Source organism: Mercenaria mercenaria, chromosome 6 (assembly GCF_021730395.1).
Source record: "Mercenaria mercenaria strain notata chromosome 6, MADL_Memer_1, whole genome shotgun sequence".
In the NCBI taxonomy this organism is placed as follows: domain Eukaryota; kingdom Metazoa; phylum Mollusca; class Bivalvia; order Venerida; family Veneridae; genus Mercenaria; species Mercenaria mercenaria.
The window spans coordinates 80,752,196-81,040,553 of record NC_069366.1 but is presented as its reverse complement, the minus strand read 5'-3'; the positions used below and the strand labels follow the sequence as shown (position 1 = coordinate 81,040,553).

The 288,358-nt window shown below is 35.1% G+C and overlaps 9 protein-coding genes across 22 annotated transcripts; 6 read left to right on the top strand and 3 right to left on the bottom strand.

Annotated features, from left to right (window-relative positions):
• Positions 1-12,503: 12,503 nt before the first annotated feature.
• Positions 12,504-13,064, bottom strand: LOC128558100 (uncharacterized). The gene has a single exon (XM_053546931.1). It carries the CDS (start codon positions 13,062-13,064, stop codon positions 12,504-12,506), a length of 561 nt encoding a protein of 186 aa, XP_053402906.1.
• A 60,307-nt stretch (positions 13,065-73,371) lies between these two features.
• Positions 73,372-99,453, top strand: LOC123548410 (solute carrier family 35 member C2-like). 2 transcript variants are annotated; one of them, XM_053546464.1, is made up of 10 exons: positions 73,372-73,493; positions 80,244-80,550; positions 81,821-81,971; positions 82,754-82,817; positions 83,232-83,304; positions 88,891-89,059; positions 90,074-90,157; positions 94,563-94,738; positions 96,065-96,188; positions 96,849-99,453. In XM_053546464.1, exons 2-10 carry the CDS (start codon positions 80,296-80,298, stop codon positions 96,977-96,979), a joined length of 1,227 nt encoding a protein of 408 aa, XP_053402439.1. In that variant the 5' UTR covers positions 73,372-73,493; positions 80,244-80,295; the 3' UTR covers positions 96,980-99,453. The 2 variants fall into 2 exon arrangements, with proteins under 2 accessions (XP_053402439.1, XP_053402440.1); XM_053546465.1 differs by lacking the exon at positions 73,372-73,493 and adding an exon at positions 79,889-79,976.
• A 5,645-nt stretch (positions 99,454-105,098) lies between these two features.
• Positions 105,099-106,905, top strand: LOC123549996 (uncharacterized). Its single transcript, XM_045338443.2, has 3 exons — positions 105,099-105,336; positions 105,649-105,942; positions 106,414-106,905. The coding sequence occupies exons 1-3, from the start codon at positions 105,228-105,230 to the stop codon at positions 106,857-106,859; spliced, it is 849 nt and encodes a 282-aa protein (XP_045194378.2). The 5' UTR covers positions 105,099-105,227; the 3' UTR covers positions 106,860-106,905.
• A 5,905-nt stretch (positions 106,906-112,810) lies between these two features.
• On the top strand, positions 112,811-114,274 carry LOC128558099 (cerebellin-1-like). Its single transcript, XM_053546930.1, has 3 exons — positions 112,811-112,874; positions 113,214-113,459; positions 113,832-114,274. Exons 1-3 carry the CDS (start codon positions 112,811-112,813, stop codon positions 114,272-114,274), a joined length of 753 nt encoding a protein of 250 aa, XP_053402905.1.
• A 3,215-nt stretch (positions 114,275-117,489) lies between these two features.
• LOC128545868 (uncharacterized) lies at positions 117,490-130,013 on the top strand. The gene is made up of 3 exons (XM_045335632.2): positions 117,490-117,875; positions 124,594-124,797; positions 126,251-130,013. The coding sequence occupies exons 1-3, from the start codon at positions 117,512-117,514 to the stop codon at positions 126,835-126,837; spliced, it is 1,155 nt and encodes a 384-aa protein (XP_045191567.2). The 5' UTR covers positions 117,490-117,511; the 3' UTR covers positions 126,838-130,013.
• An 8,335-nt stretch (positions 130,014-138,348) lies between these two features.
• On the top strand, positions 138,349-173,104 carry LOC123548411 (uncharacterized). Its single transcript, XM_053546929.1, has 5 exons — positions 138,349-138,566; positions 143,431-143,550; positions 143,988-144,392; positions 172,356-172,504; positions 173,036-173,104. Exons 1-5 carry the CDS (start codon positions 138,458-138,460, stop codon positions 173,102-173,104), a joined length of 852 nt encoding a protein of 283 aa, XP_053402904.1. The 5' UTR covers positions 138,349-138,457.
• Positions 173,105-186,316: 13,212 nt separating this feature from the next.
• On the bottom strand, positions 186,317-187,696 carry LOC128558098 (uncharacterized protein K02A2.6-like). The gene has a single exon (XM_053546928.1). It carries the CDS (start codon positions 187,694-187,696, stop codon positions 186,317-186,319), a length of 1,380 nt encoding a protein of 459 aa, XP_053402903.1.
• A 519-nt stretch (positions 187,697-188,215) lies between these two features.
• Positions 188,216-190,303, bottom strand: LOC123541305 (uncharacterized protein K02A2.6-like). Its single transcript, XM_045326729.2, has one exon. The coding sequence runs from the start codon at positions 190,301-190,303 to the stop codon at positions 188,216-188,218; it is 2,088 nt and encodes a 695-aa protein (XP_045182664.2).
• Positions 190,304-191,018: 715 nt separating this feature from the next.
• On the top strand, positions 191,019-272,888 carry LOC123548413 (uncharacterized). 13 transcript variants are annotated; one of them, XM_053546457.1, is made up of 13 exons: positions 191,019-191,147; positions 232,295-232,384; positions 237,423-237,464; positions 251,032-251,118; positions 251,516-251,587; positions 254,460-254,546; positions 254,948-255,019; positions 256,873-256,950; positions 257,353-257,424; positions 259,750-259,821; positions 262,218-262,304; positions 266,580-266,651; positions 269,451-272,888. In XM_053546457.1, the coding sequence occupies exons 2-13, from the start codon at positions 232,333-232,335 to the stop codon at positions 269,873-269,875; spliced, it is 1,218 nt and encodes a 405-aa protein (XP_053402432.1). In that variant the 5' UTR covers positions 191,019-191,147; positions 232,295-232,332; the 3' UTR covers positions 269,876-272,888. The 13 variants fall into 13 exon arrangements, with proteins under 13 accessions (XP_053402432.1, XP_053402433.1, XP_053402431.1 ...); XM_053546458.1 differs by lacking the exon at positions 191,019-191,147 and adding an exon at positions 191,293-191,559; XM_053546456.1 differs by lacking the exon at positions 191,019-191,147 and adding an exon at positions 216,137-216,460.
• The last annotated feature ends 15,470 nt before the right edge of the window (positions 272,889-288,358 follow it).

Genomic DNA, 288,358 nt, shown 5'->3' with positions numbered 1-288,358 from the left:
TTCCGTCCCGAAAACATTTCATAGAATTGATATACGACTAATTAGCAAACGTATTAGCCACACTATGTTTTGAAAGAATAGAAATACTAGCCAACATCTTCAGGTAAATCAATTCAGCAGTATCGTATCCGTCATTTTGAAGATTGTTGAAGGTTTCGCATCATTTGGCGACTGGTCAATTAAAATGTACCTGTTATTTATTTTTTTGGAAGCGGCCCGTCTGCTATATCTTTCGTCTACAGTTTCTGTCTATGGCCGGCCTACTTTGTGAGGCATGGCTCTGGCTAGGTTTGCTGTGATTTGTGCTTCCGGGAAGTCTATCGTTATATTTTTAATGTTTACCTATAACAGACACGGTATTACATTTAGAGTGAATTTCATGATAAAAAATCATGTCCGATATAGTCCGTTATATAAAATAAAATTGTTGCAGCAAACACGATTATAACAACTTATTAGATAGAAGGAACTGATTTTCATTTAGTGTCTAAAATACATTGAAACAATATCGAACCCAAAAAGTCATAATCAGAAAGGATGCAATAGAGGTGCATAGCATTGTTGTATATTTCATACGATTATGAAATATATGAAAACATAATTTGCCAACTGATTTCTCAACCAAAGCTTTGTAAATTTTAACATTTTATAGAAATTAATCTTTTTAGAGTAGGTCAGCATAGATGCGTATGATTTTAATATTTCACTAGTTCAAGATTACAGCAGACGTTAGAATAATATTAAGCAAACTACGTTTTACAAGAATGCTAACAAAATCCACATTCGGTCCATATCATTACATCCATCAATTTGTTATGCAAATACTATTTAGTGTTTATCGTGTTTATCATGTTTATCAAGATTCCATATAACAAACTCTGATATAACATAGACGTTTTGTTGGTTTCCAGGAAGATTGCTATAACCGGAGTTAACAGCATTTTGCACATGCAGGGTGTTCGATAATTGTTTCAAATAGTTTCTTACTCTGTTTTGTATTTACAATTGTGAAATAAAGATTGTATGTATCAATTTAAATAATACATACATGTTAGTCTTAATTGTGTAGTGTCGCAACAAACAGTCTGACTTAAAAATATATACGGTAGAGGGTTTCCTTGCCTACACTCCGGTGCAGTAATTGATATGTTAACATTGTGAAAGAATGTAATAATGAAGTGGATAAAAACCAAACACGCAGTCAAGTTACAATTTGATAATATTCCAAAGTATCTGCTACATGCATTAATAATAATAAACATCAGATATAACGTCATAGTACGTCACGTTAAAATTGCAGAAAACAGACGACAGTATTATAAATGCAACGTCATAGCTGATATATGCACTATTTGAATATAAAAATAGAAAGGAGAAAAGAGAAGAATATGGACAAACGATACTAATAAAATAAATGGTTAGAGAACTACATGTCATATAATAATTTTGCATCGAGTCCCTTTGCTTGGATACAAGAATCCGAACCGTTCCTTTACACAAACGACCAAATTCGTCATTAACAATGTCAAATGGTACGAACGAAATCTTCTCAATTGAATTTGATGGACCATTGAAATGTGCTGCAACGTGAGAAGGGTAATTTGGATCTGAGAAGTTTCTAATAGCGATAGCTATTCATACGTTTCGGTACATTTTTATTTGTCTGGCCAACATTTTGTTTCTGACATTTTTGCATGTAATGAGATAAATAACATTTTAGATGTACAGTCACAGAATCTCGCCGGTAACAGAACTGGTAATAAGTAAATCTTCTACAATGTTACAACAATGGGAGCGCCTTAATGTTCTTTGGACGTTTGAAAGCAACAAATGGTTTGTTCGAATGCAAATGTTCAACACTTCTGGTGTTCAATAGTTGTAACAAATCCCAGTCCTTACGCAATATAATACTATGTTCGGCAATGATGGGTTGTACCACACAGTGAATGGTATCACCTCACTGTCATTTTTATCACTCTGTTTTAGCGGATCCGTCTATGACATTGTAGAAACCTTGTTTAACGCATTGTCAACAAAAATATTAGCGGGATGGTTTCTCGCAATAAAGTATTTTCGTAATTCGTTTTGCTATAAGCATAATTTTATAATTGTTTGTTTCATGCAATAAACTATTTGAGTTGGGTTGAGAGTTGAAAATTCAGGTAAAATATTATCAAACTGTGTTTTATCAGAAATGATACGTCTATATGTTTTAGCCAGGCTAATTAGTCTCCCGCGCTTACAATGAGTTAGGTTCAATCTGATCACCTCGGCCTTTATGCTATTTACCGGAGAATACGGAAATACCTGATGTTGCACGATTGGAGTTAGGATGTGAAGAACATTCTAAGTTCTTAAGAAAATTTGTCTCTTTCACATAAACATCGATGATGATTATTATTTACCTTTTAAAACTATAACATCCAGAAAAGTAACGGACGTCTGCGAAATCGAGTGATGCTAACTGTTGATTTTATCAATAAAATTCTGGAAATTATCTAGTGAGTCATTTCACACCAAAAAATATCGCATGAAAACCGTAGCCATACCTCAGGAATTATAATTACATATTGCATAAAGTTTTCTTCAAACTTTCCAATACCTTTTCACATTCCTTGATCTGAATAAATTTTGACAATAAGAAAATCATGTTCCTTTGTTAAAATTGTCTTATTGGCAATATGTATGTGTATATATATTCTTACGTGATCTTCTGCATGGTTAGTAAATGTCATGTAAATTATCAAATACTATTCACAAGATTACACAGGCAACATGTTTATAATGGCATAGCCAAATTTTAGCCTAAAGAAATTAAACTGCGCAACAACAATATGAATAATAATAACAAAATTCGTGTTTTACGCTTGAATCCTACTTTTAATCGTAAGCATTATATAAAAGGCGTAACAAATTAAATATGTTAAATATGTAGGCATAACAATGTGTCCAGGGGTTTGTAAAGTAGTTAAATATCATATTACAGCGAAGCTACTTTTTGAAGAGACTCAGATAGTGGACCTTTCAGCCCAATGATAATTTAGTCAGCCTTTCGGCCCTAGGTTCAACATAGTGGCGCAGTTGTAATTATTATAACATATTATATCAATATATGTGTTTGTTTATCTGTGACTGGTCGAAAGCATTGTGCGCCACATTACAAATGGATAAATGAATGAAGGAATGAACGAACAAACGAACGAATACTCGAAGGAACAAATTAATGTCGGGTTCGAGTATACAGAAAATAATTTAACTGATTTTCAAAAACAATATTTTGAATTATGTGTGCATGAGTTCTTTCTTTTGATCCTTTTTTTTCAGATTAGCGTAAATAATGCAGTGCTAAAATAATACAAAGAATGTGATGTCTTTTTTATGGCACAAAATCGAAATTATTTCATCACTTGTGTTACATCGTAAAAAACTTTATAAATATAGGTGCCCTAGCTTGATTTTGTGAAATCAATACGCCAAAATATCGACTTTAAGCAAATGAACGCAACAGTCAAAGCACGACTTAACGATTAATTGTAAAAACACTAAATATGTAAAGGAATCATTTCAAATATTTTTGTATCTTTGCAGGTGATAAAGGAAGCAATTTCGATCTTGAAATTTGTTGTCAATGACTCTCTTCCAGTAAAGACAATGTTAGGAATGTCAAAGAACAATTCTTGTTTCAACATGCGTGGTAAGTTGCAATCACTAGTAATGTTCTCCAAACATTCCTAGGTTAAGAATCAAGGGCGAATGTTAAGGTTCAAAAAACTATTCTAATAAATTAACACTATGGACTCCTGACAGTGTTGCTAATAAATTCAGTGATGGTATCTAAATATCTGTTAACTTTTATTATCGGCGTCGTGTGCATTTTGTTTACAACTCTCAACAATATCGTGTCTTTGTTATTCTATATTTTTGTTTTTCTAGATATTGTCTCTTAGTACCCCATCATCTACCCCCATCCACATTACTTACACTACTCCGCCCCAACCCTATATAACCCCCTTCTCTCACACACGCGCACAGTATTTTTTAGCTTCTTGATATTGTCTCAAGAATTTTGCAGTTTTTAAGTAAGATTCGATAACATGAAATTTTTTTATATTTTCTCAAAATTCTGCATACATCAGGAATAAATCCAGTCTGTCCCGCTGCATCAGTTACCAACGTCAAATGGACTGCTCCCAACAATGTTCGTACTCGCTTCTCCCTTGTTTACTCCCCTTTTAGAACTCGGCTTCGTTTTAGTTTTTGTAGATATCCCTTGGGATATGTTTGTCCTTCGGTCTCGGTCACAAACATTCCCGCGGGCTTCTGCAGACGTTAGTACATAAAAAAAACGTGTTTTATCCCTACATTGTTAATTACTACATACTTTGTGTTTCTCACCGAAACCGTTCGTATCCGAATGTCAACCTAAGAGAGAAAACTTTACGCCCTTTTGCAATGAAAGTTTTGACCTATTAACTATATCTGAACTTGTTTTTTTTTTTTTTTTTGGTTTATCAACTGGGTCACAAACTTATTATTTTATGCTTTCAATGCATTTTCCGAAAGTGTGTCACTAAAAGTTTGTAAGTAACTGTTAAAACCTTAAAGTTCTTGAACTATTTTATAGTTAATCAGTCCATCTTTATTCATTAATTGTGTGTACTTTTGCACATGCATAGGTCGGTTTTGATAACAAGTCATTGTCTAATATGGCCAAAAATACATCAATTGTCACGAATCTATCATTTTTATTGGCTGAATTCCCTTTGGATACAATGTAGCTTTGGAAAATATGGTTTATTAAAATTGTGCATTGTAGAACAAAATACAGAATTACCTTAAAGGTGAAGATTGGAGGTGTCAGTCCATGACGACATGAATATGTGATGTGAGTAATAAAAGGTAGTTTGTATACATACAACATAATATAGAATCATTTAGGAAAAGTCACCCTTTTATAAATTCATCACTACAGATCTGCATCTCTGTGGAAAAAAAAGTGTAATTTGCACATGGTGACTGTTAGGCATATCTTTTTCAATTAATGTCAAATCAATTTATTTCAACATATTATCTTCTAGAAAAATCACATCTTGTTTATTAATGGCGCTATGAGATCATCTCTGTATTTTGAATGTGCAGAAGCAAATGAAAATTACACGTTCTGCAAGACCTAAAAAATTAATGATATGTATAGCTAAACTTTTTCCTTTTCTCTAACCCTGCTTCGGCAACAGAAGTTTTGTAATTTACATGCACGTTAAACTTTAAGTATAAGGAATAAGGGAAATATTCAAATGTTCCGATATAGCCGGTTTTTGTTCCACGTAAAAGTAAAAGTCATTACAGCGAGCACGGCTATATAGAATGTTTGGATGCAAGGAACTGATTTTCATGCCCCAGTGTTAAAGCTACACGCCCACAGTTTGGGTGAAGTTTTCAACATATTCGTTTCCACCACGTTTGGCATAGAATGTATATATGGCACCGAAAAATTGTAAAGAGGTTGAAAATAAAAGTTAGATATTGTTTAAATGCAAGAAGAATGTAAAATTTCTGCATTATTTCAAAAGCGTTGCAACGGTTTACTACCTTCTGCGCAATAGTTTTCGTTATTTATAAAAATATCCTGCAAAAATCTGATGCCGATAAGTTTGTACCAGTAGTCACTCACAGAGTACTAATTTTATGAATTTATCACAGAAATTATTTTTCGCCTAAAGTGTGTGGGTTAGTTATGCATCGAAACAATATCGGATAGATATCAAACTTCAAAATGTCATGATCAAAAATTGTATGTAAGGATAGCATTGGATTATACATATTACAGTCCTGTGACCGTGGTAAATCTCAGTATTTGTATACGGCGTATTGTGGGGCATATCATTAATGCAATTTTCACTAGGTTATAAAATATCAGAATGACTTCTGAAAATACCTTTATTTATGGAGGCATATTACGGCTGCAGTGTTAAATTTCTCGGCAAACTCTTCTTGGATATATGCTTAAAATGTTATTACAACAAAATCATGTGCTTCTGTTAACATTGTCTTAAAAATAAATCAAACAGGCAATAATTCGTCAACTTATGGCTAGTAAATGTCAATTGTCAAAATACTGTTCTGCAAATTACAGAAGCAATATGCTTCTAAAGAAATAATCGTTTCGTTAAGAATAGCGTGAAACGTTTGTCTTTGCGGATCGTATACACTACAGTGATAAGTTAGTTAGACTGGTCAAAGGTTTTTCGTACGTGTAGTGAATAATTGAATGTTTAATTTATAGCGTGTATTGTTCATTCTACCAGACGTTTCAGAGCTGTTCACATCTCGACTTGCATTTTCTTTAAAAAAAAATTGAATTATAACGTTAAAAAAGTGATGAAGTTTGGATAGGACACATGATTTGTTTGTAATAAACATCTGATATTTTGATTTTCGAAATAGTAGAATCTACCATAGGTCATTGTATTCATGAATAATGTGGTTCAACATTATAGCAGGCCCGCATCCAGGGCCGGGCCGAGGGGGCCCATGCCCCCCCCCCCCCACCCAGTTGACTGAGAAGTGACCAATACTCACCAAAGATACACCCTACTATTTTGGCAAAGGTATAATTTTTTCTCAAAGTTTAGACCCAGAGACGCACCAGAGGCCAATTTATACCTGTAGTTCAAAACTTTCCAAGGGGAGAGCCCCCTGACCCCCCCACCCCCATCAAGATGGGAGTACCCCTCCATTACCTCAAAATTTAGACCTAAAAATGCACTAGAGGCCACCATTTCATGCCTGTATTTCAACAATTTCCAGGGGGAGAGCCCTCTGATAACACTAAAATGAGGGGAGTACACCCACAAATAAATGCACCAGATGACACCATTTCATACCTGTATTTCAATAAAAATTCTCTGGGAACCTCGCTATGCGCCTCGGCGGTGACATCTTCGTTCTAGACTGGTGGCCCCCCCCCCCCCCCCCCCCAGTCAAAAATTTCTGGATCCGGGCCTGTTATAGCGATACGACATGGACAAGACAAGACAAGACTGTAACATTATTTCGCTAAAATAAAAGTGGTTATTTGCGAGAAATAACCATAATTATTTGAAATTATAGTGATCATTGACGTTTTACGGATGATGTATGGCACTATCTTTTAAGCATGGCCGAATATACATTTTCAAATCAGCGAACAGAAAAAACATGCATTTACATTGCCTTTGTATTGATTATGTTCATATTTGCACTTCAATAAATGTATCTCGTCTAGTCATGCAATATATATTGTTGTTTGTTTTTATTGTAGTGTAGGAAAGACGAACAAAGTTCGTGTTTTACGCTTGACTCCTCGTATGTTTTTGCAATTTTAGTCAAAAGATACATGTGTAATACATTGGAAATGTATAGGCATAACAAAGTATTCATGTAGTGTCAGAAACACCATTCTTAGGAGTTTGTAAAGTAGTTGTAGATTTAATATCATATTACAATGAAGAAACTGCACAGAGAGACTTAGATTAAGAATCTTCAGCCCAGTATTAAGTCATATTGATCTGACAGATTCTTTTTTATGACCTGTGTGCAACATTTTGGCTTATATAGCGTATATCAATATATGTGTTTATATATTTGGGACTGGTCGAAAGTATTGTTAATGAATGAGGGAGTGCCTGAACGAACGAACGAACGAACGAACGAATAAATGTCGGATCAGAGTATACATTACAATTTCATCAAGAAATGATTTCACTTATTTTCAAAAAGAAACCCCATTGAAATTCGTGTATGTAGTCTGCATGAGTTTTTCATCTATTTTCTGCATATTAGTACCTAGAGTACTGCTGAAATAATAAAGAGAAAGTTAAGTTTTTTTCTACTTGACAGACTTTTGATTATTTTCAGGAAGTTGCCATTTTTCTAAGACCATAAAAAACTTCAGAAATATCACTGATGGACTAGGAGCTTGATTTTGTGAACAACATATTGGCATTGAGCAAATGAAACCAACAGTCAAGGTATTACATTTTTTATTAAAACAATTACGTGCAAAACACTTAATGTGCAAAAAAAATCATTTAATTCATTTTTGGTAGTTAAATAAAGAAATTAGTAATAAAAAGGCGATAAAGATGAAATCTTCGATTTTTAAAGTCCATGCCTCTCTTCCAATAATGATATTGATGGGAATGTCAAATAACAAATTTTGTTTTCAATTATTACCAACCATGACGTATTTTGCCAAACCCTACTTTTAAAGTTCTAAGACAGGGCACATAAATTAACACTTGGGAATTTCTTTACAGTGGGGCAAAAACGTTAAGCGATTTTTTCTCTTATATAAAGGAACAATGACGCAAATTCCAGCTCGGCGTGTAGCACCTTGTTAACGGCTCTCAGCAAGCTCATTTGTTTGTCATTACTCATCACAACTGATTGAAACTTCATAATTTCCATCCCAATGATCATACCAACTGAATGACATAGGTTATATAACTCTTGCTTTTATTTCAAGTACATAATTCCCCTATTTGTACTTAGACGTTTTTATACTCCCCCCACCCGCCCCCGACAAAGAAGTTTTAAGGGGAGGGTATACTGGTTTCTGGTTGTCTGTCCGTCCATTTGTCTGTCTGTCCGTAGACACAATCTTGTGCGCACCATCTCTCCTCATCCCCTTGACACAATTTAATGAAATTTCACACAAGTGATCAGTAACAACAGTAGTTGTACATGGTGCATGTTAGATTCTTTCAGAAAAAAATGCAGAGTTACGGGACTTTGTTTTTCGTTACTATACTATATACATAGAGTCTGCATATGCAATCTTGTGCGCGCCTAATCTCCTAAACCTATGCATACAATTAAATGAAACTTTGCACATGTGATCAGTAGTAACCCTAGTTGTGCATGGTGCATGTTAGGTTCTTTCAGAAAAAAATTCTACACAGTTATGGGACTTTGTTTTTTTGTTACTATGCTATATACATAGGGTCTGCATATGCAATCTTGTGCACGCCTAGTCTCCCGAACCATTGCACACAATTTAATGAAGCTTCACAAAAGTGATCAGTACCAACCGTATTTGTGCATGGTGCATGTTAGGTTCTTTATGGGACTTTTTTTTTGTTACTTTACTATATACATAGAGTCTATATACATACAGTCCACATAATTATGCAATCATGTGTGTGTCCAATTGCAATGTACTGTGTCAGTGCGTGCGGGGGGTACATTCATCACCTTCAGTGATAGCTACAGTTCTTTCAACAAAAGTCTGTTCGCGATTGTCAGCGAGTTAGTGTCTCAGAAACTAAAAGAATTTATACACTTTTTTGCCATGGTAATACAAAATAAATGGCATAGGACTATAACATATCTCTTGCGCTAATTTTGATGAAATTATGTCCATTTTCATACTTACATAGTTTTAGTCATTTTTTTTCCAACAATAATCTGTTTTCGGTTGACAGCATGTTAGTATCCAAGTAACTGCGCATCACAAATGAAGGAACCTTCAAACATTTCTTTACGAGGATAATACAAACTGACAGACATACTTTCCATAACTCTTGCTATCATTTTGATGAAATTATGCCTGTTTTTGTATTTAGACGTTTTCGAACAAAATACTCGTCTATCGTCGCAATACAATTCGTTATAAAATGATGATTCTATGTTTGTTTTCTTGTTGTTCAGTGGTCTTTGTGCCACATGTAAAGAGCGCATGCGCATTATAATTTTTAAAAAATCAGGTCAAACAACAGGGTAACCAACGGCGTTGTAAATTCGTCTATTCCAGTAATAGAATGCATGGTTCATTGCATTTTTCCCTGTGTTCTTGCATAATGTACGTAAGTTTAAGTCAGTGCCACTGTTAAAATGTCAACTAGGATAGCTGCCGTTACATCCAATGGTTGGGGTGGTGGTGAGGGGGTCACCATTTTAACTGTATATCAAATAAACACAAAACATATTTACAAATTGTCATCCTTTTATTACATTGAAAATAGAACACATTTGTAGAATACAACAGTAATGACATGTAAACGATCTTAAGGTGGCAGGGTAGTGGTTTCGATTTATAGGCCCTGTCGTTGAGGGACATTGGTTCAAAGTGTATTAATATTGATGTTTTAATCACTTTAAGTTAATTCTCAAAGAAATGTGTACATTCATATAGCTATTAATAACAGATGTGAATATTTGGCTACACCTCTAGCCATATATTTTGTGAGTCATTATTTTTGAGGGCAGATTCGAGTGAAACAGTGTGTTTTCAGTCGCAAAACGAAAGTTTTTTCCATAAAACTCACTCCGTGGGAGACACTTTGCTTAGCAGGACTTTGCACCTTAATGGGTGATCTATATGACAACAAGGCCAAGTTATATTAAAACACACATATGAGAGTATGGCATATGATGAAAAAATGCCCAAAATTTCTTACATTTAAGAGGGAGTGTTGGTAGGTTAAAAGGCATATTCGTTCTAGAGGTGATCCGAACGGTCTAAACAAATAGTGCCGTTTTAAAGCACACATTACTGCCATATAACAGAATAAAGCACAATTGCGGTTACTTTGTATCAGATTTATTGCAGACGGAAACATATGAGTATCTGGGAAGTGCTTCAAACTTTTGAAAAACCCGCTGCACTGCCACCAAATATTTTATGGGCATCTACCTTAATAGTTCGGAAATTTCTTTGTACTAAGGGATAGTTAACAATGCCGCCGTACACTTTAAAAACGTCCATGTATTTCATATCCAAATTCACAGTGCTACACCCCGATTTATTTCTTAAATTGCAGGGAAAGACTTGAGGGTCCCATACGGACATATTAAGGCAAACCAGATGGATTGTTAGGAAAAAAACAAAGACAAATATCAAACAGGGAATGCCACGTACCAAAATCGCAGCCTCCCCAAAACGAAACCTACAGCACGCAGACGTGCACACCACAAACACACACACATGCACACACAAAAAGCCAACACACGAGGACAAAACGAACAAACAAAGGAACACACACACATAGCTTCTATTTCATCCCAAGCGTGCTAGTGGAAGATAGATTTTACTTTATTTTTATTTCGCGCCTTTATTTAGAATTGAATACTATTTTTGTGCGTTTATAGGGGTATACACCATATTGAGATGTCTTGCTAATCCATGAATCGCGCACAAAAATTATCATTCAGTCCTGGTTTTTATATTGAAACAATAGCTTGCTACCTAAGAGGGCCCCATGGAAGATTAGCTTAGCTAAATGGGTTACCCTCTATAAATAAAGCATTTACTTACTTACTTACTTACAAAAACAAGTGGCTTGTTTTTTCATGAATATAAGAAAATTAAAACGAATGTCAGGGTATTAGCTTTTTCACAATCTAAACAAAACAGCCAAATATAACCTTGAATATATATCTATATTATTGTTTTAACCAAATTAAAAATAATCAAACAGTAGTTACTACTGTATCGTGTTTTCTTTGTGTAATGAGATAAAAACTATTTCAATGTTATGAATAAAAACAGCATTGTTTGTTATCAAATTCCTTTCTGTTGTCAGTAGTCTCAGTTGCATAAAAAGGTTACGAAATCGCCGGAATGGCTTTTACATCATTGACATCAAATATATAAAACTTCAAGGAAAGGGTTGCATAACAAGTTGTAAAGGTAATTTGCATGCTTTTCAAATTAGAAAAAAAAAAAAGAAAGAAAAAGAGGTATAATTTAAATGTATTTGAGCGTCTTTAACATTGTACGCCAAAAGAATTTCAGTTAATGTTACGGAAGTTCAAATATCACTTTTACTAAAACTGATGTAGATTAAATGATATTCAACTCGAATGTTTATTTTCGCTTAGTATTCTCCAGCGGAGCAGCAGGACGCGAATGCAAAACAATATTGAATACATTTTGTATCATCATCACCAAAAGTATATTATATAACTGCCAGAGGCGGATTTTCAACATCGCAAATATGTCTTGATGCTACCAACTTGCGAAATGAAAGTAAAATGAAAGTGACCTTATTTACAGAAATGGATAGTTAAAAGAAATGTCAAATATGAAATAATGTCTTGTCAACTTTTAACAGATTTCATTAAAGAAGATCTCAGTCAACTTCTCGTGCTGAGTTTGAATCAACGTCAATTTATTTACAGAATAAGAGCATTAAATTAGTCGGTAAATTTTAGCAGGAATCATGTAATGATTGTCATCCAATATTTTAATTGCAGTGTCCTTTGTCTGATGTTTCAAGCAATGTCTTGCTTCTCTGCATAATAATTTACTTGTGCTTGATATTTCTTAGTTCTATGCTTGATGTGCTTGATATTTCTTAGTTCTGCGCTTGATGTGCTTCATATTTCCTAGCTCTGTGCTTGATATTTCTTAGTTCTGCGCTCGATGTGCTTGATATTTCTTAATTCTGTGCTCGATGTACTTGATATTTCTTAGTTCTGTGCTTGATATGCTTGATAATGTCCGTTTTTCGTCTTCTGTGTTATGTGCAGTGTAACAGCTGCCTTGCAGTCTTGCGAAAATTCCGTGAAAAAGCGATATAGCAGAGTACATGGGCGCATACACTGAGGTAGGATACAAGCTGAAAAATCTGTTGAAGAAGGATACCAGGCATGTCATACTGCTTGCCATAATGCTCGGCCAGAATTACCAATCGCGCCTTATTGATAAACGATGGAGCTTTCAGGACTACATCGATTATTACGATGACGAGGAGAACTTTTGTAATTTCGGACAACCTTCTTTGACGGGCAGCTGTCAATGAACTGCTATTATCACATTGCTTTTTTAAGAAAATAGCTCCGAACAAAATGGTTGTGACCAGCAATGGCAAGGCAAGGATCAGAGCTGCGTCCAAGAAAAAGTATATTGTATCTACCTCTGAGTGTTCTTCAACAACTGTACAAACAGTGTTATTTTCATTGTCCAGTACAACCGCTGTAACTCTTGGCATTCCACTATATAGCGCTAGGGAGAACAGTGCCAACAACGCAGTGACGACTTTGGCGCGAATAACAGTGCAGCAGACAGCAGCTTTCGACATATGGAAAGCACTTATGTAACTTTCGACCGCTATACAGACAACACACCAAGGACCTAGGAAACTGGAATCGAAAATATGATGTTATTCAATATTTACATTAACGTCTTAAGTCTCTCTCATATTAGAAGTAATGCTGTCGTTGGAAATGTGAAGTCCAATGTAATAGCAAGTTAGTTTTATTTTATACGTATAACGAAACTTCTCATGCTCACTAGGTATTATTACAATATCTTCCGTATTACATACATACATAACTAGAACAATATATTTCAAATAATAGATTAAAATTCCAATGAAATCGAAATAGGTTTTTACATCTTTTAATTCATTTTGAAACCTCAATTCAATTCTAAAAAGTGACAAAATTCACATACACTATACATCTAGAAATTACAAACGAACACATTTCGTTACAAGGCAGGAAAATCATAAGAAGCAAAATGACCTCTCTACCCTGCTTCATGGAAGAGTCAGTTGTAAATTAGGATAGATATTTTATCTTATATTAGAAGTAGTTGAGAATAATTGCTCCTCTGTAACCTTTTAACTGATGTTTGTATGTTCATAAAACACGAAACAAAACCCCAAAACCTTTCATGTATATTTCTTTGACTTTTTACAAAATGAGTATAGCTAGTAAAATGAAAAAATGATATTATTGCATAGCTCGATTTTGTGAAAATACAATATGCCATTTCTAAATGTATGTCACTGAGTTAATTAGAATCATCCGAAAATGGTAAAATGATCTGTGAAAATATCAGACATCGCCGAAACTGGAGGTGTGGTCATATTTCTCTATATTTGATTAGTGTATATTTGAAACACAAAATAAAGTAATTCGTCAGAAGCGTGAAAATAATTAACAAAAATTTATTGGGCACCGCTATATCAAAAATGTTGAACATATTTGATTCATACGTTCTGTTTTCCATCTATGACTATATGAAGAAACAGTCTTGTTAAAAATATTTTCCTACACATGTAGTAACATTTTAGATATACAGTATCAATTTAACATGCATACATCTTGCAAAAAATACACAATAACAACCATATACTGCATTTTCATGACTTTCCCGTCTTCTTACTCGTAAACGGACATCTTTGGTTTTCATTCCATTTGCCTTTCCGGTGTTTTATGTTTTTAACTGTTGAAACATTTTCATTTGATTTACTCCGATAGCCTGATAACGTTTGCAACTATAAAACTTCATATTTAACCCAAAAGGAGAATAAATAAGTAACAGATCTGCAACAGCGCAAAAGGTTGCGCAGTAACAAGTCCCGGAAATGTCCTTAACTAACAAAATGGCTGTTTTTATTCTCGCACGAAAAGCATGTTCCTCTACAAGGGTTGATGCCTTCCATATATATTAGAAAAAAGTTAAATATCAGAATGTTGCTTTCTTCTTTTTATCAAATTGTCTTATTTCACAGTTCCATTTGACAGCCAGTACAATATTTTTTTTTCATTTTATTTATCAGCTAGCTGGGTTTTTTTTTCAGGTGGTCTATGACTAGTTTTAAAATGAATTGGATTTCTTTGATTTTCGTAGACAGTGCAAATGGGATAGACAAGGGATGTTATTTAATGAATAAGGAAGGCAATAAAAATCAAAATATTCAAAAGTTGTACTTTGTTAAATAAATATTTTTATTTAAAGTGTATTATAATTTAGAATCCATCTAGGCATGTTCCATCTATCAAATCAAAACCTTTAACAAAAGAACATGTCCAAAACGAAATTGACCATATTAGTTGCACAACACGTACTTTTTGCATCTAGTGTCTTAAAACTATTGTAATACAAATGTATATATAATTTATCTGATTACTTATGTTATTATCTCAGTTTTGCCTTCGCTATTTTTATAAGATGTATTTTATATTCAAACTTTCAGCAAATACATTTGCTTGCACTTTCTGTCAGTATGTTAGGTAATAGTTATAAAGCAATAAAAGAAACCTTAAATAGGTAGAAATATAATTTATTTATCTTACCTGCAAGGTATACATTGGAAGAGAATTTTTTCATTGGCGCAGAGAGGAAAACGAAAAAAGACAAAACATTTCCTAATAGTCCAGAAACAAGGACTACAGGCTGCAAATACAGTGCAGCAATTTTAGCAATATCATATAGCTCTGTTTTTGCCATATTTAAAACATTTTCTGGTTTCCTTAACTCGCAACTCATGTCTGCTGTCTACGATCGAAATGTTCGCCAGTAAAAGAAATCGTCAATTTTCTTTCTTGTTTTTCTAATGTGCTAATTGATAATGAACTTAGTGTTCAAGTTCAAAATGTGACCTCTAAATAAGTCAATTCTAGAGATATGGAAGCGGGCATTGAATAATCATAACTTGATACTTTAAACTTGATTTGGCAGTACTTAGTTTTGAAGTAATTAAACACGTTTATTCACTTAGTTTAAACCAATGAGATCAATAATTCTTAACATGAAAGTTAAGTTTGTAATAATTTCATATTATTCATTGTGCAATATGACCGTTACTGCTTATAGGAAGTGCCTTTCTGGGCAAAAATGGACACGGAGTGGTCAAGAAAGTATAAAATAGAATGTTATACGAGGGTCGTTTACAAAGTACGTAGTTTAATGCTATAATCTTAACACTGGTCGACAAAGTCTTAATTTTTTATAGTGTATCTGCTACATTTGTTCCAAACCTGAAGTTGTTACCTTGCACAATATTTGTTTTGTGGTCATTTGTGTAAGTCAGGGGTACGCATAGCGGCAAACGTCAGCGAAGTCTCCGTAACGTTTTCGTAATCAGTTTATTTATTTTTTTAGTATATAGAAGTATACTTAAGAACTTTTCCTATTAAAGTTCAGTGTATTATTTGAGGATTTTTTTTCAACGAGCTAACAATCTCGTTAAACAAGAAAAAACAACATTTAACCGTTACATGTAGATATTAGATAATGTATTTTTGTATTTTATTTATCTGGAAACAATTAAACAATATATCTGTAGTTGTATTATGCCTTATCAAGTAATAAAATTATTGTTAACCTTTAGCCTGCTGCCGGCAAGGGATTCTGCCTTTGCAACCAGTGCAGACCAAGATCAGCCTGCACATCCATGCAGGCTGATCATGGTCTGCACTGTTCGCTAGTCAGTCAGTAAATTTTCAGTGAACACCCCTTCAAATAATAAATGGTATTACCCAAATTGAATGAAGGACAAGTCCATTTTAGAATTTTAGCATGGTAAAGGTTAATTGATGTTTGAGCTATCTTTTAAGATAGGAAACCGTAAAGTCTTGTTTTCTACATAAATTCAGAAGTTTCTATCAGTTTTTACCCAAACTTTTGCACTATTGAATGTTTGGTCAAGATTTCTATCTGCTCTTGTGACGTCATTTACGCAGACCAAGTATGACTGCGTTAGACAAAACGTTTTTTCATTTCAGACTCGAAGGACTGACATACATTTAATTTCAAGTAGACGTCTTTTAAATGTTATAAATTATGTTCACGGAGTTGACGTGATTTTCTATCGCAGAAATGCATGCAATTTATTAGCCGTTATTGACGATTTTACATTTAAGACGTCAAAATGTGGACTGGGCCGCTTTGTGTTAGTATGATTATTAAATAACCTCTAATTTTGTGCTATGTGACGTCATTCTGTTTTGATACAGTGCAGTTGCTGGCAGATATGTCACTGTAAAATATTTTTAAAATCTTGACAAGAATTAGTGTAAGAAAATTTCAGCTCAATGTCAAATTCAAAGTCAAAACCAAAAAGTAAGGAGTATGCTTAGTCGCATTGATATTAAACAGAATTTTTACAAGTATGTTGCTATGGAGATATGAACTATGGTGTTCAAAATGGCTTCCGTTTTGGTAAAGTGTTATTTTTGTAAGCATCTGGCCTTGTCTGATAAATAACGTCTGTCCGTACACCGACAGAAGAACCTCGGCTTTCTTTTCGTACACTTGGCCAATTTTTAAAGGAGTAATTTTTGAAGAAGTATGCGGTTTTCAGGGAACTGGCTGATACACACGTTTTGTCCATGTACATAGTCTATGTGTACTTCATAAACTGGCAGAAATCGCGCAAGAAAGGGATGAAAAAATCGAAAAACTGAGTCTCTCCTCGCTTAAATTTTATTTTCAGTTGTTTTTGTTTCATTCAAGGGCAAAGTCTAGAAAATCGAGCCGTCGTAGAAGTTAATGGTATACAGCCGATGAAAGACAAATTTCAGTGTCGTGTTATACGACAAAAAGTCAACCCTAAAGGAAATATTCACAGAGAAATCAATGAACAAATACGGAGCCTACTTTCCTCAATATCCATGTCCGCCATCTTTCCTTTTTTTTGCCGTACACCAGGTCACGTGACAGCATACAGTGGTTATTTCAAAAACGTTTTGAAAACGTTTTAAGAATCAAAACAGATACGGAAAGAAATGTGATTTTGCGATACGACAGAAAATTTCTAACCATTGAGGAAAATGCTAGTTTATTTCCACTGCGCCCTCGAAATTATACTTTTTATTGTATTCTAGGTTGGTGACATGTCATTGGAGAAAAAAAAACACAAAAATGCTTGAATTCTCTACAAGAGTCAAGAATTGTGCAAGTTGCAATTTCTATAAAGAGCAAAAAAGGTAGTTTCTCCTCATGACTGTAGAAGAAATTAGTCACAGAGCTCTAAAAGTATAGAATCGGATACGGTTGTAACTTAACATAAAGAAGTAAAGGCAAATGGATTGAAGTACGCTGTTGTCATTGGTGATGAAGATTTTAGTTCCATCAAACATATCAAGGAAAAAGTAAATCAAAACATAATTAAATTATGTCAAGAACTTGACAAACTTGGGACATTTAAAAAGAACGATAAGGGGTAAACTGGAAAAAAAATGCACAATTCACAAAAATCTTTAAGTGTTTAAGTCCGTGAAAGCTTTATGCAACTTTTTTCATATGCCGTGCAGCAAAATAAAAATAAAAATGAAAAAGAAAGGAGAACTGCTTTGCAAGCTATAGTGCCGCACATGTATGGAAACCATACATGTTTTGGTTCTTGGTGTAAGACAAGTGAAAACGACAGCAAAAAGCACTCAAACTTACCTTATGGCTGCGATTTAACAGACAATGAGTTGCATATTCATCTTGAAAATCTTTTGCCACCGTTCAGTTCAAACTGCCAAATTTTGATGACAAGCGGTTCAACACAGGCAAATGTGTCGTTATATAATATTGCTTGGAGCAAAGCACCGGAATCACGCAATTATAATGCAAGGGAAAGTTTTGATTATAGGTGCGCAGCAGCCCCGTCTTGCAGTACAATGAAGGGGTTGAATACGTAATAAATAGAAAATTTAAACATTTCATCACAGAGAGCGACAAAATCCTACACTGTCGGAAAAGATAGAAGAAGGACATAAATAAGATTCTATCAGCGTGAAAAGACGTCGACTAGAATTGAAGAAAAGGCGATTAGTTTGTGATAATGTTAGCGAAATAAAAGAAGGTCTGACTTACAAAAGCGACTGCCTAGAAGTTAACGAAGCAGAACTCGATACTGCCCTGATACCTGACGCTACTGAGCCGGTGGAAGCCTTAACAAATGGTGACATGGAGAATTCTGTGATTGTTTTCTATGATCTTGAGACGACCTCTCTGGACGCAAATGCTGAAATTGTACAAGTGTCTGCCTGTACCGACAGAAATGGGTTCAACCGCTACATTTTGTCAGAGATTTTAACCACAAATCATCAGAAATTACAGGTTTGGCTGTAAACATATGCAATGGACATCGAAGCTTGTGTAAAGCAGGAAAGACAGTCCCCTCCACAACACTACCTACAGCTCTGAATGAATTCATTGACTGGCTCAATTCCTTGAAACATGGAAAAGTAATTTTAGCCGCTCATAATGGAAAATCATTCGACATACGGTTTTTAATCCAGGCTGCTCAAAAAGTTGGTAGTCTGAAAGACTCTCTACTTCCATTTATGGATTTGTAGATATACTGCATATGTTTATATTCGTGAGGAAAGATAAACAGGCGTTATCCCTAGGAAAATGCCATGAACGGCTTTTTAATGAAAGCTTCAATGCACATGATTCAAGTACAGATGTTTCTGCACTTATGCATTTATTTAATCGTGAACACTTGTACAACAGAATAAATGAATTTGTACTTTAATTCAAACAAGCAATAGCCTATCAGGAAAATGTAAAAGTTGTGAAATGAAATACAATCATTAATGTGTGGTGACAAAAAGGTTATCTTTTTTGAAAGATACAATTTATGGCTTAAAACATGTATTGAGCGAGAAAATGAATGACAGATCAAGAGAAGTAGAATCAAAGAATTTGCTTTTTAAAGCTGTTATTTCACAGTTTTGGTATAAATTTAAGAAAATAATAATTCACACAAATTTTAATGCAATGTGTATATTCCGACAAGAAGAATAAGCAAAATATGCAAAACCGGTATGAAGTATTTCAAAGCCTTACTGATTTCGAAACATGTTTCATACATTTTGCAGGGACACTTTGTCACATTTGTTGTATTGTATTTTTATGTCATGTATAGAAAACAAAACAACATTTTTTCATGATGTAATATCGAAAACATTCATCTGCTTAAAGAATGTCATAAAATAACACATTTATTTTTTTTTTCATTATAATAATGAAATACCAAAATAAGTTGCAAGTATTTTCACCATCAAACAGAAGAATATATTTTATATGAAACTAAAACACAGCAAATAAACATTTTTTTCCAATTTGTCTTAAAATTATTTCTCCAATGATATATAATTTCGACGTCACATCAGAGGCAAACGATTTCTGAACGCGAAACACGTAAAACTAACGTCGACTTTCACCCGAAATTTCGCGTGAAAACGCCTATATTTAAAAGACTGCCAGATAGTATTCTGAATAAATTTGAACATACGTACAAAATTTCAATCGCTATCAGTTCCTTAAAAAAAAATTCGGGGTCACCGTTTTAGATTTTGCTCTATTTTGCGTGGTGCTTCCCCTACCCCAAGTAAAAATAACGACGTTGCTATTGTTATTCCGTAAATTTACATTACTTTAGGTTTAATTTTTGTTTATAGCGTTGGATATAATGAAATAAAATCACAATTATTGAAATTTTTATTGGAACGGTCAGTGGCAAAAACACTACTGGGGAGCTTAAACTGGTTTATGGTGAGCACCCAACCTCACTCTTATCCCCACCATGTTCCAAAGTCACGGGAGAGTGTAAATAAAAATAATCACCGCCGGGTGAATCTGTAACACATGCAGTGGAAACAAAAGGTATGGCATGTAAAACACAAAAATACTCCTGTATAATTATATAAAAAGCAAACCTTAAGAACCAAAAACGTATGTACTCAATGCCTTTAGAGAAGACAGAGCATCAAGAGAAACATCCTTAAAGGTGGTCAATTACATTTAAGCAAAATTTAGTGACATTTTTTACTTTTTGTATATTTTGTTAGAGATTTATTTAAGAAACAAGAATACCCCTTACTTAGAGTTAGATCCCTGTTAGAAATATATACTTTATTCATTTTCATAAAAAGTTGTTATTACTCCCCTTTAATATGAAAATATTTAAAATGCTTGGTATTTCTTTTTATTTCCATATAATTCCGAGTTTTACATTCGCATTGGATAGATATACCAAATATTTAACAATCTGAATCAAAAGGTGGGTTTTAAAATGCATGTAGCTTCTGAATTTCATTTTTTTCCATTCTATCTTGGTTGCGCAACCAACCAAGATAGGCAAAGGGAGGTAATAATAATTATTCAAACTTGCATTTCTAAGGAATTCAATCTATATATGTAATTGTTAATGCAATTATTTTACGAATATAATACAATATATCGGTTAGTTATACATTTTCTTAGGTAAAGTATGTTTATCACATTTATACTTATGATAACATAACTCGATCTTGGTTGGGCAACTGCAATAGGAAAACCAATTATTAAAAATATCTCCAGTGAAAACCTAACTTGTATTAAGCGCTAACTGAACATAAATGAGTGTAAATGATCAGATGTTATAGTTTAAAACAAATCCGTTACTTAGCCAAAATCTGATTATCCACCTTTAAGGGCCCGACGAAACAGGCCAGAAGACAGAAATCAAAACAGTTCAGTCTCGATGGGATTTATAAACTGCTTATCCTCTTCAGTCAGACACAATCAAACAGGAAGCGTGGTGTCCAATTGTAAACAGGTTGAACACTAAACATACGGTGTGTCTCAAAACAGTTGGGTCGTAACCTCTTTTAATAAAACGTTTTATAATTTTACCGAAAACAGTTGGAAAATTACCATGACCCAAAATCTTACGAAGTTTGTAAACCACATCCCCATAAAAATCGGGTTTTGAAATACCTTCTCGCAGAAGTGTCTTTAAATTACTACTGAATTTTAAAACCAAATCAGAATTACGATAGTAAAATTTAGGAAAATATTTACGCAAAATATTAATGCAAAATAGGAAAATTAATATAAAGAAAATCTATTTGTTTTACATGTAAGATGAACATATCTTCCAATCGTGAACACAATTTGTCGATATTAAAGTACACAATTTATCCAAGAAACATGATATCCTCCTGTAAAAGTCTCAACCTCCTAGACACAGTTCTATTTGAAGTGTTTTTAGCTCACCTGAGCACAAAGTGCGCGGGGTGAGCTATTGTAATCGCTCACCATCCGGGGTCCGTCCGTCCGTCCGTCGTCCGTCTTCCTACACTTTCCTTTAAACAATATCTCCTCATAAACCACCAGGCCAATTTTGATGAAACTTCACAGGGATTTTCCTTGGATGGTCCTCTTTAAAAATTGTTCAAAGAATTGAATTCCATATTGAACTCTGGTTGCCATGACAACCTAAAGAACAAACTTAAAAAATCTTCTTGTCCAAAACCGCAAAGTGTAGAATCTCGATATTTGGCATGTGACATCATCTAATGGTCCTCAATGAATTTTTACCCTGGGGTGAAAAGAGGCCCCGCTCTGGGGGTCCCAAGTTTTACATAGACTTATATAAGAAAAAACTTTAAAAATCTCCTTGTCTGAAGCCACAAGATTTAGGCCTTTGATATTTGATATGTAGCATTGCCTTACGGTCCTCTACTAAGATTGTTCAAATTATTACCCTGGGGTGAAAAGAGGCCCTGCCCCGGGTGTCCCAAGTTTTATATAAACTTATATATGAATATTTTTTAATCTTCTTGCCTGAAACTGCAAGGCCTAGGCTTTTGATATTTGGTATGTTGCATTGCCTAGTAGTCATCTACCAAAATTGTTCAAATTATGCCCCTGGGGTGAAAAGATGCCATGCCCTGGGTGTCCCAAGTTTCACATAGACTTACATAGGAAAAAAATAAAAAAAATTCAAGGCCTAGGCCTTTGATATGTGTTATGTAGCATTGCTTAGTGGTTCTCTAACAAGATTGTTCAAATTATGCCCCAGGGTCGAAAAGAGGCCCTGCCCCGGGGGTCACTTGTGTATGAGTTATATAGAAAAATATACTTTAAAAATTATCTGATCATAATTCCTAAACTGAAAAACTTTATACAATGTTCTAAAACAGTATGTTTTATGAAAACAAATTCTCACATACCTAATAAAGCATAGAGTCAGAACTTCTCCCACATCGACTACTACACATCATCTTTGTGGTATTCTAATAGCCATCGCACATTTGAACAGGAAGCGCCAGATATTACCCACTTTTTGCTTTTTTACTGCCCGTATTATTTTATTTTTAGTATTTCTCTGTCCTCATTCCTGTTTTGTTTTATAATTTGTTGTAACGCTTTTGTCCACATAAAGATTACATCACTAGCAAAAAGGAAAGGAATTTATCCATTTAACTGCGTACAAAAGACATAGTTTCACTGGACAGACTGGTTACATTCAGCAACATTCCCCACAACAAAAGGTAGAACCTCACTGAATTCAGACAAAAAAGCAGAAGAAAGTCAGTTTATTTTTGTATTTGAACCTACTATCGTAAAAGTCTTCATATAATTACAGTCTGATGTAGAATGTATCTCACACATTAAAATAAGGGATTGGGGATGAGCTCCTCTCCGCTTGTAATGACCTTTGTAGTCATGCTTTCAAAAACACCTTAAGATACTTAACCCGCTTTCGAAATATGTGAAATGAACTGGGTCCAAGTGCAGAACCTCATGTCAGAATAATTGAGTCATTTGTCACATTTAGATTATTTATCTGAACTTTCGTATTTGAAAATGCAGCTTAAATGTTTAAGATAACTTTGGTCACCCATAAAAGTGAAGATGATACTCTAATCATCTTCACTAGAAAACGTTCCGTTGATGTTTACTTCAAATGTATAAAATCCTCAACTGCATTGAATTTATTTATGAATTCATTTGTATGTAGCGCTTCGTTCATAAATAAATGTCACGCATTTATAGCTGTTTGTTTAAAAACTTTATTTTTCATTGGTAGTTCATAATGTTTTAGCTACAATGTATCATGTGTGTACTATTTAAGACCTAATGCATATACATTTTGAACTGTTAATACAGGTAAACTTGTGCACATAAAATATATGTAGTAATTATTCATAGTTTCAAATATAAAATTAAGGTTAAGTATGCCTTTAATATGTGACCACGTTATTCGATTCTGCTGTAGTTTTGATAAAGTTAATATCATTTTGTGACAGGAAAGGCCGTACCGGCGACAGTAACCATCAGAACAAATCAACACCCTTTACAATATTTACAAATTTATTTACAAAAGATGATTATTAACAATGAATAGATATGAAAAGAAAAAAAAACTGATTATAAGAAAGAAAAAAAAAAGAAAGTTCAGTATCTCTAGATACAAAAGTTCTTATAGTCCATTCTAATCTGACGTGACACAGGTCTTTAATGTAATTGTGAACTTTAAGTGCACAAACAAAACAGCTTCTAAATTCAAAATACAGTCCTTTAACCGTGAATACGTTGATTCCGTATTGGCTCCCTATGGTGGTAGGTGATTGCATCCTGAGCTGACTTCAGAGGATAACAAAATCATCGTCTTTGCGGTTTACGGCACAACCATGGGACGTAAGCTCTGCGCTGGGAATATCACATCCAGGCGAGTGAAGACAAGTGAACCTCGGGCATTGTACTTCGGGTTATGACATCACCAGGAAAAATCGTCTGGCGGAAGAAGCTAAAATATATAACATATGGTAAGCCCCATAGCAAAACAAATAAGTCAGGGCATAAAAACTGCTCCTTTGGGTACACATACTCCGTAGGCTCCATATAATAATACGTGCTACTTATACAAAACATATGTGCTACTAAGTTCATACGTCACATGATTAAAATACGTCACTTATTACTTCCATTATTACAAAGATTACTTATTAAAAGACTAAAGTTAAAGTATGAAAAGATATGAAAGTATATGATGAAACATTATAGTAATTGTAATGATAAACTGCAGCATTTTTAACAACTACAAATTAACAAATTCAATGTAAATCAAACGTTATATGAGAGTGGCATCCATATAATATTAATGCCATACACTACAACGGACATTAATTAGATGTGCTATAGACTGGCACACAATTACAAATTACAATATATTTACAAACATGGCACTAGACTTGCCATATAGATTTATACATAACAATACAATGCAGTATGGCGTTCCATAATTAACAAATGTTTGACATAAGTTTTGAAACAGTGCTTTACATTATCACGATACAAATTTCAGTACAAATTTTACATCTTATATAAATCAAACATTTAGACTCTCTTTCTAAATAATTTACAGAAGTCTGAAAAATTTAATAAATTACCTGATATACCGAAACTAGCCAAAATCATGTGCCGAAAAGTAAATGTTACGAATTCTGTAGAATGAACATAAATTTACCAATAAAATCGTTAATGCAAAAATCATACAAAAATCTAACAAATAAATTTCTTACCTCGATCGAGCATAAATTTCTAGCAGAAATAATTCAGACATAGATTCGTCTATAAAGTCGTAAGTGGTGTGCGCAAGGCATATCTAGTCCAGTCTATTTAAAGGATAATGTCCCGCCAAATACTAAATTCATAGATTCACGCTAAGCCGTGAGCTATGATATTGTCATTTTCACGGGATTCACGATATAGCGGGAATCTAACTACTTTGGCGCGATTTAAATTGACAATTTGAGGCCCATTATAGTGGTTTTGGGATAAAACATAAATTACTGAATTTTTATAAAATATCAACTTTCTTATTACTAAACAGAATTTAATGAAATTTACATGGAAATTTAAGTTATGAAATACAGAAAAACATGAGAGGTATTTCATGCGTGAAATCTGACATTTACTCAATAACTCAAAAATTACAAAAGATGATGCAATACCTGCATTTACACTACATATAAAATAAGGCCCGTATGTCAATTTGTGACACATTTGCGAAAATATATGATCAATAAACATTTTATATAAAATGATCATTTAAAATGTTGTAAATAAAAACGTGTCTGTAAAATTATCTCATTGGCGCTGAAACTAGTTCTACACAGCGTTTGCTTTCTGGCCTAAGACTACAGTCATTTTTGGATCGATTGTCTCACAAGTTAACATGCTGCGAACATGCCACGAAGATACCTATTCGCAGGAAGTATTCGCGGAATATTCGCTGCTACCGCGATCATGCCGCGATTGGTTTGATACTAGTTCGCGTTATATTCGCAGGAAGACCAATGATCGCAGCATGTTCGCGAGAAGAACTTAGAAGATTATAATCTTTTGGTAAACTGTTACTGAAGAACCTTTATAAGAACAGGTAATTGTAGATCAATTAATTTGTAACATTATCTGTAAGGTCACAGTATGAGTCTGATAAGTTAATTACAACCAGATATTCTGGACATGTTTAGAAGGAAATCTGTGTGCATTACAGACAGTTTTCATAAGTGATTCTTAGAGGCTGATAGGAATAATACTTTTTTGTGGTAAGTCAGATAATTTACGTTTAATATCTATACTCATAAATCTCAATACACATAAGGAATTTTGAAAATGAAATTGATATGCTTAACCTTTTGCAGATCTGTATCAGATTATAGCTTCAAGTCTGATAATTAACATGTAGCCAAACCAATTTGACGCTGTCCTTGGAAATATTGAGATATTTTATCATATGAGCAAGTTCCCCACTCGCGTCAAACACTCGAAAGACCAAAATAGTTGAAGCAATTTCCGATGAAACTTTCATCGCTGCTGACGCTTTACATGCTTTAGGTTTAAATGCCAAAAATTTCACTAAATTGCCAATAAATTCAAATGCAACTATTGTATCAAAAGGGTTTTCAATTCCTGATTGATTTATTAAAATATTATCAAATAATATCCAAAATTACGAATGTTCTGGTGATTTAAACCTATGTATGTACTGTACACGATTAACATCTACCGTTACTTCACAAGTGAATAAGGCTTAAAAAAATTTCTTTGTTTCCGGTAACATGCTCAAAATAATTAGGGTAGATAAGTCGGAAATCTTTCTTTTTTTGGGAATTTTTTTTTATTAAGGGAGACTTTTCGGAAATTATTTTTGTTTCAAAAAATGAAATCAAATAAGAGGGTAATGCCTTAAGAGCATCAGTGAGTTGATTTCCAACATCACTGGCCCTGTTTAAAGCATAAAAAGTGTAGTTTTGCATCTTTTTGTTAAAAAGTTGAAAAAAAAAATTCTCAAAGTCCATAAAAACATTAATTTAGGGCAGGGTCAAAAATTTAGTGTAGGTCGGGATCCTTGAAACAAACAATTTTTTTACGCCTTAGTGATAAAACCAATAACTTTAAATGACTGTGTAATTTGATTTATCTTCCATTATTTTGGTCCTTCAAAAGTTTTGAAGTTAAGATTGCCTGTCACAAATATAAAACAGTATGAACATCAAATTATTTTGACTAGCTCTCCGGTGACCGGACAGCTAGCAAATTCTCGGGATTTTCTTGCCGTCAGGTTATTGATTTCTTAATGAATGAGTAATGATTTTATATAGTTTTAAATGTTATTTACTTAAGATATCAATACTTATCTGTAAACAAAATATTGTGCGAATGCATACCAAAGTACATTTTTCAACGTCTAGAATAGATTTCCGATTTATCAGTCGATAAAACGAATGAGATCATGTTTGTATACAAATCCATTGATATTCTTTTTTTAGAAATGATAAAACATTGATTGCCAAACGTCAATGTTATGTTTTTCTAACGGCATAAACTTTAATCCTTAAAACACAAATTTAGAAATATTTTTTTTTGATGAATGGAAAGCTTATAAACCAAGCAATGCATTAATCAATTTTTACTTTATTTCGAATAAAATAGATATTTTATGAACGCTTAACTATTGGTTTTCTAAAATTTTGAACATCACATTGTCGCTATTGGTGACGAATGTCATTTAAAACAGATATTCATTTGAAAAATATCTGAATACTAAAATATGAAAATTGCAAATATTTAAAACTGTTTGCATACCTTTGAAAATCCATTGAAAAAAATTGTTAAAATCTAAAAATCTGAAAGAAATATATATCTGTAATGTTTCATATTCAGTATTCAGACAATATCACAGTAAGAGAAAAAATAACATGATGATTTGTCATCGGTACGAAAATATTAAAATTAGCAGTGACTAGGGGGCCAAAAACCGAACCTCTAGACAACACATACAGGACAATATGAATACTGAGAGACATATTTTATCTTTCCTGACGTGTCAAGGTACTTCCAGCAGCTGATTACATTAGGAACTTTCGGACTTTATCATTTGCAAGCAGTGTGATAATAAGTCATATTTTGGTGTATTTTATTTTAAACATATCATGACAAGCAAATTATTGACTATTGACTATGTCCACTGTGTTTTAGCAGAAATATATTGCGGGTCTATGTGCTAGTCAAAGAAATGTATAAAGATAAAGTACTGTTCGTGATTTTTAGCTCACCTGAGCCAAAGGCTAATGGTGAGCTTTTGTGACCGCTCGATGTCCGTCGTCCTTAGTCAGTCGTGCGACGTGCGTCGTGCGTCCGTCAACATTTTCTAAAAAAATCTTCTTCTTGAAAACCACTGGGCAGAATTACACCAAACTTCACAGGAATGATCATTGGGTGGCCCCCTTTCAAAATTATTCAAAGAATTGAATTCCATGCTGAACTCTGGTTGTCATGGCAACCGAAATGAAAAACTTTAAAAATCTTCATGTCCAAAATCGCAAGGCGTAGAGCCTTGGCATGTGACATCATCTTATGGTTCTCTATGAAGATTGTTCAAATTACGCCCCTGGAGTGAAAAGAGGCCCCTCCCGGTGGTCACAAGTTTTACATAGACTAATATAGGAAAAAACTTTAAAAATCTTCTTGTCTAAAACCACAAGACCTAGGCCTTTGATATTTGGTATGTAGCATTACCTTGTGGTCCTCTACCAAAATTGTTCAATTATGTCACTGGGGTGAAAAGAGACCCAGCCCCGGTGGGTCTCAAGTTTTACATAGACTTATATAAGGAAAAAACTTAAAATCTTCTTGTCTGAAAGTAATCGTCCCACTCCTATTTAAAATTGGGCAAGGATTTCAAAAGTTTGCTCTCCTACTTTTTTTTCTTGTTTGTTTATATGGAAAGTTACAGAAAGCATAATGGTGAAAATACAATGGCAAATTAGGCAAATATTAAAGGAAGTGTCTAGCCGTCCGGTAACTGGATGGCTAGCCAGGGGATTTTCTAGCCGTCCAGTATTAGATTTTTTGAGCTGCGCCACCACTTATCCAGACCAGCCTGCGAATCCGCCCAGTCTGGTCAGGATTCATGCTGGCCGGAAAGCCACTATGTTGGTTTTCTCATAACGCAGCTCTCTTAACGAATAAACTTACTGATACCTGTTATTTACTAAAGATATCGATACTTATGTGCAAACAAAATTTTGATTTGAAACAAGATTTTAGAAAAGCATTGGGTCCAGTAAACATTAACTGAACATGTGTAAATTCCAGATTAAGCAAAAATATTAAAGAAACAATTAGATTCTGAACAACAGAAATGAAATAGAGAAAAGTGAAAACTTCACAGGTCACTCAACACGACAAAAATTAAAATGTTGCAGGCTCGGTTTGATTGAGCCTGTTCATGGACGGTAGTGGAAATGCACGCTACCGTTCACGCCCTCTATCCCCGGGTTGAGCAGAACTCAACATTTACACATGCTAAAAGAACAAAAAAAACAATTTAGAGACATCCGCAGATGAGTTTTTGTTGAGCTTGCTTGCAGTGAGCTCGACTAGCTGGACTTAGTCGTCATTTTGGCGTGTAGGTGTTTGTGTGTGCGCGTCTGTCCGTCCATGCAGGCGACCGAAATGAAAGAGAGGGCCATCTTACAGTAAAGAGAACAATAGCCTCAATCCGTTAACAATAGAATAAAGGACCAAGGTCCACTATTCAAACAAAAGAAAATAACAAAAGAAATGGCCTCCTCTTTCATTTCGGCCGGACATGCGTCTGTCCGATTTTGTCCGGACGATAACTTTTACATGCATGGACCAATCTTATTTATATTTAGCATGAATGTTTACCTAAGTGAGAAGATGTGACATGCTGCATGAACCCCTTGTTCCTATCTCAAAGGTCAAGGTCACAGTTGGAGGTCAAATTTCAAATTGAAGTTCTTCTTCATGCATTTTTGGATTTTGATGTGAGTTGGCATGAATGTTCACCTTTGAATTTGCAGGTGGCACTGCAGTTAAGTGCTTTTGCTTTCTGTTCCTGATTGCCAAAAACAGACAGAATGTCCAATTTGTATGTTCTTACAACTCAATTTTAGTGGGGGGGGGGGGGGGGGGGGGTTACCAGTGTGACTGAAGTATTTCAAGTTTGACAAGAGAACTAAAGGTTTAGAAAATGCTGCACAACAGACTTAAAAGTATTTATGAAGAAATGATATTCTCATCCTATTTCAAAATAATTACATAGGTAATTTCTTATACTTGCATTTGGTTGAAGAATTTAATTTTGGATTAATTTCATGATTCTCAATTTCTTGAAATAAAATAGATGGAAGAAAATACATGTAGGCATAACCATACATTTTCACTTTGTCATTATAATGTGTATACATTTGTTTTGAATTCTTCTGATATTGTATTCTCAAGTTTTACAACATTTTGCTAAATCCTCTCCATATTTCAATGTAAGAATGTTTCTTACACCATGTAGGAAAATTATAGTGTAACCCCACCCCCAATATACGAAAGTCAAAAGCTATACATAGCTTTAGTATGTTTGTATTGTTATATTCAACAATAATATTGTTTACAGACAATAAATAACTATTGAATTGATTTCACAAAAAGTACGTTTAACTTAATATTACCTGTTGTGCAAGCTTTGAATTTTCAGTTCAGTTTTGTTAAAATCTACTTCTTGATAACCACTCAAGATGATACTGCTGTGATACGTCATAGGACTGTGAAATATGATTACTGAATGCGCAAAAGGCAAGCACATGCGTTCCTACATCAAAAGTAAAGTTCACATATATGGTTATATGTCAAACTTTGTGTATATAATGTGTACAATCTGTGTGTTCAGACACAATCGATCCTCCAGTACTTTCAGTGCTTTGATTACTATATGTGCTATATAGACACTGGCCACTATTGCAATTTTGCCTGCATTCCAAACCCCTCAAAACTACCTGCACTCAACAGAACTATTCAAGAGAAAAAATTCCAGCCACAATAAACATGGCGTTGACCAGCTCTTTTTCCACCATATTGAACCAAATCACATGCGTATGGAGAATATAAATGTCTTAATATTCCGTCGCCCCACCCTGCCTACATTACACTAACACAACCCAACCTCCGCAATGTTCAGGGCTATGGTGCTTCTTGATATTGTCCCGTTCCACAATATTTGTTTTTAGTTTTAGTTTCTTCTGCTTCCTTATTTTGTCTCTTAGCATCTTGTCATCCAAACTCCTACCGTCCACATAAAACCACACCACCCGCCTCCACCGCAATTAGCAGCTTCTTATGATTAGTCATTTGTTCAATTTGTAACGCTCTTGATTAAGTTAGTGCTCCACGTTCGGGTCAGTTTTTATACAATGTAGAATTTGATCAAACGATGATTATTAAAAAATTCAGAATATACTATGTTTAAAAAATATAAACAAAGAAAACAAAGGGCCGTGTGCTTGATCTTTTACTAGCCTGATTTGAGAATTTGGACCTCACACAGGTTTTCATAATGAGAGTCTATGGGAAAATCGTATTTTGATAACATTTAGGGGAATCGAAATTATTACACAATGTAGATTTTCATGAAACTGATTTTATACCATGAATACCCTAGTTTAGTTTGGTTGAACTTTTTCTATGTATATCTTTAAACATAGCCTTCTGCAAATACTATATTTAATGGTATACTATGGCAGGATTGCATACGTTGGATTCATCCATTTAAATACTGTTTGTTTAGTTTGTTAAATTCTAAGTGGCATGGACACAATTTTAGGCCAAATGGTTATTTTCCATTTTCAAGTGGTGGATGAGGACTCCCAGTGCCCATCCCAGCCATATCTCACATACGGATGTGAACCTGGATAGAACCCACGGCATTCCTTAAGCCAGATGGATTGACTATTTACGTGCACAAGCTCTACACCCAAGAAAGTTTTCGAACCCACAGCGTTGAGGGTCAAGTGATTCGAAGTCGGCAAACTTATCCGCTCGGCCACGGAGACAAATTTATTGAAATAGCGGGTAACTTATTTAATGTTTTTGTAACCTATGTAGATTTTATGGTATTTATGATGGGTTTATTTTCGCTAATATTTGCGAGCAGAGCAAGACGCAAATCAAAACAGTATTGCGAATAATCATGTCTTGCTACCAATTTACGAAATAAAAGTGGTGGGAAAACTACTAAATCTACAGAAATTTATAGATATAAGAAAGTTCAAATATGCATGTCAACTTTTAACAAATTTCACCAAAGAAGATTTAAATCGACTTCTTATATTTCGTTTGTGTCAATGTCAAATTATTTAAAGAACAAACGCTTTAAATTAGTCGGTATATTTTAACATTTTGATTCAGCACCACTAAAGGCCGCTAACCCTACAAACATTTCACACTGGTAGAATATGTCCTATGCCTCTTTCCAAAATTAAAATTTACTAAAGAGGTGTTAAGAATGTTTGAGTGTTTCACCAGAACTTAAATCCATGGAACAAACTGGTCCATTTCTTGGAAGAATGAGCTTGTTACACAGGCAAAGTCTAATTATAATTTTTCTGTGTAAGCATAATTTTCTGAAGCTGCTGTTTCAGAATGTATTTTGTAAGAAACAAAAAAAAAGTTTAAATTAACTTGATTTTATTGAATGTTCAACAATGACAATTCTTATGTCATTTCTGATCATTGAGAGGGTCTATTTGTAGTGTTCACAAGAGTGCTTGACCGACTGGACACTAGCTTGTTCCAAAAGTAAACACATTGCTTTACTACAGTGTTGTGATATCATGATTTCCCGAAAAAAAATATTTTCATATAATTTTGAAAGATTTAGGTTCCAGTGCTGTAACTTCACTGAGGCACACAAAGGGAGCTGCCGTGGTGTATATTTTAGTAAATTATATGTTTTGTTCCCTTTTAAAAATGAAAAAAAAAATCATTTAATATGCAAACCTTTACAAAACACAAAGGCGGAAAGATACATCTTCAAAAGAATTTTCAAAATAACTGGTGTAAATAAACTTTCGATAGATGTATATAAAGAAATGATTTATTTGTCTCCTACTTCTTCCCACATTTTCATGAAAATACCCTAGCTCATATAGTCCTAATGTTGAATGTTTAAACTGAGTCGAGGAAGCAAATTTTGTAAATCATTTATTCAAATCTTCTTTATTGTTGCACTTTTGTCATATGTATTTTTTTCGTCTTTTTTAGAATGGTTGTCTGTTTTGTAAACTCATTGTAGTTAAGGATGCGTTTTACGAAATGCTAAATCAATCACATTTCCACGAGAAATGAAGACGAAACCTTGCCTGAAGTTCCCTGACTGAATTTGAAACTATGTGAATTGTGGCAATGTAAATGGTAACTCCCACAAAACGACTTCACAGAAATAAAGGTAAGTAAGTGGAAAATAGTACTACTTACTTTGTGTTTCTCACCGAAACCGTTCGTATCCAAATGTCAACCTCGGAGAGAAAACTTTACGCCTTTTTACAATGAAAGTTTTGACCTATTAAATATTTCTGAACAGAACAAAAAAGATTCTTAAGTAACAGATATCTGCCACCTTATGTTGTTTCTAAAATGTCTTTTTATTTTGGTTTATCATCTGGGTCACAATCGTATTACTTTATGCTTTAAATGCATTTTCCAAAAATGTATAGGTCATTAAAAGTTTTTAAGTAACTGTAAAACCTTAAAGTTCTCGGACTATTTAATAGTTAATAAAAACGCCTTTACACATTAGTTGTGTATACTTTTGAACATACATAATCAGTTTTGATTACAATTCATTGTCTAATATTGTCAAAAAAATACACCATTTTTCAAGATTTTTATTGTCTGAATTCCCTTTCGATACAATGTAGCTTTTGAAAATATGGTTGTTATATTTTCTGGTCCTTCGGGATCATTGATTTCAACTCATTTAGATTTGAAGATTGAATACTGCTTAAGACGGTGCTAGGGGGCGTGAGCAGTGTTGCATATTCCATTACTGCTCATGAACAGACTCAATAAAACCGAGTCTGCAATTTTCGCTGTTTGCTTTGTTCTCGGTGCTTCCGAGGGATCTACTTTCCAGATTTTATTAAAAATGTGCATTGTAGAGCAATATTTTGTCAACTTACGGCTAGTAAATGTCAATTGTCAAATACTGTTCTGCAAATTACAGAAATAATAAGAACAGAATCATTGTTTTACGCTTGACTCCTCGTATGTTTTTGCAATTTTAGTTATAAAATACACGTGAAATACTTTGAAAATCTCTAGGTATGACAATCTATTCATGTAGTGTTCTTAACACCATTCATAGCAGTTTGTATAGTAGTTGTAGCTTTGATATCATATTACAATGAAGAAACAGCACAGAGAGACTTTACCCTAATATTCAGTTATATTTGATCTGACAAATTTTTTTTGTGACCTGTGTTCAACAGTTTGGTTCAAACTACAGCGAATATAGTGTATATAAATATAATTTTTATGTGTTTGTATATTTGGGACTGGTCGAAAGTATTGTTAATGAATGAAGGAAAGCCTGAAAGAATGAAGTAATCAAAGAACAAAAAACAAACGAACGAATGAATGTCGGATTAGAGTATAAATTACAATTTCATCAAAAATGATTTAACCTTTTTTTCAAAAAACAAAACATTGAAATTCATGTATGTAGTCTGTGTGAGATTTTCATCTATTTTCTGTATATTAATACCTAGAATGTAATGCTAAAATGATATCAAGAAAGTTAAGTTTTTTTCTATTTGACAGAATTTTGATTATTTTCAGGAAGTTACCATTTGTCTAAGATCATAAAATATTCAGAAATATAAGCGACGGACTACCTGTATGAAAATAGGACCTGTTGTACAGCTGTAAAACGTCTGTTAAAGACTTGTATTTTGAAATTACAGCTGTAAAAGATCAGTAAGTTGAACTTATGACCAGAAATACAGTTGAAATTTACAGGTGTAAAACATGCAGGTCTCAAAAATACAGCTGTAAAAATTAATTGAAAGTTACAGCTGTAAAATGGTCATGTCTCAAAATTACAGCTGTAACTTTTTTGGAGGGAAACATGAGTATTGTCAGCCATCTTTAATGCATTTTGGCGGGATATAACTGAAATTCACAGAGACACTACATCATCTAAAATATTGGAATTTTAACCGTTGTGGTGTAAGTGCAAATGTTTAGTTATTTAATATAGTTGTAAAAGGACATGTTGAAGTACATATATTAACTATTTACACTATATTTGAAGCTGATAAGTTTAAAAGTCATAATGACAAGATTGTCATATGTTTTCATGACAAAGATAATTGTATAAAAAAAGATCTAATGCATAGTTTCTATCTTGTATCATAGTCTGGAATTTTGCAATTTCTATACTGTAAAAATAATACATTTTGTTTTTTACTTACAATATTATTTATTTTGCCATTTTTGTAGTAATTGCTACCCTTTCTAGGAGATTACAATTTATACTAAAACTTTTTGTACCTCTGCTTTCGTCCCTTAAAATAATGCCCTCTTTTTCAACACCTGTAATATTTCTACAGCTGTAACATTTTTACAGCAGTAAGTTTTTTACAGCTGTATCTCATTTGTTGCATTTTTCGACCTGTTTTACAGTCGTTTTACAGCTGTAAATTGAAATCTACAGCTGTAAAATAAATGTTGTTATATAAAATCTACAGGTGTAAATTTGAAATAATAATGACTGTAACTTTGAACAAAAATACAGGTCTTTTACAGCTGTAAAATTTCGTACAGGAAGGAGCTTGATTTTGTGAAATCAACGCCATCATATTGACATTCAGCAAATGAAACCAACAGTCAACGTATTACATTTTCTTATTAAAACAATTACGTGCAAAACACTTAATGTGCAAAAAAAATCATTTAATTCATTTTTGGTAGTTAAATAAAGAAAATAGTAATAAAAAGTGATTAAGATGAAATCTTCGATTTTAAAAGTCCATGCTTCTCTTCCAATAATGTAACTGATGGAAATGTCATTTTCAATTATTACCAACCATGACGTATTTTGCCAAACCTTACTTTTAAGACAATGCACATAAATTAACACTTGGGAATTTCTTTACAGTGGGGCAAAAAATTTAAGTGATTCTTTCTTTTATATAAAGGAATAATGACGCAAATTCCAGCTCGGCGTGTAGCACCTTGGTAACGGTTCTCAGCAAGCTCATTTTTTGTGTCCGTACTCATCACAACCGATTGAAACTTTATAATTTCCCTTCCAATGATCATACCAACTGAATGGCATAGGTTACATAACGCTTGCTTTTATTGCAAGTACATAATTCCCCTATCTGTACTTAGACGTTTTTCTTTCAACAAACGTCTGTTTGCGATTGTCAGCAAGTTAGTACCCCAGAAACTAATAAAATGTATACACTTATTTACCAGGGTTATACAAAATTAATGGCATAGGACCATAACTTTTGCACTTACGTTGATAAGATTATGTCCCTTTTCGTACTTACATATTTTTAGTCATTTTTCCAACAACAATCTGTTTTCGGTTGACAGCATATTAGTGTCCAAGTAACTGCGCACCACAAATGAAGGAACCTTCAAATATTTCTTTACGAGGATAATACAAACTGACTGACATACTTTACATAACTCTTGCTATCATTTTGATGAAATTATGCCTGTTTTTGTATTTAGACGTTTTCCAACAAAATTCTCGTCTATCGCCGCAATACAATTCGTTATAAAATAATGATTCTTTAGATGTTTTCTTATTGTTCAGTTGTCTTTATGCCACATGTAAAGAACGCATGCGCATTATAATTTAACAAAAATCAGGTCAAACAACAGGGCAACCAACGGCGTTGTAAATTCGTCTATAAAATTTAGTAATAGAATGCACGGTGCATTGCATTTTTCCCTGTGTTCTTGCATAATTTACGTATGTTTAAGTCAGTGCCAGTGTTAAAATGTCAACTAGCACAGCTGCCGTTACTTCCAATGGTTGGGGTGATGGTGAGGGGATCACCATTTTAACTGTATATCAAATAAACACAAAACATATTTACAAATTGTCATCCTTTTATTAAATTGAAAATAGAACAAATTTGTAGAATACAACAGTAATGACATGTAAACGAATTTAAGGTGGCAGGGGAGTGGTTTCGATTTATATCCCCTGTCGTTGAGGGACATTGGTTCAAAGTGTGTTAATATTGATGTTTTAATCACTGCTAGTTAATTCTCAAAGAAATGTGTACATTCATATAGCTATTAATGACAGATGTGAATATTTCGCTACACCTCCAGCCATATATTTTGTAAGTCATTATTTGTTAGGGCAGATTCGAGTGACGCAGTGTAATTTCTGTCGCAAAACGAAAGTTTTTTCCACAAAATTTACTCCGTGGGAGACATTTTGCTTAGCAGGGTTTTGCTCCTCAATGGGGGATCTATAGGAAAACAAGGCCAAGTTATATTAAAACACACATATGAGAGTATGGCATATGATGAAAAAATGTCCAAATTCCTTAAATTTTAGAGGGAGTGTTGATAGGTTAAAAGGCATATTCGTTTTAGAGGTGATCCGAACGGTCTACACTAAAAGTGCCGTTTTAAAGCACACATTACTGCCATATAACAGAATAAAGCTCAAGTGCGGTTACTTTGTATCAGATTTGTTGCATGAGTATCTGGGAAGTGCTTCAAAATTTTGAAAACCCGCTTCCCTGCCACCAAAACTTTTAAGAGCATCTACCTCAATAGTTCGGAAATTTCTTTGTACTAAGGGTTAGTTAACAATGCAAATACGGAGAAGAACTCGCGGTACATGAATTTCGTAAACTTTGATGTAGAAATATATAGAGATTAAACACAACAATTTGATTTTTTTATCCCGTTATGTTATATTCCAATTATAGTAATTGCACATTGGTGATAACACTCATATACCATTTGTTTGTAAGTATTTTTATAAACGTAAAGATAAGAATACCTTCACGGACATGACTTTTTCATTATTATGGTAATTGCAATAAAACCAAATTATCGTAAATTATCTAAGGAAACATTGCATTATGTCTTCGGCCGCCGTACACTTTAAAAACGTCCATGTATTTCATATCCAAATTCATAGTACTACACCCCGATTTATTTCTTAAATTGCAGGGAAAGACTTGAGGGTCCCATACGGACATATTAAGGCAAACCAGATGTATGTATGGTTATGAAGCTTCTAATTCATCCCAAGCGTGATAGTGGAAGATAGATTTCACTTTAGTTTTATTTCGCTTCTTCGTTTACGAATTGAATACTATTTTTATGCGTTTATATGGGTATACACCATATTGGGATGTCTTGCTAATCCATGAATCGCGCACAAAAATTATCATTCAGTCCTGCTTTTTATATCATAACAATAGCTTGCTACCTAAGAGGACCACAAGGAAGATTAGCTTATCTAAATGGTTAACCCTCTGTAAATAAAGAATTTCTTACTATTTACTTGCTTACTTACTTACTTACTTACTTACGTACGTACTTACGTACGTACTTACGTACGTACTTACTTACTTACAAAATAAGTGGCTTGTTTTCCACGAATATAAGAAAATCAAAACGAGTGTCAGGACATTAGCTTTTTCACATTCTAAACAAAGCAGCCAAAACTAACCTTGAATATATATCTATATTATTGTTTAAACCAAATTAAAAATAATGGAACAGTAGTTACTACTGTATCGTGTTTTCTTTGTGTAATGAGATAAAACCTATTTCAATGCTATGAATAAAAACAGCATTGTTTGCAATCATATCCCTTTCTGTTGTCAATAGTCCCTGTTGAATAAAAACGTTATGACATCGCCGGAATGGCTTTTACATCATTGACATCAAATACATAAAACTTCAAGAAAAGGGTTGCATATCAAGTTGTAAATGTAATTTGCAGGCTTTCAAATTATAGAAAAGGGAAAAGAAGGTGTAATTTAGATGTATTTGAGAGTCTTTAATATTGTACGCCAAAAGAATTTCAGTTACGTTAAGGAACTTCAAATATCACTTTTACTAAAACTGATGTAGATTAAATGATATTCAACTCGAAGGTTTATTTTCGCTTAGATTCTCCAGCGGAGCAGGACGCGAATGCAGTACAATATTAAATACATTTTGTATCGTCATCAACAAAAGTATATTATACAACTGCCAGAGGAGGATTTTCAATATCGCAAATATGTCTTGCTGCTACCAACTTGCGAAATAAAAGTGAAATGAAAGTTACCTTATCTACAGAAAATGATAGTTAAAAGAAATGTTAAATATGAAATAGTGTCTTGTCAACTTTTAACAGATTTCATTAAAGAAGAACTCAGTCAACTTCTTGTGCTGAGTTTGAATCAACGTCAATTTATTTACAGAATAAGAGCATTAAATTAGTCGGTAAATTTTAGAAGGAATCATATAATGATTGTCATCCAATATTTTAATTGCAGTGTCCTTTGTCTGATGTTTCAAGCAGTGTCTTGCTTCTCTGCATAATAATTTACTTGTGCTTGATATTTCTTAGTTCTGGGCTTGATGTGCTTCATATCTCTTAGTTCTACGCTTGATGTGCTTGATATTTTTAGTTCTGCGTTTGATGTGCGCGTGATATCTTTTAGTTGTGCGCTTGATGTGCGTGATATCTTTTAGTTTTGTGCTTGATGCTCTTGATGTGCTTGATATTTCTTAGTTCTGGATATTTCTTAGTTCTGTGCTTGTGATGCTTGATATTTCTTAGTTCTGGATATTTCTTAGTTCTGTGCTTGATGTGCGTGATATCTCTTAGTTCTATGCTTGATGTGCTTGATATTTCTTAGTTCTGTGCTTGATGTGCTTCATATTTCTTAGCTCTGTGCTTGATACGTTTGATATTTCTTAGTTCTGTTGATGTGCTTGGTATTTCTTAGTTCTGGATATTTCTTAGTTCTGTGCTTGATGTGTGTGATATCTCTCAGTTATATGCTTAATGTGCTTGATATTTCTTAGTTCTGTGTTTGATGTGCTTGATATTTCTTAGCTCTGCGCTTGATATGCTTGATATTTCTTAGTTCTGTTGATGTGCTTAATATTTCTTAGTTCTGGGTATTTCTTAGTTCTGTGCTTGATGTGCTTGATATTTCTTAGTTCTATGCTCGATGTCCTTGATATTTCTTATTTCTGCTGATGTGCTTCATATGTCTTAGTTATGTTCTTGATGTGCTTCATATTTCTTAGTTCTGTGCTTGCTGTGCATGATATTTCTTAGTTCTATGCTTGATGTGCTGGATATTTCTTAGTTCTGTGCTTGATATTTCTTAGTTTTTCGTCTTCTGTGTTATGTGCAGTATAGCAGCTGCCTTGCACTCTTGCGAAAATTCCTTGCAAAAGCGATATAGCAGAGGACATGGGCGCATACACTGAGGTAGGATACAAGATGAAAAATCTGTTGAAGAAGGATATCAGGCATGTCATACTGTTTGCCGTAAAGCTCGGCCAGATATACCAATCGCGCCTTATTGATAAACGATGGAGCTTTCAAGACTACATCGGTTATTGCAATGACCACGAGAACTTTTGTAATTTTCGACAACCTTTTGATTGACTTTCTTTGACGGGTAGTTATCATTGAACTGCTATTATTACATTGCTTTTTTAAGAAAATAACTCCGAACAAAATGGTTGTGACCAGCATTGGCAAGGCAAAGATCAGAGCTGCGTCCAAGAAAAAGTATATTGTATCTACCTCTGAGTGTTCTTCAACAACTGTACAAACAGTGTTATTTTCATTGTCCAATACAACCGCTGTAACTCTTGGCATTCCACTGTATAGCGCTAGGGAGAACAGTGCCAACAACGCAACGACGACTTTGGCGCGAATAACAGTGCACCAGACGGCAGCTTTCGACATATGGAAGGCACTTATGTAACTTTCAACCGCTACACAGACAACAAACCAAGGACCTAGGAAACTGGAATCGAAAATATGGTGTTATTCAATATTTTATCATTAACGTCTTAAGTCTCTCTCATATTAGAAATAATGCTGTCGTTGGAAATGTGAAGTCCAAAGTAATAGCACGTTAGTTTTATTTTATACCTATAACGAAACTTCTCATGCTCACTAGGTATTTTTACAATATCTTCCGTATTACATGTTTAGAACAATATATTTCAAATAATATAACAAAATTACAATGAAATTGAAATTGGATATGACATCTTTTGATTCATTTTGCAACCTCAGTTCAGTTCTAAAAAGTGACAAAATTCACATACACGATACATCTAAAAATTACAAAGAAACAAATTTCGTTACAAGGCAGGAAAATCATAAGAAGCAAAATGACCTCTCTACCCTGTTTCGCGAAGTGTCAGTTGTAAATTAGGATAGATATTTTATCTTATATCAGAAAAATTTCATTGAAAATAATTGCTCCTCTGTAACCTTATAAATGGTGTTTGTACGTTCATAAAACACAAAAACTAAAACAAAAATTTCATGTATATCTTTTTTACTATTTACAAAATGAGTATAGCTAGTAACATGAAAAAAAATGATATTACTGCATAACTCGAATTTGTTAAAAATACAATATGCCATTTCTAAATGTATAATAAATTTCAACAATTTATTATGTAATATGAAAGAGGCTGCAAAAATATCGAATTAGAAGTATCGTATAGTATATTATACAGTATTAGGCTAGGTAACAGTTGTCGCTGATTCTGCTTTCTCCACACATTAAATACAATAAAATGATTTACTTTGCTTTTTTCACAAGTCTTAAACCATGAAACAAATTATTTGACAATTTAGTGTTACGTACAAAATATATTTCACTGTTCCATATTTCTCAAGTCTTATTCAGTAAAAATAAGTAAATCAAATTTCCAAGAAAGAAATACCTGAACACGTAGCTTAAGTAGACAATCGCTTGACAGAAACCTTGTTTACTGGATGTTGGAAAACCAACCATCTCCAACCATTGTAACATAAGTAACAGGCTGAATCCACAGTTACAAAATGACAGAGCTAAAATATAAAATGCAAAAATACAGAGCTGAAATCTAAAAATACAAAACGACAGAGCTAAAGTATCAAATAATGCAAGGGTAATTCTTAGGCTCAATTGTTCATGCGATCGAAATTCGTTTAAAACTCATTGTACATAATTGTTTAAAGAATGGAAAAAGTGTTTTATATAAGTGGAAGTGTGGTCATATTTCTCTATATCTGATTAGTGTATACTTGAAACATCGAAACTGGAAGTGTGGTCATATTTCTCTATATCTGATTAGTGTATACTTGAAACATCGAAACTGGAAGTGTGGTCATATTTCTCTATATCTGATTAGTGTATATTTGAAACGTCGAAACTGGAGGTGTGGTCCATCCCCAATTTTGAGCGTGAAATATACGAGAACCGCAACTCTTGTCGGTATTGATTGTTTGCCTTATGCGCCGTTGTAGTTGTTTCCCTTTACCCTAAAATATCGATAAACCTGCTGTTTAACATATATAGGTAAACTCGGCTCTACATTTTCGAGCAACGCATCTTGGTTAGATAGAATTATTGAAGTATGCAAATTAAAAAGCAGAATATGACACATCTTTAAGCTACTGTAATTAATTGTATTTTATGGACTTTGCTAGATACCGATATTGTTCCATGAGTTATAAATAACTGGAACATTTCGTGAAAATTTTGTTATATATGGGCCTAAAATATTACATTCAACCATGGCTTCTTTACGTTCACTGATCACTGCGTGAATGTAAAAGTATGAATTACAAATTAATAAATGATGGTCATATTAACTGTGGTGATAATTTGATTTATTTACCCGCGCATGCATTTCAATAGAAGATGAAAAAAGGTACACTTTACGAAACTTATTAATCAAATTGAAAACAAAAAACAAAAACAAAAATACAAGTATATATTTATCAAATACAATAATCACTTTCACCGGTATATGACCTTTTTCATGATCATGATATTGGCAGATATTTTTTATGAAAACAAAGACATTTTTATAACTATATTATTATTCTACATTTCATAAAGGAAAATTAATTCCTACTCCACAAATCTTCATGGTCCAATGGGGACCCCTGTTGTGTAAAATTGCCCATCAATTAGCGACTATTACATAATCGCTGATAAGCAGCAGATAAGACGGGGGTTTTAGATTGGATTATCGTGGTGGACAGCCCTTCACAAATGTTTTATGGTCTTACTGCGAATATTGTGAAGCAGTGAAGTTTTATTGTAATACAATACTTTTTAATAGCAAATAGATATTTTAGGTTAATTGTAAAATGTAAGATAGTATGTGTTTTAGACAATTATAAAATGTGTTGTTTTTTTAACAAATGTATGTATAATATAAATGTGCACAAAGATGACTTAAATGAAATGTTGAACTTATGTAGTAATGGATCTAGGCATTTAAAAAACACACATTACACTAGAAATTGCCAAAATTTATATATGTGTTTAATTCAGTTTAGTTTGTATTGTTCAGCTGTTCGAAACTATTCTGAAACAAACTGCTTAACCGTCACCTAAATTTCTTTTATAATGTTCTACATCCATCTAAAATTTTATGCAAAAAAAGGATAATAAGTGAAACAAAAAGTACATCTAAGATCAATTTGCGGATAAATAATTTAATAAATAAATATCTGTTTTATCGTATAAGCTATAAGAAGATATATATGGCAGAACATCTCTACTTTATGTCTCAGTTGATGATTTTTATTACAGACGTATTTTGGGGGTAATTAGCATAGCCTGGGGTGTTTATCTTGTCTCCATCCGGTGTATTCGTAAAGGTCCATAAAACATCACGCGTAAAACACTTACAGTCAATATCAAGTAATTGTCAAAATCAAAATTTTCAGGGTGATAAATTAAAAAAAAAAATTAATAACACGAGAACATAATTTTACAACATTACGCTTCACAGCAAAAAGGGGAAAAGCTTTCAACAGGGAATTGAAAGAAAAGGAATTGTTTTGTGTGACGTTTTATGTATATCCTTTACCACTAAAAAGTGGCATTTTTTATTTTTATATTTTCGATCCATGATTTCAACGAAACTTGTAACTTCACCCAGCATATACATGACAGAAAATACACATTGCATACGCATGATGAACAAGTATTTTTTATTGTAAAATCGTACATTTTACTTATTGTTTAATATATAATTACTGAAACAGTTTATTGTAATATCGTCAAAAATTATACCGGCACAGTTTGTAAAGCAATTACATAGAATTAATTCTAATTGCCTTTTTAATTTATTGCGGGGGACTTTTTAAGACCAATTTTCCAATTAAAGATGTAACTTAAAGTTTGCCAATTCAAAAAAAGTTTTACCTTTAATCATAATAATAAATAAATAAATAAATAAATAAAACGCTCGAACAGATATGCAGCACATTGATAAGCATTGCCTTGTGCCATTGTACCGTCAAGTAAATATTTGTGAAAAGCGTGCTCAAGATTGCGATTACTTCATTTTCAAATTAAAATGGAAGCAATTTGTCATTATTCAATTTTAAAATAAAAAATACCCAGACAATGTTTAGACAATTGAGAATACTTCACGAGGTTATAAAATAATGCCATTTTGATAGAAAATATTTTTATAGCCCTTTAAAACCTGACATAACCGATCTTTTCAAAATTTCTATATAGAAATACATAGAAACCATAATCATCAACTTCAAACAAAAATGGAAGCAATAAGTTTTTGTATCACATCGATAAAAAATATATTGAAATAAACGGCAAAAAATGAAGATTACTTCACGAGGTTATAAAATTTTGTTAAATAACGATGAAAATACGTTTTTAATGTTTGAAATATATTTTCCTATACAAATCTATAGTAAAACTGATTATCGATAAACGCTATTGGGTCCGCGATCCGTGTATATTCAAGGGAGACTACTTTTGCCGAAACTACTGGTCAATGTATTGGAATGTTGGCCATGATATTTCTCTATATCTGATTAGTGTATATTTGAAACATCGAAACTGGAGGTGTGGTCATATTTCTCTATATCTGATTAGTGTGTACTTGAAACATCGAAACTGGAGGTGTGGTCATATTTCTCTATATTTGATTAGTGTATATTTGAAACAATAAAAATACTTCGTCAGAAGCGTGAAAATAATTTACAAATATTTATTGGGCACCGCTATATAAAAAAATGTTGAACTTGTTTGTTTGTTTCGACGTCTTGTTTTCCATCTATGACTATATGAAGAAACATTCATGTAAAATGTTTTCCTACACATGTATTAACATTATAGATATACATTATCACTTTAACATGCATACATCTTGCAAAAATACACAATAACAACCATATACTGCATTTTCATTACTTTCCCGTCTTCTTACTCGTAAACGGACATATTTGTTTTTCATTCTGTTTCCCTTTCCGGTGTTATATGTTTTTAACTGTTGAAACATTTTCATTTGATTTACTCAGATAGCCTGATAACATTCGCAACTATATTACTTCATATTTAACCCAAAAGGAGAATCAGTAAGTAACAGATCTGCAACAGCGCAAAAGGTTGCGCAGAAACAAGTCCCGGAAATGTCCTTAACTGGCAAAATGGCTGTTTTATTCTCGCACGAAAAGCATGTTCCTCTACAAGGGTTCCCTTGATGCCTTCCATATAAAGTAGAAAAAAATTAAATGCCAGAATATTACTTTCTTTTTTTATCAAATTTTCTTATTTCACAGTTCCAGTTGACAACCAGTACAATAAACATTTTTGTCTTTTCGTTTATCACCTAGCAGGTTTTTTCAGGTGGTCTATTACTAGTTTTAAAATGAACTGGATTTCTTAGATTTACGTAGGCAGTGCTATTTAATGAATATGGAAGGCAATAAAAATCAAAATATTCAAACGTTGTACTTTATTAAATAAGCATCTTTATTTAAAGTGTATTATAATTTAGAATCCCTCTAGGCAAATCAAAACCTTTAACAAAAGAACATGTCCAAAACGAAATTGACCATATTAAATGCACAACTCAGTTTGCCTTCGCTATTTTCATAAGATGTATATGTATTCAAATTTTCAGCAAATCCATTTGCTTGCACTTTTTATCAGTATGTTAGCTAATAGTTATAAAGCAATAAAAGAAACCTTAAATAGGTAGAAATATAATTTATTTATCTTACCTGCAAGGTATACATTGGAAGAGAACTTTTTCATTGGCGCAGAGAGGAATACGAAAAACGACAAAACATTTCCTAATAGTCCAAAAACAAAGACTACAGGCTGCAAATACAGTGCAGCAATTTTAGCAGTATCATATAGCTCTGTTTGTGCCATATTTAAAACATTTTCTTGTTTCCTTAATGCGCAATTTATGTCTGCTGTCTACGATCGAAATGTTCGCCAGAAAAGGAAATCCTCATTTTTCTTTCTTTTTCTAATGTGCTAATTGAAATAAATCAATTCTAGAGATATGGGAGTTGGCATTGAATAATCATAACTTGATACTTTAATGTTGATTTGGCAGTACTTAGTTTTGAAGTAATTAATTTAAAACACGTTTATTCACTTCGTAACATAAAAGTTAAGTTTGTAATAATTTCATATTATTCATTGTGCAATGATATAACCTTAAACTGCATATAGTAAGTGCATTTCAGGATAAAAATGGTCACCTAGTGGTCAAGAAATTACAAAAAAAGAATGTCATACGAGGGTGGTTAACAAAGTACGTAGTTTAATGCTATAACCTTAACACTGGTCAACAAAGTCTTAAATTATTATCAATTCAACATATAATTGTTACCTTGCACAATATTTGCTTTGTGGTCATTTGTTTAAGTAAGGGGTACGCATAGCGGCAAACGTCAGCGAAGTCTCCGTAACGTTTTCATAATCAGTTTATTTATTTTTTGATATATAGAAGTATACTTAAAAACTTTTCCCATTAAAGTTCAGTGTATTATTTGAAGACAATCTCGTTAAACAAGAAAACAAACATGTAGATATTAGCTATTTCTGTAATGTATTTATCTGGAAACAATTAAACAATATATCTTTAGTTGTATTACGCCTGATGAAGTGATAAAATCATTGTTAATTGATGTTTGAGCTATCTTTTAAGATAGGAAACCTAAAAGTCTTGTTTTCTACACAAATTAAGAAGTTTCTATGGGTTTTTACCCAAATTCTTGCACTATTTAATGTTTGGTAAAGATTTCTATCTTCTCTTGGGGCGTCATTTTATGTCATACCAAGACAAAGTATGACTGCATTAGACAAAACGGTGTTGACGTGATTTTCTATTGCAAAAATGCATGCAATTTTTTTGCCGTTATCGACGATTTTACATTCAAGACGTCAAAATGTGGACTTGGCCGCTTTGCGTTACTATGGTTATTAAATAACCTCTAATTTTGTGCTATGTGACGTCATTCTATTTTGATATAGTACAGTTTTCTGGCAGATATGTCACTGTAAAATATATTAAAAATCTTGACAATAAAAATTTAGCTCAAGGTCAAATTCAAAGTCAAAACCAAACATAAGGAGTATGCTTAGTCGCATTGATATTAAACAGAAATTTTTACATGTATGTTGCTATGGAGATATGAACTATGGTGTTCAAAATGGCTTCCGTTTTGGTAAAGTGTTACTTTTTGTAAACATCTGGCTTTGTATGATGAAAATGATCACATTGTAAAAACAACTAGGCAATTCTCATGCACTAAAACAATCACTAACAAGGCGATCGGTAACACCGATGGATGCTCCACGTAATTACTGTAGCTAAAGGTGCTTTTCAGTCACGGAGATTATGTTAAGGAGAAATGTGGTCATATCTTCACACACATACAAACAATACTACATAATACATATTAGAGCCGCGTCAAGCAATTTCATGTCTTATGGTATTTATGACGTAAGCGAGAAAAGTGACGTCAAAGTCGAGCGAGATGAAAATAAAATGGCCGCGCCCTTGAAATTTACACGTGAAAAATAAACAAAGGAAATGGACACTTTTGATGTGAGTACGAGTTCTATTTTCTTTCATAAATCATGAACACATTTTAATTTAAGATGATGCTGAAGTCACAATCTCTCCGGGCTGCTAGAATTTGTAGAAATAAGTTAACATTTCCGAGGCAGTTTCTGTTGATTTGACATTGCGCTTGCATGCAGTATGGAAATCACAGTGGGATTTTACGTACTTTTTGTGTGCATATAGAATGTTAACTTTGTCTGATAGTCCTGTAACATCATAAATCTGGTATAATAATAATCATCATCATCATCATATGATACCTATATTAACGACCGTTTCGCAGAATTTTGCGCTAAAGGGCCAGCTTTGACTAATGATGTAATTATTCGACCGAACCAAGTATATAAGTATTTTGGTGACATTCTTATTATTCATTGATTCCATTCGATTTTATTAAGGAATATTAAAGCTTTAAATCGCAATTTTATCGAAATTTGAGAGGCATAATAGTCAAAAAGTAAAAGGAAGCTATAGATCTAGTTTATACGTGTATATAAGTAGTGACTTAATTGACGCTAAGGTCGGAATTGCCGAGAGGTTAGCGCTCTTGACTTGAGAGCCAGGGTACCGATTATCGAATTGTGTGTGCAATTTTTTTTTTTTTTTTTTGTTTTTTTTGGAGAGCATTTTTGTGTGACCGTTGTTTTTTGTTTTGTTTTATTTTTATCTTTTTTAAAAATGTTTAAATATAAAGAAATAAACTATGATTCAATACATGAATATAAATGCAAAACAATGTGTACAATACCCTTCTCTATATTCCTTGATAAAATCGTTATTAACACACTGCATTAACTTACTCTAAGTTTTAAATAGAATGACATTTTTATTTTTTATTTTTCAGGAATTAGATACATTGTTGGGTGCGTTTGGGTTAACTGAACCTTCGTCCACAAACAGTACACAGTCTCATTTGTGTCGTGCTAATGATACACATGAGGACAGTGAAGATGAAATAGAGACCACAGATAACATTGACACCCACGTTAGCAGGTACTTATCACAAGAATCTGAGACTTATCAAGTAGATTCTGAAAATGATGATCCACAGTTTGACTTAGATAAACTGGACAGTGTTTATGACAAGGGTTGTGGGTGTTCTAAGAACTGTATCTTGCAGTTTTCTGTCGAAGAAATTAGATCAAACATATATAATTTGAGGGAATTGACAAAAACAGAAAAGGAGTTGCTAATTATGGGAACATTAAAAAAAATCGGAAATGACCAGAGATGCAGAAGTGGTGAAAGGAAACGTGTACGCTATGAATACATCTTTAATGGTATTAAGATATGTCAAGATGCTTTTCTTGTAATTTATGACATAGGTTTATGGACAGTTAGAGCTCTCCTGAAACATATGAAAGAAAAAGGCGTTCAACCTCAAGTTCATGGGAATTTTGGTAGAAAAGCACCTAACGCGTTTTCGCATGAAACCATTAAAGATGCAGTGCAGTGTCTCCTGAATTATGCTAGTGAGGAAGGGCTTCCACAGCCAGCAGCTCTACGTGGCCGGGGAGAAAAAGCACCAGTCTACCTTCCTTCAAAATACAAAGCAGTCCATTCATCAAGAATATGTTACAGCATGCAGTCAAATTGAAAAGCAATATGTTGGCCTGTCTACTTTTAAAGATCTATGGAAAAGATGCGTTCCTCACATTTAAATAGCTGCTCCAAAAGATGACGTATGCAAAACTTGTGAGGATTTTCGCCAAGATATACAGCTAGCAAGAACAGAAGATGAAAAACTGTCTGCCACAGAGAAATATCATAATCATGTATTACAAGCTAGGAAAGAAAGAGAAATATACCGGGAGTGTGTTGAAAGATCAACAAACATGTTTGAGAGATTAAGGCGACAAGACGAAAGAAGTGGAGACAACTTTTCATGCAACGACGTACACTACACGTTCGATTTCTCACAATATGTCAAATTGCCCCACCACACCAGAGAAAAAGGCCCGACATACTTTATTCAACTCAAGTCATTTAGCTCAAAATTAAAGACGGAATGCATACATTTGACATATTTGTATCACTAGGCTTGTTCGTCAAAATTCTTCATGTCAGCTGTGTATGAGAGTTACGTTAGTTACAACGAGTCTTGGCGTTACAATTTAAGTCTGTGGGATTCTATTGCGTGTACTTATTCCTAAATAGCCTTTGAAGGTGGGCTTGATTTATGCTTTGATAATATTTCAGGACGTGATGGCCAATTGGTACATGGACCTGACGCTGTAATATCTATGTTAGACCATGCATTTGCCAACTACAGTTTGGGTGAAAATGAGTGTAGCTTGCATGCAGACAACTGCTTTTGTATGTGGTTTCTTTGTTGTCCTGTTTTTATTCAATAACAATTTTATTGAAAAAGCTTGCTGTAAGCCTTCTTTTTACCTATATTCGCAGTAGTACTATAATTATAGGTTATTAGCGTAGTGTCTCTGTTTCGATCTTTCAAATAGTAACAAACAGAGAATGAAATATGTATTAACTAGTTAATTCAAAACATGTATTTAATCGCTTATGGTTATCCTTTTTACAGGTCAAAACAAGAACCGTTACGTCCTCGGTTACCTGTCTTGGAGAATTATGACACAGCGTCACCAAAAAATCACGTACATGATGCAACTTCCTGGACACACACGGTAAGCTTTAGTTTTAGATTAAAGACAGAGTTGTAACAGTATCGAAACGGATGTCGGCGAATTTAGTGATGGTATGTGGAACTGATTAAATCATAGTAATTAGCATGCTGACCATTTTTAAAAATATTTTTGATTAATTAATGAAATAATCAAAGCATTCGGGTATTCATAGTCGGGTATAACGGGGTCAAGAGTTCAGATCCGTAAGGGTGTTAGCCCAGTGGTTATATATTCAATAATCAGAACGATGCTAAGCAGTGAGCCGTGACTAGACATATTTGAATATAACAATAAATGACACGATTAACGTTAACGTCACGAACCAATTCCTGCAATTCAGTTATATATACCTTCAATGTCGGTCTTGAACACCAAAGCTGGTTGCTTCTGTATGTTGTTGCAAAATGCTATTTATTTTTCTTTAAGGTGTTTGATCGATGCAGGATTTGGGAACATTAAGACACTGTACCGAAGGAAGGATTGTGACACATTACAACATATAGCTGAAGACGTTAGCAACAGTTCCCATAGTAACCAGCCTGTTACCTATGACGGAGGAAGTGGATGGGTTTGGAGGGCATGGAAAACTTTCATTGGTGATAGATTTAAGAAAGTGCCAAATGTCGCAAAATATCACTTCTTCCGTTTCAGTTCTGAGCAGCCAGGGGTTGTGTACATGAGGCAGTCAGCTGTTGACGAAAAGGAGGTGCGCTTCGTTATTTGCAAAACGCACCTGTTGGAGATGGCCAGAGATGACGTCCCGTCTCAGATAGTTCCTCCCGGCCTTTCTGCTGAACGTGTGCGTTACCTGTACCGGCACGTGCGTCCTCTAGTCAGACGACCATTTCAGGATGTTTTATGCCCTGCTCCAGAAGAGTCGTAAAGTGTTCGGACTGTTTAGTTTAGTTTTATAAATGACCGTTATAAATGACAATTAAATAAACATGTGTTTTTTATGTCGTTATGAATGAGGCATTTAGATCATCAAATTAAATAAAGTCAAAAGGTTTACATAGTTTTAGTTTGACAAAATGATGTTGTATGGACTTTAATTGAATAAAGATATACATAACGTCGTAAGAACGTAATCTAGACGTTTAACGTTTTAAACGACGTCATGTACTTCCACGTAACGTCACTAGGCATTCTTACTGCCAAAATTATATTATTTTTTAACATTTTTGTACCCTGTGATGTATACATTTTCTTAAAGCTAATGAAATGGGCAGTTTGAAACTGTAAAAATCTAAAAAAGGTAAAAAATTACCATAAGACATGAAAATGCTTGACGCGGCTCATTAAATACACATACACACACATATACATACATGTATACCGGCATACACAGGATATATATATACACACACATACATGCATATATACAAATATACAGACACGCACATATACATGTCATATACATACATATACAAACGTTAAACAAAGCATTCAAGAAAGACAACTCAACAGCCAATATAAATCTTAAGTGGTTATATGCCCTGCAGATTTATCTTCCCTTTTTAAACAATATTTATGTTTTATTTACATGATAAAACTAGGGAGTCATTGCTAATCTTTGCATTAAAAGAAATTTAAAATATCCAGTTGATACAGTAGAAGCTTAGCAGAGAAAACACTATCGGGCACTTAAAAATGACCTTTAAAGATTGATTATCACCTCGATCAGATCGTGGATGAACTGAATAGCAACAACTTCTTACAATCTGTAAAACTGCTAATTAATACTAAAGGGAAACATCTATCCATCACCAACAAAGATAAAATAACCTACGTACTCAAAAAGAAATGAAAAAGACATTCCTTAGGTGTACAAACATTTTGTCCTATTTTTAAGAATATAGAAACAGGATTTTGCTGTTTACCGTCATCAGATAAATTGACAAATTGCTCATCTATAGACACTGCCTTGGTAAACAAATCTTTTCTTATATGCTCATACTTCTGACAGTACAATAATATCTGTTTTTCATATTCAATACCATTTTTGCATATTGGGCATATTCTTTGATTTAAAGCTAATCTCTCATTTCTGCCTATTTCAAGTCTGATAGGGCGACACCACATCTAAAGTTTGCAAAAGCTGCTCTATGTTTATAAGGCAACATTGTCTTAACATATACTTCAGTTTCAAAATTACACTTGAAGTTCTGTAAGTCCTCAATTTATTTCCTCCACTACCAGTACTGCTGTTAGTTGTAGGTAGTGTCTCAATCCATGTACCAAGATACTCTTTTAAGTATGAGATGGTTAATCTATCGATCAAAAGCCTTTTATTTAATGCACCGTTTATATTTAAAAATTCACCACAACTGTGTGTTTCAAAAAGTTCCTTTATTCTATATTGCCAATTTTTACATGCTCTACCAGCAAGCTTAATGCAGTATCTTAAATTACTCAAACACGCCAATCTACACCAAGTAGCTGCCATACATTTAAGTTCATTGACAAATATTGGTTCCCAACCCATGTCACCGGCGACTGGTGTATATCGGCCTGTACCAAGAAAACCCGCCCGCTTAGGTCAATAGGGAAAGCGCAGATCTACGGATCTCGGGGTCGCGAGTTCGATCCCCGGGCGGGCCGTATGTTCTCCATGACGATTTGATAAAAGACATTGTGTCTGATATCATTCGTCCTCTACCTCTGATTCATGTGGGGAAGTTTGCAGTTACTTGCGGAGAACAGGTTTGTACTGGTACAGAATCCAGGAACACTGGTTAGGTTAAATAACTGAAATACTGTTAAAAATGGCGTTAAACCCAAAACAAAATGTACCAGAAAGAAACCTCATGCCTCGGATTGCTTCAAGAGAAAGTCCTTGTACCCTAAATAGCTGCCTCATACCCAATGACTGGCCAAACCATAGAGTCATACATTTTTTTATTAAAGGGCATACCTCCAAGACTCTGCTTTAGAAATAAATTTAGCGGTGAAATTTTAGTCAAGCAATTCATTCAAAACTGAAACCAAGATAAACATAATTATCAGTAATTGCTAAATTGTTTGACCCACATTTAAACGGTGTGGATTTACTTCTAAAGTGTACAATATTGCTTTTCTCGGAATCGATAAACATATGATTCTTTGCTAAGAGAACTACACCACTTGCATACAAAAAAATGACAAGATTTTACCATCTTCTAGTTCAATTCCTAGCACTACAACATTGCTTTTTACTGCTACATCATTTATAAAGCAATTAAAAAGAGCAGGGGACAAGATACACCCTTATCTTAGACCCATATTAACATTAAACCATTCTGAAGTATATCCATTCAATTTGATACAAGACCTAACACAAGAGTATAATGATTTGATAACATGTAACATGTAACATTTTACAGTTAACATCGATGTCAGAAATGTGCCTCCATGAGCGATCAATTGAATCGTAAGCCTTTGTAAAGTCAATAAATGCGGCATAAGTTTGAAGTTCCGTTTTTAACCTAGTTTCTACGATAGAGGTAATGGTAGATAAATTATCAACTGTACTACTCTTTCTACGAAAGCAATTTTACTCATCTACCAATTTTGAATTTTTTCCTCTAACCAAGATGATAATCTTTCATTGATAACAGAACAGTATACCACGGTATTTCATTGGATTCAACTGGTCAGTAGTAGCAGACTTAGGAATGGGGTTAATAATACCGTTTCCCCAACCCGTCGTATTTTACCGGTTTCAAAACATACATCGAAAAATATATGTAAGAATAATAATATCTGTCATTTGTTTACGAATCGGATGGAAATATCCGTCACGAGGGCACCTGCGCATTAGGCGGTAATGAGGCTTGCCGAATTACCGCCCATGCGCAGGTGGCCGAGGGACGGATATTTCCATCCAATTCGTAAACACATGACTGATATTTTTTCATGCATATCGTATACACGTTAGCATTTCGTTCTGGCAGATTATTTTTCTTGTATACCGTATTTTACCAAAGGTAGGAATACTTTCGTTTTAGCACTCTTTCTTAAAGTAGAGAATGAACACAAAGCGCGGGAAATCAACGTCCGTAAGCAAAAGTGACGTCATGATGTTTTGCGTTACGCACAATAACAAAGTTCCACATTAGTTTTATCGTTTGTAGCGTAACGTTATGTTTTTACGATAAACTAACGTATTTTGAATCGAGAAATAGACTATAAGGAACGGAGAGAAACTATCAAGGTACCTGCTTTTTTCCTATTTTACATTAACAATATATTATCCGTGCATGAACCACTAGTTGTCATTAACAGCACGAGAGTCATTCTGGCATGGGGATGCCAGATGGGTTTTGCCGGCATGGGTAAAATCAACGGAAACGCCAGTCCGGTGTGCAAGAAAGAAATAGAAGTATCATTTCTTTAAAACTTCATATGGCAGATTATCAAATCCACAAGAATTACGTAAACCAGATTTCTCTATGGTTTTCTTAATTTCATAAAGTGATATATTATTATCTAACAGAGGGATAAAATATGTTCCTTTCTATCTGTATATACAATCACGACATAAAACATCAGGGCCATCAGTTGACGGACTATTCAGAAGATCGTTAAAGCTGTCTTTCCAGTGATCTAAAACTTTATTCTGATCTGTAATCAATACACCATTTTTATCAACAAATTCAAATGATATTTTATGGTTTTTATTTTTGGTTATACCAATCTTGCCAATATTTTTCCAGAATTTGTTCTGGTCTTTTTCTACAAATCTGAGTGATTCCTCCTGCTGTTTGTACCAAATATTTCTTTTAGCTTTCTGAACTTCCCTGTCAAAATTATTACGACAGTTTCTATAAATACTATTTAACTCTTTTCTAATACTATAAGATCCACAACTTAGCCAATTCTTTTCAGACATACAAACATTATTCCATAGCAGACTTAAATGATCGTTCCACCATGGTTTTTCGACCCTTCTCTTTTTATTTATGAGAGAACTATTAAGGACAATACATGTACGTTTAAAAAGTCTTTATCACACATATCTTGCTTTATCGTTTTGCATAGTGTCTCAAGCTACATTTCCGCTTCTGCCAATGGTAAATGATAATGAAAACCAATAAACCAAATAACTGACGTAAAAGAATGACTTATTTTGCTCCATACCTGATAGGTGAAACAAACATGTAGTGGATGCTTTTGTGTGTGTATGTGTGACGTCATTCTCCTCTCTATTGCAATCTTAAATTAGTTTCAAGCTCTTTTTGTAAACTTGATTCGTTGTTATTTTAAAATCACCAATATTTGTTTTAATTGTGATGACTTTAAAAAACGGGGAACGGGAAATGTTTTGAAAATTTTATTTTGGGTCCCTTTTCAACATTCTGTTTTCACACGGTACAACCCGTCTGATTTTCACTTCATATGCAAAAATGTCCACCAAATAATAACGCTAGCTGAAGTACTATAAAAAGTGGATATTACATGAGTGCCTTTTCGTATTGAATTTATTTAACAAGTTGAATTAAATAGTAAAATGTGCCGAGTATAATGAAATTAATCCGGGCACAAATGTGCAACTCAAACAAAAGGCAAACACTAAATGGACTTTTTTCTTTCTCATATCTATTGATTTTATTAATATGCCAAATTCACGCTTTAACAGGTCTGGTTTTAAAAACTGAAACCCCGGAAAGGATACTATTGTTTCGAATAACAGTGCCTTGAATGTAGTTATTGTCACGACAAATCCAAATTAAACAAAAAGACATGCATGATAAAAAGGATCGAAACTTTGATCTTATAACTGGCAGTCAATGGCATGCCTCTGTTGCTTACGTGAGGAATGTTAAATAACAACTCGTGCTTCGTTGAAGTTGATCTGCAAGCGCGCTCCGTATAAATCAACACTTGATAATTTCCTTTCTATGGTGCTAAAATGTTAAGTGATTCCTTGCATAACTGTGATAACGCACGTGGAGTTCACGACAAAATAAAACGTGTACAGATACAATGCGTCACCGTGTAATTATGTAAAAGGGTATTTTTTCTGAAGAGCGCACCAGTTACGAATGCTGAGTTACACGATACATTTCTAGGACCTATGATTACTCTTTTCTAAATTGTGTAACTTTTCGCATGGTGTTATATATTCTTACTATGACACCCTTATGCTTCAAAGGTGAATTAGAATCCAAGAAATATTGAAGCAAATTTTCAAGTTTGATTTCAAATTTGATGTCTAAAAGTATAAAAAGATATTGCTTTAAAGCAAGGGCTGATGTCAATCAGTAATCACTATCACTATAATTTGAAAAGGTAATACACGACTTTCGTATTTGCGCAAATATTCGCAAAAAGTAGAACATGTCAATTCAGAACATTTGCGATGGTCTCGTTTTGTATCGGGAAATAATGACTATGCAAACATGTCTTGTATTCATCAATGACAAAACATATAATGCATAAATTACGCTTTCTACAGCATCTACTTGTTGATATTCCATTAAAGATGCATTTTTATTGAAAATCACCATTGAAATTTATACAAAACTCTATAGTTGTAAAACCGCCATCGACCAAAAGTTTTAATTTTAAAAAACAAAGATAAATATCAAACAGGGGTTGCCACGTTCCAAGAACGCAGAAATCAAAACAGTTCAGTCCCGGTGGGATTTATAAACTGCTCATCACAGCAGTGGCGTAGCTTCTATAAGGCACTGCAGGCCGGGGCCTGCAGATTATCCGAGAAAGTGCAAAAATAAAAATGCCAAAATATGAATAAAAATCGAAGGGTAAGTGGGTTAGGCTGTAGGAGGTAATGAATCAGTCACTATTCCAATATTGAACATGTAATTAGAGCGTATTCATTAGATATTTGCATGATTAAAAAAATAAAACAGACACCAGTAGTTTTAATTATTTTCTCACTCGTATACCACCGCCCCGCCAATTATCGCCCCACAATTTTATTAATGTTGGCAAATAGACATTACTTGCGCCGAAAAAAGGGGTTGCGAATGTCATGATCAAATTACGCGGACGGGATTCGAACCCGCGACCTCCGGGTTAGGAGTCCGGCCGTACTTACAGGTTTTTTTACCAAGAGGGAAGGGGCCCAGACCTGTTATTTGGGGAGAGGGGGAAATAGCTAGGTATTTGAGCAAAGGGGAATAAAAACCTGATGTAAAATCAATTTTTGTGGAAAGCTGCATGATTTAAAAGAAATTTACTGAGGGGAAGGGGCTAATCAGCGGCCCCTATCATGAAGGGGAAAAAACCTGATTTAATTCTACCCCTACACCTCGGTGCCTCTCAATAATCCGTGAATCTAATGCATATTGAAAAGAAAAACTGTTTCAAGTTTATAAAAGTTTGAAAGTATTGTTTTTGATTAAAGAAGTCTAGACTGTGCTGTAAAATCTATTTCATAGTACAAAATGCATACTTTAAAGTGCGTATACAGCTTATTTTTCAGTTGAATAATTATTGAAATGTGCATCTGTTTGATAAATAATGATTTACTACATTTTATCGGTGAATAAATATAATCAGAACTTAGGATGCTTAGTAATTAAATCAGGAGTGCGTAGCACGAGTGATTTAATTATTCGCATAATTTTATCTATCAACAAAATACAGGAACATATTTTTTATCAGTCACACTGTGAGTGATATAGGTTTGCTATTTCTTTTATTAGCATTCAACAAAAAATAAACAGAATTTGTATGTTGTGAATGGATATGGAATATCACATCGAGAACTGATACAAAAACTCGCACTACCTGCTAATGAAAATATTTAATTGTATCAACTGTCAATGTGATATATTCCATATCCACTCAAAACAAACAAATTCTGTTTATTTTGTTTTGCTGAATGCTAATAAAAGAAATAGAAAACCTATATCAGTCACAGTGTGACTGATATGGAACTGATAATACTGATGTTGGGTCAGTTATACTTAGTTATGATAACTTAGTGACAAACTAAACTTTGATCTTTTTTATTTGTGTGTGTGTGTTTTTATTGAATTAAACTCCTACGCTTAGCATTGGTTTTATTCCGCCAGAATGGCTAAGGATGCACCACAGACACTCTAGTTTTTCAAAATTTTCGTGGGGAGGATACCCCAATATCCCACTACCAAAGTCGCTTCTTCGGCGCATCGGGCCTGCAATTTATAAAATGCCAACTACGCCCCTGCACAGAGTCCTCCCCCTCTTCCGCCAGATACAGTCAAAAAGGGAAGCATAGTGTCCAACTGTAAACGGGTTGAACACTAAACATGCGGTGTGTCTCAAAACAGTTGGGTCGTAACCTCTTTTGATAAAACGTTTTATAATTTTAACAAATACAGTTGGAAAAACACCACGACCCGAAATCTTACGAAGTTTGTAAATCACATCCCCATAAAAATCGGGTCTTGAAATACCTTCTCGCAAAAGTGTCTTTAAATTTCTACTGAATTTTAAAACCAAATCAGAATTACGAAAGTAAAATTTAGCAAAATATTTACACAATTTATAATAACGGTAGCCTTGCTGAAGAAGTTTATTTGTAATATATTGATTACGTCCATTGAAATCTTTAACATGACTACACGCTCTGGCAAATTCGATGAAACTTCACAAGGATTTTCCTTGGATGGTCCTCTAAAAATTGTTTAAAGTACTGAATTCCATATTGAACTCTGGTTGCCATGACAACCGAAAGAAAAAACTTAAAAATTCCAAAACCGCAAAGTGTAGAATCTCGATATTTGGCATGTGACATCATCTTATGGTCCTCAATGAATTAGCCTGTTCCTCTATATTCTCGCGGTACTAGTGGCAAGGAATGCAGTAAGCAAGCAAATAAAAATATAACAGTTATTTTGTTTAATAAATAATTTCATACAATTCATTATGTATCCAAACGTACAAGTTTTGACACAAAATATAATCAAAATACTCCCGACAATCACACCTCAACATGTACACCTTCTACTAATTTTATTTTGTTTATCCTTGGTATTTTCGCGTTAAAATGTTGTTATTGTAGTTGTAAAAGTATTGTTAGGTGCACACCTGAAAGAGCTGTCCCTTCCCAGAACCCTGACATAAGTTGGCGGTATGTGACCACTAAATCCAGTCCATTTCGGAAATAAATTTTTGGTACCGAGGCGGTAATAAAAGGGAAGCGGGGCACTGTGGGATCGTCGTTCATCTGAATCGGGTCTATCTATAATAGTATAACAGACGACATAAACAAATCATTGGCACAAACGATGTTAACAAGTAAAAAATACAGGATTTTGGTTTAATTAGATAGGAATTTAAGTATTTCATATTTGGAAGTATATACACCAAAATTCTATGCATTCTGGATCAATTGGTTAAAATTTGAACTGAAAATGAAAATAGGTTGTTTGTTGGGGTGAAAGTAGGTCCCGCCCTGGGGGTCCCAAGCTTTACATAGACTTATATAGGGAAAAACTTTAAAAATCTTCTTATCTGAAACCACAAGATTTAGGCCTTCGATATTTGGTGTGTAGCATTGCCTTGTGGTCCTCTACTAAGATTGTTCAAATTATTACCCTGGGGTGAAAAGAGGCCCTGTCCCGGGAGTCACAAGTTTTACATACACTTATATAGGAGAAATCTTCAAAAATCTTCCTGACTGAAACTGCAAGGCCTAACCCCTATGGTCCTCTACCAAACTTTTTCAAATTATGCCCCTGGGGTGAAAAGAGGCCCTGCTCTGGGGTCCCAAGTTTTACATAGACCTACATAGGGAAAAACTTTAAAAACCTTCTTGTCTCAAAGTTCAAGGCCTTTGATGTAATAGAAAGAGCATTGAAACTCGAGGGTAAACGATTTGTACCAGGGGGCCTAGCCCCCAAGTATAAATCGTTTACCCGAGAGTTTTAATGTTCTTTCTGTTTTGTATCATAGCCATCCATATATGGTAGTTCAGTAGGCGTTCCACATTGCTATATACAGCAGTTCAGTGAGTACTTAAAATCCTTGCTTTTACAAATGTGTAAAGCTCAGGTGAAATAAACCAATGCGAGCGCAGAAAATCAATAAAATACCCTTCGCTGTCTGCTGTTAGAGACACGCCCATACACGCTGGCATACTTTTCTATCCAACAGTGCGGTATTTAATACCTGTACACTTTTTTTTTTGTTTTTTTTTTTTTTTGTTGGATTTAACGTCGCACCGACACATGATAGGTCATATGACGACTTTCCAGCTTTAATGGTGGAGGAAGACCCCAGGTGCACCTCCGTGCATTATTTCATTACGAGCGGGCACCTGGGTAGAACCACCGACCTTCCGTAAGCCAGCTGGATGGCTGTACACTTTTAGTTACCACACCCTGCACTCAGTGTATACGATTTACCTGCAGAAAATTTGTTAAGAAAAAACACCGAGCTATGATACAAATGTGTTATGTAGCATTGCTTAGTGGTTCTCTAACAAAGTTGTTCAAATTATGCCCCTGGGTCGAAAAGAGGCCCAGCCCCGATGGTCACTTGTATATGAGTTATATAGGAAGAAATACTTTAAAATTATCTGATCATTATTCCTAGATTGTTTAATCATAATAACCTTATGACCCCAAGTAATTATGGATCACTTGACTGTGACCTTGACCTACTGACCTACTTTCTTGTTTTTAAGTTACAGCCTTGAAATTTGGATGACATATACAGTTTTGCATACCGATCTTAACACTGACTTTCAGTGACCATGAATGTGACTTACTGGCCTATTTTCTTAATATTTTAGCATCAGTTTGACATTTGAAAGTAGCTCATATTACTCAGGTGAGCGATCCAGGGTCATAATGACCCTCTTGTAATGCATTAATGTCTATATTTAAAATGTTTCTAATGTTTCTCCCATATCAAAAGTACGTCATAATATATGAAACATCTTAATTGCATTCCAAATAGACAAATGTTAACTTTAAAAATTTCTTCTTACAGATTTGGTGGTTACATATCAGCTTTCTGGAGATTCTACTAGACCAGGCAGTTTTGGGGAGAGAGATATTATACATTTAATTACAAAATATCCGCTTTCTGGAGGTTCTATTCGATCAGGCAGTTTGGGGGAGAGAGATATTTTACATTTAATTACAAAATATCCGCTTTCTGAAGATTCTGTTAGACCAGGCAGTTTGGGGAAGAGAGATATTATACATTTAATTACAAAATATCCGCTTTCTGGAGGTTCTGTTAGACCAGGCAGTTTAGGGGAGAGAGATAATATACATTTAATTACAAAATATCCTGTCCTGGAGATTCTACTAGACCAGACAGTTTGGGGGAGAGAGATATTATACATTTAATTACAAAATATCCGCTTTCTGGAGGTTCTACTCGACCAGGCAGTTTAGGGGCAAGAGATATTATACATTTAATTTCAAAATATCCGCTTCCTGGAGATTCTACTCGACCAGGCAGTTTGGGGGAGAGAGAGATATTATGCATTTATGCATTTAATTACAAAATACCCGTTTTCTGGAGGTTCTACTCGGCCAGGCAGTTTGGGGGAGAGAGATATTATACATTTAATTACCAAATATCCATTTTCTGGAGGTTCTACTAGACCAGGCAGTTTGGGGGAGAGAGATATTATACATTTAATTACCAAATATCCACTTTCTGGAGATTCTACTACACCAGGCAGTTTGGGGGAGAGAGATATTATACATTTAATTACAAAATATCCGCTTTCTGGAGGTTCTACTCAACCAGGCAGTTTGGGGGAGAGAGAGATATTATACATTTATGCATTTAATTACTAACTACCCGTTTTCTGGAGGTTCTACTCGGCCAGGCAGTTTTGGGGAGAGAGATATTATACATTTAATTACAAAATATCCGCTTTCTGGAGGTTCTACTAGACCAGGTAGTTTGGGGGAGAGAGATATTATACATTTAATTACAAAATATCCGCTTTCTGGAGGTTCTACTACACCAGGCAGTTTTGGGGAGAGAAATATTATACATTTAATTACAAAATATCCGCTTTCTGGAGATTCTACTACACCAGGCAGTTTGGGGGAGAGATATATTATACATTTAATTACAAAATATCCGCTTTCTGGAGATTCTACTACACCAGGCAGTTTGGGGGAGAGAGATATTATTCATTTAATTACAAAATATCCTCTCCTAGAGATTCTATTAGACCAGGCACTTTGGGGGAGAGAGATATTATATATTTGATTACAAAATATCCGCTTTCTGGAGGTTCTACTCGACCTGTGATTTTGGGGAAGAATGTATTTCATATGTTAGCATCAACTTGTTTAAATGGATATACTTTTTTCTTATTTACATAGGCTTTTTTAAAGAAAAACTTTATACAATGTTCTAAAACAGTATTTTTATGAAAAAAGATTCTCATATACCCGATAAAGCACAGAGTCAGAACTTCTCCCACATCGACTACTACGCATCATCTTTGCGGTATTCTAATAGCGATCGCCCTTTTGAACAGGAAGCACCAGATATTACCCGCTTTTCGCTTCTTTACTGCCCGTATTTGTTTTTATTTTTAGTATTTCTCTGTCCCCATTCCTGTTTTTTTATATAATTTGTTGTAACGCTTTTGTCAACATAAAGATTACACCACTAGCAAAAAGGAAATAATTTTATCCATTTAATTGCGTACAAAAGATATAGTTTCATTGGACAGACTGGTTACATTCAGCAACATTCCCCATAACAAAAGGTAGAACCTCACTGAATTCAGACAAAAAAGCAGAAAAAAGTCAGTTTATTTTTGTATCTGAACCTACTATTGTAAAAGTCTTCATATAATTACAGTCTGATGTAAAATATTTCTTACACATTAAAATAAGAGATTAGGGATGAGCTCTTTGTAATGACCTTTGTAGTCATCCTTTTAAAACATCTTTGGATGTTTAACCCCCTTTCGAAATATTTGAAATGAGCGGGGTCCAAGTGCAGAACCTCATGTCAGAATAATTGAGTCATGTGTCATATTCAGATTATTTATCTCAATTTTCATATTTGAAAATGCAGCTTAAATGTTTAAGATAACTTCGGTCTCCCTTAAAAGTGAAGATGATACTCTAATACAGATTCTTCACTAGAAAAAAGTTCCGTTGATATTTATTTCAAATGTACAAAATCTTCGACTGCATTAAATATATTTATGATTTAATTTGTGTGTAGATCTTCATTCATTAATAAATGTCACGCATTTATAGCTGTTTGTTAAAAAACTTCCAGTTTTTTCATTGGTAGTTCATAATGTTTTAGCTATAATCATGTGTGTACGATTTTAGATGTAATGCATATACTGTTAATACAGGTAAACATGCATATATGTAGTAATTATTCATAGTTTCAAATATAAAATTAAGGTTCAGTATACCTTTATTATATGACTGCGTTATTCGATTCGGCTAATATCATTTGCGAAAATATATAATCAATAAACATTTTTTTATAAAATGATCATTTAAGATGTTGTAAATAAAAATGTGTCTGTAAAATTATCTCAATGGCGTGGAAAATAGTTCTACACAGCGTTTGCTTTCTGGCCTAATATCACAGTTATTTTACTATATGTTCTATATAAACACTGGACACTATTGCAATTTTGCCTGCGTTTCAAACCTCTCAGAACTATCTGCACTCAACAGAACTATTCAAGAAAAAAAATTCCAGCCACAATAAACATGGCCGTAAACAGGCAAAACTGACTCTAACAGAATTTCATGTTATGCATATTCTGATATTCTCAATCTGTCAAATTGTGCATGTACCTACTATGCCATATCTCTTCTATTCAATTATGACAGTATTGGAGGTCTTTCACTCAAAACTTCATGAATATTCACCATCAAACAGAGGAACTATTTTCCGCGCAACCACTTCCTTATTTTGGTCAACCACGGGCAAATAACTGTGATTTTTTGGTCTTTTTCGGCCTGACTATGGTAAAGGATGGGAGCTATCTGGTCTAGACAAGTTTTTGAACACTTATTTTTCACTTGGCACGGCCACAGAGGTCTAAATTAAAGCTGATTTTTGTTTATTTTTTTTTTTTGTGAATGTATTGTTGACATTTTGGTAGAAAAAATGGGAAAGAATATTTGGTGAAGTGAAAGTCAATTTCAAGAGAAATCTCTCTTAGAAGATAAATGACACCTACTTTTCTCTTCATTTTATGTCAGTTTTATCATAATTCTTTAAAATGAGGTATGTTCTCTGAAATGGGTCCAGCTATGTTTGACAGCTCTTTGAAAAATGTCAGTTTTAGTTTCAGTTTCAGTTTTATTTAAATCCAAGGCATATAATATGCATATGGATATAACAGGTCAACAAAAATAACAGAATAGCCACATCATAAAATCAATATTGTACAATATGTGGTGCAAAGTAAATATGTCTGACTAAAATGAATTTGACCTCCAACAGAAACCTGACTCAAAGATGAAAGGGAGACAACCCAAAAAACTACAGATACAAAAATAATGAAAAAGTATATTCACCATAATACTAACTGTTACTGGGAGATAATCCAGAGGCTTAAAAATACCGATGGAATCACAACACAAAATATTCTCCCTTATATGATATGTATGATACAGTGTTCTCCCTTATATGATACGTATGATCCAATTCAATAAGAGAGGGTCCAAAACATTTACATGTTACACCAGAAACTAAAAACAATGATGTGTTACATTTAACTTCTACATAGTCATAATCTTTACTTTTATACAAAATTAAAGGATGTTAATACTTTTTATACATGTTTACAAATACAGTGATTTTCTCGAAACATCAACACTAAAAAATATAGAAACTGGAGACTGAGCTATATAAACTTTGACATTTAACTTTTACAAAACAGTGCTAACTTAACAAGTAAAAGCTAATCTTTACTATTCAAGGGGTTATCAAGGTGCTAAATGTTAGAACGAGTAGAAACATTAATGGGAATAAACTTCTTTCTAATGAATTTAAAGCACCTGCATTCCAAGAGATAATGAAATTCATCACCTAGCAAATGCTTCGGGCAGAGGTGGCAGACTCCTCTAAATCAAATTCGTTTTTATAAGTACGATAGACAGTCATGCTAACATGCAAAAACTGATTTTTTAACCTACTTTTAACAATTGTTTTAAAACAATTAATGTCTGTATACTTAGCATAAAAATATTCAGATATTCCAAGTTCATCGAAAGTTTTCTTTTACAAAAGAAATCCAAGAAGAAATGCGTGTACCATTTATGTGCAAAGAAACACTTGTTTACTCGTTCGCGAATTTACAAATCTTATCGCCTCTTGAATTAATTACTTTACACCAATAATATTATACTCGAGCCTTCACTTGTAATGCTAAAGGCTGTACACCCATCTATCCATAAATCATACAGTTTGGGGTTGTAGCTTTCAAATTTAGAATCAATATACAAACCGAAGTTGAAATTGCTCTATTATACTTATCTGCTCTGTACCCGAAACCTCACTACCGTATAATAGTATCGGAACAACAATTTTATTATTAAACGAATGAAGCTGAATTGAAACTGGCAAGTTGAGTTAACAGCTTTTTCTGAATAACCGAAAACATTGTTTTTCTGATCGACTAGCTTTTTCTTAGATTTTGTAATTAAAAAGAATGTCCAAATATGAAAAAATTATCAACAGTTTCTAATTGTTTACCATTATGCATAAAACTAAATACCCTTTTGTTACTTTTAGCTTTACGAAATCTAACTATTTTAGTTTTAGCCTCATTAATATGTACATCCCATAACTCACAATATTCAAACACAACATTCAAAGCTCTCTGCAAGTCTGTCCGACTTCCGCCAGTAACACAGTGTCATCTGCGTAAAGTAACAAAAATAGTCTTAAACTTTCAAAAGTTGCTTTAGACATGTTGACTAAACCTTCATATTTTGCAGACATAAACTGAGTTAAATCATTCAAAAATACATTTGTATCGAAAATAAAACGGGTGGCCAACGAAACTGAAAACGTTTTACAAGTCATTATTAACCTTAACACAAAAGATTTAGCTTTACTATACAGGATTTAGCTTCACTATAAATATTATGTTATATATTTTCCAATATTGACGCAGGTCTGTGTTGGTGAGGTCATTCAATGTCAATTCTATATTACTATAAAATAACTCTTTTGCATGTTTTATCATATTATTTACTTTTTTGCGTGTACAGTTGTATTTGTGCCGATTAGAATCTTTTCCAGACTGAAGTGCATTGGTTTTCAGTCGGTCACATTGTCGTGAGTTTTTCCGTATTTCTGAATTATACCAAGGCTTGTCATTAGGACAGACAGTAACAAAAGATGACGGTATACATTTTTTCCCTAATTCTAGAAATTTATTAACAAAAGAGTCGTATGCATTGTTTAAAGTATCGTTGTATAAGAAGGGCCAATTAGTTGCTTATATCAGATTATTAAACATTTCAAAATTGGTACGTTTATAATTCCATACATTACTTTTAAAAGGTGTATTATGTTGGATGTTAATCTCGATATGTGCATATGTACCGTAATGGTCGCTTATATAATTATCTGATTTTAAAATGCCAGCCATAAACATTAAAATGCCATTTGGGACAGCTATAGGGTCGATTAAGTTACTGGAGTTATTAGAGACGCGAGTTGCTTCTGTAATAAAATTAGTCATGTTGTATATCATGAACAGATCGCTGTTTTTGTATCGGTATCACAAAGTTGATTTCATTTACATCTCCAACAAGAATAATGTTATTTGATATTTCGGTAGCTTTATCAATACATACTGCCAATCTGGCCCAAACATCAATAGTATAATGTGGATGTCTGTAAATAGTGCTAGTAAGAAAAGTACTGTCACGATCTTTAATTTCTATCCATGGAGATTCTGTGAATATATATATTCTAATTTTAGTATTCTTTATGGTCTCAAAATGGATGAAAGGTAGACTAGGTATCCCCCAGAATGCTAAGTGTTGTCATTCTCCAGATTCTATATTTCTTAGTATTGATGACTCGAGAAAACCACTGTATTTGTAAACATGTATAAAATTAAAGTATTAACATTCTTTAATTTTGTATAAAGTATAAAGTTAAAGATTATGACTATGTAGAAATTAATTGTAACACATCATTGTTTTTGGTTTCTGGTGTAACATGTTAATGATTTGGACCCTTTTTTATTGAACTGGATCATATCCAGCACGCAAGCCTATATGGGGTCCATATGGGCTATATCTGGGCAAATGTACCATACGGGTCCCAAATGGAACCCATATTGAAAAAAAACCCACATCGGACCCATATGGGACCCACATACAATGTCTCAGCGATATGAATTACAAATGTATTCATTTTAAGTTTGTAATTGATGTCACCAGTATAGAAATTCATTTTTTATGTTTTCTTCGAATGTTTGTACATTTTCTTTGGTCTCAGAAGAAACATGTTTCTAAGAAGCGTCCCATCTGGGTCCCATATTGTCAGTATTTGCCCATATTGGACCCATATGGGGCCCATATACAAGATCTCAGCGATGTAATATATCAATGTATTAATTTTTAGGTTTATAATTGGTGTCACTAGGATAGAAATTTTTTTTATTTGTTTTCTTTGAATTTTTGTACATTTTCTTTGGTGTCAAAAGAAACATCCAGTGTTGGTCCCATATTGTTTAACAGGTATTTGCCCACATCGGACCCACATGGGACCCATGTACAATGTCTCAGTGAAGTGATGCACCAACGTCTTGATTTTAAGACAATAAGTGTTGTCACAAGTATAAACAATCGTGTTTCTATGTTTTCTACGAATTTTAATACATTTCTCTGGTTTAAAAAAAATATGTTTCCCAGAAGGGTCCCATATTTCCTTTCGTGACTGTTCGGGCAGTGTATATATATATCTATATATTTTGTTTATTTATTTATTTATTTATATAATTTTTAAAAATGAAAAACAAATGTGTAACGATTTTACAATCATTTCTTAACTTGCTATTGCATACACTGAATTTAACAAAAAAGGGAACTTTTAAAAAAATCAAACCTGGCGAGATTATTTGAATCGGGCGCACTTTTGAAAAGGAAAACGTCCATAATGGCAACATAGTTGGGTTGTTGATAGATTTATCATTTCAGGAAGAATCGTTCGCAGTTCTTAAAAAGGTAAGAGTTTTGATTAATTACTACAAATAGCTAAATGAAGTGTTTTTGTTTAAAATGTACGAAGCAACTTTGATAAATACACTGAAAATTGTTTTTCATGTGTTTTACGACCCTTGTGGGCAGCCTATAAGGGACCCTTATGGGCTATATCTGGGCTGGTCTGGACAAATGTATCACGTTTGTCCAAAGTCTAAAAAGTATTTCTTTATACTTTCATGATGTGTTAATACCCTTTTCTTGTTCTGTACAAATCTATCTCCCAGTTGCGAGCTGGATTATCTTTGTAATCTTGTAGATTTGTCATTTATTTTCTTAGAAACATGTAAAATGCTTGCAAATATGTCATGATATTTTGCAAATAGTCATGATTTTTATGGACATGTGCTCAGACTGGCATTACTGTTTCTACTTTACAGAATGCCTTTACAAAGGATCTGTGATGAAGTGACTTGGAGGTGCAATAGATCTGGAGAATAAAACAGTCCAAAGTGATCCGGAAACAACTACATGGGCAGCTACAATGTTACGGATCCTGTTGACAATATCAATAAATCAATAAGACCCACACAATCCCAGAACGCCCCTAAACGGTCCATAATATATACGATATGGGACCCAGAAAGGTCCCACACGGGTGTAAAGTATTGACGTTCATTTGCCGCCTTTCTTTACGTGACGTCTTCCGCATTACGTTACGTTTATGACGTCACGTCCGTTGTTTTGCAGAGAACAGCATTCCCCGACCGACTGTACCAAGGTAACTACTTACCAGTCCCGTATTGACATTGTCAAGAATAAACAATTGTGTTTTAACTGTCGTGGTAGTCATCAAGTGTCAAAGTGTCGATCCAACTTTCGATGTCGCCGTTGCCAACGGAAACACCACACCAGTATATGTGACCGGAAGTCTGCCCAGCCGACAGCTCCCACAGTCCCTACAGCCCCAACAACCTCAGATCAACAGAGAAACCAACAAACCACAGCCATACTCCATTCTTCGACGCAGTCCCCTTCTTATGTACTACTGAAGACAGCCATCGCCCCAGTGTGCAACCAACAGTTCAGAGTAGACGCCACAATTCTTTTTGATGAGAGAGCTCAACGCTCATTTATTACAGAAAAATTAGCCGACGAACTACATTTACCCCGTGGAAATCCCGAGATAATTCATCTGACGTCCTTTGGAGACTCGAACCAGAATGTACGCTTCAGGGATACGTCCACTGTATACCTAGTAACAGATTCCGGAAGGAAGATTGCCATCCAGGTCCTTGTTGTGCCGACCATTGCAGTACCATAACGTAACCTACAACGTGATGTGAAAGACTTACCCTATCTACGAGGACTTAAGTTAGCCCACCCAATCATAGATGACGAATCCTACGAAATTTCCCTGTTGATCGGCGCAGACCACTATTGGAAGATAGTACAGAACTGAATAGTACGCGGAAATGGACCTACCGCAGTAAGCTCCAAGATTGGGTACCTCCTATCCGGTCCACTCCCGAGTTCACCTACGAATACGCCCACTAGTCACATAATGAATGTACTTACCTCACCACCAGATGTCCACGAGTTAGAGCGCTTCCGGAAACTTGAGTCCATGGGTATTACACCAGAAGAGGATCCATACAGTACAGAATACCTACAGACTTACCAGACCACTGCAATCAAGTTCGAAGATGGACGTTATTCCGCATGTTGCCATGGAAACTAGATCACCCTCCCTTACCCTCCAATTACTTCATAAGGAAACGACGTACAGAGAAAACGATTCACTGCCTACGTCAGGAGCCACACCTACTTAAAAAGTACGGCGAAATCATAAAAGAACAAGTTTGCACAGATTTCATAGAAAAGGTCCCAGACTTAGAGATAGCCTCCCAAGATGTCCATTATATTCCCCACCATGAAATCAGAAAAGACTCAACGACGACCCCCATTCGTATAGTGTGCGATTGTAGCTGCAGAGAATCCCGGAACCAGCCAAGTTTGAATGATTGCTTAGAATCTACTCCCCCGTTATTGAACAACTTGATCAGTATTTTGGTGCGATTCAGACTTTATAAATACGCCATATCTACTGACATCGAAAAGGCATTTCTACCCGTGAGATTAGACGAGAAGGATCGTGATTACACGAGATTCCTGTGGTTAAGTGACCCTACCGACCCAGATAGTTCCCTAGAAACCTACAGATTTAAGGCAGTGTTATTTGGTGCTACCTGTTCCCCCTTCATACTTAATGCGACGATTCTGAAGCATCTCCAAAACAACAACAACTGGATATGCCAGATCCTTAAGAGAGACCTGTATGTTGACAACATATTGACAAGCCTTCCCGAAGAATCGGATACATTCGAATATTATCGTAACGCACGAAATCTCATGCTAGAAGCTGGTTTCAACCTTCGGTCATGGAGCTCAAACAGTCAACAAATGAGGAACCTAGCTACGTCAGAGAAAGTGCTTGAAGCAGACGACACTACGAAAGTACTTGGTACCATATACAACGCCTGTTCTAATCCAAGACAGTACAAGACGCTCTTAGCATGAAAAGTACTCAGTGGAAGTTCATCCCGAAACGTGTCTAATTAGTCTCACGAAGTCAACACTGAAGAAGATACTGGGTCGATCCTACATCAGTTCGATGCATTACAGACAGTCGTCACAGAGATAGAAGCCGTGATGAATGACAGGCCACTCACATTCGTAACATCCGGTTCGTCATATCCAGAACCCCTGACTCCAGCTCACCTTCTCTGCGGCTGGAGATTAACTACGTTACCGTACTATAACTCTACAGATGATTCAGCGACGAATACTAACCTTAACAGTGGTGTTGACTTATCTCGACAAGCCAGACTTTAGCAGAAGGTCGTACAACATTTCAGAGATAGGTGGCGCCACGAGTACCTCACCTCGTTTTACGAGAACATCACCAGACGACGGGAATCAACGAGCAGAAGATAAACGTTGGAGATGTCGTCCAAATTCATGATGAATCTCCCCGTTCCCAATGGAAGCTTGCGGTCGTGCAAGAACTAATTTACGGAAATGACGGATATACCAGAGCAGCCAAAATAAGAACGAGTAACGGTATTGCGAATAGACCCATAGTCAAATTGTATGCATTGGAAATGAAGTGCCTTTTCCAGTTATCAGTGAAAGATTCGCGTGTTCCAATTATCAGTGAAAGATTCGCGTGACAAACAGTATACAGAGACATTGCAATTTTAGAAATTTGAGCTATTTCATTAAGTGACTGTGACTGTTTAAGTGCCAAAAAGAGAACTTTCGATAAATGAATAGTAATACAGAATTCTAGAACTACATAGAGACTTTGAAAATTTGAGATTATAATTCAGTGTGCATTTCTGTTTTATGTGTATGTATACTTTCAGAAGAACTATAGATACCCTTATAACTTTCGTGGCCCCCAGTATGTAAAGTATTGACGTTCATTTGCCGCCTTTCTTTACGTGACGTCTTCCGCATTACGTTACGTTTATGACGTCACATCCGTTGTATTGATATGTAACGTTAGTGATATTAAAAGGTACGAACCTGACACAACCTGTGTTTTATGCAGTCTTATTCCCTTTCCGATAACGGGTTATAAGATCTGGGACCCATAAGGGTCCAACAATGGTCCCATATAAAACATACCATATGAGACTCATGCCAAAATGGTTTGCAAAACCCATCTGGGTCCCACATGGGTAGCCCATATAGGTCCCACATGGGAAACCATATGGGTCCCATATGGGCCCCATGTATGCTTGCGTGCTGGGTACATACCATACAAGGGAAAACACTGTATAATACATATCATATAAGGGAGAATACTGTGTGACCATCAGCGACCATTGTTGAGGTCAAAGAAAACACTTCCGCCAAAATGTGTTACCAAAAGCCTCGAAAAATCCCACTGTGTAAAAAAGCAAACGGGGAAGGATTTAAACAGTAAATTGATAAGTACCATCAGGAAATGTTAAAGGAGGACAAATATTCCACCCTATCAATTGAAGATCTACATATGGAAAATTTCTCATCCACTCTAAATAACCTATCAGTAGAATTCCATTTAAAATGTTTTCCATTAGGAACCACTTTCCGTGGGTAAATAAAAGTTTAAAGAGGATGATCAGAAGGTGTGATGTGGCCTTCAAAAACATTCGGAAATCAAACAAATCCTCCGAACACCATAATTTACATTTTCACTTGCATTATAGTGTTCACTCGGCGAAAAATATTTCGATCTTACACTGAGACATACACATATTCACTATAGCATCCGTTGTCTTATAGGTTAATCTCTGCAACCACTGACTACTACAAATACTCCATTTTCTCCAGGACTACAGTAGTACGTGTCTAGGTCCCTGTAAAGGGCTAGACAGTATTGGAAGGATGGATAGATTAACAGCTCATCTGGCTTACAGGTGGGTGCCAGATGAGTAAAATCACTGGAAACGACAGTTATGTGTTCAATAATGTATAATGATATGAAATAAGAATATATGGCCAAATTTAGTGATATTCAACCTAAATAAAATTTTAGTGTAACTTGACCTAATATAAAATTTTGTATGAGATTGAAGCGACCTGTCGCTTGCAACTTCGAAAAATGACAAGTGTCAAATTTGGAAAATGACATAATTTTGGCTTTATCTAGTTTACAGAGAATTTATTTTTGAAAGAACAGTAAGGAATCCTGTTTAAGATAATAACTGCTTGAAATGATAAAAAGAAAAACGAATTTGAGATCCCTTTTCTTTGTAAAAATGACATGGTGTCTAAAATAGCTTCATTTTCGGATATGGTGCTATTTGAACACTGTTGTATACCTCATACTAAATTATTACATGTTACCAAACTAGAAATTGTGTCTATAGGACATGGATGCCCACACATAGTGTGCCATTCTCTCACCCCCCCCCCCCCCATCTAACGGTATTCTTGTGGTATGGCATTTATAATTTTATATAGTCAAAATAATTCGACGTTCAGAGAATTTGTTTTATATTTGTGACTGGCAATCTAAACGTCAAAACTTTGAAGAACCAAAATAATGGAGATGAATCACAGTACACTGTCATGTAAAGTTACTGGTTTTATCGTTTGCGCATATTGGCTTGTATACACGGTAAACGTTAATCGTGTACATAGGCTCAAGGGACAGCCTGAAAGCAAAAATAAACAGGTTATCATCTATCCATATACCCAGTAGGTTATGCAAGTCACGTGCTGACCTCCCTTGGATATCACAGGACATTGTCAGGAACATTAGGAAAAGGGATAAACTTTATTCCAAACTTAAAAGGTCACCCTCCAAAGACCCCACTAAAGTCCAAAAGTTTAAAACCCTCAGGTCTAGCATCCAAAAACAGGTCAGAAGTGCTTATTGGTCATACCTCGAATCCGTAACTTTTACAGACAACTCTGGTGAAGGTCAAAAGAAAAATTTCTACTCTTTTATTAAGCACAACAAAACTGAAAACTTTTGTATAGCTCCACTTAGTAGCAATGGTCAGATACATCCAGACCCAGTCACCAATGCCAACATACTCAACAGTCAGTTTGAATCTGTTTTTTCCCATCCACAACCACTCAGCCTTAAGCAACTATCGAAAAGTGCAGCCTCCACTCCTACCCACCCGCCTATGTCTCCAATAAGTATAAGTGTTGAAGGTGTAGACAAACTACTTCTAGGTTTAAACCCTCATAAGGCATCAGGGCCAGATGAAATCTCACCTAGGTTACTTAAAGAACTACATAATGAAATTGCCCCTCTTCTAACAGTCATCTTCCAGCGGTCACTTGAAACTGGCATTATTCCACAGACTGGAAACATGCGGTCATAGCACCAGTTTTCAAAAAAGGTCAGAAATCTAAACCCAGTAATTATAGGCCCATCTCCCTGACTTGTATAGCATCCAAATTATTAGAGCATATACTAGTCTCCAACATAATGTCATACTTCGACAAGAACAACATCCTTAGCCCACAACAACATGGTTTCAGGTCAAAACATAGTTGTGAGACCCAACTCATAGGTTTTACCAAAGAAATAGCAGATAATCTTGAAAAAGGTCAACAAACTGATGTAATTATTATGGATTTTAGTAAAGCCTTCGACAAAGTAGATCATCATAAACTGATTCACAAACTCAAATACCTAGGTATCAATAATAAGGTCACCGCATGGGTTAAGTCATTTCTCAGTAACAGATCTCAGCAAGTCCTTGTTGAGGGTAAAGTCTCTGAAAGGTTACCTGTCCTATCAGGGGTCCCCCAAGGCTCAGTCCTTGGCCCCTGCCTATTTCTCGCCTACATTAATGACTTGCCCAATAGTATCAAAAGTCGAGTCTGTCTCTTTGCTGATGACACCATTGTGTACCTTACCATCAAATCTAAATCCTCCACAGAAAGCTTACAGCAAGACCTCTACTGTTTAGAAAAATGGGAAAAAGAATGGTCAATGGAATTTAATCCCGATAAATGTGAAGTTCTTAGAATATATCGTAAAAGAAATCCTGTTATATATCCTTACACCCTACATAATGTCCAACTTCAGTCCACTGACCATGCAAAATATCTTGGTGTTGCCCTAAATAATAACTTGACCTGGTCAAATCACATAAATAACATAACATCCAAGGCCAGTAATACCCTTCGCTTCATCAAAAGGAATGTAAAGACTACCAACAGACAGGTTAAAGAAATGGCCTACAAAACCTATGTCCGCCCCCAGGTCGAGTACTGTTCCACGGTCTGGCACCCCTGGCAAAAATATCTCACTCATAAAGTAGAAAGGGTACAAAGATCTGCAGCCCGCTATGTTTTTAATGACTACCAGTATACCAGTAGCATCTCAGATATGTTATCAGAACTAAATTGGAAGACTCTAGAACAAAGAAGAAATCATTCCTCCCTGGTTATTTTCTATAAGATAAGAAATGAATTAGTGGCAGTGGACCATCATCATCTCACACAGACACGAAATTTAAATTACTTAATTCCACAGTCCAAAACGTCATACCATGCAAATTCCTTTTTCCCCAGGACTATCAGACTATGGAACAGTTTACCAATATATATCCAGTCCAGTCCCAATTTGCAGACATTTGTCAGCGGGCTGGACTCGCAGTCCCTCTAAATACTATAATCCGCTGATTTTAAACTGTATCGTATACTTTGGGTCTTTTATCTTTTTAATTTTGCACATAACATTTTTACTAAAACACTGTTTCCTGACAGCGCCTGCCAGTCATAATCGCTAGACGATTGTTCGGCAGTAGATAGTTGAAGTTGAAGTTGAAGTAGGCTTAAATCACCAGAAAATTCGTAATTTTGGATATTATTTGATAATTTTTAATAAATCAATGAGGAATTGAATCCCCTTTTGATACATGTAAGTTTTATTTGAATTTATGGCCAATTCATGAAATAATCAGCATTTAAACAGAAAATTTCATCGGAAATTGCTTCAACTATTTTGGTCTTTCGAGTGTTTGATGCGAGTGCGGATATTGCCCATATGAAAAAATTATCTCAATATTTCCTAGGATCGCGTCAAATTAGTTGGACTAGGCATTTATATAGTAAGAAATTCTTTTTTCTTACTATATAAATGCCAAACCATAAGGATACCGTTAGATGGGGCCTGTGCATCCTCTATATGGCAAAAAGTATCAAAGGGCCATAACTGCAGTAAAGATATCAACAGAAAAAATTCCTTCCTTTAAGGGCATCTGCATGCAGATTTCATAGATCTGTGAAAGTTTGAAGCAAACCAGGCTAATAGTGTGGGAGGAGTTGGACACACACTATTTTTCTCTATATTCCATATAGCAAAAACTATAAAAGGGCCATAACTCATTAACTGCAGTAAAAATAGTCACAGATTCACACTCACAGAAAAATCCTTCCTTTATGGTCATCTACGTCAAGTTTTGTTCATCTGTCAAAGTCGAAGCAAATCAGGCTAATAGTGTGGGAGGAATTGGACATTCGGGACGGATGTATGGACTGCAGAAACGCAATATGCCCCAACATAAATGTGTGGGTGCATAATAAAGAAAAAGATACAACCTGCGTTATATAATTAAATAACGAAACAAAATATCTAGATACACAAAAATTGCCATCTTAAATAAGATCTTGAATCCTGTTTTCAAACAAAATGGCATGAAATAATACATCTAAATTAAAAATAATCTAAATTGCCATGTCATAGGGGAGAGAGTTACCAGTCAAAAATTATCATGCTGTCTTAAACATCCAATTATAGGGAGTAGTTGTGTCATCATAGAGACATCGAGAAAATTTTTGATAGGTGACGGTGGTCTAGTGGTAACATGCTTGACTGTCAATCCAGAGGTCTGGGGTTCGACTCCCGGTCCAGGCACTGGAAATTTCTGAGATGCTCTTGAGTGTCTCCCACCTAACTAAGAGGCCTGTACTGGTTCTTCCCAGGAAACACTTCGTGTGTATTGGTGCTATACACTGGGCATGTTAAAGAACCAGACTGTCTATTCGCAAAGAGCTAGGCTAAGTTAGCCGGACAGGTCTGTATCTAAAAAGGATTTCTCTCTATCTGTTCTGGGGGCTTTATCTCACTCTGTCCCTCTAGTCAGATCGCTCTATATCTGTACTAGTAGAGGATGAATTTCAAGCCCTGTGTGGCTGCGTTCACTTTTGAAGTGTTTATCATGAAAAGGGCGCTATATAAATCTGGTATAATAATAATATGAATAATAATAATCTTGTTTCCACAAGACAATAAAAATTATCAGTCTATGAAATAGGTCAAACAGGAATGCTAAATGCATAAGGCTAATCTAAAAGTATTCATGTTCGTATGTTCCTAAATGTTACGTAAAATGATGAGTTAGCCAATGTCATGATTAAGTCATTGGCATATTTGAGCTATGTTCATAGAGCATGTAAACAGATTTCGTTATTCATATAATAAATTTATATGGAAGCTAGACAATTTGTATCATAGTCAACTTGTACCTGATTTGGTCAATATACAGGGAATAGGTGACAACTTGTGCCTTTATAAGTTTATTTATTCCACTTCTTCATTGTATGATTTATGCTTTTAAATGTCATGTACTTTGATAATCATTTGTTATAGAAAACAACAAAAAGCTTTTCTGTCATGAAGGTGAAGATTTTAGGTAAGGCAGCGGCTATGGGTCTGAAAACCAGGTTGACATTTAGACCTGGAGTCTCGAGATTATCTAGCTGTCTAGATGTCTGGCAGTCAATATAAAATAATCCTTTATTGTAAGGTAATTGCGGGAGAACGCTTTAATTAGTTATCATATGTATCTCTCTCTTAATGATTTACAGTAGTTGTTGATTTTCAAAGTTTACAAAAAAAACAAAGCTGCTCTTTATATTTTGATAGCAGATTACGAAGTCCTTATAAGGTACTTTGGTGTCTGAGAAGTTATGTACCTCCATTTGCAAGATAAAGAGTAAGTAAATCAGTTAAACAAGCAGGAGGTAATGTATAGCGAAAATACTACCTACAGGTATTATTGAAACTTTGTTTTGAAGCTCTGGGGTTGAGCTTTTTAAAATTATCCCCCGTGTATCAATGCTTTATGTTGGGCACGTAAAAGAACCAAAAGAACTGCTTTAGTTCATTTGTATCTCAAAAATTCTCCGATTGAAATTATACGACCGCGACTGAAATTTACGAACGCGCAGATTTATTTAACTACACTTGTGCAAAATTTATCTCAATTACTTCGGCGAATTGGATTGTCATTAAAATAACCTGTAAATTTATCTCGCGTTTTTTACATCATAAAAAGGTGGTGCATTAGACGAAGCACGCAGCTAATATTTCGTTTCATTTGCTTTCGTGTAAGAAGGTGGGGCTAAATTTGGCGAATCAGATTGACTGATAATCGTTCTTGCGTGGAGGAACGCTCTAGTGACTCAGCGAAGTTTTAACTTATGCCCCGAGGTGTAAATCGATACTGACACGTTGTGTATTGTCTTCGTGTAGTGTTAAATATCGGATAATCCGTTACTGCGTCATTGAGAAAGATCAGAAGATCAGATCGACGATTATCTTGTAGGCGCCAATGAAATTTGCCAATTGAAGATTTTTAGCGCCAGAATTTACATTTTGTCGCATTTGGCGCCATTGGCGACCGACAGCGGGAACCCTGAGGTTGTACCATGGTCAGTCAGTTGCAACATGGTTGTGAATGACTTTTATTTTTAATACCTTTGGAAGGCAGTTTTATTGCTAGTAATTACATAAATCAAATTAATCTTATTTGCTTAATGATAAATCATTTTCCAAAAAATGTGTTTAACAAATTCCCACTCTAAAATATAGGTTCGGCATTTTAAATGGAGACCATCAAAATGCACATTTGATATTTAAAGGCACTGACCCCCAAATCATTTGACAACATAAAAAGAAATTTTTAGATATCAGAAAATTATTGCTATATTTCTCAAGAAGACTTTGAAACTTTAATTGTTACTAACAGATTATATGTTATGGAAACGCATAAGAATTAGTTGTTTTTAGTAATACTAATTTTTTCATTCAGAATTGTAAAGCTTTTGCAACAGGGTCCTGGTGGTAAACTGCCTGAATTATAAAGCATGTTAAGTATGCATCCCTCCATGGTGTATTGGTCATGAACGCAGGAAAGTTTTTATTCGCAGCACAGGCTTGGTTTTTTCTTGGTTTGGTATTTTTAAGAAACAAAAGAAAGATCATTTTTAGCCGAAATCTGGAGGTCAATGTCTTTATTGCAAAATATTGTGAAATCATTATTATTTGTAGGGGATGAATTTTCATGGATTTTTTGGTTGGGTCAATGTACTAAATGAAATCCTAACAAACACGCAAAACTTGCAGTTAAAGTAGCATAAAACTATTTGAAATACACAATTCATGTACCCACAAACAGCCATTTTTTTTTTTGCCTTTTAGTCAAAAGTAAATAGTATTTAGCATAATTAAATATAATAGTCAAAAGTAAATAGTATTTAGCATAATTAAATATGTCAACTTATTTAACATTGATTTATAAAAGCTTTTTGATATTTCATAGAGAATATGCCCATTTAGAGCTTAACTAGGTAAAATAACCAACCAGAAACTCACCTATCCCTACATTACACCAGGTCACATAATACCTGGTAAGTGAATTCATTAAGATCATTTTGTTTAGTCAAATTATAGAGGTTGCTAATTGTTACTTACAGTTTAAATAAGTTATTGCTCATTTATAAATCAAACTTAAGACTGACTTAAGATATTGCATTCACTTCTCCATGCTGTTGTAACTACAATTTCATAAGGTCATTAAATGATCTGTTACCTTTACTTAAACTTTGTTTAAAATCCAGAAAATTTATAAATACATAATTTCCATTAACCCGGAGTGAACAAAATTATATTTTCAGGAATCATGTAACAACTTGCCAATAAAGGAATTTCAAGCCTTTCTCAGTCAGTATGGGGATGAAGGATAGATCACCAAATGACCACCATGGCCTTCACTTGCCACATGGTCTACACTTGCCGGATGGATTACATGTTGACCAGAAACTAAAAGAACTAAAAAGTGCTGTGAAACCTAAAGCAGAAACTGTGAAGAAATCACTCATCTCTGTATCATTCCTTACACTTGCTGTGAAAACATGTGCTCTTGTGATTTTCTACTACATTTTCTCAATTGGACTGACCTTTTACAACCAAAGGTTCATAAAGGTGATCATTTGAGCCGCGCCATGAGAAAACCAACATAGTGCGTTTGCGACCAGCATGGATCCAGACCAGCCTGCGCATCCTTGCAGTCTGGTCAGGAATCATGCTGTTCTCTAACAGTTTCTCTAATTGCAATAGGCTTTGAAAGCGAACAGTATGGATCCTGACCAGACTGCGTGGATGCGCAGGCTGGTCTGGATCCATGCTGGTCGCAAACGCACTGTGTTGGTTTTCTCATGGCGCGATAGTTCAATTTTGCATTCTGCATATAAGTTTAAAAATCATATGTCTTATTTGCTAAATGTGTTATTGTTATACTTGTAGTAACTTTAAATCAACTATCGCTCAAATTTGTGAGAGAATTAGCAAATGCTCAAGTTATTTGGGGTGTTGAGCAATCTACACATATAAAACCATTGGTAAGTGGCTGGGAAGTACACGAATAGCTGGGGTGCGTGGGCTGTCCACACTTGAGAGATTGGTGTTTCTCTGTATATACTTAATTTATAGAGTTCAAGTAAACAAAGTTCTGTTGACGTAATGATTTGCAACGATACTGGATAGTTTTGTAAACCCTTACCCTGCTAAATTTCTATAATGAACTTGTCCATCAGAATAAATTCTTTCAGTTTAGACTGTACCATTAACTGTTAAACGGGGTGCTTACCAAAAATATACTGATTGAATGGTGAACAGTGCAGATCATGATCAGACTGCACAGATGTTCAGGCTGATCATGATTTACACTGGTCACAAAGGCAGAATAAATCGTGTTCAGCATGATAAAGGTTAAAATCTTTATCTTACTTTCCTCTCAAACAGCTAGACAAGAGTCTTGTAAGACTTACCAGAAAATGAGTATTGGTACATTGTTACATTTTTTAGAATTAGAAAGCAATGTTTGGCTGTTAAATATTCAGACTTGGTCCATTTTCAGGCTAGTTTATAAAATAGAATGAAATGATACTGATGAATAGAAAAAAAATACGTACTGTAAATGCACATATTTTTGTGTGGTCAATATTCACGAATTTGAAATTTTGAGTAAGTTCGTGGGGTTTAATATTCGCTAACTTGTGAAAATGGTATCCTGCTTGAATTAGAATTATACTAATTAATGGTGCATTATTTCTGTGAGGATTAACTTTCACTAGATGCAGGGCCTCGTGAATATAGCGAAAATTAAACCCTCGCGAAAATTTCTGCTTTTACAGTATATATTATATTCCATGGTGAATGAATTTATGCAGTATTTTACATTTATTTATTTCAGCATTTCAATTACCCGTTGTCTTTGACAATGGCTCATCTTGTAACAAAGTTTATGCTTGCTGCACTGATTCGAGTATTAGTGGAGTGGAAGACAGGTGAACCAAGGGTTACATTGCCTTGGGGAATGTTCTGCAAGCGAATAGCACCAGCAGGTATGTGCCCAAATACCAATAGTTGCCTATAGATTTGTTCATTATAGCATTTTCTGCCAGGTTGTGAGATTGTGACAAGGCAATTGTTATACAGCAGTTTTGGCAGAAGGCAATAATTTAATATGAGCCGTGCCATGAGAAAACCAACATAGTGGGTTTGCGACCAGCATGGATCCAGACCAGCCTGCGCATCCGCGCAGTCTGGTCAGGATCCATGCTGTTCGCTAATAGTTTCTCCAATTCCAATAGGCTTTAAAAGCGAACAGCATGGAGCCTGACCAGACTGCGCGAATGCGCAGGCTGGTCTGGATCCATGCTGGTCGCAAAGCCACTATGTTGGTTTTCCCATGGCACGGCTCATATGTTATATGTCATCCAAATCTGATTCATATGGAGAAGTTGTCAGTTACATACAAATAAGTCTGTTTTTGGTACAGAATTCATGGAATTTTATGTTGATTGACTGACTGCTATTACATGCTTGGAATACTGACAAGTCAAAGTCTATTAACAGCATTTAAAGCAAAGAAAATAATTATAAACAGAAGCATAATCCATATTAAACTAACAAATTAATTTTGCTTCGAACAGCCTTTTCAGGTACTGTGAAATCATTAGTTTTCTTGCGGGAATAGTTTTCATGGGTTTTGTGCTTGTGCCAATAATACAAATTTTAAATCCCAACAAACAGAAAATTTGCATTTAAATATACTGTTGCACTGTTCTGTATACAAATGTATTCTTCTTAAATATGAAAAATGTTCTGTCTTTGTTTTATACAGGAATTACAAGTGCAGTAGACATAGGCCTATCTAACTGGAGTTTTGAATTCATCACTGTTTCATTGTGAGTATAGGGAAACATGTTCTAATGTTAGAAAAATTACACCCACTTATCTTTAACATCCCATGAAAAATTTCCCTCCTCTTCCCAAGGGTAATAATTTAAGTACTTACATAAATAGGGGCCTCCGTGGCCATGTGGTTATGGTCACTTCAGATCAATTGCCCCTCACCGGTGTGGTTTCGGGCCTCACTCGGGGCGTTGAATTCATCATGTGAGGAACCCATCCAGCAGGCTTATGGAAGGTTGTGGTTCTACCCAGGTGCCCGCCCGTGATGAAATAATGGACTGAGGTGCACTTGGGGTCTTCCTCCACCATCACAGCTGGAAAGTTGCCATATGATGTATAATTGTGTCAGTGTGAAGTTAAACCCAACAAAATCAAAACTTACCTGAATACTTTCATTTATTTTTCAGGTACACAATGTCAAAGTCTACAGCTGTGATATTTATTTTATTTTTTGCTCTTGTGCTTCGGCTAGAAAAATGGGTAAGTTTACATATTGTTCAGACCATTACTTGAAAAATGCACTTGTGGTATATTTTTAACAGAGTTTTCTAAAACTTTTAGAACCAAACAACTTACATAACTGCATCATCTTTCTTTAGGAAGTAAACATTATTTTCCTGTGTGTTTTTTCTATGCTGTTCAACACAGTCTCTTGTTTATTTTCACGTCTTAGACTACATACTTTTCAACTCGTATGACTTCTTATTTTTAAGATGGTCAGTGTTTACATACCTTTCCACACACACATTATGTATTTATATATTTCAGAGATTGTCACTTGTGTTCGTGTTGTTATTTGTAACCACAAGATTGTTCATGTTTACATATCATATCACACATAAATAACGTGGTATATTTATATCTTTCAGAGATGATCGCTTGTTAGCTCGAAGTTTTTGATAAAGTCAAATATCTCTGTTATTATCAAAGCTATTGACTTGAAAGAGATGAAAATGCAATTACTTGGTTCTGGTCATATCTCACAAATCGCTCACAGCAAGTTCATGTGTCTGGAAAATATTCCAGTGCTCAAGATATACTGTCTGGTGTGCCACAAGGCTCAGTTTTAGGACCTCTTCTTTTCATTGTTTACATAAATGATATGCCTTTACACTTATCAAATTCAACATCAGATATATTTGCAGATGATACCACTTTATCATCTTACGGAAATACTATCATCTCAGTTAGTAACAATCTTCAATCTGATCTTGATTCTGTACAAAACTGGTGTGGACGAAATTCAATGATTACAAATGCTGAAAAAACTAAAGCAATGTTCATTTCACCTTCAAACCACACATATAATACTATCAAAGACTCAAATATTTCTCTCAAAGATAAAACTATACAAACTTCAACCACAGAAAAACTCCTGGAGTTCATATTGATCATACCCTTAACTGGAAAATGCATGTTCAAATGACACTGAATAAATGCAACTCCTTATTATATTTGCTTATGAGAATTAAACAATTTTTAAATCTCCATACTAGAAAAATGTTCTTCAATGCATACATTCTTCCTCATCTAGATTACTGTTGCACTATTTGGGGAAACTGTAACACTGAGCTTTTGAATGACATGTACAAATTCCAAAAACGTGCAGCTCGTGTTATTTTAGATAAAGACATTGACACACCAACAGACGATTTATTTATTCAACTTAACTGGATGAAATTTCAAGATAGAGTTAATTATAAAAAAGCCATATTAGTATACAAATCTCTTAACAACCTTCTCCCTAGTTACATGAAGCAACTATTTACGTATACTGAAAATAGGTCATTGAGATCATATGATCAAAGACTACTTTTAGTTCCAAAACCTCGACTTGAATTCTATAGAAAATCACTGGCATACTCTGGTGCAAAATTATGGAACTCACTTCCTTATCATATAAGAACATCAACAAACCTGAACACATTCAAAAGCAATTATTTAAAATGGTGGTTCTCTAGTGGGCAACAACATCTATCAACCGCATGAGAACTATGATATTTTTTGGTATCAGAGTACTTACTTAAAACTATAAATAATTAACAAATAATTGTATATTGTTTGTTTCATTACTTTTGCTTTCAGTGTAACTTTACATAAAACCATGTTGTTTATTCTATTACCTTCCTTATGTAAATTTCATGTAATCCTCTTATATATGCTATTTTGCATTATAATCCCTTCATGACTTTGTTTACTTTAATTTGTTAATTTGTGTTTACTGTATATATGTACATTTGAGGCTCACAGGGAAGACTGGGTACACCCAACTGTGTTGCCTCGTTAAATAAAGACTTTATTATTATTATTATTATTATTAAACTTAAAGTAGTTATTTACTATCAAAGTCTACACCAGGAGAAACAATCTGCTTAACTCTGTTTGAATTTTGACAGAGTTATGCCCATTTAGAATTTTTTGGTTAAAGTTTTTGATAAAGTCAAATATCTCTGTTACTATCAAAGTTTTTGACTTGAAACTTAAATTAGTTATTAACTATCAAAGTCTACATCAGGAGAAACAATCCCCATAACTCTTGATTTGAAATTTGACACAGTTATGCCGCTATTTAACTTACAATTTTTTGGTTAAAGTTTTTGATAGTCAAATATCTCTGTTACTATCAAAGCTTTTGACTTGAAACTTATAATAGTTACCTGGTATTTACTATCAAAGTCTACACCAGGAGAAACAATCCCCATAACTCTGATTAAATTTTGACAAAGTTATGCGCCTTTTTAACTTAGAATTTTTTGGTTATAAAGTTTATACTGGCAAAGCTCAATTTAGAGTCAAGCACTGTGAAAAGTCGAGCTTGCTGTCTTACGGACAGCTCTTGTTTTAGTCGTGTTATTTATTGCCACAGAATTGTTTATGTTTACATTCCATTCCATAGAGATGAATGCTTATGTTGGTTGTTTATTTATAGCCAAATGATTGTTCATTTTTACATGCTATTCCACACATATGTGCATATATTTATATGTTGTATTTCAGACAGTCGCTTGTGTTGGTATAGTTATTTATAGCCTTAAGATTGTGTATGTTTGCATACCGTGCCATACATATATGTGTAGGTTACTAACCAAGTAGGAGGTGTTCATGAATTGAAAATACCCGCGCTCGTGCGAATCGTAACACCTCGGTGTTACCGCACGACCGCGGATATATTCAATTCGTGAACACCGATCTAAGAGGTAAGTAACTGACTTACACAACGTCATTCTAATTTGTTAGTTTTTATTAATTTATTTATTTATAAGTCTTTCTTTCTCCTAGTCAGACAAAAATGATTGTGGGAGTTACTTTTAACTTCAGCAGGTTAATTGAAATACGTAAAATGATGTAAAAAAAGTGTATGAAAGTTCTGCTAATTCGCCAATGTAAGTGCATTTTTGTTAGCCGATTATTTGTTGGGAGTTTTTCATGATCAACTTAGTTTCGGGCTCTGCATTTACGGTTTCGATGTGGTCGTGGTCGTCGTCATCATCATCATCATCATCAAACAATAATAATTAAAATGATTACTTCTTCTTCTACTCCTCCCTGTTAAGTACTGAGCTGTGAATATATCTTGTAGATGAAAACTGAATATATCTTGTAGATGAAAACATAACGATCATAATTCAAAGGTCAAAATATACAATATTTAAAAAAATAAGTATGCAGGTATTGTCTATTGTCCGAAAGTACTGACCTGGCACTCATTAATCTCCGCCAGTATTTTTCGGGGTTTCCATTATTTTTAGAAATATTTGTATCCTAAAATAACCAATATAAATAACCAATGGCACGGTGGCAGAGTGGTAGCTGTCTGACTGCCACGCACGTTACCACGAGTTCAAAATCACCTCAGACCATTTTTTGAAATTCAATGTAATGCTGTTATCAATGTTTCTTTTACTCTTACAATATCTGCGTAACATATTTTACGAAATTTGATTCATTTCTTCTGTATATCTAGTATTCATTTTCAGGAAAAGTTTGGTGAGAAATAGTTTATCCTTTTATCTAACTAAGCTACTTTTAAATACGTTTTATTCAACATTTTCCATAACGCTTATAGAATATAAGTTTTGATCAGATAAGTATGGCAATATTTCTACCGATAAAATTTGGAGGAAAATGGTCCGTACGCAGAAGTTGAAACAAAAATACAGTTTAGCAGCTAAACGTTTGTCCGCACAGCTATTTGCACATGTGACATTGTGAAAATTATAAAAAAATATATACACAATATTTATATCGCTATTTAACTTCAGACACCGAGAATTAATATACGGAAAATATTCGGAATATTCTTGAGTGTCAGGTCAATACCTACGGACAATAAGATGGTATTAAATAAACAATAGTTTGAACTCATCTAACATTCTTTTCACGTGCTCAGGTATGGTATGATACCCGTGCACGAGCGCAGGTATGGTATAAATCTGTGCACGTGCGCAGGTATGGTATGTAGGTATTCATTTTGGTTATTAACCTGCAGAGAACTATAGAACAGTTGTGTAAGTTAAAAACTCTTACTTTAATGAAAAGACTAAAGTTGGAAAAGTTGTCAGTATGTTCGCATCACAATTTTCGGTACAAGAATTTTATGTCATCAAGCATAAATGCAAAAAGCTATAAAATACATATTAAAGCTGAAAACCTCTGTAATTGAGCTAAGCGCTATTTTTTATTTCCATATATTACTTTTCTAAAATCACATCTAAATTAACCACATGTCAGCAAAATGTGTCATTTTTGTGCACATGCCTTTACACATTAAAGAAGTCCGGACTATATGGTATGCGAGAAGGGTCTTGAGCACTTACGTGGAGCGCATTTACACGGACTTTGCTGCTCACATAAATATACATATAACTTTACCATAAATATAAATATAAAAAAATATAAACTCCTTAAGAGCTACAACGGCCACTAGACTGTTTCAAGATAATGTCCCAGAACAATTAATAATGGCCCAAACAGGACACCGTAGTACTGCCGTTTATGGTTACAAAAGGCCAAATGATGAACAAACAGGAGGTTTCAAAATGTTTACAATCTGAGCGCATCGATTCCTCGGTCTCTGCTTCAGGTACATTCTACATTTTTGGCAATGTCAAAGGTATTTAACATTACAAATTCAGAAATCCATTTTCACAGGAGTTCTGATTAAAAAAAAACTGCAAGCATTGTGAAATATGTCACGTAAGTCACGTAAAGTGGAACTTTTGTTTTTCCTCTCACAGCATAGCAACAACATTTGCAGATTTTATTCGACTGTTTTATGTCCGTTTAAAGGAGGGTCACAGATTTACAATAATTAAAAGGTGTGATTATGAATAATTCAAGCGGATTGGCCTCTTATGAAACTATAAAATATGAATTCACGATCACTGCTTGAATTTATCTATATAGATTCACATTGACCTGTGACATTTGACATTTCAGGGCCGTAGAAACAGCCCCACATCCTCCAAATAATTTGACCGATTATGGTAATTATCTTAGCATTTTTTTGACAGCGAGTCAATTTTAGCTGAATTTTATAATGTATGTCCCCCCGCCCCCTCCCATCTGAAAATGGTTTCTATGGTTCTGCATTTTCGGAAGAGTGTTTTTAAATAATATAAGTTTTTCAAACAATGTAAAAGCGTCAACTTTGCCTTTTTATTTGACCGACATCAAAATAATTCATCTTATAAATAAACGTTTTTTTCTTTTTTCTGAAGAGGTCAGATCTCACAGGTCAGTGTTGTCCTATAGTTGGTAAAATGTTAAAGTTAAATTTTGGTTGACTGAACATGAATAAAACTTGATTTCGCATTCAATGGTGTTTTCCTGTATCATAACTCTAGCTAGGGTACGAATGCACGTGCACAGGTTAGTAACCAAATATGAAATACCTCTGCACGTGCACAGGTTAGTAACCAAATATGAAATACCTCTGCACGTGCGCAGGTTAGTAACCAAATATGAAATACCTCTGCACGTGCAAACTCGGGTATTTCAAGTGGGTTATTACCCTGGGCCAAACAAAGAAGCAGTTGTGTAAATATATATATTTATATATTTCAGAGATGGTCACTTGTGTTGGTTGTGTTATTTATAGCCACAGGATTGTTCATGTTTACATACCATTCCACACAGTTTAATGCAGAGGGTTTCACAATGGTCATGGTAGCCTCTGTACTGTCAGGTCTCCGGTGGACTCTGGCCCAGATTGTAACACAGAAAAATGAAATTGGTATGCTTTTATGAGATAAGTTTTAGGTTGTAAATATTTTTTTGCTGAAAGGTCAAGGTCACAGTTGAAGCGTTACACTTGTGCCCAGTCTGTAACTGACTTGTGTCAATTCATTTTGAAGTCTTGAAAATCTTTCAACAAATGTTCACCAGAAGGTTGCACTGTGATGCTTGACATTAGTTAGCATAATTGTTTTCTTCATTATTAAAAAGCTGATATTACGTGACTGTTTGATCCACCTTTTAATACCATTCATATCATTCTTCAATCGAAAAAACTCGAAGGATGGTAATACGATTTTTTTAAATTTTCAAAATGTCTTGATTAGTTTTTAACTATCATCAATAAATGATTTTTACAGGGTGTTTTCCATTGTAAATTTTAGCCATTTTCAACACCAAAAAGTTCTAAAATTTCAGTTTGGACTGTTATTATTGGTGGATTCTTATATAACTTATCTTGATACCAATGTAAGAGAAACATTTGCATGCTAAAATTGTGTACAATTTGAAAAAGATCCAATTCATGGGATGAAATTTAAACAGATTAAGAAAACTGACCATAAAATTGATATTATAAAACATTAAAGATATCTTAATGATTTAAAAGATCCTACTACTACCCTCAGAAACCTTTAAAATGATGCATAACTCATATGTAGATGTTGCAAACGAAGCTGATATTTATGAAAATCTCTGTCACAGCTTCTGTGTATCAAAGAGTAGGCTGATATGCTGAAAGATTATTATAGTGAGTATGTTAAGAAATGAGCCACACCATGAGAAAACCAACAGTGCATTTGCGACCAGCATGGATCCAGACCAGCCTACAAATCCATGCAGTCTGGTCAGGATCCATCCTGTTCACTAACAGATTCTCTAATTGCAATAGGCTTTGAAAGCAAACAGAATGGATCCTGACCAGACTGCAGATGCGCAGGCTGGTCTGGATCCATGCTGGTCGCAAATGCACTATGTTGGTTTTCTCATGGTGCGGCTCAAATATTTCTTCCAGGTTTACACAATCCACTTGATATGATGTACCATATACAGCCTTGGATGATTGTAGGTCTATTACCTCTGTCAGCAGCATTTGAAGGTACCCCATTATTGACTTAGTTAAGATAGTGGAGCGGTATTGACAATCGGGGAAATTAAGTATTCTGTGTGTGGGATCGCTACATTCTCTCGCTTTTACAGAAAGTAATATGCATGTTGAGCTATATTCACGGCTAAAGAATGCTGAATTGCCTAACTAGAATACAAAATCACTTGAAAATTGCTGAATGACATTACTGGTCCACTAGAGTAACTTAAGGTTATTTGATTTGTATCAAGAAATGTGCACGAGTGGGGCGGTGGAAATGCTGCATTACTTTAGGAGCGCAGTATTATTCTTTGAAAGAAGGAGTGCATATTTCTAGATGCAAATCTAATACTGTAAACCTAGAAATGTTCGCGGATACTATGTTTCGCATTTTTCTAAACGTGGACATTTTCACAAAAAGAAATATTCGCGAAACCATATTCATCCCGAATCCCGCGAAAATGAAGTCGCAAGTGAACATATTTAGTATACTAGGGTAAGTGTCACGGCATAGTTGCATTGATAGTATTCTCGAAAACGTTCAGTTTTTTGTACCCTTTAATTATAAATGTACCCTAATCATTTTCATCCATATCAGCGGTTATTATTATACCAGATTTATATAGCGCCCTTTTCATGATAAACACGTTCAAAGGCGCTTTACAAATAGGAAACGTAGCCAAAAATCATCCTCTAATAGTACAGACACAGAGCAATCTAACCAGAGGTACAGCGTGAGATAAACCCCCCAGAACAGATAGAGAGAAATTCTTTTTAGATACGGACTTTTTCACACACCCGATTATTGACAGTCAGTAAATTGCTGTTGTTACACTGTCATTTGTTTGCCATTTAAAGGCTATAAAGCAGTATCATTTGTTAGGCGATTAAACCACTCTTAGCAGAAATAGACACAATATTTTACTTACAAATAATATATCGCATTGGCTGCCGACTACAAATTACATATGTCGTTCGACAGATGTTTCTGTTTTTATCCCCTGTTTGCCTGATGGATCAATATTGAAAAGGCTGTTACATCTACAGAAATAACTTGTCAATAAATTGAGTTAATGTGGACTTGTGCACTCATTTTATACAGTTATGGTACTGGAATAGTGATCTATTTAAGCTGAAGCTAGAATCTTTCGCGTTTTTGTTAGATCAGAGTTTTTCGCGGCTATTTAATTTCACAGAAATATACTATCCGCGAAAGGCGCTAATTTAAAAAGCGCGAAAACATTTCTAGGTTTACAGTAATCGTTTTATTACATATGCATCTACACTTAAAATACATACCATATAATTGATATATTAAAATTTGTTTTTGATCCTGAGTAAAATTTGAAATATTATCTTTTAAACGCTGTGACACAAATGAAATTGTTGCACACCTGATATGAAATTTGAATGTCAGTATGGAAAATTATGGAAGTTTTAAGTTCTTTGTAATTTTATGGAGTTTATCACATATTTGACGTTGCGGGAATGTAATAAAGCCATTACTTTAAATTGATAATACACTGGTGTAATAAAGCTATGACGTTGACGTCCTTTATAGTATAGGAGACGTTGGTCAAATTGACTTGTTTATTTAGTAAAAGAAAGTAAAATTTTTGATGTTTCAACAGGAAAAGCTTATGTGTGGTAAAAAGAATATTACCTTTGTGACTTTCCGCATTGAATTTATTAAACTCGTTGAATAAAATTGATAGAATACTCGGCAGAGCCTCGCATTTTATTATTTTATTCAACTCGTTTAATAAATTCAGTATGAAAAGACACTCATGTAATATCCTCTATTTATGAATGAGTAGGTTATAACTTAACTTATTTTGATCCCTCAGAGTTAGGGTATTTGCCACTGATTTGAGAAATATATTTAACTGTTGGATAATACAGTAAGCATCTGCTACCTAAAAAGTCATATGTTCATGTATCTAAATACAACAAAATTAAAAAAGGTGTTCTTTGCTGATGTTGCATATTAGTATGTATATTTACTAATTACATACAGTTAAAATTTATAGAGAGACCATGTCTAGTTAGAAACCATATTTATTAAGAGGCCACTTCAGTTCCATTTTGTGTTGTTAAAGAACAAATTATGTTGTATTAAAGACCATTTGTATTAAGAGATAACATTTTGTCCATCCCTTAGGTGGTCCCTTAATACAAGTTGTACTGTATATATATTCCAGTATATAATAAATAAGTTCAAGCAGTTTGATTGGTCTAGCATATATATTCACAGTGTGAATTTCACACCTTGATGTTTATCAGTTTTGTATTCATATGCTTATTTCAGCATTGGATTTGGGCACTTATTGTGAAAACACAGTATATACTTAATATATAGAGGATAATTGTTGGTTTCGGTGTAATATCACCTTATAATTTCACCGAGTGGGCACCAAAAGTGATATTTTCACGAGTGGCGCAGCCACGAGTGAAAATAACAACTTTTGGTGTTCACGAGTGAAATTACCGTGATATTACATCGATACCAACAATTTTTCTGTTTATTTTATGTCTAAAACTCTACTTTTGTTGTGTTTATTTCAATAAAATGTCGAAATTTGCGGGAAATTTTATCAGGAAGCATCGCAAAGATGACGTCATTTTAACGACGTCATCCTCATATTGTTTCCGGCTTTCAGTACGCTCGGTAAACTTTTTGACGTTAATCCGGGTATCAGATTTGATAATTTTCACTGAGTGGCCAGTGAGTTTATCAGGATATAATTCACCGTTATATTTCGATAAACCACCGAAAAACATAAAATAAAACTTTTTTATTTCTCATTGAAACTTATAAATGTGAGCATAGATCATTATGTATATGATGAGCAAGACTTTGATTTAAAATTGATAAAAGTTTTCAAAATTTGGGCACTGAGGCCAACTTGAAAACATTAAAAATTTGTGCTTAATGAATGAATTTAATAGTTCATGCAAAATAAATAAAATGTGATCGGGGAATCAATTTATTAAGCTAGCAATTCATATTTAGTTCACTTGTCATAATCTGTTATCTATTTTGCATTTGCTCCAAAAGATTTATATTTACTTTCCATTTGTTAACAAGGTTTTTTTTAGAATAGTCTGAGCTGTTCTAATCACCCAGGAATCGGGCATCGGCATCACACTTTGGTTTAAATTTTGTTTGCATGCAAGTAAGTACAGCTATCATTTAAAGACATAAAGCTTTGAAACTATTTAGCTCGACTTTTCGAAGAAAATGTAGAGCTATTGCACTCGCCCCGGCGTCGGCGTTGGCGTCGCCGTTGGTTAAAGTTTTTGATAAAGTCAAATATCTCTGTTACTATCAAAGCTATTGACTTGAAACTTGAAACAGATATTTACTATCAAAGTCTACACCAGGAGAAACAATCCCCATAACTCTGATTGAATTTTGACAGAATTATGCCCCTTTTTAACTTAGAATTTTTGGTTAAAGTTTTTGATAAAGTCAAATATCTCTGTTACTGTCAAAGCTATTGACTTACAACTTAAAATACTCATTTACAATCAAAATCTACACCAGAAAAAGCAATCCCCTTAACTCTGATTGAATTTTGACAGAATTATGCCCCTTTTTAACTTAGAATTTTTTGTTAAAATTTTTGATAAAGTCAAATATCTCTGCTACTATCAAGACTTTTGACTTGAAACTTAAAATACTTATTTACCATCAAAATCTACACCAGAAAAAGCAATCCCCTTAACTCTGATTGAATTTTGACAGAATTATGCCCCTTTTTAGCTTAGAATTTTTGTTAAATTTTTTGATAAAGTCAAATATCTCAGTTACTATTAAAGCTTTTGACTTGAAACTCAAAATAGTTATTTACTATCAAAGTCTACACCAGGAGACACAATTCCCATATCTCTGGTTTGAATTTTGACAGAATTATGCCCCTTTTTAACTTAGAATTTTTTGTTAAAATTTTTGATAAAGTCAAGTATCTCTGTTAATATTAAGGATTTTGACTTGAAACTCAGAATAGTTATTTTCTATCAAAGTCTACACCAGGAGACACAATTCCCATAACACTGTTTGAATTTTGACAGAATTATGTCTCTTTTTAACTTAACATTTTTTTTACTGGCAAAGCTCTAATTCAGAGTCAAGCACTGAGAAAAGTTGAGCGTGCTGTCTTATGGACAGCTCTTGTTTCTTTATTCTTTTCAATTACCAACCTCACTGGGTCAAGTTCCATAACTCTGACATGTACTTTGGCCAAAATATGCCCCCTTTTGGACTTCCAGGTTACCTCGGTACCGCTCGGTATTTTATTCCACACTGTCCCGTGGATAGGGAAAAACCCGTCTTAGGCAGGCATGTAAGATCCTTATATTGTATAAACTTGTGTTAAACTGAATTATTTATTAGTTACATGTTTGATTTTTTCAGGGGTCTCATTAGCAACCACAGACAATTTTTTCCGCTTCACTGAATACAGTGTATTATTCCGCAATCTGGGATTGGTGCTTTTTGGAGCCTGTTTGGCCTTCATGTTGGAGTTCAGTGAATTTTTGTTGTTGTCTCAGACCTCTAGCCTGACTTTATCTATATCAGGAATATTTAAGGTAACATGTCTGATTGCTTGAAGTTATGGTCTTAGGGCCACTTTCTAACTTGTAGCTGTTAAAAAAAATGCAAGTACCCTTGCTGATGTTATTTGAAGCTCTGGAAGGCAGTTGGGTAGGACTGACATTCTACAAGGCAGCTAGGTAGCTTCCCTGCTTGAAGGAAGTGTACATCTTAAGTGGGTTTCATTGCAACAGCAGTGAGGGTCAAGTGATTCAAACTTTAACCATTTAGTCATGGAGACAGTATTATGGTAAGATGTTGTGATAGGGGAGCTGGTTAGTTTAATAGACAAAATTGCTTATATTTGATGACATACATGTTGGACAAGACAAGTTAGCTCAGTAGGGAGACCAACATTATGTATTTATAGAATTAAGTTTGGAGACCAGTCTCAAAGTCCAGACTCTTAATGGCAGAATCTGAGCCCAGTGTTCAGATTGACCAATGGCAAGGCTGCATTCTTAGATTGGTCGTCAAAATCAGTGTTGTAAGCAAAGAGTCAGAAGACTGCCATTCTGAAAGTTGTAAATTCGGTCAATGGGTTAGGCATATGTTTCCTGTTGGTGAGGCAAGTGTTGCCTATGGATGAGGCATATGTTGCCTGTGGGTGAGGCATATGTTGCCTGTGGATGAGGCATATGTTGCCTGTGGGTGAGGCATATGTTGCCTATGGATAAGGCATATGTTACCTATGGATAAGGCATATGTTGCCTATGGATGAGGCATATGCTGCCTGTGGGTGAGGCATATGTTGCATATGTTACCTGTTTTGTTTTTGTTTGATTTGGGTTTAACGTCGTTTTTCAACAGTATTTCAGTCATATAACGGCGGGCAGTAAACCTAACCAGTGTTCCTGGATTATGTACCAGTACAAACCTGTTCTCCGCATGTAACTGCCAACTTCCCCACATGAATCAGAGGTGGAGGACTAATGATTTCAGACACAATATTGTTTATCAAATAGTCATGGAGAACATACGCCCCGCCCGAGGATCGAACTCGCGACCCCATGATCTGTAGACCAACGCTCTACCTGCTGAGCTAAGCGGGCGGGTTATATGTTGCCTGTGGATGAGGCATATGTTTCCTGTAGGGCTAAAAAGTATATTAACATTACTGATTATCTCTTTTTGTGCTAAATGCATTTGCAGTACTTAAAAGAGTTAACTGTCACTTGCCTCTAAGAATAAATTTCTGATTGTAATGGTATTTTTCAGGAGTTGGGTGTTCTGTATTTTGCACATATACTTAATAAATTATGGAGTTTTAAATGTTACTTTTTGGCTGACACATTTTTATACTAAATAAATTTCCATTGCAGGAGTTATGCACCCTTTATCTAGCTCATATATTCAATCATGACAAGATGAATATAGTGAATGGTATAGGACTGGTGGTATGTCTTGGAGGAATAGTTCTGCATGTTATACTCAAAGCTGTTCACAGTAAGTTCTTTCTGATCTAAACAGCCACAGATAAGAATATGATGTGTATGGTATAAGTCAGTAGTTTTGTACAAGTAGTTTTGTACTTTCCCAATTGCCCATGCAGAACACATTCAGTAATACATGTGGTAATGCCCTAAATGAAAAAAAATTAAGTGTGTATTAGTTTATTCAAATATCAGTTGTAACTGATAGCCAATGTGGATGACTCCTCCATGAGGTTATATTGTGGGAGTAATTTTACTGGGAGGGATAGCACATGATACAGAAGAAACTCCATCCCCAGAAGCTTCTCTGCTTCTTTAGCATGACAGGAGTAAAGGAGTTTCATCAAGATTTTAGTAATTCGTAGCTGGAGCAGAAGATCAGTCCCACAACATCTGGTTTAAAATTTGTAGTTGTGCAACATTACCACTGGACCTGTTTGTCCACTATTGAAACAAATAGTTTAATACATTTATTTATATCTTCAAAAGTTTATAGTACAGTATAAAATAGAACAATTTGAAAATAAAAAAAATGAATCACAAGTTGATAACTGTCATTAACTTTGGTATAAAATAAAAACTTAATTAAACTACAATTCTTTCCTTCAAAAGGTTATTTGATATGCAGGTTTGCTTCAAGGAGATACATTGTGTATATTTTATTTGCTTGTAGCTAGACAAGATTCACTTGGCAAGGGGGTAAAGCACATAGAAGAAATGGAGATGTTGACAGAGGATGGCTCTGCAAATATAAGTGACGACAATGATGACGAGGAAATATTTAATGTTAGGAACAATAGATAGCAGAAGAATGGACAGTATTTATTTTTGTAGGTTGGATGATAGTCATGATCAGTTTATTTACTGGTAATATTTTCAAGCTTCTTGTAGTCGGGAAGATTTATGGAAGTAGATCTTTACCTCCAGCTAGAGGCAAATTCTTACCAGTGGTTCTTACATACGGGAACAAGATTTTAATTTGGGTTCTGATGGAAAATGATGATAACTTTTTTTAAAAATTCTTTGAGTTATGACAGTTTTCCATTCAGGCTTAGTAAATAAATGTAAAGTGGAGGAGAAACAGCGGCAAATCTGTTGTGTTTTGTTGTAGAATGTTTGTACAGTTTTGTTTAAATTTTCTGTAAATTTGGTTAAGATGATTGAACCTTTATGTGACAAAAATGCTTTCCTAGTCATGTAATCTAACAAAATGTTTTTTTTCTGCTCAACCCCAAGCATGTAGGTTTGAGCTCTACTGCAGTCATCATGACCACATCTTCTGTGACACCAGAATTGGTTTGTCCAGGAAAAGAACTCAATAGTGATTTATATATGCTTCAAACTTGCATTACAATTGAGCTAAAATAAATAAATAAAAACTAACAAGATCTTATTTTCTTAAAATTAATACTTTGATACTTCCTGACATACACAAAAAGTTTGTGATAATTCAGGAATTTTTATATGAACTATACTTCTTGATATGGCATTAGTCCGAGTGAAAGTTTACTACTTACAAACATGTATGTTAAATGAACATATAACTGACCTGTTACTGTAATGTTACCAGTTCCTTTAGTATTTGGTTTATGCATACTTAATAGGTCTTAAATTGTTACCTCACCTTATAAATTAGAACTTAAAAAACAAATAAGATCTTCACTAAATTTTGTGCATATATTTTGTGTTTTCACAGCAACATTTATATCAGTTACTAGTTAACATGATTGTATTTGTCCTTGCTTAAACAAAGTAGTTTTGTAAAAAATATCAGATGTGGTAATCTTTCAACTAGAGGAGGACATACCTCGTTTTGATAAATATTTTGTGATACTTAATGATATCTTATTAGTACATTACATAAATTACTCTCAAACCTGCATATAGCACCCATTGGAAAATAAGAAATATTGTTCTTGTTGACAGTTGGTCTTTCAGCATAGTTTAAGTTACACTATTTATGGTTAAATTGGAAGATTATATAGGGGTCTTCATACACAAGTTATATCGCAGAAGCCTTCATTCAGATGTGGTATTTAACCTATGTTTGACCTTACAGCTTAATTCCTTATATTTTGCATCAAATTCTTGTGTTTCTAATAATAACTAGTTTCTACAGATATGTATTTCACAGAGGAGACAAGGTAAAAGTTTTTTATTGAAAAATTTCTGCTTCAGTCTCTCTGAATTACATTGGTTTTTTTGCCTTAAAGTTGCTAAACATCAGACTTTGGACTTTTCCAAAAATCTATAGGTATTCCTCCTTAATATTATCCAGGTCTTAACGTAACCTTTGTTCAGTAGATAAACTAACCATAGAAGTTTGCTGCATTTTAATGTACATAATTTTGAATAGCAAAAATAGGGTTTAGGAGTGCTATGTAAATATACTTATTTAAGTTTAGTTTAAAATAAATGATAAAAAATCAACACATGTTGTACCCATTCAAATATAAAATCTTGTCCTCAGTACTGAATAATTTATTCATTATCTGCAACTTCATTTACTCATAAAGATTCAGCCACCCAATAGTCAAGTAAATTGTGTTTAAGGTTGATCACTAAGTAAAAATTTCATGTATTGTAGTCTTAAGACTTGTAATGAATTAAAGCCAGTATGTCTCCACAATTATGTCAAAATTTATTTTTAAAAACAGAACTAAATGTGTATATAATATTGAAAACCGATGTAAATTATGTATTTTCTATTTCATAAGTAATCAATGTTGAATCACAGTGTATATAGTTGAAATTGATATTAAGTCTTACTGTAAAGTAAATAAAAATCCAATTGAAGTAAATCATGACCATATGACAAACTAATTTAAAGATTGAACTGTTCATCACATTTTTTGCAGGCTACTTTAAGCTGTTTTTTTTCTCTTCTGAAAGTACAGGCACTAACACTGCTGTCTAGTGTCAATGAGTGTCACATCTGTTTGAAGCAACAGACTGGAATCATTAATATTAGTGACAGGTTGATTTTCATGGATTTCGTGGTTGGGTCAATCCACAAAAGTTCAATCTCAAGGAACCCACAAATTTTCAGCTAACGCAGCTTTAAAATATGAAATCCACAAATTCATTTCCCCAAGAAATAACCATTTTCGCAGAGATCAAGAAAGTTAATACCAAAAAAAAAAAAAAAATCATTTTACAGTATTATTCAACAATTACAAATTATTATTTTTAGTTCATAAAATGTACATTGTATGACAGTTCTGTATTTTTAGGCAGGATAATGTTGATACCAGGCCAGATTATTTTCAGCATTATATTGTGTTTATAAATGCTTCTGAGGTGGTGACAGGAATTGTTTATAAAACTGTCTTTAATGATTATATTTGATGTGCAATGTGTTATTTATCTCAGATTTTTACTGCATCTTGTAAAAATGATTATATTTTTTCAGTTAGATAGATAGATAGATTTATTTCAATATAAAATGTACAATTTACATGGCGACTTATAATTAAAACATACAATCAAACAATAAACAAACATGTATGAATTAATATAGCCATGTCAATCAACATTATATGTTAAGGATAACACAACGAAGAGTTAAAATAAACTCTTATTTCCATTGTGGTCCTTAAGATTAAGTATTTTGCCACTTTCGCAATACTTGGTCATATAGACTCTTAAGTCATTCTGTGATTATGATTATTTCCTCACACACCCGGAATTGGGACAGAAGAGCTGCCCAACCCTTTATCGAACAACTTTTCAGCATTTTAAAAGGACTAGGGGGCCCATTTTTTAAAACATTTTGGTCTCAGTTTTGACATGCTTTGGAGAAAAAAAACTGTTTATAATGTTGATGCAGTATTTTGTTATTGATTTTTTTTATTGTGTCAAGTTTCTAATTATAGTTCCCTTGGTTTTTAATGTACTATAATATATATCTTAAGATGATGTGTTGTATGAACCTACTGTTCATAACAAGGGTCTTCCTAGGTTTCTCTGTGATATAAGACAGCAGCATTACTTGTATACATCATTCAAAAGAACTGTGAAGCAGGTAATTGGAACTTTAAAAATATGTAATGCCATAGTTAATTTGAATTTATGATCAACATTTTGAGTACTGTAAATTTCAGTCAGTTTTAGACATAAAATTTCGACAAATTGCAGTTTTGTTTCCATTTGTATAAAACATTCTTAATATCTTACCATATAACAATATACATATAGGTTTTTTCCAACTGTACAAGGGCCAAAAATGTGCACAGTATTTTACTATGAGAATCACATCATCACATCCTCCGACCGTATTATTGAAATTAAAAAAAAAAAAAAAAAAGATTCAGATTTTGAAAATGTCTTGAGATTTTATATTAATGTAACTCAGAAAAGCCCTGTATAAGTGGTTGGTAAAAGCTTGATTTTGTCTCAATATTTGACTTATTAAAACATTTTTATGTAAGCTCACACACTGAGATTCTAAAAGTTTTATAGGATTTGACTTCAGCTGGAGCAATACTTACATTTAAAAATATTTTACTGTTCAAAATTATGGACATTTTCTTGGAAAAATAAAATGGAGAAATGAAGATCCCGGAGGCAGCATTTGAACTGAGTGCCCATCTATCAAACTTCTTAATGTACGCCACTTCTCCTACACTTTTATCAAATTGAAATGGTCGGCGATATATGACTTTTTTGTGTCGATTCAACATAAACTCCAACTCACCCAAATTGAAATGAAACTTGGTGTACTTCATCACCATGAAGTGGACATGTGCATTGTGTCAGGAATTTTATGTCTGATTCTTATTTATGGAGTTTGACTTTGAATATTACAGCTACAGTAGAACAGTGTGTACTCATTTCCTACATTTTCGATTTAATAGAAATGGAACTTGGTATACATCACCAGCCTACGGAGGACATGAGTGTAATATCGAGACTTCCATGTGCGATTTTTTCTGGACCGTGTTGTGAACTTCGCTTTTTAATCTTTTAAGCAATTTCAGTGTCATTCTAATTTAGATAATATTTATGTAACAAATCAAAAGTTACGACTCCTGATATGATTAAATATACCCCCACAAACGAAGTTTTTGTGGACGAGCTTGTCGGTCGCTCAGTTGGTCCATTGGTTTTCATCATTTCAGGACAATAACTCATGAAAGGCCTGACAGATTTAAATAATTTTTGGTACACAGGTGTAACATCATAAAATACAGGTCAAGTTCCACTTTGAGGTCAGTATGTCAAAGGTCAAGGTCATAATGACCCAGAACAGTTAAACGGTTTCCGGACAATTACTCATGAAGGACTTGACAGATTTTAATATTTTTTGGTACACAGGTGTAACATCATAAAATACAGGTCAAGTTCGACTTTGAGGTCAGAGGTCAAGGTCATAATGGCCCGGAACAGTTAAACGGTTTCCGGATGATAATTCTAGAAGGCTTGAGCCTAGGACCATGAAAGTTAATAGGGAGGTTGGTCATGACCAGTGGATGATCTGTATTGATTTTGAGGTCAAAGTCACATTGACCCTGAACAGCTAAACCGTTTCCCGACGATAACTTGAGAATGCTTGGGCCTAGGATCATGAAACTTAATATGGAGGTTGAAAATGACCAGCAGATGACCCCTGTTGATTTTGAGGTCAGTAGGTCAAGTCACAGTGACCCAGAACAGTTAAACTGTTTCCGGATGATAACTTGAGAACGCTTGGGCCTAGGATCATGAAAATTAATAGGAAGGTTGGTCATGACCAGCAGATGACCCCTGTTGATTTTAGGTCAAAGGTCATGGTCACTGTGACCCGGAACAGTTCGACTTTGACATTGGCTTACTTCTGTGACAAGGCTGTATTGTGATGGTATAATTCGTCACTACTGTGATAGCTCTAGTTTTTAGCTCACCAGAGCACAAAGTGCTCGGGGTGAGCTATTGTGATCGCTCACCGTCCGGTGTCCGGCCGTCCGTCCGTCTGTCCGTCCACACTTTCATTTAAACAACATCTCCTCCTAAACCAACAGGCCAATTTTGATGAAACTTCACAGGGATGTTCCTTGGATGGTCTTCTTTGAAGATTATTCAAAGAATTGAATTTCATGCAGAACTCTGGTTGCCATGGCAACAGAAAGGAAAAACTTTAAAAATCTTCTTCTCAAAAACCAGAAGCCCTAGAGCTTAGATATTTGGCGTGAAGCATTGCCTAGTGTACCTCTACCAAATTTGTTCAAATCATGACCTCGGGGTCAAAATTGACCCTGCCCCAGGGGTCACTTGATTTTACATAGGAAAATCTTAAAAAATCTTCTTCTCAAAAACCAGAAGCCCTAGAGCTTAGATATTTGACATGTAGCATTGCCTAGAGGACCTCTACTAAAATTGTTCAAATCATGACCCCGGGGTCAAAATTGACCCCGCCCCAGGGGTCACTTGATTTTACATAGGAAAATCTTCAAAAAAATTCTTAAAATAAAGCAGAAGGCCTAAGTCTTAGATATTTCACGTGTAGCATCGCCTAGTGGACCTCTACAAAATTTGTTCAAATCAGACCCCCGGGGTCAAAATTGACCCCGCCCCAGGGGTCACTTGATTTTACATAGGAAAACCTTAAAAAATCTTCTTCTCAAAAAGCAGAAGCCCTAGAGCTTAGATATTTGACATGTAGCATTGCCTAGTGGACCTCTACTAAAGTTGTTCAAATCATGACCCCCGGGGTCAAAATTGACCCCGCCCTAGGGGTCGCTTGATTTAACATATGAAAATCTTCAAAAAAATTCTTAAAATAAACCAGAAGGCCTAGAGCTTAGATATTTCACATGTAGCATTGCCTAGTGGACCTCTACAACATTTATTCAAATCATGACCCCAGGGTCAAAATTGACCCCGCCCCAGGGGTCACTTGATTTTACATAGGAAAATCTTCAAAAAATTTCTAAAAATAGACTAGAAGGCCTAGGTCTTAGATATTTGACATGTAGCATTGCCAAGTAGACCTCTACAAACTTTCTTCAAATTATGACCCCCGGGGTAAAATTGGCCCCGCCCCAGGGGTTACTTGATTGTACATTGGAAAATTTTCCAAAAAATTTCTAAAAATCATCAGTTTGACATTTGAAACATATTACTCTGGTGAGCGATCCAGGGTCATCATGACCCTCTTGTAATACCAAAAATATGGAAAATCTGTAACTATCAGGTTCAGTAAGTGATGAAAATTCCTGTTGGAGGAATGTGAATTCAGTGTCGAGGAGATTCATGTTGTACTGTCAAATTTTGCATAAATTGCATCAAGTATTTATTTGTATCTGTCTTTGAGAAAAGTATATTTTTTACATTAAAATTTTGGAATATTGCATCTTCTGTCTGTTACATTGTGAAATGTTTTAAAATGAAAATTATATATTTACAAAAATAAACTTGTTATAAGCAAACAGTGCTATTTGTTATAAATGTGTATAGCTATAGATAACAGAAGCATGATTCAATATATTTAAAAACAAGAAAGAACAAAGGGTGTATCGCGCGTGGCGTACAACGGGTTCAGTGTGGTGCTTGATTAAATCAAAACTCACTTTTGCCTATTTATCATTAAATTTTCATATAATATGGCTTCTATGTAAAAAGTGGATCTGTTTTGGTAGCGATATTTCTTTGACCACATGCTATCACTTTAAACATGACGTGTCATTATAATATATACATAAATGTATATAAAAATATTAGACTCCTTACATCACAAATAAAAAGGATATTGCAACACATGTTTCATTTTATTACGATGTATCTTTTTAACAAATTACGTTACGTTTTTCGAATTTGATTCGGAGAAGCACTATCATAATGACAACGTCAAACTCCATAGAAAACATCTAAGTAATTATCGGTCGTGCCTTCGTACCAACTTTGCTAGTCTGAAGTTTACACAACATTTTACAAATGAAATTGCCCGCGAGTTATCTGTATGAAACACTAGAAGAATAGCCCTATCCAATATACTGCACACTCACGTATATATACAATGGATAAAAAAACTCCAATGAGCAGAGCATCTGCTACAGTAAAAAAAACTAAGATGTAAAGAGTTTCAGTTATAAATGAAAGATAGAACGCAACTCCTTAGTTGAAATAGTCGTCGCTAATCTCACAGTCAGTACTCATAACTTAACTCCACCGGAAATTGATAGAAAGGACCACAAAGCTGCATTTACCACCCATGTTGTCCCCAACATAGCCCGTGAGTCATCCAGAACACTTGTTTGAGTTGGAGGAGCGGATGCCCAAGTTCACGACCCTTGGTTTCGTAGTCCGACTTGTTACCACTGAACCACTGCGTCTATTCCTATGAATAGGTGTACGAAAGGAAAACAGTATTATTTTATTTAAATATTTATATTTAAAAAACTGGGAGATGAAGACATTGTACGACCTATACTTTAATCACTCAGCCTTTCGTAGTCAGACTTGTTACCACTGAACCACTGCGTCTATTCCTATGAATAGGTGCACGAAAGCAAAACATTTTTATTTTATTTAAATATTTATATTTAAAAAACTGGGAGATGAAGACATTGTACGAACTATACTTTAACCACTCAGCCAGGAGGCCCATTCGGTTAAAGGTACTTGATGCTATGTTAATCGTTGTCATATTTACACAATAAATCCTGTAACAATACACAGTAAAACATATTACTTAATTCAGTTGTAAAATTTTCTGAATAATGCAAAAGTTAGAAGAGTAAAAATTTTGAAATTTCAGCCTGTGCAAAACACCTTAGCAATAGACGGACCAGTTCCAGTCTAGGCTATTTTATTCAGCGGCTACTAAATGAGATTACCTCAAGAGTCTGTACATAGTTACTACCTTCACTACGCATATTGTTTTCCTATTATAGAATCTACGTAATTTCTCGAGATACCAATCCTTGGATTTTAGTGTCAACAGTTGAAACCCTTGAGGTACAAAAGGCGACATTTATCATTATCAAAATTGTTATAAATCTTATCTTTCATTTTGGTATAAAAATTCAGGTCAGAATTTAAGTGTTAAACAGCACAAGTTTTGAATCACGAAAAAATGCTTGTTTCCTCTGGATTCCTGTTATTTGTTTTAGCGATCAGTGGAATTCATTGTGATGAACCTCTTGCAGATATTATTGCTCGTCTCAAAGCTTTGGAGAATAAAGGTAAGTCATTTTATACAATACCAATTATCCCACTCGGGAAGTAGCGTAAAACCGACAGGTTGACTTAATTAAGGGAAGCTTCCCCTATTGGCCAGTAAAATACATGTTTGGCAATCAGCATATAAGAACGATACTTGTTATTCTTTATTGTGATGATCACCCTCAGAAATGAGGTGTCGAGTGTGATGAATATAAACCTGCGGAACATTGACCTAAATAAGTTATAAATGAATTTGTTTAATTAAACTACAAATAAAACATTTTGAACACAGATAATAAGTACATGCACTTCTAGCATCGTTTCATTTACAGTTGAAAGACAGAACGATATAATCAGCCGGCAAGCCATGCAGATTGAAGGCCTCCAGGAGACAGTTTCTGCACAGATGCGGGACATTTCTGAACTGACTGAAAAAGTTTCCACCCAGGAAAACGACAAAAAGAAAATTATGAAAGAGCTGAGCAATCTGAAAGAGATCAAACATAGTCATGAACTTTGTATGGCAATGGTCAAAACATCGTATGTCGGACACCATAAAGGCAAAACAGAAGGTATTGGTAACGAGGACAAAGCTACAGGCATACAGCGGGTTAAAGCATTGGACAGTAAATATACGTCTTATATATATAATAAAGTAAAACATTTCTAACAGTTCTAACAGCTTTGAACCGTAAAATTTAAAACGCATCATTTGCATCATAAAAGATTAACAATTAGTTTATTGTAAATATGAGCCGCGCCATGAGAAAACCAACATAGTGCGTTTGCGACCAGCATCGATCCAGACCAGCCTCCGCATCCGCGCAGTCTGGCCAGGATCCATGCTGTTCGATAACGGGTTCCCTAATTGCGATAGGCTTTGAAAGGGTTTTCTCATGACGCGTCCCATATAAGCAAAAACGTTTGTAGAATATAGAAGATATGAAGTGCAGGAGAGCAATATGTTAGCAGATTCATGTTGATTGTTCCATAAATAAAATGACTAATTATGTTCTTTTTCTTTTAACAGTTCCATTATGTTTGTCTACCAATATTTCAAAATTATATAATGTATTGTTATTAATGATCTTTTATAGATACCAAGAAACGGTTTGTATTGGACACCCTAGAGACAGTCGCCTTTGAAGCTACCATTTCGGGCGCAACAAAATTGCCACATTCACACGTGCATGACAGGGTCGTCTTCGAGACAGTTTCTTTGAATGTTGGCAGCAGTTACCACGCCGGAAACGGTACATTTATTGCACCTATTTCTGGCATCTACATCTTCTCTACGTCTCTGATGATGCTGAAACCCGATATAAGTGATCATGGAATGCATGTGATTATAGAGAAAAACGGCATGGAAGTTGCAGGTGCATACGCTGCGTATCGAGGCACATACGAGCACAGTTCCGTGACAGCTGCGATTGAACTTCAATCCGGGGACAATGTTTTCGTCAGTGTAGAAAGACATGATGATATAAGTTTCTACGGCGATAATCTGACAAGTTTCATGGGCTTTCTTCTTTATCCTTACTAAAATGATTTCAATATCTGTAAATTTATCAATTAAACATAATGCACAAGTTTGTTATAGCAATATCTAGCACCGTAGCCGAAGTAAAAGAGCGGTACGTCAATGTCGGTCTTTCAGTTCCCCTGCATCTATAGAGTTGACGTGGCGCAAACTAGATTTTATTCCGCGACGATACTTCGAAAGTTGCTTCAGTGAATCGACACTTACATCATTTATAGGTTATACTACATCATGGATGGTGTGGCTTAAGGTGACATTGGCATTTGAGGAGAGTTATAGGCCCTGGTGCTTTAATCCGAGGGCCAGTATCGGTCTAATATGCCAATATTGCCTGAAAAGGTACATCAGCCCTATTTCATAACCATTTCATTACTTGTGTTTAACTCTATTATTTAAGAAGCAAAATAAAAATAGCTTTATGTTGTACATGTACAGCTCATTGGATGTTTATGTAATACGCGGGAATCTGACGTTATTTCTTTCCAAACATTTGTTATATAGATTAATGTTATGCATTCTAGAATTCAGCCATATTCAACCACACAAGAAGACGAAACTGGCGAGATAATAGGGTAATAGTTGGAAAATACATCCTATTTTGTTCTTATGCACTGCAGATATATCGCAATTTTTTCATCCTTATCAGATGTATCTAAAAAGAATTTTCTTTATATCAGGTATGTATTCTCTTTTGGCAGACATAAACACTCTGTGTTACTTTTTAATCGTGTTTCATAATTTGAGCCGCGTCATGAGAAAATCAACATAGTGGGTTTGCGACCAGCATGGATCCAGACCAGCCTGCGCATCCGCGCAGTGTGGTCAGGATCCATGCTGTTTGCTTTCAAAGCCTATTTGATTTAGAGAAACCGTTAGGATGCCGCAGTCTGGTCTGGATCCATGCTGGTCGCAAAGCCACTATGTTGGTTTTCTCATGGCGCGGCTCATTTGACATTTAAGGTACAAAAACAATTTCTCGACGGTTTTTAATAATCGAACGCTTAGGCGAATTCCGGTCATGTGAGATGCAACTAAAAATGTCTTATTTGTTATGATTATCTGTTGTAGCCAGTTTCAAATAAGTAAAATGTTGTTGTTTTTTTTTTCTATATGTTTCTACCTTTATTGGTATTATCGCGCCGGAAAATGTATTGTATGATTTGCTGTTTAGCCTATTACGGAAGAGATCAGAGGTTGCAATTTAAACTTGGCTTTGTATTGGTAAAAAAAAGTGTATAAACCTGTAAGAATACAATGAGACAAATGCTGATTAGATAAAAGAATTTTTTCTTGTAATCATAAAATTAGTGTCGAAATCAAATAATACGACATTCTCTGAGACTTTTGGAATATTTTCAATAGGCATTTTGCCTCTAAATACCTTTCAAAAAGGGGTATGTTTGTTTGAATAAAAATTGTAAAAATTTGGATTGGATAACCCTGTATAAAATTTCTGTTGTTTATGTACGTAATGTTATCCTAAAGAAAAATCACATTTGTCAAGTTTGGTGTATGTGACAGGGTCATTTCTTATAATGGAAGCCCATGGAAAAAAAAATAATAGCAGTGCTTGACCAAGACCGATGCACATCCGCGTACGCCGGATAAACCCGGGAAATGCCGGAAAGCCAAACGTACGTTTTGCTGGATGCCTACCACGAAACGGCGTACGCCGCAAAAGTTTGCTTGCATGTAACCCTATTTATAGTCTCAACCGGTAACCCGTATAGACGACTCCTACAGAAGATTGACAGTGTTATTAATGTTAGTTAGAGGATAGGGCAAGATACAGTCAAACCTGTGTTAAGGTATTAGGCCCCTAATAGTAATGTTTAGAAAAATGGCATTTGTTTTGTATATTCTTACAGTTGACCGTGCTTTGCACTATGTTGCAAATTTTTAAAAACTACCGTGCCGTTTTTTATAAATTTTGTGTAATTTATGGTAATTCCTCAAGCTCAAGTAGAGACAAATTTCAAAATGATGGCCTTTACCTAAAACGTTTGCAGAGAATTCATTATACCATTATTTTTTTATGAAAGAAAAGTTAAACTATTGGTAAACTATTATAAAACTTAAAATAAAACTGTCAATATCATTTTTTCTAGGGTGCCTCAAATAAACGGATTTAAGGAGACAGAATTCTAACTCCAACATTGAAAAATTAAGGTCGAATCCTGCGGGTCTGTTTTGAATTTTGCTCCCTTTATTAAAAAATAACCATGTATAACCTACCTACATTTCTTCCACAATATGTAATCTAAGGATAAAGGCAAAATAGAGAACTTTTACCGCATGTAACTCAGTATTTTTAAAAATGTGTAACTCTGTCCCTTCTGTTTCAGAGGTAAATTTACTCTGAACAGCAAGAAATTGCTTATCAAATAATTTTTTTCCCACTTTTGTACAATAAATCAATAACAGGTCTTGAAAGAAGTAAAAATTTACTAGAAAAAAGGAAAATAAAGAAAAAAAAATTTGGTCCCAGTGGGGCTTGAACCTACGCCCCCCCTGAGAATTGCAGTCAAAGTAGGCTTTTGGTAGGAATTGAATACTCTTCAAAAAGGAGGTTTCCCATTTCAACATTTACAGTGTATTTTAACCTGTGAATAAAGACCACCTGCCAATAATGACCACAATTTGGCTCTCCCAAGGGTGGTCTTTATAGACAGGTTTGACTGTATACAAAACGCTAAAATTTCAGAATCTCCCCTGATTGTTTAGCATGCAAGGTGTAAAGCACCCATACACGGGACACTGATTCTAAGATTAGTAATTTTAGTTGTAAGAACGGGGGCTCGAACTCACCACCCTGGTTTCGTAGTCAGAGAGTAAAACGAAGTTAAGATATCTTTACAGTTGAAATCTTGCAAAGACAAAAAAATGATCTAATATGTCTGAAAGATGTTTAATAACACGAGCTCGGATCGCCATTTCTCGCGCACCTTCGGCCTTTGAAAACTCTGCCCTGCACAGACATCCATGTAAGAGCCTTATAATCCTCGTTGTTTAAACCTTTAAATTATTCCTTTATTTTCCTAATATTACATTGTGACTCATATAGATTAAATTTATGAACATATACTATGGGAACATAAAACTTCACCAATCGAAATACTAGCACACTCAACTGATTGCTCATTGTGCAGCATTCTCAAGTGCCTTAGGCAGATTTCGGAAACTTTAAACGGACTGCAAAGCACCAGAAATGAAATCAATATCGTAAGGAATGAACTGTCTTTGTTTACTGAACCGACTGTTAAAATTTGAAAGCACATACGTATTTGACGGTTCAGTATAATTTAGCTGTCATAAGTAAAGATGTAAAATGATATAATGTTTCATTATCTTAATCAAAAGAAATGTCAAGCTCTTGATCTTGAATTCTTGCAAATCTTGTGCTTAAAGCGAGTTTACAAAAATGAAAGGAACGCTTATCGATATAATACGTATATGTTTAATTAAGAAATAATATATCTCATCCAGTGATTTGTCGTTGAATAAATCATTGTTTGGAGTTCAGATGCGAAGGAATTATATCACGAGGGCGCAGCCCGAGTGATATAATAATACGCATCTGAACAACAACTTGTGACATAAAGGATATTTGTTTGTTTCAGTGAAATATCAATTTTATTTCACAAGTGAGCATCAAAAACTGATATTTTCACGAATGGCGTAGCCACGAGTGAAAATGACTTTTTTGGTGCTCACGAGTGAACTGAAATTGATATTTCACTGACACAAACAAATTTTCTTTTTATTTCATGTGTAAAACTCTACTTTTGTCACGTACTTTATAAAATGTCGAAAATCGCGGGAAAGATCAACAGAAAGCATAACGCAAATGACGTCATTTTAACGACGTCGTCGTCATTTTGGTCCCCGGTATTCATAACGCTCGGTATACAATTTGACTTCAATCGCGACGGAGGACCGGAACTAGTTTGGCAAAAACAGTGAAAAATAAAAATGACAATCTACTGTTTCAAAACTGTGGATTATCACTTCTATTTCACTGAGAAAACTCTATCTTTCACTTGAAAACATAAAATAAATTGATTTATTCAAGAGCAAATCACTAAATGGGATATATTATTTCGATTCTAACACGATACCAATGATTTTAAGTACATCCTTGACGGCATTCATTACGTATTTGCCCGTTTTCCATCGGTTTCTTTTCCAGCGCGCCACTATGCCGTTTGACGCCATGACGTAATAATTGTGACGTCAGAACAGTGATTTGTTGTATAATAATTCACTGCTTTCTGCCTTCTTTGTTTAATAGGAAAACGAATCGGATCGTGTTAGAATGTAGATTTTAACATGTTTTATGCAAATATAGGACAAAAGTTTGTTTCCTGTTATAGCATTTAAAATTCCTCGGATTATTCCGGATTATTACAGAAGTAAACAATTACAAGCGGGACCCATACACTGATATTCATTTAGTAGGCTACTGACAGCCTAAACACACACAATAAATCGTGATAAATCCTATCTGTAGTTTTGTTCTAATTTTTGTGTGAAACTCACACATATTGAATCTACAGGAAAGACGTCATGACGTTTCAAAGACAAATAACAATGTTTAGTTCCGGTTTTGTTTTATCAGTTCCAGCGTAACGTTATGAATTTTTGATAAAATAACGTGTTTTGAATCGAGAAATATACTATCAGGAACAAAGAGAAACTGTCAAGGTATTGGATTTTTATTCCGTTTTTCGAAATAAAATATAAATAACTACATAAATCTTCTACATATATGTAGTTCGTAATACGTCATTTAAAGCATGAGAGTCATCTTACACCCCGGGGTGTAAGATGGATTTTTCCAGCACCGGTAAAAATACCGGAAATCCCGTCTGGTATGCAAGAAAAATCCATCTTACACCCCGGGATGTACTGTAGGTGACTCTCGTGCTTTAAATGACGTATTACGAACTACATATATGTAGAGGATTTATGTAGTTCTTTATATTTTATTTCGAAAAAACAGAATAAAAATCCAGTACCTTGACAGTTCCTCTTTGTTCCCAATAGTATATTTCTCGAATATGTTATTTTATCAAAAATTCATTACGTTACGCTGCAACTGATAAAACAAAACCGGAACTAAACATTGTTATTTGTCTTTGAAACGTCATGACGTCTTTCCTGTTTACGGACGTTGGTTTCCCGCGTTTTGTTTAAATACGCTGCTATAAGAAATAGTGCTAAAAAGAAAACCGTTCGACTGATTTTATTTTTATTTTTATATCTTGATATCGGTATGCAAGAAAAAGATTCTTTCACTGGTTATAGGTGCAGATGGGAATATCCGGCTCTCGGGTAACTGTTTAGGCAGTAACTCGGTAGGAACCTCGTTACCGCCTAAACAGTTACCCTCATGACGTCTTTCCTGTTTACGGACGTTGGTTTCCCGCGTTTTGTTTAAATACGCTGCTATAGGAAATAGTTCTAAAAAGAAAACCGTTCGACTGATTTTATTTTTATTCTTATATCTTGATATCGGTATGCAAGAAAAAGATTCTTTCACTGGTTATAGGTGCAGATGGGAATATCCGGCTCTCGGGTAACTGTTTAGGCGGTAACTCGGTAGGAACCTCGTTACCGCCTAAACAGTTCCCATCTGCACCTATAACCAGTGAAAGAATCTTATAATACATATATACGTAGAAATATGTTCGGTATTCTTGAAGAAAAGCCATTCCCTTATTTTGCTTGCAATATATATATATAAAAAAAAATTCTTTTTCTTTTTTTTCGAAATTCACGCAGTTTCCAGAAAACGTTTATGACCAAATATTAAACATGTATCTCATAAATGTAAAATACTTGTTAAAATATGCTTTTCTTCAAAATTCCTTAGGCGTTTTCTTAAACTCGCCTGTCATGTAAATGTTGAAAAAAGTTATAACAAAAATAGCAATTTAAAACCCAACATATAGATGTCAAATAAAACATCTAAAACATCGGCTGATGGTAGACCATCCCCAAGACCAGTCCACTATGGTATGTAACTGGTACGTTTCTCCACTGGTCTACAGCTTTCCATCAGAACGTCATAAGATGTACAAACGGCCTGTACAAACAAGGCCAGTGGTAGAACGCCTGATAGAGGCTGTGGGTTCGTTCCCTTGCCACGTCATACCAAAGACGTGAAAATAACACCTTTGGTTCCTTTGTTTGGCGCTTAGTATAAATAACAAAACTGGTTTTACTTCATGGTGATGGAAAACATCAGATACAAGGTGTCGTGGGTGACAATTGAAAAAAAAAACTAGACAAAATAGTAATCACAAATATAATTAAAAGATTTCAGACTAAATATTGTAATGATATAAATTACAGTTGAAAGGCAGAATGATATAATCAGTCTTCAAGCCATGCAGATTAAAGACCTGCAGGAGACAGTTCCTGTACAGAAGCAAAGCATTTATGACCTGACTGAAAAAGTTGACGCCCAGGACAATGACAAGAGGAAAAGTGATTTGAAAGATCTGAAAGTGAAAGTACGTAGCCATGAACTAGCGTTGGAACGTTGTATGAAAATGGTCAAAACAGCGTCTGCCGAGCAACATAAAGACAAGACAGAAGGTAGTGGTAACAAAGCCAAAGCTACGGGCATACAGATGTTTAAAGGAGTAAACAGTAAAATTTTGACCTACACTTATGTTGTAGATAAAAGCTTCAAACTTTGGACTGCAGCATTTGTATCAATATAGAAGTGTTGAAATTTGTATGTGTAGTTAATGTGTGTTTACTATGATTAAGTTTGTTTGTTAATGGTATAGGCAGATATGCTTAAAGAGCAGACAAGTTATGAATTATAGGAGATGAGTTTGTTTAAATTAGCAGAATCGAGTTAATTGTTCCATAGGCTAAGTATCTTGTTTTTTGACTAGTATTTTGCATGATAGGCCTACCATTATTACAAAATAATATAATATATTGTAATGACCATTTTAGGTACAAAGAAACGGTTTGTATTGGACACCATAGAGACAGTTGCTTTTGAGGCTACTATTTTGGGCGCAACAAAATTGCCACATTCACACGCGGATAACAGGGTCGTCTTCGAGACAGTTTCTTTGAATGTTGGCAGCAGTTACCACGCCGGAAACGGTACATTCATTGCACCTATTTCTGGCATCTACATCTTCTCTACGTCTCTGATGATGAAATCGAATACAAATGATCCTGAAATGCATATTGTTATAGAGAAACACGGCGTGGAAGTTGCAGGTGCATACGCTGTGTATAAAGGCTATTACGAACACAGCTCCGTGACGGCTGCGATGGAACTTCAATCCGTTGATACAGTTTTCGTCAGTGTAGAAAGACATGATGATATAAGCTTCTACGGCGTTAACCTGATAAGTTTCATGGGTTTTCTTCTTTATCCTTTCTGATATGATTTCACAGTATTTCAATTTCAATGTTTAAATACTCTATTGAGCATAGAAGTACATTACAAACTGTTACAATTAAAATAGTCTTGAGTTTCCCTGCGTATAAGAAGATAACCACGGTCGGCATTAATATTTTCCCGCATCGAGTGTACGCCAGCATTACTACTATAGACAACTCAACTCATACAAACTTTGTTGGATCTTATTGTGCAAGCGAGAAAAAAAAAACGCATATCTTATATATTTTTGCCTAGAATAAAGTCAAATTACCTATGCGAGCGTAGCGAGCGAGAAAAAAATGCATATTTTATATTTTCGACCCAGAACAACAGACAAATTACGTATGCGAGCGTAGCGAGCGAGAAAAAATGCATATTTTGCACTTTTGTTTTCACCTAGAACAAAAGACAAATTACCTATGCTCCGGCGGTTTTAGCGGGTGGGGATGGGGTGCGCGCGCCGGATGCCCACCTCCCCTCCCCGCAAGCCCTTGCATGTTTTACAGGAGAATCAACTGTAGTTCGGCATTAGTTTCAGGTTGGTTTTGTTTAAGCAGCATTTTTTAAAGAAAAAAAAAATGTCGAATTTAATTTGATTAGAAAGTTAATTGTTGTTGTCGTAATTGTTATATAGAGACAAGAAAGATAATCATGTAAGAATTATGACACGTCTGTGATGACAGTTGACATCTGGCAGTTGACACCTGAAGTTGACAGGAAGCAGTTGAAAGTTGACAGCTAGCAGTAGGCAGCTAGCAGTTGGCAGTAAGCAGTTGGCAGACAGCAGTTGACAGCTGGTAGTAGACTGTCGTTTATGGAATTCTGTACAGCAGTAGGCAGCTAACAGTTGGCAGGTAGCAGTTGACAGCTGGCAGCGGGCTGTCGTGTATGGAATTCCGTAACCCTGAGCTCAAGTGCAGAGATGTTTCAAGAACTTGTTCAATTACATAAGTTAGTCGTTCCTGAGTAGCAGCAAAATGCCGCTGACGTAGATTTCGTGTAAGTACACTCACTGTCACTCGGTACTTAATAAACCTAACGTTTCATATTTTACTTGACCGTGTTACATTAAAATGCTACAAGCCAAAAAAAAAATGAAACATACAATATATTTTCTCATCAATTTTGATATAGATTTACCCGTTTCGTCGTGCGAAGTAACAAGTTACGTTACAGAGTCACTGCATGTCATTTCAGGTGTGAAATATTTTTTGAATGAAGGAGAAAAGTCCTTTATAGTCATAGGTTATACTATTGTATTTAAAATATCGAAAGACGTGTCATCTTATTATTTAGAAAATTGAATTAACATCTTATAATAATTTATTTTAGGTCGATTGTAATTTGTTTTGTTTTGAGTTTAAACGCCATTTGTCAACAGTATTTCAGTTATGAAAGGGTACATAGTTAACCTAACCAGTGTTCCTGGATTCTGTACCAGTACAAACTTGTTCTCTGCAAGTTATTGTCAACTTTCCCACATGAGTCTGAGGTAGGGGGCGAGTCATTTTAGATATAATATATTTTATAAAATCTTCAAGAAGAGCATCTGCCTTGCTCGCAAAAATCATCCTTAACTCTGTTATATAATTATACATGTATTCCTATTCCGATACGGCTCTATCTTATCGTAAAACTTAGCACCTTTTTTTTGTCAATATACAGAAAGCGTTGAATCTCTGTTTTTAAAGGAATTTTGAAGCAAGAAAGAAATAACTTATTTTATTATAAAATATATATAAAATATATATCTAGAATGTGCACGACAAGGACTTTCCAAATATATCCGGGATGGTATTTTTACTTTATCTTTTTCTTCAAAAATACTTACGGTAAAACAGGGTTATCGTGCAATTCTGCCAAATATGTATAGAGTATATTGAATTTGAGAGACGTTTTTCAAACGAATTTTGGAGCAACCAAATATTGACTTATTTTGAAGGAAAATATACCATCGTAAAGGTATTGAATTGTTATTTAAGGAAATATCCGGGATGGTATAATAGAATAAATAGAAATGTGTAATTTATGACATTTTCTATGGTAAATGTATCATTTTCCTGTATAAATCAATGTAAGTATAGGAATAGGATTTATCAGTTGCGCTGTCTGATGGCTTATCAGATTTTGTGCCGTAGATGTACTGATAAGATTGCCTAAGAGGAGAATTGTTCAACATGGATCGCGCTCGGGGATCGGACTCACGACTCCGCGATCCGGAAATCTGCGCTCTCTCTTTATTGAGCTTGTAAAGCAAGTTCTACAACTTATATAAATAAATATCCACATCTCATTCTTGGTGAATCCATTGTCACGAGGCTAGAAGAGAATTTAATGTTGTTTGAAGTGAATAGTAATCACAGTCTAAAAATAAAGGCCCAGGCACATCGATGATAAAGAGTCGAAGGTGTTGTGTTTATAACAGTAATGATATTTTAAGAAAATCGGGGAATGTATATAGTTACGGTGTCACAGAGGGGACATGGACATGGACTAAAATGTGCGCAAGTACGAGTTATTGTATGTTCACGTAATATAATACGTGCGCACTTAATTTTTTAGCAATTACGTGCATAAGTATTAGTATAAAACATCTGTGCACGTTTTATCATAAAAAAAAAACTTTTTCGCACGTATTATAGCCTAGAGCTATTAAAAAAACTCTGCGTGCGTATCGATCACTCGGCATGTTGGAAAGTGCGCACGTGTGCAGACGTTTATTAGACTAACACGGATGTACTAAACAAGTTGTCCTTTCTTTATCTCTATAGCCGGGTAGGGCCGAGAAATACACACAGTCTCCCATCGGACAGACGGACAGAGTACTTATGAACTGAGTATATATAATAGAAAATATTTAAGTTACTCCTAAAGATGTATATAATAAATAAATAAAAAAAATAATAATAAAAAAAAAAAAAAAAAAAAAAAAAAATATATATATATATATATATATATATATATATATATATATATATATATATATATATATATATATATATAGTTTACACAGGCATACAGTGCATAAATAAAAACACTGATATACAAATAAAAATTCAAGCCATGATATTAATGATTATTTTTGTACTAATATGACGCGTTTACCATACAAGATACTTGGTATTGAGTTTATATTGGAAATGATGGGAAGTCGTCCCTAATATGGGGCGAAACGACCAGATGCGAAACCTCCACGGGAAACGTCCACAGGGCGAAACGACCAGTTACCTATCTCAAGATGGCGGGATTACCTGAAACGCCTGAGAAAAGGGCACGTTTAGAAACGGAATTTGATAGGTTTCATGTTTGTAGCGATAAACAACTATTTCGCAACGCGTACAAGAATATGCTGTATAATCGAAAGTTTGCACTTGTTTCAGATACAATAACATATTGTGATTCAAATGCAGAAAACGGAATCTTGTTTTCTAAATCATCTTGTCATGCATCACGAGTGGTGAACAAACTTTATGCCTTTGAAAGCCTCTTTAAGGAGGGAGAAAAAATTTTGAACGAAGTAACCGATACGGATGGCTACATCCCTCAAGATGAACAGACTAAAACTCTGCTACTGCCATTGTTGACATTTCTTTTAGATAAAGGTAATACACTACAAAGAACTATAAAATGTCAGAATGGTAACTGGAGATAATCCAGCGTCATCTCATGTTAGCATGTTATCTTATTTCAAGGGGTTTGCTGACTTGATCAATTGTGATCATATCAACAGGCCAGTCCAACTAATTTGACGCGATCTAGTGATGGGACATCAGTTGGAAAACTCCAACCGATTATCGGTTGGAATCGGTTAGCAAACCGATGCGATGTCTCGGAAAAATCATCGGTTGAATGTTATTCATTTTCATACTCGTTTATTCAGATATTTATGTCTTTATTAGTGACTGTTTTACTTAAAATTCTTATGCTCTTGAAAAATAAAGAACTACCATTAATCAGCTAGATGTTGTAAAGCTGGTTCCTGGTAAACAAAAACTTTCGCAGAACTTTGCAAATTATGGACGTCCAAAATGAAAACAAATATTGCCTAGACGCTTACTTACATAATATATTATCTGATAATTACTTTTGTATAAAGCGACAAGCTTCTAGAAGCAGTCACGTGATTATCGGTAAATTAACTGCCCGAAAGCAAAGGACAGTTTGAGCTAATTCCCCGATTTTCGAACGTGATCGCGAAAATATTCAAGTGCCATGATTTTCCACTCGCAGTTTTTTATTCTTACTCAAATTTTGCGAGTTAGCGACCGTTAAATTCGATCCCTGCCATGGACACGGAAATTTGACGGCATTATTGTCCAGTTTCAACAGATAAATTCCCTCGACATACCGTTGTAAAATATGAAGATTTATCAAAGATTCGCTAATTTTTTGCCCCACATTTATTGACGCTATGGACACTGCCATGTTAACAGCTGTACCTAACTGTAAGATATTAAATCTATTTTCATTGGATAACTGAAACGAAATACTAACATTTGATTGTCGGCATACTTCTGTTTTATCCGTTATGCATTCAGGTAGTCCATATTTCGGATATTTCCAGGTAAACATAAATTCTTACACATCGTTTTCCCTTCGGAAACCTTCGTTCGTACCCGTGTAGATTCGTACCCACAATCGACTCTGAGAAAACATAATCTATCATCGGAATCAGTTGGGCTTTTCTAGCCGTCAGTCGATTATATCCGCTAATCCGCCCATCACTAACGCGATCCTACAGAGCTCCAGATAAGCTGCGTATTTGCGTATTTACGCAATTAAAATTGCAGAAAACCCAATTGAATTCATACAGTGTGTGTACTGAAACGCAAGTAAAATTCCTAATACCCAATTCGTAAAAAATTGCTTGCGTATCGCATTTTCCTTATAACTAGAACGGGTACGAGACTTTAACACTAGATTTGACTGACTGGTGATACGTTACCGCAGAACAGGTTGCAGTTTATCGGAAAAATTACAGGACCATTCAGTCGGCTGATCTGTGTTATTTGGACGCTTTGTAAACAATTTCTTTACGCCGGTAAAATGTAAAAGAGTTTGCAGAAAAAACATTGTTGCAGCACAAACAAACAAATTAATGGGATATTTTGCTGTTTAACAATGACAGTTATTTGTTTGTGACGATGTAGTGTCACCAGTACTGGATGACATCTTGTAGGAGAATGCATATTGCGGTAAATGTTCGGATATTGTGGATGAACTGATCTCTGACTGCATTAAAAGTGAAAAAGAAAACAACTGTATGAAACATTCATTACAATTTTAAATACATTTTTGTATTAAACATTGAAGAGCGCCATTAAAATGCTTAGTCAGTCCTGTTAAATGATATATACCATGTACACTGTAAGCAAAAATACTCTTTTGTTAGTGCGAGATTGGTAAAATACCCAATTGGCTTTAGCAAATACCCAATTACTTTTGAAAAGGCTGGGTAATGATATTATTTTTACCCAATTCAAATTTCCAATACCCAATTCAGACAAAAAGTGATGGGTAAATACCCAATTGCACCAAAAGCTTATCTGGAGCTCTGATCCTAGGAAATATTGAGATAATTTTTTCATATGGGCAAGATTACGTCCTTACTTTACCAAAGTTCAGAAATTACATCTCCAAAACGTCAACAAACTTTGAGATGGTTCAGTCGCTACCTGGATTGACTGGAATTTACCCACGAATCGTATTTAGATATCAAAACGTCATGCCGGTATTTTTCATTCCACAAGCACGTGCGACCTATCGTAATATCTAATTTACATCGACACATACACAAAAACCGTGTGTAGTGCATTCATGCTTTTACAGTGTATAACATTAGTCATTAGATTTTTTACAGCAATTCAGATTTTAAGTTATCCTATTTCAGGGATCAAATTTAATTTTTCCCCCACTAACAATGCAGTGCCATTTTTTCCACTGGCAACATGGTTGGTTCCACTTGGTTATTTGGTTTCATAATAAATGTTCAGCTACGTTTCCAACGTTTCCACGGTTCGGACAGGCCGGGACTTTCTAGTTTCGGAAGAACAAACCAAAGTACTCGATCATTCTTTGGACTTTTGGATGGACGCAGAAGTTTTAAGTTCTTTCAGGTCACTGACCATGGTCTTGCTAGAATTTTAAGTATCCCTTTCCTTTTTCGCCTAAAGAAACTTGTGATTTTCCTCTCCGTTTTCGCATTTTGGGATCACTGACCAAAACAAAAGTAAATTTCATCTAGACGCTTACTTAGATATCCAATAATTTCATTTATAATAGTGACAAGCGTCTGCAAAAGGTCGCGTGTTTATCGGTAAAATAACTACCCCAAAGGAGCTTTCAAAGAGCAAAGGACAGTTTGAGCAAATTCGTCGATAACCAAACATGATCGTGAAAATATTCGAGTGCCATGATTTCCTACTCGGATTTTTATATTCTCACTCGAATTTCGTGAGTTAGTGACCGCTAAATTCGATCCCTGAAACATAAGAATTGGAGATAGATTGGGGAAAATTCATTTTTTGGGGGAAAATTGATCTTTTGGGGAAAAATTTTCCGAGGGGAAGACGCCGACCAACGGTGTCACTTTCTTAGTAAAAAAAAAAAACCCTGTAAATAGAAATGCGATTTTAAAACAGCGATTTTTTTCCTTCTTTATAAAGTACCTCTAAAAGGACCTTTTCCCAATTGAAAAATGCAGTCTTTTTTCCCAATTATCATCCAAAAATTCCCAAAATGACCAAAATAAGTTTGCATTTTGATGACTGCAGAAGGAAAACTTAGTTATACATTGACATTCAACATGATTTAACCATTTAAATAGTTGATGCTATTTACATGGAATTAAAGGAAGAAGCATTCTAAATGATGTTATTAACTATAAAAATTCCCAATCTGAGTAAAAACCCCGCTATTTTTTCCCAATTTATCCAGTACCAGACCTTTTCCCAAAATGGCAAAAAAAATCACTGTAAAATAAAGCAATGTGATGTCATTGTGGTTTTTAATAAGTTTTAAATGAATCTTTGTACATGTATTTTTTGACAAGACAGTTTAAAAGTTTTTCTTGTCAATAATGTAAATTCCTTGAGGGCAAATAGGTCACAGAGGTAGGATAACCACTACTATCGTTTGAGACATTTACCTTTTATACGGGATATAGCACATTCGCTTTTGATAACAAATTAAAAAAGAAACTTTTTATTGATTTCTATTTCTCAGCAATTTTAAGAACCGAGGCGGTACAGTCAGACAGTGATGTGTCACATGGCGCAAAAACATGACATAATGCCATGACAATCTCGAGCAAAAATACCGCTTTGATCTCCACTTCAGATGTCAAGATACCGACACACTTCTTTTAGCTCTTTGAGGGGATGTAAATTGATAATGAAAACAAGGTCAATTACTTAGTTTATCAACTGAATAATTACCGATAAGCGTTAACTTTTTTTTTTCTCTCTCTTTCAACATGGGTGGATGGACGATGATTATTGTGTCCAATTTTTTTTAGACACTTTTCAAAATAAATATTTTTCGGGAAATAATACTATTGTACATAATACTCCTTTCATAAAAGTGACAGCATTAAAAGTGTCAATTATTAGGGCGAGTGACTGTTCATTGGTGTGAAAAATTTTTTTACAGCCCTGCCGTGTCTACACAAGCGATGAAATAAATAATTTTACATGACTGTGTATTGTGATTTTATCTTCCATTATTTTGATCCTTCAGAGTTTTGATGTTTAAGATTGCCGGTCACAAATATAAAACAGTCTGAATGTCAATTATTTTGACTAATCAACAGGCGCTTACTGAAGTATAAAACTGGCAGTACACCCGGCGCGTATTAAACCAAATCGAGTCCATTTTTCAAATGACAGTAACTGTTGTTGATTTCTCCAGGAAGGTCTAATACGGGGAGTAGAAACTCCATATAAATCAATACATTTATCTGTATTATGCTGTCGTCCATACCTGTAAATATCGACCACTCGTTAGCGATCGATATTTTGTTTTCGCCACTATCGATTAGCGTGTAATTAGCATATTACCTCATGTTAATCATGGAGCTATAACACTTATTGTTCAAAGGGTTTACCAGTCACATGTTAAGTGGCGATAATTAGATGATCAGAGATTGATCTAAAGGGATTCTGAAGCAAAAACAGCATGCGACTGCATGTGGTGATATGCTTAATTATTATGAATTAACTCGAGCTCACTTCCCTGAAGAAATATTTTACCAGGTAACTTCAAACCTTTATCAAAGGGCCGATTTTTGTTGGATTTGAATAAAAAAATAGAAAATAACAGAAAGCTGACACTTTTCTTAATCTTGTAGAGCCATAATTATAATTATTGTTTATAATGTCAGATTTCTACATACAGAGACAAACATTCTTCTTGAACGTAGGGAATGTTTCAAACGAAATTGTTGTTTAAACTCCAAAAATTAGTTTAATAAATTTAATCTTAAAACTGATGTGTGAAAAATACAATGTATTTAAATTAAAATAACAATATTTTTTTAAAAGGCCGACAACGAAGTTACATTTAGTATTCCGAACTTTTAGATAAAACTGCAGAAAATCATCTAGGTTTAACACGTATTTAAATGGTGAAGAGCAGAGCAATATCATAAACAAATATTTTCAGGCAACAGTTTACAGTTTTGACTTGCTATTTTCATTAAAATATGTCCTAATTTTTTTGTTCTAAATACTCTGAATCAACAAGGCAAATATCATGTAAGAAACAACATCTTTCTCTCTGGGTAAGACAAGTCTAGATTTAGCCATTTTCACAGGGCGAAAAGTAACATTAATGTAGATATTTTCCATTTAAAAACAGATGCAGGCAATAATTTCATGGCAGAACTTTTGGTTTCAACAAAAAATTCAACAAATGCTTTCCCAGATTTTCACTGAAAGGACGAGTTAAACTGTAAGACGTGTGTTTGAGTAATAGCAGAATAACGTATGGCATACGCTTCGATTGGACGACAGCATAAGATAAGATAAATGCCGGTTTCCAGTCCCCGTATCAGTTGTTCCAGATTTCTCAGACTTCCAATCATAAATTCATTCATTCCACGTGTAGAAAATACTAATGTTACATTAAAAAAGCACCATTATTATAAACAAACGATCTGAAAGTAATCATATTTCAAAGCGTTTGCCGACTTGATCAATCATGATCAGCAGATGCTTACAACGAGATCTCATTCAGTGGTCACATGATGTTGGCGAGATTTGCTCTATATGCCTTTCAAGTTGCCGATCTAATTATTTTTATAGCTCTTTGACCACAGACGCTTTGACGGTTAGAGGTTACTTTTAAAAACCTCTGGTCATAATTATGATGAAATATTTGACTACAGGTAAGCATGCATATCTATAGATTGAAAATGCCCAGAAAGTAACAAAATAATGGGTTTTACTGACGGCCTGCAGGTCAGACTAGCTTAAAGTATATTTACGCTAGTCTGACCTGCGGGCTGTCAGTAAAACCCATTATTTTGTTACTTTCTGGGCATTTTCGGTCTATATGCATGCTTAGTCAAATATTTCATCATAATTATACTATTCAGAGGTTTAAGTAACCTCTAACCAAGCGTCTGTGGTATCGTTATATGTGCCGTGGAAGCCCACGATGAAGTACTCCAAAGACAAGTAGGGGTGTAACGATACATCGAAATATCGATGCATTGGGATACTGAGTGTCCCGATAGTATGCATCGATAGAAAAATCACGATCCAATAACAATCGCCGATAGTTCCTTCAAAATCGATAGTTTTGAAATTTTTGTAAATACAGAAATAATTTATAATTTATAAACCAAGAAACAGAGCCAGCTTTCATTTGCGCCTCGGAAAATGTTTACGTCTCCATTACAATAATTACCCTCACGGAATTAAACTACCACAAAGGACTGGGAAGTCTGGGAGATACTTTAGTTTCTTAGAAACTTTGATTAAATATATTTAATTAACCTGTTAATCTTAAATGAGAAAATGTACTGTGGACATGGAGAAAGTAGGCTTCTTGTATGATATAGTAGCTAGTCCGAGGTAAAATCAACTGGCCACAGGCTAGCAGGCCAGCGGTTAAATCAACCCCTATTTTGTCTAAATTAATATTCAAATTGAAAAACATTTTTCAAAAATTCAACATTATGAACAAATATCCAATACTTGAATATTCATTAATAGTCAATGGCAAGAACACTTCATTGTTTGAAATTCTACTTACTCAGTACTGGGGAAACATAATGTTTATTCCAAAATAAAAACTTTGTACACTTCTTTACTTCAGAGTCCCAAGAAACTCTAAGAAGTCTTTGTGCTAAAGTGGAAAATGAAACAGAGTTAATGATAACTCTTGGGACTCATCTGTTCTCAAAACTTGCAGTTTCAAAGGATTTCACAATGGATAAGTATGCAGCCAACAAAGCTTGCCTGTGCATTTGTGGAAAGTGTGAGAGAAAGCAAGTCTATACATTTGATGACACATCAGTTGGTAAGTTTTAAGCATAATCAATAATTAGGACACAGACTCTCCATGTAGAATAATACAATCATTCTTTCTGATATAAAGTCCTCATGTTAAAGAGGTATGAGCGCCTTTTATCTAAGGATCAAATCCTCCCCTAAACATTTATATATATATAGAAACGTCTGAATTGACAATGTCACATTAAAATAAAGAAAAAATATTTGTCACCAAAACACATTGTAATATGCTGTTTTATTGCAATTTATTGATAAATAAAAGAAATCATGACACAAGTGGATAGCATCAATTGAAAGTGACTGCAAAAAAACAGTTTGATACCTACAAAAGGGGTAGATCTAGTGACAAAATTGAAAATTTTCATGGTAAAATATTGTATTTTTGCAAATTTCTGGACATCTTAGACGCAAAATCTGACTGTCTTGCACGAGGGTGAATCAGGGCTCTTGCAAGTGGGCAATTTTCACTTCACCTTAATTTCCTGTCCTGTATGAACAACGTAAACAATCTACTCAAACCTTTATGACATCCCAGTACTATAATTACACAGTTTAGAAACTACCTTTATCACATAAACTGCAGTCCGGGAGTGCCGTAAACCTGCGCGGGGAATATTGTTCCAACTGTGTCTTGCACGAGGGTCAATCAGGGCTCTTGCAAGTGGGTGATTTTGTCTTCACCTTAATTTCCTGTCCTGTATGAACAACGTAAACAACAATCTGCTCAAACCTTTATGATATCCCAGTACTATATACAGTTTAGAAACTCCCTTTATCACATAAACTGCGGTCCGGGAGTGCCATAAACCCGTGCGGGAAATATTGTTCAGCACTACCGCAGAGTGCAATAAATATTTGAGTTAGCTGAATCACTACTAGATGTTTGTGTTGAAAAAGTCACAATTTCATCTCTTTTATGAATTTCATTGACAAAGGATTTAAAACAGAAACACACACTATACTTTTATTGTGGTTGTATAAAATTCAACAGTGGTGTAAGTTTAGCTGTTTATCTACCCACTTGATGATTTCATAACATACACATGAAGCTTTTGGCTACCAAATGCAATGAAAATAAATATCCTGACATAAAGTTGAAATTTCACCAAAATTTCACACTTAAGCTTCATTTTTTGTTTTGAATCACCTATTTCTTATGCGATATCACTGGAACTGTCATGTTGTTCAATCAAATATGCATGTTTTCCAAAATTTTCCCTTTGACATTTCCCATTTGGCTGTGAATATATCTGTCTGTGACTGCTTCTTGTTTTTAACGGTAAAACATACTGTGCTGAAGTGGTGTTTGGAGGAATTTGTCTCTCCTATGATGGCTCAAGTTCACATTGACGCTTCCAGTTCCCACATAGATTTTCCCTTAAATTCACCAAGTCGACTCATTTTGTTTGAAACCCTGACCATTTTGTGTTTGACATTGTTGTTTATTTTACATTTTACAGGTCACAGAAAAGTATGGCATGGAAATGTGGACATAATACTAGAAAGCTGTGACATTGGTGTGCATTGTACCCCAGTAGAAGAGAGAAGTCCAGGTGCTGAAGTGAAATTCTGTGACATGAATTCATTTATGGTCAGAGATCAAATACTGGCTCAGACAATTACTTTTTCCTTTTTGCAACAACAAAGACATCCAGCCATGAAGCATTTTTTGATTCCTAGCATTTTAGCATCTTGCAAAGGTGTTCAATTTTTTTTTTATGATTCGAGGAATGATATTTTACTTGAAAGTAGACCTTTTGAATTTTTTTATCCCGATTCTGAGGAAAAACTACTAAACTACCAAGCTGTTATTGCTATCTGGTTGGTATTAAACTATAAATATCTGTGTTCAGGACCTACCAAAAGTATTCTTGATGCTCCAAAAGCAAACTTCCCAAGGTTTGCTGGAGATGCCCTAGAGATCTACAAATCACAATTAAGATTTCGAAATGTGTCTGAAACTGGAGAAGAGGAAGAATTACCAGATGTTCTATGGTCTAAAATTACGAACGGATTGTACGATGACGTACCTCTAGAAAAGGACTGATATTCCCACCAGTTGATAAATTACAGGTCATAGCCAGTTTAAAATAACATTTAATATTGACACCTTTAAATATTTTTGACCTCCTTCGTTCCACTGAAAACAGTGGCAGAAACAGTAACCATTAGATAGGTTGAGTCTTGAGGATTGTTAGATCTCCGGTCCCATGTTCACAAAGGATCAATTTTCAGGAACAGGATCAAGCTCAAATATGTTTTCATTTAGATTTCCGAAAAATGTTAGGTAAAGCTAAATTATTTCATGATGTGTGATAGATATCAATATTTCCTTAAATTTTAAAGTCTGTAAAATATAATTGATACTCATTTAGAAAAATAGTGTGATTTATAGATTTAATCCAGCTTAAGATATTTGATCCTGATAATATCTAGATCATTTTTAGGCTCAAGTACATATATTCACTTTTCCAAAAGAAAAGTAATGTTTTGAATGGGTCCAACATGTAAACTAGAAGATGTTTAGGTTTTCTGTACATGCTTATGAGCAGTATCGCATAAAGTTCTCCAATACTTCTGGAAAATGGCAAATAAATTTGAGGATCAAATTTGATCTGGATCAGTTGATCCTCTGTGAACACGGGGCCAGTGTTGTGTGAAAGTAACATCCTTAACAGTTCCTTGGTATATCCCTTTAAGTGTTGTTCAAAGAAATACTTGTCATCTTTAAAAAGTAATTATTTGACTGTTTCAAACAATTTTTTTATGAATAACCCTGTATCAAAGTTGTTCATATTATGCTGGCATGGCAAAAAGCATAACACTGAGGTCTGGTGTCATGTCTTCTTTTCCTTGTATGTATATAGTAAAATTTTCTCTTAAAGTGCTAGCCCACTTCGAAAATAATTTTACAAAATGTTCATTATGTGACCTAAAGTTAGATTGTTCAAATTATTTTAATCAGAGGTGAACATGGCCACTAGGTACTTGGTTAGTTTTCTGATATATGGAACTCATTTAAAATCTTGTTTTTTGAAAGTTTAAGTCCAATTAGACACAAACAATATATATGTTTCTTTGTTTCTTCTGTGACTCTAACAAGTTGATCTTAATATTCAGGGTTCGATACTAACTTTTTCCCCAGGGATCCCCACAAAACCCCCAATCTTTTGTTTCATGGTGCCCACCTCAAGATTAGGGAGTCCTCCAAAGAAATGGTCAATAATAAAGACATTTTCAATATTTATAACACACAGTTAAAATTATATTAAGTCAAGGGGTGCAGGTTAAAATGTACCCAAACCAAAATGTACCCACACGGTAGTCAAAATGTACCCACATGGTAGTCAAAATGTACCCACCTGACTAAGTCAAAATGTACCCAAACCAAAATGTACCAACACGGTAGTCAAAATGTACCCACCTGACTAAGTCAAAATGTACCCAAACCAAAATGTACCCACCTGACTAAGTCAAAATGTACCCACTTACTTTGGCATTTAGTATTAAAATATCATATGTACCCCAAAGATTCTGCTAGATATTATTTGTTATATTTGAAATATACATATATGTAAAATATAAATATAAATATTTGTCTAAAAACCACTCCTGTCAATACACAGAACACAGAAGATGAAGTGTTCTAACACCTGAAGAAGACATTTTTAAGGTCGAAGTAAATATTGAGTAGGATGGTAAAGAGATGGTTCATTTTGACTTCTATGAAATATTATGGGTACATTTTGACTTCTATGAAAAGTTTTGGGTTCATTTGGACTTCTGTGAAAAATTATGGGTACATTTTGACTTCTAGTAGTGGGTACATTTTGACTTTTTGTGGGTACATTTTGACTTTATATTAGTTCAACTCGTGACAGATGAGCTTTTGTGATCACTCTTCGTCCGTCCGTCCGTATACAATTGCTTGTGAACACACTAGAGTTCACAATTTTGGCCTCATCATTATGAAACTTGGTCACAATGACCGCAGGGGTGCGGAATTCCTATGCCCGACCAAAGATCTACACAAATGCACCACTTTAAAAATAATTTTGTATGAAAATATGGTAAGTAATAAGCAGACGGACGTGAAATTATGGCTAATCAAAGATGGGCATCAGTAGTCATGTTAGAAGGCTTGTCGAGAAAAAAATGACAAAAAATAGAGTACACATTAAAAATTTGATATTTAACATGTCGTAATGGAAACCTTTAACTTCAACTTATAATGCCACAATTGATACGGAGGTCACTTATGACTGGTAAATGTTCCATAATTATAGATTTGAGGTCAGTACGTCAAACGTCCAGTGCATGCACAATTACCAAAATTTAATACTTTCTGTTCCTTGTTTTAAGGGGGGCATTTCCTGTTCTAAGAGCTCCTGGTTTTTAGCTCGATTATTCGAAGAATAGGGGAGCTATCCTATTTGCCCCGGCGTGAGCGTTAGCGTCACACAAATGTTAAAGTTTGCGTACCACCCCAAATATTTTCAAAGTCCATTGAGATATTGCTTTCATATTTTGCATACTTGTTTACCATCATAACCCCAGTCTGTAAAAAGGAGGAGGCAACTCTGTCAAGCATTTTGACTGAATTATGGCCCTTTTTCGACTTAGAATATGCTTATTTAATGTTAAAGTTTGCGTACCACCCCAAATATTTTCAAAGTCCATTGAGTCTTGCTTTCATATTTTGCATACTTGTTTACCATCATGACCCCAGTCTGTAAAATGGAGGAGGCAACTCTATCAAGCATTTTGAACGAATTATGGCCCCTTTGCTACTTAGAATATGCTTATTGTAATGTTAAAGTTTTACTCATAGCTTATATTATACTATCAAGCACTGAGAATAGTCAAGCTCACTGTCAACTGACAGCTCTTGTTGTCTCTATAATCTGTAAACTTAGATGTGTGCAAGATAAATAATATATATGATAAAGAATTGTTAAATTTCAGAACTTTTAAGAACATATAAATGATAAAAATTTCTAATGTACATTACACTTAAGATATTGTTAAATTTCAGAACTATAATTAGGAGCATAAAAATGATAAATGTATGGTAAGATTAGTTCTAAAATGATAAAGCATGCAATCATCTGACAAGCATCTGACTAACTTTAAATGTAAAACGGTTACATACACATGTATTTTTGTACATTTCACTTTGATTTCACTTTGATCGCAATTTGTCATTAAATGATCAGTAATTTTTGTCTGTTTTGTGTTGTTTGTTACAAGAACTGTTAATTTATCATCAGACTGTGACAGCAGAGTCATTATGTCAGAATGACCCTCATGAGTAGCAAATGACTTAAGTTTCATGACCATTTCAGTTAACCTCTGTTAGGGATGGTGCATCAGTAACACTTGATGAGTCATCAGTGTTAATGTCGTCATCACTATCACTATCATTATCATCATTGTGAATATTTTTCAAAAGTTCATTTGCAGGCATATTCCAGTCAACTGAATCTGTTTCACATGTTTTTAAAGATGCATCAATGTGGACTAAATTTTGAAATGAACAACCAAACAGTTCATAAGACATTTTCATTGCGGCCAGAGGGATATCATCATCATCTGAGTCATCATAATCACGGTTCACAGTGTCGCTGTTCACAGATTGATCACTACTTTCCTTGTCACAAGTATCAGCATCAGTGACCTTTCCGAAGCCTGACTTTACAAAACATTTCTGTATTGTGCTTTCTACCACTTCCGACCAAGAGTTGTTAATCCGGTAGAATGCATCTAAAACGTTCAACTGTTTCAAAAGTTCAGAACCACTGAGTGCTGGTTGCCTGTCCATTTCCTTGACCATATGGAGGAGCTGTAAAATAAATAAAAATGTCAATAGTTTTCATGTGAATTTATTTTAATAGAAATGTCACATTACATTTTTTTAGCTCACCTGAGCATGAAGTGCTCAAGGTGAGCTTTTGTGATTGCCCTGTGTCCGTCGTCCGTCCGTCCGTCGTCAACAGTTTGACTGTTAACACTCTAGAGGTCACAATTTTGACCTAATCTTAATGAAACTTGGTCAGAATGTTACCCTCAATAAAATCTTGGACGAGTTCTATATTGGGTCATCTGGGCTCAAAAACTAGGTCACCAGGTCAAATCAAAGGAAAAGCTTGTTAACACTCTAGAGGTCACAATTTTGGCCCAATCTTAATGAAACTTGGTCAGAATGTTACCCTCAATAAAATCTTGGACGAGTTCAATATTGGGTCATCTGTGGTCAAAAACTAGGTCACCAGGTCAAATCAAAGGAAAAGCTTGTTAACATTCTAGAGGTCACAATTTTGGCCCAATTGTAATGAAACTTGGTCAGGATGTTACCCTCAATAAAATCTTGGACGAGTTTGATATTGGGTCATCTGGGGTCAAAAACTAGGTCACCAGGTCAGATCAAAGGAAAGGCTTGTTAACACTCTGGAGGTCACAATTTTGGCCCAATCTTAATGAAACTTGGTCAGAATGTTACCCTCAATAAGACTTGGACGAGTTTGATATTGGGTCATCTGGGGTCAAAAACTAGGTCAGCAGGTCAAATCAAAGGAAAGCTTGTTAATACTGTGGAGGTCACATTTACGACTATATCTTCATGAAACTTGGTCAGAATGTTAATCTTGATGCTCTCAAGGTCCAGTTTGAATCTGGGTCATGTAAGGTCAAAAAGTAGGTCACTAGGTCAAATCAAAGGAAAAGCTAGATAACACTCTAGAGGCCACATTTATGACCATATCTTAACGAAACTTGGTCAGAATGTTAATCTTGATGATCTATAGGTCAAGTTTAAATCTGGGTCCGGTGGGGTCAAAAACTAGGTCACCGGGTCAAATCAAAGGAAAAGCTTGTTAAGCAGATGACCCAATATAAAACCCGTCCAAAACACTCTAGAGGCCACATTTATGACTGTATCTTCATGAAACTTAATCAGAATGTTAATCTTGATAATCTTTGTCAGATTTGAATCTGGGTCATCCGGGGTCAAAAACTAGGTCACCAGGTCAAGTCAAAGGAAAAGCTAGTTTACACTTCAGAGGCTACATTTACGACCATATCTTAATGAAACTTGGTCAGAATGTTGATCTTGACATTTAGGTCAATAGGTCAGGTGAGCGATACAGGGCCTTCATAGCCCTCTTGTTTATAAATTTTCGTCTCTAGGCCTAAATAAATGCTTTGTTTCTGGTAACATGAGCAAAAAATTATGGTAGGTAGGTCGGATTTTTATTTTTTTTTAATTTTTTTTTTATTACGGGAGACTTTTCGGAAATAATTTTAGTGTCAAAAAATGAAAACAAATAATGGGGTACAACAATTTGAAAATTAGAAAATAAAACAAACTACAAAATGTACACAATATAATTTTTTATAATAAAGCATGTTATTTACCTGACGTTTTCAGAATTTCAGTTTCAAGGTCGGTATAATCCCTTGATCCATTGGCTGAGTGTGAGATGTTGTGTTCGGAGGCAAAAACTGCACTTTGATGTTACTCAATTTTACATGTGGGTGTGAGGGTGCATTGTCAAAAAAAAGTAAAATGTCCCTCCCTTGAGAGATCATTTTTAGCTCACCTGAGCACGCAGTGCTCAAAGATGAGCTTTTGTGATCGCCCTGTATCCATCAGTCTCCCGTTGTCAACAATTTGACTGTTAACACTCTAGAGGTCACAATTTTGGCCCAATCTTAATGAAACTTGGTCAGAATGTTACCCTCAATAAAATCTTGGACGAGTTTGATATTGGGTCATCTGGACTCAAAAACTAGGTCACCAGGTCAAATCAAAGGAAAAGCTTGTTAACACTAGAGGTCACAATTTTGGCCCAATCTTTGTGAAACTTGGTTAGAATGTTACTCTCAATAAAATCTTGTACGAGTTCAATATTGGGTCATCTGGGGTCAAAAACTGGGTCACCAGGTCAAATCAAAGGAAAAGCTTATTAACTCTCTAGAGGTCACAATTTTGGCCCAATCTTAATGAAGCTAAATCCTGAGCAATTTTGTATGCCGGTGTTCCTTGATCTGTAAGTTTAATCGCGTTTATTCTTTATGTCAGTCATTTTTTCACAGGTGACAAAGTCTCGCGAGAAAATACGATTGCTGTCATAGCAACACACATAAGAATATGTGAAGAGTAATTTCCCTTTTTGAGGGACCATGTCGGTGTTGTTTAATTCAGGGTTTTGTGTGATGGGGGCCGATAAAAACGTAGTCGCTAGTCGCGTCAGACAGGGAGTCGCTAAAAACAGACAATTTCATAACTGTAAACGTCGGGCGGTCCAAAATACAGTCACATATGACAGGATATCGCTAAATTAAGGAGGTCGCTATTAGGCAGTTTTGACTGTATCATTTGTTTATAATTTAGATGCAAATCGTGTATCAATTGTTTTTAGCTCACCTGTCACATAGTGACAAGGTGAGCTTTTGTGATCACCCTTCATCCGTCGTCAGTGCGTCCGTCCGTCAGTCAACAATTTCTTGTCTGCACGATAGTGGTTTCATTTATGATTTTATTTTAACCAAACTTGCACACAACTTGTATCACCATAAGATCTCGGTTTCTTTCTTGAACTGGCCATATCCCAATATGGGTTCCAAAGTTATGGCCCCTGGAAGGGCCAACATTAGCTATTTTGACCTTGTCTGCATAATAGCAGCTTTATGATTTGATTTTTACCAAACTTGCACACAACTTGTATCACCATAAGATCTTGGTTCCTTTCTTGAACTGGCCAGATTCCTTAATGGGTTCCAGAGTTATTGCCCCTGAAAGGGTCAAAATTAGCTATTTTGACCTTGTCTGCGCAATAGCAGCTTCATTTATGATTTGAATTTAATCAGACTTGCACAAAACTTTTATCACCATAAGATCTCGATTCCTTTCTTGAACTGGCCAGATCCCTTAATGGGTTCCAGAGTTATGGCCCCTGAAAGGGCCAAAATGAGCTATTTTGACCTTGTCTGCACAGTAGCAGCTTCGTTTATGATTTGATTTTAACCAAACTTACACACAACTTGTATCACCACAAGATCTAGATGCCTTTCTTGAACTGGCCAGATTCCTTTATGGGTTCCAGAGTTATGGCCCCTGATAGGGCCGGAATTAGCTATTTTGACCTTGTCTGCACAATAGCAGCTTCATTTATGATTTGAATTTAATCAAACTTGCACAAAACTTGTGTCACCATAAGATCTTGGTTCCTTTCTTGAACCGGCCAGATCCCATAATGAGTTCCAGAGTTATGGCCCCTGAAAGGGCCAAAATGAGCTATTTTGACCTTGTCTGCACAATAGCAGCTTCATTTATGATTTGATTTTAACCAGACTTGCATACAACTTGTATCACCATAAGATCTCGATTCCTTTTTATAAGCCCGAAGGGATGTATTGTTATTGCCTCAGTGTCCGTCTGTCTGTTTGTTAGCAATTTCCCTTCCGCTCTGTAACTCTTGAACCTCTTGAAGGATTTCAAAGAAACCCGACACCAATGTTCGCCACATCGAAACGACGTGCAGAGCGCATGTTTCGGATGGCTCACTTCAAGGTCAAGGTCACACTTAGGGGTCAAAGTTCATTTGACTTTGTTTTGTGTGTATATTGCTCTGCATTTGCGTTGCGTTGCAGTGCTTTTGTTGAAAACCTGAGTTATTAGATTGGGGTATGTCGTTGGTCGGGCGGGCGGGAGGGCGGATGGTGGCGTCAAACTGGTGTTTCCGGTCAATAACTTTTGTTTCGGTAAAGATATTTGAATAGAACTTGGTATGTATGTAGCTTATATCAAGACAAAGGCTGGGATTGATTTTGGGGTTTCTGGGGTCAAGGTCAAGGTCACTGTTACTTAAAATAGAAAAAGGGTTTCCGGTCAATAACTTAACTTAGGAATGAGCTATCATGATGAAACTTGGTGTATAGAAAACTTATATAAAGTTGTAGCTTGGGATTGATTTTGGGGTTTCTGGGATCAAGGTCAAGGTCATTGTTACTAAAAATAGGGTTAGGCTAGGGTTAGGGTTAGGGTTGTGCTTTAAAGTGGTGCACTGTGATTCAGTATACCTTTTTATTCTTATGAAAAGTGTTCAAGGTCATTGTTACTAAAAATAGGGTTAGGGTTAGGTCAGGGTTAGGGTTGTGCTTTAAAGTGGTGCACTGTGATTCAGTATACTTTTTTATTCTTATGAAAAGTGTTGAAAACCTGGTTTTGTGGCATTGCCGCGTTTCTTGTTTTTATTTGGCAGATCCTTCTTTTGTTTGCTTACGATAATATTTTTTTTTTAATTACTTCCCTTTTTTGTTACTATAAATAGCTTATTTAGTAACTTTTTTATTATTTGCCGTAGGGAAAAACTGAGACCACTTTTGTATTGTACAACATGGATGGTACCTCCAGTTTTAAGCTCATCTGATTTTTTGAAAAAAAATGATGAGTTATTGTCATCACTTGAGCGGTTGTCGGCGTCGGCGTCTGCGTCGGCGTTGCCTGGTTAAGTTTTATGTTTAGGTCACCTTTTCTCCTAAACTATCAAAGCTATTGCTTTGAAACTTGGAATACTTGTTCACCATCATAAGCTGACCCTGTATAGCAAGAAACATAACTCCATCTTGCTTTTTGCAAGATTTATGGCCCCTTTTGTACTTAGAAAATATCAGATTTCTTGGTTAAGTTTTATGTTTAGGTCAACTTTTCTCCTAAACTATCAAAGCTATTGCTTTGAAACTTGGAATACTTGTTCACCATCATAAGCAGACCCTGTACATCAAGAAACATAACTCCATCTTGCTTTTTGCAAGATTTATTGCCCCTTTTGGACTTAGAAAATTAGTTTTCTTGGTTAAGTTTTATGTTTAGGTCAGCTTTTATCCTAAACTATCAAAGCTATTGCTTTAAAACTTGCAACACTTGTTCACCATCATAAGTTGACCCTGTACAGCAAGAAACATAACTCCATCCTGCTTTTTGCAAGATTTATGGCCCCTTTTGGACTTAGAAAATATCAGATTTCTTGGTTAAGTTTTATGTTTAGGTCAACTTTTTCTCTTAAACTATCAAAGCTATTGCTTTGAAACTTGCAACACTTGTTGACCATCATAAGTTGACCCTGTACAGCAAGCAACATAACTACATCCTGCTTTTTGCAATAATTATTGCCCTTTTTGGACTTAGAATATAATTTTCTTGGTTGAGTATTATGTTTAAGTCAACTTTTCTCATAAACTATCAAAGCTATTGCTTTGAAACTTGCAACAGTTTTTCACCATCATAAGTGGACACTGAACATCAAGAAACATAACTCTAACCTGCTTTTTGCAAGAATGATGGCCCTTTTTAGACTTAGAAAATCATGGGTAGGACAATATTTCTATTACACAAAAAAAAATCAGATGAGCGTCAGCACCCGCAAGGCGGTGCTCTTGTTAGGTGTATTTTGACATATCTGTACCTTGTAAGAATTTTTATGCCCCCCTTCGAAGAAGGAGGGGTATATTGTTTTGCAGATGTCGGTCTGTCGGTCGGTATGTCGGAATGTAGACCAATCCGTTTCCGGATGATAACTCAAGAACACTTGGGCCTAGGATCATGGAAGTTAATAGGGAGGTTGGTCATCACCAGCAGATGACCCCTATTGATTTTGAGCTCTGTATGTCAAAGGTCAAGGTCACAGTGACCCTGAAAAGTAAAACGGTTTCTGGATGATAACTCAAGAACACTTGGGCCTAGGATCATGAAAGTTGATAGGGAGGTTGGTAATGACCAGCAGATGACCCCTACTGATTTTGAGGTCAGTATGTTTAAAGTCAAGGTCACAGTGACCCTGAACAGTAAAACGGTTTCTGGATGGTAACTCAAGAACGCTTAGGCCTAGGATCACGAAAGTTCATAGGGAGGTTGATCATGACCAGCAGATGACCCCTATTGATTTTGAGGTCAGTATGTCAAAGGTCAAGGTCACATTGGCCAGGAACAATTATATGGTTTCTGATCTTCTTGTCCAAAACCATAGGGCCTAGGGCTTTGATATTTGGTATGTAGCAACATCTATTGGTCCTCTACCAAGATTGTTCAGATTATTTCCCTGGGGTCAAATATGGCCACACCCCAGGGATCACATGGTTTATATAGACTTATATAGGAAAAAAACCTTTAAAAAACCTCTTGTCCAAAACCACAGGGCCTAGGGTTTTGATATTTTGTATATGACATCATCTAGTAGTCCTCTAGTAAGATTATTCAAATTATTCCCCTAGGGTCAAATATGGCTCCGCCCTGGGGGTCACATTGTGTACATAGACTTACATAGGGAAAAACATTGAAAATCTTGTCCAAACAACAAAGACTATGGCTTTGATATTTTGTAATGTAGCATCATTTAGTGGTTCTCTATCAAGTTTGTCCAAATTATCCCACTAGGGTCAAATATGGCCACGCCCCAGGGGTCATATGGTTCATATAGACATATATAGGGAAAAACTTAGAATCTTCATGTCCATAACTTACTTCATTCAAATTTGGACCACATTGTATAGTTTTGAGTGGCAAGATGAACCTTGACATGAGTTGACCTTGATCTTGACCTAGTGACCTACTTTCACATTTCTGTAGCTACAGCCTTCAAATTTGGACCACAGGCATAGTTTTGTGTACTGAAATGAACTTTGATATTGAGATTGACCTAGTGACCTACTTTCACATTTCTGAAGGCACAGGCTTCAAATTTGGACCACTTGCATAGTTTTGTGTTCCGAAATAAAATTTGACATTGATTTTTACCTATTATGTACTTTCATATTTCTCAAGCTAACAGCCTCCAAATTTGAAGCACATGCATAGTTCTGTATACCATACTGAACTTTGACCTTGAAATTGCTCTAGTGACCTGCTTTCACATTTCTCAAGCCACAGCTTTCAAATTTGGACCACATACACATTGTTTTGTACTGAAATGAAATTTGACCTTGATTTTGACCTTGAGCTAGTCTTGAAATTTGGAACATTCAAAAATGGCTCAGTGGATGGCCCAAGATCACTCTGTAATCTCTTGTTAGGTTAAAGGTCAAGGTCAGATTAAACCAGAATGGTAGAACTTTTGTTAACAGTGAGCTTATAATTTCTGTTCATTTTGCTATTACTGAATGCATCAAGGGGGGCATTTCGTGTTCAACGAGCTCTTGTTTCTTTTTGTTTTTGGTTAAAGCTATGGTACTCAGGTGAGCGATATAGGGCCATCGTGGCCCTCTTGTTATGGTAACTCATCAGAGCCTCGTTCCCCCAAACCATCTGCATCCGCAGCCAATATTTAGTTGAAAATGTAACAGATGTAAATACGTTGTCTGTAACTGCTCCTACAACTACTAGACATAAAGTGCATACACTGTTTAAGCATTTTCAATCATAAGATGCATTTTTGTCATATTGACGTGATTTAAGTCATAAAATTATCTTGACCGTAGTACTACTATTTCAACTAAAGAAAAGTTTAAGATAGTCCAGCGGGCTGTCATTTAACAACTCCTGTTAACTGATTAGATGTTCATTTTCGACATAAGGTTGAGGATAGTAGTGCTATAAACTTCCTTATCTTTCACCTCTGTCCTCTATTTGCGGTGAACTTATAGTATGTGTTTGAAGTAGAATATTTTTGAAAATGAGGTTTTTATCGAGCTCCCTTATATTTTTTATTACAATCTGTGGCGTACAGTGTGACGAGTATGGGATAGACATTACTGCCAGGCTTAGAGCTCTAGAGAGTAAAAGTAAGTCAAATTTGTAGTCTTGTACAGTTGCAGTTTTAAACCAATTAAGTCCAATTATGTTCCCAATATTGTTACGGCAAACCAATCAAGCTATTTACATTTTTTTTAGCTCAGTGACAGGGTGAACTTTTGTGATCACCCTTCGTCCGTCGTCCGTCCGTCCACAATTTCCTTGTGAACACGATAGAGACCGCATTTTGTATTTGATCAAACTTTCACTCAACTTGTACGGGCATAATATCTCGGTTACTTTTGAAAACTGGCCAGATCCCATCATGGGTTCTAGAGTTATGGCCCATTAAAGAGCCAAAAGTTGCTATTTTTGGCTTGTGAACACGATCGAGACAACATTTTGCAATCAACTTTCATCAAACTTGCACACAATCTGTATTGGCATAATATCTCTGTTCCTTTCTAAAACTGGTCAAATCCCGTCATGGGTTCTAGAGTTATGGCCTCTTAAAGGGCCAAAATTGACCATTTTTGGCTTGTGAACATGAAAGAAACCACATTTTGCAATCAGCTTTAATAAAATGTGCACACAACTTTTATTGGCATAATATCTTGGTTCCTTTCGAAAACTGGCCAGATCCTATTATGGGTTCAAGAGTAATGGCCCCTTAATTGGCCAAAAATTGTTTTTTTTGGCTTGTGAACATGAGAGACTACATTTTGTAGTCAACTTTAATCAAACTTGCACACAACTTGTATTGACATGATATCGCGGTTCCTTTCGAAAACTGGCCAGATCCAATCATGTGTTCCAGAGTTATGGCCCCTTAAAGGTCCAAAATTTGCTGTTTTGGCTTTTGCAGCCATATAGAGACTTCATTTATGGTTTGATTGATACAAACTTGCAAAATTTTATCCTTAACAACAATAATTCTTTGATTCCATGATGAATCTGTCAGATCCAATCATAGGTTCTGGAGTTATTAGTCCCCTACTGGTTGAAAACCAGTTTCGGGACTATAGGAATGCGCTTTTCTGTCCGTCCGTCATTCTGTCATCAGTTCGCAATTTCGTGTCCGTCCATAACTCTGTCATCCATGAAGGGATTTTAATATTACTTGGCACATGTTCCCCATGATGAGAGGACGTGTCCTGCGCAAAACCCGGACCCATAACTTTAAGGTCAAGGTCACAATTGGAGATCAAAGGTCAACAGGGCCTTTTTTTCTGTGCGGTCCATAACTCTGCTATCCATGAATGGATTTTAATATTACTTGGCACAAATGTACCTCATAATAAGACGATGTGTCATTCAAAACTTTCAGACCCCTAGCTCAAAGGTCAAGGTCACACTTGGCAGTCAAATGTTAACATGCCATGAACAGGGTCTGTCCCAGTCACCAGTTGGTGCTTTGAATTCAGCAAATGTCTGGCGGTAGGTATTTCTATATAATTGTTTCTTTTCCTCCAGAGTTAAAAGTATTCCAGTCATTCAGTTCCTTCTCCCTGAGTGCAAGAACTTCTGGTGTGTTAGCAGCCCAACGTACACTAGGCATTGGATGGTCGGCAGTATCATGGTAGTCAAACTGTGCGCCGTAACTTGGTCCTACTACATCTCTATTGCCTAGGGGCAGTGTCCGGTCCATTACTCTGCCATCCATGAAGGTATTTTAATATTACTTGTCCCAAATGTTCCCCATGATGAGATGACATGTCATGCGCAAAACCCGGACCCCTAGCTCACAGGTCAAGGTCACAGTTGGAGGTCAAAGGTCAATAGGGTTTTTTTCCTGTCCGGTCCAGAACTGTCATCCATCAAGGGATTTTAATATTACATAGCATAAATATTCCCCATGATGAGACAACGTGTCATGCGCAGCACCCAGAACCCTAGCTTAAAGGTCAAGGTCACACTTGGAGATCAAAGGTCAATGTGACATTTTTCCTGTCCGGTGTATAACTTTGTCATGCAAATTAGGATTTGAATATTACTTGGCACAAATGTTTACCACTATGTGACGGTGTGTCATCCGCAAGAACCTGGTCCCTAGGTTGAAGGTCAAGGTCATACATAGAGGCCAAAGTTCAGATACAAGAATGACTTTGTCTGGAACACTTCTTCTACATGCATGGAGGGATTTTGATGTAACTTGGCATAAATGTTCGCTACCATGAGACAGATTGTTTTGCGCAAGAACCAGGTCCGTAGGTCTAAGGTCAAGGTCACACTTAGAGGTCAAATACCAAATTCAAGAATTACTTTGTCTGGAGCATTTCTTCTTTATGTACGGAGGGATTTTGATGTAACTTGGCACAAATGTTCACCACCACGAGGCACTCTTGTTTTTAGAATTATGTCCCTTTGTTTTACTATAAATAGCTTATATTGTAACTTAGTTATTACAGGCCGTAGGGAAAAATTGAGACTAGTTTCCTGTGGTACAACATGCATGTTACATCCAATTTTTAGGTTATTTTGACCTATCTCTACCTTGTAAAGAATTTTGTGTGGACTTAAGTAGATTTTTTTTTACTATAAATAACTTATATGATACCTTTTTGATAATCGGCCTAAAAAGTGCTATATGAAAACAACTATAGGTATTTATATATACAAATTTTAATCCAAGTGTTTTGTTATAACATATTGTATATATACAAAACAATGTAGTACAATATTATTATATACATTATTTGACAGTTATCAGTTCATTATGTTCTACTGCAGTAGAGAAAATTGGGTGCCTTCCAGTAGGGGACTTTGTATTGCATGGCAATACTTCATTCACTTGTTTATGTCTGATTGCCTCCCCTGATTTTAATCAAAATGGATTTATATCAGTAAGTACTTATAGGACTCATTTGAAATTTCATTATTGTCATTAGTTGGACTCAGACAATCAGGGTAGATGACTATGGACTGATTTTATGTCAAATTACCTCCCTTTATTTTAAACTAAAATGGGTATATCTTCGTAACTAATGAAGATACTGATCTGAAATTTCATTTATGCCATCAGATGGACTTGGAAAATCAGTGAAGATATATATTGACTGTATTTATGACAAATTACCTCCGTTTATTTTTAGCTCACCTGAGCACGAAGTGCTCAAGTTGAGCTTTTGTGATCGCCCTATGTCCGTCGTCCGTCGTCAACAATTTGTTAACACTCTAGAGGTCACAATTTTGGCCAAATCTAAGTGAAACTTGGTCAGATTGTTACCCTCAATAAAATCTTAGACGAGTTCAATATTGGGTCATCTGGGGCCAAAGACTAGGTCACCAGGTCAAATCAGAGGAAAAGCTTATTAACACTCTAGAGGTCACAATTTTTGCCCAATCTGAATAAATCTTGGACGAGTTCGATAATGGGTCATCTTGGGTCAAAAACTAGGTCACCAGGTCAAATCAGAGGAAAAGCTTGTTAACACTCTAGAGGTCACAATTTTGGCCAAATCTGAATGAAACTTGGTCAGAATATTACCCTCAATAAAATCTTGGACGAATACGATATTAGGTCATCTGGGGTCAAAAACTAGGCCACCAGGTTAAATCAAAGAAAAAGCTTGTTAACAATCTAGAGGTCACAATTTTGGTCCAATCTTAATGAAACTTGGTCAGAATGTTACCCTTAATAAAATCTTGAAGGAGTTCGATATTGGGTTATGTGGGGTAAAAAAATAGGTTACCGGGTCAAATCGAAGGAAAAGCTTGTTAACACTGTAGAGGCCACATTTATGACTGTATCTTCATGAATCTAGGTCAGAATGTTAGTCTTGATGATCTCAAGGTCCAGTATGAATCTGGGTCATGTATAGTCAAAAACTAGGTCACCAGGTCAAATCAAAGGAAAAGCTAGTTAACACTCCAGATGCCACATTTATGAACTTATCTTAATGAAGCTTAGTCTGAATATTAACCTTGATGATCTATAGGTCAAGTTCAAATCTTGGTCCGGTGGGGTCAAAAACAAGGTCATTGGGTCAATTCGAAGGAAAAGCTTGTAAACACTCTAGAGGCCATATTTATGACCGTATCGTCATGAAACTTAGTCAGAATGTTAATCTTGATGATCTTTAGGTTACGTTTGAATCTTGGTCATGTGGGGTCAAAAACTAGGTCACCGGGTCAAATCAAAGGAAAAGCTAGTTAACACTTTAGAGGCCTCATTTATGACCATATCTTAATAATGAAACTTGGTCAGAATGTTAATCTTGATGATCTTTAGGTCAATAGGTCAGGTGAACGATATAGGGCCTTCATGGCCCTCTTGTTTATGTAAATGAATATACCTCAGCAGCATCTAATGCGATTGGTTTTAAATGTTATTTAAGTCTTCCAGGGTAAGGAATAGTCATGCTAGTACAAAAATGCAGCATTTGAGCCTAGGACCCTCAAACTTGGTATGGAGATTGGCTCTGACTAGTACGTGACCCATAGGTCAAAAGGGACCGTTACAAGAAAATATGTATCCTGATGATATTTAATGTGTATGCCTATGTGATCTATGTCAAAACTTGATCTTATCATTCAGAGCAATGGTACTCGGGTGAGCGATATAGGGCCAACATGGCCCTCTTGTTGCATGTTTATATCAATACGACATTCACGCAGTTTTTCACAAACCTTGGTGCATAAGTTTAAGTGGCTCGACAACCTGGTGAAAGACCTACGCTTCGCGTGCGAAAGACCGCAGTTTCTGACGTTGGCCGCTTCATCAAACATGATGAAAGCCAAATGTCAAATTGAAAAATTGAATAAGCTTATGTTCAAGTTCAGTATCTAAACCCTTTGCCTATATAAAAGCATTAAAGTTTTAAAAAAGACGTCATCAATAACAAATCTATCGGTAGGGCCTACAAATTCTAAAATAATATCTTCTTTTTTCAACGATGTGGATCTACCTTTCAGTTGAAAGCCAAGCCACACAGATTAATGACTTACGGGAAACCGTTTCAGCACAGAAACAGATGATCGAAGGTCTGACTGAAAAAGTTGCCTCACAGGACAACGACAATCGGAAAATGATACGTAAGTTGAAAGGACGCGTTAAGACGCTTGATGTATTGACCATGTTAGAAAAACGCACAAGCGACTGATAGTGATTAAACTACCGGGATATCAATATGAACGGTTAGTAAAGAAGTCTTTAACAAGCTAAAAAAGTTACGTCAACGTGCAATGTAATTCCAGTGCGATTTTTAGAGGTTATTAGATTTGTATCGAGAAATATGCACGAGTTCTGCAGCGGAAATATTGCGCGTCTTTAGGAGCGAAAGAACAAGTCCGATCCAAGCAAACGTGCTAACAAAGGACTGAAATCACTTTCACTGTGTCTGCTTTTGTGGAGAATTATTTTTAGTTTCTTGTACAACTTCGTAACTAATCATATACAGTTCAACTAACTGTAAATTTATAACAATGTATTTATACAAAACATAAAAAAAAAATGTATTGTTATTTTTAAGATGAGAAAAAACGATTTGTGTTGGACACCGTCGAGACAGTTGCGTTCGAAGCTACAATCGCAGCAGCAAAATACGTACAGCACACACATGTACATGACAGGATAATGTTCGATTCCGTGTCTCTGAATGTTGGTAACGGCTCGTTCGTCGCACCAATGGGTGGCATTTATATTTTCTCTACGTCAGTGATGATGCATGGTGCGAATACCCAGGATCTCAACATGCACGTTATAATCAAGAAAAATGACGTCGAAATTGCAGGGGCATGGGCTCTAAACCAAGGTGCATTCGAGCACAGTTCTGTTACCGCCGCAATGGACCTGCTGCAAGGGGACACAGTGTTTGTCAGTGTAGAACGGCATGACGATATTACGTTCTATGGAGATAGGCTCTCCAGTTTCACGGGTTTTCTTCTGTACCCATTTTGAATTGTTTCAGACAGCAAACAGATGATTAAAGGAAATATTTTTCATGTACCTGAGCATGTTTGTTTCTTCACGACAATGTTTGCTATTATAAATATTTACTTAACTGAAAGCAGACCAAAGTGACCTTGCCTACTGCCTCGGCAAAACAAATCGTACGAGTCCACCAATTTTAGAATTCTTACGGTCTTTTACAATTGTAGCATCTTATCACAGTTCCCGAGTCACTTTCGAGTTCAAAAAATCCGTGCGACGCTCGTTCGAGTCAACGATATCCGTACGGACGCCGTACGTGTTTGCCAAAATTCGACTGAAAACCTACTCGTACGGAGCTCGTAGCGTTCTTGTGACAAGGGTATAAGCTATAAAATTAAACTTATCTTCTTTTTCTTTCGAATGTTTGTCTGTTTGCGGTTTCTTTTCAGAAGGATTGTAATTGCTTTGAATTTTAGCCAGGGAATTCTGGTTTTATAGTTTTAAAAAACCTTTATAGTTAACAGTCATGCTCTAACGCCCATAATTCTCCATGTAATGATGAAATATAAAAAATGGTTTAGCGTTCCACTAACAAATGAACAAATGGTAATGATACTTCAAGAAATCTAATACATGTATACTTAACCTTTCATTTGTTGAAGCGATCCAGCCGTTTTACGGAGGTTCAGTGGCACTACTCAGGCTTCCACACATGTCCTAGATAAAGTCTGGAGGAACACCTGCTGTTTTCCTCCACAATTTTAGGTCGGAAAGTAAAATATCCAAGACTTAGCTCAGAATTCCTGCATAAGCACTTCGAGCATATTCTGTCAAGGTTACATTTAAGAGCTAAATTTAGGCCGAATCTTATCCGGGCCGTAACTTTGATATGCATGGAACTATTTTATTCGGTTGAAATGTTTGCTTTAGTGAGACAGAGTGTCAAACACTGCCTCCGTGCCTCTATCTTAAAGGCCATAGTCACGTTTAGGGTCAAAGGTCATTTAAGAGATTGTTCGGGATGTAACTTTGACATGCAAGCAGCAATCATTACTTTCTTTGGCAAATCTTTCGCTTAAATGAGACGGAGTGTCGCGCACAAACACTAAACCCCGATCTTAATTTAGAGCTTGTTCGGGCTTAAACTTCTATATGCATAGAGCAATTTTTTGCCTGAGAAATGCTTTTCTCAATAAGACGGATTCTCTCAATTGTGCGCTCATATATTTTATGTCAACGATACAGATCAAAGGGCATTTTAGTGCTTGTCCTGTTCGTAACTATGACATCCATGGAACTTTTTTTATTTGGCAGAAATGTTTGCCTCAAATCAACGGAATGCACGCGAAAACCAAACCTCAGACCTCTATCTGAAAGGTCAACGTAATAGATAGAGGTCAAAAGTCATTTTGGTTCTAGTCGTAACATTGACATGCATGGAACAATTTTAGTTTTTGATTGTATGTGTTTCTCAATGAGACACAGATATCAGGCCTCTATCTCAAAGGTCAATGTCAACAAGGCCTCGAAAGTCGTTTTCACAACATGACCGAGTCGTACATTTAGCAATCCGTTTCATCTGGGAGCACTGCCTCAATGAAATGGTGTGTTGCACACAAGATACAGGTCCACATCTGAAAGATCAAGGGTACTTTAAGAGGTCAAAGGTCATGTGAAATCCGGTCAGTGCCGTGGGCTTGACTTAGGGTAAAATGCGGCTGCTGGGACACATAAAGGAACACTGTTGTGTAAAGTCAAAATATAAACTTAATATTGATATGTCACTATGCACAAAACCTATGCAATTTATGACGAATATAAACTGTTACAAACACCTGATAGCCTTTGCTTCACTATAAATTAATTAAATATTGGTCAAGTGTCGCAATTTACCAAACCCAGTCGGGGTAACTTGTGGCATTTTAGCTGTGTTAAAACTGCGTAAATTACAGTCGCAAATTAAGAAAAATGAAAACATTCATGTTCACCGATTGAAAAAGAACAATTTCTGATTGTTTGCACAAGAAAGACAATTGTTCCGTTTTTACCCAAATAACATCATTATTTGTCTGAATACATACATTTTGTATTTATTATATAAATCTTATAAAATCAGAAATATAGTAAGTTTGAATAACTATGTGTAATTCAAACATCGTAATAAATTATGTACTTATACATGTACACGTGATTATTACAGTTTGAACTGTCCAAACTTAAAATCAGTCTGAAAATATGCTTAAGATTTATTTTGTTATCAAATATTAACAGGACAATTCTTTTACAAAGAAATAAGGACAATAACTACTTTTTGCATACAGGAAAAAATGGGGGAACAAAAGTAGGATTTAGGAGAATGGATATCTAGAGGGATCTAAAGGCATGCGCTCTCGGAAAATGTGTGGCAACTATAATAGTCTAAAATTGTGCAGTCGTGTTTGCTTTAGTCTTAATATTTTACACAATGTCATCTTTTGAAAGAGAATTTCATATGTTACTGTCAGTTGGCCCCTTCGCTTCATTCTTGTCTTACCTAGAATCAATCTGTTTTATTTGTGCACATTTCTCAAATGGGTTGCCAATGCTAGACACATTTCCTGTAAGAGAATAATAATAATTAATTACAGTGGTAGTTTTTGTTGCTTTTGTAATAATTCTTAAAATATAAAAAATAACGAAAAACGACGATGATAATAGTAATACAACGCTAAACTTTGTAGCAACTTATTTTGGCAGTAAATACCAAACTTGATTCGGAATATGGACACAGTCATTCGTAGCGTTTTCTTACCAAAATGCACTGGATATATTTACACCAACCGTAAAGAAGGTAGTATAATAGGAATATTTTGTGTGTTGTCTTTGTCGTATTCCATGTAAGATCATCCTATGGTGCAACAGACTAGTATTGAATTTGAAAGATTCTCTCCAATTTGTGCGTATCATGAAAATGTGCCAAAACGATGAAAGTGAAACTGACGACTCCTTGATTCATAACAAAATATGAGCCACGCCATGAGAAAACCAACATAGTGGGTTTGCGACCAGCATGGATCCAGACCAGCCTGCGCATCCGCGCAGTCTGGTCAGGATCCATCCTGTTCGCTAATGGTTTCTCTAATTACAATAGTCTTTGAAAGCGAACAGCATGGATCCTGACCAGACTGCACGGATGCACAGGCTGGTCTGGATCCATGCTGGTCGCAAACCCATCATGTTGGTTTTCTCATGGCACGGCTCATATGTACCATTCTAACGCATCGTGACACTAACAACATTCGCATTCTATGCATAACACAGCAAAAAACACACACACAAAAAACAAAACCAAAAAAAAACACACGCACACACGCAATCTTGCTTTATACAATAAACGCGTGTGTGCTGATTTGATATAATCATTGAACGCCAGCGGCACGCAAAGCCAAGAATATTAGTTGAGAGGCAACTCCCCAAGGTGTGACAATGTTGCAGTGGAACATCATGCGGTATTGAGGTTCAGCAATCCCTTCGGTCGGCAATTTAAAGCGACTCATTCATAGACAGAATGAAGTATTTCAGATTTTCAAATACTACCACAGTATGCACTTACTGAATGGCTTGAAGATCAAAAATTGGTCTATTGATCGACAGATTAGACTTTTGATCGTCATGTCTTTCATTAAGTGTAATATAACATGACATCAGAAAAATGTTTTCCCTTTTTATTTTCAAGTGTTTACTTTAGTCCCGCAAAATTTAGTGTCAATACCACAAATCATAGAACTGCGCTTTATATAAGGAACCGTGCAATAATTTGACAGCATTTATCCTGTAGCAGAACGTTGGTTATGTCCATCATGTAACCGCTCAGTTCAATATGCTAAGAAAACAACTCAAAGGTTTGAATTATGGGAATTAATTAATCTTTCAACTGAAGGCTAGTCTCAATTAGAATTAAATTTTGAAGTTCTAGTAAACTTTGTTAATAAAATTCAATATGAAATTCAAATGAGAATGAAATTATGCTTTATAAATATGGAACCAAGACCAAGGAACACTGATTCGACTGGTTTAGTTTTTGATATTTAACTAAACAGTATTAACCCGAAAAGAAGGTAAAACGGTACGAATTAATACTGGTACGTTTAACGAAATATGCATATGTGTGTCTTTTACATTAAGTACATGCAGTAAGTACAATTGTACCTTGATTTCTTCATGTCTTATATACTTTCTTTTCCCTTCATCGCTTCGTTCTTTACTGAAATAGAAACAAATGGTTTAAGCGAGTGTCAAAAAAAATTATGATATATCTTTCTTTTTTTACAAAAGTACTTTTAAGTCCTATTTCATCAGGAAAGGGATGTACAATTAATATATCCTTATTGTGCAAAAGTAAGAAAACCAGCCACATGATAGAATGCTAGTTTATGTTCTTACTTTTGATTAGTTTTGTATTTGATTCATTTTCCATAACAAAACTTCTTTTGCTAAACCCGTAACAACCAGAGCCCCATAAATCAAGGACCTCTTTGAAGCGTATCCGTCTGTTTGATCAGTGCTGGTCTGCATTTGGGATATAACTATGTGCGCAGTACAATTGTACTGTATCCTTTTGTCCTCATCTTGGAACAAGCAAGATATAGGTCAAAATAGTGAAATTCGTACAAGTAAGTTTTGTTTAAATGTAGCAAAATTTGAAATCCACGCATAAGGTTGTGGCAGTTTTGGTTCCTGTCTAGTCGGTATTTAAAAAACCGTTCACAATTTGCATAATTTGGGCATACTGGTTCTTGACTTGCCCATTTAGCGTCCATGTGCATTGTCATAGATAGTCTTTGCAGTTCAGCTCGTTCATTAAATTTTCATGCTAATTTACGGGACATGCCTTAACAACATTAAAAGTTAAATTTGTAAATCAAATAGCTATTGTTATAAGGTGTCAGAAATGATAAGGGTAACTTCACTTCCGTGATACGCATGTCTGACAGCCAGATCGTGTCTTCTGGCCTTACAGGTTTAATAGGACCCTCTCTCTCTCTCTCTCTCATAAAAAAACATATAGATTGCTTATTTCATTTTCAAATTTACAAAAGATTTGATTTTTCCCACCAATGTTGTATATATTTTAAATATTTAATGAGCAATAAAAATAATATGTTTAAACTAGCCTTACAGGTCATTTTCTGTTCGTTCGTGAGTTTGGCTTTCCGAAGAGTAGCTACAGATGCACATCATAACTCCAGATGTTGCCGCATCTCGGCAGGTTGTAAACACATTAGATCAATATCATAACATTATAGTCGGTGTGCTGCTGTTTCATTCATATGTTTCAGCGGCATTGCCTATATAGTACCACAGATTCCATCGATTGTCGCAACGGTTTATTGAGAACAGATCCCCAATTTCTTTCTGTCGCCATGTTTCCAGTCATGTCTATGGGTTGTACATCTGTTGTGTTGGTGGACGTCCGATCAAGATCTAAATGAGCATTCACCTCACATGATGATTGGTAGCTGCAGCACCATTTATTGGAGTGAAATATCTCTATTTCAGTAAAGGCAAATATCCTATATACATGTTTATATACATATAAACAAATCGTAATAACTGTATAGGATGGATCGCCGCTGGTACATACATTTTATTTATTTAGCTGATTATTAATTACACATGGTTTTTATCTAGTATAGAGAGAGAAGTAATGGATCATAGGCTTCTTCAGGCAAAAGGGCCTATTGAGGTTAACATGTCCTGTTTGGTTAACACGTGCTTCTATTTCGTTCACATCGTAGGCCTGGTCAGTTTAAGACTGCTGGCAATAAAAGAACACTGCTATGCCCTTAACCTTTTTTTCTGGAGACATTATTAATATTGCTTTTTATTTGTTTTGTTTTTAGACTTTTGTACAGTTTTGACAACATTTAAAGGGGTTTGCCTTCATGTGTACACCAAAACGCTTTAAATTTGCAAAATTGGAAAATACATTTATGAGAAACATAAACGTATGTTTAATATCCTTTTAAATGCTAAGAGAATATTAAAGAAATCAAATAAAATTCCTCCTGCTTTTCATCACATTTAAATTGCACGACTAACGTTTCTTTGTGTTTCTATGTATGTTTTACATGCTTAACAAATGTTCCACAGATGCTGCACAGAACGTTTTGAACCAGTTTAATGTAACTTTCGTTTACAGTAAACACATGTTAAAAAAGTCTAGTGGGGGTCACTTTATAGTAGACGTTTAAGTTCATTTAACAGGTGGATTTTGAATATTGTGTTCAAATGTCACATCATTTACTTGTAACGTCATTTACATTTTGAACACCATGATAAAAGTAACATGGGCTTTTAACTTTGGGGCAAATACTAGTTTATTAAAGCAGTTTCATTTATTCATAATGTATAAATACGTATATAACATAATAATTTTAACTGCCCTTCACACACCTAAGTGCATTTCAGGTATGACACTAGGCAAGGTAATTAATAATAAAAGGCGGAAAATAATGCTTCAAATTGAATTGATTGTATAATAATATTTATCGCTAGCAATTCTTCTCCTTTGCAGCCATCGCTGGGGATAGTTGTTCTTTCGCTGGATTCAAATTTTATCTTATTTATTAAATGTATTTTGTTTGTTCCTTTGCAGTTTTCGCTGGGGCAAATGATATTAAGTTATTTTCAATATACATGTTTAGCTGTTTGTATAGTGCCTTTTAAACATTACCTCACCTTGCCAATTGCCATTACAAATCTGTAAAAAATAGTCGCGGCCTTTTCCCATTAAATTATGTTGTAGTTTTTATTTATACTGATAAATTAGTTGTAGTGGGTATGCTTACGTATATGGTCGGACGCTAACTCATGTGCCAACGAAATGATGTTACTATTATAAATACTATGTTATAGGACATTGTGAACATATAGGACTTTATAGGACATTTATCAAGGCTGAAGAAACTATTGATTGTCCTACCTTGTTATCAACTGGCTTCAAAATGGCTGACAAGAGTTGTCTACTTTGGTTCAAACTTTCAAAGCTTTCTATGAATAATTAGTTGCTAATTCTTCACATATTATGTGTCACAAGAAACCTTTTAATGTTTTCACATCTAGAACCTATATAAGTTTTCCACTTTTCAGCTATTCTTGCAGTATTTTGTTCTAATGACTTGTCTAGCAATGACCTCCAAGTTTGGCAGGCGGGAATATTAAAACTCCTAGCAACTAGGAACCTCTATTCCCCAATAGTTCTTTCGTTTTATGGATTTTAATTATATCTTTGAGTTATACATTTAGAATAACTAGTAAGGCTTGTATTTTAAATGTTTTAGCATGTTATCATTAGTTTAGTTTATACTAATTTGTTTTAGCCCGATTTGTGATAAAAGCTTCAAGCTTATTGAAACCACTCTCGAGTCCGCTTCCTGGAAAATCCAGTGCTGGTGTCATATGAGAAGTCATGGTCGTGACCTAAGTGGGCCCCTGGATTCACTCTCCTAAATTATTTCTGGCAAAATGACCGCAATTTCAATAAAATCCTGTTATCCTGGCAGACTTCCAGGACAAATGGAACCATATGATTGGTCACTTCAGACAGTCCTGGCACTTTCAGAGTTTATATAAGTGGCCGAGACATATCATTTGAAACACTTTCAACTTGGTTGACAAAAAACAAGGTCGTGAATACTTGTGACAAAACTCTGATACTTTATTTTAGACTAAAAGTATATTGACTTTTATTTTTTTACTGGTGCTTTGCTGAAATAAACAACCAAAACTTTTGAATTTCTTTAGCCTTTTTAAAAACAAACATACCATACAATATTTTCTGTCCAAAGACAAGCCACACAGATCACACATAAACGATCTTCATGAGACAGTTTTAGCACAGAAGCTCTCAAAACTGAATTAAGAAGTTGCCGCCCAAGATAATGACAAATGGAAACTGATGTTTGATTTTAAAGAGCTGAAAGTGAAATCGCTCATCTATGGAATGTACGTTAAGCCTCTGGATTAAAATTAATTGAAAGAAACCTCAGGCATTTACAGAGAGGGTATTATATAGAGATGACTTAAAAAATCAAATCATTTTCAAAATGTTCGTAAATTATCTCTGGTTTGTTTCATTGCTTTAAAGAGGTTTTAATACAAGCTTTTAGCTTACTCCACAATCCTATCACATTAATATATGTTTGCATGATACATATTTGGAAAATAAATATTATTAAACCAAATGTTTGCATCATAGCATGCATGTGCAAGGGGAGAGCAAATATTGGAGAAATTGAAGAAGTTCAGATTTGGGAAAACATAAAAGGGCATGAAAAACAAATTACTACACGTTTATATTCAATCGTTTTTTAAGGTGCATTCTCAATGTATTCCAAATTGTAGACCCAGAAGAAACAAAGGACTTTCAGAATGATTCGATATCAAGTTTCCCAGGCAAAAGTTAAAATTAGAGGATCTCAGGATCTTCTGGTTTGAATGTCTGAACCGAATAATATGTATTTCTGAGGTAAACTGTAGCTAGATCATTTAGACGGAAATGTCATCCAGTTTTCAGCTGAAGGAGTATCCAATTCTTTATCCAAAATAATGTTGATGACCTTCCATTAAATTATGTCAGCTTGTTTATCAAACAAAAAGGCTGCCTCTGAGAATGCATGCCGGTTTTCAAAGTAGTTTGCCAGAAACTTGTCACCAAAATTGTTAACGGAGTTTCACTCTAAGTAATGATGTGTTGCATTATGCATACAGTTAATTTAGATCTGTTTGTGACTACTTACTCCTGAGGAAAGAATGCTTTGATTATAATAAAGATGGGAGAGATAAGTTAGTAAGTTTGAAAGTAAGAATTCTGATTCATGCACTGTAAATCCGCCACATTGCCGTCTGTTACCAATCTAAAGTTATGTTAAACGGTCGTTTTTTCACTATACGACCGACTAAATCATCGTTTGTTCCAGTAAATAAACATTACAGTATTTTGCATGCTCTTCCAGGGTGACTGCGTAAAACGTCTTTTACTTTTGTAGAAATATTTTTTCTACATTTATGACCGAAAGAATATTTTTACATAAGTTTTTATGACATATATATGAAAAGCGTCATTTTTACATTTACAACAACTAGATGTCACGTTTGTGGAAAGGTTTTACATATGAGCCATGCCATGAGAAAACCAACATAGTGGGTGTGCGACCAGCATGGATCCAGACCAGCCAGCGCATCCGCCCAGTCTGGTCAGGATCCATGCTGTTCGCTTTTAAAGCCTATTGGAACTGGAGAAACTGTTAGCGAACAGCATGGATCCTGGTCAGACTGCGCGGATGCGCAGGCTGGTCTGGATCCATGCTGGTCGCACACCCACTATGTTGGTTTTCCCATGGCACGGCTCATATGTTGTTAAAGGAATTCACATTTGTGACTGTTCTAACATTTTTAACCATTTTTACATTTGGGGTACCTACGAAGATTTAAGAGCTGTTTGAAATATTTTTATGACGTATTCCCTCCAGTTACCATATAATGCAGTATTTAACAATTACAGGACCTCTTGACAGTTTATATGCGGGTTGTCTAGAGATCCGGTAACCGAACCCCTAGCAACGTCCACGATTTAATGTAAAACTAGAAAGTACATGCAAACATGCGTGGATAGCGTAAATTATCGATTCAGCTGCGTCTGGGGTACGGACGACTATTACGAGGCCAAACATCTTAAACGCATGTTTAAGTATTAGTGGAGTTAACCCAAAGTCATAATCAATTATCAAATATACAGAAGTACGCAGAGAACGAGTGGTCTTGCATTTCCATTTGAGTTATCCATCAAGGACCTTGCACATACTTTTGGCGACACTTTCATCAATACAATTGAAAACATAAGGATTGATAGGAAACAACGAGTTACATGTACTGAGATCAAATCAGGTAGACTCGAATTACACAGAATACCTTGCAATAAGAAACGGTTTGCAACAGAAGAAAAGACGAGACCAGGTACACTAAAGTCAAATTCTGTAAACTTCGGTACTTATATGCCTTTGAAAGAAATGTCTTGATAAACACTTATACTTCATGTGAGGAAGTCACCCAGCTGGTTTACGGAAGGTCGGTGGTTCTATCCAGGTGCCCGCCCGTGATGAAATAATGCACGTAGGGGCACCTGGGGGTTTCCTCAACCATCATAGCTGGAAAGTCGCCATATTACCTATAATTGTGTCGGTGCGACGTTAAACCCAACAAAACAAAACAAACTAACACTTATACAAGAAAAATGTACTAGTATATACATTCTATGGATTTAGCGTATACACTAAGGTGTTTATAAGAATTTACGGATAAGACCTATTTCAAGACCCATTGTCTGTAACTCAATACGTTCAACAAGAGCACCGCCTTGCGGGTGCTGACGCTCATCTGATTTTTTTTGTATAACAGAAATATTGTCCTACCCATGATTTTCTAAGTCTAAAAAGGGCCATCACTCTTGCAAAAAGCAGGATAGAGTTATGTTTCTTGACGTACAGTGTCCACTTATGATGGTGAAAAACAGTTGCAAGTTTTAAAGCAATAGCTTTGATAGTTTATGAGAAAAGTTGACTTAAACATAATATTCAACCAAGAAAATGATTTTTCTAAGTCCAAAAGGGGCAATAATTATTGCAAAAAGCAGGATGGAGTTATGTTGCTTGCTGTACAGGGTCAGCTTATGATGGTGAACAAGAGTTGCAAGTTTTAAAGCAATAGCTTTGATAGTTTAAGAGAAAAAGTTGACCTAAACATAAAACTTAACCAAGAAATCTGATATTTTCTAAGTCCAAAAGGGGCCATAAATCTTGCAAAAAGCAGGATGGAGTTATGTTTCTTGCTGTACAGGGTCAGCTTATGATGGTGAACAAGTGTTGCAAGTTTTAAAGCAATAGCTTTGATAGTTTAGGATAAAAGCTGACCTAAACATAAAACTTAACCAAGAAAACTGATTTTCTAAGTCCAAAAGGGGCAATAATTCTTGCAAAAAGCAAGATGGAGTTATGTTTCTTGATGTACAGGGTCTGCTTATGATGGTGAACAAGTATTCCAAGTTTCAAAGCAAAAGCTTTGATAGTTTAGGAGAAAAGTTGACCTAAACATAAAACTTAACCAAGAAATCTGATATTTTCTAAGTACAAAAGGGGCCATAAATCTTGCAAAAAGCAAGATGGAGTTATGTTTCTTGCTATACAGGGTCAGCTTATGATGGTGAACAAGTATTCCAAGTTTCAAAGCAATAGCTTTGATGGTTTAGGAGAAAAGCTGACCTAAACATAAAACTTAACCAGGCAACGCCGACGCCGACGCCGACGCCGACAACCGCTCAAGTGATGACAATAACTCATCATTTTTTTTCAAAAAATCAGATGAGCTAAAAATGCAAACTAGAGAAACCGCTAATATGGGGTCGGTGTGACTCTAAACCCAAGGAAAAACAGGACCAAAACTGCACATATGTCATGCTACTAGAGAGCTATCCACAGCTCTCGGCACCATTGGCCATCAGTCAATGAGCACTGCTTCAAAGACACAGACAAAAGAGGTATAGCCTGATGGTGTCTATCAAAACAACAATTATAAAATTGCGAGCGTACCATTTGATGGGAAGTTACCGACATATTGCTGTTGAAGCACATTGAACATAGGGGCAAAATTTATACTATGTCCCAAAAGTTACACAATGTATACTTAACCCGTTGGTTAAGTTTGTAGATGCTTTTAGATGTTTTGTCGTTACTACACACACTCCTTTCAGTTGTATATGTACTCTTATCCAATAGAAGCTACAAATAAGAGTTAGGCATTTCCACATATCGATGGTCGTGACATGGATGCTCAGTAACTTCCTGATATAACAAACGTAACATGTTTGCATCAGAACATTATACATGCACCAGGGACATTGCTAACATATCGAGGAAAGCCACTGACACTACGATAGAGCCAATAAAGTATGTGAGGAATCTTCTTTAAAACGAAAATGTAACAACAGTTCAAATCTATGTGCAGGACTGTATATCAACAACTACGCGTAATAGGTCAGATTAGACAGTACCTAACTAGTGATGCAACCAACTCTCTTATGAATTACCTGGTTACCTCACAATTAGATTATTGTAATGTATTGCTTTATGATTTATAGCACCATATCGGGCATAGTTCAGCATGACTTGTCAAGACCGTGGTAGCTCGCATTAAGATACTGGTAATTCATAGTCAGGTTAGCCCTATATCGAATGAGTCACATTTGGCTATCCATGTACTGTACGAAATTCCTACTCGAACATAAATGGTTCTACTCAGTCATTCCACAGCCCATACCATCAAGTTAATAGAACTTTACACTCAGAAACGGGACCTAAAATTAAAAGAAATTATATCATCGGTAATTCCAAAGACTAAGAACTTAATTAATGATAACCGGATCGGATCAATCAACTTGATTTCGTTGGACAAAACAACTGACAACGGAAAATTATATGATTTAGTACGGGTTGTAATACCATCTAATGATCTGTAATTTTCTTCTTGATTATATTTTGTTTTCCATGAAGTTCAAGGGCACTGTGAGCTCATGGTATATCTATAACACATTTTCCTGTTTAGAAAGTGCTTAGAATGGTTTATGGGTGACCGCGGTCCTTGAATTTGGTTTTGTCTGTTGGACTTTTATCCTTGTGTTTTGAGAGAACCTTTGTTAATATCGCTGGGTTCAGCCTGAGTAATTCTAACATTTTCTGACATTCTGATGCACTTTCGTAAGGCGTTACTTTAGTACACTAAAATAATATATAAATTTAGTCAAACTATTTCTGTATTTGGTAGTGACTTAGCATGATACTTGTGTTGGTAAGATGTGAGATACGTACAGCCTGGACTTCTTACATCTTTTTTATTATTTATTATTAATCAAATTAAAAGCAAAACTTGTTTAGTTTAATAATATTTTATTGCAACTATTACAGGCATGAATGAAAACAATACATATGTATATATATATACATATATATATATATAGTGCAAATGGGTCGGGCTACAAGTTTTAACAACATTAGCGACAGCCCTCCCCAAAACGTCACAATTTCACATATATATCTGTTCCGATACTTGTCTTGCAATTATTGTATGGTAGATTTATTACAGCATAGAAAATGTGTAACTACGTAATGACAAGATAAATTAATTTTGAAAAAGAGAGTAGGAAAAGAAAAAAAAAGAGGATTTGTCAAATTCCCCCTTAATACTGCCGAACCCTGGTTAAGTGTTTATTGGTGACAGAGTTCAATACTCGAGACGATAACGATAATTTTAAGGTACATTCGTACTCTTTTAACAACATAAACTGGTTTACGGTAAACACGTGTACATTTCCAATAAATGTTTATATCAACCTTCTAAGCAGATGCGTATCAACCTATAAGGATGACTCCGCCTACCTACCTTATTTCGGCTCACCATGTCATTCTGCGGTACTTTGTTAGTTAGATCTGATAAATGGTCTGACAATGAATACTGTTTTAGATAGGTAGAAAAAAACTCCATAGATCTGCTTATAAAGACCCGCAAACTTACTGGAGATAACAGTTAAAACTTTGAAGGCATGGTTAAACATTAAATATCAAACTGACACCTACCGTACAGGTTGATACGCAATAAAACGTCGAGAGGCGAAGATTTTAGTGGCAAAATTTGCCCCGTTTGTCTTCAGTATAATTGAAATGTCTTAATTTACGTAGCAAAGCGTTTTAAACATACCCAAAAAATAACCAGCATAGTCTTTATAGCATATCTACCATAAAGGTTGATATCTGCCGTATAGGTTGATAAGCCATAAAACGTCTAGATGAAGACTTTTGAGGCAAAATTTGCGCTGTTTGTCTTCAGTTTAACTGAAATATCTGACTTTATGCACCAAAACGTTGTAAACTTGGCAGAAGAATAACTAGTACGGTCTGCGTAGCATATCTACCGTATAGGTTGATACCTACCGTATAGGTTGATACGCCATAAAACGTTAAGATGAAGACTTTAATAGCCAAATTGGTGATGTTTGGCTTCCGTTTAACTAAAATATCTTAATTCATGTAGGAAAACATTTTAAACATAGCAGAAAGGTAACTAGCATAGTCTTTATAGCATATCTACCGCATAGGTTGATACGTACCGTACAAATACGCCATAAAACGTTAAGATAAAGACTTTAATCGACAAACTGGTACTGTATGGTTTCCGTTAAAACGAAACATCTTATTATAATTTATGTAGGAAAACGTTTTAAACAAAGCAGAAAAGCAACTAGTATAGTCTTTATAGCATATCTACCGTATAGGTTGATACGTACCGTAAAGGTTGATATCTGCCGTATAGGTTGATATGCCATTAAACGTCTGAATGAAGACTTTAGTGGTCAAATTTGCGCTGTTTGTCTTCAGTTTAACTGAAATATCTTACTTCATGTAGGAAAAGGTTTTAAACATAGTAGAAAAAATAACTAATACAGTCTTTATAGCATATCTACCGTATAGGTTGATACCTACCGTATAGGTTGATATCTTCCGTATAGGTTGATACGCGATTAAACGTCTAGAGGATGCCTTTTATAGTCAAATTTGAGCTGTTTGACATAAGTATAACTTAATATCTTATCTTATGCAGAAAGCAATTAATACATTGCCCTCAAAAATATATTACAGTCAGTATTGCCTATCTGCCGTACAGGTTGATACCTACCGTATAGGTTGATACGCCAACGTTCAGATGAAGATTTTATTAGCTAAATTTGCGCTCTTTGATTTTAGTTTAACTTAAATATATAATTTTATGTACCAAAACGTTGTGAACATGACAAAAAATAACTAGTATAGTCTCTGTAGCATATCTACCGTATAGGTTGATACCTGCCTTATAGGTTGATACGCCATAAAACGTCAAGATGAAGACTTCAATAGCCAAACTTTCGCTGTTTGCCTTTCGTTTAACTGAAATATCTTAACTTACGTTGCAAAACATCTCGTACATAGCAGAAAAATAAAAAGTATAGTCTTTATAGCATATCTACCGTATAGGTTGATACCCTCCGTAAAAGTTGATATCTGCCGTATAGGTTGATAAGCCATAAACCGTCAAGATAAAGACTTTAGTGTTAAAATTTGCGCTGTTTGTCTTCAGTTTAGGTCAAATATCTTACTTTATACGCCAACACGTTGTAAACATGTAAGAAAAATAACTAGTGTGGTTTTAATGGTATTACTACCGTATAGGTTGATGCCTACCGTAAAGGTTGATTTCTACCGTATAGGTTGATAAAATAGAAAAAGTGGAAACTCCACAGGTCGCTCAACACGACAAAAACAAAAATGTTGCAGGCTCGGTTTGATTGAGCCTGTTCATGGACGGTAGTGGAAATGCATGCTACCGTCCACGCCCTCTAGCCCCGGGTTGAGCAGAACTCAACATTTAAACAAGCTAAAAGTACAAAAAGCAATTTAGAGACATCAGCAGATATACACGTCCAGAGAAAGACTTTAGTGGAGAAATTTGCGCTGTTTGCCTTCAGTTAAACTGAACTATCTTTATTCATGTAGGAAAACGTTTTAAACATAGTAGAAAAATAACAAATACAGTCTTTATAGCATACCTACCGTATAGGTTGATATCTTCCGTATAGGTTGATACGCGATTTTACATCTAGAGGATGCATTTTATGGTCAAGTTTGCGCTGTTTGCCTTAAGAATAACTTAATTTCTTAACTTATGCAGCAAAACAATTAAACATTGCAAGAAAAATAGTTATATTACAGTCAGTATTGCCCATCTGCCGTACAGGTTGATACGCCATAAACGTTCAGATGAAGATTTTATTAGCTGAATTTGCGCACTTTGATTTCAGTTTTAATTTAAATATATAATTTTATGTACCCAAACGTTGTGAACATGAGAAAAATATCTAGTACAGGCATATCTACCGTATAGGTTGATACCTGCCTTATAGGTTGATAAGCCATAACACGTCAAGATAAAGACTTTAGTGGCTAAATTTGCGCTGTTTGTCTTCATTTTAAGTGAAATATCTTACTTTATGCACCAAAACGTTGTAAACATGTAAGAAAAATTACTAGTGTGGTTTTTGTGGCATATCTACCGTATAGGTTGATGCCTACCGTATAGGTTGATAAGCCATAACACGTCCAGATGAAGACTTTAGTGGAAAAAATTGCGCTGTTTGTCTTCAGTTTAACTGAACTATCTTAATTCATGTAGGAAAACGTTTTAAACATAGCAGAAAAATAACTAGTACCGTATTATAAGCACATCTACCGTATAGGTTGATATCTTCCGTATAGGTTGATATGCGATTATGCGTCTAGAGGGTGCATTTTATTGTCAAATTTGCGCTGTTTGTCTTAAGAATAACTTAATTTCTTAACTTATGCAGCAAAACATAGCAGAAAAATAACTAGTGTGGTCTTTATGGCATATCTACCGTATAGGTTGATGTCTACCGTAAAGGTTGATGTCTACCGTATAGGTTGATAAGCCATAACACGTCCAGATGAAGAATTTAGTGGAAAAATTTGCGCTGTTTGTCTTCAGTTTAACTGAACTATCTTAATTCATGTAGGAAAACGGTTTAAACATAGCAGAAAAACTAGAAAATGCTTTTGTAAAAATGCGCATGTCTCCCCCAATGCAAAGTCCTATAGGCAAGAAGTCAATAGGGGTCAGGAGCGAAAGTCAAAGAGACACTGATGGTTGGCTGCAATAGGGATCATCTACTTGGCATGTCCAGTCATCCCGCTAAATTTCAACACTCTTGGCCTAGTGGTTCTCAAGTCACTATTCAGGCTCCTGTGACCTTGACCTTTGATCAAGTGACCTCAAAATAAATAGGGATCATCTACTCTGCATGTCCAATCATCCTATTAAGTTTTAACATTGTAGGTCAAGTGGTTCTCAAGTTATTTCCAAAAAATGATTTTACATGAACAGGCCACTGTGACCTTGACCTTTAATAGACTGACCCCAAAATCAAAAGGGGTCATCTACTCTGCATGTTCAATCATCCTATGAAGTTTCAACATTCTGGGTCAAGTGGTTCTCAAGTTATTGATCGGAACTGGTTATCAATGTTCAGGCCTCTGTGGCCTTGACCTTTAACGGAGTGACCCCAAAAACAGTAGGGGTCATTTACTCTGCATGTACAATCATCCTATGAAGTTTCAAAATTCTGGGTCGAGAGGTTCTCAAGTTATTGATTGGAAATGGTTTTCCATGTTCAGGCCCCTGTGGCCTTGACCTTTAACAGAGTGACCCTAAAATCGTTAGGGGTCATCTACTCTGCATGACCAATCATCCTATGAAGTTTCATCATTCTGGATCAAGTGGTTCTCAAGTTACTGACCGGAAATTGTTTTCAATGTTCAGTCCCCTGTGACCTTGACCTTTCACAGAGTGACCCCAAAATCGTTAGGGGTCATCTACTCTGCATGACCAATCATCCTGTTAAGTTTCAACATTCTGGGTCAAGTGGTTCTCAAGTTACTGACCGGAAATGGTTTTCAATGTTCAGGCCCCTGTGACCTTGACCTTTAATGGAGTGACCCCAAAATCATTAGGGGTCATTTACTCTGCATGACCAATCATCCTATGAAGTTTCAACATTCTGGGTCAAGTGGTTCTCAAGTTACTGACCGGAAATGGTTTTCCATGTTCAGGCCCCTGTGACCTTGACCTTTAACGGAGTGACCCCAAAATCGATAGGGATCATCTACTTTGCATGTAAAGTCATCCTATGAAGTTTCAACATTCTGGGTCAAGTGGTTCTCTAGCTATTGATCGGAAATGGTTTTCCATGTTCAGGCCCCTGTGACCTTGACCTTTGACGGAGTGACCCCAAAAACAATAGGGGTCGTCTACTCCAGCAGCCCTACAACCCTATGAAGTTTGAAGGTTCTAGGTCAAATGGTTCTCCAGTTATTGCTCGGAAATGAAGTGTGACGGACGGACGGACGGACGGAAGGACGGACGGACGGACAGGGAAAACAATATGTCTCCTGGGGGAGACATAATAACTAGTACCGTATTTATAGCACATCTACCGTATAGGTTGATATCTTCCGTATAGGTTGATATGCGAAAATGCGTCTAGAGGATGTATTTTATGGTCAAATTTGCGCTGTTTGTCTTAAGAATAACTTAACTTATGCAGCAAAACATAGCAGAAAAATAACTAGTGTGGTCTTTATGGCATATCTACCGTATAGGTTGATGCCTACCGTAAAGGTTGATGTCTACCGTATAGGTTGATAAGCCATAACACGTCCAGATGAAGACTTTAGTGGAAAAATGTGCGCTGTTTGTCTTCAGTTAAACTGAAATATCTTAATTCATGTAGGAAAACGTTTCAAACATAGCAGAAAAATAACTAGTACAGTATTTATAGCACATCTACCGTATAGGTTGATACGCGATTAAACGTCTAGAGGATGCATTTTAAGGTCAAATTTGCGCTGTTTGTCTTAAGAATTACTTAATTTCGTAACTTATGCAGCAAAACAATTAAAACATTGCAGAAAAAATATATTACAGTCAGTATTGCCTATCTGCCGTACAGGTTGATATCTACCGTATAGGTTGATACGCCAGAAAACGTCCAAGCGAAGCAGCATTGGATGGTAATATTTGCGCTGTTTGTCTTCAGCTAAACCTAACTGTCTTAAATAACCAGCAGAAAATTTTAAATTATGATAGCAAAGAAAATCACGAATTTGTCCAGCGCTGAACAGTTTTTGTATGTCTACCTTAAAACCGTTTTTTTAAGTTAAAATGTTTTATGGTCTTCTCAAAATTCACTAAATTGTGTTTTAAAATAGGAACACGTCTAATTCGTAATTAAGGAAATTTGTAACATGTCAAACGCCACTATTGTTTATTTCTGAATTAAAGCGTGATGCGTCATAGTTATTGCTGTCTGTTTGGTAAAGTTCTTCTTTAATTTTATCCCAATAATTATAAATACCTGTGTATGAGGTTGCGACATTTTGTTCACCTTAAAGTTTGGGTTTCACACAAACAAATTTCTGCTGCATATATCATTCAGACGCTTTTCGTCATTCTAAAGTAAGGTTTGTTTATCTTAATATAAGTAATGTCAATACAAAATTTATCACCAACCTACCTGAGAGGTTGATGATACATGTTACAGGCAATTTACACTTTACACATGGACACGATATTTTTCCAAATGTTTCAAAATTAAATGAAAAAGAAATCGCACTCATCGGCAAAGTAAATTTATAATGTAACTATGTGCTGTAAAATATTTCGGTAAATCTGTATATATTATGCACCTTAATGACAGCTTATGGCCGTGCAATCCCCCCCCCCCCCCCCCCCGCACCACCACCCTCTCAACCCCAACTCTCAAAGAGACCTGTATTCGTCTTAGTTGCACACAACCCAACTATTTTGGCAAAGGAACAATTCTTTTTCACAGTTTAGATCCAAAATGCAGCAGAGGCCATCATTTCATTCATGTATTTCAAAAATGTCCGTGGGAATACCCTCTGACCCCCTGAATAGGAGGGCATGGCCCCTTTACGTTATTTCAAAAATGACAAGGGAAAGACCCTGTGACTCCTTGTTATAGATACAGTTTATAAAAGCCGGTTACCTTTACTTACATGTTCATATACGATTTGTATATATAGAGCCGGTTACCTAGACCTTTAGTCTGCTAACCACTGCTCAATGAAATATTTCTTAAACCGGGTCAGTAATAGATACACTTCGTATTCTTAAAACGATAACTGACATCTGACATATTATTGTACTATTTTATAATCTCAACTCTCCTAATGCAGCTTTAGTGAATATAAATAAATTTTGAATTGGCTGTTCGTTCGAATAGAATGAAAAAAGTTTCTAAAAGCCTTTGCCACTGGCTTCGGAAGAACTGTACATTTTATATGAGATGTCTAGAAAGAATTTGTCGTGTTTTCGTATTGTCGTGTCAGCGGGGCGACTGCACAGAACTAATTTGTCGATTTTAGTTTTTTCGTGTTGGCAGGGCGAAAACATGACAACACGAAAACTCGACAAATAATGTATTTTCGTGTGAGCGTGTCGGCCGGGCGAAAACACAACAACACGAAAACTTGACAAATGATGTATTTGTCGTTTTTTCTTTCGTGTCGGCAGGGCGAAACGCGACAAATAAAGGGCGCCGACACGACAAATTTATACCCGCCAACACGAAAACTCGGCAGATAAATATGTCCTGTCGGCGCCCTTTAAATGTAACGTAGAGTTTTCGCGTAAAATTTGTCGTGCTTTCGCCGCGCCGACAAGACAACACGAAATGTCAGAAATCAGCCACCATATGTTTAAGATAAGCGGTCTCTTTTGGTGGCTCTTGAGCACTCTCCTGTGTGCACTGAGTTTTTTTAGTGACAGATATATAAAACACATGCTATATTATCACACAAACTCACAGAAAAGGTGTGCTTTCACATCAGATTTGCTTATTAATCACATATACTTTTGTTGAATATATAACAGCCAAAAATACCCTAAAATGCACCATTCTACTCGAAGGAATCTAAAATTTATCAGAGCCCTCACATACCTAATACCACCGTATTGTCCCTATTCGCCGTCTGTCTGTCTGACTGTCTGTCTGTCTGTCTGTTCGCCCGTCCGCATTAAGTTTGTCTGGCTTTCACATGTCAAACTGCTGGCCTGGATTTTGACGAAACTTCACAGGAGTGATTAGAACCAAGAATCGATGTGCATATCCCGACATGATCTGCTTCGCTGCACAAATTGGCCGCAAGAGCTAAAGGTGGAAAAATATTGCCTGGCTTCCAGAGGTCAAATTGCTGCCAGGATTTCGACGAAACTTCACAGGAGTGATCAGTACCAACCCAGTTGTACATATCTCTGGCACGTTCCGCTACGCTGCACAAAATGCCCACCGAAACGAAAATAGAAAAAATATCCGGAATGCTTTCCGGACAAACATTGCGAATTATAGAAATAAGAAGGATTCGATCTCACTGCACGATACATAAAGAAAATGAAAAAAAAAGAAGATTTTGATCAGATTTGACCGTTTTCGCAGACATACAATGCATTAATTAAAACAACTGATTTCACAGAGTATCTCATCCAAACTAAGATGGTCTAAATTGGCCAAATGTTGACTTCAGTCCACCGTTTATTAGCAACATAATTATGTTCTAATTTTGTTATGCCCTTTCCTTGGGCGTATGCTGCAGCATATTAGAAATATTTTGGCATTGTAGCGTTATTAAAGTAGAATACAGCAATTTAAGATTTAAAAATGTTAAAAACAAACAATATGTTCATTGCCGAACATTGAATATTACTTTGAACTATGACAGTTTCAAGTATTAATTAATTAATTAATTTATATATTTATTTATTTTTTGAGTTTTGATTCATGCCGATAGAATTTAGGTAATGCGACGACTATTCCAATTTTAACTGGATGTAGAAGATCTCGGGTGTCAATCGAGATATTGATTTAGGCATAAGTGAACACCTAGGTTGAACCAGCTGATTGAGTCCTCAAATGAAGAATTCTACATCCAAATTGAGGTTTTGAACCCACATCGGTGAGCGAAACCCATTCGGACCCTAACCACACGGCGACGAAAAGTTAATATATGATATATATCATATATCAGTTTAACATATTGACAGAGGTTTTATTCTGAATACCTTTCACACAAATAGTACAAGTTTCAAATTATGCCCTTATTCTCGTACATTCGCATTTTCTGTTTATTTAAGTAGACTTTATGATGGTGATGTATGCTTATCTGTAACGACAAAAATTGTGTTAAATTTGAACTAACATGTTTCAGTAAAAATTACGCTGTTTATTGCTGTGCTTCAACAGAGCACTAAACTATGTGCACATTTTGTAATTAGGCCTTCTTTGTACATATGTCGCCGTCTGAAAATTCGTCGGTGAAACAATATGTAAGACATATGTATCTAATATGAAAAATCCATGCGAATATAGGGATAACGCATAGTTTTTGTCTTATAACGTCTGCTGAATATTATTATTTTTTATAGCACTCTTTTCATCTATAAAATAAACGTTCAAAAGCGCTGAGGGATTGGTTGGTGTTCCAGCACGGTAGGTATTCTATGATGTTATTACATATATACAAATTGAATATGCGCTAACGCTATTGTAGCATGAAACATGTAAAGACTAATATATGAATATTTTATCCATGAACGGCATTAAATTTCCATGAAATGCGCGGTGATGTCTGCGTTGTTTTATAACATGGACGTTATTTCCTTTTGAATTATCCGTTTTGGGGCCGTAATACGTTTTTGCTCAGCCACGAATATCGCACATATATAAGAGTATTTTAACAGCACGTGAGGGCGAGTATCTCTGCTAACACACGGTTTCTTTTTTGATAAAAATCCCCGCAAAATGACCAGAACGGCAGTTTAATGCTAGCATTTTACGCGTACAAACTTAGACGTCACGTCAACATAATATGGCGTCGAAAATGAGTGTCACTATTATTTGTATACACGAAAAAGCATGCGATTTTCTTACATTTACACACAATGAATTAAATATTAGGCACGCATAATAACTCTCTAGACATCTACAGTACTCATTCCTAAAATAATCGCGGGACGTATTACTTACATATTTAACGTTGTCAGAATAGCTACACGCATTGGCGACACATCGACTATAACATTTGGCGCTGTACATGTGGCATGAAATAGTGCTTACATAAAATACCCTTTTAGACTAGAAATAATACATTATAGCAGAACCATGTTTTCATATATCCCAACACTATGAATTGGCCACACGCTGCGTGTATTATTCACTCACATGATTTTTTTCCGCAGGTGTATATACCTTGCGTATTGTTTCGATAAATCCAATAAATATATCATTTCTAAAATAAAACACAAAAACAGCTATATATGGTTCAATGCATACCCAAATCGTTGCGAATTATACTATACTAGTGTTAGTGTTCGTTGTTATATTAATTTACCAGATTTACATGGCGCCCTTTTCATGATAAGCATGTTCGAAGGCGCTTGCGAAATTCACCCTGTACTAGTACAGACACAGTGGTCTTACCAGAGGGACAGACAGAGTGAGATAAAGCCCCCAGAACAGACAGAGACAGAGAGAGATACAGACTGCCCGGCTAACTTAGCCTACGTCTTTGCGAATAGATAGTCTGGTTCTTTAACGTGCCCTGTGTATAGCACTGATACATGCGAAGCAGTCTTTCCTGGGAAGAACCAGTACCGGCATCTTGCTACATATGAAGTAACAGAAGACATAATGTTGTTACTGCTGTAATAACAATAAAACTGATGTTACTACGCCAGTAGCCAGTACAAACTCCTCGTTGGTCCGTAGCTATTACTTGAATCCACCTTAATAGTGTTTGTAGATTTCATATTCCTACTAAAACCTTTGATATTTTTCAGCTTTATTGTTCCTATTGACATTTCATTCATTCACAATGTTAAATTGCTGTATAAATACTGAATAAATTATTGAAATAACCGAGCGCACTGTCAACAGACAGCTGTTGTTACAAACCTACTAGGCTAAATGTTTCCTGAAGGGAACAAGAACAGTTAACTGTGTAACTGCTGCAACTGTAACTGCTGCAACAACATCACTTTTCAGTTTAGCAGGTTTGTATCAAGAGCTGTCTGTTGACAGCGGCTCAATTATTCGAATAATTGACACGTAAGTATGCAATAAAAATATCGCGAAAAGAAGAAAACAATGAAACTATATATGTGAATCTTGATAAGTCTTCCACTATATGGCAATTTGTAACTTATTATTACTATCAACTTATTCAGAAAGAGCCATAAATGAGACAAATTCTCAGTTGACCTAGTTGTTTAGTCATGCCTAAATATCAAGAATATTATGTAACAATGTGGCCAAAGTCTCAAAGCTGTATGCAAAACAGTTTTGAATAAAATGGACTTGTACAAAAACTGAACCAATTTCCAAGTCCAAAGAGGCCATAATTCAGCCAATCTACTTGAAAAGGTTATGCGTTCTTGCATACATGTACAAACTAATAAACAAGTGTTGAATGTTTCAAAGCCACATGTGACAGAACATAGTCTTTTATGAACCAACATCAAAGTCCAAATATGACCATAATTCAGCTAAAATATTTCACAGCGATATGTAGTCTTGCTTACTGGTCGAAGCTGTTGAAATAAATAAGTGTTCCAAGTTTGAAGTAAATATCTTTATATATACATACATTATCATATGAAACATATCTTATATACAATTTACTATCTTTTCATGAAATCCTAACCAATGCCCTCGCCAGGGTGAGTAGTATAGCTCTCCATTCTTGGTATAGTCGAGTTAATAACGGTTGCTATGGTTACACATATATGTTTTTCATCGCTGTTTGGCAAAATATGAGATAGAATTGAGACTGATAGAATTAAGTTTGAAACTGGTGTCTGCCGAAACAAGACATGGACAAAAGTCCTGATTGTCTTAAAATTGCATTTTAATTCATTTATCGTCTATGACATTAACATCGGTTGATCACGACATTCTGCATTTAGCATATTTCAATGACGGAAATCGCACATTTTGCCATTAAAGGCTTCATGTGGAGGCGTATCCACTTAGATTTGCTACGCGGACTGTTCAACGTTAGCGCTTGTTTTCTGCAATGTTTAAAACGTTTTGATGCATTAATTAAGTACAAGACGAATATTTTTTATTTGTCAATAAAGGCTTCACATAAAGTTTTTATGGCGTATCAACCTATCAAATAGAAGAGCTAAACAGGCGTTTGATATACTCGATATATTTTCTGCTATGTTTAAAACGTTTTCCTGCATAAATTATGACATTTTAGTTATACTAAAGATAAACAGCGCAAATTTGGCTAGAAGAGTCTTCGTCTGGAAGTTTTATGGTTATCAGCCTATACGGTAGGTATCAACCTATACGGTAGATGGCTATAAAGACTATACTAGCTACTTTTCTGCTATGTATAAAACGTTTTGCCAAATAAATTAAGACAGTTCAGTCATACTGAAGACAAGGCCTATTTAGCCACTAAAGTCTTCATCTGGACGTGTTATCGCATATCAACCTATACGGCAGAGATCAATCTATACGGTAGGTATCAACCTATATGGTAGATATGCTACAAAGATTATACTGGTATTTTTTTACTATGTTTAAAAGGTTTTCCTACACGAATAAAGATATTTCAGTCAATCGGAAGCCAAACAGCATCAGTTTGGCTATTAATTTCTTCATATTGACGTTTAATGGCGTATCAATGGCGTATCAACCTATACGGTAGATATCAACCTTTACGGTAGGTAACCTATACGGTAGATATGCTATAAAGACTATAATAGTTACTTTTCTTCTATGTTTAAAACGTTTTGCTACATAAATTAAGAAATTTCAATTAAACAAAAGGCAAACATCGAAATTTTAGCTATAAAAGTCTTCATCTTGACGTTTTATGGCGTATCAACCTATACGGTAGGTATCAACCTATACGGTAGATATTCTACGCAGACCGTTCTAGTTATTCTTCTGCGAAGTTTACAACGTTTTGGTGCATAAAGTAAGATATTTCAGTTAAACTGAAGACAAACAGCGCAAATATTGCCACTTCAGTCTTCATCTGGACATTTTATGGCTTATCAACCTATACGGCAGATATCAACTTTTACGGAAGGTATCAACCTATACGGTAGATATGGTATAAATACTAAACTAGAGATTTTTCTGCTATGTTTAGAATATTTTACTACATAAATTAAGATATTTCAGTTAAACGAAAGGCAAACAGCGAAAGTTTGGCTATTGAAGTCTTCATTTTGACGTTTTATGGCGTATCAACCTATAAAGCAGGTATCAACCAATATGGTAGATATGCCTGTACTAGATATTTTTCTAATGTTCACAACGTTTTGGTACATAAAATTATATATTTAAGTTAAACCGAAATCAAAGAGCGCATTTTGCAAAAAAAGCCTTCATCTGAAGGCTTTATGGCGTATCAACCTATACGGTAGATATCAACCTGTACGGCAGATAGGCAATACTGACTGTAATATAACTATTTTTCTTGCAATGTTTTAATTGTGTTGCTGCATAAGTTAAGAAATTAAGTTATTCTTAAGACAAAAAGCGCAAATTTGACCTTAAAATGCATCCTCTAGACGTTTAATCGCGTATCAACCTATACGGAAGATATCAACTTATACGGTAGATGTGCTATGAATACTGTACTTGTTATTTTTCTGCTATGTTTGAAACGTATTCCTACATGAATTAAGCTATTTAAATTTAACTAAGACAAACAGCGAAAATTTATTCACTAAAGTCTTCATCTGGACGTGTTATGGCTTATCACCCTATACGGCAGATATCAACTTTTACGGAAGATATCAACCTATACGGTAGATATAGTGCTGCAAATCAATAGAGGTTTGGAGCACCGAACTGGCCTACGTGTTGCAACAGAAAGTTTTATATACCAAAATGTTTGTCAGAGTCTGAAGTTTCTGGAACTACTATTCCTTTGGTTTGACCTGGATGCAAAAGTTGAGAAATCCAAGATGGCCGCCAAAATGGCCGCCAAAACAAATCATTTAGAGAATATTCATATAAGCAAATTTCCCTTGCCTATTTTGAGTTTTAAAATATATACATCACCTTATAAGTAAGAATTGATATTACTCATGCGATACAAGTGTACTTTCTTTTTATTTTTTTTCGTTTTTATTACTTTTTTCACATAAAATATACTAAATTAAGCTTGAAAATAGGGGTTGGGGTTAGCATTTTCATGTTTGTATTTAAAAAGAACAGGCAAACATATGTTATTTTCATTTGAAAGTAATGTACAATGTATGGACATTTATGTACATGCATAGTTATTGATATTTAATGGAATTTCATGATGCATTATGTGCATACGAAGTGGGTGGGGGAAATTAATTGCCTTCCAGCTGAACCTCATATTACGTTATTTTCAATTATATCGGTGTCCATTTTATCTTGGTGACTTACAATAGATAGATCTATATAAATATTTTATGACAGCAAGGTACAGTTTGTGCAAGGAGTATCCAATTTTGTGACTAATATTAAAAGATGACTGAATTGAAGGTAAGTTTGTTTTTATAAAAGGTTACATCAAGCATAAAATGATCATTATATTTTACAAAAAGTGAATTTCATTTACAACAATGTGTTGCTTTTTCAAATTGTAACTTCTTACATTAGTATCACGTTAAGTTAAAAATTTACTTGTTTGGTAATAGACTAATCTACTACTGGTAATCAAATGTGTAGGTTTAGGATTTGCACAGTTACTCCCCTTTGATGTAATTCAGCCATGAAAAGTTGTCTGCAAGTCTTGAAGGTTACTGAAGTTTATACTCTTTAAACTGTTATCACTACTGAGGAAAAGTAATTGTTATGGTAGGTATATTTTAATAAAATCAAGAAAGTGTTTTTCTTAATGTTTTGTCACTTAATTAGTGTCTCCAGAAGATTACTTTGCTAATAATTTAGCCACTGGTATGTAAACAAAAGTACACTTTTGCAATTTATGAATTTAATACCACTAGGGCTGTTTAATTTATATAAAAAACTTACCAATGTTAAATTTAAGAAAATAGTCAGGCCTGCGGTGGTATTTATATAGCTAAACTCATTTTTGCTTATTTTCCATACCCCCACGATCATTTTCCAAGCAAAGTTGAGTAGTAATCGGATGTGAACTAGTAACCGGGTATATGCCTTTTTAAGGATGTTTGTTTTAAATACTCAATAAATCAGGTATTTACTATAGATGGCTTTTAACTTTGTTTTCAGAGAATCGTGCAACATTTTCAAGATATGTCACTATGAGTAGAATAAGTGGATCTGTTGTGATCAACAGTTTTGAAAGCCACACTAAGAACCAGTCACTTACCAAGTTGTACATGATGATTCTTAACATACAACAAATTTTAGATATGAAGGTATATAGCGTATACACTATTTTGTACATTACTTCAGATATATAATTTTGAATGAATTTTGCAGTAACATGAAAATAAAATTTTAGAAGAAAATGCATTACAGCAGAAACCTAAGTAAGCAAATGAATATCAGCGCATAGTGATTTTAAAGATAGCATTTTAATACTGCTAGGAAAATAAAATAAATGAATGAAGATATTGTGTAAAAATAACACAAACTATTATTGCAGAACTGTTAATGTACATTACTGGACCTAACAGTCAAGACAGAAAACAAAGAAGAAGATACTTACTTGCCTGTTCATAAAGGTATATTCTCTCAAAGTAGTACTTTAAATACTTATTTTTAAATCTTTTTCATCTGTTGTATTTGTGTTATGCAAACATTATTGGAAAAAGGAATGTAGGTCTGCCAGATATGTCCTGTAGTTCACTAATTAGACTCAAAGACTGGCCAGAGAATATTGTAAAAAGTTGCATCTTTCATTTGATACATAACTGACACAAATATGTTGTTTTTTTTGTCAACAGACTGGAGCTGATGTCACGACCTTAGTAGCAGTTCAATCCACTTGCCCAGAAGAGAGCAGGAACGGATAGCTACATAATGTAATAACAATTATAAGTTGGTGTGAGATCTTGAATTTTATCAAACATAAATGAACAGTTTATGTCACTTAATTTGGCATCAGTATATTTCAATTTCTTAGGCCATGCCTGGTCAAATGTTTGCCTAATGGTATGAACCAAAGACTGACTTTGTACACACATTATGTTGCAAATGTTTTTTTTTTAAATTTAAATGTTTCCTTAATAAATGTATTGATAAGTAAATAAAAGTAATTCACCTAACTACCAATCCTTTATAATGACACTACTGGTTGCGAGAGGGGGGACAAAGAAAACTTTATGTTGGCCTATACAAACAAATGTGAAATATCGATATTAACTTTCTCTGTGTAAATTATTACAGTTTACATGACAGAAATGTACCTTCCTACCTAACTAACTACCTACCCGGAAACAAAAATATTTTTAAATTCAGCCTACTATAATTCCTAATACGTAATGTAAACATGTTCTTGTGTAAACATGTTCTCATGAACAAAATTAATCAAACCGAGTCTGCTATTATTCTTCTTGGTTGCATTCTTTGCTTTCAAAGGAACTGTTTACAGATTTTATTAGCGTTTCCTGACATTTCAAAATGAAGATTTTTTATATTATTCACAAACTTCTGGATTATCCACACAAGTACAATGCACATAAAACTCAAATCAATAATATTTCATTTCAGACCCGCTGGCTCGATTTATGCTGGATTTTGAATATGGCAAACAAGGAAAACAATGAAACACCATTGAAAACAAGATCCAGTAGTGATAATTTTGACTGGACAAAACAATGCTTTATTTGTTCTTGTACATGTGACCCTAACTGTAAATCTTCATCAAAAGGCTATACGCGAAGTTGGTCTTACGTAGAAAGTTCTATTTCTACTGACCATAACACCATATATCACAAAGTATTAAAAACAGCTCTTGAGATAAATGACACAACAATTATTAATCGTTTAAGTAGTGTTGCAAATGGTGATCTAGTTGCAGTTGGAGCACGTTATCATAGGAGAAAAGGCTGTCTTGCAACGTACCTGAGTTATGCACGAACTGATGGTCGTACTCCACCAAAAAATGTACCTAGTGCATCTGACAAATATAATAAGGTGTACAAACGGGCAGCAGAGAAACTGAAACAAGAGTATAAGCAGTCTATTGTAGTCCAAAATAAGGTGTATTACTTGTCTACGCTAAAAGAACGTTTCATTCAATTAGCCACAGACGAGGGATGTGAAACTCCACACAGTTATAAGAGTTCTTATTTAAAGAAGCTTCTTAGCGATATATGGCCCGACATAGCCTTTATTCACAATCCTGGAAAATCTGATCTAGTGTATTCGTGTACTAAATCAATAAATGATGCCATTAGAAAAGCGAAACAGTTGGAACAAGCTATTGAAGAAAATACTGAATGCTCATATAACATCGCTGAAACAGAGCCAGACTCAGACGAAACACTCGTGCATAAAGCGATTCGAATATTACGAAAAAGAATAATCGACCATTATTCCAGACTTGATAACTACAATGCTGAATACTATTCACCTGATGAGATGAACTTGTCTGCCCAAGTAGATTTTTGCGAGCCCTTGCTTTATAAAGCTATATGTTGGCTGACAGACAAAAAATGTTTCAATGCTGCATCAGAAACCACAAACAGAAAATGTTTAGCAATTTCCAGTGACATAATGACTCTAGTTACATCCACGCCATCGCCAAAGCATCTTGGATTAGGTGTCCATCTTTACCAAGAATTTAACAGTCGCCATATAATTGAAGACATGTCTGCACTTGGTTACACAATAACATATCCAGATCTCCGAATGTTTCTAACATCAGCAGCCCAGAAAGCCATCGACTCACAAAAGGTCACTCCATCTGGAGGAATTGTGCCAGATAACATTATTTCTAAACAGAGAGGAGGGAAACTTGTTGTTGCAGTGGCAGATAACTGGGACCATAACGAGAGAACGGTGGATGGGAAAAGAACAACACATGCTATGACCAGCATTCTTGTATCTAGTACCAATGGTGAAAGCATACCAAGTCCACGACTAGAAAAGTCAACCAGCAGAACATTTGACAGAAAGTCCCTACCTGGTGGTAGTCTATGTAGCATCACACCTTACAAGAAGCCGAGTCAAAGGCCAACTCCTGTCTTCGAAAGCCCTGTCACACTAGACGAGATAAATCCATCAGAACCAAGTACTGTCAAGAAAGCTAGACTTATTGAATTGCTGTACTCACTGGGACGGTGTTCTGCCTTTTGTGACGACTAAGCTGAAGATAATAAAGTTCCAGATTGGAGCATATTTTCTGCTAATTCAGTCAGTCAAGACCACCAACAAGTCTCTACCATTTCCTACAACCCAACCATCATGGCCAAACCTACAGACTAAAGCACAGTGTACACAACACATCTACGGGCGAAAGAGGTCATGCATGAATTAGGCCAAAGTCATATTCCTGTCGTTTTTGACATGGGCCTGTTAACAAAAGCTCTTGAAATCGTATGGAATCAAGTCGATTCTCTGAAAGGTGTTATCCCTGTCGAAGGTGGGATGCATCTTCTCATGTCTGTCTTCGCCGGAGTTGGCTTTTTATATGGAGAAGCAGGTTTGAAGAATCTTCTAACTGATGCTGGAACATATGCCTCAGCTACAGCGGCCAATATACTGACAGGCAAGGATTTTGACCGTGCATTGGCAGCCTTCAAGTTGATTGACGAGGTTTTATACAGCCGCTTATTGATCAACTTTCAGAACTGGTGCATGAACAGCAACAAAGATGTCCACCAAGATGTCACATCAATGTTGTCAAGACTCAGATGCATGAATGAGGATTTGTATCCACCCTCCGAAATAGAGAGCTGCTGCGAAGCCATCGCGATTCATGTGCTTCCTTTCCTCGACGAGTTCCGAGAAGAGGGACGGAAAGTATCACCAACGTTCCGGGTATGGGACGATTAGTTGTCAAGAGTATCAACACCTGTGAAACTTTTCCTGAAATCTACAAGGTCTCCAAACTGGACAGTGCACCAATACGCTAAACTACAGCTCGTGCCTTTATTGTTTGCGTCGAATCGCACAACTTATGCTAAGTATATGGCAATTCAGTATATCACTATGAACAGACTACCGACAGAAGTGAAAGAAGGGTTTCTTGAAGGGTTGTTTACAGCTAAACTGTCATCTGGCAAATTTAACAATGTGTGGTTAGACTACACCCTTGAGGTAACTCAGAATAAGGCACTAAAGGGCTCAGGTGGAATCATCGGCCTGACACTGAAAGAAAATGCACTTGCCCGTTGGTTTCTGGCACGACCTCTAGCATCTCGATATTCCATGGCATTCCATGAAAGCATAGACAACAGAAATGATGATGGAAACACCAAACACCACAGTGACACAAAAGCAAAACGAGAAAACTATGAGAAAAACTGTAGCGAAAATGGCAAACCTGTGTGAAAACAATTACATAGACCCATTTGATCTTAACGCCGCACCTGAAAAGCTTGTGAATTTTGCCACAGGGGTTCATGCTACAGAGGACGGCCAACAGTCGATGACACAATGTCTAGAGAGAGGCTATAAGATGTTTGAATCGTTTGTATCTGAACGACTTATCGCAAAAAGTGATGGTTCAGATCCTCCTGAGAAAAACATATTTAGCCCAATGCAAAGAAGTAATGTGAAAACAATGTCAGACTTAAAGGAAATAACACCGAGGAAACCAAAGGCAGAAGTCCTTAATGGGGCAACAATGTTTCAACGGTTATTGGCTATAAATGCATATAAAAAGTGCCATCTAAACGTGTATTTGCATTTGAAAATACAACGGTACCGTTAAGTATGTTCAGTGATGAAGGACACATGATCAAAACAAAGAAGTCGGACTTCGTGACAAAGTTGGAGGAACTGTTACCAAACAAACTGGAAATGACGGAGAACCCAGAAGTGGTCATGTTCGATGGCATGGCTATCGTTCAGATACTACCTGTTCTTAGTGAGCAGGAAACATTCGCTGACATGGCAGCTAAGTTCCAGTCGTACATAATCAATAAAGCTCGTGATATTTCGCCAAAAGTTACAAAAATTCATATAATTTTCGACAAATACAGCGAAAATAGTTTGAAAACAGAGACACGAAAAAGTAGAGGAGACAGTAGCATAAGTAGCTGTAAAATTATCGATGTCCGAGGTGAACTGAAAGTACCAAAGGACTGGAAGGTGTTTTTACGCAGCGGGGAAAATAAGGAGAGACTTGTACATTTCTATATTGGATACATGGCAGAGCATGCGTGCAGTGAATTAAAACAACAGGAAGAACTTGTGCTAAATGGTGGGAAAAGTAAAAACTGCGTTACAGTCACCACAGACCGGTGTTCTAATCAGCTGGAACTTGACACTAACCAAGAAGAAGCAGACACGGTCATGATACTTCACGCCAAGTACGAGGCGAATAGGGGATCAACTTGTTTAGTAGTTCACTCTCCAGACACGGATGTACTTGTACTCTTGCTACATCATTACCGTTATATTGGCGCTGCACACGTATTTATGTCAACAGGAAGAGTAACTGTGCACACGGATGGTAGACGATTCATTCCAATTCACCAGTTGATCGACAAACTGACTGAGGAACAATTAAATATCCTGCTACCAGTATACTGCATCACAGGATGTGACACTACAAGTGGATTCTTCGGAAATGGTAAGCGAAGAGCATTTAAAATGATGACAGAGAGAGCGTCACAGTACCAATCACTCTGCCACATTGGTGAAGAACAACTGCTTACTGATCTCCAGCGGACTGCGTGCACTAAGTTTGTTATCAGTCTATATGGCGGCAACGATACGCAAACCCTGCATCAGTTAAGGTGCGTCAAAGCCCAGAGTTCTGTTCACCCAAGGAACATTCCCCCAACAGCTGACAGTCTCTGTCCTCACCTGCAGGATGTGTGATCCAGTTGTGGATATGGCGTCACGCCACTACAGCACAGCATCATCTTCCACCACTTACAGAATTTGGATACGAAGTAGACGAGAACGGGATAAAGCCTAAAATGATGAATCAGGCAGCAGCTGCGCCAGAACTGTTGAATGACCTCGTCTGTAGTTGTGAAATATGCAGCGAAACATGCATTTGCTTTCAAAACAAACAGCCATGCACAGTGGCATGTTGTTGCACCGGCAACACTAACTCGGGGGACATGTTGTGCATGAACATGTATACACTTGCATCGGTCTTTGTCTTGGACAATGACAATTCAGATGATGAATAAAAAGTAATAATTACAATTAATAAAAACTGTGTATGCCTGAAAACAGGCACGATGTTTTACGCAATATAAAATTGAATCAACAAAACAATACATAGTGGAATGTACTGGCATTTATTTAATAACTAAATGCTACTTGTGTGCGTTTATACCGGTAAAAAACACATTAGGACCTATGCAAATGCATGAATTGCACTAGCGATTCGTATATGATTTGCAAAACGTCCAAATGTGGTTTTTACCCGTATAAACGCAAAAAAATTAGCATTCAGTTCTTAGCTTGCTACAAAAATACGTTAATTGCTATTCCATGAGTATCAGAAAATAAAAATAAATGCCAGGATATCGAGCCTTTCGATATCTAAATAGAACAGCCAAAAAGCCCACCAATATTCAGTTGTAATTCACATTGCGATAAAATTACAGTTCCTGCTTTTTATCTAATATATCACTTATTTCAGAAAAAAAAGCATGCAGTTGCTTCGATTCCATTTTAATCGTTACCATGAGAAATTAAGTGTTAGCTTAATTTGTTGCTCTTTTAGATATTCTGGTGTCTAGTTTTGAAATGTTATTTTTTTTTGTAAATGACGTCAGATTGCGCATGCAGTCACACCGAAAGAACTGTTCCTGTTGTTACGCCAATGTTTATACAAAAAAAACAACAACAACAACAACTATTACAAAACTTTTACATCCGTAAAAATATTGGATCAGTATGTATTAAGAATTTTGAAAAAAAAAACTGACTCTGAAATACTTATTTAGTATTGACATGATTCTTTTCAGTATACAATTCATTTTGCTTTTATACATTGTTTGCATTTGTTGTAAATCGTACACTACTGACATGAACTTTACTAACAAAAACTCAATAGGTAAAAAGGACTTCGGACACTTTCTATATGAATTTGCCTACTCCAAGAGTGAAAAATAAGCTACTAAGAAATAAGTATTTAATTACATATGCCATCAAAATACATATTTGCGATTATTTCTGAAAGTCAAATTTTCAATATTTGTTTAATAGAACAGTGATTTTTGTTCTAAATAGAATTACGTACCCTGTTATACAGATATAAAAAGTGATTTTCTTTATACAACATTGTTCCCACCCGTGCATCAAAACTATATTTGGCCAGCATATGTAGATATTAATTATACACATTTTCTGTGACTATTGTGTTGATGCAAGGGGTGGAACAGTACTTTTAAACAAAAAAATATAACTACAGGGTGTTCCCAAATGTAATGTAACCAATACTTTTTATATTCATTTTTAATAAATTGATAGTCACATATTTTTACATCTGTTTGTAACTCAAATACTTTACAAATGTTTGAAAGGGTACACATAGGCATTTTATACATGTAAAGTAGTGAAAGAAGCAAATACTGCGAATTCATTTTTATTCGTCGGGTTAAATTTTTATTGGCTTATCCTGGTTGTTTGTTGCAGTAGATGGACAAATATGTGCTTTAAGATACTTGCAACACACCAGGTAATCTTCTGCATGCCCCCCCCCCCCCCCACCTTCCACCACCCCACTCACGACGCGCACGCCACTTTTTTTTTGTATTTTTTTATATATTTTTCATTTCTGATTGATATGCCTGTGATGCATAGGTCAAGAACAGTAGCTTCATGACAGGTCATATCAGTGACGGTTTCACATTCAGTGTGATACCACGAAAGTGATGTGTCAAGTTGCTTTTCATGCAGATGGCATTTATAAATACGGCTAGACGCGAAAACGAACTAAAAGATCCAGCCGAATTTCAGGTGGATTTTTTATAAAGCGACCTGGATACATTTTTATTACATGTTTAAGCCAAATGAGCCGTGCAATGAGAAAACCAACATAGTGGCTTTGCGACCAGCATGGTTCCAGACTAGCCTGCACAACTGCGCAGTCTGGTCAGAATCAATGCTGTTCGCTTTCAAAGCCTATCGGAATTAGATCAACCATTAGCGACCAGCATGAATCCAGACCAGCCTGCGCAGATGCGCAGGCTGGTCTGGATCCATGCTGGTCGCAAAACCACTATGTTGGTTTCCTCATGGCGCGGCTCATTTGGCTTAAACATGTAATAAAAATGTATCCAGGTCGCTGCATAAGAAATCCACCTGAAAATCGGCTGGACCTTTTAGTTTGTTTTCGTGTCTAGCAGTATTTATATATGCCATCTGTTGGTTTTCTCATGGCGCGGCTCAAATGTTATCTGTGCCACTGGTACTTATCCTAAACAAGAACCAACCCTACGGTCTTGATAAGATGAAAATATACCCTGGCCTATATAAAACAAGAAAAACATCTTGATAGGAACAGGTACAAACCAGTTTCTGCTATAATAAGTTAACTAACACGTTGGTTTATCATTGACTCGAAACGATTTGGATATTGTTTAAATACTTAACGGGAATTTTGCCTTCAAAATGTAGGCTAGAAGCATATGATAGTGTCCGAAGTCCTTCGGGTGATTACATAAAGTGTTGGCCTTTACATTGTATATATACAATAATTATTTCTTTAAAATGTATACATGTGTACACTTTCTAAAGATTATATGAAATATAGTAGCTGTCTTACGTGAAAATAAGAATACATTAAGATACATTTCATGATACACAATATTTATGTAAAAGGATATATTGACTATTGTTAGTGTTTATCATCTGCTATTGATATGCTATTTCTAAGTATTTTAGCACTATATCTGCCCTGAATGATAGTTATAGAAATATTGTATATATGTACTGATATGTTTTGAATTTAGTAAATACTTCTTTTTGTTACTATATTGGATTTTTGATTTGTTAAGTTAAATACCTTATGTTACTGCTTATGATGATACTGAGTAAATTCATAAATCAGATACTTTTTCTTTTTTTTTCATTTGGAAATATAACGTGATAACTGCTAAAATTAACGCTATACAAGGTGCAGCTGAAAAGCAATTTACACCCTCCCCCCTCCCCGCCGAACCATAGGAGTTGCAGTTCTAAAAACTACAGACTCTGACAAACATTTTGATATATAAAAGTCATTGTTGCAACACATAGACCAGTTACCCCTGGAAATATGCAAGTTATTTGAGCTGATTTGCAGTACTAATATGCTATAAAGACTGTATTTGTTATTTTTTCTACTATGTTTAAAACGTTTTCCTACATGAATTAAGATATTTCAGTTAAACTGAAGACAAACAGCGCAAATTTTGCCACTAAAGTTTTCATCTATACGTTTTATCGCGTATCAACCTATGCGGCAGATCTCAACCTTTACGGTACGTATCAACCTATACGGTAGATATGCTATACTAGACTATACTAGTTACTTTTCTGCTAGGTTTAAAACGTTTTGCTACATTAATTAAGATATTTCTGTTAAACAAAAGGCAAACAGCGAAATTTTAGCTACTGAAGTCTTCATCTTGGCGTTTTATGCCCTATCTACCTATAAGGCAGGTATCAACCTATACGGTAGATATGCTACAGAGGCTATACTAGTTATTTTTTGTCATGTTCACAACGCCTTGGGTACATAAAGTTATATATTTAAGTTAAACTGAAATCAAAGAGCGCAAATTTTGCTAATAAAACCTTCATCTGAAGTTGTTATGGCGTATCAACCTATACGGTAGATATCAACCTGTGCGGCAGATAGGCAATACTGACTGTAATATAACTATTTTTCTTGCAATGTTTTAATTGTTTTGGTGCATAAGTTAAGAAATTAAGTTATTCTTAAGACAAACAGCGCAAATTTGACCATAAAATGCATCCTCTAGACGTATAATCGCATATCAACCTATACGGAAGATATCAACCTATACGGTAGATGTGCTATAAATACGGAACTAGTTATTTTTCTGCTATGTTTTAAACGTTTTCCTACATGAATTAAGATAGTTCAGTTAAACTGAAGACAAACAGCGCAAATTTTTCCACTAAAGTCTTCATCTGGACGTGTTATGGCTTATCAACCTATACGGTAGACATCAACCTTTACGGTAGGCATCAACCTATACGGTAGATATGCCATAAAGACCACACTAGTTATTTTTCTGCTACGTTTTGCTGCATAAGTTAAGAAATTTAGTTATTCTTAAGACAAACAGCGCAAATTTGACCATAAAATGCATCCTCTAGACGCATAATAGCATATCAACCTATACGGAAGATATCAACCTATACGGTAGATGTGCTATAAATACGGAACTAGTTATTTTTCTGCTATGTTTAAAACGTTTTCCTACATGAATTAAGATAGTTCAGTTAAACTGAAGACAAACAGCGCAATTTTTTCCACTAAAGTCTTCATCTGGACGTGTTATGGCTTATCAACCTATACGGTAGACATCAACCTTTACGGTAGGCATCAACCTATACGGTAGATATGCCATAAAGACCACACTAGTTATTTTTCTGCTATGTTTTGCTGCATAAGTTAAGAAATTAAGTTATTCTTAAGACAAACAGCGCAAATTTGACCATAAAATGCATCCTCTAGACGTATAATCGCATATCAACCTATACGGAAGATATCAACCTATACGGTAGATGTGCTATAAATACGGAACTAGTTATTTTTCTGCTATGTTTAAAACGTTTTCCTACATGAATTAAGATAGTTCAGTTAAACTGAAGATATACAGCGCAAATTTTTCAACTAAAGTCTTCATTTGGACGTGTTATGGCTTATCAACCTATACGGTAGACATCAACCTTTACGGTAGACATCAACCTATACGGTAGATATGCCATAAAGACCACACTAGTTATTTTTCTGCTATGTTTTGCTGCATAAGTTAAGAAATTAAGTTATTCTTAAGACAAACAGCGCGATTTTGACCATAAAATGCATCCTCTAGACGTATAATCGCATATCAACCTATACAGAAGATATCAACCTATACGGTAGATATGCTATAAATATTTTTCTGCTATGTTTAAAACGTTTTCCTACATGAATTAAGATAGTTCAGTTAAACTGAAGACAAACAGCGCAAATTTTTCCACTAAAGTCTTCATCTGGACGTGTTATGGCTTATCAACCTATACGGTAGACATCAACCTTTGCGGTAGGCATCAACCTATACGGTAGATATGCCATAAAGACCACACTAGTTATTTTTCTGCTATGTTTTGCTGCATAAGTTAAGAAATTATGTTATTCTTAAGACAAGAATCGCGATTTTGACCATAAAATGCATCCTCTAGACGTATAATCGCATATCAACCTATACGGAAGATATCAACCTATAAGGTAGATGTGCTATAAATACGGTACTAGTTATTTTTCTGCTATGTTTAAAACGTTTTCCTACATGAATTAAGATAGTTCAGTTAAACTGAAGACAAACAGCGCAAATTTTTCCACTAAAGTCTTCATCTGGACGTGTTATGGCTTATCAACCTATACGGTAGACATCAACCTTTACGGTAGGCATCAACCTATACGGTAGAAAAACCACACTAGTTATTTATTTTACATGTTTACAACGTTTTGGTGCATAAAGTAAGATATTTCACTTCAACTGGAGACAAACAGCGCAAAATTAGCCACTAAAGTCTTTATCTTGACGTGTTATGGCTATACCTATACGGCAGATATCAACTTTTACGGAAGGTATCAACCTATACGGTAGATATGCTATAAAGACTACACTATTTATTTTTCTGCTGTGTACGAAATGTTTTGCAACATAAATTAAGATATTTCAGTTAAACGAAAGGCAAACAATGAAAGTTTGGCTACTGTAGTCTTCATCTTGAGGTTTGATGGCTTATCAACCTATATGGCAGATATCAACTTTTACGGAAGGTATCAACCTATACGGTAGATATGCTATAAAAACTACACTATTTATTTTTCTGCTATGTACGAAATGTTTTGCAACATAAATTAAGATATTTCAGTTAAACGAAAGGCAAACAGCAAAAGTTTGGCTACTGTAGTCTTCATCTTGAGGTTTTATGGCGTATCAACCTATAAGGCAGGTATCAATCTATACGGTAGATATGCCTGTACTAGATATTTTTCTCATGTTCACAACGTTTTGGTACAGAAAATTATATATTTAAGTTAAACTGAAATCAAAGAGCGCATGTTTTGCTAATAAAGTCTTCATCTGAACGTTTTATGGTGTATCAACCTATACGGTAGGTATCAACCTTTACGGTAGATATGCCACACAGTCTATACTAGTGATTTTTTGTGAAATGTTTAAAACGTTTGTCTGCATAAATTATGATATTTTTGTTTAAATTAAGACACACAGCGCAGATTTGGCTAAAAATGTCTTCATCTTGATGTTTTATGGCGTATCAACCTATACGGTAGGTATCAACCTATACGGTAAATATGCTAAACAGACTGTTTAACGTTGGCACTTGACATGCTAATGCTTTTTCTGCTATGGTTGAAGCGTTTTACTGTGCAAATCAAGATTGTTTGTTAAAAAATGAAGAAGAACATAACACATTCTGCCTTGGAAACCGTAGTTTTAATGCAAAATGGCATATGAACATTTAAGGGAGATTTGCGACAAACATTTTTATACGGTAAGTGTAAAACATGTTTGAAATCATTTTTGAAATTAATTACCCTTTCTGCTATTTAAATCAAGGTTGTTGAGCAGAACTTTACCATTAAACCGTAATATATATGCATTTTGGCGTATCAACCTTCAAGTCAGATTTGTTATAAAGATTTCAGAAGATTTGATAATTTTCGACATTAATTAGACATTATGCTGTAAAATTTCACATTGTCGAGTAGAACAGACATTTTCCCCTACTTTAAACATAAAATGGATGCATAGTGACGTATCAACCTTTAAGGCAGATAAGCTGAACTGACTGTACAACGCTTGCATTTGATATTGAAGTCATGTCCTTATCCAAGTAGTTCAGATTTAATGTTTAAATCAAGGCTGATGAGCGAACATGAAGAACGTGATAATTTTTACTATTACAGCTATTGTACTTAAGGCAAATTTGCTACAAAGGTTTCATAACATATGGTGTGACAGTTTTAAAAATTAATTACACGTCCAAAATTCTGTTAAAATCCACTTTTAAGGGAGGAATTGAAGAAATTAATTGTCAAGTTTACCATTTTAGCCGGTAATATGAATGCAATATACATACCAGCATTTCAGACAGATACACTACAAGACTGTCCAATATCTGAGTTTGTCAAAATAGTTACTTTTAGTTATTAATTAGACATTTTACTTTGAAAATATGGATTGTTGAGCAAGACTATAGGCAAACATAAAATTTTACCTTTAAACACGTAAAATGGATGCATTATGGCGCATCAACCTTTAAAGCAGATGCGCTACACAAACTGTACAACGTAAGTCTTTGTTATACTTTGTTGGTATAAAGAGATGAACATCAAGTATGTTAATACATGTTTATTGAAGTAAGCTTAACAATAGAATAATCTTGAATCATAGAGGCATGCGATATATATATTAAGTAACAGTAATCTAGTATGAAGAACATAATCATAAGGATGCTGGAGTTGTGTCCCTTTAAACATTAGAATATGTAACATCCCCTTTCTTTTGAATAAAAAAAATAATACATAGCTGATATCATTTTTTGAATGGCATTTTTCTGATTCAGCACTATACCTGAAAGTAGTGTGTGGGAAATTCAGTTTCACACGACAAGGTGGGTCTGTTACATTCCATTATAGATAAATGTAATAAAATTCAGATAACACAAATAATCCCAGTTTCAAGTTATCAAAATGTCACAGCAATTTCCAGCTTAGTAGTTTTCACATAATTGTTATCTAATAAATGTAAGTGTTTATGTCTAGGTATTTCCTCAGCTAATTACATTATCAACATCATAAGTAGAATATCTCAAAGCACTGTTCAGCTAATTATGTTTCACAAATTTAATCTATCTGGTGGTCGCACATTTCTTCCAGATCTAGTTTGATAAAGGGCAGATGAATCTGGGTTAGAGTTATAATTTGTAACATTTTCCTGCTTAATTGGATCTGGAGAAATTTTAGGACATGAAGGTTGTGGAGTTTGAAAATTCAGGGGTGGAGCTGGTGGGGTAGCTGGAAGTGATGGAAAATCAATTTCATCAAATGGCTTCTCATGCGATTTTAATAAATGACGTCTATTCCTTCTGTACATACCACCATCCTCTGTCCTCACAATGTAAGATCTATCATTAACCTGTTTAGAAACTACAGCTGGTTGCCAAGTTTTACCTTGTCTTATCCTAATACCTTCACCTTTTTCAAGGGATTTCATGGGTCTGGCAGATCTATCATAGTAAAATTTTGACCTGTTTTTTATGTTCTGCATTTTGTTTCGGACACTCGATTTGTCTGGTATTCTGGGTTCAAGGTTTGAATCCATTACTGGTAAAATTGACCTAAGCTGTCTAGACATAAGCAACTGTGCAGGTGTCTTACCACAAGCTAAAGGGGTATTCCTGTACTCAAGAAGTGCTATGTAGGGATCCGTACCCGCCTGTGTGGACTTAGTAAGCAAATTTTTGCAAATAGAAACAAATTTTTCTGCAAGGCCGTTACTTTGGCTGTACGTTGGACTTGACGTTCTGTGGTTAAAATCCCATTCTCTAGCAAAATCAGCAAAGCTTTGACACGTGTAATAGCTAGCATTGTCACTTATCAGGGTTTCAGGTATTCCATGTCTACTGAAGTAGCTTTTCAGTTTCTGGATGATATTTTGAGCTCTTGTGCTTGTTAACTGACTAAGCTCAAAGTACCTACTGTAGTAATCAACTAGAACAATGAAATCTTTACCTTGCCATGTAAATATGTCGGTTGCAACTGTCTGCCATGGTCTATCAGGCAAAGGTGTTTGAATCATAGGTTCTTTCACATTTTCTGACCGATGTTCAAGACATACTGGGCATTCCATAACTCTCTGTTTTATGTCATTAAACATTTTTGGCCAAAACATTATCTCCTTAGCTCTTTGTGTACATTTCTCAATGCCTAAATGTGCACTGTGAATTTTGTCAAGCATTTCGCTTCTCAGCCCTTTTGGTATATAGATTTTCGACCCTTTTAGAATAATGTCTTCTACAACAGACATTTCGTCCCTAAAGTTCCAAAATTCTGTGATAGATTCTGGACAGTCTGTTCGTTGGTCAGGCCAACCCTCAAAAATTGTTTGTTTTAGGGTACGTGACTGTGGGTCTGTCTCGGTAACATCTCTGATCTGTCTCATTTTCTGATCACTGACTGGGAAATTGGACATAACAGCATGTACATGTATATCCATGTCTGGACATAAATCTGTATCAGTGTCGGGTAAGAATTTTCTTGATAAAGTGTCCGCAACTGGAATGTCACGACCACTGATGTGTTTGACCTCTAGGTCGTATTTCTGTAATTGCAATAGCATACGCTGTAAACGTGGGGGTGCACTATGCAAGGGTTTCTTAAATATAGCCTCCAGGGGCTTGTGGTCGGATTGGACATTCACATGTCTACCATACAAGTAATTATGGTATCTCTTGCATGCAAAAACTATACTATAGAGTTCCTTCTCTATTTGGGCATAGTTTCTTGGGTAAGAGACTTAGATGCAAAGCACACTGGTCTTCCTTCTTGCAGAAGTACAGCACCTAGGCCATTCTTTGAGGCATCTACTTGGAGTGTTATTTCCTTATTAGGATCAAAATAGACCAAAACCGGACCAGGGTTCTGTGTGATAACCTCTTTAATTTTCTGAAATGCTTCAATTTGGGGCTTATCCCAGGAGAATTCCACGTCTTTGGAAAGTAAAGCTCTCAAAGGGCTAGTTAACTCGGCAAGATTTGGAGAGAATTTCTGTAAAATGGGTCACCATACCTAATACAGTTTCAAGTTCAGACTTACAAGTAGGAGGTGGCATCTCCTTGATTGCTCTGACCTTGGAAGGATCCATCTTAAGTCCATCAGAAGTAAGCAAATGTCCAAAGAATGATATCTGAGATTTTCCAATCTCCATTTTCTCTGGATTTAGTCTGATACCTTTTTCACTACATCTGGTCATAAGTCTGTCAAAATTCCGGTCATGTTCAGCCCTGTCCTTACCAAAAACTACAATGTCATCTACAATTGTCTTGATACCTTGAAGTCCTTCCAGACATTCGTCCATTTTCTGCTGAAACATGTCCTGGCTACATAAAAGACCAAACGGTAGCCTAAGGAACCGAAATCTCCCAAATGGAGAATTGAAAGTGGTCAGATAAAATGACTTTTCAGTCAGTTTAATAGACCAATATCCGCTTCTCGCGTCTAGCTTAGAGAAAACAGAAGAACCCGCCAGATCAGGCAATATTTCATCTAGAGTTTTAGATGGATAGTGGGGTCTCTTAATGGCATTGTTAAGGTCCTTGGGGTCTAGGCAAATTCTCAATTTACCGTTCCCCTTCTCTACAGTAACTAAACTGTTTACCCATTCTGTAGGCTCTGATACTTTTTGAATGACCCTTTTTTCTAGCATCATTTGTAATTCAGCCTTGAGCTTATCATGTACCGCTACTGGTACTCTCCTAGGGGGGTGTATCACAGGAATGGCATCCTGCTTTAAATGTATCTCACATTCACCAGGCAATTGACCAATACCTTGAAATATGTCAGGGTACCTAGAGAGAACATCTTCCTTATTCAATGCCATATCTAAGTTGTCAACATTAATCATGATCAGATTCATGGAAATGCATGTTTTTAAACCTAGAAGTGGAGTGGAACTAGTGTTCACAACGTAAAATTCTTCAAGACTGACTACGGCAGTATCTTTATGTCTGACCTTTAAGTTTGCTTGACCATCAACTTTGAGGTAAGTCCCATCATAAGCAGTGAGCTTTCTGTCTGTGGGTCTCAAGGGATCATGTATTCCAAGACAATTCCAAATTGACCTTGGAATGATATTGACATGTGAGCCTGTATCAAGCTTAAATTCGACATCCTTGTACTTTGGCCCTACTTCAATTGTAATGAAGGCTTGATTTTGGGTCTGGTCAAGGGAAATGGTATCAACGATAAAGTTATTTTCTAGATCTGGAAGTAGACCACTTACTTGCAGTTCACTGATATTCCTTTTGGATCTGCACACTTTAGCAAAATGATTAGGCTTCCTACATGATAAACAAATTTGTCCATATGCTGGGCACACAGTTCCTTTGGCATGACTTTTTCTACCACAGTTCCCGCATTGTTTGCTCATTTGGTGACTTTGATTCCCCTTTGGATTCCGCACATGTGGATTCGAACTTGCTGCTTCTTTTTTCCTCCAAAAGGGTTTGGGTTGCTGCGCTTTTGTTTTCAACTTGACAGCACCAATGTCCTGTTTTGTCATTGATTGACATTGAACTTGACTCATCTCTACAGTTCTAGCAATGTCCAGCGTTTTCTGTAGTGTCAAGTCTGAGCCCTCGTTTATCAGTTTCTCACGAATCTTCTGTGATCGTATCCCGAAAACTATCTGGTCACGAACAAGGTCTTCGTTCATTTCGACTGGATAGCCACAGTCCCTAAGTAAAACTTTCAGGTCAGTAACGTATTGTTCGAACATTTCTCCCTCCTGCTGGGTTCTCGATCTGAACCGATAACGTGCGTAAATTCTATTTGATTTCGGTTGGCAGTATTGCTCAAAGTTGTTAAAGTATGTGTCGAGAGAGTTCTTTTCTTCATCAGATATTTTCCATGTGGAATATAATTGCCTGCCATGGTCTCCAGACCAAAGCATGAGATAGTTGCATTTTTCGGCTTCACTTTTCTTTTTTAACGGTCCTCCGAACATGAACTCTGCATGAGTTTTAAATGCTTTGAAGGCACTAGGCAAGTCCTTTGTCTCCCAGTTCATTTTTGGAGTTTGGCTGCTTAGATTGTTTGAATCCATCTTGTTCAATGGTAATGAAATTAATCCTCAGCAAACCGTCGCACAAAATGAACAAACTGATATAAATGCCACAAATTTAAGTTAATATTCCACTGGATATCTAACATTTAGTCCACAGTGTGCATGTTAGTCCTTTAAAATCCCACTTCTGACACCATGTTATACTTTGTTGGTATAAAGAGATGATAATCATAAGGATGCTGGAGTTGTGTCCCTTTAAACATTAGAATATGTAACAGTCTTTAAAACGAATAAAGCTCAACTTAAAATGTCGATTTCCAGTTGAAATAAAGCCATCTGGAACATATCTGAAACAGTACATAATCGCTTGTGTGAAACCAAAAGTATTAGGTGCACATACACACACGCACGCACCCTTTCTATTTGTTATCATCCTCTAGGGCAGGTCTGTCTCGTATTTTTAAACGTTTGGTCTACTTGTAGTCACACATAATTATGCCTTACCTTTCAAATCATTTGAGTCTTCAAGGCTGTGGAGTGAATTTGAAGAAAATTGATATTTGATGTTTCAAATTGTAAGACAAATGTATTTAACAAAAAATAAATATTTCAATCTAATACAGTTGCAAATTTTTGTTTCTATTATCAGATCCTTTATCAAATCATAAAAAATATGTTTATATTTTTTTTTAACAAAGTACCGCAGAATGACATGATGGGCCGAAATATACCTCCGTCCTCATACGCTATAAAGCGGAGCTTAAATGTACCACATGACGTGCTGCCTTACAAGTTGATACTGTTATCTTCCGTATAAGTTTACAAAGCGATATCCGTACATTTCTTGTTTGGATTACATTAATTATTTCGAAAGATTTCGAAGGTAAGCGGGAAATTTTCAGTTAATTTACTTATATACAAGCTCAAATCATCTGATTTTAGACTTTCAGGACATAGAAAAGTGCCGTCAAGCTAAGTATACATCAAAAATGATAACTTTCATATCCGAGGTTATTTTTAGATCTGTGTATAAAAACAATATCCCCACACAACCTATTTTCATAAACCATATTGGCTACGTAGCGATAAGACGTTATTTTTATCGGTGCGTTGACCGTACGTATGGTATAGCAAAGTATCGACAAGTGTCATACTTAGCTTCGGTAGGTTCTCGAGTAGGGCAAATAGGCTCGTCCTGTGACTTATTCCTCACAACGGTATGCTCATAGAACCACTCGATTAATTGGCCGTCGTTGGAAATCTGCGTTGGACACCGGACAACTGCCACTTTTAAGGTATTTAGGGTCTATTTATCTACGTTAAGGTATTTTGATCTTGATCAAAATACTTGATCGTAAAGCACTCTAACTTACACTTAGAAATAGGAAAAATTCATAACTTTCACATAAAAATCGTGCGCGTCGCTTTACAGTATTAGGCCGCAGGCGATATAAGGTTAACTGATCGTGTAGGTACAATAGGATTAACCAACACAACTGCACTTTACTGTTAGTGCAGGTAATTTATAATGTTTATTCTGACTTATAGTCAGTATCTAGGACATAGTGTACAATATAGAAAATTGACGATTTGACATATATTGTGCATTTACAAATAAGATAAATAATTAAGAAAACAGTTCATAAGTATAGGTTTATTAAATAAATAAATAGGCATATTTACGTATATCATTTTCAAGAAGTACTTAATAAACAATGGGTAAAAAGTCAGGAAAAAACAATAAGTCACCAGGGACATCATCACCCGGTACAACCCCTAAGGTTAAAGCAACGGGAACAGCTAGAAAGCTGTTAAGTGCTGATTTTGCACCAGTGGGTGGGTCTACTCAATGCAGTCACTGGGCAAAATAACAGGGAAAAAGAGGTCGAGCGAAACATCTCTCAATTCATCTACAGGGAGCCCCGTTAACAAGGTGCAGGCCCTCTCTGACTCCACGGACGGATCTCTGGATCTATCCAATACAAGGTTAAATCCCTTATGCAATGTAACATACCCGGTCCCAAGCCCGATGGGAGTGGACCAGTCCAACTCGACCGGAAGCCCGGGGAGGCTAACAATAGATAGTAACCCCCCCCCCCCCCCCCTCCCTGTCAGAGGATAGCCACCACCCTGGCCAACCGGCCGCAAACAGGGATGGTATGCCAAAATCACCGGCAGCACCCAAAGCAACCGACCGGGAAGGTGAACAAAGCACTAAGCAAGGCCCAGAGACTGACACCAGGGCATCACCACCCTGTACAACTGGTAACAGTCAACCGGAAGGGTCCGGTAACAATCACCCTGTTTCACCATCAACCCAGGGGGCTGACATCATTGATACCCCTCCCGTACCAACATTACCAAGACTCCACCAGGTACAACCGGTCACCGATAATGGCGGAGACCCATCCTGTACAACCACCCACAGTGAGGTACACACGGCAGACATGTCGGCACAGGAGGACTCTGATATGCCATCTAGTAATCCATGGCATACCAAGGGGCCAAAAAGGTGAAACAACGGTGGGGGAGGCCCTGAACATGTGTTACGTAGCGATGACGCTGCGTACAGTTGCATGTGCTTTCCCAAAGCAAAAAATGCAGGAAATCTCTTCTGCATTCATAGCCTATGTAGGGGGGCTTTCATTAAGGATCCATCCACCGAGGGAGGGTGTCCTACTTTTAGGATACGCAATGACAAGTTGGACCTGGCTAAGCAGTTTACGTTTGATAAATATGATTTCACTCTGGAACCGTTGATATCTGACAAACGTTCCGGTCAAAACACAAATAAAATATCAAAAGGAGTCATACAGTTAAAGACATAAACTACAATGATAACATAAAGCAGTTTGCCAGCGAAAATAACATACAAAGTTTATCACCGGGGATTCGAAATAATTAATGGAAGGAAGGTTCCGTCAGCAACAATTAAACTCACATTTAGTTCAGAAAATGCACCGTTGAAGGTGAAACTGAATGACGGAACCCATGTACCAGTCTACCCATCGTTGTTATCTCCCCCCGGTGTAATAAATGTCAAAAACACGGGCACTCTGCAAACAAATGCACAGGAAAACCAATATGCCCACACTGTGCGGGCCCACACTCACACTATGAATGTCAATACCGCGATATAAAGAAATGCGCTAACTGCAATGGGCCACATAGCGCTGCATACAAAGGATGTGTAGTGTACACCAACTACTTGCAAAGCATACATAACAAAACATAAACGAATATATACACAAGTCAAAGGTTAAAGATATCATTATGCAACTAGCAACTAAGATACAAGGTCAAGATATTGATGGCCAAACAATCGAACAAATGGTTGATGAAGCAATATCAAAGGGCGACATCACACCAGAACAACAAGACCAACCACATGAGACTGTGGCGGGACAAACACATACCTCACCCACTTACACACAAAATACCAGTGCACCCAGATACCACAACAGGAGGGTATCTGGACCCAGACATTATGATAACGTGAACAGAAATGTAAGGCCACAGGGTGCAATAGGTCGCAGACGCCCTCGGTGGGGCCCACATCACCCCCCACCACCACCCCAGTGGTATGCCGGATGTGGTCCCTATTAGGTGACATCACTGTTAAGTAAGACGAAAATGTAAAACAATGATCCCCACCTAATTAACTAATTAATAATGTCCGGTGTAGATTCCAAGACGGCAGGTAATTGTAATTTTAATATTATGTCTTGGAACGCCCGGGGGTTTGCAGGGGACAAAAATACAAAGGTCACCGAATTAAACAGCTTCCTTAAGTCATCTACAGATACAATACATGCCGTGTGCATTCAGGAAGCGTTTAGATATGGCCAAAAAATAACACCACCAAAGCTTTATTACTATGAAATTGCCACATATCAAAAAACGCACAGATCAAGAAGGAGGCGGTACAATAATATATGTCAAACAGGGCATCAAATTCACAGTCGAAAGATCAATAATTCACAATGAATATGAAATTAACGGCATAACTATATATGGTCACAGCAAAAACATAACAATTTATAATTGTTATGTAGCATATGAAAAACATAACACCGAAGAACACTATCAAAAAATGTTCTCTAACATACGAAACCACTCAGTAATTCTGGGAGATTTCAACATTAAAAACCCACTCTGGAATCCCCCGGGCGATCCAAGGTGTGACTCGGCCTCTGAGACTATGTTAAATCTATTATCACAGAAAAATCTAGCTGTATTAAATGATGGAAATATAACAAGGCTAAGTGATTTACCAAATCAAAAAGACTCAGCAATAGATTTGGCAATAGTTTCTCATACTTTGGCACAATATGCATTCTTTGGAGTTATCAATAATACTTTTGGCAGTGACCATTTTCCAATATTGCTGGGATTACAATTTTCAATAAAAACAGAGGCGATTCATACCACCCGCAAATATAAGATAGGTAAAGCAGACTGGGACCAATATCATGACTTCGCAATCAGGCATTTCCATTATAACACTGAGGGCAAGACAGTGGATGAAAATCACACACAATTTATAAATGATACCTATAGTATTAGTAAAAGGAGTATACCAATGGTCAAAGGAAACAACAACAGAAAAAAGGTTATACCCTGGTGGACTGAGGAATGCGCAAATGCAGTTAAACAAAGGGAGAATGCTAGGAAAAATTATAGCAGAAATAAGAATGATGAAAATCTTCAAAAATACAGGTCACTCCGCAATAAGGCTGTAGAGGTCATTAAAAAGGCAAAACGCACCTGTCTTGAAAAGTACATAACACAAATAAATCACAAAACAACATCAAAAGAAGTATGGGACGTTGTCAATAAATTTAGAGGCAAATCATCTAGCTCTATTGGTACACTTGTGAAAGACAACGATCCGGTGATTATGGAAAAAGATAAGGCGAATTTTCTGGTGCAACACTATAAGAAAATCAGCAGTAATGACAATTACAGTGCTGAATTTTTGGCAAATAAACAATATAAAGAGCAAGAATACGATCTCTACAATGAAAATAATACAGCGCCACATGACGATATTGAGTATACTAAACCATTCTCCCTCCTTGAATTAAACATGGCCCTTGATCAATGTAATAGTTCTGCCCCAGGCAAAGATGCGATCCATTATGATATGATCAAAAATTTACCAATACATGCCAAAGAAAAACTCTTAAAGCTATATAATCAGTCTTGGAAAGAAGGCTCTACCCCAGAAAGCTGGGGCGAGGCCATTATAGTACCAATACTTAAGCCCAATAAGGAAAAAACAAACCCTGCTTCATACCGCCCCATCTCCCTAACGTCAACCCTCACCAAGGTCATGCAAAGAATGATAAAACCAAGACTTGAAACTTATATTGAAAATAATAATCTGTTCTCCCCATATCAGTCAGGATGTAGGAAAGCCCATTCGTGCGAAGATCACCTCCTTCGCTTCGAATCAGACTGTAAAGAGGCCCATCGGAAAGGTTATTACCTACTAGGCATATTTTTAGATCTAAGTAATGCATTTGATAGGCATTGGAATAAAGGGTCTCTCTTGAATTTAATATCTCTAGGCATTAAGGGAGAATGCTTACATGGATCGCTAATTTCCTGGAAGGCAGAAAAATTAAGGTAAAGGTCAATGGCCATTTGTCAGATACAGTAGAACCTGACAATGGCACACCCCAGGGAAGTGTGATTAGTCCACTGATCTTTAATCTCATCATGAACACTCTAAACACGGCTATAGATGCACACAACAAACAGTCCCCTCCCGGTGACCGGACCGAACTTGCCCAATTTGTAGATGATGGAGCCACTTGGGTAACATCACCAAACCCACATAGTGCATTACAAAAAGGCCAAAAGGTCCTTGAGGTAATAGAAAAATGGAGTAATGAATGGGGATTCACCATCAACCCTAATAAAACACAAGTGCTAATGGTGTGCCGGCAACCATATCTTAACGTCCTAGCAAAATCGAATAAAGTAACGCCGGAACTTAGTCATGTGGTAAAACCCTTGAAATAGCACCGACCGCCAAATTCTTAGGAATGTATTTTGATCAATATTTAACGTGGCACCATCATATAAATAATCTAGTTAATAGGTGTGAAAAAGATATTAACCTCTTGAGACTAATATCAGGAACAAACTGGGGAGCTAATAAGAAAACTAAACTCCTGTTATATAACTCCTTAATCTTGAGCAAAATTAATTATGGTAGCACAGCATATGCGTCAGCCTGCAAATCACAGTTAAAAAGGCTAGATGTAATACAAAGTAAGGCCCTAAGAGTAGTCACTGGAGCATAAAAAACAACTAATAAAATGGCAGTATTAGTAGAAACGGCCCAGCTACCATTAGATATAACAAGAGAGGTCAATATGCTCAAATATTGGGCCAGATCAAGCCGCCTAGGTGAAAATCTGCCCATAAATAATACAATCAAAGCACTGAAAGAATGCCCCAGTACCATCGAAAGGGTTAGAAACGGTCACACTGGTAGGAAAGAGCTTAGAACACAGCCGTAAACTCGAGAGGTTAATAGGTTACTAGATAAATACCAATTAAATGAAGTAAATATACAACAGCCGGTGTTTTCATATAATGCTGGGATCATGGTCACAACCCCCGACTTAAGCCTTACATGCTTCATTAATAAAACAGAAGATACCACCCAGGCCAAACATATAACAGAAATGCATATAATGAAGCATTATAGGTCACATTACCATATATATACAGACGGTAGCAACATGCCAACATGCACTGAAATGGATACCCGAAAACATGCCCAGAAACATAGCTATATTTACAGATAGTTTGTCTGTATTACAATCAATAAATACAGGCAGGTCACAATCAAGATCTGATATAATAGTTGACATTATTCATAAAATCAGCCATCTCAGTGAAATAGGTATACTTGTTTCCCTAATATGGGTCCCGAGTCATGTAGGCGTTATGGGAAACGAAAGGGTCGATCAACTAGCAAAGCAAGGGTGCGAAAATGGGTCGATCAACTAGCAAAGCAAGGGTACGAAAATGGAGCCCCAAAACAGGTCAAATTAGCAGTATCTGAGGTTAATAGCATAATAAAGGCCAAATCAAGGGAGTTTTTTAGACAGAGATGGCTACAACAAGACACAATGCGCTGCGCCCTCTCAGAACATATCCCCAGTAAAATGCAAATTTATAGCACAAACACCGGCCATGATAAGATCATTACCAGATTAAGGCTGGGACGGAACGGTCTGGGCTGGGAGAACTACTCAGATAAACATCTATGCCCACACTGTACAGAATACGAAACATTCAACCAAGTATTATTTGACATACACAAAGAGTGTACACGAAATGCAGAACACAGATTGGAACTTGAATGTGGACTCCTGAAATTCGGGTTGGTCTGTATAGACAGAAAAACACTCCTCTTCCCTCCAAAGGAAGTCGAGCAGCAGGTCTACAGCCTCCTAATACATTTCATCACCAAAATAGGTTACTTGAACAGAATATAAACAAAACATAGGAGGGGCCTGACCTAACAATGAATTTTATAACTTTGGCCTTAATTTAATATCACAAAGTACCAGGGGGTTTGAATCTCTATATGCACCCCGTCTGGGGGTACCATGTAAGGCTTAACGGCACTGGTGCGGTCAATAGAGATAATATAATCTCAGGGGAAACGTGTATAAACATGTTAAAATCCTAAACTTCGTTCAAAAGAGATGGCGTCAATAACCAGGGGGGCTGAGCTTGTATATGCACCCCGTCTGGGGGTACCATGTAAGGCTTAACGGCACTGGTGCGGTAAATACAGGCGATATGTCCTCAGGGTGAAAGGCGATATCTATTAAAGTTGCTAGGGTCGGGCCTCAACTATGAACAGCTAGAAATAAATTCAAGAATAACATAGTAACAGGAGCCGACTGTATATGAAGTATACCAAAATAAGCCCGAAACATTATAATTTATATTATAGTACTTTACTTTTAGTTTGTATATATACATATGTTATTTTTATTGTTTTATATAATAATCAAAAGGCCAAATACTATTTTAGCAACCAGTATCTTTTAAATTGTTCTGATTTTAAACATATACGTAATTTTAAGCCATAACTAGGCTAATTTTAGACAATGATTTTAAAACTAGGAGACACATCCTTGCAAACATTTTACATTTCGGCAAGGATGGTCACCTGTTTTTACTAAATTAGTTTTAAATATAATTTTATAACTTAATTTTATTAAAAACTTTAGGCAAAATAAAAATCAGAAATAAGAGTCTTTGTGTTTTCGTCTTTCGGCAAAGGCCGACTCTGGTTTTATCAAATTCTATCAAATTTTAGCTAGCTTTTTAACCAACTTTTATTCAATTTTAACCTTTTTTATACAAATTCTATAATAACAGTAATAAAATCATGAAATCATAAGCAAACAATATCAAATAAGGCTATAAAAATAATTTAAAGTAATGGTCAGCAATGTATATATGTGATAGGGACCTATGGTGGCATGCATAAGCATGACCCAGTCCGAGAAAGACGCCACCATAGGAAAATCCAGTAGTGATGATGATCCGGAAACATACAGACGTCGACACACAACGGTAAACAAACAACAGGTAAACAGGTAAATTTTAAGTAAAAATTCTTACGCGTAATTTAGGCGACGGGTACACAGGATTCGCGTGTAAAACATTTATTAATATATAGTTTATCTTCAAATTTGCAGAATCGCTAAAGAACACATATAGCTATATTGCTAGAGCACTTTTAGGAAGATAATATCATTAAAATAACCAAAATCACGTAGAAACGGTCGAATTTTGATAAAAACAACCGCAAAATTTCATACAGCGCGATCGTAAATATCTTTTACATGTAAAACGTAAAGTAACTAATACCGATATAATCATTAAATTCAGACTTTGGACTATAAAGTGCAAAAAACAGAACTGAAAAACATTAAAAAATGACAAAATGACAGCATTTTAAAAATATAGTAAAACGGTATCGGTGAAGCACATTGAATGTTTACGAGAATATAAAATAAGCATATTTATCGATATGACACATTTATGCAGTAGGCGTGGCGTGTAATCTATAAATGACCTGTGTACTGTCAACAATCGGACGTATATAAAGGCTATGTTTTAAACGTGTTTTTAAAGTTTTAATGTTTTAAAAGTTTTAATGTTTTTAAAGTTTTAATATTAATAAAATAAAGCTTAAGAGTATAGATGTAGTTCATGGTCAATGGCAGTTTTTCTCAGGCGTTTCAGGAGTGTTAGTAAGGTAGTCGCGGCTCTTAACCCGGATGACAAAATTTAATAAATTTAAATATATATTTAATAATCTATTTATTATTTTGGAAATTTAGAAACAGTTTAGGGGGGTATAACATTTAAAAACAATACAATAACAATAAATACTCCAGTCATGACCCAGACATGTTCCAAAATAATACCCGGGCCTTGAATTAAGGTCCCTTTTTAATTATTTCATATGAATCTAATTCTTTGGAATCGATCCAGGCGCCGACCTGTATCTGGCAACGGGTCTCAAAATTCAAATCTCGCTGGGCCTACGATTGATTAGTTAGACTGGAAACAGTCATAACTACGCAGCGCAGCGTAAACAAATAAAAATGAATAAAACAAAAACAAAACAACCTATTTTCAAACACAACCTATTTTCGACCGTCTAGGACTTTGTATGATAAAAATCTTTACAAGCCAAATTTATCAGTTGTAATTGTTTCATTGTTTACAGCAGAGGCAGAACATGTTAGGAACCTATTCACCTTCAGTTTTGGTACTTAGAAAATTATATAAATTCCATAATTTATGTAGCAGTATTATGTTTTCATGAGGTTTTTCTTATTAATTACTAAAAAACCTGCGTCTTTCCTTGTCTACTACCTATTCTTGCGTAAGCCAATATCAGTATTTATATATCTTTTGCACTAAATGTTTATTGCTTAAGGTGATGTCACTTTTTGAATTTCCGGTGAATAACAAAAACCAAAGAATATTCAGTTCTTTCCAAAAACTGTTATATTGTGATTCAACCAAATAGTTTCCATTGTCTACCAGAAAGGAACAATTCTTATATCTTAATATTGAGATTTGATACCTTTATATCAGACAGTAAACTAAAACAATAGACATTCATATGTGACGTCGATGAGCTCAACAAAGCAATTCCAAGCACAAATATTAATGTGGAATGTAAAGTAAGTTACACACTACAATATCCGTTCAAGATACTTTCAAAAACAATGGATTTGCAGAATAGAGAGATAAAAGTAATTTTGACAGCTCGTGAAAACTAATGACAAATTTTGACAGGTATATGATGACTCATGACCTAATTAATTTTTTTCTGTTATTTCTAACTTCCAGTTTGATTTTCATAAAATGGGTATTCTTTATTGTAGCTTACAACTCGTTCATTAAAACAATAAAAGAATATATTGTTACCTCACTCTCGTTTTGTCTATCCATCTCTCGTACGAATTCCTATTGTTTCAGTCATTTGTCAGTAATTAGAGCAACTCACAGTGTTGCAATCATACAAAACACATGTCCCTTATTTTCACATAGATATTGAGGATTTATCTAATGAGCACATGTATTGGAAACACAATTTCAATACCGACTGTGTATTGTAATAATGCTAAACTATCTCAGCCGTGACATCTCCTTAACACATGCTTACTGCCAGAATTGTGAAGCATATTATTATTAAATTATTTTGACAATGTAATCATGATGTCTGTCCTTGCAACATTTTGTTTCATTTTCTAAGCAATTTGAAATATTTGGAGTGTCAAAAGCTTAGCAATTATATAACACATTATCATATGTGACAGCTATCAATGCAGCAGATGTGACACCCTGGTTCTCTTGAGTAATTGTGCACATGATATAGTTCTTTAGATAATGCACTAACTTTTGGCTGCCATTTACTTTACCCTACCCCCTGTAATTTAGTGCCAATTTAGGCAAATGTACCTACAGTATATTGATCTGCCATGTTGGTTTTAGTGTTTGTTGCCAGACTTGAATTTTGGGTGTATTAGAGTGGTGGAACCTATGCTCGCGGTATTCCAGTGCTCGCGGTATTTCGATAAATACGCTCTCTGCAGAGGCACAGATAAAATTATTTCATCATGCTATGTTCAACACCGACCAGTGGTGAAATGCCTTTACAACAAACGTAGCGATAGCCGCGCGTACCACTCACATGACGTATACAGCAGCCGATACATTTTACGCAGTGTGTATCCGTCGCACAAATCTCACACAAATATGTCAAAATCATGCATTACATTCAGATATAAGATACATTTAAGAGCAAGATGTGATGAATGTGACGCCTGGCTACACTACGAGTGCCTGTCGAACCATGCAAAGATCGATGTTGATCTTAGTATTTTGACAAAGTCCAAATGGCTCTTTCTGAGATGTAGGGAGGAGTAATTTTCCTACACACAAAAGAAATGTAGGAAACATTAGTGAGTTAATCACTGTGGTTGTTTGAATCATTAATACTTGAACATTCTGTTTTTATGTAACATTATTATACGTTTTTAAGCTTTGTTCTAATAGTGACTCCATTTCTGTAAGGGAAATATACACATAGAGGCACATACTAAATTTTATCCTAATTTCTTCTGTTTTTCACATTATAAATGAGTAATGTTCTTAATATTATATTCGCATATATTTGTTTGTTCTTTTTTTAGCCTGCTGAAATTTTTTCGCCCTTTGTTTAATAGATATAACATACCGCCAGCATAGGTTCCCTTCAGGGCGAATTTTCACCTTTTCACGTATGCCGTGTCGATAACTCATGAGACGACTAAGTCCCGTGGTGACGCACATCAACAATATGTTTCGATAATAGGAGGATAACTTTATGTTTTTGTATAGGCAAATCGAAATAATATTTTTTTCTTGCTTCGTAAAAAGATGATATATGTACAAAATACCGCGAGCATAGGTTCCACCACTTTATGTTTGCCATGTTGTAATGAAACTACAGTAAAAGTTTAGTGCTGTTTTATTTTGCTGGAAAGAAAATACCTCCTGTGGTCGAATTTAGGTTGTAAATTTTCAGCATGACTTCCTACTGATGGCTTTCAAAAATCATCCTGCCAGGGATTCGATCAGTTAGAAACTTGAAACTTAAATGGTATGCTTTTATAGCACTTATGCTGATAGAAAGTGTTAGACAATAAACCAACGATTTGGACTTGCATTTCTACAAAACTGCACAGAAAACTTGTTGAGCGGTTGAAAACTGGTTGTGCCGGGATATATTTAATTTAAGCAGACATTGCATTTATTAGCTCATCTGATTTTTTGAAAAAAAATGATGAGTTATTGTCATCACTTGAGCGGTTGTCGGCGTCGGCGTCGGCGTCGGCGTTGCCTGGTTAAGTTTTATGTTTAGGTCAGCTTTTCTCCTAAACTATCAAAGCTATTGCTTTGAAACTTGGAATACTTGTTCACCATCATAAGCTGACCCTGTATAGCAAGAAACATAACTCCATCTTGCTTTTTGCAAGATTTATGGCCCCTTTTGTACTTAGAAAATATCAGATTTCTTGGTTAAGTTTTATGTTTAGGTCAACTTTTCTCCTAAACTATCAAAGCTATTGCTTTGAAACTTGGAATACTTGTTTACCATCATAAGCAGACCCTCTACATCAAGAGACATAACTCCATCTTGCTTTTTGCAAGATTTATGGCCCCTTTTGGACTTAGAAAATCAGTTTTCTTGGTTAAGTTTTATGTTTAGGTCAGCTTTTATCCTAAACTATCAAAGCTTTTGCTTTAAAACTTGCAACACTTGTTCACCATCATAAGCTGACCCTGTACATCAAGAAACATAACACCATCCTGCTTTTTGCAAGATTAATGGTCCCTTTTGGACTTAGAAAATATCAGATTTCTTGGTTAAGTTTTATGTTTAGGTGAACTTTTTCTCTTATACTATCAAAGCTATTGCTTTGAAACTTGCAACACTTGTTCACCATCATAAGCTGACCCTGTACAGCAAGCAACATAACTCCATCCTGCTTTTTGCAATAATTATTGCCCCTTTTGGACTTAGAAAATCATTTTCTTGGTTGAGTATTATGTTTAAGTATACTTTTCTCATAAACTATCAAAGCTATTGCTTTAAAACTTGCAACAGTTTTTCACCATCATAAGTGGACACTGTACATCAAGAAACATAACTCTATCCTGCTTTTTGCAAGAATGATGGCCCTTTTTAGACTTAGAAAATCATGGGTAGGACAATATTTCTATTATACAAAAAAAACCAGATGAGCGTCAGCACCCGCAAGGCGGTGCTCTTGTTTTTATAAATTATCTAGTGCTGTAGACAGTGTATTCTAAGTAGCTTACTCTTTTACTCTTTTTGTTATGATAAATGAAAAGGTAGAATTATGGGCATGGGTCTGTTGTAGACATACATCAGCTAACATGTGATTATTGTAATTTGTTAACAAGGATAGCTAAGAAACTGAGTTTGTAATTTATCAGCTGATAGCTGCAAGTTAGCCAGTTAGCTCAGATGGAAGAGCGGCCTAGGCTTTGTCACATCAAAGTTATAGGAAGGTCTCAGGTTCGAGTCCTGGTCTGGCTACAACTTGATGATTGATATCTGTTAAGTTTAATAGCTTTAGAATTTGAATCTTTTGGTATGTTTGATGAATTTTTGGGTCTCTTTAAAAATGAATTCGTTTTCAGCATCAGTTAATTGTTCGTTTCCAAACAGTAGCTTATCTGAGCTCAAAGGATGAAAGATTCTAGTTGCTAGGAATAAATTACGCCTCTGTAATGTAAATTGTTTACACTTGAAAAAATAATGTTCAGCATCTTCAACACCACTACCGCAGTCACATGTAGGGTTTTGTCTTAAGTGATTTTTAAACAAGTCTGCATTTAAATTGCTGCATTGGTTTCTGATTCGAGCATGGTAAACTGAAGAGATTCTTTCACCACTTAAAAAATATTTTGGTACATCCGGTGATTTAAAATGGTCCCTTAATGATGATTTGAAGTTTGAAAGTGTTGGTGAATCTCTAGTATTTTGGTCTAGTTCATTCCATAGTTTAATAGAAGAGGGTATCACTGATTTGGAGTAAATTTCTGTCCATCTTTGAATTGATGAAAAGTTTGAATTGTTTCTCAGGTTATAAGGATTAGTTTCATTAACCATAGGCGGAAATAAGTCAGAAAGATATATTGGTAAAAGACCATGTTTTTCTTTTTATACTAATATAAGTTTTTGCATTTTACGTCTGTCTGAAAGAGACACCCAGCCAATTTCATTTAACAATCTATTGATTTAAACAGAACGTGTAAGACCAGTTACTACCCTTGCAGCTTCATATTGCATTTTTTCTAAGGATTCTTTTTCAAAAACAGTGCAGCTATCCCAAACCACGGGATAGGAAATGTATATTTGATTAAGTGTAGCACGTTTTAATTTGAATTTTAACATTTGCATTGAACCTAGAGCTTTCGATGCTGAAGACGTGATATAAATGTTAGATATATGTTCATGCCAAGAGCCATCATTACTTAACGTTAACCCTAGGTGCTTATGGTGCTGGACAGGAGACAGATTAGTGTTATTAAAGACTAATTTTGGGAGTGATGTATCAGCCAAGGAAAACGTAACAACCTCTGTTTTTAACGGATTAAAATTTACCAACCATTGTTTTGACCATTCATTAATTTTTTGAAGGTCTGAATTAAGCGTTTCTTCAATTGTGTTTGTATCGAAAGATGATACTGCAAGGCTGCTGTCATCAGCAAAAAGTCGTGCAGTACTTACTAAAGAATCAGCTATGTCATTAACATATATTAGAAATAAGAGAGGGCCAAGCACAGAGCCTTGAGGAACGCCGGCATTTATATATTTTGTTTCAGAAAAAGAAGATCCTACAAAAACTCTTTGCATTCTGTCACTAAGATAATTTTCAATCCATTTGTTAAGTTTGCCTGTAACACCATATTGTCTTAATTTGTGTAAAAGACCAGAATGCCAAACCCTGTCAAATGCTTTTGATATATCACAAAAGACAATATTTACAAGTAATTTTTTTTTCATCAAATGCTTTACAAATTTGATGATATATATCAATTAGTTGATACACATTTGAGTGACCAGGAAGAAAACCTGACTGATTTTTGTAAATGAGGTTATTTGAATAAAAATAATTGTATAAGTGTTTGAAGATTACTCTTTCCATGGTCTTACCAAGACAACTGATTAATGAAATTGGTCTGTAGTTGGACGGAATATCTTTGTCACCCTTTTTAAACAACGGCATTACATTAGCTAGTTTAAGACTACTTGGATATGAGGATTCTTGCATTGACCTGTTGAAAATAATGCAAAGAGGCTTACATAATGTTTTAGCAGTTTCTTTCAGCATACGATGGCTTATTTCATCAGGTCCACTTGCCTTTTTAATTACTAAGTTGGAGAGAACATCAGAAATTTCTTGTTCTGTGATATTTATATTGTTAATAGAGGCATCAGTTTTTGAAACAAAATCTGGAAGTTCAGACTGAGAGTCATCAATTGTAGATATTGAAACAAAATAATTGTTTAAGGTATTGGCTATTTCTCCATCAGAAACAGAATAAGAGGTATCTTCATTCTTAAGTGGTGGTATTTTGTCGCATTTGGTCGAATTTTCTTTAATAAGCAATTTTACCAGTTTCCAATACTGTGAAGGATTTGTATTATTTAAATCATGTAGTGAAAACTCAATGTTATTAAAAAATGTTTCTTGGGCATGCTTCTTCATATTATTTACTTTATTTCTAACTTGTTTGAAGTTATTCCAATCTGAAATATTATTTGATTGCACAGCCTTTTGTTTAAGTCTATCGCGTTTTCTTGATGTTCTGCGTATTTCGGAGTTGTACCATGGCTTATCACAGGGACATACTGTTACAAAGTAGGTTGGAATACATGATTTAGCCATGTCAAGAAATTTACTGACAAAAGATGAGAAAGCTTCATCAATTGAACCATTTAAAAGAAATGACCAGTCTGTTAATCTTATAGTATGGTTTAGTTTATCAAAATCTGCATTTTTAGCTCGACTATTCGAAGAATAGTCTAGCTATTCTACTCACCCTGGCGTCGGCGTCACACCTTGGTTAAGTTTTTGCATGCAAGTACATACAGCCATCAATTAAAGGCATATAACTTTGAAACTTATTTTTTTCTTTTTCTAGGTCAATTACCAACCTCTGTGGGTCAAGTCCCAAAACTCTGACATGTATTTTGAGCAAATTATGCCCCCTTTTGGACTTAGAAAATTTTGGTTAACGTTTTACATGCAAGTTACTATCTCCAAAACTAATGCAGATATTGATTTGAAACTTCACATGTGTCTTCGGGGTTATAAAACTAGTTGATAGCAGCAAGTCCCATAACTCTGACCTTCATTTTGGCCAAATTATGCCCCCTTTTAGACTTAGAAAATTCTGGTTAAAGTTTTGCGTGCAAGTACATACAGCTATTTCTAAAAGGCATATAGATTTGAAACTTATTTTTTCTTTTTCTAGATCAATTACCAACCGCACTGGGTCAAGACCCATAACTCTGACATGTATTTTGAGCAAATTATGCCCCCTTTTAGACTTAGAAAATTTTGGTTAACGTTTTACATGCAAGTGACTATCTCCAAAACTAATGCAGATAATGATTTTAAACTTCACATGTGTCTTCGGGGTTATAAAACTAGTTGATAGCAGCAAGTCCCATAACTCTGACCTTCATTTTGGCCAAATTATGCCCCCTTTTAGACTTAGAAAATTCTGGTTAAAGTTTTGCGTGCAAGTACATACAGCTATTTCTAAAAGGCATATAGATTTGAAACTTATTTTTTCTTTTTCTAGATCAATTACCAACCGCACTTGGTCAAGACCCATAACTCTGACATTTATTTTGAGCAAATTATGCCCCCTTTTAGACTTAGAAATTTTGGTTAAAGTTTTACATGCAAGTGACTATCTCCAAAACTAATGCAGATAATGATTTGAAACTTCACATATGTCTTTGGGGTTATAAAACTAGTTGATAGCAGCAAGTCCCATAACTCTGACCTTCATTTTGGCCAAATTATGCCCCCTTTTAGACTTAGAAAGTTCTGGTTAAAGTTTTGCGTGCAAGTACATACAGCTATTTCTAAAAGGCATATAGATTTGAAACTTATTTTTTCTAGATCACTTACCAACCTCACTGGGTCAAGTCCCATAACTCTGACATGTTTTTCGAGCAAATTATGCCCCCTTTTAGACTTAGAAAATTTTGGTTAAGGTTTTACATGCAAGTTATTATCTCCAAAACTAATGCAGATATTGATTTGAAACTTCACATGTGTCTTCGGGGTTATAAAACTAGTTGATAGCAGCAAATCCCATAACTCTGACCTTCATTTTGGCCAAATTATGCCCCCTTTTGGACTTAGCAAATTCTGGTTAAAGTTTTGCGTGCAAGTACATACAGTTATTTCTAAAAGGTATATAGATTTTAAACTTATTTTTTCTTTTTCTAGATCAATTACTAACCTCACTGGATCAAGTCCCATAACTCTGGCATGTATTTTGAGCAAATTATGCCCCCTTTTGGACTTTGAAAATTCTGGTTAACGTTTTACATGCAAGTTGCTATCTCCAAAACTAATGCAGATATTGAATTGAAACTTCACATGTGCCTTCGAGGTTATAAAACTAGTTAAGAGCAGCAAGTCCCATAACTGATATGCATTTTGGTCAAATTATTCACCCTTTTGAACTTAAAACTCTTTTGATATTTAACCTTTTTGGGTAACATTTTCCTGCTTCTGGGACAATATTTCGAATAGTCGAGCTTGGCTGTCTTACGGACAGCTCTTGTTATAGTTCCAAACACGCCGCTTAAAAGGAGCACTAAATTTAAAATTAATTTTTATATGAGCATATGTGGCATAGTGATCACTTATAAGTCGGTCTGTGTCAAAAATACCAGATTCATATGTGATAATGTTGTTTGAAATGGCAATTGGATCAATTAATGTACTTGAATAGTCACTTACACGAGTTGGGTCTTCTATAATATGTATCATATTATTCAGATTAAGAGTATCTTTAAATTTTCTATTAAGTGAATTAAGTTGGTCCTCATTTATATCTCCGACTAATGTTATGTTATTTATTTTCTCTGAAGCCTTTTCAATACAAATATTTAGTTTGTCCCAGAAGTCTACAGTATAGTGTGGTGGTCTATAGACTGTACATATCAAAAAAGATTTACTTTTATCTTTAATTTCAATCCATACAGATTCTGGGAGGAAATTCTCCAAGTCTAATAATCTTTGGGGTCTCAGATGAGATGAAGCATAAACAAGAAATCCACCTGAATGTGCTGTGTTATCCTTCCTGAATAAATAATCAAAACCATCCAGAGACAATAGAGAGTTTGAGATTTCAACCTTCGGCTTCCCCTTCAACGTCTCTCATATATATTTGGGGTAAAACGTCACCAATATGCGTGTATTTTATTTATATCAGACGTTGCTACTAAAGTTTTCCATGTAATTTCAAGTAAGCCTAAGATTTGTTTTATTACTATGTGAAATAAAAAGCTTAGTTTCAAGATTTCTGCTTATTAAGTTATTCGATTATCCATATGTATAGCTGGACTAAATTTGATGCGAAACACTATCAATAAGTATAAGAATATTGAAGTTTTGTTTGGCTAATGATTTTAACTAAATACATTGAATTGAACCTCGAAGTATGAAGTTATCAATTGATTTTGAGAAACTTTGAGATTTTGTTCAAACTTTAACTTCTACGGCATATTTTTGTCCTCGGGCGGTATTGATTATACCAGATGGGCCTTTTTGTCGTAAGAAGTGAAGTTCTGAACGTTCGAAGATGTGATATCACGAAAGACAAAACTTCAGTCTTTGTACATTTACTCTGTCCACATACACGGCATCAAATGGAGGCAGATGGCATGACAGTCATTTTACTTGAAAAATGAATGATAACGCGCGATTATCATTTGGTGGAACATTTTATTTTAACTTACAAATAGAATCAATCCGTTTCTGCCGGACACTTAATAAGACAATTGCGTTTTAATTATAAACATAAAATGGTACTATTAAGACGGATTTTTTTTTGAAGTATCAGACAATTTTTTATTTATGATATCATGATGCGAGAGGTTTCCTGTTAGCCGTATGAGATAGCTCCATTCTTTACATGCACGGACCCAGAACATGGCAGAGGGGCCTTTGTGTCAATCCCCCTTTGATTCTTACATTTTACAAAGAAAATCGGTCTTGAAACTCGGTTTGACTACCCCCCCCCCCCCCCTCTTAAAGTTGGTGTCCCTCTAACCAAAATTCCTTGATCTGCACATGCTTTACGTATGAAATAGTATATTCAAACAAATACGTGTATATGCCCACATGTTATTTTGAGCGACAATTTACGTCTCCACCTAACAGTTCTTGACTGTTTCGCTGGGCACGATTATATTGTGCTGTCTGGGAGTTTGGTATTATACAGAGTCAAACTGAGTTACATGATGCCAAAACGTATGCTATCACGAGAGTATCTTACATTTGTTTCAAATCGCTTGTAAAATGTATTCATAAATTGTGTATATTGGCTCATGTTATCAACATATCTTTTAAAAGGTTAAATTTTCAACAGGAACAGTCTACAAGTAAAACGCGTCTTTTAAGGAATTCGATGTACAAAAAACCAATTCAAAGTAAAAAAAAAGAAATAATAAGAAAAGCTATGAAATACTAGTCAACAGCCTTTTGTGTTTGCTTTATCTCATATATTTAACTTCAGAGTATATCGAGAAATGCATCTGTTGTAGTTGATGTCTCATGTTTTTGTTAGCTCACCTGTCACAAAGTGACAAGGTGAGCTTTTGTGATCGCGCGGTGTCCGTCGTCCGTCCGTGCGTCCGTCCGTCCGTAAACTTTTGCTTGTGACCACTCTAGAGGTCACATTTTTCATGGGATCTTTATCAAAGTTGGTCAGAATGTTCATCTTGATGATATCTAGGCCAAGTTCGAAACTGGGTCACGTGCCGTCAAAAACTAGGTCAGTAGGTCTAAAAATAGAAAAACCTTGTGACCTTTCTAGAGGCCATATATTTCACAAGATCTTCATGAAAATTAGTTAGAATGTTCATCTTGATGATATCTAGATCATGTTCAAAAGTGGGTCACGTGCCATCAAAAACTAGGTCAGTAGGTCAAATAATAGAAAAACCTTGTGACCTCTCTAAAGACCATATTTTTAATGGGATCTGTATGAAAATTAGTCTGAATGTTCATCTTGATGATATCTAGGTCAAGTTCGAAACAGGGTCATGTGCGGTCAAAAACTAGGTCAGTAGGTCTAAAAATAGAAAAACCTTGTGACCTCTCTAGAGGCCATACTTGTGAATGGATCTCCATAAAAATTGGTCAGAATGTTCACCTTGATGATATCTAGATCAAGTTTGAAACTGGGTCATGTGCCGTCAGAAACTAGGTCAGTAGGTCAAATAATATAAAAAACCTTGTGACCTCTCTAGAGGCCATACTTTTCATGGGATCTGTATGAAAGTTGGTCTGAATGTTCATCTTGATGATATCTAGGTTAAATTTGAAACTGGGTCAGCTGCGGTCAAAAACTACGTCAGTAGGTCTAAAATTATTAAAATCTTTTGACCTCTCTAGAGGCCATATTTTTCAATGGCTCTTCATGAAAATTGATCTGAATGTTCACCTTGATGATATCTAGGTCAGTTTCGAAACTGGGTCACGTGCGGTCAAAAACTAGGCCAGTAGGTATAAAAATAGAAAAACCTTGTGACCTCTCTAGAGGCCATATTTTTCATGAGATCTTCATGAAAATTAGTGAGAATGTTCACCTTGATGATATCTAGGTAAATTCAAAAGAGGGTCACATACCTTCGAAAATTAGGTCAATAGGTCAAATAATAGAAAAACCTTGTGACCTCTCTAGAGACCATACTTTTCAATGGATCTTCATGAAAATTGGTCAGAATTTTTATCTTGATAATATCTAGGTCAAGCTCAAAACTGGGTCACATGAGCTCAAAAAGTAGGTCACTATGTCAAATAAGAGAAAAAATGACGTCATACTCAAAACTGGGTCATGTGGGAAGAGGTGAGCGATTCAGGACCATCATGGTCCTCTTGTTTAAAAAATATTAACTGTAATATCTTTCAAGAACACCATCAACAATAGAATACGTTGATATGATTATCATTTTTATTTCCTCTCATGTATGTTTTACAATCATGCATTGTATACTGACATCATTTTATATAATTTTTTTTTTTGTAATCGCACTAATATCCATGCGATGATTATGTTAATTGAAATGTTTTTATTTAATTTTCATTTCTAAAACCTCTTGTAAAAGTCCTGCACTTTCGGACAATTGATATCAAAATGCACGAGAAAAACGATCATAATTACAGATAAATTGAATGGGCAGATTAAAAGAAGTAAGGTTCATTCTAAAGTTTGAAATCTCAAGGAATTTTAATCGAACTTCAACTTCATACGTTAACTTCGCAAGAGACGTTGAAGGGGAAGGCGAAGGTTGAAATCTCAAACTCTCTAATATACTATTATTTACTTCAGTAGTTAAGTGTGTTTCAGTGAACCATTGAATGTCATAATCCATAAAATTTTCTTTGATGTAGTTAATTTTGTTTCTTATACTGTGGATATTTTGATGTAATATTGATAGGCAATGATCCGTATCATTTACAGGGCCTGGATTAAGCTCAATATCACCTGACAACAGTATTAATTTGATTAAAACCATGTAACAAAAACAACTATAAGTCAATATGTGAATTGTGTACAGGTGATTGAACATTCATAAATTTGCTGTTTTGGTAAAAATTTTCATGAAGATTTATGGAGCTATACAGAACAATAGCTAAAATCAAATCACGCTGAATATGATGGACAATCTCAGAAGTAAAGTAATTAACATATTTAACCAGCTTATTTTTCATCCACTTGAAATAACTGGTCACAATAAGGATTGGATATGAAACAAAACAATAAGATTAAGAAACTCTCTGTCTACCATTGTAATAAAGCCCTATTGTCACTCTCCATGAAGCTATGTCATTACCTATTAGGTAAAAGTTTTAAGTCAATAATTATGGAGAATAAACAACAGGCTTTTGTATTAAGTGGGATGGGTAATACCCCAGGGAACCGGCAGAAAGAATTATTTGGCAGTTGGAGACAAACAATGAACAAACTAAACAGTAAGAAAACAAAGCATAAAGAAATGCTAAGTATGAACCTATTCGAAGAAAAAATGAAAAATTAAAAGATCATTTCCTGGATAGACTGAATAGGAATTATAGCAATTAACTATATTTAAAAAATATGCTACTTCATAATAGAAATGATAGACTAAAGTTATGGCAAAAACATTTTAAATTTTGCAATTGTAGTACAGTGAGAAAGAAAACAAAAAAGAAAAACAACAACACACAAAATAAAAAAAAACCCAACAAAACACAATGCAGTAGACTGACTACCCATTAGATGCAAATCTTAAATCTTGAAATTTGCAACAGATTACAAACACGGAAACGTAATTATGGTAAACACACTTTAAACTACATACTTATTTTAAGAAAATTAATATAATAAATGCATCATACCCTGTAATCACACTTCAGACTATAAAATTATACTTGTTTATAGTAAATAATAAGTGCATCATATTAAATATCTACAGTGAAAAACTTAATTTCAATTGAATTTATTTGTAGTATAATTTTAAGCAGTTGCTTGGTGAACTATTTTCATAAGTTTTGTAATTTCATTACTAAAATAAGTAAGACTAGAATTTTGAGACTCCACTCATTACACATTAACAGGTTTAAGTCTGGAAAGATGCCCATGGAAAACAACTTCAAAGTACATATGTCAAAGTATGTTATAAGCATCATTTATTTATTTGTTGGATTTTAAGTCACACCGACACAATGTAGGTCATATGGCGAATGGTGGAGGAAGACCCCAGGTGCCCCTTCGGACATTATTTCAGGCCCGAGCGGGCACCTGGCTAGAACCACCGACCTTCCGCAAGCCAGCTGGATGGCTTCCTCACATGAAAGATTCTATGTCCCCGGCGGGGATTCGAACCCACAGCGGTGAGGGGCAAGTGATTTGAAGTCAGCGACTCTAACCACTCGGCCACGGAGGCCCCTGTTATAAGCATCAGTGTTTGGTGTTTACTTAAACAGTTGTGTAATTATAAGCCATACATTTTATATAGCTAAAATGTGTAAAAATTCTAATACTGATTTAAATACACCAGCACTTGATTGTATAGATAAACGGGCGCATTACGTGACTCACTAGCTATATTGAGAGATCGCCCTGACGTCACGCATCAGCACCTGTTTATCTGGCGGTGGGCAAAACAAAATGTTTTTACATTCAATGTTTGTGTATGAATCAGAATTTTCAATTTTAAATAACTTTTTCGTTCATATATGGATTTTTAAAATTTAAAAAGTTTTGAAATGCTTACGATTTTCATATTTTCTTATTCAAATATTTTTTGAAAATGAATAACCGTTTTAAATGACATTTGATTTTAATAGCGGTGTAACGATGCTCCAAACTTTTGGAAAAAACACTGTAAGTTAAGCGTTCATAATTAATCCATTTTATATCAAAATAGTATTTAAAAATTATCAATAAATTGCGTGTTTTATATTCTTTCCATTGATCAAAAAATTATTGATATCATTTGTGTTTTAAGAAAGTTTAAGCCGTTAGAAAAACATCACTGTTAACAGAAAAACATGGACGCTCGGCGTCTGACCACCCGATCTTTGTCTTATCAGTTCTAAAAATAGAATTTACAACGGATTTGTATACAAACACGATTGACTAAATATACAGAGCGCGGGTTGTCATATGTATACATAACAAGGGAAATAACTCGTAAATTTTCCAGTGGTAATAAGAAGGTTCGCTATCTTCCCTTTATTGATGAAACTGCGTAATTATAAATGAGCGGTTGCTCATAATTACTGTAACGTACTATTTTGCACTAAGTAGATAATAAAAAAGCAGATCGTTTATGGGTTTTGTTTTTTGAATATGCCCCTAAGAAAATAACTTCAAAGTGAAAAAGCATTATAAAACAGTGTAAGCCCTATAATACAGTGTTAATATTAGGCAAGAACTTGACAGTTGTATATTTTCTACACATTTATAGATAAAATATGTAGAAAGATAACTAGCACATGGATGGACTATATACAGGAAAAACAATTAAATGCTTTTACGGACGATGCATATACATAGCAAGGGAGAGAACTCCCTATAAATTCAAGTCCGTATGGTAGAGTGTGACGGTCAACTTGATCGTTTACCGATATGTACCGTAGTAATCGATTGACAATTGATTGAATAAATACAAGAAATTCATTAATAATAGAAGTATCATTATGTCTGCGGTAAATAAAAATGTAATCATGAATGTTATGGTCAATATGTATAACATACCGCACAGAGTAAATACTAGTCACCGCACTAGGATTGTTACACTAACAGTAAATCATTACTGTTTTTACTCAGAGTTTAAGCTGTCTATTACGTCCATGTCTTTTATCCACACTTTTCGAACTATTTCGGTGCCGTCAAGTTCATTTTTTTTCAGTTTTCGATCCATAGACCTTGCAGCCTGCGATCCAAGTTTTGTTCAGTTTCTTGGCCCGCACCAATTGCCTGGCTTCGTATGCGAGTTTCTCTCGGTATTTGGTCAGATTGTCTTGGATAAATATTCCATCACAAAACTTGTTACAAACGTTTGAGAAGTGCTATGGACATGACAATCTGTTTATTACAAAATTATCATAATGGTAGTAAAGCTGCTAGTAAAGCTACTGGTAAATCTTATTTTATTAATTTTGAAATAGTTTATCAACATTTCTACTTTATCGCTTTTATTATCTCAGCTAGTTCCATCTTACTCTGATCTTGTTTGCTTTGAGAAGAAAAAGGGGCATACTTATACGAAGTTTGAATAGCCTTAAGGGTTATATCTCTTGTGAACAAATAACAAGATCTGAGACTGACTACATAGTTGTATACGGTCGGTCAAAGATTATCCCATGGGCTGAAACAAATTATTGTAAACCAATTCTAGGCAATGGAAGAAGTTTTTTTTTTTTTTTTTTTTTTATAAAAAATGAATAATAAAATATTAGGACCTGTCCCATGAGTGTGCGCTTTTGGCTTGCTATTGCTATTGCTATTGCTATTTATGCCTTATAGGCTGATCACTACAAAATCAAATGTAAGCCTATGCTGGTCTATCACATTTTTCTTTCTTTCCACGTGTCCGTTCTCAAAAGCATCGTGGTACCTTTTACTCTGCTGCGTATACGTGAATCATTCTGTCGCATTCGACATTTTCCTATCGCATGCTAGATAAAAATGGCGTCGTAGGAACTTTAAGTCTCGGAAAGAGACGCTGAAAAAGCGAAAAGGAGTAATGAGTGCTGTATTTAACGAATTATAGCTTTCTTATATAAAAGTTATCCTTCTTTTTTTCGTTCTCTACGATAGCGATATAGCTCTTTATGGGAGTATACTGGTAGTTCTCTGAAAACCTTACACTCTAGAAAATGACGAAAATAATGTATATTTAAGTAAGTAGATTTTATATGAAATAAAGAACAGCCGGATTTAGTGGTGTTAAGCCTTTAATATATCCATTGATAAATCCACTTGTTATACGCAATGTGAGGTATAACTGTAGTTTACTGTTAAATACTCAGCTTTACCATGTTTACACTAATGCACTAACTTATTGCACCCATATTACAAACATGTATAAATATAGCGAAAATATGTTTACGGGTGTATGATCTCAAAGTATATAAACTGTTCCGTGATGTAGTTTTCCTGAACTTGTGTATTCAGTGGATATATATAGTAATGCGGAAGTCGTCGTAAATAAAGAAAAATGGCTGTTAACGGGTCACATTTACTTTTGGATGTACTCAGAAAACATTTTAATGCCGCAACTTGTTCACAGTCACAATTATAATTTTAGTAAGTATACAATTTAACATGTTTTCCATGTCCTTTCTGTATCAAACTTCAAGAGTTTTTTCTTCAACAGATTTGAGTATTTTTTATGATTAATATTACCCAAGAAGGGATTATAGGTTTATATAAGGAACGTGTGAAATGCAACGCTTGGAAACTTGTTTTGACAGCAAGTTATGTCTATCAAGTTTTTCGATGTGCTTTTTATGTTTGCGTTAAAATCGTTGAGTTTTTGTCCATATACTGATTAGTACATGGCGGTTAGTGGGAATATGGCCCGCCGTGAGAAAATTATTGAGAAACATTGAGTCTTATACCACTTTGTAGATTGAAGTGAGTTATTGCAATTTCTCATGTATTTCTTTCCGGGCACGCGACTGGTAAAGGTTATGACGTCATAATTATGATTAAGAGAAAATAAGAAAGGCAGAAAATGCATAACTGCTGAATAATTATAGGTGTCCCCGTGACAACGTCCGCGAAAACTAAATTATTGTAATAATGATAGATCTATATGATATTTAGTGAGGGTAATGTTTATTTTAGCACATAAAACACTTATGAAAAAGAAGATGGAATTTTATTTGCTTGAAATGAAAAAAATATCCATAAATATCAGATGTATATGCAAACTGTGGTAAAACATTTGTAGTCGGAATAAATTTTGCGAATTATAGAACAATTAAAACCCAAACATTACAAAGTTTGTTGTTCAGTTTTTTACTCTTTATACCAATTTACCAAATAATCTAATGAATGACAAAGGAACTGTTTTAATTAAACAACATTTTCGAGCATTGAATTTCAGTTCAGATTTTTCTGCTTGTAATATTGTTAGCATGTTTTCCATGCAAACCTGTGACGCAGTTTGTAAAACCCAACAACATTTGTGTCTGGTTAGGGAATGCAGTTTTTCGAAAGGTAATTAGTATTCCGCGAGAATTACTGACAGGCAGACAGACAAATACCTTTATTGTCTATCGAATTATACACAGAAGAATAACATGGTATAACAACATGATAAACAAATACATGGTATAATATATACAAACTTGGTGGTTTGAAAATTTTAAATATTATTCATAAATACGGTCTTTTTCTGAAAATGTATATTCATAAACATGAATAACAACTTTTTTTGTAATATACAGTTCTTTGTATCAGTGTACTGATATAAACATTGAATTCCAGAAAATGACTGCCTATAGAGTCCCCACTTCCGGACAGTCAAACGCTTTTAAAAACTCACCATTTTCAAAGAACTGTTACATATGTTTGTTTTGATGCATTTGCAATAGCGTGCAAGTGGTGAAATTTCACATAACAAGGTGGAACACAGTTTTCAGCAATTGTTTATCTTTATTTCTTTACAAATGGCATTCATTTTCAAAGGGAGACAACTTTTTCTCGACGATTACTTAAAATAATCGGAAAAAGTTGATAGTTATTCATCTATATTCTTAAAACTATGCTGAAAAGAGATTGACTGAAAAAGTTTGCAGATGAAGTTGTGAAAACACATTTATTCAGGAAGAGCCTAAATTGTCCACCTGATTACTTGTAGTATACATGTAGCTGTATATTACCTGTATTATAAGAACGAATTTCATGAAGTTTTTGTGGGTGAAAAAAGTAGGTCACTAGGTCGTGGTGGGTCATTAAAATGATCTGACTTTTATATAATATAAGCTGTGTTGAACTGAAATACATGAAATTTTCATTTAACATGGTTTTAGGTCACAATAACTGAACGTGAAATATTCGTTTGATATTAATGAATAGGATTTATTGAAGGAATTTATCTATAAAAGAACATGAAATTGTTTTTGGATGTTATAGTGCTGCATATTTTGGTAAGTTAATTGTATTGTTTACTTGTTACTTTCAGGATATAATGGATCAATTTACAGAGGTTTTTGAGTGCTTTTTCATCGTTTGTATTTAATAAATGGTTGAATTTTATAACATTAGGTATAGTATAGAAGTACGGATCTATCAGTTTTTCTCTGATGTTTTTAGAACGTTTAACAACGTATGGAATTCGTCACCAAGGTCCTGGAAGCAGTTACGCATTTTCTATTATTATATTCTTTATGTCTGTTTTTCAAGCGACCAGTCTCTACCGGAAGTGAATGATTCGCTGTTCTAAATTCTAAGATTTTGAGGCCTTGATTTCGAGGGAGTATTTTTAAATAATTTTCAAAATTGTTATCTTTCTTGAAAAGACTATAATTTCTACCTTTGGATGAGCTTGTTAGATCTGATGACCATTTTTGAAAGAATTGGTTAATAAGCGTTTGTTAAATATTAATTGCTATAGTTTTACTTGTAATTGGACTCTGTTGTAGACACACGTAGGAATATCCTGTATTGTTAAGGATATCGTATGTATACTTCATCCAGTTAACTTTATTAGAGTCTGCACAATATAACATAGCTTCAAAGCATAAAGAAGAGAGTTTAGTATTTTTTCTGTGTAATAATTTTGTTCCAGAAGCTTATCATTTTTTGTTTTAATCTTAATCTCTATCGGGTAGCGTCCTAACTCGGCATAAAGCTTGTACATCGGTGTACTTCAACTACTTGTACGAATTTTCGTTATTTTTCTTAGGAAGCTATTGTGTACTTGTTCCAAAGCGGAGAGATTTTCAAAACCAAATATCTCACAACCATATGTTAATATTGATAAAATTGTACTGTCGAATAATTTTAACTGAAGACCGATCGGTATGTCTATATTGTTAATTCTCATTGGTAATAGATGCATTGCCTTTTAAGCCTATTTCTTGAGCATCTGTATACCTCGTTAACCTGTTGTTTAATACAGCACTAAAGATTTTACCAAGGCAATTTAAAATAGTTATTGGATGGTAGTTTTTTTGGATCACTTTGGCTGCGCTTGTTTTTATATAAAGGTTTTATTATGCCCTCCAGCCAAGATTCTGGTAAAGTACCGGTAAACATTATTTTATTGTAGAGCACTACGTATACTCACAGATTCGGAACTTTTAAGAGTTTCGTATTTCATCTCTGAGTTTAGTATTTCATCTTGGTCATTTAAATTAAAGTTCACATGGAAATCTTCTTCTTTGCTTTTGTAGAGTTTATATTTTCGAAAAAGCCATTTAATTCCTGCATTGAGGGGAATATATCTTTTGATTTTGGTTTAATGCTGTTCAAAATTTTCCAGTAATCTTTCGGTTGTTCTGAGTTTAAATGCCTTAATTTTTCTCATCCATTCGTTTTGTATTTTGTTGAAATCGTTTAACTGATGATTTATAGGTTTTACTTGCTTCGCGTAGATGAATTTTGTTAGTTACGTTTTTAACAAGAGTATATTGTTTACGTGCTAGGTGATATTTTACTTGTTCATTCCTACACTGTGTACCGAAAAAAAAAAGGCTTTTTTTTTAGATTTTTTTTTTTTTTTTCAATTTATCTTTGTTAAAATTTTGCGGTCTTAGCATGAACGTTTTATTAGCCGAATAATTGAAAAGTTCGGCAATTTTAGTTGCTGCTGAATTTAAAGTAATGGATGCGTTTTCATGATTACGCGATTCGAGTGAAACTTTTATTTCCATAGTATAACTCTCATTTATATTTAAAAAAATCTTTTTTATTTTCTTTCCATTTACTTTAATTATCAATAGTATACGTTTCTTGTTTGTAGTTTTGCTTGGAATATTTTATATTCAATTCAGTACGTAATAGATAGTGATCATCCGAAAATAAACTATCAAACTCCATGATATCAAAGTCGGTTATATGTGACAATAGATCAATACTCGCTATGCTGTAATCTTTAACGAAACAGTCATGGAAGGTAATTTTACCTGTGTTACGGTCTTTACCTACTCGGCCGTTGCAAGTAAACAGGTTATTGTTTTTACAAATATCTAATAATTTATAGCCTATTCTGTCGGACTTGAGATCCATTGAGTTTCTGGCTAGCGGCAAATCATACAGTTTTAACTTTTAATGTGCTTCGAAAAAGGTTTACAAGTCATTATCAAAATCAAAATGATCAGCTAAAAATTGATATGTTTCTATAAAATATAGCAATCTTGCCGTATGTGCATTTATATCCCATGTCAACAATGTACATGAATAGTTGCTACAAAAGCGCGTAATTTCGAGTTCCATTTCTGCAAAAATGTCGTCTTTATAAAAATTAGATTGTTCTGGTGGCACACAGATTATACCTAGCAATAGGTCATTTTCAAATGAGAACTCAAAGTTATCAATTTTAAGCCATAGAATGAATTCACAACCATTTTTTAAAATCTCGACTTTATCGTAAAAAATGTTACGTTCAAAAACACCTATGCCGCCAGATTTCCTTATATGCGGCTGTTCTCTAGGTTTTGATATAAATTCGTACTCAGGGATTGATATAAGTTTCAGTTACACAAAAAGTGTCATAATTTTTAACTAGCTCTTCTACTTCTGGAAAGTTAACTTTATTTTTTAAACCACATACATGAAGCGATCCTATAGTGAATTGTGATTGTTCTATTAAATCCTTTTGTAATGAACTTGCTAGTGAATTTAAACCAGTCACTTTATCTGAGGGAAGTTGCCCCCTAATGTTCTATCTGTGTTCACTATCTTGGGGAGTTTGCCCCGCATTTTCACCAGAACCCCATGGAGTAGTGCTTGCCTTTCAGCTATGTGCCATTGCGTTGCCTTTGTAAGAGGCTGTGACTTTAGCAGTTTTCGTCTGGGTGTCGTTTGTCGAGCTCGGTTGCTGTTCAGCGGGATTGTTAACATTTGCTTGCATCCGCGTTGGAGAAACCTCATTATCAAAGGATAATTTGGCTGCCGTAAAGTTTGTGAAGTTGGGCTCAAAAGAATCTTCTGTTATAGTTGTATTCACTGTATTTTGGTTCCACTGACCAGACGGGGCAGTTAAATCCATAGGCGCACGGGAATCTTGTGCTACGTTAGTAGTTTGCATTTGGTCAGCCCAGTGCTTTGCTAATTTTTCAACATTGAAACTTGTTTCGATGTTTTGGTTGCAGTCGCCTCGTAACACAGTATTCCAATCTGGGAATTTGTCATATCTGATTTCACCAATTATTTCGATTGCAGCTGAAAATTTGAATTTCACTGCTTCCCGACCGTGGACGTTCCTTTCTTCCTTGAATTCTTCTAGCTTCTGCAATTTCTGTGGAGGGTTGGGGGTAGTCTTTGCTTATGCTTATGTTCGACCCAATATATTTTAGATTCTGAGCTTTGGAAATAACTAAATTTGCTTCATATGAGTCATAAAACGTCACTAGAATTTGTCAGGGAATTTCTTGTCCCCTTATGTATTTTTTTCTGCTCACACGAAATGCCCGTTTAATTCGCACTTCATGCGCCCCTATATCTAAATTATCGGTCAAAGTGTTTGAAATAACAGATATAGAAGTCGCAACTTGACCGCGATGGTTGACCTTAGGCTGATTATTCATATCGATTATTTCATTGTAGAAATAAGGGGTGCTTAGGGTGACAATGTATATTTAAATGGAATGAGTTTGTATACAGCGTTTTACGTACACACCTTTTCAATAATAAGTTGTACCTCATTATGTATTATAATACAAAGGCCAACCATCGGGTTCAAGTTGCGTCCACTATACACAGTTTTCCGTGACATTTTTAGCTCGACTATACGAAGTATAAGGAGAGCTTTCCTACTCGCCCCGGCGTCGGCGTCGGCGTCTTTCCGCGTCCCCACCTTGGTTAAAGTTTTGGTGCACTTTCTCTTTTTTCAAGTTATCTCTGTAATTACTTGATGGATTTGATTCAAACTTGAAATACTTATTCCTCATCATCATCCACATCATCTGACATAAGGGCCATAACTCTGGCACCAATATTTCATGAATTATCCCCCCTTTTCACTTAGATTTTCAGGTTAAAGTTTTGATGCACTTTCACTCTATCTCTGTTATTACTAAATGGATTTGATTCAAACTTAAAATAGTTGTTAAACATCATCACCCACATCATATGACACAAGGTGCATAATTCTGGCACCATTTTTTCATGAATTATTCCCCCTTTTTACTTAGAATTTCAGGTTAAAGTTTTGGTGCACTTTCACTCTACCTCTGTTATTACTGAATGGATTTGATTCAAACTTAAAATAATTGTTTAGCATCATCACCCACATCATATGACACAAGATGCATAACTCTGGCACAATTTTTCATGAATTATTCCCCTTTTTACTTAGAATTTCAGGTTTAAGTTTTATGCACTTTCACTCTATCTCTGTTATTACTGAATGGATTTGATTCAAACTTAAACAATTGTTCAACATCATTACCCTTATCATATGACACAAGGTGCATAACTCTGGGACCAATTTTTCATGAATTATTTCCCCTTTTTACTTAGAATTTTAGGTTAAAGTTTTGATGCACTTTCACTCTGTCTCTGTTATTACTGAATGGATTTGATTCAAACTTAAAATAGTTGTTCAGCATCATCACCCACACCATATGACGGAGGGTGCATAACTCTAGCACCAATTTTTCATTAATTATTCCCCCATTTTACTTAGAATTTCAGGTTAAAGTTTTGGTGCACTATATGACACAAGCTGCATAACTCTGGCACCAATATTTAATGAATTATGCCCCTTTTTGCTTAGGATATACTTATATAGTGTTTTGATACATTTTATCTTTACCTCTCTTATTACTTTAAGTTGATATTTTTGACATAGACACAGGCTATTGTGCAATATCTTCACCCACAATTGGAGTCATTAAACACTCCAGTGACAGCTCTAGTTTCCTCAGATGTGCCCAGTTTCACTATCCTGCATCGAAATAGTCGAGCGCGCTGTCTTCTGTGACAGCTCTTGTTGTCTTTGTTTTCTTTGCTACCCACGAAAAATAGGTTATTTGCATGAACGCGTGCTTCATGGTCAATCCATTTGTATTTAAGAAAACGTAAACGTTCATCAGTGATGTTCAGTCTGGCCATATTTATATACATGTGCGACTCTATACCATCAACTCTCATCTTCAAAGGTGCTAGATTAGGTGACAATACATCATAATTGATGATAATTTATCTTCCAAACTAAGATTTCTAAAGTCTTGTGGTGAAGGCCATGTCTTATAATACTTATCTATATTCGGTTGATTTTGTAGTGGTGGGGTACCTGTATAATGGCGAGCGCGTTTATTCACCTCCTCAAAGTCATCACCAAGTGGGGAATATCTAGATCCAGAGTTATCACTATACAGTCTATTCCTTCCTATATCCACATAAGCGTTAATTTTGCCAATTCACAAGTATTTATTTATCAGTTTTAGCGAATTTTCTATCAGCGATAATAAAATGGCGTCTACGTTTTTCAAACCACCGGAAGTCTATCTACACTTCTGCCTAGCTTGTCGCAGATGGTTTCGAATGATTTAGAAAACGTTATACACAATCAGGTGTTGTTATCATATAAACAGTAATTCATGCATTCTGCATGATGTTTTCAGATACGGCTAATTAGTTGTTGCTCGAATAGTTGATATTTCTTATGCCGGGGCGATGCAGTTATTAAATGAAAATAACAATGCGAAGACAACAATACTGCATCGCTTGGGATTGACATATCTCCATATTTAAAACTGATTTAAGTACACAGATTTACTCGAGTGTTTTAAACTTCCTCTATATAAATGGGGATGTTCCCCATACTTATCCCCAACGATAACGTTATTCCCGCGCAAACGCAAGGGCGCGTCCATTTCATGATAATAGATACATGTAAAATAACAATTCGTATTGTTTGTGCAATACTTGACAAGTAAATGTCAGTATTTGTTTCATTTTAACTGTCCAATAAGTATATTGAAAAATAGCACAATCGGGCAGAATGCAGATACCAACAGCAAATCATCAGCCCGTTTTATATGAGTTCGAACCCTCGTGACGATTTATTTTTGAACATTTTTTCCTGTCCGTTTTCAGTTCTGTTCCCGTATTCTCCGTGTCTTTCTTTGATGGTTTGTATATGCATATATGTCTTTAGATAACGTATGTTCATTTGTATTTTTAGTATATGCATTTAACTAATATCACATACATTTTATTTTCTGCCATATCGGCCTCAGATATTTCCCTGTCGTTGTGTCATAGTGAAAATGAAGGAATCATTTTTATGCAGAAATAAAAAGAAAATTAACTGTCGTCGCCGAGTTTCGAACCCACACGCCAAAAGATCTGATGAGCACAATCAATATGCTTTACCACTGAGCTAATTTGTAATTCGTACGAAAGTAAGAAGTATTTACATTTTAACCAGTTACAAAAATGTTGAATTCCCTATGCTTCATTTCAATATATTTATAGATATGTTTGTAAACATCACGTTATGGGTGGGGCATACAGTAATCGAACGATAATTTGATATTTGTAAACAAACGCAGTCGATCGTTTTATTTACCAGTTTAGGTAAATCACGCATAGACGATATGGATTAGTATCTCAAGCTGAGACTCGATGAACAAAGTACTGTATCAGCGCAACGCGTTAGGCCACTAGGTATGACACCCGAGGTCCGGAGTTCGATACTGGGTTGAAGTAAACTTTTTTTTTTTACTTTTCTTTCAGCATAGATACAACTAGCTTTGAAAATACAAGTAATACGGTAATACTGCCAATCTGACTAAAGTACTTGATCTTCTAAACGTAGCGTAATGGGATATGTACTTTAGTCAGATTGGTAATACAGCATACAGACGGGTTTTTCGTGAATTATCCATTTATACCGATGTAATGTAGGTACAGTACCCCCACATTATACACTAACATTGTATTATCATTCCATAGCTCGAAACGGCGAACATTGAAAAAGCTTCTGATGAGCGATTTCATTATTCTGAGGATTCTAGGAAGATCATTCGACAAGTTCTAAAGGTTTATTGTAATTCTGAAATGATGATATAAAAAAATAAAACAGAGAAGACAAACTGAGAATCAAACTGAAATAAAACAAAAATAAAGCAAGGCTACATAAAACATTTCCTTAGAAAATAAACTTCTTGCGAGTTTCAAACTCGTGCTATTTTTCGCACTGCATTGAAAACCGACAGCTTAGCCGCCTGAGCTATTTCGCCATTCATGTGTTAATTTTTACTTCACAAGTATCATATCATAAGAATGCCTATCTAATTTACCGTGATAACTGACCAACCTGAATTATTATTCTTAGACTCGCCTGACATTTTCGCGCCATTGTTATTATCGTTCGTCGACTGTAGTACAATCTTTTGGAATATATCAGCCCAGGTAAGTATCTGTAACTACAACTCGTTTAAATGGGTCAACCGTGTTGTTGTACTTATAAAATAGACTGGCCCGGTTTATAGGTTGGTCTTGGCCACGATATGTATGGTATTTTGCCATCGAAATATTTCTATAAAATGCTTCTTCCCCTTCCGTTTGGATCCGTCCATGTTTACAAACACGTTTGTTTATTTTATGGACTGTAGATACCTAGTTTGTCTCACAATAGCTTCGAAGGTCATGTTGTTTTTCGGTTATACGCGAGACGTTAAATAAATACCTTTACGTTTACCTTTATATAATTGTCAATACATCTTAGCAAGGGCGATTTTCAAGAATTAAATGAACGTTATCAATTTGTTCTTTTAAACTAGCAGGACAATTGCTTTTATCAACTGCGAGAATATATTAACTAAATGTTACGACTGAAATTCAGACATGAGTGTGTGGTTTGTTTTTAGTTTAATATCAATTTAAAACACTTCTGGTACAAGATGTATACAAACAGTTAGTTATCAAGTTCAATGGACATTTTCCCAATTTTATTTGGTAAACTGGTAAAATGTTTTATTGCATGCGGTTCTTACTTGCTATTAGTGTTCAGTTCTGTGTCAGCTGGATGCTTCACTTGTCTAACGAAAGAGGTGGACGACGCAATAATAGGTAGTTCTTAATGAGCTGCTTTGATATTTTTCTACTTTCCTGATTCGTTGGATCCTAAATAATGTTCTGCTATTGCTCTGCCTTCTGCAACGGCATTGAGAACATGCTAAAATGGTTCGTAAATAAAAGCTTTAAGAAGATCCCTTTAAAGAATAGCAAAACAATAGAAGACTTTGTTTGAAGAGGGCATTTTCTTTTTTGTCATGTTGAGCGACTTTTGGAGTTTCCACATTTTCTGTTTGATTGAGTTTGTTCATGAGGGGTTAGAAAAGTAAAATACCCCCACTCCCTCTAGCACCAGCTTAAGCGGAATTCTATAATGATAATTTTGAATGGACTCCATAATACTAAAGGACTAGAGGTTCTTCAAATAATTGCTTACCCAATCATTTATGTATTTCACATATCGTGTCTTTAGTTTCCACTGCGTGAATAAGACATTCAGCTGCCGGGGTTTAATTTTATGTATACTGTTCTATTACCTTGGAACATGATGGGGATATAGAATGTGAGCAATTTTGCCAAATAACCGTTTTAAACACACCACCGTTGTTTTGCAACTGACTGTTCCAAGGTGTTGTCGCACTAGGCCTATATTCCTTTATTTTTACATTTTGAGCTTGCTGTCTATATGCTTTACTTTGTCCATATATTTATCATGATTTAAACTATACATACATTGCTGCAGTGTTACAGTTTAAAGATGCTGCTTTGTTGGAACATTGTTTTGCCATGAAAATTGCACAGTGTCAGAGTATATCCCATATCGGATCTGTTGAAAAACACTTTCAGTTGCAGAAAGGAAATGATGAAATAAAGAAAATGAAATGATTGCTTTGTTCCAGTTGTGACAAAATTACCACATGCCCCTGATGCCCTACCTTAAACACAGTATTTTTAAAATGCAGGGTTAATAAATAACACTGTGTGTAGATAGATTAATGTGTTATCGCGGGGCTGAAGACGAATTAAGTAAAACACTGTCAGTCTTGATGTCAAGTTTATACAAATAATCAGTAATTTTGAGTAATTAAGAAAACTATCATGAACACTATTAAGTTAAAAACTTGTATTAATCTTCTACTGTCCTAATTGTCTTGCTCATGCTTAAATTTTATCAAGATAAAAATGAATGGCCAACAATACATGCAATTTGCACATAATCATATAATTAGAGCATAGACAACTGCTTGCGCCGATATTGATTTGTACTGAATTTTCGTCAAATTCCTTTCATTCTAGGTATTCATTTAAAGCAGATACTGGTAATTTATATTCCCTTATTGTATGTTATATTTCTTGTTACTTTCGGAAATAATCATATTTCAAATTCAACACTTTAAGAATAGTTGAAAATAATAAATAACAGGAGGTAGAAGTGACGTGCAAAATGCACTGTAAATTAAGTGGGTGCAGTACAAATTATACCGGTAAAATGGATTAGATATATATTTTTTCATAGAAGGTATAAATATAAACATTTGAAACATTAGCTTGTTTCATGACATGATATCCGATAGTATAAGCATTTTACTGATTTCTTCAGACATTATTTAGCTGTATTATTTTCGTAATCGGTCGCCATAATGATGACGTCGATACATGTATAATGTTTTTGTTTTAGACCAAGAAATAATTTGGTATATGTGGCTATATTTCTTAACTAATTTCAAGCGGGATTTCAAATGGCAGTGGACTAGGTCTTTGTACAGGCTGTAATACGCTACCATAAGGCAGAGATACTTTTCTCTTTTTGTCCATCCGTGACAGTACAATGTCTAGCCATCCGTGACATTTATCTAATGGGAGTATTTGATTAATTTGTGGCATCGCTGTGCAATTAGCGACTTACAGAGTACAGGTCAGTTCAATAATTTCATGGGAAGTAAGGGACCTATCATTTGACATTTTGGTGGCGGCTAATAGACATTTGCGAATTAAGTCTACGTGGACTGTGGACACCTAAGACGATAGATTTTTCAAGGGGACCGTCTCAGCATAATTTGATTATACATGTATTATGCGCGGTAGGAAATAGAGTTTATAACGACAATAGGGTTTGGGTTATTATATCATCACTATGCTGTAGATTATATAAATTCGGATGTTCCTGTTTTTAGCTCGACTTTTCAAAGAAAAAGTGGAGCTATTGCACTCGCTCCGACGTCGGCGTCGCCGTTGGTTAAAGTTTTTGATAAAGTCATATATCTCTGTTACTATCACAGCTATTGGCTTGAAACTTATATAGTTATTTATTATCAAAGTCTACACCAGGAGAAATAATCCAGTTAATCTGAATTGAATTTTGATAGAACTTTTCTCCTTTTTAACTTAGAATATTTTGTTAAAGTTTTTGATAAAGTCAAATATCTCTGTTACTATCAAAGCTATTGACTTGAAACTTAACATAGTTATTTACTATCAAAGTCTACACCAGGAAAACAATCTTCATAACTCTGATTTGAATTTTGATAGAATTATGCCTCTTTTAAACTTAGAATTTTGGTTAAAGTTTTTTTATTATCAAAGTCTACACGCGGAGAAACAATCCCCATTACTTTCATTTGAATTTTAACAGAGTTATGTCCCGTTTTAACTTGGATTTTTATGCCCCCGAAGGAAGGCATATAGTTTTTGAACCGTCTGTCGGTCTGTCAGTCTGTCGGTTTTTGAACCGTCTGTCAGTCTGTCGGTCTGTCAGTCTGTCCGCAATTTTCGTGTCCGGTCCATATCTTTGTCATCGATGGATGGATTTTTAAATAACTTGGCATGAATGTGTACCACAGTAAGACGACGTGTTGCGCGCAAGACCCAGGTCCGTAGCTCAAAGGTCAAGGTCACACTTAGACATTAAAGGATAGTGCATTGATGGGCGTGTCCGGTCCATATCTTTGTCATCGATGGATGGATTTTCAAATAACTTGGCATAAATGTGAACCACAGTAAGACGACGTGACACGTGCAAGTCCCAGGTCCGTAGCTCGAAGGTCAAGGTCACACTTAGACGTTAAAGGATAGTGCATTGATGGGCTTGTCCGGCCCATATCTTTGTCATCGATGGATGAATTTTCAAATAACTTGGCATGAATGTTTAACACAGTAAGACGACGTGTCATACGCAAGATCCAGGTCCGTAGCTCAAAGGTTAAGGTCACAGTTAGACGTTAAAGGTCATTTTTCATGATAGTGCATTGATGGGCATGTCCGGTCCATATCTTTGTCATTCATGCATGGATTTTAAAATAACTATGCATGAATGTGTGACACAGTAAGACGACGTGTCGCGTGCAAGACCCAGCTCCGTAGGTCAAAGGTCCTAAACTCTAACATCGGCCATAACTATTCATTCAAAGTGCCATCGGAGGCATGTGTCATCCTATGGAGACAGCTCTTGTTTTTACTGGCAAAGCTCTAATTCAGAGTCAAGTCCTGAGAGAAGTCGAGCGTGCTGTCTAACGGACAGCTCTTGTTCTGTATTTCTGTCCATCAGAGAGAAGTTATGCTAAACATATCGTCAAAAGTATTAAAGCGACCCATGCGCTCTGCACGTCGTCTCAGTTTGGTGAACATTTGTGCCAAATTTCTTTAAAATCCTTCAAGCAGTTCAAGAGTTACACGTCGCACTCGAAACAAAGTTATATGACCTTTGACCCCTAAGTGTGACATTGACCTTTTAGCTAGCCATCCAAAACATACGCTCTGCATATCGTCTTGGTGCGGTGGACATTTGTGCAAAGTTTCTTTAAAATCCCTCAAATAGATCAAAAGTAACAGAGCGGACACGAAACGAAGTCATTTGACCTTGACCTTAAAGCGAGCCACATGATACAGGCGCTCTGCACGTCGTCTTGAAGTGGAGAACATTTGTTACGTATCAAAGTTTAAAATCCTTTAAGGGGTTCACAAGTTACAGAGCGGAGTCGACACGAAATTGCTAACGGACAAACGGACACACAGACTGACAGACGGCCAGATGAACACCCGTGGTGTCCCAAAATACGTCTCCTTGGGCGTATAATAACAATAGAGGAATGGAGACGCAAGTTATTACGTTTTCTACAGTTTTCACAATGATTTACCTACTGACCTACATTTTTATCCCAGCTGACCCAGTTTAGATTTTTTCATGTCGGACGACGACGACGACGATGGAATACGGATACATTGCGATTAGACTAGCTCATTTTTTCAACTCTGTCGCAGATGCGCAACTTACAATATTAAAGAAAATTTCAGGAAAGAGTTATGACGCTAGATCAAATACTTTTTGGGATATGTATAACAAAAAATTCTCTTGTAAACAGACGGACGGAAAGACAAATCCAAATCTTATCCTGTTCGGTGACATGATAAGCCAGACCTTATCATCATTATAGGAATGTTTTCCTACCAAACCAAATAAATTAAAATTATCATGTTGAGATGGTCCCCTTGAAAAATAGATCGTCTTAGGTGTTCACAGTCCACGTAGACTTAATTCGCAAAGGTCTAATAGGCATATGTTACAGAGAGAGAGAATTTATACGCACTTATCACTACCAGAATATACCAGACAAATTATGGCAAAGCTCCTAGCAAAACAAACGAGCCTGCACGTTCCACAGCAAGTCCACTAACCCAATAAGATTAGTTTCGACGCTTCTTTATATACATACCCGAATTGTACTACACATTTGTACTTTTTCAACATTTGCATATATATACTCACTTCTCATTTATCATGTCTCACAAATCAGTAGTGACATTATAGTCTTTTTAACTGATTGGGACCAGAGAAGCTATATTTTTTGTCTCTGAAAGTTAACTGGATCTCAAGGATACACTGAATTTATAATGATAGTTTGCGTTAAGGTATGACCCACCTAACGGTCAATATTTCAGATGTTCAAAACAATGTTACAGCAATATATTGTATCCAGTGAGAGACTTGTATGCAAAACTTCTACCGTGCCGGGTTTTTTTTTATAAATTTTGTATAATTCATGATATTTCCTTAAGCTCAAGTAGAAGCAAAGTTCAAAGTGATGGCCTTTGTCCAAAACGTTTGCAGAGAATTTATTATACCATTAATTTTGATAAAAGGAACGTCAAACTATCGGTAAACAATTATAAAACACAAAATAAAACTGTGAATATCTTTTTTTCTAGGGTGCCTCAAGTAAAAGGTATTAATGAGACAGAATTCTATCTCCAACATTGAAAAATAAAGGTCGAGCTCTGTGGGACTGTTTTGAATTTTGCTCACTTCATTCAAAATGTACATTGGGGCAGAAGTAAAACCTACCTACATTTCTTCCACAACTAAAGAGTAAATGCGAAATAGAAAACTTTTACCCCTTTTAAAGATGTCTAACTGCCCTTTCTGTTTAAGAGGTAAATTCACTTTAACCAGCAAGAAATCGCTTATCAAATGAAAATTTTTCCCTTTTTGTAAAATAATTCATCATTTAATAATTTCATAATTTAAGGGAAGGGCCGTTTACTAATGTTGGCAGAACTTGTGACCCAACCTTATTGCTATAATTCAATTGATTGTTAATATCGATATGTTGCTGTAATTATATAAATACATGTATTATAAGCAATAAAATATGTTTTAACTAAACTAATTCACCATCATTTTCTGCGTTATCATACACTATTTTATTACATGATACTAATTCATTTCTTTCTTTATTTCTTATATACAATTACATCTACAGACATCATTTTCAGAACTTTGAGAGAACTTCAATGGTATGACACCATATGTAGGCAGTTATTTTGTTACACTTTTTACGCACTTGATTAACCCTTCCAGCCCGAACGATTTTATGGGTACATATTGTGGCACCTCATCATTCTGACATAGAGTTTCGTAATTAACAAGTTGATTTTTTTTTTCAGGCTGACAAGCATTTGTCAAAATAATCTTCAGAAAAATCATGGGTAATATGAACAGGAAAAGTGGTGGATCACGGATCTCAGAAAATGAAGGTAATATTTATGATATTACAAGTTTAAATATTTTAAAATATACTTATAATTCTTTGCCAGAAAGATACATATGTTACAATGACGGACTGTCCAAAGTAACACAGCTATCATGTTTAATGTAATTGTACTATTGTATCAGAGTGACTTATTATTTTGTTAAACGACTATCCTATTTCTCAAAGGAACATGTTATTATGTCCAGTGTAGATATTATCTTGTTAGAGTGACGTACTATTTTGTCAAACGACCATCCTATGCTATCATGGCTAGTGTATATACTACCTTGTCAGAGTGACGTACTATTTTGCCAAACGATCATCCTATTTTCTCAAAGTAACATGCTGTCATGTCCAGTAAACATGCTATCTTGTCAGAGTGACGTACTATTTTGTCAAATTGTCAAACGACCATCCTATTGTCTCAAAGTAACATGCCATTATGGCCCGTGTATATACTATCTTGTCAGAATGACGCACTATTTTGTTAAACGGCCATCTTGTTTTCTCAAAGTAACATATTATCTTTTCAGAGTGGCGTACTATTAATATATCAAACAGCCATCCTGTTTTTTAAATAGACAGTTGGCGAAAGCCTCGAGTAAAAATCCGTAGTTATATTTAGTACAATATGGTATCATACATCAAAATGTTTGCTGGGATACATGGAATTCAGTCAGGGTGAATACAAGGCTAAAATATCTCTAATCAAGTTTTCATGAGGCCCGAAAAGAGGGGCACGTGATAAACAATGATAAAGCAAAATGATTTTTAAATTACAGATTAACGTAATCTGACTTGAATATATTATAGAGTGGGAAAATTCATTTATATAATTTATTTTAAGGTATAAATATAATTTTCAAGTGACATTAAAGTCTTAGAGGCCCCTAAAATTGGGGGTTCACCATCAGACGACAGTTACATGATGATCTCACGTATCCCCTATGTTAAAATTTACGTAACAGTCATATTCACATGTAATTAAGGAATGAATATTTATCCTCTATATTATCCAGTGCATGTAGAAAACTAAGACTCATTCCATTTTCTTTGAATTTTCATATATAATTCATGAAGCCCCAAAGGGAGTTGCATGCAAAATGAACATTTTTAACCGGACGTGCTGCATATCATATTTGCCATCAATGTAACATGCTATAAAGACGATATACTCACACAGTCTTGTAATAAAACATAAAATGTACTAAAACTAATTGTGTGAAGTAATTTTATTGTTTTTATTATTGCAGCATCACTTTCTATTGAAGTCTGAGAACACTAAAACCGGGTCTTTCCGCAAAGGGCTTAATACAAGTGTGAGAAATATCATAGAATAAGTAACTCTGATAATTTCAAGGAGAGTAGAACCAATATATTACATATACATGTCACTTCACTGCATTTCATTTTCCTTATTTTCATTTAATTGTTACTACAATAAAAGGGCGTAAAAGTCGGTTTAATGATACTAACTTTTGAGACAAATATAGTCAAATTGCTCAAGTATGAAATACTGAACCGATATATACACTCAAAAAAAGTAAAAACGCAATATCGCTTTTTGGCAAATATTTCATTTTTGCAAAAATTTGTTTGTAAATATTTGATGTACATTGATACATATATAGAATTGCCCAACTTTTCAAAATACCAGTGCATTCGAAGAATAGTGAGAGTTTTTCTGTTCACTCTGGTATTGGTGTCGCCTTTGTTGACATCCTCACCTTGGATATGTTTTGCATGTAAGATCTTATCTTGGCACCCAATGTTTGTGTTGGATTAAAACTTTACTTAAGACTTTTGTGTCATCTAACCTATTGAAATAAAAATGTTAGATAAATCTTGGCTGAATTTAAAACAAATTATGGTCCTTTTTCAATCTAGAAAATTCGGTAAAAGTTTAGTGTGTACCTAAATAACAAGCTGTATTTCAGTAACTACAGGTATTTGATTAAAATTTCACATAGTGCTTTCAGTCATCAAACCACAGGAAATAACTCAAGATGAAAAATGATTTTTATGTTTTGCGTTAAAAAGGATTTTACAGCAGAGAGAGTTACTGTTAAAAGACACTGACGACTGATGCCAGTCTAGCTATGTCTCAGTAACGACTGAAATCACACAAGATATCCACTTATATAACCAATTTAAAGAACTCTTGGTTAAATTTATTAAAAAATATGGCCGTTATTACCCCACGCCGAAGGCGGAGAGATATAGTTTTGGCGTTGTCCGTCTGTCCGTCCGTCCGGAGCCATAACTAGGAAATGGTTGGGAATATTTAAATAAAACTTCATATACATATTCAACACAATAGGGAAATGCGGCCCGTCAAGTTTCAGTCAGATTGCCGTAGTAACACTAGAGTTATAGCCCTTAGGAGTTTCTTGTGTTAACTATATTGGGTACCATAAATATGGCAATTTCTGCTTCATAACTTGTGACATATTTGACGTAGAACTATGAAACTTAAACTAAATTTAGATCTAATGTGGTAGTGCACACACAATTTCGTCAGGATCTCTTTTGAAACTTCAGAGTTATTGCTCTCTAATTGTTTAAAAATCCGCATATTTGTACATAACAAACTAACAAATTGGTACAATTTCATTAAACTTCTTTCCTGTTTTTCCATGAACATTTATTATAAATATGTTAAATTGTGTACCCACACCCGGTCATCCCCACCGCCCTGGTCACACCTTCTCCCCCTCCCACCTACACCCCCAACCCCCGCCTCCCATTTTTTTTTTCATTTCTTTTTCAAACCTACCATGAATATTTATCAACATGCAAAGTTGTACCCTCCCCCCACCTCGCTCCTCCACCAAGTTATCCCCACCACCCCAATCATGCATCCCTCGTCCACCCCAACTTTTTTCCCCATTTTTTTTATTTTCCATCAATATTTATTATCAAGATGTGAAGTTTTGTACTCTCAACCGGTTATCCCCATCCCCAACCCCCCCTGCCCCCCCCCCCCCCCCCCAACACACACAAAAAAAACAACATTTTTTTCCATTCCTTTTTTAAAAAAAATTCAAACCTTCTATGAATGTTTAACTTCATGTGAAGTTGTAACCACACCCACACACAACCAACCCGCCACCACCCACGTCCCACATTTCTTACTTGATTGTGCTCTCTTAAGGACATCTGTTCTTTTAAGTTCAAATGAACATGTTAAACAGCGACACTTGGTACCAAACTACTTGAATACAATATTTCAAATAACTCCATATAATTCTAAAAGCTAAGCTTATTACACATTAGGCAGGATCAAGATAACATACATTTATTAGGTACACTTAAAACATTCGTTTTCTGTTTATTGTTCGTGACTAATGAAATTATTTGCCTCTTAGTAGCATCCTTTACTTTTTGCCAGACATATTTTTTTGCCATTCTTCACCACAAACCCTTTCGGCGAGGGATACCATTTCATCAAATTTGCTTGTTTTACTTAGAACATTTGCTTGAAGTTTTGAATGCAAGTTGCTGTCATTACCTGAATAGAAATTTAATTTGTATTTAATTGTACAAGTCTGAAACACGGTTTTGTAAATCTTGCCCAGTCATGGTCCTTGTTAAACTTAGAAATTGTTGAATAGTCGAGCGCACTATCTTTTGGACAGCTATTGTTATTAAAATTGTTATCGGCTTTTATTCGTGGCTAGAACAGGCTCAAAAATATTTTGCTGAAGCAGTGGCACACCACAAGACCAACTGACATTCAGTTGTTATTGAATGGTGGAGTCACCAGATGTATACTGCAATATAGAAAACCTCGTATGACATTACACGTAAATGTTTGTAATTGCGTCAACATCACACACAAAAGTGTTTGGCAACGTAAAAAACTTCAAACTTACCAAACTTAAAATCTTGGTCAGTTTATTAATCATTTAATAATATCAAGACTTTTCCGGATATTTGGTATTCCTTACTGATGATCGAATTTCTATATGTCGAAATGTAATTAATACGAGTTTCTAAGGTAGTAATTAAATGAATTGCAACACAGGCGCCGTATGCTCATGGCAACAAAATTTGGGTGTCAGACAACATTATTAAGGATCATTGAAGATTGGAAACAAGCACTCGATAAAAATAAATATGTGGCAGCAGTTTTGATGGACCTGTCCAAGGCCTTTGATTGCCTTTCTCATTATTTGCTGATTCTTAAATTAAAACATTATGGAGTTAGTGATAGTGCATTAATGCTAACTACAAATTATTCAAGTAATAGAAAGCAATGCATTAAATTGGGTAATTTTACTAGCAGCTTTCAATATATACACAAGGGAGTGCCACAGGGCTCTATCCTTGGGCCTGTTTTATTCAACATTTTCATTAATGATATGTTCCATTTTGTAAAGAAAAGTAACTTGTTTAATTACGCAGATGACAACACACTATCTCATTCGGATCACAATATTAATGAAGTAAAAAAAATCTTTAGAACTGGACAGTCTTTCTTTAATACAGTGGTTTACTGATAACAAAATGCAGGCAAATCCTGATAAGTTTCAGGCAATAGCTTTAGGACCAAAACCAAACAAAAGTAACCTTTCCATAGATTTAAGAGATACTTCAATTACTTGTGAAAAGGAAGTCAAACTTTTAGGAGCAACAATAGATTTTAGATTAAATTTTAAAACTCGTGTTTCAGATATTTGCAAAAAGGCATCTAGACAGTTAAATGTGCTAAATCGTATTGGGAAAAATCTTTGTAAGTTAGGAAAACTTAATATTTATTACTCTTTCATAATGTCAAATTTCAACTTCTGCCCCTTAACCTGGCATTTTTGTGTTGATGTAAATACAAATAAAATAGAGAAAATTCAAGAAAGAGCTTTACGGTTTATTTACAATGATTATACATCGAGCTATCCATCTCTCTTAACCAAATCCCACCTACCAACTTTAAACATTAGAAGATTAAGAAATATTGCCTTAGAAACATTTAAAATTATTAACAAACATGATCCAGTTTATCTTCATGACCTGATAACAGTAAATAATTCATATTATTTTAGGTACAGCAACACTGCAGAGTTTCCGCAAGTTAGAACCACAAGGTATGGCATGAACGCTTTCAGCTCAGCAGCGCCCAGACTTTGGAACTCAATCCCTCAGCACTTCCGTGAGGAAACAAATCTGAGCCAGTTCCAAAGTCTGGTCAATGCCTTGAGCGGACAGAATTGCAGATGCTCTTCATGTGCTGTTTTGAGTTAACCTCTGTTATATGCTTATTTTCATCTTGCTTTTGCTGATTTTTATTTTGTTGTGCTTGCTTTTATCTATGCATAGTGTTTCCAATTGTATGGTGCTGATAGAATAGACCGCAATGTATGTATTTGTAACTTTTGTCATACTGGTGATATTGAAGATGAATATCATTTTATAATAATTTGTCCTTTTTACAGAGATATCAGAAAGATATATATCAAACCATATTTCTATGTAAGACCAAGTGTTTTGAAATTTACTGAACTTATGAGCACTACACAACATTCAGCGCTCTTGAAACTTGGAAAGTGTGTATGTCATGCCCTCTTGTTACGTCAGTCGAATGTACTCGCTGTTGCATAGTTTCTTTAATATTATGTACGATATTGTCTTTATATAATATTACAATAACTAATAAGGATACCTATAATGATTATTTCTTAGTTCACAATATTGTCAATCATATATCATGTTCCATGTTATGTTATTCCAATTCAAGAACTGCCTAATTACTTACATCAATATATAATTAAATATTTTGAGTTTCAACCTCACGTATTGTTAGCTTCAACATATTTTTAAGGTTTACGATATTTATGATGTTCTATGTGTAAACTTATCACTATAATTATGTTTATATGTTTTCCTGTATGTAACTAGAAACAGTATCTGTTTACGTTACAAAATAATAAAATTAAAGGTCCATTACTAAGGGAAAGTGAGTTGGCAATTTTTTTCATAGCCAGTGCATAGACTTCTGCACGACACTAAATAATTAAGATTGGCAGGTCAAAATTTACAGAAGGTCTTTGGAACTCAAAGAAATGTATGTGTATTATGTTGAAATTTCAATGAATCGACAGAATGACCCCCAGGTCTTTTTAACTTTCTTCATACTTCATAGAAAAATAATTGTACATATACTGCGATTTATTTCGAATTTCTACATAATTTCCAATAAAATGAAATAGTTTCTGTGCTTTTTAAAAGAAATTAAAATGTTCACTTTCCTTAGTATTGGACCTTTAATTGAATTGAATTGAATTGTATTTTATTACAGGATTTTCCTTGCTTCTTTGCTTGTTGTACCTGCATTACTTGTGTTATGCTTTATGATTGTATGTTCGCTATATAACTTATGTTTGCTGTAACTATCGAGATGCTGGTGCTAATCAGGTCACCTTGAATCTAATGCAAGTTGATAGGTGTTTTAGTACTTTCTTAAATAAGACACACTTGTGCTGTTTTTCATCTTAGTTTTTTATCCCATGTTTATCTTAAGGCATTTCTTAGACTACGGTCAAGATTAGCACCAGTACCTCGGTTTTTCTTTTTATATGTAAATGTGCTATTACATTATATTGTTTTAATAATATGTGTGCAAATGCTTTAACTCATACTAAAATTGTGTATCAAGTGTTATATATTTGTTAAATAAGTCGGTAAATAGCTATTCATAGCTAATGTTGATTTGTTCTGCCATACCGACAGTAAATAAAACTTGTATTGTATTGTATTGTATTGTATTGTAACAAAGGTCATGCTTAGACTGTCCTAAAGAATGCATGTTACATTTTTAGCCCACCATCATCATCATCATTCAAATCACTCTGCGTCCGTGGTCCGTCCGTCCGTCATTCCGTCCGTCCGTCAGTCAGTCCGTCCGTCCGTCCGTCCGTCCGTTAACAATTTCTCGTTATCGCATCTCCTCAGAAACTACTGGGGGATTTTGACCAAACTTTGTCAGAATGATGTATTGGTACCTTAGTTGTGTCCCCATGAAAATCAGACCGGTTCAACAATTGTTAAGTGAGTTATGGCCCTTTGTTTATTTCTATAATTTACATATATTTATATAGGGAAAAACTTTGAAAATCTTTTTGTCCAAAACCACAGAGCCTAGGGCTTTGATATTTGGTATGAAGCATCATCTAGTGGTCCTCTACCAAGATGATTCAAATTATTTCCCTGGGGTCAAATATTGCCCTGCCCCGGGGGTAACATGGTTTATATAGACTTTTATAGGGGAAAACTTTGAAAAACCTCTTGTCCAAAACCACAGAGCCTAGGGCTTTGATATTTTGTATGTGACATCATCTAGTGGTCTTTAACTAAGATTGTTCAAATTATCCCCCTAGGGTCAAATATGGGCCCGCCCTGGGGGTCATATGGTTTACATAGACTTATATAGGGAAAAACTTTGAAAATCTTCTTGTCCAACCACAGAGCCTAGGGCTTTGATATTTAGTATGAAGCATCATCTAGTGGTCCTCTACAAAGATGATTCAAATTACTTCCCTGGGGTCAAATATGGCCCCGCCGCGGGGGTCACATGGTTTATATAGACTTATATAGGGAAAAACTTTGAAAAACCTCTTGTCCAAAACCACAGAGCCTAGGGCTTTGATATTTTGTATGTGACATCATCTAGTGGTCTTCAACTAAGATTTTTCAAATTATCCCCCTAGGGTCAAATATGGCCCCACCCTGGTGGTCATATGGTTTACATAGGCTTATATAGGGAAAAACTTTGAAAATCTTCTTGTCCAACCTCAGAAACTACAGGGGGGGATTTTGACCAAACTTTGTCAGAATAATGTATTGGTACCCTAGTTGTGTCCCCCTGAAAATCAGACTGGTTCAACAATTTATGAGTGAGTTATGGCCCTTCGTTTATTTCTATAATTTACATAGATTTATATAGGGAAAAACTTTGAAAATCTTCTTGTCCAAAACCACAGAGACTAGGGCTTTGATATTTGGTATGAAGCATCATCTAGTGGTCCTCTACCAAGATGATTCAAATTATTCCCCTGGGGTCAAATATGGCTCCGCCGTGGGGGTCACATGGTTTATATAGACTTATATAGGGGAAAACTTTGAAAAACCTCTTGTCCAAAACCACAGAGCCTAGGGCTTTGATATTTTGTATGTGACATCATCTAGTGGTCTTCAACTAAGATTGTTCAAATTATCCCCCTAGGGTCAAATATGGCCCCGCCCTCGGGGTCATATGGTTTACATAGACTTATATAGGGAAAAACTTTGAAAATCTTTTTGTCCAAACCACAAAGCCTAGGGCTTTGATATTTGTAATGTAGCATCATCTAGTGGTTCTCTACCAAGTTTGTTAAAATTATCCCCCTAGGGTCAAATATGGCCCCGCCCCGAGGGTCACATGGTTCATATAGACTTATATAGGGAAAAGCTTTTAAAATCTTCTTGTCAATAACTACAACATTCAAATTTGGACCACATGTATATTTTTGAGTGGCAAGATGAACCTTGACATGAGTTGACCTTGATTTTGACCTAGTGACCTATTTTCACATTTCTGTAGCTATAGCCTTCAAATTTGGACCACATGTATATTTTTGAGTGGCAAGATGAACCTTGACATGAGTTGACCTTGACATTGACCTAGTGACCTACTTTCACATTTTGGAAGGTACAGGCTTCAAATTTGGACCACATGCATATAGTTTTGTGTTCCGAAATGAAATTTGACCTTGATTTTGACCTAGTGACCTACTTTAATATTTCTCAAGCTACAGCCTTCAAATTTGGACCACATGCATAGTTTTGTGTACCGAAACAAACTTTGACCTTTACATTGACCTAGTGACCTAGTTTTACATTTTTGAAGATTAGGCTTCAAATTTGGACCACATGCATAGTTCTGTGTTCCGAAATAAAATTTGACCTTGATTTTGACCTAGTGACTTACTTTCACATTTCTCAAGCTACAGCCTTCAAATTTGGACCACTTGCATAGTTTTGTGTACCGAAATGAACTTTGACCTTAAGATTGACCTAGTGACCTACTTTCACATTTCTGTAGCTACAGGCTTTAAAGCCCGCCCGCTTAGCTCAGTAGGTAGAGCGTCGGTCTACGGATCGCGGGGTCGTGAGTTCGATCCTCGGGCGGGGCGTATGTTCTCCGTGACTATTTGATAAACGACATTGTGTTTGAAATCATTAGTCCTCCACCTCTGATTCATGTGGGGAAGTTGGCAGTAACTTGCGGAGAACAGGTTTGTACTGGTACAGAATCCAGGAACACTGGTTAGGTTAACTGGCCGCCGTTACATGACTGAAATACTGTTGAAAAACGGCGTTAAACCCAAAACAAACAAACAAACAGGCTTCAAATTTAGACCACATGCATAGGATTGTGTACCGCAACAAACTTTGACCTTGACATTGACCTAGTGACCTACTTTCACATTTTTGAAGGTACAGGCTTCAAATTTGGACCACATGCATAGATTTGTGTTCTGAAGTGAAATTTGAGCTTGATTTTGACCTAGTGACCTACTTTCACATTTCTCAAGCTACAGCCTTCAAATTTGGACCACTTGCATAGTTTTGTGTACCGAAATGAACTTTGACCTTAAGATTGACCTATTTACCTACTTTCACATTTCTGTAGCTACAGCTTTCGAATTTAGACCACATGCATAGGATTGTGTACCGCAACAAACTTTGACCTTGACATTGACCTAGTGACCTACTTTCACAGTTTTTAAGGTACAGGCTTCAAATTTGGACCACATGCATAGATTTGTGTTCTGAAGTGAAATTTGACCTTGATTTTGACCTGGTGACCTACTTTCAGATTTCTCAAACTACAGCCTTCAAACTTGATGCGCATGCATAGTTTTGTGTACAAAGAACTTTGTCCTTGAAATTGATCTGGTGACCTACTTTCACATTTCTCAAGCTACAGCTTTCGAATTTGGACCACATGCACAGTGTTGTGTACGGAAATGAAAATTTGTCCTTGAGCTAGTCAATAAGTCTTGAAATTTAGAACACTCAAAAATGGCACATTGGTGGGCGCCAAGATCACTCTGTGATCTCTTGTTACTTTTTGAGAGTATTTTCAGAGAATTAGGCTAGACATAAAAATCTCAAGGACGAATATTCATTAAGAAAAGCTACGTTCGAAGAAAGAACCTCCCCCTCAAACAAAGATAGTATGGATTTAACATTCCATTTCATATACACGAACAAAATAAAATATATAGACAACAAGAAAGAAACGGACACACACACACACAAAGGAAAAAAGTGGAGCACAGATTTGGAAGAGTCAGTTGCAAGTACCGTATAGCGGGTTAATTCTGCGGGTTTTTATTTCTGCTAAATCTGTGGGTCGAGGTTGTCACGCAGAAATAAATTCCGCACACTACAAGCAGATTTTTTTAACGCAGAAAAAACTTTGATATTCACTTAATATAATGACCCGTTATCTTTATTTTATGAGGTTTTCGTCTACTGTCAAGTTATTCACACGGTATCGATTGTTGTTGATTGCTTTTGTAATTGTATCAATCTTTTGTCCACGAATGAATGGTTAACGTTTAAGGCAAGGCATGTAATCTTTACAAGTGCATATCACATATTCACATTCAAAGGGGTACCCCAAGGATCTATATTAGGACCTTTGCTATTAAACATTTTTATAAATGATATCTTTTACTTTATAGAAAAAAGCATATTATACAATTATGCAGATGATAACACCTTATCTTTTCATTCACCAGATTTTGACAATTTAACCATATTTTACAAAGTGAGAGTAATATCCTTATAGATTGGTTTAATTTTAATAAGATGCAAGCAAATCCTGATAAATTTCAATCAATAGCAGTTGGTAAAAAATCTTTTGCAAAGAATCCGGTTTTTAAAACTGGTTCGAATAGCATTACGTGTGAAAAAACAGTTAAATTATTAGGTGTTGATATTGATTTTAAGCTAAACTTTAATTTCCATATTGGTAATATTTGTAAACAAGCAGGTAGGCAATTAAATATTCTTCAAAGACTTGGAAATAACCTGAACAAGCTTAACAAACTTACAATTTTTCATACATTTATACTTTCAAACTTTAATTTCTGCCCGATGGCATGGCACTTTTGTTCAGAATACAACACTAAAAAAATGGAAAAACTGCAAGAAAGGGCATTAAGATTTGTATACAATGATTACTCTTCCAGTTATAAAGAGCTCCTAACAAAAGTAAATTTACCTAGTTTACATATTAGAAGAATGAGAATAATGGCAATGCAAACTTACAGAATTTTCAATGAAATTTCACCAGTTGTTCTTTCAGATCTTGTTATTAAAAGAAATTCAAGTTTTAACTTCAGGTATTCAAATATTTTACAGGTCCCTAGAGTAAAAACAACAACCTACGGTAAGAATTCTTTTAGGTATGCTGCCCCCGTGCTGTGGAACTCTTTACCAGACGATTACAGAACTGCAACAAGCTTCAATCAGTTCAAGAGGATGATGTCCTCATGGACAGGAGCTGACTGTAGGTGTGTTGCATGTTCGTAAGGAGGAACACAGCACAGGGGTTGCTGCCAATATTTGTTCAATGCAAATTTTGTGTATGTCCTCCCTTATGTATTTATGAATTGTCTTTCCTTGCTTTTTGTTCTCATTTATTTGCTGATTTGTTTTTTGTTTGCTCTGTGCTAATACAATGTATCATTATTACTTTGCTCTTTTCTCATTTATTTGCTGATTTGCTTTTTGTTTGGTCTGTGCTAATGAAATGTATTATTATTATTTTGCTGATTTATTGCTTAAATGTGCTTGCCTTTGTTCCCATCACACTTGCATGTACTTGTAGATGTATCATTTAATCAGCTTATAATGCTCCTTGTGTTTGTTTCTTTATGTCTACTGCTTATTGTTTTTAATCCTTAAATGTTTTTGTAATTTGTACGTCTATGAAGGAGTTGCTGATCAGTTCTTTCTAAATCTGATTTGGGGTGATAATAGGTCTTTTAACACCATTTTCTACAATACACAGTTGTGTCCTTTTTTCTTTTCAGTGTCTTACACAGATCTTTTTTATAGCAGCTTTTAGACCCTTATGTCAAGATCAGCAAATCCAGCATAGCTTTAATCATAACCTGCTTGAGTTGTCTCTCTTTTTTTACAGCTTTTCTATAATATGTTCTTACTGTTTTCATCATGTTGTTATAGTCGGTTCAAAAGCTCTTCAGAGCTTATGTAATAATGTTGCTTTCTTGCCGACTTTAAATAACAATTATCTTATCGTATCTTATCTTATCTTATATCACTCTAGGTTTATGAAAAGTTAAACAAACTAATTAATGTGTGTTGTTACTGTTGTACTAATAAACTTTGATAATGTGGCAGTTGGGTCCAATAAGTCCAGGGATGTTCAAAGATGATCCGTCATAGATCTATTTAAAGCAAATATTGGATTTACCTGTATTGGAAAATATTCAGTGTCGATTGGATTTAGGTCAACTGCCACATTATTAAAGTTTATTATCCCCCATCGATGAAATCGGAAGGGGGGTATTGAAATGGCGTTGTCCGTCCGTCAGTCCGTCCGTCCGCAGTTATTTCTCAGTAACTACTTGGTAGAATTTCATGAAACTTGAAATAAACATGAACCAACATACTGCGATGATGCCCGTCAAGTTTTTTTTTGATTGGTCAATTTCCCTCAGAGTTACTGCCCTTGATTTAATAAAAAATGTCCGTCTGCAGCTATTTCTCAGTAACTAACAGGTAGAATTTCATAAAATTTGAAATAGACATGAACCAAGATACTTTGAAAGGTCAATTTCCGTCAGAGTTATTGCCCTTGATTTAATGAAAAATGTCCGTCTGCAGCCATTTCTCAGTAACTAGCAGGTAGAATTTCATCAAACTTGAAACAGACATGAACCAAGATACTGCGACGATGCCCTTCAAGGTTTTTTTCGATTGGTCAATTTTCCATATAGTTATTGCCCTTTAATTGTTTAAAAATCCACAGATCTGTACATAACAAACCAAGCAATTGGAAGAATTTCATTAAACTTCTTTCATTCGTTTCCATGAACATTTATTATAAACATGTGATGTTGTGTACCTACACCTTGTCACCACCTTACCTTGGTCCCCCCCCCCCCCCCACCATTTTTTTATTTTTATTTTTTTTTTTCATTTCTCATTTTCTATCAATATTTATAATCAACATGTTAACTGTTGTATCCTCACCCCCCCCCCCCCCCTCCCCCAGCCCCACCCAAACAAACCATTCATTTTCTTTTAATTTGATTTTGACTAATGAAATTATTTGCTTCTTGGTAACATTCTTAACTTTTTGCTGGATATATTTTTTTGCCGTTCCTCAACTCTGACCCTTTCGGCGGGGGATTCCAATTCATCGAATTTGCTTGTTAGTAACTGAATGGACCGTGAACGGACTATGTACTAATAAACTTTGATAATGTGGCAGTTGACCTGAATACAATCGACACTGTTTATTGTCCAATACAGGTAAATCCAATAATTGCTTTGCAATAGATCTATTGCGGATTATCGACCTATTGGACTCAACTGCCACATTATCAAAGTTTATTAGTACTAGATTCTGCATTTGTATATATTTGTAAATAAATCGTAAATTTTTCTACCAGCAGTGTTACATTTTATGAAATGTCTTTCAAAAATGAATTACTGGTACTAGACCTACAGTATTTATTCTTAACTCTGATTTTTGATCATGAACAGTAATGAAAAGAAATCAGATTTAAACATAAATCAGCTGCGCCAACTTCACTGCCCTAGATTCCGACTAGATAATGCCACCAAGACAAAACTGACGAGAACGATATGCATTTGAGTCATTGATTATGACGTAGTAAATGCGGTAGCTATTTCCCAGGCACAGACTTTACTTCCGGTTTATGCAAACCGCAAACATTTATTCCTGCTTTTCTCGAAGGTCGAAGAAATATAAAAAAAACGCAGAAAAAAACTAGGCATATTTTATGACGAAACCGCAGAATGTTTTGCCGGCAGAATTAACCCGCTATACGGTACATTTTTAAAATACAAAATGTTTCTGTATTTAGAGAAGTCCATAATAAGCCTAGAAGTGAAAAAATGACCATTAACGTTTTTTCTAATGTTGAGCTGAAACTACATGTAGGATCCTCAGGTTGGAATTTTGCCCTGATCATCACTTAGGAGCCAGGAAAATCGTTGTATGCAGTCATTTTTACATAAAAATGCTTATTCTCAGGTTCCTATAGCATGAATAGAAGTAAGTATATGGGGACAAAGATGTGCCGATATTTACAATCTGTTGTTGCCAGACACAAAACGAAGCATACTGCTGCTTACATCATTTTTAAAAATATTAGAATTTTCTAGCCCCCATTGTGGCTATTTAATAAACTCTACCTACCAAAAACGTAGCTAGTTGGAGAAATTGGCGGTACGTATTCACATGAACATTAGTGATCCTTTTCGGGTAATGAAATACTTACAATAATAAAATGTAATTATCAGATGTGCAGTGTCATTGTGACATTTACTGAAGTGGACACACCCTAGGTGTCATATGAGATGCAGTTTTAAAATCATTGGTACATGAAACGCTAACCTCAAGGTTCAGCAGCGGAAACCTAAATACTTGCCAACACGCTCCCCCGATACCAGATTTGTTAAAAACGACGTTGACTTTTATCTCTGACTAGCTGAATCAAGTGATCTGACTGCTGCCAGGGGTAAATTCCAATGAAATGTTACAAGAGTTTCACTAAAAAATCAGATAAATAAAGAAATGTTATGGGTGACATTGATTATGAATATAGACCTGCTATATTAACAACTATATTAGCAAACATTAAAGATTTATCTGGTCTGGGACCAATATTCACACTATATGGTATATTAGTTAAAGTTCCACTTACACCCTATTAAAGAGACGTGAATACCCCAATACGTATAAAATGGTGAATCATAAATCGTTATATACTGAACATATTTCGGCAATGATTCTGATAACTAATAACTACTTGTCAATCTAAATGATCATGAAATGTGAGTAATTTAAACCCCTTTGGAGCCTCACATTTTTTTCTTGGTACAAATAACTACATAAGATCAAATATTTAATTGCTGAAGAAAATAGTTTGGTACATTTTATGATTTACAACATCTGAAAAGAACCCGGCAATTTACCAAAAATTATCGACGAACTTTAAAAGTTTTCATATCAATTATTCTACAAAAAACATGTCCCCATAGGGATGCCATTTTTATTATTTTGTGAATTAGAATCCCTGTTACTCACATGAACTTTAAATACCCAACCTTACTATCGTGAAGATTTCAAAAATCGTGCAAAAACAATACACATATTAATTAGGCGATGCCTATCTAAAATTTCAAAATCTTTACAAAAAAAACCTGTAAGGGCCTCATTTTCCAAAATAATTAGTGTGATGAACATGTTTATTCATATTACAATACATTTTATTTAAAACAGGATACATTTCATCAAATAATGATGAAATGAAATCTTTCTTTATTTTTTTTAAAAAACTAACCGTCCACATTTTGGGCCTCACAAAAAATACAAAAAAAAGGGGGTTTTTAGCCTGGTATCAACCCTGGTTGAACAAAAGAAACAACAACAAACGTTTTGAGGTATGATACCATATTGTACTAAACAATGTCTACGGATTTGTTAACCAGACCTCTTTTCCCAGTTAGCCAACTGTCTAAATTAATATGTTATCATGTCCAGTGTATATAATATCTTTTCAGAGTGATGTATTATTTTGTTAGACCTCAAAGTAACATGCTATCATGTCCAGTGAACATACTATCTTGTCAGAGTGACGTTCTGTTTTGTTAAACGACCATCCTGTTTTCTCAAAGTTACATGCGTTCATGGCCCATGTATATCCTATCTTGCCAGAGTGACTTACTTACTGTACTTACTTGCTTACGGAAACGACAGATTTAACAGGATTTCAAGTTTTGAAACCAAAACTTTGTATCACTGTGGTCTTTAGATACAGAACCTACTTTATAGTTTTGTCATATACAAATTTTAACTTTCGTTAATTCATTCTGAAATAATTATGTTTCGCGATATAATCTTCTTAAGTGGTTTCCTACAAAGATTTGCATCTTCCTTGTTTAGAGATTATTCTACCATGAGCGAAATCCTAGGACTGGCGACCAATAAGTTTACAAAAATAAATTGAATACAGTTCTCAATATTTCTGTTACACGTTTATTTTCAAGCGGGTAATTGTGTATAAATTGCGATCATACATTTAGTCACAGTGAGTCACATCTAGCCGTAAGCCTTTGTTAAAAATCGATCATATATAATTAAGTGAGCTATATCATTCTGAAATCATTTTCTGCGATCATTTTTACCTCACCTGAGCAATGCTCAGGTAAGTATTTGTGATCGCTCGATGTCCTGCGTTGGTCGTCTGTCGTGTCTGTCTGTCTGACAACATTTAGCTTGTGTATGCGATAGAGGCTGTATTTTTCTACTGATCTTCATGAAAGTTTGTCAGAATGATTATCTTGAAAAAATCTAGGCCTATTTCGAAATTGGGTCATCGGGGGTCAAACGCTAGGTCACTAGGTCAAATCAAAGAAACACCTTTTGTATGCGATAGAGGCTGTATTTTTCAATTGATCGTCGTGAATTTTGGTTAGAATAATTGCCTTGATGAAATCTAGGCTAAGTTTGAAAATAGGTCATCCGAGATCAAAAACTAGGTCACTAGGTCAAATCAAATAAAAAGATTGTGTATGCGATAGAGGCTGTATTTTTCAACTGATCTTCATGAAATTTTGTCAGAATAATTACCTTGATGAAATGTAGGAAAAGTTTGAACATTGATCATCTGGGATCAAAAACTAGGTCACTAGGTCAGGTCAAAGAAAAACCTTGTGTATGCGATAGAAGCTGCATTTTTCGATTGATCTTCATGAGATATAATCAGAATGACTGTATTGATGAAATCTAGGTCAAGTTTGAACATGGGTCACCTTGAATTAAAAACTAGGTCACTAGGTCATATCAAAGAAAAAATTTGTGTATGCAATAGGGATTGCATTTTACACAGAATCTTCATGAAGTTTGATCACAATATTTGTCTGGATAAAATCTAGGTCATGTTTGAATGTGGGTTATCTAGTTTCAAAAACTAGGTCACCTGGTCAAACTAAAAAAAAAACTTGTGTACGCAATAGGGGCTGCATTTTACACTGGATATTCATAAAATTTGGTCAGAATGATAGCCTTGATGAAATCTAGGAGAAGTTTGAACACGGGTCATCTGGGGTCCAAAACTAGGTCACTAGTTCAAATCAAAGGAAAACCTTGTGTATGCGATAGAGGCTGCATTTTACACTGGATTTTCATAAAATTTAGTCAGAATGGTTGCTTTGATGAAATCTAGGTATAATTTGAATACGGGTAATCTGGGGTCAGAAACTAGGTCACAAGGTCAAATCAAAGGAAAACATTGTGCAACAGAGGCTGTAATTTTTCAATTGGTCTTCATGAAATTTAGTCTGAATGGTAGCCTTGATGAAATCTAGGTCATGTTAGAATATGGGTCATCTGGGGTCAAAAACTAGGTCACTAGGTTAAATCAAAGAAAATACTTGTTTACACTCAAGATTTTTGCTCCAGTATAATGAAAATTGGTCGGAGTATTTGTTTCCATGAAATCACTAGGTCAAACACGTTTACACTGTTATGATGTGTTTCTCAGGTGAGCGACCTAGGGCCATCTTGGCCCTCTTCTTATCTATTTAGTTTTAAATTCGATACTGAAAACACATTTCCAAACATATATATGTACACAAACATCCTAAATTCAGTATAAACATAGTGCATATTGAAAGCAACAAATACATAAATGACCACAATATGATCTTGCACTAGCATTAAAAAAATCGGGGGCAACAAAATATGCTCACGTACTGCGAACAAAGGCTCAATAAACAGTATTTGTATATCAAACTGATTTATAAAACGAACTGACTAAACGTAGATTGAATTTATATTTCCTTATCCAACCCCTTAGTGCACCAATGTGCTTTTCGTGAGTTCGAGAAAACTTTGTTTAAAGGTTTAAGACCTTAAAGACGTTGTATTAAAATACTTTATTATTCCTTTATTTCAGCGTGGTATATCTCTTATTTTTATTACATAGACATGTTAATTATTTAATTAGACTATATTAAGTCATGAGTTATACCACCTATTGTAGTTTAATTATGCCCTTCTGTTTCAAAGTAAAAAGAATCAAGGATAAATAGCCAACAGAGACGCAGCGTTCCAAAAATGCAGCATGTCCGATGCGCAACCTACAGCACGCTATCGTGCAAAAGAAGCATGCGGTCGGACACAAACCTAACACACATAGACACAGACAAACACACGCACATACTAGGACTTATTAACAGGGACAAACGAACAAACAAAGCAATACAGTGGGACAACGTCTTGGAATAGTCAGTGGCAAAACCATCACTTTGGAGCTACAGTTTAAATGTATTTATAATATATTAAAATTTCAAAAGACATATTTATTTTATCTACTAAAGGTGTGCTAATGCCAATGCCAGCTGGTGCAATAAGAAAGCCGCATCCTTATGACGAAATTTACCTTCCCGAAAGTGAAGAAAGTGAAGGTATCGATATACTCGCTTTGATTTGTATATCATCAAGACATTTTACAAAAAGAAATATGCCTTTGAATTGTTTATCATAAATTCATTCAACAAATATGCTTCCATTTTCTGATGCCTACAAAGATTGTTTTTAATATTAAGAGTCAAAATAATATGTTGTCGATCCGACGATGATCAACGATTTCAAACATAAGAAAGCAGGGCGATTTGACAATAGAGTTTGGAATGCATTTAAAGTATTGTATAGTATATAAGAAGCTGGATCTTTAAGATTACAGATGATTAGTCAAAATAAAGCCAAATACGAAAGAAAAAATGCAATGGAGAACTCTTGTATTTTAATGTATCTTATAGTATGTTCAAGTTTGAAATGACGGATTGATTTTATCTATTACAGTCATGTCAATGCCAGAAGGTGTTAGAAGAAAGCGGCACTCCTATGACGAAGTAGACATTCCTGACAACAAAGGTAATGATAAAAATGCCATATACATAATTGATGTTAACAGTGTTTTCCTGGCCTTTTTTTGATTGATTGATTGATTGATACACAAACATCCTAAATTCAGTATAAACATAGTGCATATTGAACGCAACAAATATATAAATGACCACAATATGATTTTGCACTAGCACTAAAAGAATTGGTAACTTATTAACAAATGCCTGATACTACAAAATCTGAAATGGGAATTAATGCAGCCCAAGATACATTTTTTAGATTTTGTATCAAACTCCACGGGGCCAAAAGAATATGCTCGTTATTACCCGAGTTTGTTATAAACATACAGCGAACAAAGTCCCCATAAACAGTATTTGTATATCAAACGGATTTATAAAACGAACTGACTAAACGTAGATTGAATTTATATTTCCTTATCCAACCCCTTAGTGCAGTGCACCAGTGTGCTTTTTGTGATTTCGAGAAAACTTTGTTTAAAGGTTTAAGACCTTAAAGACATTGTAATGAAATAGTTTACTATTCATTTACTTCAGTGTGGTATATCTCTTATCTATATTACACAGACATGTCAGTTATTTACTTAGACTATATCATAGTCCTGAGTAATACCTCCTTTAGCATTTTAAATATGCCCTTCTGTTTCAAAGCAAAAAGATTAAAGGATAAATATCCAACAGAGACGCAGCGTTCCAAAAATGCAGCATGCCCGATGCGCAACCTACAGCACGCAATCGTGCACAAGAATTACGCGGTCGGACACAAACCTAACACACATAGACAAACATATGCACGCACAGACAAACACACGCACAGACTAGGACTTATTAAGTGCAAACGAACAAACAAAGCAGTACAGTCGGGCACCGTCTTGGAGAAGTCAGTGGCAAAACCATCACTTTGGAGCTTCAGTTTAAATGTATTTATACTATATTAAAATTTCAAAACACATATTTATTAGTCCCCTACTGGTTGAAAACCAGTTTCGGGGACTATAGGAATGCACTTTTCCGTCATACCGTCCGTCCGTCCGCAATTTCGTGTCCGGTCCATAACTCTGTCATCCATGAAGGGATTTCAATATTACTTGGCACAAATGTTCCCCATGATGAGACGACGTGTCATGCGCAAAACCCGGACCCCTAGCTCAAAGGTCAAGGTCACAATTGGAGGTCAAAGGTCAACAGGGCTTTTTTTCCTGTCCGGTCCACAACTCTCCCATCATTGAAGGGATTTTAGTATTACTTGGCACAAATGTTCCCCATGATGAGATGATGTGTCATGCGCAAATCCCGTATCCCTAGCTCAAAGGTCAAGGTCACAATTGGAGGTCAAAGGTCAACAGGGCTTTTTTCCTGTCCGGTCCATAACTCTCCCATCCATGAAGAGATTTTAATATTACTTGGAACAAATGTTCCCCATGAGGAGACGACGTGTCATGCGCAAAACCTGGACCCCTAGCTTAAAGGTCAAGGTCACAATTGGAGGTCAAAGGTCAACAGGGCTTTTTTCCTGTCCGGTCCATAACTCTCCCATCTATGAAGGGATTTTAATATTACTTGGCACAAATGTACCTCATAATAAGACGACGTGTCATGCACAACTTTCAGACCCCTAGCTCAAAGGTCAAGGTCACACTTAGCAGTCAAATGTTAACATAGCATGAAGAGGGTCTGTTTTGTGTCCGGTCCGTAACTCTGACATTCATTAAGTGATTTTAATATCACTAAGCACAAGTGTTCCCCATGATGAGACGACGTGTCATGCGCAAAACCCGGACCCCTAGCTCAAAGGTCAAGGTCACAATTCGGGGTCAAAGGTCAACAGAGTTTTTTTCTTGTCCCGTCCATAACTCTGCCATCCATGAAGGGATTTTAATATTACTTGGCACAAATTTTCCCCATGATGAGACAACATGCCATGCGCAAAGCCCAGACCCTTAGCTCAAAGGTCAAGGTCACAATTGGAGGTCAAAGGTCAGTAAGGTTTTTTCCCTGTCCGATCCAGAACTCTGTCATCCATCAAGGGATTACAATATTACTTGGCATAAATGTTTCCCATGATGAGACGACGTGTCATGCGCAACACCCAGTACCCTAGCTTAAAGGTCAAGGTCACACTTTGAGATCAAAGGTCAAGAGGATGTTTTTCCTGTCCGGTCTATAACTTTGTCATGCAAAGCAGGATTTAGATATCAGTTGGCACAAATATTCCCCTGGATGAGATAACATGTCATGCGCAAGAACCAGGTCCCTAGGTCTAAGGTCAAGGTCATATTTAGAGGTCAAAAGTCAGATTCAAGAATGACTTTGTACGGAACATTTCTTCATCATGCATGGAGGGATTTTGATGTAACTTGGACCAAATGTTCACCACTATGAGGCACCCTTGTTTTTAGAATTATGCCCTTTGTTGTTACTTTAAATAGATTTTATTGTAACTTTTTTATTACTGGCGGTAGAGAAAAATCGTGACCACTTTTCTGTGGTACAGCATGCATGTTACATCCAATATTTAGGTGTATTTTGACCTATCTCTACCTGGTAAAGAGTTTCTTGTGGACTTATATTATACAGATTTTTTTTGATTTTTTTTTAAAGATTAATTTCCCTTTGTTGTTACTATAAATAACTTACATGATAACATTTTTATAATCAGCCAAAAAAATTCAATATGAAAACAACTGTGGGTTTTTATACATGCACATTCTAATCCAAGTGTGTTGTTATAACATATTACATGTGTAGTACAATATTGTTTATACATCATTGACAGATATCAGTTCATTATGTTATACTGCAGTAGAGAAAATTAGGTGCCTTCCAGTAGGGGACTTTGTATTGCATGGCAATACTTCATTCACTTGTTTTATCTATTAAAGGTGTGCTAATGCCAATGCCAGCTGGAGTAATAAGAAAGCCGCATCCTTATGACGAAATTTATATTCCCGAAAGTGAAGAAAGTGAAGGTATCGATATACTAACTTTGATTTGTATATCATAAAGACATTTTACAAAAAGAAATATGCCTTTGAATTGTTTATCATAAATTCATTCAACAAATATACTTCCATTGTCTAATGCCTACGAAGATTGTTTTTAATATTAAGAGTCCAAATAATATGTTGTCGATCCGACGATGATCAACACTTTCAAACATAAGAAAGCAAGACGATTTGCCAATAGAGTTTGAAATGCATTTAAAGTATTGTATAGTATATAAGAAACTAGAACTTAAGGATTACAGATGATTAGTAATGATAAAGCCAAATAAGAAAGAAAAGAAAAAATGCAATGGAGAACTCTTTTTTTTAAATATATCTTATAGTATGTTAAAGTTTAAAATGACGGATTGATTTATCTATTACAGTTATGCCAATGCCAGAATGTGTTAGAAGAAAGCAGCATTCTTATGACGAAGTGGACATTCCTGACAATGAAGGTAATGATAAAATTGTCATATACATAATTGATGTTAACAGTGTTTTCCTGACCTTTTATGATTGATTTTATTCTGATTCTTTAAGATCAAGTGATGTACAAATGCCATTTTGTTAGACTAACTACATGGGTGACTTTTAAAGAAATTAATCGTCACGCCATAAAGCAGTGATGGAAAATCAATTTCATCACTTGCCTTTCACCGATGTTTGTTCGACACATTGCTCGGGGTGTAAAATGTTTATGTCAGGAATCCGTCCAGTTGGTTTACAAAAGATCGTAACAAATGTATATAATATCTTTTCAGAGTGACGTATTATTTGTTAGACAAGTATCATATTTTCTCAAATGTCCAGTGAACATACAATCTTGTCAGAAGACGTACTGTTTTGTTAAACGACCATCCTGTTTTCTCCTGTTACATGCTATCATGGCCCAGGTATATCCTATCTCGCCAGAGTGACTTACTTACTGTTCTTACTTACTTACGTAAGCGATAGATTTAACAGGATTTCAAGTTTTGAAACCAAAGCTTTGTATCACTGTAGTCTTTAAATACAGAACTTACTTTCTAGTTTTGCCATATACACATTTTAACTTTTGTTGATTCGTTCTGAAATAATTATGTTTTGACATATAATCTTGTTAAGTGTTTTCCTAAAAAGAATTGCATCTTCCTTGTTTAGAGATTATTCTACTATGAGCGAAATCCTAGGACTGGCGAACAATAAGTGTACAAAGATAAATTGAATACAGTTCTCAATATTTCTGTTACACGTTTATTTTCAAGCGGGTAATTGTGTGTGATCACACATTTAGTCACAGTGGGTCACATTTAGCTGTAAGCCTTTGTTAAAAATCGATTATAGATAATTAAATGAGCTATATCGTTCTAAACTCATTTTCTGTGATCATTTTTATCTATTTAGTTTTAAATTCGATACTGAAAACACATTTCCAAACATATATATGTACAGAAACATTTTAAATTCAGTATAAACATAGTGCATATTGAACGCAACAAATATATAAATGACCACAATATGATCTTGCACTAGCATTAAAAAAATTGGTAACTAATCAACAGATGCCTGATTCAACAAAATCTGAAATGGGAGTTAATGCAGCTCAAGATACATTTTTTAGATTTTGTATCAAACTCCACGGGGCCAACAGAATATGCTCGTTATATCCCGGGTTTGTTATAAACGTACAGCGAACAAAGTCCCCATAAACAGTATTTGTATATCAAACTGATTTATAAAACGAACTGACTAAACGTAGACTGAATTTATATTTCCTTATCCAACCCCTTAGTGCACCAATGTGCTTTTGTGATTTCGAGAAAACTTTGTTTAAAGGTTTAAGACCTTAAAGACATTGTAATAAAATAGTTCACTATTCATTTACTTCAGTGTGGTATATCTCTTATTTATATTACACAGACATGTGAGTTATTTACTTAGATTATATCATAGTCATGAGTAATATCTCCTTTAGTAGTTTAATTATGCCCTTCTGTTTCAAAGTAAAAAGATTAAAGGATAGATATCCGACAGAGACACAGCGTTCCAAAAATGCAGCATGTCAGATGCGCAACCTACAGCACGCAATCGTGCACAAGAATCATGCGGTCGGACACAAGCCTAACACACATAGACAATTATATGCACGCACAGACAAACACACGCACAGACTAGGACTTATTAACAAGTACAAACGAACAAACAAAGCAATACAGTGGGGCACCGTCTTGGAATAGTCAGTGGCAAAACCATCACGTTGGAGCTACAGTTTAAATGTATTTATACTATATTAAAATTTCAAAAGAAATATTTATTTTATCTACTAAAGGTGTGCTAATGCCAATGCCAGCTGGAGTAATAAGAAAGCCGCATCCTTATGACGAAATTTTCTTTCCCGAAAGTGAAGGTATCGATATACTAACTTTGATTTGTATATCATAAAGATATTTTACAAAAAGAAATATGCCTTTGAATTGTTTATCATAAATTCATTCAACAAATATGCTTCCATTGTCTAATGCCTACGAAGATTGTTTTTAATATTAAGAGTCCAAATAATATGTTGTCGATCCGACGATGATCAACACTTTCAAACATAAGAAAGCAAGACGATTTGCCAATAGTGTTTGAAATGCATTTAAAGTATTGTATAGTATATAAGAAACTAGATCTTAAAGATTACAGATGATTAGTAATGATAAAGCCAAATAGGAAAGAAAAGAAAAAATGCAATGGAGAACTCTTTTTTAAAAATATATCTTATAGTATGTTAAAGTTTGAAATGACGGATTGATTTTATCTATTACAGTTATGCCAATGCCAGAAGGTGTTAGAAGAAAGCGGCATTCTTATGACGAAGTGGACATTCCTGACAATGAAGGTAATGATAAAATTGTCATATACATAATTGATGTTAACAGTGTTTTCCTGACCTTTTATAATTGATTTTATTGTGATTCTTTAAGATCAAGTGATGTACAAATGCCATTTTGTTAGACTAACTACATGAATGACTTTTAAAGAAATTAATCGTCACGCCATAAAAGCAGTGATGGAAAATCAATTTTATCACTTGCCTTTCACCGATGTTAGTTCGACACATTGCTCGGGGTGTAAAATGTTTATGACAGGAATCCGTCCAGTTGGTTTACAAAAGATCGTAACAAATGTATATAATATATTTTCAGAGTGACGTATTATTTTGTTAGACAACCATCATATTTTCTCAAATGTCCAGTGAACATACTATCTTGTCAGAGAGACGTACTATTTTGCTAAACGACCATCCTGTTTTCTCAAAGTTACATGCTATCATGCCCCAGGTATATCCTATCTTGCCAGAGTGACTTACTTACTTACTTACGGAAGCAATAGATTTAACAGGATTTCAAGTTTTGAAACCAAAGCTTTGTATCAGTGTGGTCTTTAAATACAGAACTTACTTTATAGTTTTGCCATATACACATTTTAACTTTTGTTGATTCGTTCTGAAATAATTATGTTTCGCCATATAATCTTGTTAAGTGTTTTCCTAAAAAGAATTGCATCTTCCTTGTTTAGAGATTATTCTACTATGAGCGAAATCCTAGGACTGGCGAACAATAAGTGTACAAAGATAAATTGAATACAGTTCTCAATATTTCTGTTACACGTTTATTTTCAAGCGGGTAATTGTGTATAAATTGCGATCACATATTTAGTCATAGTGGGTCACATTTAGTTGTAAGCCGTTGTTAAAAATCGATTATAGATAATTAAATCAGCTATATCATTCTAAACTCATTTTCTGTGATCATTTTTATCTATTTAGTTTTAAATTCGATACTGAAAACACATTTCCAAACATATATATGTACATAATCATTCTAAATTCAGTATAAACATAGTGCATATTGAATGCAACAAATATATAAATGACCACAATATGATCTTGCACTAGCATTTAAAAAAACTGGTAGCTAATTAACAGATGCCTGATTCTACAAAATCTGAAATGGGAATTAATGCAGCCCAAGATACATTTTTTAGATTTTGTATCAAACTCCACGGGGCCAACAGAATATGCTCGTTATATCCCGAGTTTGTTATAAACGTACAGCGAACAAAGTCCCCATAAACAGTATTTGTATATCAAACTGATTTATAAAACGAACTGACTAAACGTAAATTGAATTTATATTTCCTTATCCAACCCCTTAGTGCACCAGTGTGCTTTTATGATTTCGAGAAAACTTTGTTTGAAAGTTAAAGACCTTAAAGACATTGTAATAAAATAGTTTACTATTCATTTACTTCAGTGTGGTATATCTCTTATTTATATTACACAGACATGTGAGTTATTTACTTAGACTATATCATAGTCATGAGTAATACCTCCTTTAATAGTTTAATTATGCCCTTCTGTATCAAAGTAAAAAGATTAAAGGATAAATATCCAACAGAGAAGCATCGTTCCAAAAATGTAGCATGCCCGATTCGCAACCTACAACACGCAATCGTGCACAAGAATTATGCGGTTGGACGCAAGCCTAACACACATAGACAAACATATGCACACACAGACAAAAACATGCACAGACTAGGACTTACTAACAAGGACAAACGAACAAACAAAGCATTACAGTGGGGCACCGTCTTGTAATAGTCAGTGGGAAAACCATCACTTTGGAGCTGCAGTTTAGATGTATTTATAGTATATTAACATTTCAAAAGACATATTTATTTTATCAGTTAAAGGTGTGCTAATGCCAATGCCAGCTGGAGTAATAAGAAAACCGCATCCTTATGACGAAATTTACATTCCCGAAAGTGAAGAAAGTGAAAGTATCGATATACTAGCTTTGATCTGTATATCATCAAGACATTTTACAAAAGGAAATATGCCTTTGAATTGTTTATCATAAATTCATTCAACAAATATGCTTCCATTTTCTAATGCTTACGAAGATTGTTTTTAATATTAAGAGTCCAAGTAATATGTTGTCGATCCGACTATGATCAACACTTTCAAACATAAGAAAGCAAGGCGATTTGCAAATAGTGTTTGAAATGCATTTAAAGTATTGTATAGTATATGAGAAACTAGATCTTAAGGATGAGATAAAGCCAAATACGAAAGAAAAAATGCAGTGAAAAACTCTTTTTTTTAAATATATCATATAGTTAGTTAAAGTTTGAAATGACGGATTGATTTTATCTATTACAGTTATGTCAATGCCAGACGGTGTTAGAAGAAAGCGGCACTCCTATGACGAAGTGGCCATTCCTGACAATAAAGGTAATGATAATAATGTCATATACATAATTGATGTTAACAGTGTTTTCCTGACCATTTTTTCATTGATTTTATTCTGATTCTTTAACATCAAGTGATGTACAAAATGCCTTATTCCTTTATACTAACTACATGATAGACTTTTTAAAGAACTTAGTCGTCATGTCATTAAAACAGTGATGGAAAATCAATTTAATCAATTGCCTTTCACCGATGTTGGTTCGATACATTGCTTGGGGTGTAAACTTTTTATGTCAGGAATCCGTCCAGCTGGTTTACAAAAGATCGGTGGCTCGCCTATGCCTGAAACAATGCCTGGGGGTCTTCCTCTGCAATCAAAGCCTGACAAAATGGACATATGACCTAAATTTTGTCAATGTGACTAACCCCAGCACCAAGATTTTAAATTCTAAGGATTTCAATGACGTTTGATATAGTAGCATTAAAATTCTATAAACCTTTCATATTTAATGGTCATTCTTTTAATGGTGTCCGTCAATTCAATAAATTAAAATCTTGTCTTTTGGGGCCCCACAAAAACTTTAAAAAAATGGGGTTTTGAGCCTGGTATCCTCCCTGGTTGAATAGAAGAAACAATAACAAACGTTTTGAGGTATGATACCATATCATACAAAACAGTACCTTCGGATCTGTTAACCAGGCCTCTTTTCCCAGTTAGCCAACTGTCTAAATTAATATGCTATCATGTCCAGTGTATATAATATCTTTTCAGAGTGACGTATTATTTTTTTAGACAACAAACATATTTTCTCAAAGTAACATGCTATCATGTCCAGTGAACATACTATCTTGTCAGAGTGACGTACTATTTTGTTAAACGACCATCCTGTTTTCTCAAAGTTACATGTTATTATAGTCCATGTACATATTATCTTGTCAGAGTGACGTACTATTTTGTTAAACGACCATCCTGTTTTCTCAAAGTTACATGTTATTATAGTCCATGTACATACTATCTTGTCAGAGTGACGTACTGTTTTGTTAAACGACCATCTTGTCTTCTCAAAGTGACATGTTATTATAGCCCATGTACATACTATCTTGCCAGAGTGACTTACTTACTGTACTTACTTACTTACGAAAACGATAGATTTAACAGGATTTCAAGTTTTGAAACCAAAGCTTTGTATCACTGTGGTCTTTAAATACAGAACTTACTTTATAGTTTTGCCATATACACATTTCAACTTTTGTTGATTCATTCTGAAATAATTGTATTTCGCGATATAATCTTGTTAAGTGTTTTCGTACAAAGATTTGCATCTTCCTTGTTTACAGATTTCTGTTACACGTTTATATTCAAGCGGGTAATTGTGTATAAATTGCGATCACACATTTAGTCATAGTGGGTCACATCTAGCAGTAAACCTTTGTTAAAAATCGATCATAGATAATTAAGTGAGCTGTATCATCTGAAATCATTTTCTGCGATCATTTTTATCTATTTAGTTTTAAATTCGATACTAAAAACACATTTCCAAACATATATATGTACACAAACATCCTAAATTCAGTATAAACATAGAGCATGTTGAAAGCAACAAATATATAATGACCACAATATGATCTTGCGCTAGCATTAAAAACATTTGGTCAGTTATTAACAAATGCCTGATACTACAAATCCTGAAATGGGAATGCAGCTCGAAATACATTTTTTAGATTTTGTATCAAACTCCTCGGGGCCAACAGAACATGCTCGTTATATCCCGAGTTTGTTATAAACGTACAGCGAACAAAGTCCCCATAAACAGTATTTGTATATCAAACTGATTTATAAAACGAACTGACTAAACGTAAATTGAATTTATATTTCCTTATCCAACCCCTTAGTGCAGTGCACCAGTGTGCTTTTTGTGATTTCGAGAAAACTTTGTTTTAAGGCTTAAGACCTTAAAGACATTGTACTAAAATAGTTTGTTATTCATTTACTTCAGTGTGGTATATCTCTTATTTATATTACACAGACATGTCAATTATTTTTAATTTGACTGTATCATAGTCATGAGTTATACCTCCTTTCGCTGTTTAATTATGCCCTTCTGTATCAAAGTAAAAAGAATCAAGGATAAATATCCAACAGAGACGCAGCGTTCCAAAAATGCAGCATGCCCGATGCGCAACCTACAGCACGCAATCGTGCACAAGAAGCATGCGGTCGGACACAAGCCTAGCACACATAGACAAACTTATACACACACAGACAAACACACGCACAGACTAAGACTTATCAACAAGGACAAACGAACAAACAAAGCAATACAGTGGGGCACCGTCTTGGAATAATCAGTGGCAAAACTATCACTTTGGAGCTACAGTTTAAATGTATTTATAGTATATTAAAATTTCAAAAGACATATTTATTTTATCTATTAAAGGTGTACTAATGCCAATGCCAGCTGGTGTAATAAGAAAGCCGCATCCTTATGACGAAATTTACATTCCCGAAAGTGAAGAAAGTGAAGGTATCGATATACTAACTTTGATTTGTATATCATAAAGACATTTTACAAAAAAATTCATTCAACAAATATGCTTCCATTTTCTAACGCCTACGAAGAATATTTTTAATATTAAGATGGGTCGATACCTTATTCATCAAATATGACATTCCTTCCGATTTTGATGGAACTTGGTCCAACTATAGCGCTATGGTTCCTTTTTTGTTTTTCAGTCGTCTTGGCAACAATAAATAATCAGTGATGACGTCACGAACGTCGCAACGTAGGGCGCAAAAATGCTCAAAATCCGCCGTAATAGGTCTTCTAAAATATCTAATTAAGATTTAAAATAAGCGAAACTTCACAATATGATACTTTATCTAATTCACATATGGACTAGTGTGTTTTTAAGTGGTATCGCACCACATTACAACGGACATTTATAATTTTATTGAGCAACCCATTTCCTTCTGATATAAAATTTTGACAAAAAATCGGCAAATATACGGAAAAATGACATCTTTAAAAATCTACAGGCCCATTAAAAGTCTGATTTTCAGCACAAGTGATCAATTTGCAAATGAAATGTCAAATAAAAAAGGGAACTTTACGTTTTCAGTTTTTCACAATACTGTGTTGAAGACAAACTGTCCTTCCGATTTTTGGACTTTTGTACGTAAAACGCAACGTTTTATCGACGTTGCTTATTGTTTGCATCGTTGTGCTTTGGACGTTTGCATTATATCTTAGGTCCATTTCAACTGTATTCATGAGCCAACAACTTAGGGAAATTATTATGCATCATTGACGCACTACCAGCTATCTGGGTACACGCAAGAACATTTTCCTTCCTTTTTAACTACAAGTCGCTACTTAACTGACCGCGATACACGGAACCTAATTTTGACATCACCGATCTAAGAAATATGATCTTTCCTTTTATTTATGTTCATTTAATATTTCGTTTTGTTTTTTTTTGTCTCGTTCCCGCTGAATTTGCAGTCAGTGTCCTTAATCCCGCCCTTCATTCGCACGTGTATTCTGTCTGGCACGTTGCGCGTATGAGTATCTTAGTAATGGCTGTTTCGCATACGCACCAAAAACTGAACCGGGGAAAAAGAAATAGAATGTAGCTAAATGACATCGAAGCAGGCCGAAACGAAAACATGCGTAAATTGAGTATTTTTTTTCTTGCATGTAAATCACTTTTCCCTAATATTAGTCGAATTTTTACATGCCGCACGACTACTTAAAACAGGCGTACAGATTCATCGTGCAATTCCACACAAAATCATATGTTGATAAATCAATGCTACCGATTTCATTATCCAATGCCGACGGAATTGTTATATCGTCATCATCGATATTAAGGACATATCTGCCTCAGGTATTTTGATATATTTGTGAAGCACTAGCCGATTCGGAAACCTTTTTTTCCACAACAAAATGTGTAAATCTCTAAGAAAACCAACAGTATAATATTCCCAGCAGTCATTCTCGTTTGCAATTATGTGAAGTCACTAATGTTGCATACAATTATATTTACTACAGAGTTACGCAAATGTTTTCTCTTCTAATACATGGCTTAACATGTATTTGAACTACATTTTTCAGTTAAATCGCTTATGCATCACTGCAAAGTTAAACTGTAAAAAATCGCGAACATCGGTTTCTTTAAAATACCTGCATGCTTATCTGATTTGCAATATGAACTTATCTTCTGTTAGTTTCCAGTCATATTTTGCCCCCAGATTAATGTAAATAATAGACAGACCTATCATAAATAAGTGCATTTTTGCAGTTAGAAGTATTAATGACAAAGCCAGCATCGTAAAAAGAATTTTTTAAAAACCTACATTACGCTGAAGTAAAACAAAAATGTGACATGCGAAATATTTCACACCTTTTCCTAAATATAACCAGTATCTATGTTATTTCTTTTTTTTTGTCGTAGGATCTAGAGGTCAATGCCTTTAAAAGAAGATTACTAAAACATGTACTGCTTGAAATCATTAAAAAAAGTTAAAGTTAAAGTTTCTTGTTTAACGTGGGTAGTCGACGAAAGTCCCCACCTGGAATGGATGGAACAACTTATTTCCAGCCGAGCCCACGGCAGGTGTCATATTTACCTCCCCAGCATCCAGTCTAGGCGATGCTGCTGGAAACAGTACCAATTTAAGCATATCACCCTGCACTGAACACTAGTCGGGATATCAGCCGCGACCGGGAATCGAACCCGGACCGCTGGCGTTATAGTCCAACCTGCTAACCACTGCGCCACTGACTGTATTATTTGAAAAACGGATGACTGAATTTTCATAAAGCATGACTGTTCAAATAAATCACAAGTCTTGTCGGCGTCAGGGCATGAAGGCATGATACATGTATGTTTACACAATATGATTCTTCCGATACATGTACCATATTTCAATAGAAACTGTGCTAGATCACTATATACATTTTCGTACACTGTTCGGAAGATGTAAACGTCAAGCTGGAAACGTAATTGAAATTCGGCTTGAATATGCGTAAATATCGGGTCTTCTTGACAGATAGGGAAGCAGACGTTTCTTCTTTGTATTTTGGCGGGAAAACAGCATGTGCCTTCCATGATGTTCCTTCGGTAATGACCGAATGCTTATAGAAAATTACGTTTTAGTGTTATATTTCTACGTCAACATTGTGTTGAAGCTTTTATGTTATTGTTAACAAAATGCTCTACAACCAAAAAAAAATGCATGCTTAAGAGCTTGAATTTATATCGTGTCTGTTCGCCCGTCACGGGCTCTTAATATGATTTTTTTTATTCGAGTATTTAATATTATATTCATGGTTTCAAAAATAAGAAAGGATGTTAACGTTTAAACACCAACAGGTATGTAATGACGATTGTTTCACTTGTTCTGGTGACTCATTTCTTGAAGTGCTGGGTTGGAAGCTGTAAACGAACATGTTTTACAGGTGAGCTTATAATAAATCAGATGGGTGGGGTTTAGATATTTCCATTCTAACGGCAAATTTTCAAAGCGGAATGAAGCAGTTTGGTGACTCTTAGACGTTTTTGAGATGTAGAATGGGAAAACGGTAAATTCCACCGACTCTCTCCATGTTTCGATTTTTGTACATTTAGTAATTGTAGGTGGTGGGAGTTAGTAGACAATTCATAATTATAGGTAGTGGGGGTGGAGGAAAATCAAAAATCATGGAAAGTGGTGTTGGAGGAAAATAAAAAAAGTATTGGTGGTGTTTTTTTTTCTTCTTTTTCTTTCCAAAATTGCCTTCCGACCCTCCCATACAATTAATTCTGGAACTGTCCTTATAACATTCACTTACTTTTTTATCAACTACGCACGATACGATATCAAAGTTTACAATTAATTTACCCTTAGTTATATTTGCTTATTATGTGGTCTCCTTGTAGAACGAAGAACAAACACGTGTATAAATATCAAATTGCTATGGCGCGCTTTACGTACTTGGCATCTAACATCAAAACGTTGAGTTGTACGTCCAAAAATCGGAAGGACAGTTTGTCTTCAACACAATATTGTGAAAAACTGAAAACGTAAAATTCCCTTTTTTATTTGACATTTCATTTGCAAATTGATCACTTGTGCCGAAATTCAGACTTTTAATGGGCCTGTAGATTTTTAAAGATGTCATTTTCGCGTATATTTGCCGATTTTTTGTCAAAATTTTATATCAGACGGACCATGGTTTGCTTTATCAAATGATAAATGTCCGTTGTAATATGGTGCGATACCACTTACAAACACGCTAGTCCTAATATAAATTAAATAAAGTTTCAAAATGTACAGTTTCGCTGATTTGAAATCATAATTAGGCATTTTAGAGGACTCAAAACGGCAGTATTTCGACATTTTGGCGCCCTTCGTTGTGACGTTCTTGACGTCATCACTGATAAAGCATTGTTGCCAAGACGACGGAAAAATATTTTAGAACCATAGTGCTACAGTTGGACCAAGTTTCATCAAAATCGGAGGGAATGCCATATCTGACAAATAAGGTATCGACTCACCTTAAGAGTCCAAATAATGTTGTCGATCCGACGATAATCAACACTTTCAAACATAAGAAAGCAAGGCAATTTTCCAATAAAGTTTGAAATGCATTTAAAGTATTGTATAGTATATGAGAAACTAAATCTTAAAAATTACAGATGATAAGTCGAGATAAAGCCAAATACGAAAGAAAAATTGCAATGAAGAACTCTTTTATTTTAATATATCCTATAGTATGTTAAAGTTTGAAATGACGGATTGATTTTATCTATTACAGTTTTGCCAATGGCAGAAGGTGTTAGAAGAAAGCGGCACTCCTATGACAAAGTGGATATTCCTGACAATGAAGGTAATGATAAAAATGTCATATACATAATTGATGTTAACAGTGTTTAACTGACCCGTTTTTGATTGATTTTATTCTGATTCTTTAACATCAAGTGATATACAAAATGCCGTATTCCTTTCTACTAACTACATGATAAACTTTTTAAAGAAATTAGTCGTCATGTCATTAAAGCAGTGATGGAAATTCAAATTAATCAATTGCTTTTCACCGATGTTGGTTCGACACATTGCTTGGGGTGTAAAATTTTCTTGTCAGGAATCCGTCCAACTGGTTTACAAAAGGTCGGTGGCTCGCCTATGCCTGAAACAATGCCTGGGGGTGTTCCTCTGCCATCAAAACTTGAAGAATTGGCCATATGTCATAAATTTTGTGATGTGAATAGCTCCAGCGTCCACATTTTAAATTCATAGGATTTCAGTGACGTTTATTGTAGCACAATAAAAAATCTATTAACCTTTTATATTTAATGGTCATTATTTTAATGATGTCCGTCAGTTCAGAAAATTAAAATCTTGTTAAAAGAAAGGTCAGAGTGTGTGTTAACGCTTTAGTTTTAAGGGAAGTTTTCTTCTGTATTGTTTTCTTGCCAAGTGTTTCACGTTATAGAATCTCGTGAAAATAAATCAGTTTGCTTTTGTTTGAAAGGAGACTCAAACGCCATGAAATAGGTTCCAGCAGAAGAAAGTTTTAGCTGTGAAACTCGGGAAAGTGTTTTAGGGCCATCGCATCCCTCTTGTTAAAACACTTTTCATGCGATAAAACGGTTAAAGAATAAAATCTCATATAGTACCATATGTTTTCCATGGCCGTGATATCAATATCAGGGTTTTCACTACGGATATTTATCCCAGTCCTAAAATCTCGATTAATATCCCTTGTGGAAACGCCTCAATTTATACCACGACTATTAGGCATATCATGATAATGTACTCTTTCCTATCCTGTTATTATTATGCAGTCGACTAGTTTGCAAGAACATATGCCAGAGCGTAGCAAGACGTTTAGGTGACGTGCATCTAATGTCGTCATCGGGGGCACATGTAAAATCAAGCAGTTATTAAAATTTGCAAGACTTTTTAAGCCAAATTCCAATTGTGTTATAAATAATACATATTGAGAAAACCTTAATGGCTTCTGCATGCAACAATAATTATGCGGCTTATAGGTCCAAACGCATTTTTTTATGAATGGGAAGTCATACCAAAATAATAATAGATCGAAGCGAAGCTGGCATTATCATTACTCCACTGTAAAAGTATTCGTATGTACCCAGGATGTCATGTACTGTAGAAATCATTTATTGTTGTATACTTTATAAAAATACTGAAAAGTATTGATGAAATATAATGCAAAAATCATTTTATATTTTCATTATACATTTTCCCCTGAAACATGTTTTCTTTCAATTTTCGCTGGTTTACCTCACTTATTTAGTATCCTTGCGCAGTGAGTTTTGTATTAATTGAATGATTTGTTAAATTAGCAAAAGTGAAAATAAATAGACCTTCATTCGTCTAACATGATACATGTTATCAATATAAAACGAAAACATGGCATAATTGAGAATCGAAAACTAAATTACCAGTCGTTTATGACTTAATCCGACCAAACAAAGATATTGAAAATACATCATTTTGAAAGTAACGTTATTAAATAGGGATATACTACTGTAGGCGTACATTTATTAGCGCTGCAAAAATTTAGCGCAAACGCAATTTAATTAATGCGTGGACGTGAATTAGCGCTCTCGCGAGACCGCTAATTTCTAATTTTAGCGCTGTCCGAGATAAGGCTGTCGGAGATTTACGGAGATTCACGAAGATGTTCGGAAATAGAATTAACCGTCGGCAATTTTTATGTAATATGTTTCTGCTGTAATTATACGTAATACTGATTATGAAATCAACTTTTTTTCACTGTAAGCGGGCTAAAGAAAGTACGATTTATTTGAAATTATTTACATACATTGTAAGTGTTATACCTTAAATCTTTCGAAAATGCGATAATTGGTCAGTGAACGTATTGTGAATTCTAGTTACTACAAGTAAATGTGATGGAGCTTTATGTTTACGTACAGTATATAAAGTATAATATTGCCTACGTTACTGTATTGTCTTCTTGTATTTAATTATAATAATCTTCGTGTTTTATATTCTGTGTACTAGTTATAATTGCTGAAATAAAAAGAGATTGTCACACATTTTAATCATTGAATCCCCTTTGTCCTACATGCATTGTGTCTTAATACAAACGTTCTCACCTTTCCGTAAACGAGCGACTGCAACAACGGACATGCCCGAAGGTATTACGGAAATTGATAACAACTTGATCAAATGAAAAAAAGACACAAACTACAAGCTTAAATATTTTTTTGCATGATCATATATTTAAAATAATAATATGAAAAAAATAAACAAATATTATACGAACCTGAAAATATTAGCAAGTAGTGTAACTAGTGCAAACTCTCAAGAGTATTTATTTGCAAAAGTTCGAAGAAAACATCATCAAATGAAAATGAACATGAAAATGCTTGGACAAATTAATGCGTGGACATGAATTAGCGCACGTGCGATAGCGCTAAAAGCGCTGTAAAAGTACACCGCTAAAATAAGTAAGCCTACAATAATCATTTAACGAAACAGTATTATTGCAACAACAAATTGCCGTGTTCGTTCATCTGGCATAAAAAGTGAAATCGATACAAGTAAAGTTTTTAATCTTAAGTCGCAATTTAAACAACACCAGTTTTTAAGCAAAGAGAATAAACAGAATAAATTCACTCAAATTTTATTTCAGACACGTCAATTCCGGATGAACTTCAGTACGATCCAAGAACCAGAGAGCTCTATGAAAAGGCTGTCAAGGAAGGAAGAGAAGAAGACTCGACATTAAGAGTAATGGTAATTGGTTGTTTTGGACAGGGTAAAACATCACTGACTAGGCGTCTTAGAGGGCAAACATTAGACATGATTGAAACTACTGATGGAATAGAGGTAGATACCTGTACAGTACATGAAGACTCAAAATTGAAACGAGGCTCAAAAGATTACCACGAGTCAGATTATCTCAAACGTATTGCAGTTATTGCAAACAACACTCAAAATTATACTGAAACAGCAGTACCGAAGGAAGATCATCTGAGATCTGAAAGTAAAAACACAGCTTATCCCGAGGACCTTAGTAAACCACAAGCATTTTCTGAGACAGGAGATAATAAATAAACCACAGATATCAGGAGAAAAAGCAGAAAATATCAAAGTTTTTAAATCAGAGTTATTGAAACGACAGTCACTAAAACAAAACACAGATGATAAATGTTATAAACTAAATGTCTGTTACGCAACGCACCAAATATTTCATTCAAGAGATGCCGTTTATCTTTTGGTCATCAGTCTGACAGAAACTAAGGATTCGAAGATAGTGGATGATTATTTGACAAAGAAGCATCAGACAAAACCTGTGAGGGAATATCTCAAATTTTGGATTAATTCGGTGCATTCATTTGTAGGAAGCGAGGACGGTTACGAACCTGCAATAATATTAGTCGGAACACACAAAGATAAGGTAGACGATGATTCATGTGTGTAAAACTGTTTTGAGAAGATAAGGACATTATTTGATGGTAGAGCTTGCCTTAATCACATACAGCCGAAACATTTTGCGATGTCTTGTTTATACAGTCAAAATGACGAAATTCAAGAGCCATAGTTGATGCTTGTAAAAAACCGTTAAGAAAGTACTTACCTGCAATGTGGATATCTATGGAGAAAGCCCTGAAAGCAGCACAGAACAGAAAGATTATTACTTAGAATCAACTAGAAGAAATCAACTGCCAAATTTAGTATCCTGTTCAAGGCATCGAACAAATAAAACGTTTTTATGGAATATCATCATGCGAAAGGATCAATATGCTATTTTGATGAAGAAATAATCCGAATGATTTTGGTATTAGATCCACAGTATTTGACTGATGCTTTCAATTGTATAGTAACATCCGAAAATCATGTCCGAATTCGATCGTCAGTCAGACAACATCGGATTATGCTCTGTAAGACAGGAGTACTCTCAGCTAAAATTTTAGAGGAAGTTTGGAGTGAAAATAAAGGCTCAAACTTCTGGAATTTCAGATTCGAACTGCTTTAATTTCTGAATAGGCTTCGTATCATTTCAGAGGTTCAGATATACGATGGGCAGAGTAATCATGAACATGAATCACTAGGAGAATACATAGTGCCTAGTTTGATAGAAAAAGGTATAGATATGAGACTACTTGTCGAATTTTTGAGCGGCAAAATGCATCAAATGTAATTTAAGGTATTTACTGGAACGTGAAGCCCTTCTTACCAACAGTGTTTCAGAAAGCTGTCTCTGCTATGATTGGTAGATAGCCACTTATCAAGTTTAAAGGACAATACATGCTGTATGAAAACACGGTTGCTTGTGAATTTGAAAACCATGCTGGAATTCTGATGTTGACACGAAATAGGCTTGAATTGCTTGTCGTTAATCTTTGTCCACCGGATGTTGTCAGCGCAGTGGCTAGCGACACATTCAGAAGGTTCGTTGAATTTGTGATAACTGGAGAAATATCGAGACTGCAAAACAAACGTTTGAACAATCCACTACAATTAGTAATGTCAGTGCGTTGCAATCACGAAAGTCACAGCTTTAAAGGGAGCATAGCATTTGAGAAATTCAACAGGTCAGTGGTTGGAAAAATTCCCTGTCCAGACAGGGCAAGTCACTCTTTGGTTGTAGAGAACATACAACATGAGTGGTCTCAGAAAGCCATTATGATAGATCATTTCCCAGACAGACGTCTTTCCTATAAGGAGTATAACACACTTTCAATGTCTCTTGGTAAAGGATGGCAACACATTGGACTGCAACTGGGCATTGACGAAATAACATTACAACAAATTCAGATGGACAATCATGGAACAGACATGCAAATTTATGCTATGCTGAAGAAATGGGATATGATGAATGGCAACGGAGCAACATTAAATGTTCTGATAAAAGCAATCTACAACTGTGGCGTTGTTGTTGGTGTAAATTGGGATACTGTTAGAAATTTAATAGATACGTTTTAGCAAGTCTGAAGATGTGTAAAGATAACTACTATTTGTAGTATACTTCGTAAGAGGGAAGTTACGAAAAGTTCGGCGCATTTTATACACCCTAGCGTCAGCTTAAACGGAATTCTGTTAGAAAGAGCATTGAATGGATCAATTACCCACTAAAATAATAACAATGAACTACAAACAGAATGTTGTTACATGTAGTTTGTATGAATGACATACATTTTAAGACTTTTAAATGAAAATTCCGTGAAAACGACTCAAATCATCCAATCCACATACATTGCAGTAAAACAGTTAAACATGATAATGATTCATTAATAGCAGGTGCTACATTGAATTTCAAGAAATGTTAAAAAGCATGGCCTGTAAAGTGTGTGGATTCTGATATACAAAGTGTTTTCCTAAACTTCATTTTCATACAATCAACACATTATACCATAACATTTACATTTAAAGTTTAGAAAGTCCTTACTACACCTACGAAAACATTTTAGAATTTTATATGAATTAAGTATTGCTCTTGTAAAGTAACGACCACATTTTCGAGAAGCCATGTAATTGAGAATTTGAATCGACAAGTTCTTGTATTACCGTATTGTTCTTCACTCTTTGAAAAAACTGGTCTCGGCAAACGACTTTACAACTTTATAAGTGAAAATACATGTGAAATCTTTAGGGTATATTTAAATCCGCATGCGTGCAAGAATATGGAGCTAATATATTAAATTGCATTTGGGTATGCCATAAAAAACATTGGTGATCAATTCTTTTTTTTTACTTTCTTTTCAGACTGGTGATATCAAAGTAATTGTGTTAACATTTAAGGGCATGTAGGTGCAGTGAAAATAACTGTAAATGTTGCGCGGCTTAAGTGTTGCCGAGTATTTTAGGTCGCTGACTTCAAATATCTCTACCTTTATCGTTTTTTTTATTCGAAACATTGGGTTTATAATTGTTTTATGTGAAGAGGCCAACAATCTGCCTTACAGAAGGTCGTGGTTCTACCCAAGTGCCCGTTTGGGTCTGTAATAATGTCCGGAAGGGCGTCTGGGGTCTTCTTCCTTCACGAAAAGGTGGAAAGTCGCCATATGATATATCACTTTGTCGGTGTCTAACAATAACAAAAAAGTAAAAATGAATTTTGTTACCAGTTTTTGTGGTGTGATGTCTGATTACTTACACATTTTCAATTGTTTGGTTTGGCAAAAAGGTCTTTTACAGGACTAAAACAGGTTTTTTACAAATAAAATAATCTCATTTAGAGTATAGAATGAATCCAAAAATCTGCTTAAGTTTCTCAACAGGCGTCGACATGTATAGTTAAATCTATAAAATAGTGAAAGTTTACTTTGTACTACTGTTATACTAGTACTTACTAAAGTAATAACTAAACCTTCTGTTGTTGAATTTTTCATGTGTGGAATTCCTTCAACTGGCTAATTGAAGTTCGGTGGTTATACCCAGTTACCCATCCATGATGAAAAACTACACGGAAAGGCGTCTTACTCGACCATAAAAATCTTGAAAGTCGCCATATGACTTATAGTTGTGCCGGTGTGACGTGAACTGCCCACTAAAAGCTTTTGTTTACAGAATTTGTTAGTACTGCCAATGTATTGCTCAAATATTATACTCTATATTAATGGAAAAGTCTTTGACATATAGAATGATATAAAGACTTATATGCACTACATAGTTATGTTTACTTATCCAGAAATCAAAACATCCGGTTGATTTCTGGTTTCTGTATTTAGTAAATAGTGTTGCAGAAAATACCAGCAAATCATTATACTGGAATTATTTGACTAACAACGGCTTCTTCGCAGATGAATTATAAATGACTGTTCAATTATACAATGCTATGTGCTAAACTGTGAAAATGTGGTTAATCACATTCATGTTTATTATGTATTATCCAAGTGACATCTTTGTACTCACAAATCTAGCTAATAAATGTGAGAAAGACTGGTCTAGAACTAAGGTGACACTTTTTTAAACCATACTAGTGTTATATGTTTTGATATTCGATACCCGATTATGGCATGTCAAACATTGCTAAATTATATATGTATGTTATTATTATTGTATGTTTGTTATTGTTATTCAGTGTCTTGTCATTCATATTCTAAAAGTCATTATTGTTATTCTATATTTCGTTTATGTTATTGTATCTTTGATATTGTTATTCAGTGTCGTGTCATTCATATTCATATATCGAACATACAATAAGAATAACGACATATAGAATAACAATGGTAACACTTAGAATATGAATGACAAGACACTGAATAACAATATCAAAGATACAATAACAATAACGAAATATAGAATAACAATAATGACTTTTACCGTAAGAAGATCGAACATACAATAAGAATAACGACATTTAGAATAACAATGGTAACACTTAGAATATGAATGACAAGACACTGAATAACAATATCAAAGATACAATAACAATAACGAAATATAGAATAACAATAATGACTTTTACCGTAAGAAGATCGAACATACAATAAGAATAACGACATATACAAAAACAATGGTAAGACTTAGAATATGAATGACACGACATTGAATAACAATATCAAAGATACAATAACAATAAAAAAACATAGAAAAACAATAATGACTTTTACCATAAGAATATCGAACATACCATAAGAATAACGGCATATACAATAACAATAGCAAATTTTAGATTATGAATGACACGACATTGAATAACAATAACAAACATACAATAATAATAACATACATATATAATTTAGCAACGTTTGACATGCCATACCCGATCCTATATACTTTGTAACAGTTTCAATTGTGTATGTATGATTTATACATCTGAATTCATGGTACATGTTATTTAAATCGCAATTATTTGCCATGAGGTAGAATTATTCGCTGTGCTGACTTTGTTATACGCACATGCTTCATTTACGGAAACGAACGATTCGCCGTCCCGAGTTTGATTACATTTGCTCGGTGACCCGAGGCTCCGTATATGATTTGCGTCCAATTTCTAATGATTGCGTACGATATTATTTTATTTGCATAATGTTAATAGCAATCTTTGAATATTTAGCAACTTATCGGGATGAATTTCATCTGTTATTTTGTAATATACCCTGAAATCTCGAAAATAAGCCGGTTTTGAAATAAAGCTGGTCTTGACAATAAGCCACCATTTCACTACAGGCAAAAAGGGCTCATAAATAAGCCGCACTCAAAAATAAGCCGTCCAGTATTTTTTATCAGTAATAGTATCAATGACTTTATTAGGACACCATATAAGATAGCAAAAGTTACCAATGTGTACATAGCAGATTTATTACAAACATGTAATAGAAATAAAACATACATGTACTTTGGAATACTTAAAAAAGTGAATGTTGTGCTGATTTTTAAAATTTAAAATCCTGGACAAATCAAAACTTTAAAAGCAATAAAATTCCTGCCTCCAACACTTCTTGTCACGTCAGTTCTGCTAATTAACATGACCGGTCTTTATAACACAATGCAGTGTTTATCACGTATTGTGTACGTTATTCATACCCGTTGGCCGATTAAATCATTGGTGTATTTGTTTGTTAGGCCAGACAAAATATTTCAATGGGTAATTATCAGATTCTGTTAGCACCAGATTATTTTGATTCAGAACTTGTTACAAATTGAAACACAACTGATTTGCCAGAAGTATAAGTATTTACCGACGCTGACGCTTTTTACTAAAAAGCAAAATATATGACATCCATACTTTCAGTAGTTCCGTACTCGAAAATACGCCGGTTTTTAAGCCGTTACTAAATATATTTACTAAAATGTTCGCCGGCCTCAAAAATAAGCCGGTCTCGATAATAAGCGACTAAATCCTTATGAAAATTTAAAATAAGCTAGGGCTTATTTTCAGGATTTCAGCGTAGTTAAAAAAAATAGTCTAAATCGCCGATGTTAGCTCCTCACATTTGGCTGTTCTGCTACCTACGTAATGTGTGTGACGTCAAAATTTAGGCCCGAGTGAAATTAAATAACGCAGGGGATATCATCGCAAGCACTATAATAATTATTACAGAGTAGGTGTGTTTTAGGGGGGGGGGGGGGTCCATCATTAAGGTTATGGGGTGGGAATGGGGTTTATATTTTTGTACGAGGGAGTAGTGATAAATTAGGAACTATAATGTAACATTATAATATTATAAGTCGTTTTTAGGATTTTTTGGGGTTTAATTCTTAGTACATTTCCGGACTTCGAACAAGTTTATTTTTCTTGGTCTTCGGAACGGACTTAAGTACATACTGCTATAATTATTTTTGTGGGCATTGTTCTGGATGTAATTTCGGGATGGGATTAATTTGTGTCGTATTTGAGGCTCCTATTTTCATCGTTTAAGGTGGATTGAAGTCAATCTGATATAGAAATAAATTATTGACATACAATTAAATAGAATATAGTTCAAAGGCGAGATGCCATTTTTCTGAAATAATCATTTAAGTAATTTATTGGATTTTTACTAGATTAAGTACTAACATATTGTAAGGAGCCTCACTCTAATTGCTATATTCTTTTTCAGGAATTGAATTGTTGTATTTGGGTTTTTGTGCTATGGAATGGGTAGTTTTTATGTAGGGTGTTGAGCAGGAGCTTGGCGAAGTTGGGAAGTGAGAAATTAAAGTCCTTGTTTAGTAATTATCTAAATTAACGGGGTTTTAATTTTATAGTAAACTCCGCCTCGCTCCTCATATCATTCACTACGCAGCAAGTCAAATTAATAATTGATATTTATCACATGCATAAATAAGCACATAAAAGCAAACAGTGTTGTTAATGTCGTTATATACATACATCTCTCATTAATAACAATAGTTGAACTTGAGATCGTATTCTTATTTCTTTCTAGTGTTTTACAGGCCCCCCATCATCATTTAATGTTTCCGCCCCAGTGTTTAGAAGGGATTAGCCAGCGAGATTCAAAATCTTTTATTCTATGTAAACTTTAGCATTCATGCACCCTGGCTGATATGTTCCAACCCATCCTCTCTTGTATATTGTGTCAGTCATGAGGCAGACCATGCAGGTGCGAAGGTCCTGCGATGAGGGTAGTGTGTCATCCAACCAGTACGGTGTGGTTGTCTTATTTTTGGGATGTATATATCTCCAGGCGGTCCCCGGGTACGTGGTGGTGTCAGAATTCCTGTCGAGGTTATTGCCCTTTTTACTTGTTATTACGCTATGTTTGGCCTGGGTAATACTCCCTTTAAACATGGTACGATTCTTACCGACGCTGATGCTTTTTACTAAAAAGCAAATTATATGACATCTATACTTTCTGTAGTTCCGTTCTCGAAAATACGCCGGTTTTTCAACCGTTACTGAATATATGTACTCAAAAGTTCGCCGGTCTCAAAAATAAGCCACTAAATCCTTATGAAAATTTAAAATAAGCTGGGGCTTATTTTCGGGATTTCAGCGTAGTTAAAAATAGTCTAAATCGCCGACGTTAGCTCCTCACATTTGGCTGTTCTGCTACCTCCGTAATGTGTGTGACGTCAAAATTTTAGGCCCGAGTGAAATTAAATAACGCTTTGGATATCATCGCAAGCACTATAATTACAGAGTAGGTGTGTTTTAGGGGGTCCGTCATTAAGGTTATGGGGTGGGAATGGGGTTTATGTTTTTGTAAGAGGGAGTAGTGATAAATTAAGAACTATAATGTAACATTATAATATTATTAGTCGTTTTAGGATTTTTTGTGTGTAATTCTAAGTACATTTCCGGACTTCAAACAAGTTTATTTTTCTTGGTCTTCGGAACGGACTTAAGTACATACTGCTATAATTATTTTTTGTGGGCATTGTTCTGGATGTAAGCTTGGGATGGGATTAATTTGTGTCGTATTTGAGGCTCCTATTTTCATCGTTTAAGGTGGATTGAAGTCAATCTGATATAGAAATAAATTATTGACATACAATTAAATAGAATCTAGTTCAAAGGCGAGATGCCATTTTTCTGAAATAATCATTTAAGTAATTTATTGGATTTTTACTAGATTAAGTACTAATATATATTATAAGGAGCCTCCCTCTAATTGCTATATTCTTTTTCAGGAATTGAATTGTTGTATTTGGGTTTTTGTGCTATGGAATGGTTAGTTTTTATGTAGGGTGTTGAGCAGGAGCTTGGCGAAGTTGGGAAGTGAGAAATTAAAGTCCTTGTTTAGTAATTATCTAAATTAACGGGGTTTTAATTTTATTGTAAACTCCGCCTCGCTCCTCATATAAATCACTACGCAGAAAGTCAAATTAATAATTGATATTCATTACATGCATAAATAAGCACATAAAAGCAAACAGTGTTGTTAATGTCGTTATATACATACATCTCTCATTAATAACAATAGTTGAACTTGAGATCGTATTCTTATTTCTTTCTAGTGTTTTACAGCCCCCCCCCCTCCCCATCATCATTTAATGTTTCCGCCCCAGTGTTTGGAAGGGATTAGCCAGCGAGATTCAAAATCTTTTATTCTACGTAAAATTTAGTATTCATGCACCCTGGCTGATTTGTTCCAACTCACCCTCTCTTGTATATTATGTCAGTCATGAGGCAGACCATGCAGGTGCGAAGCTCCTGCGATGAGGGTAGTGTGCCATCCAACCAGTATGGTGTGGTTGTCTTGTTTCTGGGATGTATATATCTCCAGGCGGTCCCCGAGTACGTGGTGGTGTCAGAACTCCTGTCGAGGTCATTGCCCTTTTTTACTTGTTATTATGCTATGTTTGGCCTGGGTAATACTCCCTTTAAACATGGTACGATATACCATGTTTGGTGGTACCTAGTTGTATCCCTTAGTAGGTGTGGTAACACGTTGAGGTCACGAAACTAGTTGTTTTGTTACAATGAATTTATCAAGAGAAACATTTTGAAAGATTAAGTTTTCTGATAATGCAAAATGACGTTTATAGGAAATTTCTTCCGTTGGATTTTACAAAGAATATTAAGCGTTGAATAAACGACGTTTGACAGTCAACCTATTTTGTGGCGAAATATTTTAAATACTCAGTTTCCAGTATATGTATGTATGCATACATGTATATATGTATGCATGTATGTATATATCACGTGCATTGTAAATGCTATTTTTCAATACTGATATATTCTCGAGAATTTTTGGTTTTACAATAGTCTGAATAGTTTGATATACTATTAAATTAATTTACAATGTACTATGCATTACTGATGACGTAGTGAGTAACTTGACTTTGTTGATTCTCATAGAGTTATTAAACGTGTGAGACTAACTATTTGAGACTATCCCCTGCACAGCCTTTCGTCGAGCCCGCATGCGGTGAGCTCAACGTAGTACTCAAAATGGGAGTCCGGTGTATGTGCGTTATATGCGCACATAAATGTCAAGATCACTAAGGGTTTAAAGTCATTTAGAGCTTGCTCGGACCTTAACTTCAATTATACTTAGAGGGAAGTTACAGCAATCAGTTTATTGGAGAAATACCCACCGCAACGTAGTGATCTTCTTTATCTCTCCACTTAAACTTCCTGAAAACCATTATTATAATACAGGTATAATACAGCTATACTAGAAGATGGCAGGTGGACCATGTAGACCTTTCCTGAATTAATATGGTTTCTCAGCTGCATATGTTAACTTACTCAGCCACCCTCGTTGTAGTACAATTCTGAAACATAGATAAATAACTATCTTACATTGTAGAAGCAAAGTGTGGTCTAACCTTAATACATAGAGTACAGTACATATAGCTAAATTAGTTCGTATGTTTAGACATTTAACACATTGTCTTGGCATAATATATGCCAGAGTCAATTTGTCACCAGATACTTATATTTTTCAATTTGTTCATGCAAACCATGCATAATTTCCACCATGGAAACACAAAATAATACAGTTACTCTCTGAAAGGTTTTAAATGAGATAAGATTCTTTCACGCAAACTCTAGACCCCTATCTCAAAGATCAAAATTATGTTAGTCGTTAGTGGAATTAAATGTCATTTTAGAGCTCCTAATGCCGTAGACTTGACATGCATGGACCAGTCTTCTTTTATTAGACAGAAATGTTTGTCTAAAAGGCGAGTTATGCACGCGCAGGTTCCTATATGAAAGGTCATTTTAGATCCAATTCCAGTCATTACATTGACATGCATGAAGCAATCATATCTTTTAATGAGATGTTTGTGTCAACGAGACAAAGCGTCGCACACAGGCATCGGGCCCTTATCTCAAAATGTCACACAAGATCTCAAAGATCGTTTTCAGAATGTGTTCGGGTCATAACTTTATCATAAATTATATTTATGTGGCAGAAATGCTAGCCTCTGTGAAAGAGTGTTTTGGATAAAAGACAGAGTTCCCTGTCTGAACGAATGGTCAAATGCACACTTATAGGTCAAAGTTCATATCAGATTAGTTCAGTTATCTAGACACGGTGTTGTTGTTATTTCTGTTCCTTTAGGATCATAGAGTCCATTCAGTTTTTCTATAATAGAATTCCGCTTTAGCCGGTGATTAGGGTGTGAGAGGCGTTGCCCATTCTATGATCGCACATGAACAGACGCAAGTAAAACCGAGTTTACTGTACTTTTACTTCAGTGCATTTTGCGTTTCCAGAGTATCTTCCTATATATTTTATTACATAATGTGATGTTCTTAATTGCCACATTGTTTTAGTTTTTGAGATAGTGAATGTCAACAAATCATGGCGTCCATATTGTTGTTCTTTGGGTAAAATCTTATGTTTGGTTTTACATCAAATAATAACAATAGAAGCAAAAGTTTAATTGGTGCATATTTCCCCAATGGGTTGCCTGTACTAGACACGTTACCTGTAAGATAGTAATTGTAATAATCAATTATTATCTTCATTATTTCTATAAAATAGTGAACAAAATCAACAATGACGACGTGCATCTCAACTCACGGGGTTACAAAGAATACGAGTAGCCTAAACTAATGACATAATCTCTAAAACTTTCTAAGCGTAATCAACTATAATATAAATCCGTGTGTGCTGATTTAAATTATCTCTTGCAAAAGTCATTTAAAGTGATATTCATAACTTATTGTGACCTTGTATTTTGAAAATGAATTTTAAAGAAATGGATCGTCAAATGAGCATATGCATTTTCATTTTTCATTGATTTATCGGCAAATCTTGAAAAATTATTGCCTTTGATCATGCAAAAAAATACAGCTAATTCACAGAAATAGTAAAAGTGATCCAAATGTACATGTATCAGTACAGATATGCAAAAAGTATAAAAAGTTTTTTTGGAAGCAGTCATTTGTTCAAGACTTGAAAACTTTCGCAATTTTAAACAAAACATTTGTTTATGTCTCTTTCTTCTGTTCTTTTTATTTAAACACATTTCAGCCAAACCTTTGAATTGATGGCCATGGTTTCTGAACAAAGTATTTGTAACGAAGTTTTTCAGTTCATTTGAAATTGATATTCTTGTTCGTTGTCAAAATGTGCATAGCCGTGTTTTCTGCATATATTTTCAGATATACCAAATTTTGTTTTCTATCTCTAAAGAGGGTGTGTTGTTATAGGGAACCCTGTACTATTTTTAATTTTTTAAATTTTTAATTCCTAAAATTCAATGATCACATTTACAAATTCAAAGACATTGAATTGTTTACTACAACCAATTATACCTCATATTATTCAAGAAAATGTATCCGCTATAAGAGAGTGTGATATAAATTTTATGTCAAAAACACATTTGACATTGATTCTAGAGCACTTGCGCTTAATGCCTCCTCCTTCCATTTATTGCTTTACATGATAGAAATTTCTCCGATAAGTAAAGTGCCGATTTCGTGTATATTTCGTTGCAAACATTTATGTATTTTATCAAAATACTCTCGACTTCAACACCGCTTTAGTTTGACGGCGTTTATATATCTATCTTCCGTTACCGTCTAACACTTTACAGGGATGTAAACACTCGTGCGCGTCAAGCCACAAATATTGTTAGTAGAAATAAAACAAGATCGGGCCAAATAAAAGGGAAAGGATTTTTTTATTGATTTAAAAGATAAAAACTGTGGTAAAGAGCAAGGTTATGGTGAAAGTATGTTCGATATTGCAAACAGCGGGATTGAACTGCTCAGGGAATGTCAGGTGGAAGAATATTCCATAGGACTATAGTCCCTGGGAAAAAGGAGTATTTGAAGTCGTAGTTACAGAGCTTACCTGTAGACGCAAATGATAATGGCGTTGTTCAAGTGGATGAGTTCATTGGACGTTACCAGTTGATTTGAGATTATCATAAGATCGGGAGTCAATGCGCCGGATCTACCTGCGCCACTTTGGACTGTCAGCTGTAGTGACACTGAAGATCGCCAAGTCGACATAACTCCAAGCACTGTCCTCTTTGGCGCTTCATTTGGATAATGGGTTTGTTTGTTGGAGACCACTTCGAAGCAATTCGTGTGCTGACGAGGATCTGTATGCCATGGCTTTAGGGTTTGGATTACTTTATTTCCTGCGGAGGAAACTGAGTTTGATTGCTTTTGGTAGACCTATTATGTGGACGTCACTAGAGATCTTTAGGTTCCACGCCAAGTATTTTCTGAGAACAGTTCTAGTATAATTTGCATGTATTGTAGGGATGATGTTCCTTTTGTGACGTTGATAAACTTGACACTTGTGGGGATTGAATTCCGAATTCAATATCCCAGTCCAACTCCCACTTTTCTAGTGTTTTAATGTCGTTTTAGAGGGTATTTGATTGTCTGACATAGATAAATGACATGTATATTATAGTGTCATTTGCAAATAGACGCACTTTAGACTGAATATTTTGTGGGAAGTCATTAATGTACGCAAGGAATGGCAGGGGCCAAAGCACGAACCCCTGCGGGACTTCAAAAGAAACAGGAATGGGATCTGAGCCTGTACCGTTTAGGATTACAGATTGAAGCCGGTTGTCAATGAAGCTCTTAATCCATTTCAGGGTTTCGCCACGTTTCCCATAGTTCTGCATTTTGAACAGGAATTTCTCATGTTTCACTTTATCAAATGTTTTGCTAAAACTAATAGTATCAGGTCAACCTGTTGTTTGTGTACACTGATTTGAAAATGTCATTTTCAAGCATAATTGGTCATGCCACACGGATCTTTTTTCTCGGATGGTACAGAATGCCAAGGTTTGTAATTGATGAGGACACTATATACTCCGGGTTTTGCAAAGTACGCATGAAAGGAATATGGCCTTGTAGTTGGCTGGGTCTAACCTTTCACCCTTCTTATGGAAGGGGGTTACATTTGCATTTTCACTGGAAAGGTATAGATCCCTCATCAATGGATTTCTGAAAGATAATTTAAAGGATTAGTGACAGTTCCTTTGAAAGTGCTTTAAGAATAATGGGCTTGCTCTTTTCTGACCCACAGGTCTTAATAAGGTTGGGGTTTGATAGGAGTTTTTCTATGCCATTGGCATTTACATGGTTATTTGGGCTTCTTTGGTAGTTTTGACTGTCTTCAGGTTGTAGATATTTTCAACGTTGTCTCTTAATAATGCTAGCAATTTATGACGTGTATGTTACGTTATAACGTTCGTCAGTTCGTGCATAACATATTTCGTACATATACTATACGCTATATGAGTTTTTAAGTGAGACAATAGATTTTTCCCAAGCTGTTTATTTACAGAAATGAAATTGCAGTGGGGATAAATTAAGTTTGATTGACCGATTATTCAACAAGATTTTTTTCGAATTCTTCTTAATCTTAACTTCAACAAACATATATACATGTAAACTATTCACCATTCTGTAGTCCACGAGTGGTAGAGCAGGACATTCGAATAAATAATATGTGGTGAAGACCACACTGAAGAAACTTTAGTTTAGAGTTTCAAATAAATAAACAATCCTGTTGAATTTAACTCCTTTTTAATTTTTTATTCTTCTACTAAAATCTAAACACAGAAATGTTCGCGTTAAATCCAAATAATTAGAAGTAATCCAAATAGAATCTTTAACATCGAGATAGAATATAAACTCTAATGTGAAATTTTTTGTGAATCCGTTTCAATATGATTTACTGTTAGCGGACTTGCAAATTTGGCTCAACAACCGAAATTATATACTTTTGATACAATATTTTATGTGAATGTTCGCCGCCAAAGCCCATGATATATTTACAAACATAAAAAGCAAGAAAGTCTTATGTGAAATTTAGACTACTGGACAATTAACTTACATAACGACTGGATCACTGTTTAAATAATACCAAATGGAGTATCCAATAATAGTGAAATGGAACATGAATAAGCATGAGTTGACAATACACATTGGAGTAAGTTACAAAAATAATTCCTTCCGAAGCATACCATAATATATAATTTAACAGATTGTAATAGAATTTATCGCGATCCCCGCAACATTCCTCACAGACAGTTTATGAAATATTTTGTCAAAAGTACATAGCAAAAAGTATAGCTACCTCTCAATTGCTAGACATTCAACTTATGTTTTAAACCAATGTTTATGGTAAGTCCCAATTGCTATTTCTTTATACTAGCGATGATATTCATATGTGACTGTAGAAATCAAAGTTCATCTCACAACATATGTTGTGGTAATGACAAATCAGTTCTTCATCATACTTCAACCTCAGTTTTTAAGTGTTCGCTTACTCATTTGATTTTCATCATCAGAATCACAATTTACCCATAATTTTCAACTTATAATTAACAATTTACTGTCAATTATCCTTATCACAAAGAACACTGTCATTTTCTGGACCAACTCTCACATTATCGTTAAAAATCATTATGCTCTGACCATTTTGGACCGACGCTCCATTTGTCATTAAATATTGACCTTTTAATTACTTCCCTTTTTAATCTATAAAAGCTTATTTTAGTACTTTATATGGCCGTAGGAAAAACAGAGCCAGTTTCTGTGGTATACAGGATGGCCCCCAATTTTTAGGTGTATTTTAATTCTAATTGTAAAATTTTTTTTTTTTTTTTTGGTTAAATTCCTTCCTTTATTTTTCGTCTTCGGCTTTTGATATTTTTTTGAGGCCTTTTTGTCTCAAGCAATGATAAAGGTGAGGATTAGGGCCCTTGTTTTTTCGCTATTAAATTAAGCACAAAAGTTCGCGTTTTTTTACAAAAAAAAAAGAAGTAAACCCAAAAAGAATCTTTAACATCGAGTAGAATATAAACTTAAAGCGAAAATTTTTTTTGTGAACTCAAAATTTTAAATTAGTATGTGTGCGGATGTGATTTGAGTCAAAAAACCCAAATATAAGTAAACTTTGTACATATTTTTTTAAAGGGTGTTCCCCCCAAAACCCCCTGATTATTTAAAAAACACATAAAAAGCGAAAAATTCCCATCATGTGAAAATTATGAGCTACGGGAATAAATTACATAAAAAAACTGGTCACTGTTTTTAAAATACCAAAAAAGGAGCATTAATAATAGTGAAATGAAAAGGAAGATGGTAACAGAAAACAGGAGAAGCAAAAAATAATTCTCCGGGGGAAACATAAAATAATTTTCGATGTAATAGATTTTCGCGATCCCCCTTCCCAAAACAGTTTATGGAAAAATTTTGTCAAAAGTACATATCAAAAAGTATAGTACCTGCTACAATTTATAAACAATTACAAATTAATGTTTTAAACCAATGTTTATGGTAAGCACAATGTTAATTTTTCATCTCATAGCGATGATAGTCTTATGTGACTGTCGGAAACAAAGGTTCATCTCCTCACTATGTTGTGTAACGAAATCAAGTTCTACATCAAACTTCAACCTCAGTTTTAAGTGCTCGCTTCTCTATTTGATTTTCATCATCAGAATCACAATTTCCGAAAATTTCAACTTAAATTAACAATACTGTCAGCATTTCCATTAACATCACAAAGAACACTGTCATTTTCTGGACCAACGCTCACATTATCGTTAAAACTATTATGACCTCTGACCATTTCTGGACCGACGCTCACATCATCGTTTAAATCACTACGACCAACCGACGCTGACATCGTCGTTTTAATCGCTTTGGCCACTGACGTTTTCCTGACCGACACGGACATCGTCGTTTAAATCACTATGACCACTGACGTTTTCTTGACCGACGCTGACATTACCATAAACACTGAGGTTATCAAAACTTGCAGTAATATTTTCACTGGGTCTGTTATTTTCCAGACTTACACTGACCTTATTAACACTGACGTTTTCTGGACATACACTGGTATCACTGTATGAATTAACATTTTCGTGATCAACATTAAAGTCACTGTCCACAAGGAATTCGTCATCGATAATTCTGTCACAAGAGTCGCTGACTAGAACAGAAGCACTAAAATTTACATTCTCAGGTCTATTTACACCAGCATCTCCTTGACCATCATTGCTGACGCTTTCTGAAGAATTAACGTTAACGGAATCTAACATCACAATGTCAAAGTCATTTATAACTTCAAGCGTTTTGGCTGCATAAAATTCATGCTATTCTGTCAGAATGTCCAAGATATCATCAGAAGAAGGAATATCTTCGTAATGTACGCACTGTTTCTCATTTTCACGCCTAGTAGTTAATGTTGCCGATCGTGCGTTCGTTCAAGAATATTTGTGATAGGGGACAAGATGTTCCAGCAGATATCAACGACGATTAAATTTTGATTGGCACCTGCTTTCCACACACTTGGCAAATGACCTTCAACAATATGTCTTTTCAAATTTCGTGTGTACTTATAAGTTTTGCTATATTCATCACAGAGATTCATGACTGCAAAACAAAGTGAGTATTATAAGAACACACATTCAAATTAACCCAGTAGCGTTTTAACGGCGCTCGTGGTAGTTTGTCGGACGGGTCGATATTTACCGAAACACCGTGCGAATTTGGTTGTTCCTAATCCCCGTACCGAACATCCGTATTCGGGAACTACCGGTTTTGTTCGGAGAATGGCGGAAACCTACATCTATGACATCAAAATACTTCAGAAACACGTAAAAATCCGTTTATTAAGAAATCTGCCGTTTGATAATTTGATATATCTATATTTAATGATTTATTAAAATTATTAAATTAGTATTGTGTCAACATTTATATACTTTCATGTAGAATAATATATAAAAATATAATACAGTCAAACCTGTGTTAAAGACCACCTCTGAACAGAGACCACCTGGCCCTAAAGACCACATGTTTTGTTTCCCATTTTAATATTTACAGTGTATTTTAACCTTTGAATAAAGACCGCCTCCCAATAAAGACCACATTTTGGTTCTCCCTAAAATGGTCTTTATAGACAGGTTTTACAACCGCGGAACATATTTCTAAAAATAGACTTCAGCTTCCGTACATTTCCGCCATTCTCCGTATAAAAAAGATTGTTCCCGAATATGGATGTACTGTACGGGGATAAGGAACAACCGCAATTTTCACTGGTTATTCGTGAAATTTGATCAGAATTATCTTCTTGAAAAAATCTAAGTCAAATTCAAATATCGGTCATCTGGGTTCAAAAACTAGGTCACCTGTTCAATTCAAAGAAAAAAACTTGTGTATGCAATATGGGCTGCGTTTTTCACTGGATATTCGGGGAATTTGTTCAGATTGTTTGTCGTGATCGAATTAAGGTCAGGTTTGAATATAGGTCATCTAGGGTCAAAAACTAGGTTACCCGGTCAAAACAAATAAAGCCTAGTGCATGCAATAGGAGCTTCATTTTTCACTGGACATTCATGAAATTTGAAATTTGATCAGAAAGACTGTTTTGATGAAATCTTAGTCAGATCCGATTAGTATTTATCTGGGATCAAAAATAAGGTCACCCAGGCAATTCAAGGAAAGGGACTGCATTTTTCACTGGATATTGGTTCCTTGTTTTATATGTATATATTGTTCTTGTAAGGCAAGGCAATACGAAAATTTACTTCTGCAAGGAATGTAATATTCGCTTGTATGATAAGAACATGTTCATCAGTCACCTAAAAGAAAATTCACTTGGCCAAGGGAATAGGTCACATATTTAAATCATTGACATCTAAACACTGAAAACAGTTTCCATAGCATTTGTTTTGAAACCTTTAACATACACCCTTCAAACTTGGTGGGGTGATTGGCCAAATGGAGCAGATAACCCCTGTTGCTTTTAAGATCAATAGGTTAAAGGTTAATGATGCCGCAGCCAGAATGATTCCTCTCTGTTTCTTCCTTTAAAAATACAGAAAAAAAAAACAGTTTCTTCTGTCACACTTTCAGCGAGTTTATTCCATCTGGTCCTCTTGTTAACTATCTTTGTCTTAATCTGTGGGCAAAAACAGAATACTGTCAAAGATTTTGGCTGAATATATTCCCTTGTTTGAAATAAAAATTGATTACGTATTTCGTACCAACCTGCGTTCTATAAATGCCCGCCACACCCCACCTCGTTGTAAGTTAATGTAAGCCAAATCTAATATGGTGACCTATAAAATTTCTTTTTGTTTTAGATTAGGTAGTCATAAGCAAATACATGTGCAGGGTTTGATTTAGTTCTATTTTGTGAAACTCGATCAAATAGTAGAAATACCAATTTAAGATCGACAAAAATATTAAAAAAAATA

Coding starts and splice junctions, on each gene's coding strand:
- LOC123549996 (XM_045338443.2), top strand. CDS start 105,228: ATGCTTGTTTCCTCTGGATTCCTGTTATTTGTTTTAGCGATCAGTGGA. Junction 105,337..105,648: donor CAAAGCTTTGGAGAATAAAG/GTAAGTCATTTT, acceptor TTTCATTTACAG/TTGAAAGACAGAACGATATA. Junction 105,943..106,413: donor GCGGGTTAAAGCATTGGACA/GTAAATATACGT, acceptor GATCTTTTATAG/ATACCAAGAAACGGTTTGTA.
- LOC128558099 (XM_053546930.1), top strand. CDS start 112,811: ATGTCAAATAAAACATCTAAAACATCGGCTGATGGTAGACCATCCCCA. Junction 112,875..113,213: donor CCCAAGACCAGTCCACTATG/GTATGTAACTGG, acceptor TATAAATTACAG/TTGAAAGGCAGAATGATATA. Junction 113,460..113,831: donor ACATAAAGACAAGACAGAAG/GTAGTGGTAACA, acceptor TGACCATTTTAG/GTACAAAGAAACGGTTTGTA.
- LOC128558098 (XM_053546928.1), bottom strand. CDS start 187,696: ATGGATATACATGTACATGCTGTTATGTCCAATTTCCCAGTCAGTGAT.
- LOC123541305 (XM_045326729.2), bottom strand. CDS start 190,303: ATGGATTCAAACAATCTAAGCAGCCAAACTCCAAAAATGAACTGGGAG.
- LOC123548411 (XM_053546929.1), top strand. CDS start 138,458: ATGAGGTTTTTATCGAGCTCCCTTATATTTTTTATTACAATCTGTGGC. Junction 138,567..143,430: donor TAGAGCTCTAGAGAGTAAAA/GTAAGTCAAATT, acceptor TCTACCTTTCAG/TTGAAAGCCAAGCCACACAG. Junction 144,393..172,355: donor TAGGCTCTCCAGTTTCACGG/GTTTTCTTCTGT, acceptor CTTTGTTTTCAG/AGAATCGTGCAACATTTTCA.
- LOC123548410 (XM_053546464.1), top strand. CDS start 80,296: ATGGGGATGAAGGATAGATCACCAAATGACCACCATGGCCTTCACTTG. Junction 81,972..82,753: donor CAAGCGAATAGCACCAGCAG/GTATGTGCCCAA, acceptor TGTTTTATACAG/GAATTACAAGTGCAGTAGAC. Junction 90,158..94,562: donor TCTGTCAGCAGCATTTGAAG/GTACCCCATTAT, acceptor TGATTTTTTCAG/GGGTCTCATTAGCAACCACA.
- LOC123548413 (XM_053546451.1), top strand. CDS start 243,235: ATGCAAGCAAATCCTGATAAATTTCAATCAATAGCAGTTGGTAAAAAA. Junction 251,119..251,515: donor CGAAAGTGAAGAAAGTGAAG/GTATCGATATAC, acceptor TATCTATTACAG/TCATGTCAATGCCAGAAGGT. Junction 266,652..269,450: donor GGATATTCCTGACAATGAAG/GTAATGATAAAA, acceptor ATTTTATTTCAG/ACACGTCAATTCCGGATGAA.
- LOC128558100 (XM_053546931.1), bottom strand. CDS start 13,064: ATGTCGAAAGCTGCTGTCTGCTGCACTGTTATTCGCGCCAAAGTCGTC.
- LOC128545868 (XM_045335632.2), top strand. CDS start 117,512: ATGGCGGGATTACCTGAAACGCCTGAGAAAAGGGCACGTTTAGAAACG. Junction 117,876..124,593: donor GACATTTCTTTTAGATAAAG/GTAATACACTAC, acceptor TCTTTACTTCAG/AGTCCCAAGAAACTCTAAGA. Junction 124,798..126,250: donor ATTTGATGACACATCAGTTG/GTAAGTTTTAAG, acceptor TACATTTTACAG/GTCACAGAAAAGTATGGCAT.